The sequence below is a fragment of the Molothrus aeneus genome, chromosome 28 (assembly GCF_037042795.1).
Source record: "Molothrus aeneus isolate 106 chromosome 28, BPBGC_Maene_1.0, whole genome shotgun sequence".
In the NCBI taxonomy this organism is placed as follows: Eukaryota; Metazoa; Chordata; class Aves; order Passeriformes; family Icteridae; genus Molothrus; species Molothrus aeneus.
Window position 1 is genome coordinate 3,303,119 of NC_089673.1, and position 218,991 is coordinate 3,522,109.

General features: G+C 54.7%; 16 protein-coding genes across 27 annotated transcripts; 7 read left to right on the forward strand and 9 right to left on the reverse strand.

Annotated features, from left to right (window-relative positions):
* Nucleotides 1–5,419: 5,419 nt before the first annotated feature.
* Nucleotides 5,420–7,027, forward strand: EIF1 (eukaryotic translation initiation factor 1). The gene is made up of 4 exons (XM_066566888.1): nucleotides 5,420–5,567; nucleotides 5,892–6,055; nucleotides 6,146–6,247; nucleotides 6,807–7,027. Exons 1-4 carry the CDS (start codon nucleotides 5,537–5,539, stop codon nucleotides 6,849–6,851), a joined length of 342 nt encoding a protein of 113 aa, XP_066422985.1. The 5' UTR covers nucleotides 5,420–5,536; the 3' UTR covers nucleotides 6,852–7,027.
* A 3,229-nt stretch (nucleotides 7,028–10,256) lies between these two features.
* Nucleotides 10,257–11,339, forward strand: GAST (gastrin). The gene is given in 4 exon segments (XM_066566676.1): nucleotides 10,257–10,279; nucleotides 10,865–10,909; nucleotides 10,911–11,107; nucleotides 11,215–11,339. Coding segments are annotated over 4 exon segments (390 nt in total).
* A 324-nt stretch (nucleotides 11,340–11,663) lies between these two features.
* On the reverse strand, nucleotides 11,664–18,678 carry HAP1 (huntingtin associated protein 1). The gene is made up of 15 exons (XM_066566749.1): nucleotides 18,533–18,678; nucleotides 16,743–16,819; nucleotides 16,515–16,631; nucleotides 16,311–16,411; nucleotides 15,962–16,070; nucleotides 15,749–15,827; nucleotides 15,532–15,662; nucleotides 15,380–15,454; nucleotides 15,157–15,294; nucleotides 14,863–14,930; nucleotides 14,618–14,785; nucleotides 14,163–14,449; nucleotides 13,854–14,072; nucleotides 13,329–13,431; nucleotides 11,664–12,660 (listed from the first exon to the last, which is right to left on the reverse strand). The coding sequence occupies exons 1-15, from the start codon at nucleotides 18,627–18,629 to the stop codon at nucleotides 12,273–12,275; spliced, it is 2,157 nt and encodes a 718-aa protein (XP_066422846.1). The 5' UTR covers nucleotides 18,630–18,678; the 3' UTR covers nucleotides 11,664–12,272.
* Nucleotides 18,679–24,672: 5,994 nt separating this feature from the next.
* On the reverse strand, nucleotides 24,673–43,458 carry JUP (junction plakoglobin). Of its 3 annotated transcripts, none has more exons than XM_066566781.1 (15): nucleotides 43,400–43,458; nucleotides 34,126–34,358; nucleotides 32,927–33,180; nucleotides 31,457–31,695; nucleotides 30,402–30,603; nucleotides 29,867–30,011; nucleotides 29,411–29,514; nucleotides 28,131–28,469; nucleotides 27,575–27,730; nucleotides 27,153–27,272; nucleotides 26,870–27,020; nucleotides 26,664–26,785; nucleotides 26,420–26,459; nucleotides 25,709–25,876; nucleotides 24,673–25,515 (listed from the first exon to the last, which is right to left on the reverse strand). In XM_066566781.1, exons 2-14 carry the CDS (start codon nucleotides 34,349–34,351, stop codon nucleotides 25,731–25,733), a joined length of 2,244 nt encoding a protein of 747 aa, XP_066422878.1. In that variant the 5' UTR covers nucleotides 34,352–34,358; nucleotides 43,400–43,458; the 3' UTR covers nucleotides 24,673–25,515; nucleotides 25,709–25,730. The 3 variants fall into 3 exon arrangements, with proteins under 3 accessions (XP_066422878.1, XP_066422880.1, XP_066422879.1); XM_066566783.1 differs by having other exon boundaries at nucleotides 34,126–34,353; nucleotides 43,400–43,422; XM_066566782.1 differs by lacking the exon at nucleotides 43,400–43,458 and adding an exon at nucleotides 43,359–43,395.
* A 2,380-nt stretch (nucleotides 43,459–45,838) lies between these two features.
* On the reverse strand, nucleotides 45,839–49,753 carry P3H4 (prolyl 3-hydroxylase family member 4 (inactive)). Of its 2 annotated transcripts, XM_066566767.1 has the most exons (8): nucleotides 49,274–49,753; nucleotides 47,831–47,980; nucleotides 47,544–47,715; nucleotides 47,342–47,470; nucleotides 47,088–47,233; nucleotides 46,916–47,002; nucleotides 46,661–46,802; nucleotides 45,839–46,585 (listed from the first exon to the last, which is right to left on the reverse strand). In XM_066566767.1, exons 1-8 carry the CDS (start codon nucleotides 49,751–49,753, stop codon nucleotides 46,575–46,577), a joined length of 1,317 nt encoding a protein of 438 aa, XP_066422864.1. In that variant the 3' UTR covers nucleotides 45,839–46,574. The 2 variants fall into 2 exon arrangements, with proteins under 2 accessions (XP_066422864.1, XP_066422863.1); XM_066566766.1 differs by having other exon boundaries at nucleotides 45,839–46,802.
* On the forward strand, nucleotides 49,196–58,897 carry FKBP10 (FKBP prolyl isomerase 10). 2 transcript variants are annotated; one of them, XM_066566765.1, is made up of 10 exons: nucleotides 49,196–49,294; nucleotides 52,931–53,076; nucleotides 53,899–54,088; nucleotides 54,346–54,491; nucleotides 54,596–54,785; nucleotides 55,538–55,683; nucleotides 56,219–56,408; nucleotides 56,816–56,958; nucleotides 57,471–57,634; nucleotides 57,884–58,897. In XM_066566765.1, the coding sequence occupies exons 2-10, from the start codon at nucleotides 52,989–52,991 to the stop codon at nucleotides 58,067–58,069; spliced, it is 1,443 nt and encodes a 480-aa protein (XP_066422862.1). In that variant the 5' UTR covers nucleotides 49,196–49,294; nucleotides 52,931–52,988; the 3' UTR covers nucleotides 58,070–58,897. The 2 variants fall into 2 exon arrangements, with proteins under 2 accessions (XP_066422862.1, XP_066422861.1); XM_066566764.1 differs by lacking the exon at nucleotides 49,196–49,294 and adding an exon at nucleotides 51,496–51,773.
* Nucleotides 58,898–59,192: 295 nt separating this feature from the next.
* On the reverse strand, nucleotides 59,193–64,776 carry NT5C3B (5'-nucleotidase, cytosolic IIIB). The gene is made up of 9 exons (XM_066566793.1): nucleotides 64,699–64,776; nucleotides 64,496–64,594; nucleotides 63,732–63,801; nucleotides 63,279–63,325; nucleotides 62,780–62,865; nucleotides 62,503–62,592; nucleotides 61,323–61,485; nucleotides 60,471–60,671; nucleotides 59,193–60,234 (listed from the first exon to the last, which is right to left on the reverse strand). Exons 1-9 carry the CDS (start codon nucleotides 64,699–64,701, stop codon nucleotides 60,124–60,126), a joined length of 870 nt encoding a protein of 289 aa, XP_066422890.1. The 5' UTR covers nucleotides 64,702–64,776; the 3' UTR covers nucleotides 59,193–60,123.
* A 1,844-nt stretch (nucleotides 64,777–66,620) lies between these two features.
* KLHL10 (kelch like family member 10) lies at nucleotides 66,621–69,936 on the forward strand. Its single transcript, XM_066566792.1, has 4 exons — nucleotides 66,621–67,055; nucleotides 67,847–68,464; nucleotides 68,900–69,049; nucleotides 69,565–69,936. Exons 1-4 carry the CDS (start codon nucleotides 66,636–66,638, stop codon nucleotides 69,934–69,936), a joined length of 1,560 nt encoding a protein of 519 aa, XP_066422889.1. The 5' UTR covers nucleotides 66,621–66,635.
* A 299-nt stretch (nucleotides 69,937–70,235) lies between these two features.
* KLHL11 (kelch like family member 11) lies at nucleotides 70,236–76,349 on the reverse strand. The gene is made up of 2 exons (XM_066566906.1): nucleotides 75,847–76,349; nucleotides 70,236–75,633 (listed from the first exon to the last, which is right to left on the reverse strand). The coding sequence occupies exons 1-2, from the start codon at nucleotides 76,347–76,349 to the stop codon at nucleotides 74,037–74,039; spliced, it is 2,100 nt and encodes a 699-aa protein (XP_066423003.1). The 3' UTR covers nucleotides 70,236–74,036.
* An 848-nt stretch (nucleotides 76,350–77,197) lies between these two features.
* ACLY (ATP citrate lyase) lies at nucleotides 77,198–105,125 on the reverse strand. The gene is made up of 28 exons (XM_066566796.1): nucleotides 105,014–105,125; nucleotides 99,198–99,367; nucleotides 97,217–97,339; nucleotides 96,193–96,255; nucleotides 95,076–95,266; nucleotides 94,057–94,136; nucleotides 93,475–93,605; nucleotides 91,679–91,797; nucleotides 91,057–91,193; nucleotides 90,601–90,662; nucleotides 90,313–90,430; nucleotides 89,146–89,300; nucleotides 88,496–88,586; nucleotides 86,165–86,306; nucleotides 83,482–83,650; nucleotides 82,940–83,044; nucleotides 82,511–82,707; nucleotides 82,240–82,321; nucleotides 81,781–81,891; nucleotides 81,143–81,270; nucleotides 80,866–80,959; nucleotides 80,460–80,614; nucleotides 79,966–80,116; nucleotides 79,318–79,461; nucleotides 79,024–79,137; nucleotides 78,495–78,577; nucleotides 78,189–78,265; nucleotides 77,198–78,027 (listed from the first exon to the last, which is right to left on the reverse strand). Exons 2-28 carry the CDS (start codon nucleotides 99,354–99,356, stop codon nucleotides 77,933–77,935), a joined length of 3,276 nt encoding a protein of 1,091 aa, XP_066422893.1. The 5' UTR covers nucleotides 99,357–99,367; nucleotides 105,014–105,125; the 3' UTR covers nucleotides 77,198–77,932.
* Nucleotides 105,126–106,600: 1,475 nt separating this feature from the next.
* ODAD4 (outer dynein arm docking complex subunit 4) lies at nucleotides 106,601–117,529 on the forward strand. Of its 3 annotated transcripts, XM_066566882.1 has the most exons (12): nucleotides 106,601–106,722; nucleotides 107,366–107,497; nucleotides 108,175–108,328; nucleotides 110,733–110,794; nucleotides 111,474–111,630; nucleotides 112,794–113,018; nucleotides 114,124–114,331; nucleotides 115,851–115,937; nucleotides 116,132–116,328; nucleotides 116,490–116,590; nucleotides 116,812–116,890; nucleotides 117,309–117,529. In XM_066566882.1, the coding sequence occupies exons 1-12, from the start codon at nucleotides 106,612–106,614 to the stop codon at nucleotides 117,395–117,397; spliced, it is 1,602 nt and encodes a 533-aa protein (XP_066422979.1). In that variant the 5' UTR covers nucleotides 106,601–106,611; the 3' UTR covers nucleotides 117,398–117,529. The 3 variants fall into 3 exon arrangements, with proteins under 3 accessions (XP_066422979.1, XP_066422980.1, XP_066422982.1); XM_066566883.1 differs by lacking the exons at nucleotides 108,175–108,328; nucleotides 110,733–110,794; XM_066566885.1 differs by lacking the exons at nucleotides 106,601–106,722; nucleotides 107,366–107,497; nucleotides 108,175–108,328; nucleotides 110,733–110,794 and adding an exon at nucleotides 110,846–111,352.
* A 185-nt stretch (nucleotides 117,530–117,714) lies between these two features.
* Nucleotides 117,715–123,828, forward strand: CNP (2',3'-cyclic nucleotide 3' phosphodiesterase). The gene is made up of 4 exons (XM_066567112.1): nucleotides 117,715–117,822; nucleotides 119,772–120,441; nucleotides 120,998–121,140; nucleotides 121,649–123,828. The coding sequence occupies exons 1-4, from the start codon at nucleotides 117,820–117,822 to the stop codon at nucleotides 122,099–122,101; spliced, it is 1,269 nt and encodes a 422-aa protein (XP_066423209.1). The 5' UTR covers nucleotides 117,715–117,819; the 3' UTR covers nucleotides 122,102–123,828.
* A 4,194-nt stretch (nucleotides 123,829–128,022) lies between these two features.
* DNAJC7 (DnaJ heat shock protein family (Hsp40) member C7) lies at nucleotides 128,023–146,318 on the reverse strand. The gene is made up of 14 exons (XM_066567106.1): nucleotides 146,092–146,318; nucleotides 138,547–138,635; nucleotides 138,179–138,303; nucleotides 137,979–138,092; nucleotides 137,589–137,663; nucleotides 135,749–135,867; nucleotides 134,012–134,165; nucleotides 132,465–132,629; nucleotides 131,344–131,435; nucleotides 130,096–130,169; nucleotides 129,628–129,774; nucleotides 129,138–129,290; nucleotides 128,631–128,693; nucleotides 128,023–128,324 (listed from the first exon to the last, which is right to left on the reverse strand). The coding sequence occupies exons 1-14, from the start codon at nucleotides 146,316–146,318 to the stop codon at nucleotides 128,287–128,289; spliced, it is 1,635 nt and encodes a 544-aa protein (XP_066423203.1). The 3' UTR covers nucleotides 128,023–128,286.
* Nucleotides 146,319–146,332: 14 nt separating this feature from the next.
* NKIRAS2 (NFKB inhibitor interacting Ras like 2) lies at nucleotides 146,333–148,490 on the forward strand. Of its 2 annotated transcripts, XM_066567114.1 has the most exons (4): nucleotides 146,333–146,605; nucleotides 146,759–146,836; nucleotides 146,934–147,000; nucleotides 147,364–147,569. In XM_066567114.1, the coding sequence occupies exons 1-4, from the start codon at nucleotides 146,512–146,514 to the stop codon at nucleotides 147,458–147,460; spliced, it is 336 nt and encodes a 111-aa protein (XP_066423211.1). In that variant the 5' UTR covers nucleotides 146,333–146,511; the 3' UTR covers nucleotides 147,461–147,569. The 2 variants fall into 2 exon arrangements, with proteins under 2 accessions (XP_066423211.1, XP_066423210.1); XM_066567113.1 differs by having other exon boundaries at nucleotides 146,411–146,605; nucleotides 146,759–147,000; nucleotides 147,364–148,490.
* Nucleotides 148,424–216,928, reverse strand: ZNF385C (zinc finger protein 385C). 4 transcript variants are annotated; one of them, XM_066567109.1, is made up of 9 exons: nucleotides 216,863–216,904; nucleotides 192,171–192,419; nucleotides 162,592–162,734; nucleotides 156,835–156,945; nucleotides 154,204–154,375; nucleotides 153,493–153,822; nucleotides 151,939–152,126; nucleotides 151,697–151,795; nucleotides 148,424–151,425 (listed from the first exon to the last, which is right to left on the reverse strand). In XM_066567109.1, exons 1-9 carry the CDS (start codon nucleotides 216,897–216,899, stop codon nucleotides 151,201–151,203), a joined length of 1,554 nt encoding a protein of 517 aa, XP_066423206.1. In that variant the 5' UTR covers nucleotides 216,900–216,904; the 3' UTR covers nucleotides 148,424–151,200. The 4 variants fall into 4 exon arrangements, with proteins under 4 accessions (XP_066423206.1, XP_066423205.1, XP_066423207.1 ...); XM_066567108.1 differs by having other exon boundaries at nucleotides 151,682–151,795; XM_066567110.1 differs by lacking the exon at nucleotides 192,171–192,419 and having other exon boundaries at nucleotides 151,682–151,795; nucleotides 216,863–216,928.
* Nucleotides 166,934–172,478, reverse strand: C28H17orf113 (chromosome 28 C17orf113 homolog). Of its 2 annotated transcripts, none has more exons than XM_066567105.1 (3): nucleotides 172,376–172,478; nucleotides 170,145–170,768; nucleotides 166,934–169,205 (listed from the first exon to the last, which is right to left on the reverse strand). In XM_066567105.1, the coding sequence occupies exons 2-3, from the start codon at nucleotides 170,658–170,660 to the stop codon at nucleotides 167,673–167,675; spliced, it is 2,049 nt and encodes a 682-aa protein (XP_066423202.1). In that variant the 5' UTR covers nucleotides 170,661–170,768; nucleotides 172,376–172,478; the 3' UTR covers nucleotides 166,934–167,672. The 2 variants fall into 2 exon arrangements, with proteins under 2 accessions (XP_066423202.1, XP_066423201.1); XM_066567104.1 differs by having other exon boundaries at nucleotides 170,145–170,957; nucleotides 172,376–172,470.
* Nucleotides 216,929–218,991: the final 2,063 nt, after the last annotated feature.

Here is a 218,991-nt window from a genome sequence, read left to right on the forward strand (position 1 = left end):
CCTGGGAGAATTCCCCAGCGCCGGCCTGGAGGGACCGAGCTGAGCCGGCGGGAGGGCTGAGCCCTGCCCGCTCACCTGGCCCAGGTGTGCTCCTGCTCACCCGCACCAGCAGCACGGGAGGCTCGGCCTGTGCTTGGAGCTCTCCTGGCACCTCGCGGAGAGCAGCGGTGTCACAGCAGGCAGGGAGGGAGGGAGGGAGGCACGGGGCACTGCCAGGGGAAGCGGGAGCCGAGCAGGGCGAGGGAGGGTGAATAAATTCCCTTAAACGCAGTGGTTGTTACACACCCGGGGCCACGTCGGTGCCTGGACTGGGTTGGCAGGAATCAGGATGTGCCCACGGCTGGCCCTTGCTGTTCCTCTGGGTGTGTCACACCACATCCAGTGCCTCCATCCCGAGCATCCCACACTGAGCATCCCGCGGGTCCCGCCTGTGGGGGGGAACAGCCAATTCAACACCCCGGGGTCTGCAAATCTGGGCTGGGGATGCCAGGAAGAGCTGTGTAAAGAAAGGGAATGTAGGACTTGATCAGGGAATCCCTGCACTGCCTCTGGCCCCGTGACAGCCAGGCTCATCCTGCTGCTCTTTCCAGGAGCAGCTTAATCACCAGGGCTGACGCTGCCCGCACTGATTAATGGGATCAAACACCCGTCAAACATCCAGCTCATCCCGAATCCCCGTGCTGCAGTCACACAGAGGCTGCAGGAAGGATGTTGGAGGAGAAAAGCTGGTTTCTAGGAATGTCCCAACCCGGAGGGCATTGCTGAGCTGCGGGAGAAGCAGCAAAGCCCAATGCCAGCGTGATTCCTTCCATTCTGCTGCACTCCCCAGCTGGGCTGGGGGTGGCACCAAGAGCCCCCCACATCAGAGCACAGGGTGAAAAGGCCCTGCAGGACCCAGCAGGGAGAGATTCCTGCAGTAAGCACAGGCTGGTCACCCACCAAGAGCCCCAGGAGCCCCAGGGCTGCTGCTGCAGGACCCCCACACAGCCTTGAGCTGCATCTCCCTGGGTCTGCACACACACAGGGGCACCGGGGAGCTTGAGACCCCCAGGACTGGCAGGGCCACCACTGCTGGCAGGACCGTGCCTATAGGAATGTGCCCCTTGCTGATGGAGTGCCAAAACTATCCTTTATCCCTTTAAAAAGGAAATAAGTCCAAAAGTTTCTCTTCTCAATTAGGTGAAAAGACATCTCATAGGAGCTGGGGGACTTCGCCTCAAACTTAAGGATACCCAGTTGGACAGGAGCCAAAAAGTCCTGCCTGGGCAATTTACTAGAAAAAGAAGAGAACAAAGAAACTAATGGCTTTTGTGAGGTGTTTTACCAGGGGCAGGAGGGCCTCTTGCATCTGGATTGGTTTTCCTCTATAAAGAGTTTAGTTATTTAGTTATTTTGCCTTTTATTAAAACCTTTTTGTTTCCAACACTACCACAGAAGCCTCCCTGCTGATTTTATGCCTTCTAAGGTAGCTGAGCTATCTTGGGTGTGAAATAGATCTCCAAAAGCTTATGAGACCTGGCTCAAAGAGGCCCATATTTCACCTGCCCTCACCATCAGGACGTTTCCTTGCTGCCAAGGAGCACAATGGTCCCCAGGAGCACCCCAGATTCCTTCAGTGGGCAGGGACAGCACCGTGTCACAGCACACAGGTGTCACAGGACACAGGTGGCTCTGGGCTCCCTCTGCTCCTCCTGCTGCCCCTGAGCAGCCTCTGGCAGCTCCCCTGGCACAGCCCCGGCCCAGCACAGACAGGCTGGGCTGTCTGCCAGCGCTGGGTACCAGGAGAAGGCGGCAGCTCGGAGCTCCTGGCGAGCTGCTCCTGCAGGAGACCGGCATTGCCACCTCGTGGGGAGCCGGGAGCGGCACCAGGTCGGGAGCAGCAGGGAAAGATGGGCAGGAGGGTGCAGGCGCTCAGCCCAAGCCACTCATGACTGCAGGTGCCAGCTCTGAATCCTGCTCACAGCAACAATCGGATGTTAACACTTCCCTGACCTCAGCAGTGTGGGTTTGACACACACTCGTCTCTTCTGGGGCCCAGGGGTGAGGACACAGTCAGGATGTGTCGTGTGGATGTGCAAATCAGAAGTGACACTGATAAATTGACTCTCTGGGGTATCCTGGCTCAGCAGCAGGGCCAGTCTGCCCCGAGCTGACCTCAGACTGATGGCTCTGCTCGAGTGTTTGGTGTTGAAAATGAAGAGCAACTCCTTGGACTTGGAAATGCCTCCAGCAGAAAGATGGAGTGCAAACCTCTAATTGCTTCTCCTGTCTGGCTACTCCACCGTGTGGCTGCTGGAGACAGCTCCTTCTCTGGGAGAGGAGGAAAATCTGATCAGAAAAAGAGGAGAGAGAAGAACCATCTGCTTGTTCATGTCGGTCATGGAGCAAATTCATATTCTTAGGAAAATTTCAGCCAGTTCTCCAGCTGATGTGTCACAAACAGAAGAGACAGATGCTTCAGGAACACCAGAGAGACACAAATACAGCAACGCAAACAATTCCCTCTGCCCAGTGCAAGAGAAATCATTTGCCTTTATCTCAAATAAACCCCCAAGGATGATGCAACACCCTCGTGGTGTGTGCCAGAGCTGCAGATGGCAGCACAGCCAGCTGCCAATAACCTGTCAAACCCACAGAGATGGCTCCAGAGCAGGGCAGGAGCACCCACACAGGGAGCTGGGGCTGCAGGGGATCCAAAGGGAGCTCCAGACACAGATCCCCAGGGTGATGCTCCTGCTCCACGAGCAGCTCTGACCCACTCCCAGAGGACAGCTCAGGCTCTGGCTGGATTTTTGCCTTTTGACTCCATTAATTGTCAGGGATTTGCTGTTCCTGGTTTCTGGAGTCTCAGGGGGTATTTTTGTGCCTGGATTTAGGATGTGGCGTTGCTGTGGCAGCAGTGCCCGTGCTGGCTGAGCCATGGCAGGGACACACCCTCCAGTTTGGGGTTTATCCACTGGGAGAGCCATGGAAGGATGTATTTAACAGTTCATTCCCAACGCTGCAAGCCAGGCTGCAGGCCCTAAAATCAGGAGTCAGGAACAGGATTAAAGCCATGGAAGGGCTGTGGCTTTAATCAGGAGTCAGGAACAGGATTAAAGCCATGGAAGGGCCATGTTTAGCAGCTCAGTCCCAACTCTGTGAGCCAGGCTGCAGGCCCTAAAATCAGGAGTCAGGAACAGGATTAAAGCTGAGATCAGCAGCTCCCCCTGACCCGGGTTTCCCAAACTTTGGGCTCACTGCCCTCCTGACTCCCAAGAACAGGAACTGCCCCTTCCCGAGCACCGTGACTGGGATGTGACTGGGTTTACTGGGATGTGACTGGGCTTACTGGGATGTGCTGACCCAGCCAGGCCTTTGGGACCCCCAGGAGCCAGGGTGGGATGGGTCAGTGCTCAGCACAGGCAGCAAAAGGAGCTGAGCTCACCCTGCCCAGGCTGAGCTCTGCCAAGGCCTGCCAGGCTGAGCTGGGCTGCACTAAGTGCCAGGGCATTGATTTCACTCGTTTAAAGAGAAAAACTTTCCTTTCCTGTTGGATTCTGGCCTGCTCCAGAGCTGGGGGAGCATCTCCCTGACCCTGCTCTCTGTCAGCACCTCCCTTTGTGCTGCAGGTGTGGTGCCAGCAGGGGACAGCTGGTGACAAACCCATCTGGGGGCCCCAGTCAGTGTTTCTGGGTCTGGATTGAAGGCACTTGAGACAGTGCTTCATGTTCAGGCTCAAGTATTTATTATTTCTTATCAGTAAAACAATCTCACCACTGTGAGTTCAGCAGCTTTTCGTTAGAAGGCACAAAATGGCCAACAATCTCTGGTTACAAGGTCTTATAAAGCTAAACTATCCAATTAAGAACTGACACCTTGATTATTTTTCCTTTTAACCCAATAACTGATCCCAATGTGGACTTTTCTGCCCAATTACAAAATGCCACCCAAACCCCTGAAGAAGAAACCCAGGATGACACCCTGTGCCCTCCATCTTGCTTCCATCCACAGCACACTAAAAATCCCAAAACCTCAATTTCTCACCAAGTGATACACCTACACTGCTCTCTATAATCTGTTTCACACTTTTGTGGATTCCAGTCTATCTCAAAGTCTGGGAAACTTTCTCCATGAATGAGGGTCAAAGTCAGTGCTCCCCTGGGGGCCAAGGCACCCCAGAGCAGACAGAGAAATATTCCCTAGGATCCCAAAATTGGAGCACAGGGTGGTGACCAAGCTGTGCCAGGCTCAGCAAGGCCAAGCCTGGCCAGGGCACAGGATCACTGTGTGAAAAACGCCAACCACTTGTTTTTAGAATTTTTAAAATTTAATAGTAATAAGATGGTTATAAAAATAGGAATATAATTAGAGTAGTAAAAATTTGGACAATTAGGATTTAGGACAATATGAGACAATAGAGTTATGGACAATCCGGGTACCTTTTCTGGGCAAAATAAGCCCGAAAAAGAACCTACGTTAACAGAGGATTAACCCTTAAAAGCAACAGGCTGTTGCATATTCATACACCTCATACATGATGCATAAATTCCATTCAAACAAAAGATTCTATCTGGTCAGTGTCAGCTTCTTCCTCTGAATCCTAAAGTGTCATGGCTGAGCAAGGTGGGACGAAGCTCATTTCTTCTGATAATGGAGCAATAAATTCTTTTTCTCTGAAAGATTTAGGTGTCCTGTGGCTGCTATCTCAGTGTGAGTCCTCTCTCAAAAAATGTATCTTACATAGCATAGTTCCTATTTTAACATCATGTTATAACCTAAAACTATATTTAACACCCTACTTAAGAAAATTAATACAGCATCACTTTCGAACATAACACATCTAATATTAGTATTTGCCAAAAGCCAATCATAAAATACGCATTTTTCACACGGAAGTTCGGGGGTGCCAGTGAGGTCTTGGGGGGCATAACAGGGGTGTTTGGCAGAGGGTTTGAGGATCCCAATAAAATTTGCGAGGGCTGGAGGGGATTTGGGGCACCCCGTGAGGGTTTCGGGGCGCACCGCATCCTTTGGAGGGGAGGCCCGAGGGGACCTGGACGTGTTTGATCGCTCCTGGGGAGAGTTCTGTGGTTCATGGGGGTATTTTTTGGCTCTCGGGGAGGATTTTGGTGGTCCCGGATGGATTTTGGGGCTCCCGGGGGTCTCGGGGCCGGCGGAGCCAATCCTGAGGGGGATCGGGGGGTCCCGGGGGTCCCGGCCCGGCCCAGGATCGCACTGCGCACGCGCCGCCCCGCGCGCTGCCGGGCCCTCCTCCAGCGCATGCGCCCCGCTCCCCCCGCGCCAGCCCGGGCGCGGCCGCGTTCGCCCGATGCGTCCTGACGCCCCCGAGCGGCGACCAATCACAGGCCTCGCTGGCCGTGCGTGATGACGCCACGCAGGGGCGGTATATAAGCGGTCGGCGGCAGTCCCGCCCCCCTGACACTGCCTCGAGCCGCCGCCGCGAGAGCATCCTCCGCCCAGAGCCGCTCCCGCCGCCAGAGCCGCCCCCGCTGCCGCCGCCGCCGCCTCCGCCGAGGGAAGGGAAGCGTATCGTATGTCCGCTATCCAGAACCTCCAGCCCTTCGGTGAGGCCCTTTGTGCGGTAGGGCCGGGGGAGCGCGCGGGCCCCGCCCCGGCCCCGCCCCGTGGCGCAGTTGCTATTCCGGGCCCGGTTGCGTCAGCCGGGGGGGGGAGAGACGGGGGGCGGGACCCAAACCTGACGGGCGGGCGCGGCGTCCAATGGGGTGGGGGCGTGGGTGGGATCTATGCGTGACTGGCAGGCGTGCGGGGGCGGGGCCGAGGGATGACGGGCGGGCGCGGTGGCCAATGGGGCGGGATGTGTGCATGATGGGCGGGTGCGGCGGCCAATTGGGCCTTGTTGGGGCGGGGCCTGACGGCGTTCCCCGCAGACCCCTTTGCGGATGCAAGTAAGGGTGATGACCTGCTCCCGGCCGGCACTGAGGACTACATCCATATAAGGATCCAGCAGCGAAACGGCAGGAAGACCCTCACCACAGTCCAGGGCATCGCGGATGACTACGATAAAAAGAAACTGGTGAAGGCCTTCAAGAAGGTGGGGCCTAAGGGGCTCGGGGGTGGGGCAGCGGCCACGCCCAGCAGGGATGTTTGTGGTGTTAATGAGGTTTTTGTGTCTCTGCTGCAGAAATTTGCCTGCAATGGTACTGTAATTGAGCACCCCGAGTATGGAGAAGTGATTCAGTTGCAGGGTGACCAGCGCAAGAACATCTGCCAGTTCCTTGTGGAGGTAGGACAGCTTCTGTAGGATTGTGCCCTCTGTTGATGGAGTGACAAAACTATCCTTTGTCCCCTTAAAAAGGAAATAAGCCCAGAAGTTTCTTGCCTTAATTAGGTGAAAAGACACCTCATAGGACTTTATGGGCTTTACCTCAAACTTAAGGATAGCTAATTGGACAGGAGCCAAAAAGCCCCACCTGAGCAATTTACTAGAAAAAGAAAAGAACAAAGAAACTGACAAACTAATGGCTTTTGTGAGGTGTTTTACCAGGAGAGAGAACCTCTTACACCTGGCTTGGTTTTTCTCTGTAAAGGGTTTTGTTATTTTGCCTTTTATTGAAACCTTTTTGTTTCCAACACTACCGCCGAAGCCATCCTGCTGATTTTATGCCTTCGAGGGTAGCTGAGCTATCTTGGGTGTGAAATAGATCTCCAAGAGCTTATGAGACCTTTCACTACCTAAAATCAGCACAGATTTGATAAGTGCACACAGATCCCTGGGTGTGGGCAGTGTTTGGATGCACAGAGGCATCACCCCACACACTGTGAATTTGTTTTCTCTCTTGCAGATTGGACTGGCTAAAGACGACCAGCTGAAAGTCCACGGGTTTTAAGTGCCTGTGGGCCACTGGAGCTTTATGCAAGAAGATATCCTTACCATGAAATTCCCACCTGTCCCTTGTCATAAGTTTAAAACCAGCCGGTTTGTGTAATGTAACGATCTTGGGTCCACTGTTGAGTCTGGACTGTTGTAATTGGTGATGTAATAAACTGACACGAGCCCATGCTATCTCGTCTGGCTGTCCCTCATTTCCCAGAGCTAACCCAAGTGCTGGCACCACCCAGCCTGAAGCCACAAGTTCCAGCTGTTCCCAGCTAAGCCCGCAGGGACTCAGCCTGTCCTGATGGCTCCTCAGTCCAGCTGTGCTCCCATCCTGGCCTGCCTGGTGCCACCTGCTCCCTCTGGGCAGTGCTGGCTCCTGGAGGCAGAGGAGTGACACAAGAGTGACCTGGAGGCACCATGGCTGCAGCTCAGGTGCTGATACCTGCGAGCCCTGAGGTGCCAGGTGCTGTCCCATGGGTTAAACTCGTGACAAGGACTAACATCTGGAGCATCCCTGGAGCTGCAGAGCCTGCTGCTGCTGCTGCCTCACACCCTGTGCAGTTACATGGCTTTGGTATCATTTCTAATGTTTTATTGTAATGTATTTAAAATTATTTAAATAAAATTGGTTTTCAAAAGCCCGTGTGTGGTGGTTCCATCCCTCCCAGGGGCTGAAGCACCTTCTCCTCTTGCCAGCAGTGGTGCCCTGGTGGGATTCCCTGCCCTGGGGGGCCTGGGGGTTGCCCCCCACTGCAGGAGGAGGGAGTTCCCTTGGTGCTATGTGTGCTGCTCCTGCTGGGAGCTGAGGGAAAGCCGAGGGGTGGGTGGGTGCTGAGTCATTCCCTCCTTGTGTTCCTGGCAGTCCCGTGGGCAGGGTCACTTCTGCTTCCCAGAAACTGCTCTGAGGAGGAGGAGGAGGCACTGCCACCCGGGTCAGGCTCTGCCAAAGGTCAGGGGCTGAGTGCTCTCTGTTTTGTGAGCTCGAGCTCAACAGGCAAGAATGAACTCTCAGTAAGAGGCACTGGCTGAGGGCAGTGATGGTTCTGGGGCCTGGCAGGTGCCTCTGCCACTGGAGCAGTGTGAAATGCACTGAAATGCTGATTTTCAAACCTGGGTTTCTCTGCCATTGCCCCCAGCCCATCTGTCCTGCAGCAGGGAGGGCTGGGGTGTCCTGGTCCTGGCAGGGAGGGCTGCTCCCACCCTGGTCACTGCTGATGCTCCTGCAGCCCCCCAGAGCAGGCCCTGGCTCTTCATCCACTGCCCCAATGCCCCCATGTCCCATGTGTGCTCAGAGCACCGAGGTCACTGCTGCTTTCCTGGGAGACTTTGCTCTTGGAAACGGAATTGCTGCAATTATGTAAAGCAGCTGTGAGTGCACTGAGGGTGACCTCCAGCCCTGCCTGTGCCTGAAAGTGACCTCCAGCCCTGCCCGTGCCTTGGAGTGACCTCCAACCCTGCTCATCCTTGCAGTGACCTGCTCTGCCCATGCCTTGGTGCCCTCCAGCCCTGCCTGTACCTCACAGTGACCTCCAGCCCTGCTCATCCCTTGCAGTGACCTGCTCTGCCCATGCCTTGGTGCCCTCCAGCCCTGCCCATGCCTCGGGGAGCAGGTGCTGGCAGATTGGTGACCAGCCCTGCACATCAAGAGCAGTGCTGACAGCACCAAGGCCAGCATCCACACCAGGGTGTGCTTTTGTGCCCACAACCTGAACCAGCCCAATCTCTGCTCTGCTGCTGCTGTGCCAAGAATTCCCATGCCCTTCGTGTGTCTGGGCATGTCCAGCCTGGATTTCTCCCCGCTGGACTTGCCAGGCTGCCAACAGATTTGGCCACTGCCAGGACAGCTGGCCCCAGGGGCAAGGGGAGCTTGGTCCATCCTCAACTCAGCCTTGGCGAAGGGTCCAGCCCTGATGCCCACAGGCCTGGTAACAAACCTGCGTCAGGGTGATGCCAAGCCCGTGAGTCACCGTGTCCCCATCACCCTGACGGCTCATTGGGTCCAGATTGAGCCATTAAAAGGCAGAAATTGGAAAACAATTTGTTTGTTCCTTGTGCAAGGTGCTCGGTGGAGCGAGCGATCGATGGCTGAGGGGTGCTGGGTGCTGCTGCCTCCTGCCATCCAAAGCCCATTTGTTTTTGGGGTGTTTGAGGAGCTGACACAGCTCCTTGGGGACAGGGGATAGTGATGTGCCCCAGCCCAGGATGTCTCTCACAGGGTTTATTGAAGGAGGGAGACAAATGGGCTCTGCAAATACCCGGATGGGAGCTCAATAGAGGCAGCAGGAACCGTCAATATCCAGTGGGGGTGGGTGGGGACAGACAGGATCTTCAGGGGGCTCTGACAGTAAGTGGGGCCCACAGCACCCCAAAGCTTCTCGGGGTGCAGGGAGAGGTCCAGAGCTGCAGAATGGGCTGCTCTGGGGCCTGTGTCCTGCTGAGGGGCCTCACAGACACAGCCCCCCAACCCCAGAGGCACAGACCCCTTGGCAGCCCTGACACAACATGTTATAAACATGTGCACACACCTGGGTGTCAGGGTACATCCATGTGTGTGTGTGTACAGACACAGACACACGTGTGAGAATACACATATGTACACACACATACTTCTGTATATACATATATACACGTGCATGTGTGTTTATACAGGTATTTGCATATATATTGCTATTTATAGACAGATATGTATGCAGGTATGTATGTATATACATGTATGTATAAATGTGTACAGATTTAGATATATGTGTACAAATATTAATATATATTCATATATGTATATATTTATATATATACATATATTTATATATTTATATATAAATATATATATACACACATATATATATACACATATATATACATATATATATACATATACATATATATACATATACATAAATACATACATATATATATATATATATATACATACATACACACACACACACACACACACACACACACACACACACACACACACACACATATATATATATATATATATATATATATATATACACACACATAATCCCAGAATCATTTAGGTTAGGGACTCCAAAAATCATGGAGTCCAACATGTGTGTGTGGATATATATTTGTGAATACTTGTGTATACACATGTATGTAGAAATGCACATATAAACATATGCATATATGCGTGTATTTATGTAAGCAATCATATATATACATATATCTGTGTTTCCATACATACATATATATGCATATATATATATACATATAAATACATATATATATATAAATATAAAAATAAATAAAACATATATATATATTTAATACATATTATGTATGTATATATATATCTCCCTGTGTGCCTGTGTGGGTCTGCCTGTCTGGCTGTATGTCTGTGTGTCTGTCTGTGTGTCTGTGTGTCTGTCTGTGTGTCTGTGAGCATACACAGATGCCCGCGGGCCCCCTCCGGGGGTGGGTGGATGTGAGTGGAGCCGCCCTGGGGTGTGGCAGCCCCGGCAGTGCCTTTAAAAGCAGGGCTGAGCTGGGGTGATCCTGGCGAGAGACACCCACTGAGACCCACCAGGACACCCCCAGGACACCCCCAGGACACCCTGCTGAGCCTCAGAACCCACAGGTGAGTCTCACAGGGCTCTGGCACTGGCTGCAGGTGACTTGGGGAGAGAGAGAGATGGGGAAAGCCTGAGGAGCAGATGGGAGGGACAAAGCGACTCAGAGTCCCACTGAGAGGAACAGAGGGGATCTGGGGCCCGGCCATGCCCGGGGGAGGAGAAGCTCCCCAACTGTTTGGGCTCAAGGAGGAGCTGGATGATGCTCTTAGCCATGGGTTTTAGTTTCCAGCATCCCTGCAAGGAGCCACGAGTGGGACTTGATCCTTATGGATCCCTCTGCCTTCACTCTGATTCCAGGGGAATTGGGAACCAGCCAGGAGAGAGGGATGGAAAAGGCCTGGGGAGAAGCTGAAAGGGATGGAGGGGACTTGGGGACACAAAGGGAGGGACAGAGGGGACTGTGAACTGTCCATGGGCTGGGGCTGAGCCTGGCTCAGTTCAGGGGCTGCAGCTGCCCCATTTCCCCCCCTGTTCAGTGTCCCCACAGCCATGAAGGTGTCCCTGTGCCTCATCCTCGCCCTCGCAGTGGCCCCCAGCCTGTGCCGGCCCCCAGCTGCCTTGGGGGACCCCCAGGAGCCCCCCCTCAGCCTGGCCCGCCGGGACTGGCCCCAGCACCTGTCCCAGGAGCAGCAGCACCTCCTGTCCCAGTTCCTGCCCCACGTCCTCACAGGTACTGGGAGCTATGGGGGGGTGGGCACAGCCTGGCCCCCGTGGGGACGGGAAATTCCAGCAATTTCCAGCAATTTCCAGCTCTAACTGCTGCCTTTGCCCTGGCAGAGCTGAACAAGCACAAGGCCTTTGTGCATGAGGACGAGGGGCTGGAGGCTCTGCACGACCACTTCTACCCCGACTGGATGGACTTTGGCCGCCGCAGCGCTGAGGATGAGGATGGGGCTGTGTAGCTGCTGGGCTGGGCTGGGCACTGCCGCACTCAGGGCCTGCCCTTCCCCTCAATAAAACTCTGGCACCACGGCCTCTGCACTCCTGGATGTGCTGGGGAGAGCCTGGGAAGGTGGGCAGGGGGGATTTACCCCCATCCCCAGAGGGGATTTACCCCCAGCCCCAGAGGACAGAAGGGATTTGCCCCCAGCCCCAGAAGGGATTTACCCCCAGCCCCAGAGGACAGAAGGGATTTGCCCCCAGCCCCAGAGGGGTGCAAGGGGCAGAGACTGAACTGGGCACAGCAGCACACACAGAACATGGCAGCACACACAGCACACAGCAGCTGCTCTGTGAATTCACATTTATTTGCCAGGTGTTTGGGCACAGCTTGGAGGGAGGGACACAGCTGGGGGGAGCAACAGAAGCACCCCCAGAACCATCCCAAGCTGTGGGTGCTGCTACTATTGCTACTCAGGGAGCAGGAAAGAGCTAAACCACCATTCCCTTTAAAGGCCAGTCCAGCCCAGGTGCTGGCCAGGGGCCCAGCCCAGGGTGCAGGGGTGTCCCCCTGGCCCCAGTGGGTTGCCCCAGGACACACCTGAGCCCAGACTGAGTGTTCTCCATCCCTGCAGCATCTGGACAGCCCCAAACGGGCCGAGCTGCCCCTCACTCCGCAGACAGGCTCAGCAGAAGCAGGAACAGTTTTTATTGCCAGAAATTGGCTCCTGTGAAGGGTCCACACTCCCCCAGCAGGGACAGGGTCAGCCAGCACCCCCTGTACCCCCCATACATGGGGAGCAGTGCCAGGTTCTGTCCTTGCTGGTGCCAGGAGCGCTGATGGACCTGGGGCAGCAGCAGGAGCTGAGGCTGAAGCTTGTCCTGTCTCCATTTCCCCATGCATGGGTGAGGAAGAGGATGTGTCTCACCCTGAGCCTGGGGGCTCTGCAGCAGTGTCACTTCTGGGTGCCCCAGGCCCCTCTGGGCCCTGGCTGAGCACAGGAGCTCTCCCCTCTGGCCACCACCTTGTCCAGCCCCAGGCGCTGCAGCTTCTCCACCAGGTTCCAGCTGAAGGTGCTGCTCCTGCCTGGGGGTCCCTGCTGGCCCCTGGCCACGGGGGGCTCACAATGCTGGGGGTCCTGGCAGTGCAGTGAGGGGGCCCACCACGATCCAGTCCCTGGTGCCAGGTGGGAATCTCGGCCCAGCAGGAGCCTGAGGAGTCCCCTGGGGGTGCCGGGGGGTCCAGGGCCCAGCGCCAGCGTGGGGGGAGTCAGTTCTGGTGGGGGGCTGCAGAGGCTCAGCCCCTCAAAGGGCCCACAAGAAGGCACGACGGCATGATACAGACTGGAGGGGAAGAGAGAGCAGAAGGGGGGATCAGCTGGGGCCCTGTGCTGGGGGATGCTGCTGAGGGGGCCAGGCAGGACCCCCTGTCCTTCCCCTAAAGAGCCCTGGGCTGTAGGAGACCCCAAAGCTCCCAGAGGGGTGCTGGGGGCTGCTCCTCGGCAGCCAGGACACACTGGGACACAGGCACTGCTCCAGCAGCAATTTCCAGAAACCAGGGTTTTGTCTAACAGCGAACTCCAGCTTCAAACCAACCCCCAACGAGCCGTAGGGGGGCTCATTAGGGCTAATCACCGGTGCTCATTAATGAGGGGACAGCCCAGTAGCCGGCTGCGAAAAGTTCTTGGCTGCTGCCCAAGTGTGGAGGGAGGAAAAAAGCTGTGTCTGTTCCCCAGAGTGCCAGGAGCATTCACTGCTCCCCTGGGCAAGCCCAGCCGAGGAAGGCTGTCCGTCCGTCCATCCATCCACCCATCCATCCACCCATCCATCCACAGCCCAGCAGCCACATTTGGGGAGATTTCTGGTGCTGGCACCTCTCAGAGCATCAGGGGCTGCCACTTCCTCGAGCTGCAGGGAGCCAGGCACAGGGGAGGAGGAAGAGGAGGAGGAGGAAGAGGAGGAGGAGGGCACTCGGCGGGGCCGGGGCAGGCAGCGGGGGCCCCGCGCCTTACCTGGGAGTCACCGTGGTGATCGCAGAGGTGGGGTGGAGGATGTGGCAGGTGGTGATGGTGAAGGTAGACGGGGTCTGGGGGAGGTTGTTAACAGAGAGGAACACTGGAAGGGACAGGAGACAAGGGGTCAGGAGGAGGGCACGGCGGAGGGCGGGCGGGGCAGCCAAAGCTGGGCTGGAAGCTCCTTGCACGGGGCACAGATTCAGCAGCAACTGCGTCTGGTGCCTGCTCAGAGAGGGCAGCCAGCACAGGGGGGACCACGAGAGGCCAGAGCGGCCCCTTGCAGGCAGCCGGGGGTCAGCAGGGGCTCGCCAGGGCCATGGCCACGGCTCGTCCCGCCGGGGCAGCTGCCCGAGAATCGCCCTTGCACAGCTGCAGGCGGAGCATCCCCCTGGGGACCGGGGGGTGGCAGGGAGAGGCTGCTGCAAGAGGAGAAAGCACGGGGGGAGGCGAGAGCCAGCCGAGACAGGAGGGCAGGGACACCCCGGGGGCTGCGGCCCCTCCGTCCCCTCGCCCCCCGCTCACCCCTGGGGCGCTCCTTGGCTTTGGCGGGTGTTGAGGTAGGGAGCAGCTGGAAGGAGCTGGCGTCCACATCATCCTCCTCCAGGTCATTGAGGCTGTAGACCTCCTCCAGGTCGATGTCCAGCTGCCTGAAGTCTTTGGTGAGCACCCCGGGCCGGGGCACCAGGATCCCACCCAGGTTGGGCTGTGCCAGCTGCTGCCAGTGGTGGAGCGTCACAGAGCCTGGGAGGGGGGGACACAGCCGGAGGGAACTCAGGAGGGGCTGTTGGAGCCTCAGAGCACCTGCAGCTCCTCACCCCCTCTGCCCCTCACCTTCCAGCGGCTTCACAATCTGCAGTTTGTCGGGGAAGTAGGTGAGGGAGCCCAGGGAGAAGCCGGAGCCAGCGGTGAGCTCCGAGCCCCCGGAGTAGCTTGTCCCGGTGGAGACGACGCTGCCCTCGGGGGTGAGGAAGCCGCTGGAGCTCTCCCCATCTCTCAGCCTCCAGAGCTTGCGTTCCCGCTCTGCCTCGAAGAAGGAGCGCTCCGAGAGCCGCTGCACCGCCGCCTCCAGGTCCCGCCGGCCCGGGGCTGCCCGGGGCTCCCCGCTGGCCCCATCGGCCCTGCCGGGGGCACAGCGTTAGGGCTGCAGTTCTGCCCTGCACCTCAGGCTGTGCTGGGAACCCCCAGATCCTGCCCTCCCTGCCCCAGGCTGCTTCCAGCATCCCAGCCCCTGTGCAGGAGGAGCCGCTGCCTCACCCGGCCCCGCCCCCCCCCAGCCCAGCACTCACTGAGCATCCTCCGAGCCGGAGAAGTTGGTTTGGGGGGTGCTGGCCCCCCCAGAGTGGGCAGTGGACAGCTGCTTGGAGCCCGGGACATGGTGGGGAGACTCAGAGCAGGACTTGGCTTTGGCTGCCTGGTTCACGGCCTTCACCGTCTCAAAGACGCGCTGGCAGCTCCTGCGGGCAGGAAGGAGCTCGGGGTGAGCCGGAGCCGGGCCCATGGCACAGCGCGAGTGGCCAATGACAGCACTCACTTGTAGTCTGAGGAGGAGCTGTCCGTCCTCTTCCTCATCATCCCCTTGATCTCAGCCGCCAGCGAGTCCTGGGGATGGGATAGGCAGTGTCAGTATGGGGGGCAGTGTCGGTACCGGGGGGGCAGTGTCGGTACCGGGGGGGCAGTGTCGGTACCGGGGGGGGCAGTGTCAGTATGGGGCGGCAGTGTCGGTACCGGGGGGGGGGGGGGGGGGCGGTGTCGGTGCTGGTGGGGGGCAGTGTCGGTACCGGGGGCACAGCAGGGACTCCTCCCGTGCCGCCCGCTCCCCGCTCACCACGGGCAGCAGGCTGGCAGCGCTGTAGCGGCTGACGGTGCTGTTGGGCAGGCTGCGGCTCCGCAGGCTCTTCACCTCCTCCCGCGCCTCCTGCAGCATCCCGCCGCACTCCGCGTACTTCTCCTGCAGATCCCGCAGCTGCGGGGACACCGGCACAGCTGGAGCACGGCCCCGGGGCAGGATCCCCGGCCAGGGGGGCACCCAGGGCTCCCCCCGGGCTCACCTCCATCCGCAGCTGCTGCTGCACCTCCTTGGCCGCCGTCAGGTGCTGCTGGAGCTCCTCCACCTCGGAGCCGTACTGCGGGCAGGAGCGGCGGGGTCAGGGCGCTGTGCCCGCACCCCCCCGTCCCCCCGGCACGGGCAGGGGACCCTCACCGTGCGACATTTCTGCTGCAGGTCCGCGACCTGCGCCAGCAGCTGGCTGATCTCCTCCTGCTGCCGCGCCGCGTCCTCCGCCCTGTGCGCCAGCTCCTCCGACAGGTGAACGACCTGCTGGCTGGCTTCGGCTGCGGGAGGGCCGGGCTCTGTCACCGCCGGGCGCCACCCCCGGCCCCAGCCCAGCCACCTGGGCAGAGCCCCGAGCCCTACTTACAAAACTGCTCCACGCAGTCAATCATCAGCTGCTGCTCCTGCTGCTCGTACTGACAGGTCTCAGTGGCGATGCTGGTGGCCTGGGGGAGAGGGTTGGAGGGGCTGAGAGGGACAGGCGGGACCTCCCGTCTCCCTGAGGGGGCAGCTGGGTGTCCCCAGAGAGAGCAGGGCAGAGGCGGGCACTGAGGGGCATCCTGCAGCCGGCTGTGCTCACCTCCATGCGCAGCTTCTGGTTCTCCTCCTCCAGGCTCCTGAGTTTCTGCTGCAGGGTGTCGTACTGGAAGTACTGCTGCAAGGACAGCGAGGACTCGTGCCTGCGCAGCCTGGGGACAGCAGGGATGGCCTGAGCAGTGCAGGCAGCGTGGGGCTACCCACTCTGACCCCTGCCCGCTCCCCCAGCCCCCGGGCATCCGCAGCCACCGAGCTCTGTGGGGTTGGGCCCACGGCCACCAGGGGAGGGAAGGGATGTGGCCGCTGCTACCCCAGGGACGGTGATGGCCCCTGCCCAGCCCACAGGAGCAGCTGTGCCCCAGGGAAGTGGCAGGACAGGGAGTCGCACTCACGGTGTGGAGGTGGTGGTGGTGGGCTCGCTCTCCTCCGTGGTGGTGGTGTAGAAGTGGAGGAGGTCATCCCGCATGGACACCTCGTGGCGCAGCTGCGCAATCTGGAGAGGCAGAAGCGCTTCAGGACACGCCCAAAGGGACCACAGCAACCCCCGGGGGGCACACAGGGGGCCAAAGCCCAGACCTGTGCCCAGGAGCTGTTACCTCCTCTTTGGCCAATTCCAGCTGCTCCTCCAGGAGCTCATTGCGCTCAGTCAGGCTCCGGTTCTGCTTCAGCAGGGACTGCCCGATGCGTGCTGCCAACTCCAGGTCCCGCTCTTTCTGCAGGGGGCAGCTCTGCCTCAGCTGGGACTCATCCCTTCCCCACTCCTCACCCAGCCCTGTGTCCCCAGGGTGCCACCAGCCCTCACACGGGTGGGATCTCCAACGTACCTCATCCAGCAGGTTGGTGACAGCATCGATATCGTGGTAGGTCTTCGTGATCCTGGCCACCCGCTCAGCACACAGGACTGGGGGGAGAGGGCCACAGGGTGAACCTCCACACTGTGGGAGCACTGACCCAGGGGCTCAGCCCTGTCCCCCCCAGGCTGGTCTCCAAAAAGGACCTTTTGTCTGCTCACACAGTGCCAGGCAAGGATCCCCACAGCTGGAACAGCATCAGGGGAAACGGGGGGCTCACACCTCGCCCCCAACCCTGCTCACAACCTTGGGGTGGCAAGAAAAATGCTGGGTCCCCTTGCTGACCCCACAGCACAGGCACAATGCCAGCCCCACTGCAGGACTCACGGACAGGAAGGGGGAACAAGGAAGGGCAGCAGCAGAGATGGGATCGGAGGTGACATCTCCAGCAGAAAGCAGGCTGGAGCTCCAGTATAAATAGCTGTGGGTGGCACCGTGCCGAGCCGGGCTCACAGGCGGCGTCCCCTCCAATCTGTCCCCAGCCCCCTCCCCCAGATCCCCCCTGCCCTAGTTTAGTTTCCCTCTGGGGGAGGGGACGCTGCAGCCCGCACCCACCCGGTGCCCCCGCAGCTGCAGGACCGGGCAGCTGCCACCGGGCCAGGCCGGGCCCCCGCCACGGCTCTGCTCCCCCGCTGCTCCCCGGGTCTGGCGGGGAGAGGAGGTGCCGGCCCCGAGACTCGGTGCCCCCGCTGCGGATCCTGCCAGGAGCGCCGGGCACGCACCCAGGCGGCGGCGCTGGAGCCGGGAGCGGAGCCCCGAGCCCTGCCCGCACCCCAGAGCCTCCCACAGCCCGGGAGCCGCCTGTACCCCACCCCCTGCACTCCCCATGCCCTTTCTGACGCTCTGCTGCCCCGAGGGTGCGTGCCTCAGTTTCCTTTGGGCCCCCAGTCAGAGGCACCCTCCAGTCGTGCAGACCAAGTGGGTTAACGGGGAAGCTCAGCCACACAAATCCCATTAGGCGTCCCCAGCTGGGGTTGTGTAATGGTGAGCGTGTTGTCATGGCAATGCCCCCACTCGCCACCCCGGTCCCGTCCGGCCCTCACTGCCCCGGGCGCTGCCCACGCCCCAGAGGGCACGGAGCCCAAACAAGGCCATGGGGACAAGGGCCGGCCCCATCCCCAGCCTCACTCCCCTCTCTACACCCCGACAGGAGCCGCTCTCCGCGGGGGTCCCCAACTGCACCTCATCAGGCCCCTGAGCCATTAATTGGAAGTAATTAGAGCATGAGCATCGTTACGGTTGGAGCGAGCGGCTGGCCCTGGCAGACGGGGGCTGCAGCGCTGGCGAAGATGTAAACATCCATCCAGGGCCCGATCCGGGGGTGCGGGGGGAGCACCCCGTTCCCACGGCAGGAGGGGCTCCCTTTCCCACGGGCACACCTGGCAGGGCCCCTGCCCTGCCCCCGCCACTCCCGCCGTGGGGACAGCTTTCCTTGGGGTCGGGGTGACCCTGGGGGTCCCCAAGGGACCGGGCGGCGGCAACCCCGGGCCAGAGTGCGGCGAGGGAGACGGGGATTGAGGGAAGACACGGGTGGGGAGCGCACGGCACATCCCGAGGGACATCCTGAGGGAAGACCCCGGCCCTGACCGCTCCGGACCAGCCCTGGCCCCAGGGAGACCCCGGCCCCCGCCGCTCCAGACCAGCCCCGGGGGGAGCCCAGCCCTGCTGCAGCGGCATCTCCATCCCCATCCTCATCCTCACCCCCATCCTCACCCCCATCCTCATCGCCATCCCCGGGGCGGGACCACCCGCGCCGCCCTCACCTTCCTCCAGCTCCCGGGCGATGGGGTCCGCGCCGCCGCCGCGCTCCGCGTTCCCGTTCAACTCATCGTAGGCGGCGGGGCTGCTCCAGATCTCCATGGCGCCGAGCCCACCGCTGTGCCCAGCCCGCCGTGCCCACCCAGCCGTGCCCAGCCCAGCCCAGCCCCGCCGCGCCGAGCGGAGCCGCTGCGGCCGCTCCCGCCCCTATTTATAGGATCGCCCGGTCCCCGCGCACCTGCCCGGCGCATCCCCCGGCGGCGGGGCCGGGGCTGGGGCCGGGACGGGGGCGGAGCCGGAGCCGGACGGGAGCAGAACGGGGGCGATGCGGGGGTCGGGGGTGCTCATTTCCACCGTTTTCCCCGGCCCACACCAGGGCCACGATCCCCACCAGGCAGCCTAGGACTGGGCTCCTTGTTGGGGAACCCACCAGGACAATCCTGCTCAGCCCTGAGGGCTGGTGGAGGTGTCCCACCTCTTGTCCCATCGAGCCCGGGCACACAGGGTGGTGATGACTACTGCGGGACACTGAGCAGCAGCTCTGCAGTGTTGATGCTGTGGGTCATGCACAGACAGCAGCTTTTGCCCCTTGGGAAGGACAGGGAGAGATTTTGCGCCCTTCACACAAAGCCATGGGATCCCCATAAGGGTCAGGGTACATTTTCCTGACCAGCCCTGCTCTGCCACCCCAGGGCTGGACCCCCGCATCATCACCCACGTCACAAACCCTGCACCCGCAGTGCCCACTGCAGTGCTGGGACCTGCTAGGTCCCTGATCAGGAAAGGGGCTTTTCCATCCCACTCCAGCCTCCCCATTCACCACCCCTGGCTCCAAGCATGGCCTGGCATGAGCCTGGCCCCCTCTGTGCCCCACACTCCCTGCCTGGCACCCTCTCACTCCCACAACCACGCTGGTGCAGAAGCAGCACAGAGGCGGGAAAGGTGAATAAATCATGGTGTGCTGAATTATGGAGGAGCTGGCAGGCACGTAGCACAGGCCGTGGGTGTGATGCTGGCAATGCCAACGTGCTCTGTCCTCATCACCTGCCCCAATACCCACCCTTGTGAGCACCCAGATAATCAGTGAAGGGATGCAGCAGCTGGAGCTGCCCCTCACTATCACACACCTTTGCCTGCTTGACTCCTACCCATTGGGATCCTGACCCCAACTAAATCCTGCCATAACCCCAGTCCCCTCTGGAGTGAGGACTGGAGCAGATGCCCTCAGTCCCAGCCTCTCCCTCCTCCTGGAGCTGGATTTTCCCTTGGTAAGGCCTGGCATGACACAGCCACCGACTGGGCACCCACCCTCCAGGGACCCCAAGGACTCAAGCACACGTCTCAGCATGGACAGGCAGGAGCTGCTTCTTCCTAATCCCCTGCCCCAGGATTTGCTGCTCTGGGCAGGTTCCCTGTGCCTGCACAAGCAGATTACAGGGGGCTATTTCTGATGGCAGCTTAAAGGTTTGACGCCATGGGCCCCCTCCAGCACATGCCAGCAGCACTGGAGGCCTGGCTGGCTGTGACCTGCAGGAGTGTGGCACTGAGAGCCACCGGCCCCATGGAGCAGGGCTGGGGTGCTGGGGTGCTGTGCTGCTGCATGCTCCCAACCCCACGGCACAGAGACAGAATTTGGGGCTCAATCCCTCGTACTGCCACTGCAGGGGGCCATGCTGATGGTCACCTTCTGAACAGAGAGGGGAGCAGCCACAAGGGGAAGGCTGCAAGCACAGGCAAGGCATGGTGAGGATGATGCTCAGCCTGGAGTGAGCAGGTGGGTGGAGGCCTCGGCCCCATCTGTCTCCCAGTGCCCCACATCCATCCCCCAGCCCCTTGCTCTAATCCTGCCCCAGCCACACGCAGGCCAGAGGCACAAACAAAGCAGAGATAATCTGTCTGTGCCCCCTGCTGAACCCCGACCTTGCCCAGGGATGGGCCAGGTCACAGAGCCATGGGCACTGCCCCTGCCTGGCCATGGGGGCTGCAGGGACCTCCCCCTGGGATCCCCACAGCTCTGGGGGCTCTGCTGGCACCAGGGACCTCCCCCTGGGATCCCCACAGCTCTGGGGGCTCTGCTGGCACCAGGGATGGATCCCCACAGCTCTGGGGGCTCTGCTGGGATCCCCACAGCTCTGGGGTCTCTGCTGGCACCAGGGATGGATCCCCACAGCTCTGGGGGCTCTGCTGGGATCCCCACAGCTCTGGGGGCTCTGCTGGCAGCAGGGATGGATCCCCACAGCTCTGGGGGCTCTGCTGGCAGCAGGGCCCCTGAGCCCTCCTCCAGGCTGGCACGTCTGGGGGAGCAGCAGCCCTGGCATTCCCCCTGGCATTCCCTGGCACACCTTGGCAAGCCCACCAGTGTCCCAGCACAGCACAGGGCAGCGGGGACGTGCAGGGGGTCCCGGCAAATGCTGGGGGGTCTCTCCCAGCATCCGGCTTGGCTCAGCAGCAGCTGCTCTCAGAATTAGCCCGGGATGTTCTGGGTGAGGAAATCCAGCCCATCAATCCCATTAGCGGTGATTAGCGCTGTCCTGGCCGTGCCCACCGCCCGCGCCAGCCCCGCTGCCCAGGGGCACTCACGGAAATACTGCAGGGTCTCCTCGATCTGCTGGGGGGTCAGGGGGGCTACGGGCTGCGGGGGGGCGCTGGGGGCTCGCAGCCAGTCCCCGTGGTCGTAGCCGAACACGGTGTCAGCCCGCAGCGTGTAGCGGGGCAGCTGCTCGCCCAGCAGGCTGATGATCTCCACCTCGGGGACATCCTCGCCGCACAGCTCTGGGGACAGGGGGACACGGCGTCAGCCCAGGGTGGGGGCGTATGCGGGGAGGGGGCTGTGCAGGGGGGAACATCCTGTACCCCTCAGCCCCCGCTGTCCCCCGGGGGTTTGGGGCTGGGTCTGTCCCCAGAGCCGCTGGTGTAGTGACTGGGGGGTCCCCCGCAGGGTGGCACTCAGGGACCCTTCCCCAGCTGTGCCCTGCTCCCCTCCATCGCCCCGCTGCCCGCGGGCGGGGTCCTGCTGCCATCTCCTGGCCACGCTCTGCGCTGGGGACAGCGGGCCTGGCGTGCAGCGCGGGGTGAAGGATGCCGGGACAATGGCTCATCTCCGCACAGAGCGGTGACAGGATGGAGGAACAGCCCAAAGCAGACCCAGCTCCTCACCTCCCTCACCCCGGGGGCCCGCTGGCACCCTCAGCTGTACCCACCAGTGATGGTCGCGGCATCGCGGCGCGTGCCCGGCTGGGACACCGGGCCGGGGTGGGGACAGGCGGTGACAGCTGAGCCTGGGCTGGGCTGGACGTGGCAGGCGGGTGGGCTCTGGCTGGGGAGGGTCTCTCGTGGGACCGGGGTGTCCAGTTTGGCTGGTGTTGCGTGGGGGCCTGGCTGCCATGGGGAGAGGCACCAGAGTCCCTTCTCCGGCCCCTGCCTGGGGGGAAGGAGCTGTTCAGGTGATGCTCGAGGGTTCCAGGGACACATCCTGAACCCCCATAGGACAAACACCTTCCTGGAGGCAGCATCTGCCAGCCCGGTGGCACAGCCAGGGCTCAGGTGTCCCTGCTCCCTGCCGATGGCACAGGAGAGCTGTGGGAACGGAATCCAGCTCAGCTCCACCCCTGAATACGGGGCAGGTTTGGCAGAGGCAAGGGGTCAGCGTACCTGCTCTGCGGTGGCTGCTACGGGACGCGGGGGCTCAGCACCAAAGCAGCGCCAGGACCGGGCAGGACAGGACAAGACAGGACAGGACAGGACAGGAGCCTGGCCCCACAGGGTCCCTGCCGGGTCGCTGCCTGCGGAGCGAGCAGGGAGGAGCTGTCGAGTTGCCCGGCACTGGGCAGACACGGCAGTAGTGCCAGAGAGAGCCTTGGGGAGCTCCACCTCGAAGAGCAAAGTCCACGAGTGAACCTCCAGCCTGTCGGCACCAGGATGCAGAGCAGGGAGCTGCCGTGCCGGGCAGGGCAGGGCTGGGCAGCATCTGCCTCATGCCAACCATAAACATCATGAGGCGGGCCATAAATCCGGCATATCCCTGCTCTCTGGCCACCTCCAATGGCTCTGGGTCGGGCTGCAGCCACTGCTGGCACTGCTGCCCCTCTGCCCTGCAGGGCAGGAGCTCCCTGCCGCATCCCCAGCCCTGCTCCCACCTCCACCATTGTGGGGCTGCGGCACAAGCAGCCCCTCGTTCCCAGGTCATGCCAGAGCACGGCTGCCCTCTCTCCTGGCAGGTGCTCAGGGTCGCTGCCACATGCACAGCACCCAGACCAGGCCACCCTGCTCCCCCCTGGCACACAGGGACAGCGCAAAGCAGCACTCAGACCCCAAATCACACCCACAGCCTTCCCCAGTCCTGTGCCCCCTGGCACTGCGACCACCAGACCTGGGGGCCGCCCAGAAAGCAGCTCCCCAGCCCCAAACCCTGCGACCCTCCTGTCCCCAGGGAGGGAGCGGGACCCACCGTGCGGAGGTGCCGCGCTGCCGCTGGCTCCGGGGAGCGAGCGCGGCCGGTGAGTCAGCTCAGCCGGGGCTGCCAGAGCCCTGCGTCTGCTTTTGGCCCAGCTCCTGCACGTACATTCACTCTCCCCGGGGGAAGCCTTGTTCAGACACGTGCGGTGCAGCTCCCATCGCCCGCTGCTCCCAGAGCCCCCCGTCCCCACTGACCCCGGACCCCACTGTCCGCCCTCCGCCAGCGTTTGATGAGCCGGGACCTGCCCCGGGAGCTGGGCCAGGGCAGAACGGTGGTCCCGGGCACCGATGGGACACGGGCCAGGAGGAGCAAGGTCCTGGCTCAGGCCGGCCCAGGTACCTGAGCAGACTCGCTCCCTGCCCTGCCCGATGCCGTCCTGCACCTCCTGCCCGGGCACCTCCCGAGGAGCGCCGTGAGAAGGGGAGAGATGAGGCAATTTCTCCCAGGGCTGCGGCAGCCGCCCTCAAATTCTCCGGGGAACGGGGGGGACGGGCTGGGCACGGCCCGGGGCTCGCCCGCGGGAGCTGCCCGGGGATTTGGGGTGCCCGGAGGCAGCCGGGGGGGACGCGGGACACCGTGAGAACCGGAGGCACAGCGCACCCGGTGGCAGCGGAGGTGGAGTGGGACACGGCGGGAGGCCGGGTGCACCAGGAGTGTGGGAGATGCCGGGTACGGGTGCACGGATTCCGAGGAGGGCGATCCCCACACACGCTGGGCGCTGCTCCCGGCGCCGCGGTGGCTGCGGAGCCACCGGACCTCGCTCCCGGCCCCGCCGACAGTGAAAGCCGCTCCCCGGCAGGTGCGGAGAGCAGCCGAGGATGCCGGGACCCGCAGTCCATCCCTCCCTGAGGACCCCGCAAGCAGCTCCGGTTGCTCTGGTCCAGGTGTCCTCTGGCTCCAGTTCCCCCCCACAATCCCGCACACGCCCCTGGCGGCTCTGCGCAGGGGGACTGGGGATCTCGGGATGTGCATCCCTGCCCATGGCTCCAGGAGGGCTGCAGGACCCGACCCCTCCTAGGACAGATGTTCTGGGGCATCTCCAGTCCTGCTGGCACTTTGGGGACAGCCAGCTCTGACAGCAGGAACATCCCTGTGACCCGCAGCAGGGCTCCACGAGGGGGATCCAGGCTCAGCACAGCCAAACCCCCATCCCAGGCACACAGGGCTGGAGCCAAGGCCTGTCACCGATTGTCTCCTGCTCTGGCAGCAGCTGCAGCAGGCCAGGGGCTGTCTGGCCCCCATCCCATGAGCCACCCCAGCCCCATGGCCCTCGGGAAGTGCGCTGGGTTCTGCCGGGGCTGCCCGGAAAGCAGCTGTTGTTTTGCTCACTGCAGGTCCTGGCACGGGCTGTGGCAGGAAGCAGCTCCATTTCCCTGAGCACTGGGGTTGGCTGTGGCCACAGGCAGGCAGGATGTTCCCCCCAGTCCCCCTTCCCAGGCCAGCTCCTGCTGCTTTGTCCCCGCTTGCTCCTGTCCCGAGCACGGCACATGAACCTCGGTGTCCTGCCGTGCTCTGTGGCAACCTGGGCCCACATCCAGGCAAAGCAGGTGCCAAGCATGGGAATGAGCTCCCCAGGATCACTCTGGCCCACGGAGGGACTCACCAGAGGACAAGGGCTGTGCCTTCCCCGGGTTGCCCCAAGGGACCGTCCCCAGCCGACAGAAGAACAGGCTCAGGGCAGCACGGGGCTGCAGGGGTTATTTTATTCTTTGCTTTGGTCTATACAAAAACAACTTACAGAAATAATAAAATCTTCCATTCCTGACCCACACTCCAGTAGCTGTCCATCCCTTTCCAGCTGGAGTGTTAAACCGCCATCAGATCTAAAGCCTCTTTTAAAAAATGCGTTAGATAAGGGAGGAGGGGACGGAAACACACCACTCACCAAAGAGAAGGGAAAGGGGTTAAAATGTGCAACAAAGATCAGTACAAGGACACAGTTCCTAATGCTGGAGTCACTCCTCTATGGGGACTGGCAGGACAGGGACACAAAGTCAGCTCCCAGTGGCTGATAGGAAAGAATTAAACCTCAGACACCCCGAAGGTCCTGGGACACGGACCCTTTGCTTTCAGCAAACTGGATTGGCCTGATTCAGTTGGGGTTCGCAGGAAGCAAAGGGTTTTTCCATGTCAGATTCCTCTCCTAGAACACTAACACGCAGAACAAATCGTGGGGAAGTTAGAAAGCACAAACTTAAAGACGGCAAAAGCCGTTGGCACCATATTAAAAATAAAAAAGAAATATATATTCATAGAAAAGACTATTTTGCCAATGAAAGATCACTAACGGTGCAAGGTTTGTGTTTTAAAGCTTCAGAAACAGTATCTTGGATGCTGGATGTGGCAGTAGGTGCTCGAAGCAGTCCCAGGAGGAAGGACCTTCTCCACAGACCCACAGCGAAGAAAACAAATCGAAAAATAAAACCTCTCGTGGGAATGGAAAAGTTTTGTCTTCTCAGGCACTTCTGTCTCCCAAGTCCTTCTCGCGAATGCTCAGCTCTGGGGCCACCCTCTTCTGCATGGAGAGAACACCTGCAGGGGCAGAGAACTCCAGTCACCCACCCAGGGGGGATCTGGGAGGACACCAGAGCACGGGACCCCCTGGGCCCACAGGTGATGGGGACATTGACAGCGCCAGGGACCCCGTGGTGGCACCAGGGACCCCCCAGCAGGGCAGGTGCTGCCAGGCAGCCCTGCCACAGGTCCCAGGGGTGCTGGCAGGTACCTGGTGTGGGGCTGCGGGTGGGTTAGGCGAGCATGTGGTCAGCGAAGGGCGCTCGGACGCCGTCGCTGTAGGCATCCATGGGGTAGTCCCCGTCCATGTCCATGTGCATGTCCATGGGGTCCAGGGGGATGTCACCCGAGTACATGGGGCGGTAACCAGGGTCCAGCTCTGCAGGGAAAGAATGTGGCAGCCTCAGCTCCCATCAGATCTCAGCCACCTCCTTGTCCCCCCCACCCAGGGCAGCATGTGACACGTGGTGATGTAAAAGGGCCCCACCATCCCCTAGCACAAGGGCACGAGCTGTGTGTGCTCCCTCTATGGGGACTGGCAGGACAGGGACACAAAGTCAGCTCCCAGTGGCTGATAGGAAAGAATTAAACCTCAGACACCCCGAAGGTCCTGGGACACAGATCCTTTGCTTTCAGCAAACTGGATTGGCCTGATTCAGTTGGAGTTTGCAGGAAGCAAAGGGTTTTTCCATGTCAGATTCCTCTCCTAGAACACTAACATGCAGAACAAATCGTGGGGAAGTTAGAAAGCACAAACTTTCTAAGCTGAGCATCCCACTCAATCCCCAGCAGACGGGGCTGGCACTTGACTGACAGCCACCTGAGAGAGGTTTTAAAACCAGCCTGGCTTAGTGACAGGAGGCAGCTGCACCCCAGAACCCAGCCCATGGAGACCCTGCAAGGAGGGCTGTGCCATACTCACCATCTGAGTAGGGCTCGTTGATGGGGATCATGCTCTGAGCCTAGGGAAGAAGATGGCACAGTTGAAGGGATTGATGTTCATGCTCAGGGGCCATGACCCAGGAGCTGAGGCCACAGCCCATCTGCCTCCCGCCTCCACTGTCTGGCAGCCCCTCCTGTCTGAGCTCTGGTTGGAGGTGCTGCCAACAGCTTTTGGAAGCAGCACGGGGCCATCCCCAGGGAAAAGATCTGGTTGGGATGCTCACCGCTTCCCAGGCTGCGGGGTCATGCTTGAAGAGGGAGTTGGTGAGCTCCACGGAGACGCGTTTCCTGTAGTCAGGGTTCTTGTCCTCCGAGATGCGGAAGAGCACAGCGGCCGCGTAGGTGGCTGTGGGGACGGCCAGAGCCTCAGCTCCTGCTGCCACGCAGCACCAGCACCAGGAGAGTCCCCAGCACAGTCCCCAGCACTCACCTGTGCCCTCATTCCTGGAGTGCAGCAGCTCCATCAGGGGAGCTGAGGCCCCCTCAGCATCGATGGCATCTGCTGCCTCCTTGTCCTGGGCCAGCTCGCAGAGCACGCCGGCTGCCACGCGCTGGATGTTCTCCACCGGCGAGTACAGGAGCTGTCAGGAGAGATCAGCACCCGTGTGAAGCAGCCTGCAAGGAGCCCCTGTGCTCTGGGCACGTCCTGATGCGTGGGGCCAGCAGCCCAGGGTGCAGCTGGCCGTGTCCCCCTGTGTCCCCAAAGCCCTGACCTGCACGAAGAGAGGGATGGTGTTGAGGCGGAAGATCTCCATGCGGTTCATGGGGTCCCGGGCCAGGATGTGCAGTGCCCCCGTGCAACCCTCCACAATCTCTTCCATCTTCACTCCATCCTGCCAGGGAACAAAAGCTCAGACAGAGCCCTCACATCGGGGCACGGCCACCTGAAGTGTTGGCACAGGGCACCCCCAGGTTTTTAAGGTGACAAAATATTTTAAACAGTTTCATCCCATTTCATTTGTGAATTAGTTTTCAGTCTTGGACTGCAGGAGGAGATACGTTCAGTGCTGCAGGCTAGTGACAGCATCTAAACACCTCTTGTGCATTTGAAAAAATCTGTAAGTCAGAGGAGGGCTGGGTTTTGGGGTGCCAGGCTGTGCTGGGAGCAGGGCAAACGGGTAGGGTGGGTGCTCACTGTGTAGGGCTGTTGTGTGCCAGCAGCTGCGTGTCTCTGGGCGTCCTGGTGAGCCTTGACCAGCAGCTGGACCAGGCGGGGGATGACAGCAGCCTCCTGCAGCGGGGCGTGGTTGGCCGGACACAGGGCCAGGTTGCGGATCAGGCCTATGGTAGCCTGGGGGAGAGGAGGAGGAGGAGGAAGGAGCCATTTGTCTCAACTGTGCATCAGAACAGCGTGTGTTCCCCCAGAGACCCACTGGCTGCACCCCTCCCTTTGTGTCCCACGCCATCCCCTCTGTGGTGCAGGCTGACTCAGCCTCCCCCTGCCCCGGATCCACCCTCTCCCCAAGCTGAGCTCCAACTCCCATTAGCAGCAGGCACGAGCCCCTTCCTCCATCAGGACATGACCCACCAGGAGCAGGGCTGTGGCAGCAGCAGCAGCCACCATCACTCTGTGCACAGCACCAGCTGCTGCCCCCCTCAGCATCCCATCCCAGCACAGAACAGCAGCCAGGAGCCCTCTCCAGCCCGGGCACCGGCCTCCTCCTGCCCCCAACACCCCTCTGGCCCCTCACCTTCACCAGTGGCCACTGGTTGGGCTGGTTGAGGAGCTTGACAATGGCGGGGATGCCGTAGTTGAGGCGCACTGAGTTCTGGGCCATCTCAGCCTCGGGGTGCCGGCTGGTGAGGTGCCTCAGGGCGCACACGGCCGGCTCGGTGATGTCCTCCTTGTCACCCGCCCGCAGGATGGTGTGGATCAGGGCCTCCACCCCGTTGGACTGCGTCACCAGGGTCTTGTTCTTGCTGTTGTTGCAGGTCAGGTTGGAGAGGGTGCCGGTGGCACAGGTCAGCACATTCACATCATCAGAGCTCAGCTGGTTCACCAGGATCTTGAGGACGCCGTCCAGGCCCTCCTGCAGGGGTGGGGATGGGAGGTGGGAGCAGCACACACACAGTCAGACCCAGTTCCAGCCCCACATCCAGCCCCACAGCAGGCAGTGATGGGGGGGGGGGGGGGCACAGTGTTCCTGACTCCCACACAGCTCCTTTTCCATCCCTCCATGGATCCTTTTCAATCCCCCAGAGCTGGAGCTGCTCCTTCATGGTGAGCCCCAGCCACTCTAACGCGTGCAGTTTCACTCAGAGTTTAATGTCTCCTGCTGGGATCACCCTTCTGTTGCCCCTGTCAGCACTCCCCACGTGGTGATGGAGTGACCCCAGTCCTGGCCGTGCTGGCCAGCAGCCAGCAGCAGGTCAGGAAAGAGTTAAAGAGCCATGACCACATCCTCCTTCAACCCTTCAGTCTTCAGAGCCAGGGATGGTTCCATGACAGCCAAAATAGTTTCCAGGCTGCATCAGAGCTAATCCACATGGAGCGGCCCCAGCAGATGGGAAAACTCATCAGGAGGCAGCAAAGGGCTGGGAGAGCAGACCCAGAGCAGGGCTGGAGTCACCTCTGCACAGGCTGTGGGCACAACAGCCTTGGCAGCAGCTCTGCCAGCAGCTCCCCCAGGAGCTGGGCAGGCAGCCAGCCCAGGACAGGCTGATGGGGCTCCTGAGCCAAAGCAAACTCTGGTGGCACTGCTGAGTGACCGTGGTGGCCTTGGCCCAACGCTGGGGACACGCAGGAGTGCTGGGAGCCAGCTGGCACGGGCAAGTGAGCAGCACTGGGATGCAGGGCAAGCCCTGCTGCTGGGTAACTTGGGCACAGCAGGGCAGCCCCTCACCCTGCCAGGCACATGGAACAGGGAGCACAAGGCTTTGGACTCAGCCTGGCACGAGCCACCCAGCACCTGGCAGGGACACGGCTCCAAAATGTGGCACTGAGGCACAGCCAGGGGTCCTGCAGCCTCACCTGCTTGGTTGCCACGTCAGAAAGGTTCCTCAGGGTCCACAGGCAGTTCTGGACCAGCCTGGGGCTGGAGCTGGTCAGGTGCTTGCCCAGTGCCTGCATGCCACCTGCAGGGAAGGGGACAGTCCTGTGAGCACCCCTGGCCATCCCAGCAGGACAAGGAGCAGCAGGGCTGGGTGGGCTGGGCATTGGCTGATGCTCCTGCACACAGAGCAGCCTTGTGGCTCAGCAGAGGCCAAATCTGGTGTGTGAAGAGCTCTTGGACAGCCAGGATGGATCCTGCCCACACAGGAACATGCCTAGGTAGCCTTCAGAGCAGGAATCCAGGCCAGCACAGGCTCCACTTGCCCGTGCAGACCTCTGTCCGTCCCACAGCCATGCAGGAGGACACGTCTCAGCCACATCACCCTGCCACCACCATTCACCCTCCTCCTGTGGCTGTGCCCCAGCCTCTCTTACCAGCCTCAACGATGGCAGGTTTGTTGCTGGGGCACACCGACAGCACCTTGAGCACGCGGCTCGTGGTCCAGAGCAGCTTCTCGTAGTTGTAGCTGCGCATGATCTGCACCAGGGCCTGGGGTCCCCCGTTGGCCAAAATAATCAGCTGCAAGACACAACCCCAGAATGGTTTGGGTTGGAAGGCACCTTAAAGTTCCAGTTCCATCCTCCACCGCAGGCAGCAGGACATTCCACCACGTGAGGTGGCTCCAAGCTCTGCTCAACCTGATCCTGAACACTTCCAGGGATGGAGCATCAAGAAGGGAGGGTTGGGGTGTGGGACCCCCTCTCCAGATCCCCCAGCTCATGCCAGGACACAAGCCAGGCAGGAGCTCCAGCCCCTTGGCATACAGGAATGCTCCAGTCACATCACCAGGGATGCACGAGATGCTGGGGTCTCCACCACTGCCTCCTGTACATCCTTGAGGTGCAAAGTGGGGCAACCACCCCCCTCCTCCTTCCCCACGTCTCTGTCAGACTGGGATCCCCAGCCCACCTTGCTCTCCTGGTTCCCATAGGCCAGAAGCTGGAGGCAGTCGGTGGTGATGGCCAGGAACTTGGGGTTGTTCTTGTTCAGCAGGGGAACCATCTTCTGCAGCCCGTCAGCCAAACGCACGGCCATCTTGGCCCCCTCCTGGTACAGCAGCAGGTTGTGCAGGGTGGTGATGGCGTAGAAGAGAACAGACTCCACGGGTGAGCTGTGGGAGGGCAGCACACTCCACGTCAGGGCAGGAGCAACACCACACTCACAGCAGGCTGCAGTAGAGCCCCCAGGGCTGCCCCGAGCCCAGCACCCACCAGCACCCCAGGGAATGGACACCTCAGAGCCTGAGCCCCATCTCTGTGGCCAGTGTGGGTGAGGTAGCTGCTCCTCCTCCTGCCTCCATGCAGGCTCCACACACAGCAAACCCCAGAGGTTTTCACAGGTTCACACTCTCCCATTGCTTTGGCGAGCAGGAGGACCCACACTGAGGGCAGCCTGAGCCCTCCCTTCCTCTGCCTCCATCCCAGGAGGAGCTGCCAGGCTCTGCCATCCCCACCACTGTAGCTGGCACAGGGTCTGCAAGGGCCCCCTGGCGTGCAGAAGCCTAAGATAGGAAATGCCAAGTCATGGTGAATGGGCTAGAAGCCCTTCTTCCACCTTTTGGAACTCCTGCTTATCTCCCTGTAACCCTATAGGTCACTTTCCTTTAACGCTTGCCATTGGACAATTTCTGATGCCCCTGTACTCTACATAAAGAGCTGTTTTAGCTTGGTTCTAGTAGAAGAGCTGTCACTGGGACCCTCCACAGAAGAATCAATAAAGACATCGCTGTGGAACCCCACACAGCCTTCTCCTCTCTCTCCCTGCGTCTGCCTGCCTGGGCACCTAGCAAGGTGAAGGGCAGAAATCACAAAGAGCTGATAATCACTAAAGGGCTGATCTCACTTAAGCTTGCTAAGGTTGCCTGCAGCTAAGAACTGCTTGGGAGCTCGGGCAGTCTGTCCCAATCAGAACTGCACTATCCAGGACGCCCCAAACCCCACAAAAGGCTTTACACCCCCGTGTACCTCAGCATCCTGACGAGGGCTGGGATGCCACCAGACTTGAAGATGGAGAGCAGGCCCTCGCGGTGGTGGGAGAGGTTGTGCAGGATGCTGGTGGTGCAGCGGGCGGTGTCCAGGTCGCTGGTGCTCTGCATGGTGCGCACCACGGCCGCCACGATCTGCGGCGACTGCATCAGCGCGCGGCGCGACGCCTCCTTCTTGGACAGCTGGTTCACAATCATGGCTGCCTTGCTGACAACCACCTGGAGGGACAGTGTTGAGGTGTGATGTCGTGGTTTGCCTCAGATAGCCCGGGTTTCTCCCTGAAGATTCCTTCCCCAGGTGTGTCAGCCACCTCTCCTTTCCCCTCCCAGCACTGTCTGGCAGTCCTGGCATTCCAGAAGGCATCGAGTGATTGGCAGAATTCAAAAGATGCCCTCTACCCCTGGGGGGACATTGGGCCATCCAGGTGTCATTTGTCCCTTGAGATTTCCCCCTCCTATACCTGGTTGGTGGCTCCCTACCCCTTCCCTGCCCCTCTCCCCGGGGTTAAAGGAGCAGCAACCACGGGCTCAGGGAGTTCTGTTGGAGCTGGTGCTGGATTCAGAGGCCTGTGGGCCAGAATAAAGCTCTGGATCCAAACCCTCCATCAGAACCAACTCCTTTCCTTCACCATCACCTTAAAGCTTCTCTGCCAGAGGGAAACCTGAGCTCCTGCATGTCTGGGTAAACAATTCTCCAAATCACTTGTCTCCAAGCACCCAGCTGCAGCATCCAGCCAGCCAAAGGTGTCTCTGAGGTGAGATCACCACAGCTGCCGCCTTTTGGTCAAGCAGCAAGGGCCAGACAAGCTCAGGCACGTCCCATCCAGCTATATTGGTAATTATTCCAATAGGAGAGGAGCCAGTGTGTGGGAAGGGGTCCCACAGCAAGGACAGGGTGTGAGGTGACGTGGCTGGGCTCAGTCCTGGTGCAGGGCAGAGGCAAGCAGGAGTTTGGCCAAGAGGAAGGAGACAGACAAGGCCACAGAGCCCCACAGGGACAGGAGCCCATCAATGTCACAGACATATTTTATGAAAAATCCTTTTGCCAGGATCTTTTCTCCTGAGAAGCTGAGAAGCTTCAGCTTCTCCATGTTTTGCTGCTTTGGAATGTGATTTGGAGAATTGTTTACCCAGCATGTGAAATTGTTCTTACTTGATGACCAATGACAGCCACCTCGACAGTGTTGAGGCTGTGAGCAGTCACAAGATTTTATCATCATTCCATTCTTTTCCTTGCTAGCCTTCTGATGAAATCCTTTCTTCTGTTCTTTAGTATAGTTTTAATCTATCATTTTCTTTTAATGTAATATATATCATAAAATAATAAATCAGCCTTCTGAAACATGCAGTCAAGTTTCTCATCTCTTCCCTTGTCCTGGGACCCCTGTGAACACCACCACACATCAGTGCAGCAGCTGAAGAGACAAACACAGCAAACAGAGCTCCTTACCGGGTCCTCATCGTTGAGCAGCTTGGTGAGCTCTGGGATGGCACGTGTGGCCAGCTCAGCATCATCCTGGTAGTTGATAAGGTGCACGATGGCTGACTTCAGCATCTGGGAGGGCTCTGCCAGGCGCTGCACGTTGGTCTGCTGCCCCTCCAGCTGGGTGGTGATGAGGAGCGAGCGGTCCTCCACCGTCTCGGGGTACATGGCAGCCCGGACACGCTGGGCACGGGTCATGGCCAGCTGAGCCTCCATGTCCGCTGCAGGGGGGACAGGGAGGCAGCGTGAGGCTCTGTCCAAGGAGCACTCCCAGCCCTGCTTCCCAAACCCAACGAGATGAGCAAGAGCTTAGCGCAGAGACACCGGCCACGTCAGCAGTCCCTGCGCGCTCTGCGCAGAGCTGGAGCTTCAAAGCGTAAACAGATCCGGCAGCACAGAGATAAGACAACACTCAATTAGGCAGCATGATGGGGCAGTTGTCACACAAGGCCCATTAATTAAAAAATTAAGGATATTTGCAACTTGGGACTAGCTGGCACTGGAAAAAAGGAGAACACTGAGGCCTTGCCCATCGAGGATGCTGAGGTGTGATATTGCAGCCGCCACCCCTGGTCCCCACCTCTGCACCACAAGGACTGCACAGGGTCCTGTAGGGAGTTCTGATCCCCATGGGAGCCGTCAATAAACCTACTGCTGACAGGGAACTGCAGAGGCAAGCAGAGCAAACCAGCCCCTTTTGAGGGGATAGAGCTGGAGAAAGCATCTCCTTCACCCCAGGCTGCAGCTCCACATCGTCCTCGCCTCAGCGGGAGAAGCCATGGCAGTGCCCACAGTGTTATGGCACAGACTGGCAGCTCTGGCAGCCACACTGGGACAGGTTTCCCAGCAGGCAGACAGGCAGTAGAGCAGGTGGCAGATCCGTGGGATGGGATCAGCTGTTCCCATCTCGAGCCAACCCGCTGGCACGCTCGGGTGTGCGCGCAGCTCAGCTCCAGCGCGGGCTGACCGCGCGCCACCCCCGCGCCACAGCCTCTCGGCGCTGGGGAGGAGGACAGGAGGAAGCATATTTTAGGCAGCAACAACTCCCAGGGTGTGGAAGCCAGCATGGAGGAGTACCCAGAAGCAGCATGGCTGCGGGGGAGGAAGAGGAAGGCAGGAGCTGAGCAGCTGAGCCTGCAGATGTGCCGGGCCTCACAGCCCCTTACCTTGCGCTTGGCTCTGGCTCTGGCTCCCTCCCTGGCAGTAACTCGTGGTGGTTGTCTTCTTGATGGTGTACTGCTTCCCATACACCTCATCATCGTCCCCCAGGCACTTGCTGCTGACCGAGGGCACCTGCGTGTTGACGCCGGAGTGGATTCCGGAGTCGTAGGTGTAGGTCTGCTGCCACTCCGTCACCTTGATCGGCTGCTCCATCATGTTCATCACCTCCATGGCTGCTCTGCGGGGCGGGCAGGGCAGATGTTACACCTCCAGGTAGCCTCAGGACCCTCCTGCCCCTCTCCTGGCCCCGAATGGCACGGCAGGCCCCGCACAGCAGCCGGCCCGGCGCAGAGGGAGCCGATCCCTATCTGCCCTCCTCCCCCACTGGAGATGAAAGGCGGCACCGCGATGACGAACCCAAAGCTCAGCACTTTGCTGCTCGTGTTCAGACATGAACGGCGGCTGCGTCTCACAGAGCTGTGTCTCACCACTGCCACGGCCAAGGTGTGGGCAGGCTCTGCCCAGCACAGTGAGACACCACAAGCTCCAGGGTCCCATGAGCTTTTTCAAGACCCTTTCCAGAGACACAACCTGCTCAGAGCTGGGGGCATGCCAGGAGCTCCAAGCTCCATATGGCTGGAGTTCCAAGCATAAAATGAACTTTTTTAGAAGCTTCCTGGGACACTCCTAAAGCACCTAAAAATAAGCAGGCAAAGACACTGGCTCAGCTCTCCTAGAGGCGCCCACGGCGTGGTCCGGGGCTGGGCACTCCCCACTCAGTGCCAGGACAGGGCAGCCCGGCACATCCCAACACTCAGGACAAACCAGCCAAGGTTGCTGGGAGCAGGGCTGGGATTTCCTTGTCTTTAATTTGGAGATACAGGAGGAGGGAGGATGGCTCATGGATTAATGCCTGAGCTCACTCAGGGCTGTGAGTCACCAGCCCTGCATCCAGGCCCCCGGCACGACCAGGAGGGAAGGAGGCAGGCGGGGAGGGAAGGTTGGAGGCAGGCAGGGAAGGAGGGATGGAGGCAGCACCCGCCCAGCCCTCCGCTGACCCATCACCCAGCATTCCTATCCCTTCCCGGGCGCGCAGGAGTGGAATGAGTCAGAGTTTCAGAGGCGATAAGCAGCGAAGGGAGCAGCAGCAGCAGCACCCATTCCAAACACCCTAATTACCACCTGCACCGGCCCCGATTCCTGCGCCGGGCTGGACCGGGGCGGCCGCGCATCCCTGGCTCCGCTCCAGCCGCCAGCACCGCGCGGGACCCGCAGGGACCGGCCGGGCTGGGGCGGCAGCCTCGGGCTCCAGAACCCTCCTGGGGGAGCGAGAACACGGAGCTGAGCCCCCCGCCAGGCCGGAGGCTGAGTCAGGGCGTCGGGTGGTGGCCGAGGACGCGGCTCGGCGGGGCACGGCGCGCTCGGGCTTGGCGCGGCTCGCCCCGGCTGTTTCCCAAGGAGCACCCGCCAGCTGCAAGGGAGGAACCCCGAGCCCTCTGCAGGGGAGGAACCCCGAGCCCTCTGCACGGGGAGGAACCCCGAGCTCTCATCCTTCAGATGGGAAACAGAGCCCCCCACGCGTGTCCCCCCGGTAGGAGCATCCCACAACGCCCAGCCCCGGTCCCACCGCCTGCCCGGAGCCACAGCAGGGCGCTGCTCCTGCCAATGCGATATTTTTTGAGCTGTCAAGCAGCACCGGCAGACTGAGAGCGGCTATAATGGGCTGTGGTGGTCAGGAAACGGAGGAGCCGCTAATGGAGGGCGGTGGAGGCCGAGCCGGGGTGTCTGAGCAGTGGGGCAGGACAGTGTGTGACACACGGTGCCAGGGGCCAGAGGAGACACAGCTCCGCTCCCCACCCCGCGTGGCAGCAGGGATGGGCCGTGAGAGCCCTGGAGCGGAGCTGGGAGTGCCGCGGAGCCGCACACCCGCACCTGCGTTGGTATTTGGGAGGGCGGGTCCTTCGGCTGGGTCATCCTGGCCACGGTGGCAGTCTGTAAACCGTGTTGGGAAACTCAAGAGAAGCCACAGTCGTGCCTTATGAAGTGTGGAGGTGATAGGCAAGAGGGGGCTCTGTGGCACTGGCAGGGCACAGCACCGTGGTGCTGGGTGAGCTGGCACCCATCCCACCTGCACAGCAAGGCCACAACACCCCAGGCCAGCACTGGAAAGCTGCCCTGGACAAGGTGGGCAGGGGGAGAGCAGAGCTGAGGGCAGCACAGACCACAGCAGCTGACAGATCTGGAAAGGGCTGATGCTGCTGCACCACTGTTGAACAGTGACATCCACTCCACAATTTAGAGGCATCAGACAGGCACTTAATTTTCCAAACCTCCAGGAGCTGGGCTCAGACACCGTACAGAGCCCTGCATTATGCATGAGCCACCCCTTCTGTCTGCACCACAGCACCCAGGGACATCAAAAGCCAGCACAGCTCCTCGAGCTCTGACACGAGCTGCCCCAGACGAGCTCCAAGCAGGAGAGCAGGACCAGGAGCCCCACAGAAGAGACACAGGCACCTGTCCTTCCCCTGGGCACCCCCCTAACAGCATTTGCTCATGGCCGCAGGGGCCAGCGAGGCCAGCAGCACCCGAGGTGACAGGGCCAGTGGAGCAAATGCCAGACACTCCTACTGTGAGCAGTGACATTTTCTGAGCCCTGTGTCAAGCGTGCCCTGCTCATCACTCCGTGAGGGGCAGACACTGACACAGCTTCTCCCCCATCCTCCACAGCCTACCTCTGTCCTCAGGTGTCCTCTCTCCTCAGCAGGATCAGGAGAGCTGGTTACCCTGGGTTCAGGAGCCATTTCCTGGCAGTGTTTCTAGGGAAGTGCTGTACAGGAAAGGACCCTCATGCAGGAGGGAGAAGCAGGGTGTTATTTGGGGCACATGTGACAATACCCACACTGAAGGGTCAGCCACAAGCAAGGGGCATGTCTGGGTGGGCTGGAGCCACATCAGGCCTGTGGGCAGGATGATTGCTGCTGAGCCCAGCCCATAGCTCCCCCACCAAACTGGTGGAGTGGAAGGGGAGAACAGTGAGGGCAGAACAAACCCACCAGGCCTCACCTGAGCCCCACTCCACACAAACCTAGACCCCAGGGAAACAGGGCTTGCTCCTGGGAACGGTGAGAAATCCCTCAGGAATCAGTGAGGCAGCTGTGGGGGACTGTTCAGAGGCGCCAGCAGGTTTGGGGAGAACCCCCAGGCTGCTCCTGCACCACAAGGAAGGGGCCCAGACACCCGAGGGGCTTCAGCCATGGGATGCAGGACAGGCAGGGCCTTCAGCCACTCAAGCAGGGCACTGCCAGGAAGAGGTTAATCCCTCTCCCACCACTTCCCTCAGCCAGGAAGGCAGAGGAAGCTCCCGCAGGCAGTCGGGCACCGGCCAGCAGCTCATCCGCCCCCGGAGCCATTTGATCATCGTCCAAGCAGCACAGCCCCCCGGGACACCGTCTGCAGAGGAAGTCTCTGGCAAACATGCAGCCCCAGGCCTGACCAGCCCTTCTCACCAGCTGCTGTGAAGCCTTCAGCCTCAGCAGGCAGGACACAGCCGGCAGACAGGGCTGAGCTGCCCAGAACAGCAGCAGGAATGCAGTGAGTGCTGCTTCATGCAGAAATATCCACTGCTCGGGGGCTTCTCGGGGAGCAGCAGCCCCTGGGGCGAGCAGCCGCGATCCCCAGTGTGGGGTCACCCCAAGGCGAGCAGGTGGGGGGCACAGGGCACCCTCAGGAGCCCCAGGGTCTCAGGGGCAGGGGGTGTGAGGGGCAGCCTGAGCTCACCCCATGCAGGTCCAGCCCGTCCTCAGCTCAGCATGGAGCAGTGTGGGTGCCAGCAGGGGGGATGCCAGAGCCCCCCAGAGCCCCACAGTGCTGGGGGGGCCCTCATGCAGCCCCAGCATGTGAGGGGCTGAGCTCGGTGGTGGGAGTGTGCGAGTGGCTGCAATTACAGTGGCCAAGGCTTTTAAGGGAAGGGAAGAGGCAGTTAAGGCAATTCAATAAATGCAGCACAAGAAAAGACTCTATTTTAGAAGCACTTACACTACACACAAGCCATCTCCGGTCCCCCCCTCCCTGAAGCAGCCAGGGATTAGCAACTGCCCTGGGCAGCCACAGCACAAGGTCTTCCCACAGACAAGGACACCCAGAGCCCTGGGAGAGCTGCACCTTGAAGTCCCCCAACACCCTGCCCCTGCCCCAAGGTGCTCTGAAGTGACACCAAAGGGCTGATGAAGCTGAGGCAGCCGCTAACGAAGGCCCCGCAGCCGTGGCACAAAAGCTTCAGTGGTTTTGAAGAGGATCCTCAGGAACACACAGCGGGAGCAGGCAGAGAAAGGAGCTTGTCAAGACCTCACCAGCATCAATAGGAAGCGTTGGAGTCAGATCCCAGCACCAGGAGCCCTTTCAATGGGGCTTTACAGGGAAGATGAGTGGAAGAATTCAAAGGGGAACGAGAGCAGCTTGAAGTTTAATGAGGAGGAGACAGCGGCGGGGGATCAGCCTCTCGTTAGAGCAGGCAAAACCACTGGCCTGGCCTTGCACACAAAGGAGCCCATGGTCTTTGTGCATGGATGTACCCTGGTCCAGAATGGCTCCCGGCTGCCCCACCAGCTCTGGGCACTCAGGGCATTCAGTGGGGTGTGGGAGCTTCAGATCCAGGCTCCAAACCTTTTCTATATTTCAGCTACCGTGATTTTGTTATATTTGAGCTGCTGAATGCCTCATGCAAAGCTCCAGCTCCTCTTGCTGGGGGTGCTGCATCCCCCTGAGCACCAGACCAGGCTCTGGCAGCAGAGCAGCTCCAGAAGGTGGCAACTGTGCCATGACCTGCAGTGCTCAGCTGATGCTCTCCATCAACCCAGAGCGTGTCCCCGAAATGCCTCGCCTGCACCTGAATTAACAGCTCCTGACAGCTCCAGCACATGCCAGGCCCAGGCTGTGATGTTTTGGCACTTCACATCACAAACCAACACAGTATTATCCATCAAGTGCTCTCCCGCTGCAAGCGCGCGCACAGCACTGAGCATGACACCCACACCCGGCTCCTGTGCAGGGGCAGGGCCCACAGCAGGACCCTCAGCCCAGGGAAGGCTTTCCCAGGGACATCCACCTGCCCAAGACCCACTGTGGGGTCCCTGGCAGCGCATCCCCCTCCCCACATCACTGGTTGTTGGCACAGACACCTCCCCCTGAAGGGACACCAGGATCAGGAGGACCCACATGGGCTCATCTCCTCCTCATACTTTGCTGATCTCATTAGAATCAGGTCTGGGAAAGATGGGAATTTGCCACTTGTCCATGGAAAGGAGAACTGGCATGGTGAGATTAATCGCAATTACTCCATCTGGATAAAAAAACCCAAAAACCATTATTTTGTTTCAATGAGCACAAAGAACAAGTTGTTCTTTAAGAACACTGTAATTGCAGGCTCTGGACCTTGCTGGCTGCTCCCAGCTCCAGCCACGGTGCCCAGGACACAGGGAATGCCACCTGACCCTGCCAGAGGAGCTGGGGCAGTGAGGAGGGGCACAGAGGTGCTGAGCCCCGGCTTAATTTCTCCATCCAGTTGCATTACAGCTGCAAAGTTCAGACGCTTCACAAGAAATTATCACCCACAGCCGTCAGCACCCGGCCTGTCGGAGCAAGTTAATGATTTGTCACCAGGGCTCTGCCCGCGCGTCACCGCGATTACAGCAGCTCTGCCAGCAGCCAAAGGTCTCTCCCCACACACAGAGGAACGCTTTTCATCCAGCCCCCTACCCCAAAAAGCCACACGGGACCCCAGTGCACCCACCCCACGGGGTCTGTGCCCCAGCAGCAGGGCAGCCCCCCCCGGAGGGCGCTGCCACCGTCACCCCCTGCCAGGTCAGCTCAGCCAAGCGTGGGATATTGGGAAAACACCGAGCATTCCGTCTCCACCCCGCCAGAAGCTCCTGGTCTGGGAAGGAGGCCCGAGGAGTGGCTGGGAACAGGCAGCGCAGATGTCGCGGGCTGCCCGACAAGCCCCGGCAGCCGCGGTTCGAGGCTCTTGCCCCGTTCCCAAAGCGATTCCCGAGCTCAGAGTCCAAGGCGTGCCAGGATGCCTCCAGGGCCGCCAGCAGCCGCCGCAGAACCCATCGGGGATGGTGGATTTAGAAGGGTATTTCAAACCTCTGCTTAAATGGAAACATCTTCACCTCCCCCCCCGCCCCCAACCCGCGCAGCCATCGACAAACCGGGTGTGGCTGCAAAGCCAGCCCTGTTTAAGCACAGGCACGATGCTGAGGTCAAGTTTTAAGCTTTTTTGGAGAGGGAGTACCTGCACCTTCCCACGCCCTTGTCCACATCTTTGTCAAGTCTGTCCACGAGCAAAGAGGGGTAAAATCAACCCTCCCAGAGCAGAGAATGCGATTCAAGGCAGCGATGGCAGCTCCCGAGCTGCCATCCCCAGCCGTGTCCATTCACACAGACCCACCTGGGACGCCCCATGGGGCTGACACTGACACCTACCCCCAGCTCTGGGTGCCCACACACGCTGTCTAGGTGGGGAAGCACCACCTGGACCCGGAGTTAGGCTCCTACTGCTGTAACAGGCACGACATTTCTTTTTAACTTCTGTTAATTAGAAGCCAGTCTAATTTAAACCTTCAAAACCAGCACAAGCGTCGGTACAGATGCTGCAATTAAAGTTCTGCAAGTTCTCTGCGCAGAGAGAGGCTTTGCTCCCCCAGCCTGCGGAGCGGGGCCAAGGGCAGCTCCGCTCCCAGGCTCTGCCATCTGCGAGCGGCAGCGCGCCCGGCAAAAGCGCCGTCTTAAATCCCGGAGATCTGGAAGTGTGATAAAAAGCCAAATCCCACCGAGCGCTCCCACACCAAACCACAGCCTTGAAGGGAAGCCGTCCTCCCCAGGAACGGGCTGGGCTGCAGGAGCCGTGCAGCTGTACCGCAGTGCCTGCCCGGCTGAGTGAGGCTTTCAGGTGGGGGAAACAAAGGGGTGGGTTAATAGGATTAGGGCAGCGCCGAATGATAACACTGAAATGCGGCACCAGGACCAGAGGGGACATCCCCCAAGGCCCCCCGGCTGCAGCCCGGCCACGATTCACCCGCGCTACCCCAGGCACGGAGCACAAACTACTCGCACACCCAGCCCCAGGAGACCCCTCCCAGCAGCCCGGCTCGTCCCCCCAGCCCCTCCCGGGGATGAACGCGCTTCCTGGAGCCGGCAAGGACACGGCACATCGCCCAGACAATAGACTGGAACGCCATTGTCTGAGAGAGGGCCCCGCACGGCCGCCCCACCTTTCCCCAGCGCCCTGAGCCCTGGGGACCCGCGGCTGTCCCTGCTCCTGCACGGCAGCCACGGTGCAAGGAGGGAGAACAGCCCTGAGCCACCGCTGCCAGGAGCTCTGCGCGTCCCCGTCCTGATGGCCAACTTGTTTAAGCCAAATTAGCAGTAAAATGGGTTTTTCATTACACTTCATGGAAATCCTCCAAAACAATGAGCGATAACAGGCTTCAGATGTGCAAACGCAGTTCCAGTGGGTGCCCTGCACCCTTTCCAGCCAGCTCCGACACCGACAAGGACACAGAAATGGACCCCTATAATTTTCTCATCCCTGTTTCCGGCTGGACCGGACACTCCGAGAGCGGAGCCCGGAGCAGCCCCCGCGGACACTGCACCTGCCCTGGATGCGGCTGACAGCCCGGAGCAAACGCCCCCGGCACCGCTCCAGCCCCATCCCCGCGGCAGCTGGCGGGGAGACGCTGCGCCCCCGGCTCCCCCCAGCCGATGGCAGACGGACACCGGAGCCGCGAGCTGCTCGGGGCTGGCACCAGCGCCAAACCCAGCACGACGTGGGCTGGAGCAGGAGGTGAGGGGGGGGGACCGTGTCACGGGGCTGTGTCCCCAGCCCCCACCACCCTTCTGCTATGGGGAAGCTGACAAGGGAACATGAAACCAGGCATGGGACTCACCCAGGCACCCCAACAGCGTTATGGGGAAGCCGGGGGTGCAGGGACTTCCAGCCTGGCCGGAGAGGGTGCAGGCTGATGGTCTCACACCCCGGCAGGCACAATGGTGGCGCAGGTCACCCTGTCCCGTCCCCTCCTGAGCGCTCACGCTCCTCTCCCAGCACACGTTGCTCGTATGACAGCCCACGTTTGCCTTCTCCGGGCAACTCCCAGCAACATTTCAGCATTATCCTTTCATCTGTGCTGTAAACCTGATTAATTAAGCTAATCACTCAGCTAACGCAATTAGAGCGCTCTCTCCTCTCCAAACATCAGACAAACAGCCAAGTTTCGCTCCCCCCGCCGTTTCCCGGTGCGGATGTCCGCTGTCCCGGGCTCAGCCGGGACCCTCCGTGCTCTCTGTGCCCAGCACCCCTCACCCGCGGGGGGCTGTCGGGGTGATGCCAGGACCCCCCTGGACCCTCTCAGCCCCCAGACCTCACATGCCAGGCAGTGGACGAAGGATATGCCCGGTCCCACGGGTAAGGACGGCGATGTCGAGGCGATCCGAGGCGGCCTCAAGAGCAGCATGCGGTGTCGCCAGGTGTGGCTGCGGGCACGGAGCAGCCCGGTTTGCGTAAGAGCCCCACAGCACCGGGAGAAAGCCATGCCAGGGCCTCGCCCGCCCAGCGGCAGCTCCGGGCGGGGCCGGGGACAGAGTCAGCGCCTCGCACCGGAGCGCGGAGCCGCGACTCGGCACCGGGAAGGGGCCGGGACAGCCCGGCTGCCCATGGGGAAAGCCCCGGGGATCCGCCTAGCCTGTGCCGCGCAGCACCGGCCGAGCTCCCGGGCAGCACACGGGGAGCCCTGCCCCAGACGGCGGCAGCGGGGCCGAGCCGGGACTCCCGGTGCCGCCCGGCCCGGACACTCCCCGGGTCCTCCCCGCCCCGAGCGCGGCCGCTCCCCAGCGCCGCGCGGCGGAGTCCGGTGCAGCCCAGCCCGGAACAACCGATAGCCACAGCCCCAGCCCCGGCCCCGTCCCGGCCGCCGCAACTCCGCTCACCGGACCGCTCCCCGCCAGACCCCCGCCAGCCCGGTCCTCCGGACCCTCCCCGCTCACCGGAGCGATCCCTGCCCGGTTCCGCCGGCCTATTGCCGCTCACCGCCGGTCCCCCACGCCCGATGCTCGCTGACTCGGCTCCACTCACCGCCGCTCCCGTGCCCCGCCCCGCTCACCGTCGCTCCCCGTGCCCGGTACGCCAGTCCCGCTCGCCGCCGCCGCCACCCGTTCCCGGTACCGGGGCCCCACTCACCGTCCCTCCCCGCCCGTTCCCGGTGTCCCAGCCCCGCTCACCGTCGCTCTCCGCCGCCCGCCCGCTCCTGCCCGAACAAAAGGCGAGCAGCGCCCCGCGCCCCGCCCCGCCCACCACAGGCCACGCCCTCGAGCTGCCCCTTCGCTATTGGCTGCCTCGCACGCCCATCAACGCCAGGCCCCGCCAGGCCCCGCCCCCGCCGGACGTGTTTATCCGCTCCCCATTGGCGGGGGCGCGGGCGCCCCGCCCCCTGCCCGCATATGATTGGACAGCGGGGCGGGGTGGGCGGGGCGCGGCTGTGGCAGAGCAAGGGCGCGACCACGCGGGGACCACCTGGGTGACGTCAGTGGGCGCGGCCAGGTGGGGCCGGGACCCGCCCCTGGGCAGGGCCGGGGGCTCGGGGGGACCCCTGAGGCCGTGCGGGGACCCCCGGGGCTATGCGGGGACCCCCGGGCCGAGCGGGGACCCCCCGAGGCAGGAGCGCGGGGGCGGCTGGAAGCGGCGCTCGGGAAGGGCTCGGGGCTGCTGGCGCTCCGTCAACCCGGTCCCCGCCGGACCGGTCCAGCCGGGTGCTGCCGTCGCGTCCCGGGCGAAGCCGCCGTCACCCAGTGCCCGAGTCATCCATTGGATACGTCCCAGCCCACCTCAGGACCCCCCCCCCAGGTGTGGGGAGCAGGAGGATTGTGCCCCGGTGAGGATGAGGAGGGGGCATCCTGCACCCCCCGCTCCCTGTACGGTTCCCTGGTGCGTCTGGCAGCGAGCGCTGCCAGGCGGGGATTCGATTCTCAGCTCCGAAGGGAGGTGAGAGACAGCGCTTCCACCGCCCCTGCAAGGAAAATGGAATTCATGGCTGTGCGCTGAGCGGGAGAGCCGGAGCGCAGCGAGAGAGAGCTCTCGGCACAAGGAAATGGGCACACGGCACGGCACGGCACGGCAGGGCAGGGCAGGGCACAGCGCAGCTCAGGCCTCAGCCAGAAATCTCATTCGTGCTCCCCTCTTGGTCAAGGTCGAGGGTGTCAGGGAAGCGCCACGGTGTGACCCAGCTTCCTGCAGCCGTGCCCCTGCATCCCCTGCATGCCACTTCCATGTCCCCAATCAGTCACTGTGCATCCCATCTCTGCACCCCTGGCACTGCCCCGCAGCTCCACGCTGTGTCCTGGGGGACAGGACGGTGGCCATGGGGGACAGGACGGTGGCCATGCTCAGGTCACCGCCACTGCCGGCTCACGCCGCCGCTCCCAGAGCTGCTGCTCCTGCCTGGCACTGCCAGGAGTGATGGATGCACATCCAGCGGCTGCAGGTGGGAGCAGGACAGGGACCCCGGGCACCCCACGGCTGCGAGGGGCTTTGCCTGGTGCCCGTAGATCAGCAGGAGGGAGGAGCTGGGGCTGAGCAGGGGACACGGTGCCCAGGAGTGTGTCAGAGCAGGGCGGAGGCCCCAGTGCCACCCTCGCCCAGCTGTCGGGAAGATCCGCAGGTCTTTGTCCCCCGGGCTGCGGGGCCAGCGCTGGGCTGCGCTCCCCGCTCATCCTCTGCTTGTGCCGCCGGCCACACCCCAGCCGGGTGGCGCTCCCCTCCCGAGGTGGCTGTGACCCATCGGTGACAAACGCAGCTCCTCCCAGGTGACAGGACAGCCCCGTCCCGGCACAGGGTGCAGCGGGTGCCCCCTCCCAGCGCTGCCTCCCCCAGCCCTGAGCTTTGCCCACAGGTCTGGGGGCTCAGCCCCTGCCCCCTACCCTGCAGAGCTGGAAAAGCCCCGGTGAGCAGGGGTTCCAGGCAGGGCAGGGTGGGGTGTGGGCAGCCTCTTGCCACCCTCTTCCTTCCATTCCCATCCCTTCCCTCCCCCGGGGCCAACGCTGTGATTCAGCCTCTCAGTTTCAGTCCTCGTAGCCAATTTCCATGCGGAGCAGGAGGGAACACGGCAGGGAGGAGTGAGCAGCCACACACTGCCCTGTGCCTCGTGCCCAGGACTGGCACAGGTTTGTGGGCACCAACAGAGAACCCCAGCGGGCCCCAAAACGCAGGAGGTCACCCCACCCTGCCACCCCCACCTCCATGGGGGGATGCAGGCTGCACCCTCTGATCCAGGAGCATCCCCAAGGAGCAATGTCACAGTGCTGCACCCCAAAACAACCATCAGCTCATGGATATCACACCCCAAAACAACCATCAGCTCATGGATATCACACCCCAAAGACCCACATGGGGTAGGACATGCTTCCCTCCAGCCCCCTGCAGCTCCCCTCCTGCCTCACCTGACAGCCTCAATGGGGGAGTCATGGATCCCTTTTGGGGTCCCCCTCATGGAACCCAGAGCCTCACAGGAGCTGTCATGGCCTCCATGGGTCCCCACAAGTTCCCCCAGGTCATCTGTGGGGACATCCAGGCCTGAACTCATCCCTTCCTCTCCCACAGCAGAGCCTCTCCTACCGTGAGCTCCTGGATCCCATGGTGGCAGCACATGGAAGGTGGAGGCAGCCTTGAAAAGACCAGTCTGGATTTTATTAAAAGTTCAGCACCAGTAAATATATAAAAAGAGCAACTGTGCAAGAGGGGAAATCTTAAATTAACGGAGCTTAAGGCTAGAGAGGGCTGGTGTGGCAAAAATTCAAGGCACGGGCAGGGCATGGGCACCTCAGGCTCACCCCGTGGTGACACAGGGAGGTGACACACCAGGAGCCCCCTGTAGCACCAGGCTGGGGAGTCCAAGGGGAGCTGGCAGATTGCCTGGGAGGCTGGAGGAACAGGAGCAGGAGCCTCAGGAAGGGGCAGGAGCAGCTCCAGCAGCATCGTGCACTGCTCCCAGAGTAGGGGCAGCCTCCCAAGCCCATCAGGACAACATTGGGGTCGATCCTGGTGCATCATCCACAGATCCTGGGGAGTAGCTGAGGGGACACAGAAATCCCCAGTGCTGTGGGGCATCACTGCTGGTCAGGGCTCCTGGGGCACTGGGGACAGGGGTGGCCCAGGCTCCTGGGCAGGCAGGGACGTTCAGGGCTGCTGGTGTTCCACTGATGGGAATTGGGCTGTGCCAGCAAACATCCCGGTGGCAAAGGCAGCCCTGCTGCAGGATGCTGGGCAGGATTGGCCCCTCCCCATGAGTCTGAGTTTCTACCGGTGGCTGGGAGGAGCCCGAAGCCTGATGTCCCCAAGATGGCATTGCAGAGCCACCACCATCCAGCTCAGTCGGTGCTGGCTCCCCCTTCACCTGGCTCATCATAGGATCTCTGCAAACAAGGAGAGTTTGGTGGCACCAGGGGTGTGGGCAGCAGCCCCCCTGCCCTATAGCATGACCCCCAGACCTTGGTCATCTTTGTCTCCTTTGGTCTTGGGTTCCTGCCACCACTCTGAGAAGAATCCCTCCTCGTAGTCACCTTCACCCTCAAACTCGCCATCAGAGGGCAGGTCCAGCACCTCCAGCCCCTCAGCACCATCCACCTCCATCTGCAGCACAGGAGGAGGCAGAGGAGCTCGGCAGCCTCACCTGCAGTCGGCTCCAGGGCTGTTTGGGGGGGTCACACCCCCACACACACCACCCTGCACCCCACATCAGGTACCTCATCATCATCATCCTGCAGGTACTGCCGGGCGAACTCCAACATCTTCTTCTGAGCGGCCGTCTGGTTGTGGTACCTCACGGCTTCCTGGGCACCCAGGGGGAGAGGGGCTGGGTCAGACCCTCCCTGGGCAGTGCAGGCCCACAGGATGGGGGGCTGGGGGGGTCCTCACCGGCCGTGGCTCGAAGTCTTCCTCACGGAGGCGCCAGCGCTCACGGTGGAAGCGGTAATAGACCAGGTTCTGCTGCATCACCGTGTCCCCCGGGTCGAAGAGCATGTAGCTGGAGACGCTGCGCACAGCGTCCTGCACGTCGTTCACTGCGGGGAGCAGAGCCAGCTGACACGGGGTGACACCCCTGACAGGGCACACAGCACCCCAGGGTGCCCCCAGGGCACGCACAGCCCCCCGCTCCCTGCCGCACTCACGCTTGTAGTAAGCGAATTGTAGGTAGTGGTACATGGTGGCCACGAATTTCTCCACAAAGTAGCCGCCCACGTTGGGGGTGAGCTCGGTCTCGCAGTCCACCTTGCACTGCAGCACGCTCACAAAGTGGTCTGGGGGGGGAGATGTTGGGTGTTGCAGCCCTGATCACCACCCCAAATCTGCCATCCCCCAGCCCTCCACTACCTGCGATGGCAGGGTAGAAATCCTTGAACTCCTGGAGCTCGTAGGCGCCCTCACAGCCGGCCAGACAGTCCTCATAGGCCTTGTAGTACTCGGCCAGAGCCTGCTCCATGTCGGCTGCACTGCTCCGGAAATCCCCACCGTTGTACAGCTTCACTGCCCGCACAAATACCGGCTGCAAGGACCCCGGCTCAGTGAGGGAGAGCTGCTCCCCTCGGGGTTTGGCAGCACCAGGTGGGCTTTGAGCCCTGGGGAGCCCCTGTCCTGCCCCAGCCCCATCCCCTCCTCACCTCATAGGGCTGAGCTTCCAGGTCGACCAGGTATTCATCCACATCCAGCATGGTCCTGTAGTAGTTCAGGTACCTCAAGGTCATCTCATGCTTGGGGTTTTTCTGCAGGAAGGTGTGGGCAGCAGACACGGCTTTCTCGATCTTGTTTGACTGTGGAGGGAGGTGCAGAGACCTGCTGCAGGGCAGCCTGAAGCCACAGCGCAGCCAAGGGGGCCTCAGCACCCAGCCAGACCCCTGGGCTGCAGGACAGAGGGGTGATCCTTGTGGGGAACAGCCCTGAACCCACAGTGCACAATCATCCACTGGCTGTGATGGACAGACAGGGTCTAGGAGCACGGACATTGCAGGTAACTCCAGCCACACCAACCTCCTGGCTGTGCCCGTGGTGGCCACAGGGGCAGCTCAGCCTCTCATGGGCTCCCATATCCAGCCAGGAGTGATCCACGTGGTGTGAGGAGGATCCACGTGGTGTGAGGAGGATCCACGTGCTGTGGGTTTGACCCACACATCAGCTCCTCTCCAGCACTGCCATCAGACCTGGCTGCTGCCCCTGCTGCTTTATGGGCTCTCGGGTTGCAGCTTCAGGGGAGTGAGCAGGGAGGGAAGGTGGTTTGAATGACCCATCCATGAAATGGGTTTGGGCCAGAGCAGCAAGAGGAAAAGGCATTAAGGACGAAGCCAGGCAGTCCCTCACCACTGCCAGGTGAGTGGGGCTGCAGTGCTGAGTGCTAAAACAGCACCAGCAGTGGAAGGTGCCAGGGACCAGACCCTGACCAGGGACTGTCCCCTGCCAGAGCCACTCTGGCCAGCACATGGCCACCCGAGGGGGGTGCCTTATGAAACCTCCTTCCCCAAAACCTCCTTCCACGTTTGCACTGTGAAGCTGAGCAAGTCCTTCTTTCTTACAAAGCATCCAGACACGTGTCCCACCACAACCACAGAGGCACTGCACCCTCCAGCTCAGGCCCCTCAGGCTGGGGCAGCCCCTGTGTGCTCTCTGCCTGTCCAGGGAGACCTTGGGCCACCAGGGCAACACAAGGTGGGACAGAGGGACACAACCACAGGGGCCCCCCAGTCGTGCTGCCTGATGTGTCCCAGATGATGCTGACGTGCCACGGCTCAGGGGCAGTATGGAGGAGCTGGTGGGGGATGCCAGATGGGGAGGGAAGGAAAGGGGAGGCACCTGACAGCAGGGTGCAGGATGGAGTGGGGCACAGATAGACGGGAGTAGGGTTCAGGGTGGGCAGATCGGAGCCTGACAGTGTAGGATGGGGAGCACAGGATGGGCATGCAGAATGGAGGTGTCAAAGAGGAGGTGACACAGATGAGACCCGGGAAGGGGTGTGCCCAGTCAGGGGGCAGGATGGAATGGAAAGATCGGTGGTGCAGGATGGAGGAGCAGGACCCTCCCACCCCTTCCCCCTTCCATTTGCACCGCCTCACCTTGAAGAGCGCGTAGTGCAGGTACTGGTAGGGCTGGCGGCGCTGGAAGTCGCGCAGGGTCTGCGCCGGCGGGTAGCGCAGCTGGAACACGGGCAGCTCCCGCTTGCAGGCTCGCAGGCAGCCGGCTCGGAGCAGCAGCCGCCCGAAGAGCCGCAGCTCCCGCTCCCACTCCCGCTCCCCGGCGGGCCCGTCCCCGGCGGGAGGGGGCTCCCCGGCGCAGCGGCGGTGGCAATGCGCCTCGCTGTCCCGCAGCAGCCTGTGGAGCCGCAGGCTGGCCTCCAGCCCCTGAGCGCTCTCCGCCCACTGCGCGTCCGCGTACTGCTCCAGCGCCCGCTCGTAGGCGCTCTGCAGCGGCTCCAGCGCGGCCGCGGGGAAGCCGCGCACGCTGTACTGCTCGTACTGCGCCGCGCACAGCCCCGCCGCCAGCGCCGCCAGCAGCGCCCGCGCTACCGGCACCGCTACCGGCACCGCGCCGCCCATCGCCGCTGCCGCGCACTGCCCGCGCACTGCCCGCGCACTGCCCCGCTCACAGCTCCGCGCACCGCCCCGCGCACTGCCCGCGCACCGCCCTGCGCACCGCCCGGCGCACCGCCCCGCGCACTGCCCCGCTCACAGCTCCGCGTACTGCCCGCGTACAGCCCGCGCACCGCCCCGCGCACCGCCCCGCGCACCGCCCCGCGCACTGTCCGCGCACTGTCCGCGCACTGCCCGCGCACAGCCCTGCGCACTACCCGCGTCCAGCCTGCGCACTGCCCGCGCACCGCCCCGCGCACCGCCCCGCGCACAGCCCCGCCACAGCCCCGCGCACAGCCCCGCGTACAGCTCCGCGCACCGGCCCGCGCAGCGCTCCACGCCGGGCCCCGCGCAGGGGGCGGGCAGCGGGGATGGGCGGTGCGTGGCGGGCGCGCAGGGTCTTAGTGCGGCTCCGCCGGCCCCGCGGGGGATGCGCGGGGGATGCGCAGAGCGAGGTTCCTCAGCAGCACCGTGCGCGGGCGCATTCTCCAGGCCGGCGGTGGCCGGAGGTGTCCCCGCCGCTGGCCCGTGCCAAGCCCGAGGCCACACGCCCTGTGCCGTGCCAGATCCCGGCCCCAGAGCTGTCCCGTGCCAGGCCTCGGCACGGCCGCAGTGGCCCCGGCCCAAACCCAGCGCTTTGTCGCTGGCTGGACGGTGGCACTGAGGGATGTCACTGCGCGGGGCAGCAGCCAGGACAATGCTGAGGTTGCTCCCTGCGGAGCGGAGGGTGCGGCTGTGGTGCCACCACCCCTGTCAGCACTCCCTGGGCACAGTGAGGCCGTGTCCCAGCGCCATCGGGGGAGCCACGTGTCCCCCCAGGCTGCTCCGAGCCGTGCTGACGGTGCTGGCCCCGGTGTGGGGTGTGCTGGGGGGCTGCAAACCCCCCCGGGGCTGAGCTAGGGGAGCTGACGGTGCTTGGCTGGAGCTGTTTCTCTCACTGGTAGCACTGAGCCTCAGAGGAGCTGGGCTGGGATTTGGGTTTGGGTGCACAGCCTGTTGCATTTCCCACCTGGCACTCAGCAAAGGTTCTTGCCGCAGGAACTGTTTCTTGCCGCTGGATTTGGGGGAGCAGGGATGTGTGGGCAATGCCTTTGTGAGAGTTTGAGGCTGTGTTTATCTGGGAAGGACTGCTGGGAGAATTTCACATTCTTGAGTGAAGGCTCTGCCAGCAGCAGACTCGTTATTAAAACACTTAATTCCTTTTATTTACTCTCCCGAGCTGCTGGGACTAAGCAGCAGCATCTTGGGCCGGGTGCAATGAGCTGGCAGGGGCAGAAGGAAGAAGAGGAGGAGGAGGAGGAGGAGGAGGAGGCAGAGCAGCGCTAGGACCTGGGGCAGGGCAGGGCCGGGCTGGGCCTGCAGCCGCACGGAGGAGGAACTGCCCAAGGAGAAAAAAAAAAAGAGAGAGAGAGTAAATAATGAAATAATGAGAGGGAGGAGGAAAAAATAGGAGAGTAAAAAAAAGAGGAAAAGGGGGAAAGGAGGGAAGAAGAGAAATAAATAAAGGAGGGGGGGAAAACGAAGAGGAAAAACAAAAGAGGGGAAGAGAATAACCCCTGCCGCCGTGGATCGCTCCGTGCCGCGGTGTCAGCTCCCGGCGCGGCGGGGGGAGCGCGGCGGGGCCCGGACACGTCTACAGAAATTCCAGGCGGGCCGGGCTGGGCGGGCGGAGGGGAAGAGAAGGCAAAGGGGCGTCCCGGGCAGGAAAGGGGCGTCCTGAACCCCCCGCCTTCCTCCTTCCCTTCCGCCGCCTCAGCCCCAGCGCCATGGCCATGGCCCCGGGCAGCCGCTGCTGCCTCCTCCTCCTCCTCCTCCTCCTCCTGGGCGTCTTGGGGGCCCCGGCGCTGGGCGACCCCGGCCCCTTGGAAGACGTGGTGATAGACAGATACTATATTCCCAAAATCTGCCTGCGGGAGGCGCAGATGGGGGATTTCATTCGCTACCACTACAATGGGACCTTTAAAGATGGCAAAAAGTTTGACTCCAGGTATCGCCCGCGGCTCCGTGGCGGCTGCATGCGGGGGGCAGCTGCGGCGGGACCCTGCATGCCTCCCCCAGCCCCCAGCCCGCGATCCGGGGCGGGCAGGCAGCCTGGAGACCCCGCATGCCTTCCCCAGCCCCAGGACAGAGACAACGCCCGGCTTGGAGCCGAGGAGGGGTTTCGGTGGGCGCTGGGGTAGCTCAGGAGCCTGCACTCGCGTCAGCCTGAAGCGAACCCCCAGCCCAGGCTGCAGCCCCCCAGACAGGTCCCACAGGAGCTCCCAGCCCTTTGGGGAGCCTGCACCCCCTCAGTCCACAGAGCTGTGGGATAGCCTGTGCTAATTTGGCCCTAATTGGCACGCTGTGCACGCAGGAACACGTATGTGCATGTGCTGCACAGGCAGGGAAATGCTTGAAGCACTTTGAGACGTGGCAGCAGCAAAACCCTTCATTATCCCAGAGGCTTTGCTCTGCTGGCCTCAGAGCTCCTTGGCCCCCTGTTCCGCTCATGCTGGCTGGGAATCGGGGTTGGGGCAGCCCCTGGTTTGCAGCACCATGTGCAGGAAGGAGCACTGGGGACACAGGAATAACTGGGGCCACATAGCAATCAAAGTTTCCCAGGCAGGTGTTGTTTTGGAGCTCTGGAAAGCAAAGGGGGTTCACAGTTTAATGTGTCTTATCTTTCTTGTGAGCATCAATGGGGGAGAAATTAACTGCAGTGGGAGCCTCACTGCTAAAAAGAATTCTCTGTCAAGAGGACATCTGCTGCCCCAGTAGTTTCTTGGAGTATTTTAAGGTTTAAAAATAAAAACAAATTTGCAGTTTAAAAATGAGGCCGGGACGTCATCTTTCCTCATCACTGTGTAAAGCTCCAATGTGCCAGGTACAAAATGATTTGGAAGCAGCAGGAAGCCCCAGAGCTGCCAGCCTCCAGCCCAGCTGAGTGGGTGAGATCTGGGGAGGGTCTGGATGGCTTCTGGGGCTGAAATCCTGACCAGCTGCCCTCCAGCAGCATGAGATTGAGCCCTCCAGCATCCGCATTTTTGACCTATGGGCTCTGCCTGCAACACAGGGACTCACAGGCTGCGATGTGAGACCTGCACTGGCAGCTCTGGGAGCTTCATCCCTTTTCTCAGCTCTGATGGCTCTGTCCCTTTGCCCCAGCTACGACAGAGGGGCCACGGTGGCCGGTGTGGTGGGCGTTGGGCGGCTGATCACGGGCATGGACCGGGGGCTGCAGGGCATGTGCGTCAACGAGCGGCGTCACCTCATCGTGCCACCCCACCTGGGCTACGGCAGCATCGGCGTGGGTAAGGGGCCCTGGCACGGGGGGCTCGGGGAGAAAAGCCCCCAGGGGCAGGGACAGGGCTCCAGGGGTCCCCTGGAAGATGTGGCCTAAGGGTGGCTCCATGGCCAGGGCGAGGGGTGCTGAAGTGGGGCTTCCCTGGTGTGGTGTTTCCCATGGCAGGAAGGAAATGATGGATCGGACTCCATGTTCTTAGAAGGTCAATTTATTATGATATGATATGATATGATATGATGTGATATATGATATGATATATATTATATCATATTAGACCATATATTACACCATTTATATTATATAATATTATATTATATTACATTATATTACATTATATTACATTATATTACATTATACTATACTACATTACATTATATTACATTATACTATATTACACTATGCTAAATAATAGAGAAAGGATACTGACAGAAGGCTTAACAAGATATTAATTAAAAACTCCTGACTCCTCAGAGTCCCAACACAGCTTGACTGTGATTGGTCATTAAGTCAAAACAATTCACATGTTGGATAAAAAAATCTTCAAACCACATTCCAAAGCAGCAAAACGCAGGAGAAGCAAATGGGATAATATTGTTTTCATTTTTCTCTGAGGCTTCTCAGCTTCCCAGGAGAAGAAATCCTGGTGAAGGGATTTTTCTAGAAAATGTGACAGTGACAGCCTGGGAATGGGGGGTCCTGCCCCCAGCTGGGCTGTGCTGGGTCTCCAGCAGTGGGTTCAGGGGAGGCTTCAGGGGGCAGAGCCCATGGCTGACCTGGGCTCGGTGTTGGCCCCACTGAAGGTGCTCTGTCCTTGCTGCTGCCCCTTTAGCGGGGCTGATCCCCCCAGATGCCACACTGTACTTCGATGTGGTCATGCTGGACATCTGGAACAAGAATGACAAGCTGCAGATCACCACCCTGTCCAAACCCCAGCGCTGCAACCGCACGGTGGAGAACTCAGACTTTGTGCGGTACCACTACAACGGCACTCTGCTGGATGGGACCCCCTTCGACTCCAGGTAGGGCCACTGGGATGCCCCCTGGCCTCAGGGCACCTGGGATGCACCCTCTGCCTCCACACTGGGCCACTTGGGGTGGCTGGGACACAGGGACACCAGCCTGGGCACACAGTGGGAGCAGCCTCACCCTGTCCTGCTCCCCAGCAGGGCTGGTGCAGCTCCATGACCTCCCAAACCAGCCTCTGGCACAGCCCTGCTCTGCCTGGGGCTGCTGGTGCGGCCCCAGAGCCATCCTCATCCTCATTATCCACCACCAGCTACAGCAAGGGCAGCACCTATGACACCTACGTGGGCACGGGGTGGCTGATCAAGGGCATGGACCAGGGGCTGCTGGGGATGTGCGCTGGGGAGAAGAGGAGCATCATCATCCCCCCGTTCCTGGCCTATGGGGAGAAGGGCTACGGTGAGCCAGGCAGCACCCCTTGCTGCCAGCCCATTCCCTGCCAGCTCTGAGCAGAGCCCCCTGGTGTAGGACCCTCCTTCATGCTGAGCTCTTTCCTCTCCCAGGGACGATGATCCCGCCGCAGGCGTCGCTGGTGTTCAGCGTGCTGCTGGTGGATTTCCACAATCCCAAGGATGGCGTCTCCCTGGAGCACCTGGAGGTGCCAGAGACCTGCAAGCGCCGGGCTGTGACCGGGGACTTTGTCCGCTACCACTACAACGGGACACTCATGGATGGGACCCTCTTTGACTCCAGGTGTGGGATGGGACACTCATGGATGGGACAATCTTTGACTCCAGGTGTGGGAGGAAGTGGCCGTGTAGGGAGAGACCCTGATGTCCTCTCCTGGCTGCAGAGAAAGGCTGGAGAGGGGATGTTGGAACCCAGGAAATTCCTCTGGCTGCCCTGGAGGACTGGAGACCCTGCCCAGGGGGGCTCAGAGACCTTGGCACAGAGACCAAGACCCCTGTGCCTTTGATTTAGCCCTTGGCAAAAACAATTACCAACCTTATATGAAGAATTACAAGCCACGAAAGTTTAAGTAGAACGATAGTGAATTGATCACTGGGTGAAAAATAGATTTTTGGGGGTTTTTAGAATGAAGGTTCAGGGGGCAAGATGGAGGAATCTGGGCATGTCCAGCCTTTCTCCTTCTTCTTGGCCTCCATCTTCTGCTGTGATGTTGGCACTTTTGGATTGGTTTAGAGTAGAAGCTCACTGTCTACCATTGGTGATAGGTATTGGGAAGTAATTGTAAATATTGCACACGTAGTTTTTAGTATAAAAGGATAACACTGCCCCAAGGACAGGCAGAGTGCCTCCGACTCTCCTGCTGAGCCAACCTCAGCAAGGGGACAATGGGCATGAAATAGGCTAAAAAACCCAATATCTGTTTGTTTCGTCTCTTGGAGCAAGGTTTGTTTCCTGGGCAAGCAGGAGAGGCTGGGTTGGGGTGTAGGGCTGGGGGCATTGATGGATCGATGGTGCTGGGGGTTCTCTCGCTGCAGTTACTCCCGCAATCAGACCTACAACACCTACATTGGGAAGGGCTACATCATCCCTGGCATGGATCAGGGGCTGCAGGGCGTCTGCGTGGGAGAGCACCGGCGAGTGGTCGTCCCCCCACACCTGGCTTACGGGGAGAACGGTGCAGGTAAACGTGCACAGCGCTCTGAGGGACACCTGTGGGCTCTGAGGTGCTCTGGGGGCACAACAAGGGGTGTGGTGGTGCTCACAGGGGTCCCAGGATGAGGGAAGAGATGAGAATCTTGACTCCATGTTTCAGAAGGATGATTTATTATTTTATGATAGATACTGTATTAAAAGAAAATGATGTATTAAAACTATACGAAAAGAATAGAAGAAAGGATTTCATCAGAAGACTTGAAAGGAATAGAAAGGAATGGTAACAAAATCTTGTGACTGACCAGAGAGCCTGATACAGCTGGACTGGGATTGGCCATTAATTAAAAACAACCACATGAGACCAATCACAGATGCACCTATTTCATTCCACAGCAGCAGATAATTATTGTTTACATTTCGTTTCTGAGGCCTCTCAGCTTCTCAGGAGAAAAAATCCTAACAAAAGGATTTTTCATAAAATATGTCTGTGACAAAGGGGTGTGGGAAGAGGCAGGGAGAGGCTTCACCAGCCCTGCAGCGCTCTCCTCATCCTCCTCTTCCAGGGGATAAAATTCCCGGCTCAGCCGTGCTCATCTTTGATGTGCACATCATCGACTTCCACAACCCCGCGGACCCGGTGGAGATCGAGACCGTGTTCCGGCCCGAGGGCTGCAATGTCACCAGCCGCCACCGCGACTTCGTGCGCTACCACTACAACTGCTCCCTGCTGGATGGCACCCGGCTTTTCTCCTCGTGAGTGCCCCCCGAGCATCCCTGTCCTTGCTGGGGACAAATCCTGGCTGACACTGGGCTGGGGGTGACAGGCACCAGGACCTGGGACGGGCAGATTGGCCACAGGGCAGCAGGAGGGTTCAAGGGACACAGAGGGATGGACAGCAGGAGGGTTCAAGGGACGCAGAGGGATGGACAGCAGGAGGGTTCCAGGGACACAGAGGGATGGACAGCAGGAGGGTTCCAGGGACACAGAGGGATGGACAGCAGGAGGGTTCCAGGGACACAGAGGGATGGATGTGGCTCCATGGAGGGGGTGGAACTTCACGGCACGCCAGGATGGAGGATGTGGGATTCTGGGATGGAAGGGGGTTGGGGTTTCAGGGCTGCCCCACTTTTCTCACCTGTTTCCCCTGTGCCTCCTGCAGCCATGACTACGAGAAGCCCCAGGAGGTGACTCTGGGGGCCAACAAGGTGATTGAGGGGCTCAACAGTGGCCTGCTGGACATGTGTGCAGGGGAGAGAAGGGTGCTCATCGTACCCCCACACCTGGGCCACGGGGAGAGCGGAGGTAGGGGAGTGTGACCGTGTCCACAGGGGTCTGAGGATGAGGGGAGAGATGAGGATCTGACTCCATGTTTCAGAAGGCTTGATTTATTACTTTATGATATATATTATATTAAAACTGTGCTAAAAGAATAGAAGAAAGGATTTCATCAGAAGGCTGGCTAAGAATAGAAAAAGAATGATAACAAAGGTTTGTGGCTCGGATTCCCTGTCTGAGCCAGCTGACTGTGATTGGCCATTAATTAGAAACAACCAACATGGGCTAATCAAAGACCCACCTGTTGCATTCCACAGCAGCAGATAACCATGGGTTACATTTTGTTCTGAGGCCTCTCAGCTTCTCAGGAGGGAAAATCCTAAGGAAAGGGTTTTTCATAAAAGATGTCTGTGACGGGGGAGCATCAGCTGATGTGGGCAAAGCAAACTGAGTTGTTCAGCCTTGCTGGGCTGGGCTCCACCACCCCTCACCGTGCCAGGGCTGTGGGGCTCAGGGCTTTGCCTCTGCTGTGTTTCCAGCCCGGGGGGTGCCTGGCAGCGCCGTGCTGCGCTTCGAGGTGGAGCTGATCTCCATGGAGGAGGGGGTTCCTGAGGGCTACCTCTTCATCTGGCATGGGGAGCCACCAGCCAACCTGTACGAGCAGATGGACCTCAACAAGGACGGGGGGATCCCTGCTGAAGAGGTGAGCGGGTGCTGGAGGAAATGGGGGCACAGGGGACCCCACCCTGGGCAGCAGCACTTGAAGGGCACTTGGGAGCCTGCAGAGCTCTGCAGGAAGATCACCCCAGTAAAAAGCATTGCTGCTGGGTGTGGGCAGCGTCCCCAAGGGCAGCCTCTGCTCCCTGTCCTTGGCATGGGCTGTGCTCTCCCTGCCCTGCCTGGTGCTGGCTGTGCAGAGCCAAGCAGCGTCTGTTCCCTCTCCCCTCTGCAGTTCTCCACCTTCATCAAGACCCAGGTGGCAGAGGGGAAAGGCCGCCTGATGCCCAGCTCTGACCCAGAGAAAGTCATTGCTGACATGTTCCAGAACCAGGACCGCAACCAGGACGGGAAGATCACACCCGAGGAGCTGAAGCTCAAGTCGGATGAGGACCAGGAGAAGATTCATGAGGAGCTCTGAGGGGCAGTCCCTGCTGTTCTGGAGACAGGACTCATCCTTGCCATGTCATGGCTGCTCTCCCACCCTGGGACCTGCCCCTGCCCCTCCCCAGTCCTGCAGGCGGTTGGGTTTTCATTTTCACCTCTTATTAACTGAGGGTATTTTGATGTGTTCTCCTGAGCAGGAAAACTCAGCCCCCAGCTACTAAATCCAGACAAGAAGCTGTCCCCTCCCTAAGCCCCTTCACCCTCCACCAGTGACTGCAGGTCCAACTCCAGCCCCTCACCTGGCTGTGCTGCAGGGGGGGGGTCCCCCTCACTTCCACCCCTTTTTTGTAGTTTAGGGTTGGGGATTGGGTTTTTTATATACACACTTAAAGTTCTTTAGAGAGAAGGAAGAGAAGGCTTTTGTCCCCTTCCCTGCTCTGCCCCTGCTGCCATCCTCCCTGGGACAAGAGGCTGAAGAGGGCTCAGGTTCCCAGGGTGAACTCTGCAGGCATCTGCTGTCCCCAAAATCTGGAACTGCGGGACCTGGCAAACCCCTCATCAGCTGGGAGAAGGGCACAGACCCTCATTCCCCAGCCCTCAGGGAGCAGCACTGTCCCCCTTCACACCCTCCCCACCTCCCAGCCCCCAGTGACTGAGACAGATCAGAGCTGTTTAATTTCCACGCCTAAATGCAGGTCACAGTGCTCAGGTCCCTCTGCTGGACCAGCACAGCTCCCAAAACCTCTGCAGTCTGTCCTGGACAGGGACAGAAGGAATGCAGGAGCACAGCAGTGCAGAGTGAACCCCTCAAACAGGGACTCTGCCTTGCACCAAATAAATCATTCCTCCAGGTTTCCAAGGAGTTTTGACTGTGTTTGGTTTCTTTGCCATGAAAAATTCCCATGTGTTGGGGTACAGGCACAGGGACCAGCTTCACCCAGGGGGATCCCAGGCTCCAACACCCACTGGCTCTGGCAGGAGAAACCAAAATTCCCACCTGGGGTCCTCCACCAAAGCCAACAGGGCTTTGCTCCAGCACCCAGTGAGGGCTGAGGGGCTCTGGTGGGATGGGGATGGGGAGCAGCTGCCAGTGCCAGCCAAGGGAACAGAGCAGCTCCAGCCCCTCAGTGCTGGCTACAAACCACTCGTGACCCAGCTTTAGCCAATTGTGTTTTTATTCCAAAACAGAACAAATCTGCTCTTCCCAAAGTCCCACATAACCAGAGGTTATACAGTAATAAAATGGTCTTTTTCCTATTGCTGCTCTGAGAGCCCAGGATCAACCCAGAAATTTATTACACGAACATGGTCAGGTAAAACATTGTTTAAAACTCAAAATTCTGCCATTGGCCTCTCCCTCCTTGGAATGGAATTCTGCCATTCCCACCCCTCCTCTCCTGATCCCTGGCACACAAACTCACTCCTGGCTTTGGGCAGCAGCAGCAGCCGAGCTCTGGGGCCTTCAGGGACGGCTGGAAAAGGTTTCATTTCCACAGTAAGAGCTGTACTGGTGCTAGAAGGACGGGTGAGCTGAGACACGAGGCCAGAGAGCTGCTGGTGTGCGTGGGGAATGTGGGGCTGGGTGATGTGATGGCCACACCAGCCCAGGGGCCAGCAGAGTCAGCCCCAGATCTTTGAAGCCCACAGAAAACAGGACAAGAGAGAGACTTGTTTTCTTAGCCAGGAGCACAGTGACACATCTGAGCTGGGTCTGTCCTCAGCCCGTGGTAAATTATCTCCATTCCACCCTCATGAGGGGGGAATGAACAGCACAGAACATCTCTGTCTGAAACATGGAATGGTTTGAGGTGGCCTCAGGAGGTGGCAGGGGTGAATTCCCAGTGGGGTGAAGCCTGAGCAGGACAGAGTCAGTCTGGGTGGGGAACTGCAGAGCCAGGCAGAGCTGGGGTAAAGGGAGAGGAGAAGCTTCCTCCACCTCACCTCTCCTGCTCCAGGGCTGGCTGGGGGCTTCAGTGAGGCCAGGATGGAGCCCAGCCAGCAGCAGCAGCCCCCTCCAGCTGTGTCCTGGGCAGGACATTCCCTGCCCAGTGCCTGCTGTGTGGCTGGAGCTGGGACAGTGTCCCCAGCTCATGTCTCAGCCAGGAGGTACCGCAGGATCCCGTTCACCACGTCCATGGTCTCATCACTCTCCAGCACAATGTCATAGGAGTCCAGGTACTTCTTCCTCCTCTCTTCCACCTGCCAGAACAACCAGCAGCTGAGGGTCAGGATGACCAAAAAGGGGTCAATAATTACCCTGAGCATTTCCCAGACACAGCAGGAGCTCAGCAGACACCCCCAGGTCCCTCTGCACACCCCACAGGAGTTCATACAAATCTCTCACATACCCAAATCACTGGGGCAGCCTCCTGCCCCTCCCTGCTGGCACCTAGGGAAGGCTGCTAGGGAAGCACTAAACTGCTCCTGTCACCCACCTTGTCATTGAGAAAGCCAATCTTGAGGATGTTCTCCACGCTGGGAACACCATCTGCCATGGTCAGGTCACCCATGGAGTCCCCCAGCAGGATGATGCTCGTCCTGGTGCTCAGCTGCTGGAAGTACCCTGTGCCCTGCAGCACGGAGTTGTTCTTGTTGTAGGTGTGGATGAGGGGCCCCTTGAAGTGTGTGAGGACTCCCTGAGCACAGGGGACAGACAGACAGACAGCTCTTAACCCCATGGTGTCACTGTTAATCACATCCCAGTCCTCAGCCCCAGCCCCACACTGTCACTGTCACATTTTCTGGAAAAATCCCTTCACCAGGATTTCTTCTCCTGGGAAGCTGAGAAGCCTCAGAGAAAAAGGAAAACAATATTATCTCATTTGTTTCTCCTGTGTTTTGCTGCTCTGGAATGTAGTTTGAAGATGGTTTATCCAACATGAGAATTGTTTTAACTTAATGACCAATCACAGTCAGGCTGTGTCAGACTCTGAAAAAAGAGTCAGGAGTTTTTAATTAATATCTTGTTAAGCCTTCTGTCAGTATCCTTTCTCTATTATTTAGTATAGATGTAGATATAGATTTCTCTGTATTTTTTAGTATAGCATAATATAATAAAATATGATATGATATAATGTAATATATGATATGATATAATATAATACAATACAATACAATATAATATAATATAATATAATATAATATAAATTAGCCCTCTAAGAATATTGGCTCCCTAAGAATATTGGACTCAGATTCATCATTTCCCCCTCCAACAGGGGACCCAGAAAATACCACACCACCCCACTCTGCTCACCCACTCAGCACACAGGTGCAAGGCAAGAACTCACCTCATCACTGAAGGCCATGTAGTTGGACACCACGTTGACATTGGGGTAGAAGACGTTGGCCTGACGGATGATCTCCTCCAGGATGTCCCCAACCCCAGCAGAGAAGATGAACAGGGGGATGTTGTTCTTATGCAGCTGATCAAAGAACTCCTTGAAGCCATCCCTAGAGCAGCATTGCACAGGGCTGTGTTACCAGCTCACAGTGGTGCCCTGTGCTGGCAGCAGGCTCAGCCCAGCTCCTGCTCCTGCCCAGCACTGCCCAAACAGAATCACACAGGGAAGCTCTGCAGGCAGCACGAGCGCTCTGTGGCACCAGCACAGGCATGGCCTTCCCTGCGCAGAGCCCCAGAGCTCTGGGGGCTGCAGCTGGGTGGGTGCTTGTGGGAGCATGCAGCACTCCAGCCTTTTGTCTGGCACCCCCTGGGCACAGCAGGGGCACAGGGCACAGCCTGCCCACACACACCCACGGGAGTGGGAGATGTGAACAGGTCAGACTGCTTGGGAGGACGATCAGAACAACCTCTGGCTGCCCCAGTCTGCCAGGGCACAATTCCATGTAGAAGCAGAACTTGGCTCATGAAAAGCCATCTCCTCCCTGAGGCTGGCAGCAACCTGGCTGCAGAGCCCAGCTCCCTTAGGGCCACAGCTGCCAGATCAGCTTTAGCAATGAGTTCTAGCACAACATTTTTGTGCTGTGGGTGAGATCTGCTGCTGAGCCAAGGGCCTGCATAAGGCTTGGCAGCTCCAGTGCAAAGAACACAGCTCTGCTGGAAGCAGGGAGCTGCACCCTGCCCTGCAAATGGGGAGCTGTGCCCAGCACCAGCCCCTCAGCTGCCCCTTGCCAAGGCCCAAGAGAGGGGCAGTGGTTTCAGAGCAGGAAGGGAGCAGCCTGCAGCCAAGGAGTGAGCTCAGGCTGTGTCTTGTGCTCTGACTTTGTCACAACTCAGTCCCAGGGAGTGAGCAAGGGAGGCTGGCACATGGCTGGAGAGCAGTGAGCAAAGCACTGGCTACAAGGGCAGGAGAGAAGGGCTGTGGGCAGCCAAGGTGTCCAAGATGCCCACATCCCCCAGCCCAAACCTCAGCATCACATCCCCATGTGCCCACACCTCAGCACCACATCCCCAGCCTGTACCATCACATCCCTGTGCCCAAACCTCAGCACCACATCCCCAGCCTGTACCTGAGCATTGCTTCTGACTCTCTGACAATCTGGGCTATGTCACTTTTGTGGATCTTCTGCTGCACCAGCAGCTCATGGGCTTTGGTCCACCTGTGTTTGATGTGGGAAAGGCAGCAGTGACAGAGCTGCCAGGCAGAGGCCCTCAGCAGTCACAAACAACAATTAAACCTTGTGGGATCGCTGCCAAGGCCAGGGATGGCTCAAGCCCCATGTCCTGTAGTCCTCAGGGACAAGGGGTTGTCAGGACAAGGTTGAGATCACCACAAAGAGCACTCACCACTCCACCATGAGGGGACGTTTCTCTTCCAGGGTCCGGTTGGGATCTATTTCTATGGGATAGTAATAGTGGAGCAGATCCTTCAGCTGGAGTGTCACACAGAGGGAAAAGAACAAAGTGAACATCAGGTCTAAAGAAACTAAACAAAACTAGCATTTCTGAAGTTCTCCAGAGCATTGCTCTTCCTAAACACAACCAAAACCTTGTCAGTGAGCATACCTGGAACTCTCAGAAGCCTGGCTGGCCCTCACCTCACCCCAAATGCTGCAGGTACAAACAACCCTCCCCTTCTTCCTCTTATCAAACTGAAACACTCACAGCTGCACATGCAAATTCCAGTTCCCTTTTTAACTTCTCTGTTACAGTTGGCTGCAATGCAGCCTGGACACTTTCTCACTCCATCATGGCAGCCACCACAGGTGGGAGAGCTGCCACAGCAGCCACTGTGACCTCCCAGTGACAGGTACAACAGCCACCAAGCCCTACACACAGCACCCACCTTCTTCTTGCCATCCTCGCTGATAACACGGCTGGTATCAAGGATATCTGCAAAGAAAACAAAATGATGCAGCACAGAATCATAAACAGAATTTCTACAGCAGCTCCCTTATGTCTCAGTGCTGGCTCTTCCCAGCACAAGCTGTGGTGACACCGTGACCTGAGCACAGGCTCGTTGTGGGGTGCCAAGGCAGTGGCTCCCACTCTGAGCCCCTGGCCCCTACCCTGAGCCCCTGGCAGCAGCCTCGGTGCCCATGGGCAGTGGATGAAGGCACCAGCCCAGGAGCGGGCTCCTGGCTCCTGCAGTGAGGCCCAGACCTGTGTTGGGGAGGACAGGATGGGGTGGCCAGGCTTGGCAGAGGAGGGCACAGGGGATGATGACAGGAGCCACATCAAATACAGACATAGAAACCAAACAGAACCAGCAGCAATAAAAACAACGGCTTCCACTCACTGTGAGATGTGGGGCAGCGCCTGCCATTGCAACCAAACCTGCTCAGCGTCATGTCAAAGTCAGAAATGACCTGGAAGAGGGGAGAAAACCAAATCCCTGCGTGACCCAGTGCATTCTGCACTGATCAGAGCGAGCCCAAGGTGCTGCCACCCGTGAGAACCCAGCACCACCAATGTCCCGTGGGCACCCTCCCAAAGCCCGCAGCTCTTATCGGCACCGAGGAGCGGCTTCACCCGCCTGGGCGGAGCAGGGGGCTGGGGACTGGCGCACGGTTCACGTTTCACAACCGGGAGCCAAAAGCTCCGTCCGGGGGGAGCCACCAGCCCCGAACTCCCTCTCCTCTGGGGCTTCTCCAGCCGCAGGCGCTGCCCCGCGAGGCTCGGAGAAGCCGGGCCGGGACCGGGGGACGAGGAAAGGGCGGCAAAGGACAGAGCAGGGACGATGCCCAGTGGGGCCAGGGGATGAGGAAAGGACGGCAGAGCAAAGGACAGAGCAGGGACGATGCCCAGTGGGGCCAGGGGATGAGGAAAAGACGGCAGAGCAAATGACAGAGCAGGGACGATGCCCAGCGGGGCCAGGGGATGAGGAAAGGGCGGCAGAGCAAAGGACAGAGCAGGGGCGATGCCCAGGGGGCCGGGGGACAAGGAAAGGACGGCTGAGCAAAGGACAGAGCAGGGGAGATGCCCAGCGGGGCCCGGGGATGAGGAAGGGGCGGCTGAGGACAGGACAGAGCAGGGGCGATGGATGCCCAGCGGGGCCGGTACCTGCAGTTTGGCCACCCCCTGCTCCCGGAGAGCCTGGATGATCTCCCGCACTCGCTCGGGCTGCCGGATCCGGACCGTGGCTTTCCCCAGCTCGGGCACCTGCGGGCAGAGACCCCGCTCGGTGCCGCCCCGGGCTCCCCCCGGCTCCGGGGGCACCGAGCCCCGGCGGGTCCCGCTGGCCCGGCCCGCAGCCCCGCTCTCACCATCTCCGCTCGCTCCGCTCGCTCCGGGCCGCGCAGCCGCGGGGCGGGACCGGAACGGGGCCCGGCACCGGAACGGGGCCCAGCGGCGGCGGGCGGGGCTCCGGCCGCGTTCCGGCCGCGTTCCGTGGTTGCTGCGGCCGCAGAACCGGAGAATCCTCCCGTGCTCCGCCCCGCTGCGGCTCCGAGCGGCGGTTGCGTTTCCCTCGCGACGAGCCGGGAAGGCGAGATATGTTAAAAATAGATCTATTTTTTAATAATAATAAAAAAAAAATAAAAGTCGCCGTTCGTGCCCGCAGGGTTCCCGGCACTGAACCGCTCCACACACATTGAGAGCGCTGAGTCACAGAACGCTGGGGGGGAGAAGTCCTCTAAGAACCATTCCCCAGCATTGCCAAAGCCACCAGTAACTCATGTCCCTAAATGACACATCCACAAGACTTTTAAACCTCTCCAGGGATGAGGATCCACCACTACTGCCCTCGGCAGGGCTAAACAGGCCATTCGGGGGAAAAAAAATCCCAACATTTCCAATATAAAACCTAAACCTCCCCTGGCACAACAAAGCAGTGACAAAGCAGCAGGGACAGTGTGTGTGACAGCACCGACATGAGCTGGACCGTACCTCAGCTTCCTCCTGGGTGGCACAAGGCACTTCAGCAGTGGTTCATGCCCACATTTGGGGGCAATGGAATATTCCTGAAGGGCTGCCAGGGGATCGAGCACATGGCTGGTTCTGCTCCACCAGGACAGTGCAGGTGCAGGAGCCAGCATAACCCGGGATGTAGGGAAGCAAGGCCTGGGGGCAACCACAGAATGCTGGGCCTGGGTCACCCCTGCATCTGTGATGTCATTATGGGGCACAGTCCAGAATCAGCAAGGGGGTTCAGTGCTGGATGTTTGGGGACAACACCAGAGTGCTCCACACACCTCAGCAAGGTCCACTGCCTCTGGCTCCAACGTGCGGGATAGCTTGGCACCTAGCAAAAATTCATCCTCCACCATGGAGAGGAAGATGAGCGATAGGAGTTGCAGCATCTCCAATGAACTCCGTCTGGAAGGGAGATTCTGTGATGTGATCATCAGTGTAGATGGGGTGGAATTCAAGGCTCACAAGCTCATCCTCTCTTGCTGCAGTATCTACTTCAGGTCAGTCCTTGAAACACAAGGGGATGGGGACAAACAGTCTGCTCTGACTGAGGTCACCCCACACCAGCACTTCCCCAGGACTTCCACCTGCCCTGAACCTCTCACCAGGTGATTTCCCATAGTCCTCACACCTCCCTGAACACCAGGATTAATGCACACATCAGTGGCTCTTGGCAGTGGTGTCAGAGGAGCCCCAGACACAGTGCAAGGCTGGAGCCTGGCCCAGCTGCCACGGGGCAGCTTTGCCTTCCCCACACCCTGTGACTCTCTGGGGTTCAAGGCCAAGTGTTGGTGCTGCACCTGGGTTGGGGAAACCCCACCCCAGTGTCAGTCTGGGCTGGGGGGTGAAGGATGGAGAGCAGCTGTGGGGAGAAGGACTTGGGGTGCTGGTGGGTGAGAAGCTGAACACGGCCTGGCTGTGTGCACTGGCTCCCAAAAACCCCCCATTGTCCTGGGCTCACCCCCACAGCATGGGCAGCAGGCAGTGGGGGGATTCTGCCCCTCTGCTCCCCTCAGGTGAAACCCCCTGCCCTGCTGCCTGCAGCTCTGGTATGCTCCAGAGGCTGTGTCTCCTTTTTCAAACAACCAGCAAGTGAAACATTAATCAATAAACCTCGGGGCCTCCCAGAATGGCTCCTACCAGTGCCAAAACTGGTGCCCTGGGGGCAGGGGGAGCACAGGGGATTCAGGGGCAGGGTTTAACACAGCAACACCATGTTTTCAGGACTCTGTTTACCAACTGGGACAGCGCAGGCAAGATGGTCTATCAAATCCCTGGCATTTCAGCTGAAATGATGGGTCTCATCATCAATTACGCCTACACCGGGACAGTAGCGATCACAGAGGACAACGTTGAGAATTTGCTGGCTGCAGCAGATCAGTTCAATGTCATGGGCATCGTCAGCCTGTGCTGTGAGTTCCTCAGTTCCAGGCTGTGCTTTGAGAATTGCATTGGCATTTGCAGACTCACTGACTATTACCACTGCCCCGACCTGCGCGCAGCTGCCTGCGTGTACATCCTGCATCACTTCGAGGAGGTGTCCCAGGTGTCCGAGGAGTTCCTGGACCTCTCTGCCGAGGAGCTGGCACACATCATTGAGAAGGATGAGCTTAACGTGCGGCGAGAAGAAGCCGTGTTTGAGGCTGTGCTGAGGTGGATCGCTCATGACCCGCAGAACAGGAGGCAGCACATCGCCTGCTTGCTCAGCAAGGTGGGTGCAGTGCAGCTTTGGAGCTGTCCCCAAAGGCTACCGAGGGGGAAACCATCAGTATCTGTTGGAATAATTACCAATATAGCTGGACAGGATGTGCCTGAGCTTGTCTGACCCTTGCTGCTGAACCAAATAGTGGCACTGTGGTGTTTCCACCCACAGACACTTTTGGCCGGCTGGGTGTGTGGTGTTTCACCCCACAGACACTTTTGGCTGGCTGGATGCTGCAGTTGGGCACGTGGGGACAAGTCCAGGCCTGCAGGAGCTCTGGTGGTGCTGGGATGGAGCTTCCCCCCATAACAGGGGCTGCTCCTTGGGGTTACCTCTGGCAGAGAAGCTTTAAGGTGATGGTGAAGGAAAGGAGTCGGTTCTGATGGAGGGTTTGGATCCAGAGCTTTATTCTGGCCCACAGGCCTCTGAATCCAGCACCAGCTCCAACAGAACTCCCTGAGCCTGTGGTTGCTGCTCCTTTGAACCCCGGGGAGAGGGGCAGGGAAGGGGTAGGGAGCCACCAACCAGGTACAGGGGGAAGTCTCAAAGGACAAATGACACCTGGATGGCCCAATATCCCCCCAGGGGTAGAGGGCATCTTTTGAATTCTGCCAATCACTCGAGGCCCTTCTGGAATGCCAGGACTGACAGACAGTGCTCAGCAGGGGTCAGGGTGTGGAAGGGATTGATTGACACACCTGGAAGGAATCTTCAGGGAGAAACCCGGGGTATCTGGGGCAAACGAAAAAATCACACCGCAACAAGTATCAGCACTCCAACCTCCTCCTTGCCTGTTTCAGGTTCGACTGGCACTCCTACAATCCGACTACTTCATGAACAACGTCAAAGCTCACGAGTACGTGAAAGACAACACCAACTGCAAAGATCTCATCATCAGTGCCCTGTCCGAAATCTACGACCTGAACTCCTACGGCCAGAGTTCCTCAGTCAACGCCAACCCCCTCACCCGGCCGCGCCTGCCCTACGCCATCCTCTTTGCCATCGGGGGCTGGAGCGGCGGCGGCGCCACCAGCGCCATCGAGACCTACGACGGCCGCACTGACAAGTGGCTGAACATCCCCTGGGAGCAGGAGAGCCCTGTTGCCTATCATGGCTCGGCTTATTTGAAAGGCCACGTCTACGTGATCGGTGGATTCGATGGCACGGATTATTTCAACATCGTCAAACGCTTCGATCCGCTCCAGAAGACGTGGCAGCAGGTAGCGCCCATGCACTCACGGCGCTGCTACGTCAGCGTCACCGTTGTGGACAACTTCATCTATGCCATGGGAGGCTTTGATGGGTACATGAGGCTCAACACAGCGGAGCGGTATGACCCAGACACCAACCAGTGGACCCTGATCACCCCCATGCACGAGCAGAGGAGCGACGCCAGCGCAACCACGCTGAATGGAAAGGTAAAGTAACCCTAGCTAAGAGAAGTTGGGGTTGCAGCATGAAGAAAGTTCACATAAACCTTCACTAAATTTGTAACACTAAAATTCCTAACAGTTCACTAAATCCTGGAGCTGCAGATATAAAGCAGCCTGCCTGGTGTGGCAGTAACCAGGAGTACAAAAACTCTTCCACAGCTGCTGCCAGCCTGGTGTCCAACAGCCCTTTTCCTGGCTGTAGGTGCAATACCAGGTCTGTCTGCTTCATGCAGCTTGGAAAATCAAGAGTAGAAATCTTGCTGGCATCAACTCTTTGCACTGCTGCTACTTTGAATCCAGGATGACAAGACCATTCCCACTCTAAAACAGAACACCCCAAAAATCCTGCTACACCATTCATGTTTCCTTACCAAGGGTCTAACCACCCCACTCACACCTTCCCACCTCTCCTGTCCCCAGGTGTACATCTGTGGTGGGTTTGATGGTGATCAGTGCCTCAGCTCAGCTGAAGTGTTCAACCCCACCACAAACCAGTGGTCCCTGATCGCCCCAATGAGCAGCAGGAGAAGTGGAGTTGGGGTGATGGCGTATGGGAACCAGGTGTACGCGGTAAGGGCCAACACCACCCAGCACTGCAGTCCTTTGGGTGGCTGCAGCTCCCACACCTCCAGGGTGGCCATGTGCTTCTGTGGGGTTTAGGGAAGTCAGAGCCAGAATGGTTGATGCTCTTCCTGAGAATGTTATCACTCATCACACGCTTTTCAGTATAAAAAGGGTGTTTGGCAATGTTTAAGCAGCTGCAGCAAAGAACATAATTTCTGCCGCTGCCAACAGCATCAGCAGCACAGAGCAGGGACTTGGGCCTGCTCATCCATTGTTTATCCTCTCCATGGACTGCATCCAGCCTCTGGAGAAATGTCAAAATTGACAGTTGCATAAAGTGCTTTGGAAAGCTCCTCGGAGAGCAGGGAGCAATAAGCAAGAGCCATGCTCGGAGATCTGGTGCTCTCTGCCACACTCAGACTGCAGCCAGGGAGGCAGGAGCAGTTCCCATCTCACTGTGCCTGCCAGGACCTGCCTGAGGAAAGGCCCCTTTCCAAGCTCTGTCCCTTTGGCATTGACAGGTCGGAGGGTTCGACGGGAACAGCCGGCTGCAGAGCGTGGAAGCGTACAACCCCATCGCCAACGCCTGGCACGCCGTGCCCTCCATGCTAAACCCACGCAGCAACTTTGGCATTGAGGTGATGGACGGCCTCTTGTTCGTGGTGGGGGGCTTCAATGGGTTCAGCACCACCGTGGCCACCGAGTGCTACGAGGAGGACACCAACGAGTGGTACGATGCCCACAGCATGGGCATCACCCGCAGCGCCGTCAGCTGCTGCGTGGTGCCAGGACTCTCCAATGTCATGGAATACATCGCCAGGCAACACTACTACCAGCACAGCTCCTCCATGGACATCTTGTTCACCGGCTCAACTCGGAGCTCGCCGTTGTAAATAGTTCCCCTTAGCTAGGAGTGTTGTGATCAGCCATCACTGGATGCTTGTGTAAATAGTTCTGCGTATCTAATAAAAGTCTTCTGAGCATCCCACCACTGGATGCCTGTGTAAATAGTTCTCTTTTAGGTAATAAAGTCCCCATGGCAGCAAGGGAGAATGTTCTCTTGTTCTAAAATAGAAACAATTGTAACAGGCCACAAGGATCATTAGGAGTTCAAATTTTCACTCAACAGCACTACCCAATGTATCAGCCACACCCTATAGATCAACTTAAAAAAAATCAAAGCACAACAGAATGCTAGAGAAATAAAAGGTTTATTTTCATTAATTCACCTCTTACAATAAACTTTAGTACAGTGTATTTAAGGTCAAGAACAGGACAGCAGGATCTGTTTCAAAGGGCCTATGACACACACATTTTTACCTCACAGGTAAGGACAAGAGTGCTGCTCCCCAGGAAACTGCTGTCCCTCTGTTAATATGCCAGGAGAGCAGAGCTGCTGCAACCCACAGTGACATGGACCCACGAGGAGAATCTGACTATTAATGGTCATCAAACAGCTCGTTAGTTCCACACTCTACATTCATATTAGTAACAGGGTTAGATCCTCAAGAGCACCTGTTTTATCAGATTTCACCCAGGACTGTCAAAGGGGAGATGGTTGTACCCCAGCCTAAGGTGGACAGAGCTGAAAATAAATCCAAACCACAGACCACTTTCTTTACACTTGCTTTTCAAAGCCCATTGGATGTTACAACATCCTGTTACAAGGCTGTATTTAGAACATAAAAAGTTCTAATTCCTTGGGACTGGGATTGTTTTCAGCCACCAGGGTATTTCACAACACAAAAGATGAGCCAAGAGTTTGGATTTTAATATTTACTGTAATGGAGAAAAATGTCATTGCAATAGTCAAGCAGAATGCTGGGTACAGTTGTTCACAGCACATGTAACATGTTTGCTTCATCTCTGGAATGGACTCCCACTGTGTGCAAGGAAGTCATTAAAAACACAACCCCTGGCTACTAATGGAGTATCCAGGTAGTTATAAAACATTATGTACACATATGGCCCCTGGGAGTTACTAAAGTGACCACTACCACCTGGCAGGTGGCAAAGAAAAGCAGAAAGCCAGGACATGTCACGTGTTTGGTGGCAGGTATCAGGACAGGTGTAGAGGTGTGATTGTCCTAAGGAGGGGGAAAACTCCCCCCAAAGTCCTTTTCCCTCAGTGAGGCAGCAGTCAGCCTTCTCACCCTTACTGAACACACACTGGGACCCTGCTGACAGCTGAGCAGCCTCCAGAAACACACGTGAGGAATTCCCAGGCTTTTGTTTATGGGATCATTTGATAAACATCCAGCAAGATATGGTGGTTCAAGGGCACAAGGAAACTGTTATGGATTCACAGGCTTGTGGGCTAAACTGCAGCCAGAGCCATGAATGCAATTCTCCCACCAGCTCATGTGATGCAACGGGCTATTTCACCTATCAGTCACAAACCACACCAGTGCCACTGGTCCTCTGGGAGTCAAGGCTAAATAACCCCAACTGCTTAAAACTATCCCAGAACTGGCAGAGCAAACAGTGAGAGCAGCCTGTGCTGCTGCCAGACCCCACCCCAAGCACACAGAGGGACAGCAAGGCACACACAGCATGCAGCTGGCACACAAGGGTTACCTGTCCAGGAGTGGGGCTGGGCTCACACTGGCTCCCAGGGGAGTGCTTTGAGTAAATGCCACAGCTTGTCCATCAGCCCAAAGTCCTCCTGGGAAGTGCAATATCAATTTTGCTTAGAAAAAGCAAGACTGCAAGGTTTGTTCTTGCCTCTTTGTTGCACAGTGCCACGCATTAAATATTCAGCTCCTATTCCAACTGAAAGAACCATCTTGGTGTTTCTCCCTACAGATTGTCTGTATTTGAGGACAGACTACAAGAGAGCTTGGAGAGAGCTGTGGTGGTGACCTACCACTCTCCAACTGCCTGTTTAATCCTGCCAGCTGGTTCAGCAGGGTGGAGGACATGAACTCCTCTTAAGTATCTTAAAATCAGCTCCCACAAACTGCTGTTACATTGATGGATTCAGCACCAGAGGCATTTGCACTTTATCACAAAATTCTGCCCCTACTCCAGCCAGACCTGCAAGAGTCCATGGATCAACCCCCAGCTTACAAGCCTGCAGCAGCTGTTTGGGAACAGTCACCTGCAAACATCACCTTAAACTCACCTATTTCCTCTTGCATGAAGCCAGTAGTGCGACTTCACCTGCCCCAACAACCAAACAGGCAAAAAAATAAAACATAGTTACCACAGAGGAGTAAACCAAGACAAACTGTTCAGAATTTCAAGTTTGGTAGTTTTCTTTAACTGAGGCTGGAGACTCTCTCACAAACAGACAAGCTGATATCAAAGTGGCCCACGAACCACAAAGTGGAGCATTAAGGGACGTACACATCAGAGAAACCTTTGCACACTGAGTGGTGGAAAGACTTACCCCAAGTTTCAGATATGATCTGGGTTGCCCGTTGAACTGGAAAAGGAGAATGAGCAGCTCAGGAAGCAAAACAATTAAAACCAAAACAAACCCCAAATTGGTTTAAAGTTCTTTGCAAAGAACTCACCCACAGCAAAACCACCAGCAAATCATCAATGAACCAAGAACAGTAACAGATTTTCCAGAAAGGTTTGTCTACACAAATTTTGTAATACCCAGGTTACTCCTCCCATTCCCTTCCCTAAGATCCTGAGTTAAGACTGCATGGAAAAACCTGGAACATTCTAAAGAAGGGAAGGATGGGGAGAAAAGGAGGTAGGAAGTATGCACTGAAAATGTTGGTAGATGAAAGGGTCCTGGAGCTTCTTGGACTGGGGAGAAGGAGTGCTCAGTGGGACAGAGAGGCAGGGATACTCCAAAGGGACTGTCCCACATTCTGCTCCCTGGGAGTGCAGCAGGAAGCAATCCAGAGCCCACCAGGGCATTTGCAAGTACAGCCACCTCAAAATGCCAAAAGGTGTTTAAAGGAGCTTAAATCTCAGCCCACAGCAAGTGGGGAAATTCAGATACCTGGAGACTCTGAAAGCCCAGCTCTCCCCCCTGCATGAGCACAGCTGGGAGCCCCTTGGGACAGCACAGGAGGGCAAAGGCTTCTGATTGTCAGAGAGAGGCTGGGAACAGCAGGGGCTCTTTCATCACTTTTCACTAGAATGAAAACGTGCAACATTTGAGGAAAGACCTACGAGTAGCTCGGGTTTCACTGTATTCCCATGAAATAATCCCACTCTCACTGATCCACTCTGACAGAACTGAACAACCAGTGTGGGTGGGTGGCTCATGGCCAGGTGTCACTCCTTTGCTCAGGCTGCTGACCCAATTTTTTGAGTCAGAGACAGACTCAAACCTGCAATACACCTGAAAAAAAAAATCCGCTGCCTCAAGCTCTCTTTTAGCAAGTGTTTTGTGTCCAACCAATCATCCCTTTATAAACAAACCCTGCAGCCTCTCTACAACACACAAATACAAAATATTTAATACACATAGAAACATCCTGAAGTAATTTCATAAAGAAAGATTGTGCTTTTGTTTCATACAGAGCTATTGCACTTGCCTCCAGCTTGGGAAAGCCAAGTACACCAACACCAATCCTGTGAAGTTTAGTCACTGAGGAGAGAATCAAAGGAATGTCAAGAGATAAGTGCAAATGAAACAGGTGCTTTCAAGCACACACAAATGTAACCACTAAATTATTAAGAGGGAGATCTTTGATTTTCCAAGTAGAACTGTTAGAGACTAACTCTACAGAAATCCTTGGAACCAAAGATCTGAGGAAAGAAGTAACAGGCTTAATGCTCCCAGAGACATTTCACAGCCCGATACAGGCTACAGCTTCTCCCTGGGCATCATTAAGGAATACTGTTGGATTCATGGAGTGTCTCAATTCCCACCCACTCTCAGCTTCTGAGCTTCTGAATTTTCAGTACACAACAGATGCTGGTTTTCTGCATCAAATCAAATCCACACCCTCATGTCTTATAAAGACACATCAAGCCTAACAAATGGGTTTATTTCCTAGGCTCATCAGGAGTGATACTGCAGACACTAGCACTCGATCTGGGAGCGCGGCACCCTCCGTAAGCTCAGGGAGTATCGGTGGATCTCCTGCATCTGCCTTTCCTGCATCTGCCTGATTCTATCTTTTTGCCACATGAGGTTTTGTGGCATGGGGTACCTCTGTGTTCCCTGCAGGCACCTGAAGGGGATTCTCACGTGGCAGGCAGTGGCTCTGCAGCGGGGCTGTGGCATTGGGGGCAGGAGCATCCAGCGCTTGCGCTCGGCGCAGTAGCGATAGGCCTCCTTCCTGTACTGCTTGTCAATGTCATCGCTGTTCTTCCAGCCCCCAATGATAAACACGTCATCTTTGTAGTAACAAATAGCTGCTCCTTCGATGCTCAGGACCTCGGGGGGCAAGGATTCCAGGATTTCATCCGAGGCCCTGCTGGAGATCTTTCCCTTGGCCTCCTCGTTGTCTATGGGGTAACTCTTGGGGCAGCACGATGCCGTGTGGTAGAAGTTGGTGCTGGCAACAGACATCTGGAAGGAGCAGTAGTTGTCGATGAGGGGCAGGGATTCCACGTCCTGCCACTGCCTGGTTTCAGCATCGTATCTGATAATAACAGCCCTGAGCCCATCCTCGCTGTCACTGTCAACCGGGGTGCGGGCGGCCACGTACACGTACCGGTCCTCCACGGAGACAGCCTTGACATCCCGCAGGATCTTTGGTGCCGACTCCAGGTTCAGCCATTTGTCCTGCTCAGGATTATAAATGGCCACATCTTTAAAGCCTGGACTGAAATTGCCGTGCCCACCGATACTGTACAAGTTGCCTTTCACTTCAGTAAGGCCAAAGGAATGCTTCCTGGTGATGAGGTTTGAAACCTGCTCCCAAATATTTCTGTTTGGATTGTACCTTTCCACAGTCTTGGCAAACCCTGGTTCCATGGAGCCGGCCACATACACGTAGGACTCTGTCACGGCCACAGCGTGCCCATCCAGGTGGTTGTGGATGTGAGGCAGGTTGACCCACCTGTCCTCATCGATGAAGTAGCCCACGCACTCACTCAGGTAGTCGCCGCCCTCGGACACGCCGCCGATGACCATGATGACGTCCATGTTCTGGCCGAAGCGCGGCAGCAGCGCGGTGGGGCAGGCCGAGTGCTGCAGGTTCCCCGACTGCAGGTTCTCGGAGCGCAGGGCATGGCTCTCCACGGCCTCGGACACCAGCTTCACACAGGCCTCGCTGCTCGACACCAGCCGCTCAGATTTCACGTGGCGAGTCAGGTATGTGGGTTTCATCTGAGACAATCGTAGCAGCTTAAAGAGATCTTCAAAGTACCTCTCTCTTTCCTCAGGGTTTTTCTGAACCCACTTCAAAACAGTCTCAAAGAGGATTTCTTCAGAGTCCACCGTGATCTCCGAGTCTGAGAGCCAGTCCCGAACAAGGTGAAATGGCAAAGTGTAGAACTCCTCATCTTGGATGACTTTGTGGAAGTTTCTCCTGATCATATCCTGCGCTTTGAGGGCCAGCTGATTCAGGGAATACATGTGGGCCAAGCTGTGAACCGCCACACAGTTGGAAAGGTTCAGCTTCTTCTTCAGAAACTCTCCACAGAAATCCTTCAAGCGGGTCAGCAGAAACCTGAAGGACAAAGAAAGGAGTTACACATCCCTGGGGGTGTTCCAGGCCGGGTGGGATGGGGCTTGGAGCAACCTGGGATAGTGGAACGTGTCCCTGCCCATGGCAGGGGGTGGAACGAGATGAACTTTTAAGGTCCCTTCCAACCCAAACCAGTGTGCGATCCTCAGCTGCAGTGACCCGGTCCCTGCCAGCCCCCGCCAGGGTCGCACTTACCTGTCCGCCATCTCCAGCACCTCATGGACGTTGCCGGGGCTCACGCGGATGGTGCCGGTGTACATGAAGCCGATAACGGCCTCCACCGTGTCGGGGTCGGGGCCGCCCTCCGAGCTCCACTTCTGCAGCTCCACGCGACCCGAGCGCGACTCCGCGAACCCCCCCGAGAGCAGCGGCGTGAAGTATTCGGTGGCGGCGGCCAGGACGGACCGGTGCGCCCGGTACTCGCGGGCCATGCCCGCGCCGCCGAAAGCCAGCGTGATGTCGCAGTACAGGCCGTGGCGGCGCTGCTCGTTCTGCCGCCAGGCCAGGTCGGAGCAGTGCGCCGGGCACCCGAACTCCTCCGCCTCAGCCTCCCCGTCCGCCGCGCTTCCCCGCGGGGCTCCGCGCTCCACCTCGGCCGCCGGCGGGCCAGGACCGGGGCCGGGACCGGGGCCAGGACCGGGGCTGGGACCGGGCTGCGGCTGCGGACAGGCCGCGGCCGCCGCCATCTTGTCGGACATGGCGGGTGGGGCGCGGCACCGCCCCCTGGCGGAGAGAGCGTGCGCTGCCGGGCAATGGCGGCGGCGCCGGGAGGGGAGCGGCGGCCAGCGCAGCGCCCGGGGGCCGCCGAGACCCCGCGTACCCTCGGCGCGGCACCCCACGAGAGCCAGTCTCCCCTTAACTCGAGACCCCCATGCATCCCCATGCCCTCAGCCCTGGGGCTCCCGGGACACCGCGTCCCCTTACCCCGGACCCCTCAGGACTTTTCCGTATCCTCCGTCCCCTCAGCCCGGAGAGTCCCCCCCGGCTCTCCATCCGCTCAGCCCGGAGAGTCCCCCCGGCTCTCCATCCCCTCAGCCCAGAGCTCCCCCTGGACCCACCCGGCTCTCCATCCCCTCAGCCCGGAGCCCCCGGGACCCCTCGGGTGCCACAGACCAGAGCCAGGCCCTTTCCACTCGGAAACTCAGGGAATCTTCATCATTTTTTTCTTCCCCGTGCCCTCCCCGCACCTGGGCAATTAGGAATTCTCTCACTCCATGGTCCATTGGGTTTTTAATTACAGCGCAGTGAGGTGTATAGGTGGTTATTTCATGTTTGGTATACACAGAGCGCAGTTCCCTAACTCTTGTATAATGCTATCATAACTAGCTTGTGTCTTTCTGTTTATTCTCTAGTTAACTAAAGTTTTATCTTTTCGACCTACAGTGAAACAGGCAAGGTGAAGTCTATATGCAGTTTGATTTTTATTTCTCCCCTTTAAAATCACCTAAAACAGAGGCTGAGGAGTAACTGCTTTGAAGGCTGTTAGGCTACATCCCCTTAGACACTGTTTAGGGACAACTCACAGAAGTCACACATGGAAAAAGAATAAATTAGTAATGTGTATTTATTTGCGTTTGGTTACAGTACACAGACAAGGAGGACACTGAAATTATTACTGAGATATTTTTGCAGCTGCAGATTACATGAGTGACAGTGCACAGAGCAGCAGTCAGAGGAAAGGAGAGGTTGTTTGCATAAATACAGACACTGGAGTACAGGGATTTCACAGTTTTCACAGCAGTATGTTACAACTTTACACTTTAAATTACTACACCAGCTCGAGTAACATTGGTTATACTTTAGCAGTGGTCCCAGGACTCAGGTACAATCAGACCAAGGATAAGAACATGGTAAACAAATTGAAAAACAACAGATGACAAAAAAAAAAAAAAAATCCAGAGTGATGGCTTATTGGAATGACAGGCACGTTCCCCTCATGGGAAAGGTACAGCTTGTTACCAGAGTTCAGTAAGGCATACCTATGAGCCAAACTCTACCCCCCAAACCCTAAATAATCACTTCTGGAAACAAAATGAAATGAGAATAGAAAAAAATAAAAGTGTGAGAGACGGTATTAAATACAGCAGGTAACAGAGGGAATAGCACAAGTTTTGGTTTTATTAGAGTAAGTTTCTATCCTTATAAAACAGTCGCTTTGCACAGTTTGACCAGGCAGCTCGACGTCTCTGTCCCAATAATCATCTTTACACATCACAGTCCCACTGCGGCTGTCCCCTGGCCAGGTTTCTGTCCTGGTGCACCCCAAGGCACCAGCAGCTTCTCACATGGTCATGTGCTCTGGTAGGACGTAGGATATGTCATCCCAAGGGTGACGGTACAGACCCTGCTTCAATCTCTTCTGGTCCAGGTAGTGCCCTGAAAGGAGAGTGGTTTATGTTACAAAATCCCCATCCCTGCTTTAGTCTTTGCCTTGAGTTGGATTTCTGAATCCCCTTGGGTTTCAGGTTTTTCTGGTGTTCCTGAGGCAGGGCAGCCCCAGGAGGAGGGAAGGAGCAGGGAGGATGTGGTAAACTCACCAATGAATCCCATACTCCTGCCCAGCACAAAGATGCCATTGAGAGCTCCTATATCAATATATTCATCTGCTTCTTCCCTGCAAAACAAAGGAAAATGATTCCTTAAACAGATGATTACCAGGAGCCACTCAATCTCAGATGGGCTTATGCTCTAGTGCCAGAAGCCACACAAATTCCCTGGGCAGATTTCTGCCCCCAAAAGCCAAGCCAGGCTGTTTCCTTGCCATGTCATGGAATTCTGCCCCTCAGGAGCTGGCAGTGCAGCTTCATAGGACCATGAAGCAAGAACAGCTTCCCCTCACTCACCGTGTGAAGGAGCCACAATTCCTGAGCACATCAACAAAGGCCACTCCAATAAAGCCATCTACATTCAGGATAAGGTTTGGTTTCTGCAGGAAATAAAACACATGCAATAAAGATGTCAACAGTGCAAATGGTGTTCACCTGGCACCTTCCACTGGTGATTTGAAGGCTGCCTGTAGCTGGGGACACACCAGCCCCGCAGCTTGAGCAAGGGCTACACTTAATGGAAATGCTGGAAAATCAACCCAAAACCCTCCAGGGTCACCTCCCAGAGGTTCCTAGCAGCCAGCAGCCTGGGATTTACACCCAGCAGTGCCACTGTGGCCACAGAGATGATGGTTTGGCTTGTTCAGCATTTTCCTGGTAGCCAAATGCCTTCAGCCTTTTTCAAACTGCAGCTTCAACTCCACCCCAGACACAATCCCCAGCAACAATTTATGGAGCACTGCACTGAAAATACAGCTGAGGCCCAGGCACTTTCCCTGCCATGAGAACCAGAGTGCCCAGAGCATTCAGTGCTGGTGCCCTTCACCTTGGAAGTTGTGATTTTTTCTACTTCGAGCGCGTAGTCCAGCAGCGGAGTGGCAGGGAAGTGCTGCTTCACGTAGTCCTTGAGAATCTGAACTCTCATGTCAGGGTTGTTTATCTGCAAGTTCAGAGCACATTACAGTCAGTGATGTTGCCTCTCACTGATACTCTTTGTAGATTTGGGAGAATTTGGTCAATAGCTGCCTCTGAAACTTGCTAATTTTCTTTTCTTTGTTTTTACTCTTCCCCCACCTGTCCCTAAAACTCCCTCCAGTTTGTCCTAATGCAGTTTTCTTACTGATTTCACTCTGTGTCCAATGCCCATGATCAGCTTCCCTTCTTTCTTCATCTTATTCACAAATTCCATGGGGATAATCCCACTGTCAAAAGCTTTGCTGAACATCTTGGCTGCAGCATCAAGTGCTCCCCCAAACCGGTCACCCTGGGTGCAGAACAAAGGCAATTACATCAAAGGACTCCACAATTAAGATACAAACCCAAGATTATCTCCCCCATCCACCCTCCTGGTCTCTGGAATTCATGACATTAGAGTTGGGCAGGCACCTGAGAGAAAACATTTGCTTATCTCTCACATGAATGCCAATTTGGAGCCAGTGCATTTCTGCTAGAAACAATGTGGGGGAAAAAGAAATTCAGTGTCTGTTTTAGCAAATCTTGTCAGATTTCAGGCACCAGAGTCAACACTGACAGCAATTTGGCTGCAACAAAATATTTCTAGACTCAAAGGAGTCAAACTAGTCCAACTTATTGGAAAAATGAATCAGATTTGAAATACAGAGCACCAAACTGTTAGAGCTGAAATTCAAAGTGTGAGTGGACAGACACCACCATCTGTGACTCTGCAGCCAATCCAAAAATAAATAGTAATAAAACCTAGAAGAGTAATGAGTAACAAAGCTAAACCTTGTGAATATCAGGTACTCACAATTGTAAGAAGGCCTGAAGTGAGGCTTGAAACCAGATCTTTGCCAGCCCTGGCACAGACAATGGTGTTGTGGGCTCCAGACACGGCTGGCCCGTGGTCTGCTGTCACCATCAGGCACATCTCAATGAACTGGCAGGCGTACCTGGGTAACCTGGGCACAGACACCACATCAGTCAGGGACACAACACAAATGCAAATGTTTGTAAAGTCCCCAGCCCCTCCAGAGTTGAGGTGACACAAGTAGTCACAGAGTGTGAATCAGGCCTAGAATACAGAAGTTTCCTCAGTGCACCACAAGACTTGTGGAAAACTTCATCCTGAGATTAAAACACACTGTATGCAACTCAAAATGCTGATATAGTGTCATGGAGGAAATATAGAGATGGCATTCTAGTGAATCTACCTTCACAAAGGAATCCTGGAGTTACTTTTTTAGCTTAAAAGTCCATTAATAAACAAGAAAAACTCCAAAGAATTTGCAAGAACCACCTCACCTCCTCTGAAACCAGAGCAGGCCTAGAACCCCTCCAATTCCCATCTCCTCTTTGAAGACCTCAGTGATGGGCATCCCAGCATAGATCAGCTCCTGGCCTCGCTCGTCACAGATGCTGGTCATGAAGGAAGCAGGTTTGCGGATCAGCCCCAGCTCCTGGAATTGCAGGGCAAAGACAGGATGTTAAACACCCCACTCCAGCAGAGAGGGGCAGCACAAGGCAGAGTGAGCAAACAGCAACACCTCAGGCTTCCCCTTTAGAGCAGCTTCCACAGCCCAAAGATCAGCACAGCTCACAAGTAACGCTACAAAGCACAAGGTATAACCTCAGCACGGCATGCAGAATCACAGCCAATGCCCTGTCTGATTCCAAGAAACCCAAAAGCTGCTAAACCAGCACAGCTCACCCTTGCCCAGGAGTAATCCATTGGCACAGTGGGAGGAGGCACTTCCTCAGCTGGTTCGATCACTCTTTTGGCCACAAGATCCTGGTACACAGACCTAGGGAGAGAATCCATTCAGTAACTTGGGTCCTTCCAAGAGAGGTGATCTAACCTAGGCCTTAAAACCCCACAATAAGTAGAATCTGCTTTCCTTAAGCAGAAATATATTCCCTATCAGGCCAGAATCAGTGTCCTGACAGCTTTTGTCCACTGCTGAAGGTGCCCTGTGAGTGTGACTTACTGAATGACCTCTCCCAGCTCATCAAAGCTCCGGGGAACAAACACTCCAGCTTCCTTTAAGGCTTTGTTCTTTGCTACAGCAGTTTCAGAGGCCTGGTTGGCACAAGCTCCTGCATGGCCAAACTGCACCTACAAACAGGAAAAGAGAGCACTAAGGAATACAGATTGTTACCTGCAGAGAGTGCAACAGAACAGAGCCCTGACTGGGAACACCAGTGGCTGCACATCTGTCTCCTCTGGGCTGCCAAAACTCCTGGTTGCAGTCAGAGCCAACAGGGATGTTCTGAACTGCAATCCCCCCAGGCTCATTCACTTTCTGCCTCCCTAAACTGCCCCACTTCAGAGCTGCTTAACATAGATCTTTGCCATCCAGAAACAGGCAGCTATTGGAATTTGTTGCCTTCCCTGGCATCTTTGGGGTCCCTTCACAAGTAAGCAGAATCCCCATGAAATTTCTAGTGACAGAACTAGAGAAGCACAAGATATCTTTAACTTTATAATTTATATTTAGGAACTTTTGCATATTAAAGTTACTACTGCCAGTTCTGGAAGGTTTAGGTACAATGAGTGAAGTTGTGTTTTATTTCCCATTGTGGATATACTCCTATTTTATGCATTTGCCCCCATTTTTACACATACCTCTGAGGAGAACATGGTGGCACAGGTACCAATGCACCAGCACACCACTGGCTTGGTGATCCGGCCCTCTTTAATACCCCTGCAGATCTTGTACTCTTCTGTGCCTCCAATCTGCAGGGAGAGAGAGATGGTTCCAAGCTGCACTTTTGATAAAACCAGCTCCAAAATATACAAAGACGCATTGCTGCAAGCTTTTCTCCTTTTTCACAGAATAATGGCCAAAGTGTCGGAACAAAACCTCCTGATTTTTCTTTTTCTTTTATTTATTTTAAATAGGGAAGACTATGCTTGCCTGTGGAATACATTCAATTTTTTTTTGATCAAAGCAGCAAGAAATAAAATTTGGAATATTCAAGAACAGTAGAAGCTGCTATTTAAAATCCTTACAACCAGGTCAGATGCTCCCAAGACAAAAGCCACACACAGGTATTTCTCAGAGAGTTAAGTGATCTCACTCACCTCTCCCAGAACTACAATCATCTTCACTCCTGGAGTATCCTGATAACGCAAGACATGATCCATAAAAGTCGAACCAGGATATCTGTGTGCAATCAGGAGAAATGATAGAAATTTATTTCATATACTTTTCTGAAAGAAAAACTAACACCCAACCCGCTCTTCTGCTGCAGTCTGAATCGCGAACAGCAACACTCTTCCTTCTCCAAATTACCAACAATTCCTCTGCTGACCAACTTGAAAACCAGTGCCTGCTGAAGGTGCCAGCTCATACCTGTCTCCTCCAATGGCCACCCCTTCGTAGACCCCGTCAGTGGTGCGGGAGATGATGTTGTTGAGCTCGTTGGACATCCCTCCAGAGCGGGACACGTAGGCCACGCTGCCAGGGCGGTACAGCTTCGATGCCAAGATGTTATCCAGCATGCCTCCTGTGTTGCCTATTTTAAAGCAACCTGGCTTGATCCCACCAACCTGTAAGAGAAAGGTGTAAAGCCCTTGGAAATTGTGAAACTCAGGAACATTTGCGTAAGGCAGCATTTCCATAGAGAAAGAAGGATGGAGGATGGCAAAGACTTTAAGGTGAGAGATTAGCATGCACTTCCTGTGAGTAAAGACAAAGTGGATTGTAGGATGCACTTCATCCATTACAGAAAGCTGATCTGAAGGTTAAGAAAGACAGGAGAAGGTGGCCATCAGTACTTACAGTGGCAGGCCCGATGATGGTGACTCCCTTTTTATCAGCTGTCTTGATCAGTTTGCGTGTCAGGGCCTCCGGAATGCCCTCGGCAATAATGGCAATGGTGCGGATCTGCCAATGGTGGGAGAAAGAAAATCATTGATACCCCACAGAGCTGCCCCCGGTCAGGCCCCTGGGAGGTCACTCTGTGCATTCTCATCCAGGAAGGCCCCAATGCATGAATCTGCAGGCTGCCATGATCTTCACAACAGGCTCAATGCTCTGCTCAAGGGATTTTCTCCCCCTTGCACATCAGAGCAGCACTGAAGTCGTTACTGCTAACCAAGAAGCACCAAGATGCTCTTAAACAAATTGCAAGTCCAGCATTAGGATTTGCCAGGGATCCCCAGCATCCTCTTTACATTCTGTAAAGGGTTAGAATTGGGGGTTATCTGCTAACTCAGAAAACCAAGACAATTTGCTAATGCCACCATGGTTTAAGAAACACCAGTACCCTGCTGACAGGGTCATCCTTCTTCATTTGGGCTTCTTCTGGATCCTGCACTCACCTGAGGATAATTCATGGTTTCAACAGTGCTGTCATAGGCAGAGCGCAGGGATGCAAAGTTGATGAGAACATCCACCTCTGGGTGCTTCCTCATGGCATCTGACATGTTCTTGTAGACTGGGATCAGGATTTCCTTGTGGCCCCAGTAGAACTTCTGCCTGTGGTCACCACTGTGGGAGAGAAGATGGGAAAGCCCTGACCTGAAGGCTGCTGGAAAGGCAAAGGGACACAGTGCATGCAGACAGAGGAGTTTACAAACCCCATATTCTCAGTCCCTGAGACTGACTGAGACACTCACGAGCACGTGAGCGTGTCTGGGGAGGGACCATATGACAGCAGAAGGTTCTTCAGAGAATAGGACAGAGCAGCATATGGAAGGAGACGGGCTAATGGGGACAGAGGCATCCAGCAAGATGAGTAAGCTCTCCCACAGTGAAGTTACCAGAGCCTTAACTCTACTCCAAGCTGGAAGACAGAATGAGGCACAGAAAGAGTAATGAATGAGAGGCGTGCAAAGCTGTGTCACTGGGCTGGGGCTAACGCTGGACTGAGGGAACAGCAAACCAGTATCTGTGGTGAACAGCCAGGACAGCCATGGGAGGGCCAGTCAGCTTCCCAGTCCTGCTACAGGGGGATTCTGTGTCATGGACATATTTTATGAAAAATCCTTTTGCTAGGATCTTTTCTCCTGAGAAGCTGAGAGGTCTCAGAAATGAAATGGAAACAATAATTATCTGCTGCTGTGGAATGCAACAGGTGCATCTTTGATTGGTCTCATGTGGTTGTTTTTAATTAATGGCCAATCACAGTCCGGCTGTCTCAGACTCTCTGGTCAGTCACAAGATTTTATCATCATTCCATTCCTTTCAAGTCTTCTGATGAAATCCTTTCTTCTATTATTTTAGTATAGTTTTAATATATCATTTTCTTTTAATATAATATGTATCATAAAATAATAAATCAGCCTTCTGAAACATGGAGTCAAGATTCTCATCTCTACCCTTGTCCTGGGACCCCTGCAAATTCAACAATTCTGCCCATCCCACAGGCACTGGAGGGGCAGCACCTGGGAAGGTTTCACTGTTGGTATTTGTACACAGTAGATGCTCTAACTGGAAGTGCAGTGAAGCCTGACTGAGCAGTTATTTGAGTGTGTGGATACTGGCTGTGCTCCCATACCAATACATTCGTGGCAGAACATTCCAGGTTTTGCCAGCCTGGCTCCCTCCAAAAGGTCAAGCAGAATCAGATAATTACAGGTAGCCTGTAACTCCAATCCCTATTGCTTTTTCCTCCTTAATCAAGTGCAGCACTGCCAGAGGCTGCCACTCACATATGGACATGGCTGTGCCTGCACTCAGCACCCTGAGGTTTGCACTTGCTGAGAAGTTATTACAGAGCTGCAATTACCATCAGAGCTGCAGAATAGCAGTACAAGGGCTTAATTGTCAAGAGGAGAAATTCTCTGCAGGACAGAGGCTGATTAGACACCAGCTCTCCAGGATGTCTGTAAATACCACAGGAATGAACCAAAGCTCCTGCCTGGCTCTGGGCTCCCACATCACTGTTCTGGAAGCAACAGCTGCTGTTTCCCTTCTCCCTGCCTGCCCTGTCCCACAGGGAGACCCCCACACTGAGGAGGAACAGTAAAACAGCTCATGCACACCCAATAGCCCTTCTCATGCCTGTAGGGATGGGTAAAAGAGGGTGAACACCACAAGGGAACTCCCTATCCCACCAAAGGATCCACAGGCTTCCTGCCTGCTAGGAAATCCCTGCTGCTATTGGAAAGAGTATGAAAAAGATTTTATTTTTTTTAAATTTTGTTTGGCTTTGGTTTGTCAGCAGAGCTGCTATGATTCAGGATAATATTTGGAGGGGTAATTCCTGCTGCTGCAGGCACAAATCAAGGTGTCTTGGACAAGCACACAGCCAAGAGCAGGTGAGAGGAAGAAGCCTTACACAGCCTGCCTGCCTTTGCTGAGCCAGAGGGCTGGAAAGAAAGCCCAGGCAGCCAAACCTTGTCACTGTCACATTTTCTGAAAAATCCCTACACCAGAATTTCTTCTCCTGGGAAGCTGAGAAGCCTCAGAGAAAAAAAACAATATTATCTCATTTGCTTCTCCCTGTTTTGCTGCTTTGGAATTGTTTACCAACAGGTGCATGTTTGATGGTTTCATGTGAATTGTTTTTACTTAATGACCAATCACCATCAGCTGTGTCAGACTGAGGAGTCAGTCACAAGTTTTTCATTATGATTCTTGTTAAGCCTCTGGCTGTATCCTTCCTCTATTCTTTAGTATAGTTTAGTATAGCAGTCTCTAATATAATAACATAAAATAATAAATTAGCCTTCTAAGAACACGGAGTCAGATTCACTCATCTCTCACCTCATCCTGGGGACCCTGCTGATACCACAGACATCCACAGACATCTTTTAGAAAGTGGAACTTCAGTTCTGTGGTGAACACTAAGCTGTTTCAACAGCACAGCCCAAAATCAATGGTTGAAGAAAGCAGCCTACAATGCCAACCCAGGGGTGGAAGGGAGCAGAGGAGAAGGTGTTCCAGCAGGGATGGAGACCAGGGCAGAGCCCCACTAAAGAACCACAGAGACTGAGAGAGGAGGAAGGTCACAGAAGAGCTGGAGGGAAATGGAAACGTGACACAGTCACAGGTACTTACGTGAAGGGATAAACCATGGCAGCCACTGAAGGCTCATCCCTGGAGCAAATATAATCAAAGTCCAGCATTCCTTGGACAGCCCTGGTCTGCATCCCCCACACAATGGCCTTGGTGTGACGGCTGAACAGGGTTGTGGCTTTACCTGCTCAGAAAGAGGGGAAAAAAAAATAAAATCAATCTGTCACCATCATATTTTCTGAAAAATCTCTCTGCCTAAGATTTTCTCCTGGGAAGCTGAGAAGCCTCAGAGAAAAATGAAAATAATAATTATCTGATTTGTTTCTCCTGTGTTTTGCTGCTTTGGAATGTGGTTTGAAGATTGTTTATCCAACAGGTAGGTGTTTCATTAATTTCATGTGAATTGTTTTTACTTAATAACCAAGCATGGTCAAGCTGTGTCAAACTAAAGAGAGAGCCACAAGCTTTTTATTAGTATCTTTTAGCCTTCTGTCTGTATCCTTTCTCTATTCTTTAGTATAGTTTAGTATAGTATTCCTTAATATAACATAAATCATAAAATAACAAATTAGCCTTCTAAGAACATAGAGTCAAATTCATCTTTCCCCCCTTCGATGGGGGTCCCTGAAAATACCACACCAATCCAACTTCAAACTCGAGCAAGACACAAACTGCAACTTTGCCAAATGCCTGCTGAGAGGCTCCTGGATGGGTGTATGCCCCCACCTCCAAACTGAACTGCAGTTTGCAGGATGGAGCAGCCACACTGTGCAAATTAAGAAACTGTAGATGGATTCTGAACACAACAGCCAGGTTTTGGGGTTCACTAAATGGGCAAGTGAATCACAGGAGGGAGCTGGTATAGGACAGAAGTAAAAACTGCCTCTGCCTCTTCTCTCATGAGCCTTGCATATTTCTCCCAGTTTTCTTATGCAAAGCTGAAGAGAACTTGGAATTTCATGTATTTATTTGCATGTAGCCCAGTCTGGGTGAACCATGAGAGGCTGGTCAGGGCACCATAGCAGAATAATGGAAAACTTAAAAAACATAAAGGGCAGCAAATGGGGGAACAAAGAAAATAAAGGAGCTCAACATACTTGGGTTTTCTTTTCTGTTTTTTTTTTTTTTTTTTTTTTAATTATCATAATCCAACACAAATTTCATGGCTCCAATAATTTATATCAGAGTTCAGATTCAATGCCACATGACTTGTTATTAGGAAACTGAAAATTCTGTTTATCTTGCAGGTGCTGCAAGGGGGTACCATGAGTGTTCCCAGGAACACCACAATGCAGACCCAGAGAGGCAATGATGTTTGTCCGAGAGCAACAATCCAAGAATTCCCCTTCTGCTGTCCCTCCTCATGATAAGGGAGGTAACTTGAAGCTCTACTTTGCCTCCAGTTCAGCAGTTTATTCTCACACAGCACAGAGCCCAATAGAGTTTTAAAGTCCCTACAAAATAACTTCACTGAGCACAAGCTTTAATGGTTTGCTGGACTGTTAAGGCAACATTTAGTTAATTTGTGACTTTTCTGTACTTTCCAAACCTGATAACCAGCATCCCCTGCACTACTTTGTTTCCCTTTGAAATAAGATACCAGTTACTGGTCACTCCTCCTTTTGGAAAGCAAAGGGAACAAAGCTTTTCACTAAGTGCCTCAGCTGATCTTCTCTGTGGTGGTTGTGCGGGGGAAGGGAAGAAAAAACGAAGTTTGTTTGAGACCTGGCCCTCTCTCCCCCAGAAATAGGAAGTATTTGTGCAGAGGCACTTGGAAAAAAACAGATGAGAAGTCCACATGGTGACAGCTAAAAATGCTGGGCAGGAGGAAAGGACCAGACAACACAGCAAACTTTTGGAGAGATAAAACATCAACAAAACTAAGAACTAAAAAAAGTCAGCTGCCAGCCAGGCCAGGCACATTCAGCAGGTCACACAGGTCCTACCTGAACCAGGTCTCGAGGCTGGGATTGAATCTGTTGGAGAGAGAATCACTCATGCAGAGCAATGACAGAGCTGACTGCTGCCAGCCCACTGGCCAGGCAGCCAGGCAGGTGCTGCAGCACTCCTCCTCTCCTCTCCACAGGGCTTTTGGGTTTGCTCTTGTTAAAAACCAAGAGACTGGAGCCCTCTCACTGCATTTCCTCTTGTTGTGCTGTTCCTGAACATCCCAGATCAGGGCAACTCTGACCTGCTGTGTGTATGAGCTCATGGCACAACTGCTAAACCACTTAACTAAACTCCAGACAAAGACAGGCAGGTACCACAAAACTGCTTCCCTTTACATCCAGGGAAAAAAGCATTTGTCTTATGCCCATCCTGCCTTTGGGAACAGCAGAGCAGTGCCAGCAGCACTCCCAGGGCTGGACTTACCAAGAGGTGCTGTTGGTTTTGCCTTCTTAGCTGGAGCAATGCCATCTGGTTTGGACTCAGAGAAGGAGGCAGTTCTGCTCGGGGCTGGAGTCTGAAAGATTCAGAAGCCAAGTCAGTGAGGGACAGTGCTCCAGGTATGGCCTGGAACACAGAGGAGGAGGTGGCCTCGCTATGGCTACAGTGATCTACTACAAATAAAACCAAAAAAATGAGTTTTCAGTCAAGCAAGAGAAAACTGAATGACCCAGTAGGTTCAACAGTCACACTGCCAGCTTTGAGAGGCCACATTTTGTGCATGAGTGAGACTGGGGTGGCCTCTCCTGATAAACCACACCAGCAGAGCCATGTTTGTTTTCCTAAACCATCCTACAAGTACACTAGTGGCCAAAATGCCTTTCCAGCCTGCCTTTGGGAGGCTCCTGACGCTGTCCCCATGGGGAAGGAGCTCACCAAGGGGCTGCTGCTGGTGTTGAGGAGGACGTTGAGAGGCCACATTCTGTACATGAGTGAGACTGGGGTGGCCTCTAAACTGCCCCAGTAGAGCCATGTTTGTTTTCCTAAACCATCCTACAAGTACACTAGTGGCCAAAATGCCTTTCCAGCCTGCCTTTGGGAGGCTCCTGACGCTGTCCCCAAGGGGAGGAGCTCACCGAGGGGCTGCCACTGGCATTGAGCAGGAAGTTGGCAGTGTGGGCTGCAGCTGGAGGCTGGTTGGGGATGGGCCGGTGGCCCAGGGCCATGCCCACGATGGCTGTCATGTGGGTCTCCGTGCCAAACACGTGGATGGGGATCCCCGTGGTCTTCCCTGTGGAAGTACACAAGAGCAGTCAGCATCCTCAGGGGAAAGCTCTTTTCTCCTTGAAGAAGTGTTGAGAGTTTTTCCAGGACAACATGTGCAACATATGCACAATCCAGCCTCATAGAAACTGAGTAAAGTCACAGTGCCCCTGAAGGACACCAAAGGAGAAGAACACGCTCAGAAGCAGACAAGAAAATCACACTGAGACACATGAAGAAGAGAGACTAACTAAAATTAACTAAAATATTAAAATGCGTGTGTAGAAAGATTTAACCAATCATGTATTAGCTTGAGGTGTGAACAAGAGAACAGTATAAATACAGCTTGCTTTTTGCAATAAATTGGCTTCACTTGATCAGATTGATCATGGTGTGATGTCCCATTACTGATCCTCTGCAAGAAAGCTGTGCAAACCCAGGGCACTGGGAATATTTCTCTGTCTGCTCTGGGGTGTCCTGACCCTCAGGGGAGCACTGACTTTGACCCTCATCCATGGAGAAAGTTTCCCAGACTTCAAGATAGACTGGAATCCACAAAAGTGTGAAACAGATTATAGAGAGCAGTGTAGGTGCATCACTTGGTGAGAAATTGAGGTTTTGGGATTTTTAGTGTGCTGTGGATGGAAGCAAGAAGGAGGGCACAGGGTGTTGTCCTGGGTTTCTTCTTCAGGGGTTTGGGTGGCATTTTGTAATTGGGCAGAAAAGTCCACATTGGGATCAGTTATTGGGTTAAAAGGGAAAATAATCTAGGTGTCAGTTCTTAATCGGATAGTTTAGCTTTAAAAGACCTTGGAACAAGAGATTGTTGACCATTTTGTGCCTTCTGATGAAAAGCTGCTGAACTCACAGTGGTGAGACTGTTTTACTGATAAGAAATAATAAACACTTGAGTCTGAACATGAAGCACTGTCTCAAGTGCCTTCAATCCAGACCCAGAGAAACTGAACTGAAACCCCCACAGAAAGCCAGTGGAACAAACAAGATCCAAGAATAAACTTAAGGACGAGCTTGGTCCTTACCAACTTCTCCCATGACACGTAAACCTTCCTGGTAGTTGGGGCCTCCTCTTCGTACAAAGATCCTCACCTCATGCTCCTTCAGAGGGCCTTGGTAATCCTTAATTGCTCTCACAATGCCCTAAAAGAAATACACAGGACTGGTGACCAGGCAGCCACACTTACCCTGTCCCATCATCTCAGAAACTCCTGGAAGAGATGGACTATGAGCCTCAGCCAAGTGTGGAATTGAGAAGAAGGGCTGGAGGATGACAACTGTGTGTTTGCTGATGTTTGAGACTGGTCACTTACTTTAAAGGTGGCTGCTACATTGGTGAAGTTTGCAATGCTGCCTCCAATAATCAGGATCTTCCCTGAGGGAAGAAACACAGGTAAGTAAAGCCATTCCAAGAGCAGAGTACTCCTAGATCAGGAAGCAATTAAGGACATAAAGTCAAACAAAGTTGCAGAGTAACCAGCTGCATTTAGTAGAAAAAAACCCCTAAAGCAGTTGAGTTTAGTAGAGCCTGGAAGATAAGAGCTTTGTACCAAGCAAGAATGTCTGATAAGGATCTCTCAGGCCCCATGAAAAACCACAAGTCCTCTCTTTGAAGCAAGAGCTGACAGAAATCCACCCCTGATTTGTTCAGAAGGCAGAAGTACACTGAAAGCTCTGCCAGGGAAGGCTAAGCATAGTAACAGCGCAGATTTCCCCAGGTTTTTCTGCCAGACAGGTTCACAGCTTTGGAATTGCAGCATCTCCCTTACCTTCTGGGTGCTTCTCTCGGGTCATGAGGGAGAGGATGGTTTTAGCATAGTCGTAGGTCTGCTGCTCACTCGGGGCTCCTGAGTACTCCCCATAGTTTGCCAGCTCATTGACACCCCCCAGGTCACAAATGGTGTCACTAACAATAAAAAAAAAAGGCAGTTATTTAAGAGATTAGTTATAATTGGAGTCACTGTAAAGTTCCTGAAGTATTCCATATTCCTGGGGAAGTGGGACTCTTAACAGAGGGACAGTGCTGTCTGCTGAAAACAAAGCTGCTCTCATCTTGGTGCCAGTTACAATTAATCTTGTCATGCTCCCCAGATGCCAACTCAGTGACCACCACAACAATCACATTACCCTCAACAGCCTTCAGCCAGCTTGTTTCTTTGTCAGTCAGAAAGGAACTGTATGCCTGTAAGAAAACATATCTAACCCTAACCCTTGCAAAATTAAATTCCACAGGTGACACTACGTGAAAAATCTGCACAGCATCTTCATTCTGAACAGATCCCAAACAGTCACAGCACAGAAAAAAAATGGCTTTAGGAGAGCTACTTTCTGCAGCAATTATGTTCTCCCAGCACTTGAAATGCTCCCCCTCTGGAAATTTGCTTCCTTTACCTGTACACCACTGAGGCACCACCACCAGCCACCATGGTCCAGATCCTGCCTTTGGGGTTCAGGATGGTAAGCTTCAGGCTGGCCCCACTCTTGGCATCCAGGTCAGCAATGTAGGCTTCCTGCAGAGAGAGCAGCACAACCTCAGCTTCCTCCTGCATCCCCCTTCTCCATCCCAAGGGCTCACAGTGCTGGGTGCATTTGGACACACAGACAACCACACCTCAGGGACAGCAGAGCTACAAACGCAGCATTTGTCAGGGACAGAGCCCCAGCTCCATCCCTCCACCACACAACAGGCACAAAAATCTGAACACAACTGTAAAGTCTGTTCTGGCCTCGTCCAAGACTGAGATCTGAGGAAATCTAAAAATCATCTCACCCATGGTGACCACTCTGGCTGTGCTGGAGCCAGGAACACAATCACTGAGAGCTGTAATTTGGCTCAACGTGGTGCCCCTGCAGCCCAGCGTGCCAGGCTGCTGAGCAGCACTTCATCAGAGTTCATTAACATTCCCAGCAAAGACTCTGCCATAACAACCTTCCCAGGGACTCAGAGAGGGATGATTCAGAGACAAAATCTGAACTAATCCTTTTAAGAACAAACTGAGTTGAGTGTTGGCATCCAGCAAGCTACATGGAAAGGAACAGCTAAATGGATTTCCTGGCCACAGTACAAAAACCTTCCAACTGAAGCATAATTATAATCATTAAAATGAAAAAGTCAGGACAGAAGTCATTTTGGAGACAGAAGAACAGACCCCTGAAATAAGTAACAGAATAATTAAGGAGAGAGCTCTACTTCCAACAGCCTCTGAAGCTGCTGAGACCTGTCTGGAGCAGTGCTTGTGCATCCAGCAGTACAGACCCAGGGAATTTGGGGAGGGAACAGGCACTGCTAGCTTTATAATAAAGTGCTCATTGTAAATTGTCCTCACTTCTTGGAAAAATAGGTGTATTAACATCTTATGACTTGTAAGTTCCAGAAATGGGGATTATTTTCTCTGGGTTCACCCTTGGATGCAGCATGGGCACACAGCTGCTGCTCTGCTCTCAGAACTGTCCCTGAAACACCGAGGAAATGTCAGCTCCCAGTAACCACTGCTCCAAGAGAAAAACAGTGATGCTGAGGGGAGCAACGTGGGCAGGAAGCACAAAAGGAAGCTCTGCACAGGCACAGAGCTCTGGCTCACAGCTGATGGAAGTTAAATATCAGCCCCCATTAAAAAAAGTCAATTCTGAATTAAAGAACTGACCAAACAGAGCTGGGAAGCAACTGCAGTTCAGAGTGTGGTTCTGAGCAGCCCTAGGACTGCAGCTACCCATGCACAGGTTATCATGGACAGCACAGCCAAGGGGCTTGAGACACAGCAACAACACCACTGGAAACAGCAATGCCATGGAGGTGGCAATCACAAATCCTCTGAACAGAGAGAGACATAGAGACATAGCTCCCTCCCAGGATTTTCCTGGGAAGCTGTGAGAAAGCTCACAGAAAGAATTCAAACAATTGTTATCTCAACCTCTGCACCTGGCAGGCAATCTCTGTTTGTCAGAGATGTTTACAAGAAGGAGTTGTCCCTTCTTGACCAATAGGTGAGAGAAGATTCCCAAAGGCCAATCAGGTCTTAGGTCCACCACAGTTTCTATAAGAACTGTGGATTTCTAATAATAAAGTGCCTTTTCATGATGGAGTCTCTGTATCACCTTTGTCTGTCCCTGATGCCCCTTTGGTGATACATGGGCATACAAGCAATGGTAAATCCAGGACACAGTGAAGGAATTCAGCTGTCACTTGCCTCAGGGTAAGCTTCCCTGCCAAAAGGAGGGGGGAACTCCACATCCCCCCACTTCACTTTGCAGATGTAGTCAGCTGTGGCGTCGATCTTCGCAGCCAGATCAAGGATGTAAACACCATCCTTGGTGACCACTGCAGGGAAAACATCACAGTCAGCTCTGGGTTGTACAGAGACACATTACAGATCTACTCCGACAGCTGGTACCACACAGGCATCACTGCAAAACTGGGAGGCTGCTGTTTCCCCTGGCACTGGGCAGTACTGACCAGCCCCAGCAAGTTCCCTGGGGAATTAACCAGTAACTGTGGCCATGGTCCAGGCTCTGTCTCTGTCAGGGGATATTTTGTTCTAAAGTGCAATTTTTATATTCTTCAGTTCTGCCTTGACATTCTCTTCAAGGGAATTTTTCATTTCCTCATTTTTAATTCACTGAATGAACAGCTCAACGACAGATCACTGCCACTTCCATACTTCTGCACGTGGCACCTGCTGCTGTTGTGGATTACAGAACCAAAGGAAGGGATCAAGAACACATTTTAGTAGTTCAGAACAGAAAGTTCTGCTTCCAAAAATATTCATTACCTAATGGATTGATCTCCAGGTATGTAAAATACAGATCTTCATAAAGGTTGAACAGGCCACAGATGAAGCTGGCCAAGATGCTGTAAAAAAAAAAAAAAAATTAACACAAGTTAATGAAAGCAGCCAAATCTAAGTACAGCCTGCTCTGTTCATTGGTATGAGTGGCAATCTACAAATCTACTTGGCATCAATTTCTTTCATTCTCATTCATCTTCTCTGGATGGAGCCTGGGTGATGGATGACTCAAGGGAAGGAAGACCTTGATGACTCATCTTAATTACCCTCCACCAAACTCTGCTGAGGACACAGTTGCTCACAACTCTCAGAGCTGTGCAGTCTGATTTATCTCCCTACAAGACAGAAGCACATCTTTGCCTCTCTGCTGACACCCATCTTTGTCAGGTCTGAGCTTCCTTAGCTGTGATGGGGAGGAGGCTGCAGTGAACTGGTGGAGTGACAGGCTCCTTCACCCTTCAGTACTGCACTATGTCAGCAAGGATTAAACTGTGTTTGGAAAAATCATGACTCACATTAGGCTAACTAGGTATGGGCATCTAATTGAGGGAGATGTAGAAGCCTTGAGATCTGCAGATCAGCCTGCAGAAGGAAGAATAGGAGAATAACTTTGGAGATCAGGCCAGAGCAAGAGAAAGGGATATTCTGAATTAGCAGTCAGAGCCACATCTCATCAGCAGTTCACTAAACAAAAGAAACTTCTATGCTGGCACAAAGGATCAGAATTCAGCACATGTCTCCAGTCTCAGGTTGAGACCTAAGCAGGCTGACAAGTGCTGCTGCCAAGTAAAGGCTCAGCACTAGGAAACCTTATTTTTGGGTTTTACAGGCAGCTGAGATAAGGTCAGAGAGCTTGGATTCAGGATGCATGGCATATTCTGGAGACCAGCAAGAGGGCAGGAGTGTGAGCTGCAGGGTTAAGAAAAACAGAAGGATGTGGCACTGAGATAAAAGAGGGCAGCTGCTGCACGGCTGCTCCTACCCAGAACTGCATCTCTACTTACTCCTTCTTGTCAGCTGGTGCATGCTGCAGGAGATGCTTCTTCACATCTGATTCACTGAGCTTCTCATCCACTGCCACGAGCAGCTTCTGAGCCTTGGCATCCACATCTCCCACATCCACACCCCCTTCGTGGTGGAAGAGCACATAGTCCCCCTCACGGGCAGCATAGATGCACACATAGAACTCTTCCTCCTGTGCCACACAGCAGGGACAAGCATTTAGCAGTGACATCCAGAGGCTTTTGTGCCAATGTTGGGATTGATTCACTGAGCCCAAAGTCAAGCTTCCCAAGTGTAGCCCCACATTTCCCTTCACAGAGAAAAGCAAGGCACAATTCTCCCCAAGAATATTTCTGGGTTTCATATTCTCTGAACGTCAGAGAAAGGAGAAACAATTCTTATCATTTGCTGTGCTTGTGTTTGTGCCAAAGTAGAATGCAATGTGGAGATTGTTTACTCACAGTGATGGTGTTTTGTTTCCTTGGCCTGTCAGGGCCAGGTGTGTGTGTGTGTGTCAGGACTGTCACTGACAGCCACGAGATTCTGTGCAGGGTGTGCAGGTTCAGTTTAGATGTAATGTAACATAGTATAATATAGAATAAAGTAATTAATTAGCCTTCTGATATCAATGGAGTCCTCCTCATCATTCCTCCTTTGTCAGGGCCTCTCAGAGCAGCTACACCCAAGGAGCAGCAGTGCTGGAGTGGCCCTGACACTGAGAAGGACTTGCCAGTCATTTTTATTTGGATCAGGAAAATGAAACAGTAATATTATCTCATAATTAACAAAGAGATCTGTGCGCAGAAGTGTCTGGCAGACCCTTCTTCTGTTATAATTGCAGTTTTATTTGTTTTGTAGTGGCCTTGCTATGATGTACTGTCTTAGAAGTTTTCACTGCATTGGCAAACTGATTAAAATGATAAGGAATATGAAGGTGTATGAATTTATTTTCTACTTAAAATTTCAGTGTGGAAATACAGAAGATGTTTTTGCCCGGGGTGTGCAGCAACACTGTCAGCTCAACAGCACACTGCCAAGCTTCTGCTTTCTCCACTGTACCAATCCAGCTAAGCATGAAGCCCAAAGAGATTTAAAAGCCTCCTTTAATGGTGTACTAACCTGTTTGTGAGGGACAAAGGGTTCAATCAGGAAGTTCTTCAGGACTCCCTTGGCATTAGCAATCTGGGGACAGAAAACAAGATAAACACCCATAACCACTTGTCCAGCACATTTGTGACAGCATAAGGAAGGCTTTGAGAATTAATCAGCACTGCTCTAAAATTGATCCCTCTCCACTGTGCCTGGTGGGTAACCACTGCTCCCTGTCCAGCACACATTCAGGATATCTGGTTACAGGAGATGGTCACCTTTCCCATTCCTAACAGGACAGAGGGATATCAGAATTACACCAGGACAGCTGCTCTCCTCTCCTGTCCTGTCCCAGAGCCAGCTCAGCACAGTGAGGCACAAGGCCTTGAGAGGCTCTTGAAGTAGTGGAAAATTCAGAAGTGAGGAATTCCTGAGCTAGTGGCAGGAGCAGAGGCCTCAGAGTAGTGTTCACCCTGAAATGGTATCAGGGAACACAGAAGAGCAAGAAAATCCTTTAGCCTCTTCCTATGAGTCCAGGAACTGTTCTGTGCAGGCACTTTGCTGTTATCCAAACCCAAGAGACACTGGGGGACACTCCCTGCTTCTGAGGACACCAGGAGTCCCAAGTCTGTGGCCCAGACCTTGCTTTTGATATGGCTGTTGTTGTGCTAAAGGAGTAATTTCCACACCCATGGTTTTTCCAACGGGGAGCACTCACAGAGCTGCTCCTGTTGGTTCCCAATTCCTGCTGCACCAGCTCAGAGCCAGAGCCAAATCAATCCCAGCAGGGCCAAAGGCATAAATTCCTTCAGGCAGCACAACTCCATCAGCTCCCAACACACAGCAGCAGGCACGGCAGGCACTTCATTATCATTAGCACTGCACTGTCATTCCCAGGAAAATAAATATTATATGGCAGCACTGAGTTAAAATAAGGGCCTGAAGTAACACTCAATCATCAGCCAAAACACATGAGCTGGCTGCAGGACAGGATTTTATAGCTTTTTCTCCTGTCCTGGGAACAAAAATGAAGCCACTTCTGTGGCTCACTCACCGTGGTTTCCTGGCCCAGGCGCTGCTTGAGCCAAGCCTTGACCTGATCCAGGGTGAGGTTAATCCCAACCAGTCCCAGCTTCCCACGTCTCTTAATGAGCTGATCTGGCTTCACCACCAAACGCTGCAGAGGTTGGGCAAGAGAGTTAAAGGAAGAAGCATTAGAAAGTGACTTTGGTCCAGGGTTCTCTGCAAATAGTGAAGTAAAAACTTAAATCAGCTCTGCACAGCACCCATCCTTGTAAAATTCCCTTAATCTTGGCAAATCCAGCTGCTGGTACAATATGCCTGCAAAGTTTGGGTTTTCTTATGCTGTACTTTCTGCAAATAGTTAAGTAAAAATTTAAATCAGTTCTGCACAGCACCCATCCTTGTAAAATTCCTTTAATCTTGGCAATATCTGGTACAATATGCCTGCAAAGTTTGGGTTTTCTTATGCTGTACTTTGAGAAAAGCTGCCTTGTTTCTACTTAGCTGTAAGACATCAGAGGCTGAGGGTGACAGCTTGTTCTTTTTTTTGATGAAAAGCCCAATAAAAGTCATGTCAGACACAGACAGTTGCTCACAAAAATTAGAAAAAAAGCTCCTGCTAGAGCCAGGGTCATGCACATTTCAGCCAACTGACTGTGGCTTTGTATAAGATACCCATGGATAGCTGCTCCTGGGTTACACACATCTCTAGCTTGCAAATATCCTTTTAAAGAACCAAACTAGAACTGGCTGTCATTCTCCTGCACCACTGATATGTCTTGGAACTTAAGAGTCAGGACACACTGTGCTGCAGTAAAGGACACTGAGCATGGTCTTGCTGCTGGCCCTGAAGTCCTTTCCAGCCTTACAGAACCTGCCTTAAAGGCCCAAAAACAACCTTGCTCCCTTCTGGCTTCCTGCAAGGCTTTCAGAAGCACTGCTGATCTCCTCCTGCAGTTCATTCAGGCACTTGAGCATGGAACATCTAATTAGTGCAGGCTTTTATCAGTCAGTCAGTCAAAGACTATGAGACATTCGTGTTCTCCAGCCAATGACTTAATTATATTAACCACTGGAAAGGAGCCAGCTTGGACAGCTTAATAAAAAAGAGCTCTGGCTATGTTTTCTCTACAGAAAGTGTGAGGATATGAGATACAGAGATAAATGATTTTGCACTGGAAAATTTAAAAAAGGAAGTTTTCCCTGACATTTTGCTTGGATGCAAGAAAACTAAGCAGTGTCCTAACTTGACATGGGGAGAGTACTCCCTCATTTCAGAGAGCAAAGCTTTGAGAATAGGGACTGACACCTCTGAATCAACCTCCTTTACCTTCTGTGCAGTTATGAGCAACTGCTTCACAGCTATCTCTGCTCCTGTGTTTCAGTCTTACAGGAATAATCAGCCCCCCATGAGGTGATACTGAGCCTTGAAGCAAGATTTGTTTCTTCATCAGGCTTGGGAGCGACTGCAGCAGAGCAGCAGCAGTGACTGGTTATAGGAATGTGCCTCTTGTTGATGGGGTGACAAAACTATCCTTTATCCCCTTTAAAAGGAAATAAGCCCAGAAGTTTCTCTTCTCAATTAGGTGAAAAGGCATTTTATAGGACTTGGAGGACTTCACCTCAAACTTAAGGATAGCTAATTGGACAGGAGCCAAAAAGCCCCACCTGAGCAATTCAGTAGAAAAAGAAGAGAACAAAGAAACTAATGGCTTTTGTGAGGTGTTTTACCAGGAGAGAGAACCTCTTGCACCTGGATTGGTTCTTATCTGTAAAGAGTTTGTTATTTTGCCTTTTATTAAAACCTTTTTTGTTTCCAACACTACCACAGAAGCCATCCTGCTGATGTTATGCCTTCTAAGGTAGCTGAGCTATCCTGGGTGTGAAATAGATCTCCAAAAGCTTATCAGACCTGGCTCAAAGAAAATAATATTCCAAGTGGTCCTTCAGGAAGGGTCTGGAGCAGTGCTCAGGTGCTGCAGGAGGGCAGATCCTGCTGTCCCTGCCCTTACCTCGCTCAGGAGCCAGGGGTGGTCCTGGGTGAGCCGTGCCCAGTCTGTGGCTGCTGTGACCCGGGCATACTTGAAGCGGTTCTGGATGGCAGAGGACGTGCAGATGTACTTGTACAAGAACTCCTTCCCTGTCTGCTCAGAGATGGCTTTGGCTGACATGGCTACTTAGTCTGGATGGGGAAAAAAAAACCCAAAAATCCATCAGGAATAGAGCCCTGCATCACTCAGCTCAACACAAACACAAGGCAAACCAAAGTCTCCCCATTACATGCAAGATCATAAAACTCCCCTGATAAGCAAGAACTACTCACTTTGCTTAAAACTCTTCCCCTGCCATGCACACTATTTTCACCCAGCCCTGTCTGCAGGGAAAGGCAGAGTCCCTGCAGCTTGTCCCAGGCACCACCAAGCCTTTCCCAAAGCCAGAGCCTGGAGCATCCCCTCCCATCCAGGGCAGTGCCCAGCTCTCCCCAGTGTCACAGCACCCCAGGATTGCTCCTGGTGTAACCCACCCACCCCTTTTTCCTGGTGCATTTCCAGGGAGGGATCCCCTCCCTCCTACTCACTTCTCTAAGGCACCCACATTCCCAGCCAAGCCTGACTGTGGGCATGTCAGCAATCCCCATCCCTTTTTCAAAAGGAAAAGGAAACACTGCCAGGATTACCAAAACTAGAACAGGTTTACATCACTGTTTTTTTCTTGTTTCAGAACCAGGTTTCTTGGAAAGAGCTCAACACTAACAGAATAAGATGCTCAAGACAACAATAAAGATTAAGTTTCAACAGCTTGTTTTAGTTTTGGGGTTGGTTTTTTTTTAAGAAAAATTCCAAATTCAGTCCCTTTCCTATGGATGGTTTTCTTCTCTTTTCGAGTATATTCCAAACTGATGTAAGCAAATAATTTCTGGCCTCAAGAGTGCAACTATTCTTTTTGATAAGGTGTCAGAAATCCATTTATTTTTAGCTGCCATAAACACTTATTTAAAAGAATACCTCATCCCAGTGACCCTGTCTGATGTGTCACACATCAGAACTGAGTGCTGTGACCAGCCAGCAGGTTTGGTGTGTCTGGGGGGGTCAGACTGCTGACAGGAAGGCTCAAGCAGCAGCTCCTGCTGCATTTTGAGTGACTGGGGTCATGTCAGTGTTCCCCAAGCACTGCCAGTGTTGTTCTAGACAGTATCTTATCATTTTTATTTTATCTAGAGCCTTCGTTCCCTCATTAGTATCCCAATTTATTAAAAGTTCACCTAAAGGTATACTAGGAGGTATTTTCTTAAGAACTTCCTTCCCTTTTCTCTTCCCTCAAGACAAAAGCACCCTTGGGATGGATTCTGGGAGAGCTGCAAAGCAGAGGGGCACCAAGACAAAAAAAAGAGGAATTCAGATTCCATCTAAACACCTGGACAGCCAAATACTAGAAGTGCTCATTAAGACTACCTGTCCTCAAAAAACACATACCCCACTGCAAACCCACAGAGGGAAACCGTTAACAAATTTCAATTATTTCTTGTGCTGCCCTCTGGGTAATAACCATTAGTAATCAGCTGGGCTTTTCATCCTATAAGCAAACACAGAATAGGCAGCGATTAACTAGGCATAATTAGAAATAAAGAACTCTTCTCCCTAGAGTAGAAAGGAGGAGGTGGGTCCATCCCAACTCCTACTCCATGGTAGGAGGCAGGCTGCATTCCCTGAGCTTCCAAAACCAAAGAGGTCAGGCTGAGTAAGTGCTACTACTGAAAGCTGATAACTGTGCTTAATTTAAGGACCAGCAGTCAACCTTGCCACTGCCATCTTTTCAAATGCAACTCCAGGGTTAAAAATCAACAAAGGCAAAAGACAAAGAACCGCAGGCCCACTTTTTCAAAGAGTTCTGATGTAAAACCTGAACGGGATTGCAGCACAGCTTCCAATTTAATCCCATTTCAAAACAGGATCGGGCAACACTCCTGCAGCACTCCATCTTTCATCAGACTCAACCCCCACTCCTGCCACGAGAAAAATTGTCCCAGTTGAAACAGCCCCTGTTAGTTTAATAGCCCCGAGGTGGTCTGACAAGAGAGGAGCTCTTGTGAGCAGCCAGAGGACACCAAACCCCAAACCAACTCCCAGGCACACACAGACAGCTGCCACAGCACTGCCCAGCCTACAGCTGCACACACACACACCTCATCTGTACTGCAGAGCCCAAAACTTCCCACTGGAATTTAAGCAGAGCTATTTCTGAGAGCAAAACCTGCTCCCACAATATCTGCAGCCACCATTTGTTCTGCCTGAGTGGGAGCTGCAATGTTCCTGCTTGAAACTCCTTTGAAATCCATCAATTCCACAATTTGCTCAGGGCCTGTCCCAGAGAAACAGTGTCACATCTCACTGCAGCAGAAGCAGATGGGTAAAAGAAAATGGCAAACATATTTCTTTAAGAAATTCTTAGTATTTGTCATTTCTCCAGGGTGTCACAGAGCCTCTAAACAGCACTGCAGAATTTCAGCCCACAATGACAAATTAAACCACTCAGGCTGATGCTGGGTATGCCAATGAATACCCTGCAGTTGCAGGACACTGGAGCCAGGCTGTTCCTCAGGTCTTATTAAGAACAATCCTATAAAAAAGCCTTAGTGGGAACAAGTGAAATGCATGGGATTCCTTAAACTTGAGCCATTCCCCTCCCAGAACCATTTCTGGTGTTTTTTATGTTGCTCCATTCTGCTGCTCCCCTGCTTTCCCTCATAACTTCCTCATCTCATTTTTGCAGTAATACTACTGGGGTAAAGAAAGGAAAGTACAGAATTCTTACAATAGCAGTAGAATAATAACATCCTTGTGTCATGGCAACAGAACAGCAGGAATGAGGCTGCTCCGACCTTATCTGCCTGAGTTTCACATTTCCTAAATATTAGCAAGTCTTTAATCACACCCCTCACTCAGTTTTTCCACTGTTCTAACCCTGCCTTTCTCGTGGGACAGAGAGCACAAAGCAATTGCTTCAGTCTGCTGAACTGTTAAGCTAAGAGAGATCAGCAGGAAAAATAATCCATAGGGCATCAGCAATTCCTGGCTGTGTGTGCTTGTGCAGGTCCATCAGAGCAGGTTCATTAACTCACTGCATCTGTTCTGCTAACACCAAACAGAACAGGGCACAGGCTCGTGTCACTACACAGGAACTGAGTCTCCCCAGTTCCCCAGGAATGAGACAGGTTCAAACTCTCACCTGTCAGAATTAATCTTATTTTCAGTCATGTTCAGCACCTGCAGTGATGGGGAGAGCAGAGGCTGCACCTCTGGAGGTAAACTCATGGATAAATATCCTTTTCTCTGCCCAAAACACAAGCTGTGGGATAACAACGTTCTCTTCCACTGCTCTATTCAGCATTCATCAGCCAAGACTGAGCTGCAGTTTTCTCAGCATTTCAAGCCCCAGACCTTGCACCCACCACACACAAGGGCAGATTCATGTCAGCAGGACAAGTGCCACAGATTTCCATGAATTATTGTGTTCATTTAGTGAGGCTCCAACACCAACAGCTTCCCTGCAACACCTTGGAGACCTTTCTCTCATCACCCATACACACTGATTCAAAAAGAGCTGAATTCCAGCCTTTGCTAGCAAGTAAGAGACATGGATTAGATCATATTTTCAGGAGCTCAGCAACACTTATTCCCTCAAAACATCACCTGTCAAATACATACAAATAAGTTGATGCTTGAGGAGAGTTTCCTGAGTGTATTGACAGAAAAATCAGCGGGATGGTGGCAAGGCAGGCAAGAGTCCTCGAGCTGGCTGTTGTGTTTGCTGTGACACAACTGATATATCTGCCCCAATATATCAGCAACCAGCTGAAGGGTGCACCCAAAAAATCCAAAGGAAACACAGATGGAGAAACAGGGAGGCATTCCTGACACAGAACTCAGGGGGAGTCTCCCTGACTCCCAGGAGATCAGTGATGTGGCACTGCTCAGTGTGACACAGTTTGCTTTGCGAGGGGAGAAAAACCATTACAGACATTGATTTAGTTTGTTTTTCTTCTAACCAGAAGAGGTGTAACTCAGCTTCACCAATCTGTGTTCACACATGGAATTCTCTGAGATCTGGATGGGTACTGAGCTCCAGTTGTACCAGAACAACACTTCAGGCCAGGAGGAAAGGACTCCCTCTGCAGTGAGGGCTCGACGCCCACTCTCCCAAGAACTGTGTCAACAAACCCACACCATAAAGCAGCCTCTCCCCTCCGTTCTGGGTAATTTATTAACACAGTTCAAGCCAAGCCAGTATTTTCAGCCCGTGGCAGCATGAAAAGTTACATCAGCTCCCACCTGGCAGACCCGTGTGTTTCATCAGAGGATGGTGAGGGCTCAGAGCTGCAGCCAACGTGAGGTCATGGTCCCCCAGCTGGGGTTGGGAAATGCTGTGTGGGGTGATGCAAACAGGTGCTGCATGCCCAGCTCTGGGGGAGGCTCCTCCACACACAGAACCTCTGAGAGAAACACGGCAGCCAGGCAGGAGCAGGGACCATGGACTGGTTACATGTGGCTAACAGAGACCGGGTGGGCACCCAGTGCCACAGGGGGGGGAATTTGGGAATCCTGCCATTAAAGAACATCTTATTCTGCAGCCTTAGGGCTCCTTAACAAGCTTATTCCTTAAATTACCTGCACAGTGTAGAGCAATAAAGGGCTCCCTAGCCACCGTGGCTGGGCAGGACTTTCTAACTGTGGCTGTCCTTGCTTGGGAACCACTTCAGGCAGTGCTGGAATAGCCCTGAGACCTGGAGAGAGCTGCAGAGTCTCACATGCAGGACACCCAGCGGGGTCTGGGTAGCAGCACTGGAAACCACACTTCACAAACCCTGTCAGAGGGGGCTGGTGGGGATCTCATTAAACCAGCCCTGTGATTAGTGCACTCTGAAGTATGGAATTCATACACCCAGCTGTGACCAGCTACCCAGCAGGGAATCTGGGGGCTCTGCAGCCCCAGCATTTCCAGAGCTGATTTCCAGAGCTCCAAACCCACTTAGGGATCAGAAAGAGCACAGACACCTACGAACAGGACAGCCAGGGTGCAGCTCAGCTTTCAGCCTGCAGACAACAAACTGATCAACAGAGAGAGAAGGGAGAGTCGCAGAGCAGGATGAGAATTTCGAAAGCAGCAAGACAAACAGGAGGTGTTTGCAAGCAGCAAACAGGACAGCTGGAACACAGCCGGCTGTCCTGGGGAGGGAGCGACACAAGGGCTGTGCACACACCGCCGCCCGTACGGGAACAGCGCGATCCCCACGCGAGGCTGCTCCTAAAAGAGTACTTTTAATTTCTGACTCCAGCATTTATAGATTTCCAAAAGTGACGGTGGATTGGAAGGTGACAGTGCCACCCTTCCAATGACACCGAAGGGATTTTCCTCATGGCAGGGGAGGAAAGCGCTCTGGCCAAGGTCCTCTTGGACCGGAGTGGGGGGAAATGCACAAAGCCAGACCCTTTCCCAGCCCCGTGCTAATCTCCGCGCTGTCACCACCGCACACCGGCCGTGCCCCGGAGCCGCCCCGGCCACCGCGCCCCGAGCGGGGCATCAGCACGGCTGATGGAGCCCCCACAAGGTCAGGGCCAGCACCGCACACCCTCCACTCGAGCGAGCCCGCGGCGCTCCCTCAGCTTGCGGGCCGCTCCCGGTGCTCGTCCGCCCGTACCGCCAGCCACGGGGGCCGCGGCCGGCCAGAACCAGCGCGGCTCCCGCCTCCTCAGACGCGTGGGCGCCGCCAGCGGAGGGGCCACGCCACGTGCCAGGCGGAGCCCGGCGCCGCAGCCACCCCAGCACTCACCTGGGCCCCGCTCGGCCGCTCCCACCCCGCTCCGCTGCCGCTCCGGCCCCGCTCGCGCCGCCGCCGCCGCCTTTTGTTCGCGGAGCGCGGCCTCCCCGGCCCATCGGGCTACGGCCGCCGCCGCCGCCCATTGGCCGCCGCCGCTACCACGTGCGCGTTGCCTGAGCGCCCGCCGCGCACCCATTGGCCGCCGCCGGTGGGGTGCGGCCGCGCGGCCTTGTGGGAGTCGTAGTTCCGCGCCATCGCCCCGCCCTCGGCGGAGCCCGCGGCCGTGACCCCCCACGCCAGACCCGCCGCCGCTGACGTAACCGGCGGTGATGACGTCAGCAGGCCCACCGCCCAGCGGTATCGGCGGCGACAACGGGGCTCCCTCGCCAGCGCCGGGACTGCGGCTGCGGGCGGTGCCCGGTGGTACCCACGGGGGAGTGGCGGCACTGCCAGAGCCGGGTCACCGGTGCCTCCCGAAGCACCGGGAGGGGAGCGCTGCTCCGTTTCCTCGCAGCCTTTCAGAACGCTACGGTTCTCACGCTTCCTGGGACCCCCCACCCCAAATCGCTTTTCCCCGGGGCTCCCGGCCCGTGACTAACGCTGAGGAATGGCGCTGAGGGAGCACCGGGAGCTGAGGGAGCACCGGGCGCGGGGGACGGGCGGCCTTGTCCCGGTGTGGAGGCAATGTCACCGGGCTGGGCACAGACCTGCGGCAGCCCCTCACGAACACAGGGCTACTGCCCGCCCCGCTGGGGACGGCGTTTTACATCCAGTGGGGGAAAATCTCCCGGTAAAACAGCCACGACGCGCTTAATCTGCCTGAAATGGCCCGCCCGGTTCCCCGGGGACGGGGTGTGTCAGCCCGGCCGCCCACTCCGGAGCTCGGCAGTGAGTGTCTCCCCACCGTGGCGTGACCCCCACCCCGCCTCCCGCCCCAGTGGCGGGCGGCCGGCGGTGCTGGGCCGGGGCCAAACCCCGGGCAGCGCCGAGCGGCGTGCGGAGCCGGGCAGTGCCTCGTGGTGCCATTAAATGTCCCGGTGCCGAGCGGGACAGATGCCCTCCTCCTCCTCCCGCCCTTACTCTGAGTCACTTGGCAGGAACAAAGTGTTTCAAGCACAGATCTTGGCGGAGAGTCTGAACCGGCGCCAAAATAAAGTCAGGACCGGAGTACTGATGGGAGTGAGCGAGCAGCGTTTGCCGTTCGGCATTTATTTGGCCAGGATTACACCCTCAGCGGCGAAACCGGTACCGAATAACCGGCTGTAGGGAGGCGGTGGCTGCCCTCGCGTTGCCTCTGCGGGACACACGGGCCATTCCCCGCCGGGGCAGAGGAACCGGCTCTGCCCGGTGTTCCGTGGCACCGCGGCTGAACGGAGCGGCGGCGCTCCCACCCCTCCCGGCCGCGGAGGGCTCCGGGAACGCGGGTGGAAGAACGGAACCCCACGGGCGCGGAGCCGGGCCGGGTCACAGGCACAGCGAGCGAGCGCCGGGACACCGGCACCGCACGTGGGCCCTGGGCGGGCGCGTTCATCACTTCCGGGGCGGGGCAGATCACCGGAAGTGGGCGTTACCCGGTAACCGTTGCTTGGCAACGGCGCCGCGGCGCAGCCATGGCGGACGACGACCTCATGCCCGTCGTCTCCTTCGGGAGCCTGATGAGCGAGGGGATAACCCTGAGCCGGCGCGGCCAGCACGACAAGGCTCTGGGCTGCTTCAATGACGTGAGGGCGCCGCGCTCCGAGGGCACCGAGATGCCCACGGGCGGGAGGGGCCTCGGGCGGGGCCGCCCCGGCGGATTCGGTTCGGTTCAGGCGGGGGAAGAGGCAGCGGCAAGAGGGGGGGACACGGAGAGACGTGTCACCAGGAGGTGGTGAACCAGACGGGGCAGTTCAGGGACAGGGCAGAGCCTGCAACAGCTGTGAAAAACGAGAAAAGACTCTTCAGTAAAATCCTTGTAGTTTTATCTGTCGTATAGGACACGCAGCTTTTTGATGGTAAAAAGGGAACTTTTAATTTCTGACTCCAACATTTATAGATTTCCAAAAGTGACAGTGGATTGGAGGGTGAGAGTGCCACCTCTCCACTGGACAAACCAACAGCTCATCAAATTTCTCTTTTTCTATAAAAGAATGCAAAACAATAAGTTATTTACATAAAATGTGTGAGAAAGTTCCTTACAAGAATGTAAACGTCAGAAGGCTTAGAAAAATTTAAAAAATCAGGGCCTCATTTATCCTCAACCATCATCAAGATCCACGTGGGAGCTGTGGCATCAAATAATATCTGCATTTGTGTATTTGTGGTGTTGAGCCAGCACAGGTGACATGTCCAGCACAGGTGACATGTCCCTGTCTGTGGTTCCAGGCACTGAAGCTGAGAGCAGGAGACAAGCACTGCCTCATCACCCGTTCCAAGTGTTTTCTGAAACTTGGGGACACAGAAAACTCCTTGAAAGATGCTGAAGCCTCGCTCCAAATTGACAATACATTCTATGAGGTAACCAGCTGAAATTTTAGGAGGAGGGGGTGGCCAAGGATCTGTGAGACCCTGCGGGGTCTGAGGCAGAGCTGTGAGGAAACTCCAAACCAATTCTGCTGCTCTCAGAGCTGTTGGGGTGCTCAGGCACCTCCAGGTGTGGGGTTTAATGTGTGCAAGCTGTGGCAATGTTCCTCACTTGGGGCTCACCAAGTTTGCAGGCAACCCCAACAAGGGAAGAGATGAGGATCCTGACTCCATGTTTCAGAAGGCTGATTTATTATTTTATGATATATATTATATTGAAAGATAATTATATACTAAAACTATACTAAAAGAATAGAAGAAATTATTTCATCAGAAGGCTTGAAATGAAAAAGAATGGAATGATAAAATCTTGTGACTGACCAGACAGTCCGAGACAGCTGGACTGTGATTGGCCATTAATTAAAAACAACCACATGAGACCAATCCCAGATGCACCTGTTGCATTGCACAGCAGCAGATAATTATTGTTTCCATTTCATTTCTGAGGTCTCTCAGTTTCTCAGGAGAAAAGATCCTAGCAAAAGGATTTTTCATAAAATATGTCTGTGACAGCAAGCTGTTACAGCCCTGGGGTCTCACTCAGGAGTTACTTGAGATCCATCAAAATTTTGCCTCATTTTATCAATTTCTTCCCCCAAATGTTGTTTTAGGGGCTTTACCAGAAAGCAGAGACCCTGTATGCCATGGGGGACTTTGAGTTTGCTCTGGTGTTTTACCACCGAGGCCGAAGGCTCCGCCCTGACCTGCACAAGTTCCAGCTGGGCATCCACAAGGCTGAGGAGGCCATTATCAACTGCATTGGGAGTAAGGAGTGCCACTTTCTGCCCCCCATGAGCCTGGACAACGCTGTACAGGGCACAGCTGGTGACAAATCAGCTCTGCAAGTGACCCAAGAGCCCCACAGCAAACCCTCTCTACTTCTGGGTTCTTGTTCTCTGTGGCAGATAAATCCAGAAGCACCACAAAGACCCAACCCTGCTCCTTTTTTCTTCTTTCTTTCTCCTCTGTATGCTGCTCACACACAGTGCCTGATCCCTTTAGTTCTGTAGGTAAATCCTGACACTCCAGTCTCCAAAATCATAATGGAAACTTTCCAGACAATACAGAGCAGAGCAGCTCATCTAATCCATGACCTGCCTGTGGCCTCCCAGTGCATGAAGGGAGCTGACAAGGAAGTTGGAGACACCCTGGAGTGCCAGGACAAGGGGGAATGGATTCCCACTGCCAGAGGGCAGGGTTGGATGGGATATTGGGAAGAATTTCTTCCCTGTGAGGGTGGTGAGGCCCTGGCACAGGGTGCCCAGAGAAGCTGTGGCTGCCCTACCCCTGGAAGTGTCCAAGGCCAGGTTGGATGGGGCTTGGAACAGCCTGGGGTAGTGGAAGATGTCCATGCCCATGGGAGATCCAATTCCAGGGGATAGAACAGCATGAGCTTCAAAGTCTCTTCCAATGTAAACCATTCTGGGATTCCATGATTTCATTCAAACCATTCTGGGATTCCATGATTTCATTCAAACCATTCTGGGATCCCACGATTCTATGATCTACCTGCAGCACTAATGGCAGAATCCATTTTGAGACCTTTATCCCTTTTATTCAAAGCTTGGAATGCAATGTGCCATGCTACCTCAGACTGGCCTCCTGAAATCCTGACTCTCCTCCAGTTTTCATTGCAAAAGAGCAGTGAAACTGTTGACTCTTGTAACGAGCTCTGCTTTCACCATTCTTGGCTCAGATCAGCTCTTGGAGAGACAGAAAAGGCCAAGGACCTCGTGGGTTTTAAAACAAACAGAAAACTCATCCCTTTTCACTTAGATTTTCTGTCAGCCCTGCCAGCAGGCGTGGACAGGACGTGTCCCAGTGTGGGGCACAGACCTCACCTGGGGCTGCCACCTCTGCCACGTGAGTGGAACACGTGTGAGGGCTCCTCTGGGGCTGCCAAACCTGTGGGGTTGGTTGGAGCCCGTCCCTGCCCAGCTCTGGCACACCCCACTCACACCCCACACACATTCCCAGGTAGGCCAGGGCCTCCCTCTCCCAAAATTTCAAAACTTCAGCCCCTCCCCCTGTTAAACAGTGGCACCAGAGCCTGCAGCACTTTCAGATGGGATAGTTATTAAAAAAAACAAAAAACCAAAACAACAGGGAAGGTTTCCAGATCTGGCTTGCTTTCCTCCATTCCTGCTGCTTCCTGAGCTTAGCACAATGCTCAGATATCATCACAGCTCCAGCTGAAATCTTCCCAGCTCAATGTCCTGAGCCAGGAGCTCTGACCACCTTTAGACCTCCTGGGCTGAAGGCACAAAAATGAATTTAAAAAATAGAAAACTGATATTTAACTAAACATAACTAAACTAATATAACCAAATTTATTTTCAATCAGTCAATAGCTGTGAGGTGCAGGGAAACACGTGGATGTTTGAACAGTTGGGAAATGCACACACCTAAACAGGGCACATCCCCAAGCTGCCTCCCTGGCTCTGCCTCACCTGGGTGGGTGGGAACACCTGCCCCTGTGACCTGCCTGTGTTTGTGCTGCTGGTCTGGGCCCCAGGGCAGCTGAAGGGAATCCTGCAGCAGCCTCAGCAGCCCTGTCCTTCCCTCAGACCAAACAAAGAGCTGTTCCTTCCCAGGGTGCAGACAGATGGGGTAAACACAATGGGCTTTTGCCCTAATCAGTGCACAAACCTTTAAAACACCTTTCCTTCCATTTCATGCTCCAGCTGTGATCCCCCAGAAGAAGCTGCACCCTTCTCCTTCAGTTTGCATGCAGGATGCACCCTGTCTGTAGGAATACTGCAACAGGAGCCCCCTGGTGCTGTGTGAATGAAAATCCCAGGAGGAGCTGGTAGCATTCCCTGCACCCAGAACACACCAACACCCCCTATCCCATGGCAAAAGATGAGAAAAGTGCTTGAAACTGAATGTTTTGTGCTTTGCACCTTTATGGGCATTTTACTCCCAACTCACAAATTTACTCAACTCAATTTGTGAGTATTTGTCTCACAAATACTTGGTGGGAATTTTTACTTGGTAAATTTCTCACCAGGTGATACACCTACACTGCTCTCTATAATCTGTTTCACACTTTTGTGGATTCCAGTCTATCCTGAAGTCTGGGAAACTTTCTCCATGGATGAGGGTCAGAGTCAGAGCTCCCCTGCATGGCTGCTGTGCAGCACTAACCCAGACTCCTGTGTGTTTGCAGATCCATCCTCAGTGAAGCTGGAGAGCAAGGAGGAGCTGTGCTTTGTGAGCAGGCAGGCAGAGGTACAGCACAGGGCTCTTGCTGGAGAAGCTTCTGGAGTTGTTGTGATGCTGAAATTGGCACCAGAGGAGTGACAGTCCCTGCAGGGATGTGGCTGTGGGAGCAGTGGGCCTGCTGAAGGGCCTCTGGAGCATTGAAACACACTGGCCTGTCATGGTTTGTCACCAGCTTCTAATGCAGGTCTGGCTCAATTCACCCAGAATTTAAAGGGGAAGGCAGAAGGGCAGGAAGAGCCACCATGCAAGAACAAAACCTGGAATTTCTCCTGCACCCCCATGTCTGGGGGTGTTGCCAGCCACCTATCTAATGAGTAACAGCCCAGAGGTCAAAAAGGGCACAGTGAGCTCCAATATTGACTTTGGGTTTACCTGATGTTTAAGGGTCACAGTTTTGATAATGGACACTTTCTTTATTGCTTCACTTTTGGGTGCTCCATTGCAGAAGTGTCTTGTTCCTCTGAGAAGCCAGAACTAGTTCTTACCCTTTCTGTAACACCCTTGTGGTCCCCCAGGGAGCACAATTGGCTGCAGAATTTTAGTTGCTCATGGCCAAAGCATCTGGTGAGACACTGGCTTTTTGCTTTTATTTAAAAAATAAGTTTCTTATATGGAGTATAAACAGAATTCTGCTCATTCCAGTGTTCCCCACTGATGTCCCTCAACTCCTTTTGTTTTTCTCTAGCTGCAGAGCAAAAAGGACAACCAGAAACAGCAAAACAAACCAAAGGACCAAAAGGATCAAAAACACACCAAGAAGCAGAGTCCAAAAACAGAGCAACAGCTTCTGGGACGGCTTTATGCTGACAAGGCATATCTGGAGAAGTTGCTCAAGGATGAAGGTGTTGCTCCTTCTCAGCACATTCTATTTTTCTTTCATCCCTTTTTTATTCTTCTTTATTTCTTTTCTTCTTTTAAATCCCTGGGACTCTTAGTTAACTATTCCAGAGCTCGCAGTGGTGAGGACACAGGCAGGTGTCTGCTCATGGGACTGTGACTCCTCTGTAGGTTTGTTATAAATGCTGTCAAGGTCAAAATGCAGGAATTGGAGAAGTATCTTATTTTAGAAAAAGGCACAAAGTTGATGCTCCTTTAGTCATATTTCTAGGGAACTTTTCACCCAGAAATAGAGAAGTGATTAAGGTTTGCTTTGCTCACAGGATTTTTACAGGGTTGCCAGCACTAATTACACATGTGGGCGGTCTGGTTTGCAGGCAGGTAAAAGCCCTCTCACTTTCCATCTGCCAGCCTGATCCGCAGCCCTGTTTAAAGTGCCCTGTCCATACAGATGTGCCATACAGATGTTCTGTCCCAGAGCACAGGTGCTCAGCACAGCTGGCCCCACTTACTGGGCTCCTTCTTGGCTCTGATCAGCAGAGAAGGCAGCAGACACGAGGCTGGAACACCAGCTCAGCTCACTGAACCACAGGGGTAGCAGAGTTTTATTGTATTTGTGGGGTGCCCTGAAGAAGGAAGGAATAATGAATCTGACTCCATGTTCTCAGAAGGCTAATTTATCATGATATGATATGATATGATATGATATATGATATTATGCTATACTAAAGAATACAGAAAGGACACTTACACAGTGCTAGAAAGATAATAATGAAAACTCATGACTCTTTCCAGAGTCTTGGCACCGATTGGCCAATGAGTGAAAACTCACACCAGAATCCAATGAATCAATCACCTGTGGGTAAACAATCTCCAAACACATTCCAGATGGCAAAACACAGGAGAAACAAATGAGATAATAATAGTTTCCCTTTTTCTCTGGGGCTTCCCAGGAGAAAAGTCCTGGGTGAAGGGGTTTTTCAGAAAATGTGAATGCCACAGAGTTTATTTTTAGCTCCCCCATCACCTCAGCTCTGAGGAGCACAGGACACTTTCATGTCCAGGACTGTCTGTGTCAGAACAGAAAAACGTTCCCAATCAATTCCCCACTGAGCTACAGCTCAGGTCTGTTGATTCTCACCTCAGTTCTACCTTATCTTATTCCCAGACTTGATGCAGAGCAGCACAAGGCAGGGGGCCAAAGTCATGGACCTGGTTTTGGATGGCATCTCCTACCTGAACCAGCGGCGGGACTTCTGGCAGCAGCAGAAGCCGATTTACGCGCGGGAGTACGAGCGCAAGGCCCTGCGGCAGAGCCGCGCACGGGACAAGAAACAGAAACCGTCTGACATTGCCAGATCCATCGCCAAGGAGATGGAGGACATCGAGCTGAGTAGGTTCCTGGCTCTGGGGAACTCTATTCCTGAGCTTTGAGGTCTCAGTTCCTGAGTGTCACAGAATCCCAGGATGGTTGGGGTTGGAAGGGACCTTGAAGTTCATCCTGTTCCACTGCCCCTACCATGGGCAGGGACATCTCCCACTATCCCAGGTGGCTCCAAGCCCCATCCAGCCTGGTCTGGAACACCTCCAGGCTTGGGGAATTCACAAGGCAGGGGGTCAAAGTCATGGACCTGGTTTTGGGTGGCATCTCCCACCTGAACCAGCAGCAGGACTTCTGGCAGCAGCAGAAGCCGATTTATGAGCACAGGGTCCTGCAGCTGGCCTGGGCACAGGACAAGAAACAGAAACCATCCAATATTCCCAGAGCCATTGCAAAGGAGATGGAGGATATTGAGCTGAGTAGGTTCCTGGCTGTGGGGAGCTCTTTTCCTGAGCTTTGAGGGTTAACCACTTCACCAGGTCTCACTTCCTGAGTATCACAAAATCCTAAGATGGTTTGGGTTGGAAGGGTGTGGTATTTTCTGGGGTCCCCCATGGCAGGAGGGAATGAATCTGACTCCATGTTCTTAAAGGCTAATTTATTATCTTATGATATTATAATAAAGAGCACTATAGTAAAACTATAGTAAAGAATAAGAAAGGATACTTACAGAAGGCTACAAAGAATGATAATGAATCTTGTGACTCTTTCTCCAGAGTCTGACACAGCTTGGACTGTGATTGGTGATTGAATTAAAACAATTCACATGAAACTAATCAAACAACCACCTGTTGGATAAACAATCTCCAAACCACATTCTAAAGCAACAAAACACAGGAGAAGCAAATGAGTTAATGTTGTTTTCCCTTTTATCTGAGGCCTCTCAGCTGCCCAGGAGAAGAATCCTGGGCAAAGAGGATTTTTCAGGAAATATGAGGACAGAAGGACCTTGAAGTTCATCCCACCCCCCCTACCTTGGCAGGGACACCTTCCACTATCCCAGGCTGCTCCAAACCCCATCCAACCTGGCCTGGGACACCTCCAGGGATGGGGAATTCACAACTTCTCAATGTCTCTGCATCACACCCCAGTGTCCAACTCTGCTCCCTGTCCCCAGTGCTGGCCAGAGGTTCTGCTGAGCAAAGCTGCAGGAAAGCTGAACGGCTGCTGAAAAAGATACAAGCCTGGTCAGAGAATGAAGTTCCCAACAAGTATGAACTGATTGGGAACCTCCACAACTGCATTGGGAATGCCCAGTTGGCAATGGGACAGATGGAGGCAGCTTTGCACAGCCATAAGATGGATCTGGAATGTGCCAGGGAGCAGTAAGTTCTTGGAAGTTCAGGTGGGTGGAGAAAGGGGAAAATACCTCTGTGGGGGTGTTTTAGCATTAGGTAAAGTAATCCTCACCTGGGGGGTTTAACAGGTTACACATTCAGCTCTGCACAAGTATTAGGGTGTGTGGTGAATTTTTATCTTCACTGTTTCAAAATAAGGAACCTGAATCAGATTTTTAAGGACCCACAGCATAGGGCACATCAAAACCTCTTCTGTAGCAAAGCAAAAGAACACAAGTCCCAGTCTCAGCACTTTAATCTTGAGCAGGTACTTTTTTTCTCAGGAAGATCAGCGTTGAAATTGCTTCAGTTTTCTGCTACATTTTGTCTTAAACTTCTTTTCATAGAAACCATTAAGCATAGCTTGAAATAAAGGTCTCTTCCAGGTGCACTTACCTTTCTGCACCAGACACATCCCACAGCTCTTCCTGCTGAACCACAGTGGAGCAAAATGTAGTCTAAGATATAGCAAAAATTTGCAATACATAGCAGAAATCATGGGACAGTGGCTTGAAGTGATTTGGGACTTACATTTGGCAGTAGTGCACTGAGCTTTTAAAATATCACGGAGTGGTTATTTCTCATTTTCAAAAATCCTTTTGGAAATGAATGTTGGTTTAGGAAAATGCTGCCTCTCTCCTGGTGGTCGCAGTCCCCGAGCAGGCCGGGTAAAGGCAGGAATTAGCAGGAGAAGGGGAGGAGATGCCGAATTAGCAGGAGAAGGGGAGGAGATGCCGGCTTTGGGACCTCGCTGAACCCGAGGCGCCGGGAAGGGCGGGCAGAGACGGGCGGGCTGCACCCTCTGGCGGCTGCAGCTGGAGATGCCGCTAATGACTCCTTAATTACTCGAGTTAATTACCCCGTGACGGGGGTTTGAGTCCTTGCGGTCCCTTCCCATCTAAACCGCTCTGTGATTCCATGACTCCCATGGCATTTATCTGCTCCTCGCACAGGCTTTTCTATCTCTAAACTAAGGGTAGGCAAAGAAGCATCTCACTGCTTCTGAAGATGAGAATGAGGATAATTAAAAAAAATAAAATTAAAGCCCATAGGGCTTTATTACAGAAGGAGCTGCCTGTAGGATGGAGCAAAGCTCAGTCCGAGCACAGGGTCAGGGCTGGTGTCAGGAGCCTGCAGATACTGCAGACACGTTTTTGTGTTTTTGCTTTGAAAGACAGAAATCATCCATGAGTTGTTCCCACAAAGGGAAACAGAGGCAATGAAAAGTGGAAAGACCTTCCCAAGGGCTGTCAGATTTGCACCAAAATTAATAATAATCAAAGGCACAGCTAAACCATTTCCCCTGTGTCTCATGGGGTCAGCTGCCAGAGCTGTAGATAAAATCAAAAATCAACCTTGATTTCATAACTTTCAGCCTGACTGGGCCTTTTACTTCCTAACAATTCTCTGAGGGCATGGGGAGCACCAAGGGGACCCTGAAGAAAGGCAGATTGGGTGAGGACCAGGATGATATCAGTGCCACAATCCCTTTGTCTCCCTGTCCCAGCACTCTGCCGGATGCCGAGTCCCGGGCCCTGGACAACATTGGCCACGTGTACGCCCGAATTGGAAAGTTCCAGCAGGCCATCAACACGTAAGTACAGCCCAGCAGCAAAGGCATCAGGGGCTGGGGTGACCCAGGTCGTGGTTTTTCACTTGTGTGTTCTCACTGCAGCCAGGCCTGGGGAAATTTTCACACCCGAACCCTTTGCTATCAAATCAGTGTTTGAGTTGTAACTGAACTCGGTGAGGGTTGGTAAAGGTTTCTCTGTCTTACTCTACTTGAAGCTGGGAGGAGAAGATTCCACTGGCCCAATCCAGCCTGGAGAAGGCCTGGCTGTTCCATGAAATTGGGCGGTGCTACCTCGAGCTGGATAATGCTGAAGTAGCCCAAGATTATGGAGAGCAGTCCCTGCAGTCAGCAGATGAAGAGGGAGATGTGGAGTGGCAGCTCCATGCCACCGTGCTGGTGGCACAGGCACAAGGTAAAGATGTGGGCACAGGTTTTGCTCTCAGGGAAAAGCTGGTGTGAAAACTCTCCAGGATTTAACAGCCAAAGCAACTGCTCACATCAGGACTGGCTTGATTACTTCTTGCTGTTCTCCTGATCCTGGGCTAAACCAGCTGATATCCTTGTCTGTTCCAGTGAAATTGAAAGATTACCAGTCTGCAATCCTGAATTTTGAAAGGGCTCTGGAGAAGGCAAGGCTTGTGCCCAGTGAAGCTGCTCAAAATGGCATCATTGCGGTAAGGGAGATGGAGGAGGAGCTCTGGGCAGCCTCTGGGAGAAGCTGTTATCCCAGCTGGGATATTCCAGCCAGTAATGCCATAGAAATGCAGTCTTATAGTGGGAAAGGATTTGGTAATGATAGCAAAAGGATTTGGTAATGATAGCAAAAGAAAACAGGAAAATGTTGGGTATGTAGCTGCATTTCTGGGGCTTTTATCAAGAACTTCATCCCTTTCAGGCCTTGGATAATGTGAGCAAAAGCTTCATTGCAGAGCTGAACAAAGGCCACAAAGATGGGACGATTCCCTCACATGAAGGTACTTGATGTTCGTGCCCTCTGCACCCAGAAATGGGAAAAACCCTACTCTCCTGTTCTGCACATCAGCAGCACCTCATAATTCCCACAGCACCCATTTCCTTGCAAGTATTGAATTAAAATCTTGGTGGGAGTCTGGGATTGCTTCAGCTGCACTCCCAGGTCGGGCCGTGCCCAGCTCCCTGAGTGTCCCCTGCAGGCTGGCCCGGTGTCACCGACACCCCGGCCCTGTCCCAACCCTGCTGGGGTTCGGGGAGGGTCCTGGCAGGGCCCTGCTCCCCTCAGGCACTGCAGCCCAGCAGCTGCATCCCCGGACCTGAGGGCACTGAGACATTCCTGGGGAGGGTAAGGGAGCCCGGGGGCCCTTCCTGTGCCCAACTGCTCTAGGACGTGGCTTAACTTTCCTTTTCCCTTCCCAGATCGCCTTTTCAGTAGTGAAAGCATAAAAACCACCGCTGAGAATGTGGAAGAGGAGGAGGAGAAAGGGAATCCAGATGAAAAGCCCTAAGAGGAAGCCAGAAACGATACGTAAGCAGAAGAAAAGGTTAAAGGAGGCAAACGGACAAGGAAATAAAGGAGAGCCGTGGGGAAAAGTGGAGCCTAGGCGGGAAATTGAAATAAATATTGAGCAAGCGTCGTACCCAGCACTGCAGTGGTGTGTCCCTAGCAGGGAAGGAGCTGGTCCGAGCCGCCGCCGTTCTCGGAGCGCTGCCTCCCCCCGGCCCGGGACTGTCCCGGCAGCATCCCCGGCACCGGGCGGGGCGCTGAGCCCCGGGGCCCCCCCGCTGCCCCGGGGGAGGGCTCGGCCCGGCCCTCGGGGGCGGGCGAGTCCCGGGGCTATGAAAGGAGCGGCGGCGGCGCCCGCCCCAGAGCCGCTTCCCCGCCGCGCCGCTCCGCACCGGCGGCCGCCCCGGAGCCGCTGCCCTCACCATGGTAAGCGGGACCAGCGGGATGGGGACAGGCAGCGGGACAGGCATCGGGATTGGCATCGGGATTGGCATCGGCATCGGGGCTGCAGCTGCAGCTCCGCCCGGCGAAGGTTCCGATTCCCGGGAGGGCGGAAGCGCCGGCGGCGTTGCCGACACGAGGGCGCAGGGCTGGGGGGGAGCGGAGGCAGCCGGGCCCCGAGAACGGCCCCGGGGCCCGTGGCTCCCTCTCGGGGGTCCCGGGACGCTCTGGGGGCTGCCGGGGCACGGGCAGCACGGGGCCGGCAGTGCTGGCTCCCTCCATGGTGGGGAGCAGGAGACAAGCGGGAGCTTTGTGGGGGCGGCTCAATGGGAGATTGTCCGGCGGGACCCCGCTCCCCCGGGCTCTGCGGAGCCTTTGTCCACCCGGCCCGGCCCGTGAAGGCGCCCGTTGTCCCCGAGCCGGCGGCGAACAATGGCCCGGGGGGGCCGCGATTGTTCCTTTGTTCACGGGGCTGAAAAGCGCCTCAGTCCCCTCGGCAGCTGCCGCGGCAGAACAGCGGCCCCGGTCCCCGCCCGCGGCACAGCCCGGTGCGGTGCGGGGACAGCCCGGTGCGGTGCGGGGACAGCCCGGCCCTGCGAGCCCTGGCAAGCGGGGCACCTGTGCTGCGCTCCAGGTAACTCTCCGGCTTCCCCCGGTGTGAGCACTTTGAGCCCCGAGTGTGCGGGGAAAGCAGCACCGGGGTCTCCGGGGAGCCCGCAGGTCCCTGCTGCTCTCAGGGGCTCCTTTGTCCCTCAGGCTGCGGCTGAGCCCAGGGCAGGCAGTGCCCGTGGGAAATGTGGGGTCCTGCTTCTGCTCCCAGGGCATTTGGAACCAAAACTCATCTGGAATAAAGAGATGGGCAAATCAACACCTGAAAAGTGTTTTTTTTTTGAAAACTGCGAACTGGAAACACATTTTTCTGGCCCTGGCAGAGCAGTTACGTTTTATGTAAAACTTCTCAATTTTTGCATCAAAGGCAAAACTTCTTGGGCATCACTCCCACGGTCCAGTGGATCCCAGGCTGGGCTGGCCCACAGGCAGCCGGGTCATTTATTGACCCAACAAACAATGTCTGCCTCGGAGATGCTATTGAGGACTCGCACAGCTGAAGAAATCCCACTTTTCCTGTCAGTCCTGTGTTTTCCCGGGCTCTACTGGGAATTAATCTGGGATTCTGCTAACCGGAGCTGCTGGCAGGAGGGGAGGGACAGCCGTGCCAGCTCCCAGCGGCATCTCCCGCTCACTGCTGCCAACCGCGAGTGTTTCGTTTCCTCCAGCACTCGAGGTTTCACTTTCGAGTTCTGCCTTGCAGCTGCTGGGAGGGGTTTGGCTTTCCTGGGAGCCGTCTCAGTTGCTTTCCCCAAGAGGAGCCCAAATTCCCTCCTGTGAGGTGCTCAGCTGCTGACCCTCAGTGCAGCTCAGAGGGAGGCAGCAGCATCCTTGTGGGCTGCTCTAGGGCACAGCCTGGGAATAGAGTTTGTGATTCGGGTGAAGGGACAGGAGCGTGGCAGATCTCAACCTGCTGGGCCTTTCAGTTCCCCTTGGGCTCCTCCATGGGTCGCTGCCCTCACATCCGGCAGCCGCAGGTGTGTTTGTTCAAGTGCTCAGACTAAATGTGCCCCACAAGGAGCTCTGGGGCTTTGTGGCAGCTCCTGGTGCCTGAGAAGCCCCTTCCCAGTGGGGCAGGACTGCAGCTGCTGAGGCCAGAGTGGGGAGCAGGGCTGAACCTTCAGCCCTTGGGTGGGATGCAGTGGATTTCTGCTGTGTGACCAACCAGAGCAGCTGTGGGAGAAGGAGTCAGCTGAGCAGGGCACCCAAGTGAGGCCATGTGGGGGAGATGCTCCCTGTGCCCATCCTTTCCACTAAAGGTCCCAGCAGGACCACATTGTCTCTGGGGTTCCTGCCCTGCAAAGTGTTTTCTCCTTCCATTTCAGAACAGAGGCTTTTCCAAGAAGAGTCACCCTTTCCTGCCTAAAATATTTAGAAAAATGTCTACTCAATCAGCAAAAGAGAGACCTGAGAGTTTGCATTTCCCATTCCTGGACGATGAAGACACCATCTCCACACTGAAAGAATCCAAAACCTTTTTCATCCTCCGGGGCCTGCCTGGCAGCGGGAAGTCCACCCTGGCCCAGGCCATCCACGATCGCTACAAAGACGCCTGCAAGGTCATCTCTGTTGATCACTATAAAATCACACCGTTAATCAGAAGCTCCATTCCTGAAGAGTACTCCAAGGTGGATGAGGATCTAGTTGACTATTGCAAACGGGAGATCAGCGTCATTGTTTTGGATGACACTCACCACGAGCGGGAGCGGCTGGAGCAGCTCTTTGACATTGCTGACAAGTATCGCTACAAAGTCATCTTTGCCGAGCCCAAAACCCCCTGGCGCTTGGATTGTCCCCAGCTAAAGGACAAGAATCAGTGGAAACTGTCTGTGGAAGAGCTGAAGAAGATGAAGCCAAGCTTAGAGAAGGAATTCCTCCCCATGTATTTTGGGTGGTTTTTGAGCAAAAGAAGTTCGGAGATCCTGAGGAAGGCTGGCCAGGCATTCTTGGATGAGCTTGGGAGTCTCAAAGCCTTCAAAAAGGAGAGTAAATACTGTATGTATTGATGTTCTCTTACACATTCTTACCTGTTGATGAGTCTGATTAGCTTCTAAAGTCAATTTCTAACACTGCCAACAAGAAAAGCTTTTTAAAGCTGCTAACCTGGTCTTCATAGTTGACAAAGTTGCTTTTAAAGTAAAAATAAATTAAAGAGCTTTTCCTAAGTCTGTTTAGATCTGGCCCCACAGGGCACTGAGCTCAGGTGGCAGCAGCAGGACATGGGATCCTGGGTGTCCCCTGGTTCCAAGGTGTTGGGTGGGAAAAAGGCAAAGAGAGAGAAATGGGAAAGGCTGGACTGAACAATCCCATCCCTTAGGGGACTCTCACATCTCATCAGGTTTGAGATGAGCCACGATGATGCACGGGAGCTTCTGTTCTCTGGCTCCATCTGCAGTGAGCCTGGGAGGAGGGAGGGGTCTGGTTTCCCACCCTGCAGTCAGAGATGAGATGTCAAGGCTGAAGTAGGGAAGGGAGAGATGGGACCAGGGCTCGTGGGTTGACATCAGGGGCATCATTTTGTGGCAGTGACATTGTTTATCTGTATCTGCAGTTCCTTCTGCTATCGAAGATCCCAAAATAAAAATAGATCTCACCAGCTACTTTGTGAAGAGGCCACCTGGGGTCCTGCACTGCACCACGAAATACACTGAGTTTGGAAAAGCAGCTGGAGCTGAGGAATATGCGCAGCAGGAAGTGAGTGTTGGGATCCCACCTCCTCCCCGCACCCCCGTGTCCCCTCCCTCCCCTTTGGGGTGTCCATGAGCCTGGGAGAGGGTTGGAGATGGGCTTTGCTCTGACCCAAGAGGCCAAACATAGGGACAGGAACTACATCCATGTGGCCTGTGCAGAGAAAACTCCAAAGTGTGGACGTGGTGATTTTGTTTCCTATTTCCAAACAAAATACTCCCACTTTCCCCGATCACACATGACTTCCAGCATCATCTCTGACAACTTGAGCTGAATGATGATGAATTGAGGTATTCAGATCCCCAGATTGATTATTTCAGAGCACATAAGCCCAGGTTAAATATTGGAAAGACATTACCAGCTCCAGATCCACAGAGCTGGCACATCAGGCACTCACCTTCTCCTTGCTCTGGATATTTTGCCCATGTCCCAACAGGAGCTGCCACGAGCAGCCCCAGTGAATCCCCACCCAGAGGCACCAACCCTGTCCCCTGTGTGTGTCCCTCTCCTCCAGGCTGTGAAGGCTTCCTACGGCAAAGGCTTCACCCTCTCCATCTCTGCACTGTTCATCACCACAAAGACTGTCGGGGCTCGCATCGAGCTGAGCGAGCAGCAGCTGCTGCTGTGGCCAGGGGATGCTGACAAGATCCTGCCCACGGACAACCTCCCCCGGGGCAGCCGTGCCCACATCACCCTGGGCTGCGCCAACGGCGTCGAAGCCGTCCAGACGGGGCTCGACCTGCTGGAGTTTGTCAAGCTGGAAAAGGCAGGGAACAAAGGGGAGCAAGTGGGGGAAATTGGAGGAGGGAAACTGCTGTATTTTGATAATGGGATGTGGATGCTTGTGCTGTTGAAAAAGATTGATGTGAGGGCGATATTCTCGGGGTACTATGGGAAGGGAAAGCTCGTGCCAACGCAGAGCACCAACAAACGGGGCGCTGCCTTTAGCTCCTGCACCATCATCTAGGAGCACGGGCAGGGCAGCTCCTCGGTTTGTTTTTAAAAGGCAAGTAACTTCTGTAACCTTAAAAGTGTAAAGAGAAATAATTTCTACCTTTACTAAAGTCAACCCTCCTGCCCACCCCAGCGCGAAGCCTCTGGGGAGTTATCGGCCTCAGAAAAGGAAGAAAACAAGCAACTCCTGACTGCAACTGTAATGTGAGTTTTGGAGGGAACCTGCTGGGGTGTCCTGCTTGTTTTCTTCCTTGGAGAAAGATCAACTCTGGGGCTTTTATTGCTTCCCTCTGAACCACAATCGTTCGATCTTTACCTGTTGGCACTGACCAAAGCCTGGCAGTCGCTGGTCTGAAGCCAAGGGAACTGCAGGATGTCCCTCCCCTCCCACAGCCAGGGACTGACATTAACCATTCTGGCAGCTGAGTACAGGGTCAGAACTAGCGAGACCCAGGCGTGGCTCACTCCTGTCAGGAGTCCTGTCCTTACCAAGGGTTTGGCCCCTAAGGACAGAACTTGCTGAGGGCAGCAGGTCCTGGCAGCCCTAATCACAGCTGCCCCCAGTGGGCTCCATCCCAGCTGCTGTCCCTCACAGCAGAGATGCTCTGGGGACAGCCAGGAGGAGGGCACTGTGCCAGGTGATGCCTTAAAGACACCAACTTTGGGAAAATCAAGTGAAACACCAGGACAGGGAGCCAATTCCTGCAAAGCAGCTCCAGCCACTTCCCTCCACCTGGGCTGGACCAAGCACCATCCCATGTCCTGTAGGGAACAATCCTGCCTTGGCAGGGAGTGGAAGAGATGAACTAACATCTTTTCCATCTTATTTGATAGAAACTAAAATCATGTCTGAAGTACACGACTGGACTTCATGCAAGATTTTACTCCCTTCCTCTAATGCACTTGAATGTTAAGAGTTAGGCTGGAGTAACCCCGTAGTGTGGGAAGTGGAGGCACTGTAACCTTGTAACTCACGTCTGCTCGAACCTAAACCCCAGCTGGAAGTTACTGACCCAGCACTTGTGTCATTAAATCTGTTTTATTGAAACTTGGGTTTGTGCTCTGCCAGGCCCTGGCCCAGCAGGGCGGTGGCTCCTGGGCATTGTTTAACACAAAGCTCCACCAACAGCCCCAGGGCAGGTCCCAGCTCGACCTCCTGCTCTGGCTCAGGCTCTGGGGAGCAGCAGAGTGACATTAACCCAACTAACACTGTAAATACTGACTGTGTTTGAGGCCTGGGCTGGGGCTGGGCACAGCTCACCCTGAGTCCAATGTTGCTGGGGCAAGGAGCGTTTCTCTCTGACTGTTGAGGCCAAAAGCAGGGAGAGCTTTGGTGCTTTTCTGCTACCAAACACTCTGCCATGAAAGCAAAATAGTTCCTGCTGATCAGAAGCAAAGGATAAGAATAAATTCTCATTATACCATAAAATAGTGAGCTATAAACCCACCCAGAGCACCTGTGACCCTTCTTGGAGAAATCCCTCCAACCTTCCACACTGGCAGCAGCTGACAGAACCTCAAGGGTTTGTTCCACCAAAGCTCTACAAGGGATTTGCCAGCACCTGCTCAGGGGCTGGCTGAGCCCACACCCCCAGTGCCCAGATCACTCCAGCACCAGAATACACAGCTGGAACATCTCCTTCACCTGCCTGTTCAAGAACAACAGTGACATTGTCGTCGTTTGAGTTTTTATTAGTTTGTACATCATATACAGTTTATAATAAAGTAAAACCGATTGCATATGGGTCTGCTCAGGCTGATTTCCCATACAAACACGGCATCAGGAGTTCTGCTAAGGAAGTAAACAACAAATATTCACATTTTTTACCATTCACATCCTAGAAAGGTCCAAGAGGGACAGCTGGTACCGATGTGGAGCCCGGCTGGGAGAGGATGAGGAGTTTGGCAAAGCAATGGGACAGCAATTGCTCCATGCAATTCCCCTTTCCTCCCAGGGAAAGGTTGAGCTATGTACACTGAGGTAAACATTCCCAATTCCAGTTCAGATAAACACGGCAGCGCAGGGACGAGCTCCTCTCCGAGTGGCTTCGCATCGGTGCCTGGATTTGTCCTGACTGTTCCACAGCTGTGACCCACGTGCACTGTGGGGCTCTGTGAGCCCCCTGGCCCCTGGGATGCTGCCTCACACCACACTCTGTTCACAGGAGCCATCAGGGGACACTGGGGACAGGGCTGGGGTGGCAGCAGGGCTGGGCAGTCCCTCTGGGCTCCCCATGGATGCTCCAGCAACAGAGCAGAGCTGTCCCTCCAAGCTCAGATCTGGGTGAGGGAAAATGCCCAGCACTGCTCCGAGAAGGGATAACCCCATCCATCATGCTGGGAGTGGGCCAGGAAGGCCAAAGAGTTTCACATCAGCTCTCACAGTCATGCAGGGACCCAGAATGGCCCCACAGAGCCAAGGGCAGGGACAGCCAGCAGCTATTGCCACCCACCCCTGCCACAGCCCTGCCACAGCTGCCCAGGGACCAGCACTGCTCCAGGGTGCAGCACACGGTTGTCCTGTTCCCTAGGGAAGAGGAGGGGAAAGGACAAGGCACGAATTTAAACAGGATGGAAACCATCCATTAGAAATAAGAGAATATCTGGAGTTATTACTGAAACTGAGGAGGTCATTTGGAAATGGCAAAGCAGCACATGGCCCAGCCCTGGGGCTGTTGGATGGCTGCAGGTCCAGGGCCAGTGTGGCTGGACAGGGACTGGCCCCAGCCTCCATCTCAGACACACCACAAAGTGTCCACTCTGTATCTCAGCAGATGCAGAGTGGAGGGGCCATTCTATTCCATGGATAATACTCTTGTACCTGAACAATTTGTCTTTCTCCCATTTTCCAACTCGTATTTCTGCATTTACAACAGCCAGCAGCACTGGGGATCCTGCTCACTGAACACTCCCAGGATCAAAACCAAATCAGGTACATTCCTGTGCAGCCAAAGCAATGAGGGAGCTTAAGAGGGTGGCCAGAACCTCCTGAATGGACTTCACAGCTTTCCAACCCAAACTATTCCATGATTCTCTGAGCATGGCCGGACAAAACCACATCCAAGGCAAAGCCTAACAGCCACACAATTCCTGATCTCCCTGCCAAAGCTGCAGTCCTACAGCAGAGCCCTCACATGCCAGCTCTGCCCACAGCCACACTCACACACTTCTCTTCACAACTTTCCCAGAGAAGCTCTCGAGCTGTTCAGAGCATCCACTCCCAACTCAGCTGCTGGAAAAGAGCCCCTGACACACCAGCCTGGTCTGGCTCTCAGCCACAGCAGCTCTGCTCTTTCCAGGCCTTTCTTGAGAGCAGCAGCTCTCACAGCACCAGCCATTCCCTTGGAGAGCCCAGGCTGAGAGTCACACCAAAGTGTCCATGCCACCACCTCCTGCACCTCTGTGTGCTCTCTGTCCTTCTGGGACAGCACCATTTGAGGATGCTCATTTGTGGTTTCTGTGGCAAATCCCTGGGGCTGGTGGCTCTGTGGGGTGGTGGCATCAGGACCTGTGGGTAGCTGGGGCACTGGCACTCAGCTTCCCTGCAGCTACACCCAAGCACAACCCATGGACAATGTGCTGGAACCGCCACGTGTGGAGGCAACACTCCAAGCAATGCACAGCTGAGCCCAGTTTTTGGAAAATGCAGAGTTTTGTCTCCCCAGGCCGTGCTGGGACACGGTGGGGTCACAGTGCCACTGGACACTGCTGCTGCCCTGAGGTGCCAGGTGCCACCAAGCCCTGCTCTGTGCCAGGGGACAGGGACTGCACAGGGCCTGGGGCACTCTGGCCTAGTGGAAGGTGTCCCTGCCCATGGCAGGGGTTGGACTTGACAGCCTTTAAAGGCCTTCAAGCCCAATCCCTTCCATGGTTCTGTGCATTTGCCTTCACCTTGATTCACGTAACAACGTGCTGTAGAAAGTCTTGGCACTCACCATATGAATATTTAACTACATTAAATCATGCATTCATGTACAGGTTATAAATAGCTGCTGTATACATTTTCTCTCCCAGAAGCAGAGCCATTCCACTCCTGTGCTCCAAGGAATGGGCTCAGGCAGCTTGGAGAGAAGGAAGGGAGGAAGGAAACTGCTCACACGTCCCTAGGGCAGGGGAAAATGAGAATAAACTCACTGACAGACACAGAACATGGCTCTGCTCAGCAATGAGAGACTGAGAACAGCCCAAACTGTACAGTGACATCGACACACACACACAGAGGACCAGATGTCATAGAACCAAAATGCCACTAAACTCTTGTAAACTCAGTGCCAGGAAAGCTGGGGAAGGAAGCATCAGTGTGCATAGACCAGTATTTCAGTTCCCCACGTTTTCACCATTTCAGAGCCTGAAAAGTGCCAGGACCCAGCTGCTCTTGGTGCACCTGGGTGGGTCCATCCCTCACATGGGTGTGAAGGACTTGAACAAACGTGGGAGAGTCAGGTTTGGAAAGTATTACTCAGCACTGGTTCACTTAGAAAGCTGAGTTTCAAACGAGTTGTAAAATATTCTATTCTGCAGTGCTAAAATTTAAGCCCTTAAATTTTCCCTCTATTTAAGCAGATTGTCAAGAATCCTGACCAAACACCACAGCAGGACCTCGACACCATGGAACTCACAGTCCCTGTCCTGCTGGAGGGCACACCCAGCCCTGGGGAGGGAGGGAGGAAGACAAAGAGGTGCCATTGCCAGTGATCACCTGGTGCAGGGAGCTCCCTGCAGGGTTTGTTCTGCTGTGGGAAAGCAAAGAGTCACTGGGAGGTTCTCTCAGCACAGCCCAGCCTGCACAAACACCCATCCTGTGAGCAAACTCCATCTCCAACAGCCCCACACTGGCAGGGTCAGCCCAGGACCCCCAGCCACAGCCCCTGTGCCCCTCAGGACCCCCAGCCACAGCCCCTGAGCCCCTCTCTGAGCACCAGCCCAGGACCCCCAGCCACAGCCCCCCTGCTCCCCAACATCCCAGGCTGAGCACAAGGGAAGCTCCAGAACCCAGCAGAGAGGAGCTCACACAGGCACCTGGACCATGCTGTGCAGAAAAGGGGGGCAATTCCAGAAGCAGAGTTCTCTCCCAGCTGAGACTTTGCTGTAAAATCACCTTTTAGGTGAAAATCAAACTGCTAACAGGCACAGCTCCAGGCCAGAAGCTCATCCATCCCTCCAGCTCCTGTCCTGACACTGCACAAGAGAAAAGCACAGGCTGCCAGCTCAGAGCTGGACTTTGCATTTTCTTGCTGCTTTGGAGGAGTAAATCACTGCCAGAGGAAAACCACACAACCAGGTTAACTAAACACTGCACATCCCAAAGCACCCACCATCCCTGCCTGGAATTCACCTGGCATTGAAAGACTCACCCATGTCATGGATCAGTAACAGGAAATCACACATCAAGCTCAACAAAAGTCAAGTTTAGCACAAATATAAAATATTCAAGTGGATTAATTTAAAAAAGTACAGTGAAGGAATTCAGCCCAGAGCAAATTCAATATTCCCTTAAACAGGACAATCTTGGGAACACAAAGCCCTTAATTCCAGCTGCATCACAGGGAATTCTCACATGAGCTGCTCTTTGAACTCGAAGCAGCATTTCTCTGATACAGAATTGTAAGCTCACATGTTATCACAGAAGTTTAATGCCCAAGTGGGCCTTGCTGGGAGAACCATGGGAAAAAAAATAAACAAACAAATAAAAAGAGCCAAGAAGCCAGGCTTGCAGGTGAAATGGGATTGTACAAAACTGGATTGAGCCTTGGCAGTATTTCCAAAAGATTAAGATAACTTACAAGTTACTCCAAACCCTGGACATGCTGCTTTGGAAGCAACCAGAAACAAACCAGGAATTCTTTCTCCCTCACACATGTGGAGATTCTGGGAAGATTCCAGCAAATCCTCTGTGTTGAGGGGCAGAAGCAGCTGAAAGCACGGGCCAGCATGGAGGGACCAAAAGATTCAAAGCTTTATTTTTTTTTTCAGTTTTTTTTTAATAAAGTTAACAGTAAAACAAAATTCACAAGCCTTCCCCTCCCGAGCTGGTTTCCTCTTCACACACACAACACACAAACAGAGGCTCCAACCCAGAAATGAAACTGCTCTAAAGGACAACGAGACGTGATGGAGGAGGAGTCTGGGGCTGTCCATACTCGAGGTTAAAAGAAGCAGATCAGGTATGTGTGGTTTGATTTGTGTTTGTTTTGCTTCTTAGCCAAACTGGAAAAAGAAATTTCCAGGCCCAGAAGCTGAAAAAGAAAACGGAAAATAATCAGGACTTTTCAAAATCCCAATTGGTTTAGTGCACACCTAAGCAGCACGTGGATGGGCCAAGGCCACACACAGCTCCAGAATGAGGAGTCCCCAAGTTTGTGGCCTTGGAACCCAGAAGAACCAGAAGCAGCTGCCACTGTGCAGGCAGAACTTGGAAAGAGATCTGTGCACCAGCCAAATGCTCTCCTCAAGCAGCACATCCACTGGGAGCCCCAGCTGCCCTGCCAGGGGCTCTGTGTACTCACAGTTCCAGGCTGGGAGGAGGAGAACATCTCACCTACCTTCAAAGCTGAAGCCCCCTGGCCCGCTGAAGAAGGCCTTGAAGATGTTATTTGGATCAAATTCTACAGGGAAGAGAAGGAATTCATGAGTTGCAGCCAATAACCATCACATTCCCACAGCTCAGGAGCTGTCAGCTCACTGAGGCTCCAGAGTGTCTCAGAAGGGGACTCAGGGCTGGTCCCCAGGGCCATGAAGGGACCACAAACAGGTAAAGCAGAGAGAACCTGCACAGGGCAGCCTAGGGATCTGGAGAAGCAGCATTTAGGGCCTCACAATGACACTATTTACCATATTCTGTGACAGATTTCTGCCCACCAGCTGAGCCAACACCCACCAGTGTCCCAGGCTGCTCCCAGCTAGAACCACCCAGCTCATCCCAACTTTTTGTCAGGGACTAAACCAAGCCAATTCATGGAACCATTCCCAACAGCAGGCTTGCTCTAGGGGTAAGGCAGACCCTAAAGGGTTAAAGGCTGCCATGGCAGGGTGTTGTAAAGAGCACTGACCTCCCATGTTTAATCCATCCTCTTCCAAGTCCTGCCCACTGTCATAGCGAGCCTTCTTCTTGGGATCTGACAGGATGGTAAAGGCTTCACCAACCTCCTTAAATTTCTTCTCTTCTTCCTTCTGTACCTCTGCACTTGCTCCACTGTGTCTGTCTGGGGATGCACAAACAAGCAGGAAAAAGCTTTTCATTTTCAGTGCAAATGGACAATGTTAAACACTCCCAATGTTAATGTTTCATTTTCAGTTAAAGGCTCCCAATGTTAATGTTTCATTTTCAGTTAAACACTCCCAATGTTAATGTTTCATTTTCAGTTAAAGGCTCCCAATGTTAATGTTTCATTTTTAGTGCAAATGGATAATGTTAAACACTCCCAAGCTCCTGCTCCAGATCTGTGGGGTCAGAGTTGCCATTTCCCAGGAATTCCCTCTTCCACACACATTTGTGCCTCAGTGCTGGCTGCACAGGGCACACAAGGGCTGCAGGGGTACCTGGATGGTGCATTAGTGCTCTTTTCCTGTAAGCTTTCTTGATCTCATCTTCAGAGGCATTTTTGTTCACCCCCAGGATTTTGTAGTAGTCTTTCCTTTTGCTCTTCTTCAGTTCCACCTGTGCATTCTTTAGGAGCTGCTTGTGTTCTGGAAAGGAGCACAACACCAGAGGGGAGGAGTTACTCCATCCCTTGCACTTCAGGCCACTCAAAAAGCAAGGGGACAGTCAAGACAAGACCAAAACCAGACATTCTGAACCCAGACACAAGGTGAATTATCACCTCAGCATTCAGAGCTGGGAGAGAAACCAGAGCAGAGGTTTCCAGTGCTTCTGAGGACTTCTCCAAATTGTCCTGCTGGGGTATTAGGCTGCAAATCACAGCATATTGTGGGGGGAAAAAAGGAACAACAAAAACAATGTCAATTCAGAGAAATTTGTGCACACACACAGAGTGCTTTTGTGCTCACCTTTTGTTTTCTCTGTCTGATAAACCTTCTCATAGTCTCTTACAGCATCTTCATATTGCTCTGTGTCCATGTAACTGTGGAAAGAAACACAGGTGGCCAAGGCATCCTTCAGAGGAACAGCAGAAGGGGCTCAGTACAGGCTGTCTGGGTGGATGTGGGTTAAGAGAAATGCTCTGGATTGCAGCAGGTCAGACCTCAGAGGAGCCCTGGCACTTGTGGAAAAGCCTGCACAGGAACCTGCACTCTAGGGTCCAAGGGGACACTGAAAACTCCTTTGGCAGCAAAAGTTCTGCTTTAACAGCCGGATAATTCCAATATGCAGCTGCAGGAACTGATCCCAGGCAGCCTGAGCTACAGGAAGCTGGTGCACAGTCAGAGCTGGCACAGAGCTTCACAGTGGCAGTGCTGGTCAGGAGTGACAATCCTGGCACCTCTGAGGGACACAAGTCTGTCTGTCACCCCTCAGCCTTACTCACTGTAGCTTAGAAATTACAGAGATGGGAGGCTGGAAAAGATTGATCTTGCAGGTCTTTTTCAATCTCTTTTCCAACTACTGTGAATTTGCAATTGCAGACAATGGAGAGAGAGGGGCTCTGTGGGACAGAACACCCATAAACAATCAGTCTATAAACACAGTGAGCTGAATCAAGTCTTAGAACAAATCCTCCCTAAATCCTGTTCAGATCAGACATGAGGAAGGATTTCTTCACTGAAAGGGTGATCAGGATTGAAACTGGTTGCCCAGGGGGGTGGTGGAGCCACCATGGGAACATCACCCATTCCAGGAGATGTTCATGGAACAACTGGATGTGGTACTCAGTGCTCTGCTCTACTTGACAGGATGGAAATTGGTCAAAGGTTGGTGCCTTTGCACCAGGCAGTGATGAGGGAGGGAGAAGGGATTGATCCAGCAGAACCAAACTATGGATTGAGTTTAACAAACCCCAGATCCTGGTGATTTTACAGCCCCATCTCCACCACTTATCCTGCAGGCAAGACAAAGATTTTGGAGGTCTTTTCCAACCCAAATGATGCTATAAATACACCATCAAGAGGCAGTGGCAGATCCAGGCAGGCAGGAGAGGCCAGAGAGAGCCACCCCCATCTCCTCAGCACCATAAGGAAGAGGAATAAACTCAGGGCCTCACTCCTTCTATTCAGTCAAGCTCCAGATTTGTGATGCTGCCCCTCAGAGCTGCCAGAGGACAGTGCTGTCCCCACAGGTGCCCAGTGCCAAGGTGCACTCACCACTGTGCCCTCCTCAGGTAGGCTTTGACGTAGGTGTCATCCAGCTTGACCGCGTTCGTGCAGTCGTCGATCGCCTCCTCGAGCTTCCTAAGCTACAACAGCAGACACAAGAGTGAACCCCACACACAGAACAAGCTCTGCACCATGCCCCCAGGCTAAGGAAAGGTGTGAAGAATCTGGGAAAATCTCACTGCTTTCTGTGTCTCCATCTGGGTTTTTTTTTTTTTTCCCAGTTTCTCACAAACACAGAGCTTTTGTTCACTGGGGAAAAAAAACCCATCAGAGGCTTGGCCAGTGACATGACAGAGCTGTGTGGTGTTTCTGTGTAAGAAATGCACTCAAAAGCAAGGGCCTGTCTGATAACAATTCCATTTCTCTGTCCAAACTAATTCCTGGGCAGGAAGATAAACCCAAAAATATTTAAAAGAAGTCTTTTAGAAAAAGTGTTGTTTGTTTTCAGACACAAACATGTAAGACATGCATTCTGTGGCCTCCAGCTCATCCCACTTCCCAGGTTTTGGGAACAGCCTGTGTCTCTTGACCAAGTGGGGGTGTCTGGGGAAGCAGCATCAACATTGGGACAGCTGAGGAAGAAAAGTGCCCAGAGGACACAGGGTGGGAATTGGGAGCACTGCCACATGACTGGCTGTTTCCCTGGACAGTGCAGGACTAAAATTCAACAGCAAAGTGTCATGGGGCTTTAAATTAGGTCTTTTTTAAATTAGGTCTCTTTTTCTTTTTTTTTTTTTTTAAATAACAATAAGCAAGACATGATTTACAAAAAGAATAGGAAAATAAATCTGTTCATTCCTGGGAAGGAAACAGAGACAGGGGTGCTTTTTGCTGACTAAGATAAGGCTGAAGCACGTCCCTCCTCTCCCTCCCACTCCATGCAGCCCAAGTATTTGAGTTTTGTTTCTGCAGGAGCTGTTTCTGCTGGCTGTTGGGAACTGCTCCAAGTGTTGTGCAAGCACAAAGCCCTGAAACACTGCCCATGGCCTCAGAGATGCAGCTGCCCAGCAGCCAGGAGAGCCTGTGCTTTCCAGAATAACTCAGCTGTGGTTTATCCCTGCCATGGTGAGGGATTTGGAAACAGACACCATCCACACAACACCCCTTACCTTGGAATTAACCGTCCCCCTGTTGCAGTAGAGTTTGGCATTTGTTTTGATATTATTTGGGTCTATTCCTAGTGCCTCTGTGTACAGTTCATATGCTAGTTTGTAGTTGCCTTTCTTGAATGCTTTATTCCCATCTTCCTTCTTCGCTTTAAGTGCTTTGGCATTCTGAAAGGAAACACACCTGGGTAAGGACACTAGGTCAGGGGGCCAAGCACCTTGTTCTGCCAGAACAACACAACAGTTGGAGGATACAAATCACAGCCTTGCAGCTGAAATGATCTCACTTTGCCTTTCCCCCAAGAGAAGCACTAAGGAACAGCCAGTGCCAGTTCCAGGCATCCTCCATAGGACAAAGGCTGCCTGATTTTAAGGAGAGAACATGACAGTGCAGTAAATTTATGGATTAAAATAAAAGGACCAGGAGTTCACTTTCTGCGAGCATATGAACAGATTTAAAGTCAGTGGAAGAGCCACACCAGGAAAGGAGAAACACGAAGGAACAGTGTTAAATGAAAGTCAGGGCAGTGGCCTGGATATTGGACCTGAAAGTCAGGAGTTCCTTTAAAACCAAGGTATCAGGTTTTATTGCTCCTCTGTCTGACCAGGGAACAAAGAAGAGTGAAGGGGAGGATGCTTCCACCTATCACAATCTGCTAAGAAACAGTTTTTAGGAGCTTGGCTTTATCTGAGGCAGCAGCTGGTTGTCTTTGGGATGGGTTGGACACACAGCCTGCTCCTGGAGATCTGGGAAAGCCAATTGTGGTATTTGCTGGGTCCTCAGGATGAAGGAGGAGTTGAGAATCTGACTCCACGTTCTTAGAAGGCTAATTTATTATTTTATGATATTATATTAAAGAATGCTATACTAAAACTATACTAAAGAATAGAGAGAGGATCCAGACAGAAGGTTTAACAAGATACTAATGAAAAACTTGTGACTGCTTCCAGAGCCTGGACACAGCTGGGCTGTGATTGGTCATTAAGTCAAAACAATTCACATGAAACCAATCAAACCTGTTTACCTGTTGGTAAACAATCTCCAAACCACATTCCAAAGCAGCCAAACACAGGAGAAGCAATCAGATAATTATTGCTTTCATTTTTCTCTGAGGCTTCTCAGCTTCCCAGGAGAAGAAATCCTGGCAAAGGGATTTTTCCAGAAAATATGACAGGGACAGCCAATGATGAGGGAGGGAGAAGGGATCAATCCAGCAGAACCAAACTACATGTTGGGTTTAAAAAAACCTCAAATCCTGGTGATTTTACAGCCCCATCTCCAGCACTTACCCTGCAGGCAAGACAGGCCTTCTTGTGGATGATGGAGGGAAAAGTGACTGATCCAGCAGAACCAAATCATGCGTTGAGTTTAAAAAAAAACCAAATCCTGGTGATTTTACAGACCCATTTCCAGCACTTAGCCTGTCTTGCCTGCTGGGTTTCTCATGGATGAGGGAGGGAGAAGGGATTGATCCAGCAGAACCAAACTATGCGTTGGGTTTAAAAAACCCAAACCCTGGTGATTTTACAGCCCCATTTTCACCACTTACCCTGCAGGCAAGACAGGCCTTCTCATGGTCAGGGGCCATCCTGAGGGCCTGCACAAAGAACTGCACGGCCTTCTCGATGCAGTCCTCGTAGTACAGGCACAGCCCGCGCACGTAGAGCGCGTCGGCGTTGGTGGAGTCCATCCTCAGGATGTCACTGCAACACAGAAATAAAGGACATCTGCCCTGCTCCTGCTGCCTCCTGACCCCCACAAGAACCTCCCTCCACTGAGAAAATATCTCCCTGGGGTATTTTCTGGGTCCCCCCGTTGGAGGAGGAATGAAGGAATCTGACTCCATGTTCTTAGAAGGCGAATTTATTATTTTGTGTTACTATGGTCTATTAAAGAATGATATACTAAAACTATACTAAAGAATAGAGAAAGGATACAGACAGAAGGCTTAAGAAGATACTAATGAAAAACCCACGACTCTCTCCAGAGCCCTGATTGGTCATTAAGTCAAAACAATTCACCTGTTGGATAAACAATGTCCAAACCACATTCCAAAGCAACAAAACACAGGAGAAGTAAATGAGATAATATTGTTTTCCTTTTTCTCTGAGGCTTCTCAGCTTCCCAGGAGAAGAATCCTGGGCAAAGAAGATTTTTCAGAAAATATGACAGTGACAGTACCCAGTTATTTTAACAAGTCTGTGGTACAGGTAAGGTAAAAGGACAGAAGCCTCCTCAAGCAGGATGGCTGGTTGTGAATGGGGTCTGGATGAAGCTTCCTAGGAAGATTCATGGGGATAAATTCACACACTGCCTCCTCATCACCTTCGTTGGACAATACCCTTTTCCTGACTCAGAGAGGCATTTTAAAAGTTTTATTTATTTTATTTTCAGTCTCCTGAGAAGGGTGAGACAACACAGATTGTATAATTCACACCACCACAATCAGAAGCCAACTATTTCCTAATTACAATACATTATACGTGTTTCTTGGCCTATCAGCTTTTGTCACACCATGCTGTAGATGCCATAAATCCAATCATCTAAAACTGCCCCTCATGGATCCTACTACAGTGCATCTTTCATAGTTCTATTTCTCCAAAGTATTTAGTCTTATTTGCAAGGCCATCTTTTGAAACCTTTTTCTAGCTCCATTTCTCTCTCACCAATATCTGTCTCAAAGTTTTGACAGTTTCTCAGCATTTCTTGTCTCAAAGTTTCCATGTGGATGCAATGCTGTGTGGGCTTTCTGTCAAGCCCTAAAAGCTCTCTACAAATCCGTTTCCCATAACGTGCACTAAGTGTCACGGACATATTTTATGAAAAATCCTTTTGACAGCATTTTTCTCCTGAGAAGCCTCAGAGGAAAAGAAAAACAATAATTATCTGCTGCTGTGCAATGCAACAAATGCATCTTTGATTGGTCTCATGTGGTTGTTTTTAATTAATGGCCAATCCCAGTCCAGCTGTCTCAGACTCTCTGGTCAGTCACAAGATTTTGTTATCATTCCATTCCTTTCAACCCTTCTGATGAAATCCTTTTCTTTTATTCTTTTAGTATAGTTTTAATATACCCCTTTCTTTTAATATAATACCTATCATAAAATAATAAATCAGCCTTCTGAAACATGGAGTCAAGATTCTCATCTCTTCCCTCGTCCCAGGACCCCTGCGAACACCACCACACACTAAGGAATATTTGTATTTTCTATTCCCTCACTTATTGCAGGCATGGAGCCAGGATTCCCCAGCAGGTGCCCCTCATCCCCAGCCCTCAGACACTCACCTGGCCACAGACTGTGCCTCGGGGTACCGGCCCAGCAGTGCCAAACACTCGGCCTTGAGGATTTTGAAGCGGTGACAGGCAGGAGCGAACTCCAAAGCACGATCCATGCAAAACACAACCTGGGGTGGGAGAAATCATAGCCCTGAGCACAACAAAGAGCCAAGGGCCTGGCTGAACTGCTGGCCCATGCTTGAGGCTTGTGTTTGATCAGGAAGGTGAGGGCAGACACCCATCTCCACTGCTTCTTCGAGTTTCCTAAGCTACAACATCACAGACAAGAGAGTGAACCCCACACAGAGAACAAATTCTGCACCATGACCTCAGGCTAATGAAAGGTGTGAAGAATCTGGGAAAACCTCACTGTTTTCTATGTCTCCATCTAGGATGTTTTTTCCAATTATTAATGCTGGAGACACATTGCATTGGAAATTTTTCCTGATATGCTTTTCAAAGTGCATACCTTTTTGAAAGGTTGTGCTACTTTCCTGTTATGCTTTTTAAAGTGCATACCTTTTTCAAAGGTTGTGCTGTTTTCCTGATATGTTTTTCAAAGGTTTTGCTTTGTGTGCCAAGTTCTGAGGCACCTGCTGTGTTACTGTGACAGAGCACTACACAAGCCTCAAGGGACACCTGTAGGAAGTTCACCCCTTTAACCCTTCTAAACTGCAAGCCCCAAAGAAAGAACCAAGAAGGACAATCCTGCCCCTGTTTCCTGCAGTATAAAGCCATGTGGGAGGGACAGAAATTCAATAGACTGAGAGAGTTTGGACTGGACAAAACACAGAAAATACAGTGCAAGGACTGATCTTCCACTGGCCTGACAGCCATGGGCAGGGTGAGCTAATGGGTCTTTTCCATGCCTGCACTCTGGTGGGGACATCTGTGCAAGAACAGGGCATTGTTCCCCAAGGTTCATCTGCTCCTCAGCCCGTGACATCACGGCCCTGCTGTGGGAAGCACTGTGCTCCAGAGCCAAGGGCTCCTGGGTGAGACAGGAGCAGCTCTCCAGAAACAAAGATCAAGTTTCATGTCAGTGAAGTGGGACTGGGGAAGTGAGGGACAGATGCAGATGCCCAGGCAGGGCAATTCCTACACAGGAAATTCAGATTGATCACACATCCCATTTGCTCCTCAGAAACAGGTGATACAAAGCTGGGATTTACCCTTCCAAAATCTTGAGCTTAGCCTAAGAGTGACCTGAACAATGAGCTCAATGTACCGGACAATCTCTTTGCTGGGATAAATCTGAGCCTTACATGCATCCACTGCACAGAAACAGTTGCATGAGAAGTGCCTGGTGCCTTTCAGATTTCATGCTGTCATTTCTTGTTCTATCAGGTCAGTACCAGCTGCATCCTGTTACAACCCTTGGGAAGAAAGATTTGGAAGCTGTAAGGAGAATGCCCCATGCAGATCTGCATTTCTCCTTGTATGACCCTTACTGGCACACAGCATGCCTTTTTTAAATTTTTTTTTTTCTTTGAAAGAGTTGAGAAAGAAGAATCCTGGAGATGCATTTCAGGAGCAAAGTGTGATCAAATGCTGCTGCTGACAAAATCTGTCTCCAACAGCTCAATCATGACTCCACTCACCCTGCAAAGCAAACAGTGACAGAGGGTTGGCCGGAGCCAGTCACCTCCTCACTTGTCATTTGGTCAGTGCTCAGGAAGCACAAGCTCTGCCACTTCCAGAGCTGGCACAATTCACCAGCCAGCCCTGATCCAACAGATGTGGCATAGCACCTCCCAAATACCCAGCCAGGAAACAGCCCCACACCTGCCTGGGCCATGTCCAATACAGCAGTTTTTAAATAAGACCACAGCAAACAAGTTCATCTCACCTTCCTGAAATCCCGTTTCTCAAAATCCACTTCAGCTATTTTTTCATACTCAAGCACAGTCGTGGCATTCTTCAGCTGAAAGACAGAACACATGAGTGCTGCAGGACAGTGTCTGCTCTGAAATGCCACCAAGCAGCATTTCAACACCCAATCCCTGAATGTCAGAGCCAAAACTACTGCAGACCATGGACCAATAATGCAGATGACATGAATGCTTTTGCCAGCATTAAGATCAGTTTGAAATAAAGTGACTGAACTGAGAGTCCAGGAAAATGTACCCTGTGAAAGAGACACAAGGCCAGCTGCCTTCCACCACTCTCCATTTCTCCTTTGGCCAGCTCAGCCTCCTGAGCATCTCCTGAGGACAATTCAATCTGAAGATTCCCTTACCTCCTGCTGTGCCTGGGTATTTTTATGATCCAGTTCTAAAACTCGTTGAAAGCAGCGGCTGGCAGCCATGGCATTCCCTAGGGAAAGGTGGCACTTCCCTTCCCGGAGGTGGCCCTGGGAACACAGGGAAAAGGGATCTGCAAGAGCTGTAACAGGTGCAGAGAAGGGAGTGAAAGAGGTGCCTGAAGCTCTCCACGTACCCGTACAAAGCTGTCATCCAACCTGACTGACTGCTGAGCGTCCTCCAGCGCTTCTCGGAACCTCCCCAGCATCATGAGCGTGGCAGCTCTGTTCCCATAATAACTGGCATTATTGGGACATGTATCTGGAGAAAATGCAAGGCTCATGATCAGTGTAATGCAGCAGCTGCACAGTTTGTGGCACTTAAGAACATTGGCCCTGACTGGCATTATCGATCTGGTGACATTTCCCAAGGTAATTAAAGCAGGCAAGAGGTTTGCCTTCAGCATGTGCTGTCAGAAACCCCACTGGTGTGTTTGAAATCAGCAACCAGCTCCAGTTTTAGACATGGTGTTCAGTAAAGATTGATATTATCAGCTGTTCTCACCTATGGCTTTTGTGTAGTAGTTGAACGCTTCGTTGTAATCTTTCTTGGCATAGTATGCATTTCCCTGCTCCTTGAATGCTTCTGCTTCTCTGAAAGGAAGCAAAACACCACATTTTCAGAAGAACTGAGCACCAGACAGATTGTGACCATGACATGCATCTGACCCCCAAGCAGTATAACTGTTTAATTCTGTTCCAAATTGAAGCTGGTTCTCCTGAGATCTCCTCAGCACACACTGCCCAGCACACCCCATTTCCTGCTGGCTCCCAGCTACTCCACCTGGGATACTCAGGAATATTTCCTGGCCAAATTTTACAAGGATGCAACAGAAGCCTAAAGCCACCTTTGAGTCCCCTCAGAGTCCAGCAGAAGTCCATGATATGGAGTTCATCCAACAGGCCCCTCCTGCAAGGGGGCTGCACCTCAGAACAAAAGAGACAGTGCTGGCGCTTTCAGGAGTCCCACATACTTATAAACCAGAGCCAAGAACAATTTCCACATTCAAAAGACAGCTAAATCAAAGAGAAATATGGGTACAAGCCTGCAACAGAAGCCTGGCACTGCCTTGGCAACAGGTCTAGAAATAGTCCTCACACTCAAGAGCAAGCATTTGCAGAGACAGTTTGGGACATTTAAAAACACACAACATACGGTTTGAAGCAGCTTCCCTTAAACTCTCGAAAGCAAAGCTTCCCCTGAGGGAAAGCAAGGCCCTTCTCTTCCCTCATCTCCCTTCAGCCTTTCACCTGCACAGGGCAAGAGGGAGAGCACATCACAGTGATGGAAGAGCAAATGTGAGCAGTGCTCAGCAGGCTGACCTGGGAGAGAACAAAGGGAATTGTGTTGGAACAAGTTCCCATGTTTTCAGCCTTGCTCAGGCTGCCATTGGCCATTCCCACACAAGCACCTCATGCAGGGCTTGTTTTCACTGAGCCATCACAGATTTCCCAGCTGGCAGAACAATGGACACTGGGAGCTGGGAAATGTGCTCTTCACTTTCAGTTTTAAGTTTTGCTGTGTGCTGCACCCCAGCTGAGTCCAGCCACAGCCCTGTGGGAGTTAAACCCTGGAAGGAGATGAGATGGGTAAGAACTGGGGCAGAGCAAGGGGTAGCACACACCCACTGTCCCCCAAGGGCCTTGTCCTGGCTCCTGGGTCAGCTCCTCTCACTCCTGCTCCAGAAAATGATGAAGAGATGGGAAACTGCCATCCCTCCTCTGCCCCAGCCCCTCCCAGCATCACACCTGAGGCAGGTGCTGCAGCCTGGCTTTTCCTCAGGTACTGCCCAGCAGAGCCCCAGGAGCTCTGCACTCTCCCAGCTACACTGATGTGCAACTATGCCTGTGGGATAGATCCATATCACAAGCATCAGGATGCAAACTTTGCATGATTAAAATGTTTCCAAACACAACCACCTGTTTTGAATATTACAGATCAAATATCTGAATGCAGTGGAAAAACTACTCAGCACTTGTGCACTTTTGGAACCCGGGCAGTAAAGAGTTTCACTGTTCTCTTGTTTCTGTAATCACAAATAGAAAAGAAAATCACAGATCCTATGAAAGCTCCTTCCCTCAGGTCTTTCTTGTACAGTCTAAAGAAACAGGTGAACAGTCTTAATGGCAGAACTCACCTGAGTAACCACCACAACCTGTCCAGCACACTGGGCTGAATCACAAGTTCTTTTACCCATTTTACCTGTCCTGTCATGAAGAATTACCATCTCATAGACACAGCCAAAGGCTGGCTGCCAGAGCACCCCATCTGCCACAAACTGCTGGGAAAATGGGAGAAAGAAAACATAACCCTGGCAAAACCAATTTTCAGAAAGCACCGGCATTTTGAGATGCCAGAGAAACACTCCCACACAGAGATTACTGTTTTCTACTCTTTTTTTATTGGTCTGTTTTCCTTTTAAGCAATTTAATACAGATCAATGTATCAACAAGTCACAGTGCCTGGGGTGACAGTGGCAGAAAGGAGAGCACAGGTATTTCTGCTGCTTACATGGCCTAAGGCTTAACCATGAAGATTGGGAAAGCAAATCACCTCCAATGAAGACTGGGAAAGCAAATCACCTCCAATGAAGACTGGGAAAGCAAATCACCTCCACAGCACGGAGGCAAAGGACCTGCTGGAGCTGTCAGGCTGGGCTCGAGCTCCAGCACCAGGACAGGAGCAGCTCTGCCCTGCTGTGCCCTGCTGACATCCAGAGCACACAGCCCTTGTTTACCATGGCTCTGGCTCCAACAAGGAGAACTGCAGCCCCTGATCTCACTGGGGATTGTTTCAACCCAACAGATGCTGTGGTCTGAATGAGCTCATTCTGCCTCCTGCGCTGCTGGGGCCTGCACTCCCCACTTGCTACTTTTGACACTGAACAAGAATCGTGCTTTGCTGAAATACACCCCCAGCTGAATGGGTGTCTTTGTGACGGGGTTGGTGTCTTCACTGGGCTGCTCCATGCTGGACACAGAAACACAGAGGAGCTGCACCAAGGAGCTGGGTAAGAAGCTTGTCTTTCATCACTCACAGGCACAGGAGGGGCTGGTGGGAGTGACTCTTCCTGCAAGCAATGCAATAATTTTTTTTCTCTTTTATGGTATTTCTCAGCATCTCTAATACTTGAAGCACTTTGGTCCCAGTCACTCCAGAGAACCTGCCACCATGGAATCATTTGGGTTGGAGAAAACCTCTGAGATCTTAGACACCGATCACCACCTTGTCAACCAGACCAGCGAGAGCACGGAGTGCCATGTCCAGCCATTCCTTGAACATGGGGACTCCAACTGCTCCCTGGGCAATGTCTGACAACCCTTTCTGAGCAGAAATTCCACCCGATGTCCAAGCTGAACCTCTCCTGGCACAGCTGGAGACCAAGGAATTCAAGCAGCAGCTGCGCGCGCTGAGGCTCCCGCGCACACTCGATCTGTGAGGATGGAGAGAGGAACCAGCACAAGGCTCCTTCTCCTCCCTGTGCCCTGTGAAAGCTCAGCCCCTGCTCGTTCCCAGCACAGCAGCTCTTGGAGAAGCCATCCTGCACACAGTGACACAATCCCACGCTTGCCTAACAACTCCTGCCTCCTCCTCAGAGCTTCCACACGCTGCCCCCGCGCGAGTGCTGATCGTGGCTTCCACCTCCCACTCCAGCTCCCCATGAGACTCCTGCAGACACCTGATTTTCTGTCATGGGAACCTTCAGGGATCTGTAAGCCAGCAGATCCAGGTGTGCTGGCACAGCCCCTGGGCAAGGCAATACCACCAGGGACAGAAATCCAACACCTAAGCAGGTGGCAGAGTCACCATCTCCCAGCTCTCCTGACCCTCACTCCCACTTCACTGCCTGCCTCCATTATGAAACTGTGCAAAACCCTAAAATAACCAGGATTTAAGGAAGTCTCCAAAATCCTGTCCCGACCAAGTAATCTTTCCTGTTATGCTCTGGCAATTTTGTGCAGCTCTTGCAGAGGCTTTTCCATCAATAGGATATCGTGCCTTTATCAGGCATTTTTGGGGGTGAAATCCCACCCAGATTCTCAGCTGTCAGATGTGACTCAGCCGCTGGGGTAAAATAAGTTGGGTGATCTCAATTCAGTTTACAGCAGGCAGATGTCTAGAGCTTAAAATTAGCCATCATGTTTGCCCCTGGACATACAATACTCTCCCCTCCCTTCTTTCAGGACTTGGAAGAGCAACAAAACACTCCCTGTGCCAGAAAGATACACAGCACTTCAGAGACCTGTCCTCAGGTGAGGTTTGACACTGAGATTGGATTTAGGCATATATAGAAATAAAGGAATATATATTTACATATATAGGAATATATTACATATACTAATATAGGAATATATTACATATTACATATAAAGGAATATATATATTTACAACTTCCTCACGAGGGGCTGCAGAGGGGCAAGCACTGAGCTCTTTTCTCTGGTGACCCCAGGGAATGGCTGGAGCTGGGTGAGGGAGGGTTGGGTTGGATTTTAGGAAAAGATGTTTCCCCCAGAGGGTGTGTGGGCACTGGGACAGGGCAGTGGTCACACACACTGCTGTGTGACAGGCTCTGTGCCCTGCTGGGCAGAGCAGAGCTGATTCCTGGCACATCAGCTCCCCCCAATGCACAGACATTGTGGCAGAGACTCAACACAGCCCCCAGCTCAGAAACCCAAGTGTGGACACACAGATCTCCACAAGGATGGGCCAAGGATTCACCCATGGAAAAGTAACAAAGGGCTGCCTTGAGCCTCTCAAGAGCAGAGCTGAACCTGAACCCACAAGGTGCTCAAACCCTCAGAAGGTTCCTCGTAACTGAGGGCAAACTCAGAAGGCCAAAAGAGCCACAAGAACCAAAATGCGCCCCAAGAAATCCAAGGATTGACCCAAACCTTCCCTGCAGCCACGAGTGAGAAGAGCAGCCGAGCCCCAGCTTTAATTGTGCTGTTATGTAATTCCCAGAGCTCTGAATTAACCTAATTCCCAGCAATGGCCCCATCCTGCCTGGCAGGGCCACAGTGTAACTCCTGTGAAAACCCATGGAAGGGTCTAGAATCAGCCTGAGACTGCTTTTTTTTGAAGGAAGCTTTTTTTTTTAAATTCCTTTGGAATGAAGGAAGCCAATCAGTTTAAGAATTCCATGGGAAAACAACTACATGTACATTATGATTTATCTCAAAAAAGCACATTTCATGTTAAGGAAATAGGGTGAAACTGTAGGTATGGATCACCTTATCCTGGATAAATCAACTGCCTAACTTAGATATTCAAATACTCTGCAGATGCACAGGGAAGCAAATAATTACTTGAGTACCTTCTGCTGCTTCTGGTATGATCAGGAGATCATAAAATAATTCCAGATGAGTAAAATGGGCTGGTTTGTCACCTGGGAAGTCCAAGTGTCCATCTACAGGCAGAACAGGAATAGGAAAGTCATTTCCAGCTTATCCCAGAATGACCTGGTGCCCCTCAGATGATCCACCCCCTCCTGCCAGTGCTGCCCCAAAATTGGCCAGAAATTACATCTATTCTGGAGGAGCCTCACTGAGATGCACTGGAAAAGCCTCTTGGTGCTCACCACCACCTGCCAAGCTCCAGGTAACACCTGCAGACCAGTGACCCACAGCCTGGCCAGGCCCAGAAGCTCCAGGACCCTGTGGGTCGCTCCGTGCTCATCCCTTTGCTGTGGGAAATGTGGATGCCCCCACAGAGGCACCAACACATCCCAAGCCTGCAGCAGGGGCTCTGCAATTTCCTAGCAGTATTTTCCTGACAGCTGGAGGTTTTTTTAAGAAAACAAAGCTTCCATATGCTCCAGTGCTGAAGAAGGAGGAGAAAGATCCAGCCTGGAGCATGCACGGGAGCCAGAACCCAGAGGTGCCAGGAAGATGACAAGGAAATTCTCCCTGGCAAAGCTCCAGAGGCCCAAGCTCACAAAGCAGCTGGGAGCAGGGAAAAACTGTTCCCATGGGTGAGAAACCTTTAAAATTAATGAAGAAACAAGTGAGTTTTTAGGGGTAGCCCAGTCCTGCTCATCAGCTGCTCAGCACTGGTGCACCAACGGATAAAATTAACACAATTACATCAACACTTTCTGCCAGGACCCCAACAATCCATGAGGCAGCAGCAGACAATAATTATCCTGTGACCACACTCCATTCCTGTGCCCTGGACACCCTGGGAGCCCTTTGGCATGTCTGCAGCTGCTTCAGGGCATTAGTTACAGCCATTCTGAAACGCAGATCTCCCCTTTTGCTTGTTTTCTAACTTTCCAGTTTTATTAAGCCACAGGGAACAGAATTGTGCATTTGGACAAAGGTGAGTCCTTGAGCAAAGTATCCATATTCTGCCATACTGTAATCCCTAAATGGAAACAACAGAACCTGGAACCCTCATTGCTGAGTTATCATAAGGATTCTGAAAAGGTTTTCATTTATTTTTGCTGATTTTTATGGACGTGAGGGCAGATACATCCTAAAGGCTGCACCAAATCAGTGTGTCCCACGTAGAGCTCACCCAGCTCTTACCTGGCCTGGGATGTTTCACAAACACCTGACACGTCCTGAGGCTGCAACTCCACTCCCCAGTACAGCAATTATTGCTCTGATTTTCACAAGAGCAACTGAGCTACCACAGTGAAACACGAAGGGCAGGGGTAGGGAAGAGGTCAATGCACAGAACTGCAAAGAAATCGGGGTGTGCAGGGCTGGCTCTCCCAGGGCAACACCAAGGAATCAGCTCCTGCCCATATGGATCCATTTCAGCAAGGGAAAGGTGCAACATTCCCAAAAGAACACGAAAAGGAAACCTTGTGAAAGCGCCTAATGAAAGCAGTGCAGAGCACGGCCTCAGGAAGGAAGAAAGGAGCTGAAGGTCACTACCTGCAGACACCTGTGCCTTCAGCCAGGGTTTTACCTGTGAATTTCCACCATTTCAAACAGCACATTTTGCTTGCCCAAGGGCAGGAGTGCTGTGCTCCCACAGCCTGGGAGTGCTGTGCCCACACAGGCCTGTCCCAGCCCCACAGGCTGGGCGATGCCCGTGCTCTGCCAGCCCCAAGTGCCTCCTCAGCAGCTCCTCCTCTCCTGCTCAGCAGGATCTCCCCAGGGAGCTGCTCCTCGGGCCTCAATTCCACAGAATCCCTCGAGCCATCAACGGGAGCCTGAAACCACCATTCCTCAGAGGCCACTTTTGGTTTTGTTTCCTCTTCTTCATTCCACTGAATCATCTTCCAGAGCAAACACCTCAGCTCCTCCAGGAACAGTTCTTTCCTTCCAGGGGTATGAACCCAGCACCTGCCACTCTGGAAAACCAGCAGAGTTTCCAGGACAGAGATTCACAGCTCAGTCACTCCTGAGGTGAAAACGAGTGGGAAAGGTGGGGATCCCACCTCGCCCTGCCTCAGGTGACACTGGCAGCTCCTCAGGGCACGGCACGGACAAACCGGGAGCTCCGGGATGATGGAGCAGCGTTCTGCATCGTTCCCGTTATCCGCAGCAAGGCAGGACGGAGCGGAACCCACAGATTTCAAACGGAGCAGAGCCGGGGGAATGCGGTGATGGAGCAGCAAAGGGCTCAGGAGTTTGGAGCCTCCCCTTCCCACGAGTTTAATCCTTTCCCCCTGAGCGAGGGGGAGGACGCGCTCCCCGACACCGGTGCGGGCGTGTGGCCTCGGGACACGGGGTGTGAACCGCATTGCTGGCACACCCCGGTAACGGGTGGCTGCTCTTATCCCGGGAGCTCACCGGGACACACCGGCACCGCACCGCAAACCCGGCGGCGGCTCCCGGGCCCCGCCGCGTGCGGCCCGCGGCTGTCACGGCCCGCCGGGCCCCGCTGCGGAGCCCCGCCGCTCCCGGCCGGCCCTGCACACAGGGCTGTGCCCGCGGGGTCCGCCCGGGCCGGCACCGACCGCAGTCCCCGGGCGCGCTCCCGGCCCTGCCGAGCACCGCGGCCCCGGGCCCTGCGGCACTGCAGCCTGGCCGGGCCGCGGCCCGCCCACCGGCAGGGACAGGGGCCGCCCTTTCCCCGCCCGGGCCGCCGCTCTACCTGCGCGCCTCCTCGTCGCTGTCGGTCTCGCCGGGCCCGTCGGGCGCCGCCATGACCACATCGCACTCGGCCTCAGCCGCCGCCGCCGCCATCTTACCGCGCGGGGCTGGGCCGGACCGGGGCGGGGCGGGGCGGGGCGAGGGCCGGAACGGGCGGGATCTCCGCCGGTAGAGCGGGGCGGGGCTCGACCGGCAGGGGGCGCCGGCGGAGGAGCGAGGCGGCGGCATCCGGAGGGGCCGGTACCGGGAGGGAGGCGGAACTCCACCGGGGGTGGACGGGGCTTACACAGCCCGCGCCACTCCCGCCGCAGGGCAGCGCCGGGTCCCGCGGTCCGCCCGCCCACAGGGGGGCGCTGTGGTGCCGCCCGTTCCCCCCGCCGCCGCCGTTGAGGCTCGGCCGCGGCCGCCGCGGTGGGGCGGGATGGGCAAGAGCTGCAAGGTAGTGGTGTGCGGGCAGGCCTCGGTGGGGAAAACCTCCATCCTGGAGCAGCTGCTCTACGGGAACCATGTGGTCGGTGAGTGCGGCGGCTCCCCCGGGTGTAGCGGGCCCTGGGCAGTGCCGGTCCGGGGATCCCTTTGGGCTGTCCCTGGTCACCCCCACACGCACCGGCCGCGCTGTGCCAGGGCCCCGGCAGCGTTCCCACGTGTCCCCTGCCCACCCCCGGCAGGTTCGGAGATGATCGAGACCCAGGAGGACATTTACGTGGGCTCCATCGAGACCGACCGCGGCGTGAGGGAGCAGGTGCGCTTCTACGACACGCGGGGGCTGCGGGACGGGCTGGAGCTGCCCAAGCACTGCTTCTCCTGCACCGACGGCTACGTGCTGGTCTACAGCACCGACAGCAAGGAGTCCTTCAAGCGTGTCGAGCTGCTCAAGAAGGAGATCGACAAGTCCAAGGACAAGAAGGAGGTGAGTCGCCCCGGGAGAGTGGGATCTGCTCCCCTTGGGCAGGTTGTCACCTTTGGTTTCTCCAGCCTGTCACAAGATTCTGATGGGTCCCTGATCTGGGAGACTCCCAGCAGTAACAGGCTGTCTTGTGGGATGCTCTCTGAGCATACAGGTGCTCAAAGGCTCCTTCTGCTTTGGGGCTGGTTTGGGACACACAGACCCTAGCAGGAGGAGAAGGGAGCGCTGAGATCATTGGGTTTCAAAAGGCCTTGACATGGAATCAGTGGCGGGCCAGGCCCACCACAGAGGGTCCCATGGCAGAGCCAGCCAGCCCTGCAGCTCCGTGCTTGGTCGTCAGGGGCCCTTCTCACCCTTTTGGAACAGGTCACCATTGTGGTTTTGGGCAACAAGTGTGACCTGCAGGAGCAGCGGCGGGTGGACCACGATGCAGCCCAGCACTGGGCCAAGGGCGAGAAGGTGAAGCTGTGGGAGGTGTCCGTGGCTGACCGGCGCACGCTGATCGAGCCCTTCATCTACCTGGCCAGCAAGATGACCCAGCCACAGAGCAAGTCTGCCTTTCCCCTGAGCCGCAAGAACAAGGGCAGTGGGTCCATGGATGGATGAGCCTGCTTCCCCTTCCCTTCCATTGCCACCTGCTCTTCCTCACCTTCCTGCTTCCCTCGCACGCTCCTCCTGCTGAGTCCTGCCTGGTGTCACAGAGCCTGTGGGAAGCAGGTGGCCAGGAGGAACAGTCATCCCAGGGCTAGGGATGGTCCTGGTGGATGAGAGAGGCGGTGGGACAGGAGCCACTCCTCTCCCTGCCCAGCCCCTGCAGCTGTCAGAGGTGCTACAGGAAGGTCAGGATTCACTCAATGACCCCCTCTGCTCTCGGGTGTAGGCTGGGAGAGTGGAACAGAGGCACAGCACAGGCTGGCTGGAGCGTGGGCATCAGCTCCACATCTGGAGGGAGCAACTCCCTCTTTTTCTATTTCCTGGCAACATGTGGGCAGGGCCTGTTTGCTGGCCCTGCCTCCAGCCAAGCAGCTCTCCTTGCCCTGCCCCAGCTGGCTCTGTGCTGCTCCCTGGCAGCTTGTCCCTTACCATGACAGTGTCCACTGCTCCTTTATGCACTGGAATATCCAGACATGCTGCCCCAGGGAATGCCTAGAGCAGGACACGTGCTGTTCCTGAGGGCAGGGTGCCTAAATGCACCATTCTAGCCCTCCTCTTCCTGAGTGCAGACTCAGCCATGAGCTTGGAACTGTACTTACCCTGCACAGCTCAGATGCTTTGGGCTGTGGCAGCTCTCACTGCCCACCTGCCACAATGCTGCCTCTTCTCAGAACCACCTTAAAACAAGGCACAGGTGTCCCAGCCCTACCTGGCAACACTTGTTCCCTTCAGGTAGTCTGGATGTAGGAAAAGAACTGATGAAAAGCCCCAGTGTGTTTATACTTGTTCCTTTTATTTACCGAGTAACACAATAAAGCGATGAGATTCGGTTATCAAAATATTTTCCTTTTTTTTTTTCCCAACAGTTATAGTACATCAAAAAAATATACAATGAACATTACAGGAGGGTACTGGCCAAGTCCCTAGAGTCTGGATATTCCATTTTGGGTTTGTTTTTTTTTTCTGGTGTTTTGAATCAAATTTCACATCACTCCAAGGTTATTTACAGAGGGGCACACGTTACCGAGCGCTATGGACTATCCCTACTCCTAGTACAGCATGTGCTAAGTCAAAGGCAGTAAATGCTTTGGAGAGCAGGAGGGGATTTGGGGGGATGCCATAACGGGGGTTTCTTATGCAGCTCGTTGCAGTATTACTGTCACTAGAAGGAATGGCTTTCACAGGGTTAAAGTGCCAAGAACAGGAGTGTGTCAGGACTCCACTGGTGAGGGGCAAGGAGCAGCCATGGCTCCAGCACAGGCTTTTTAGAACGATGGAGGGGAACAGGCCCACTGGTGCCACGTGGCTCTGCAAGCTGCAGCCCAGCTGCTCCAGGCTCCCCAAACTTCTGAGGGGCTGGGCACAGCACCAGGGGCTCATGGCACAGGAGGGGACCCACTGTCCTGCTGCGGTGGCTGGACTGGGGGTGACCCCAAGGGCCTGGGAAGGGCACAGTGACACGGGCAGGGGTGGCTGGGGACGTGCCAGCCATGGGCTGCTTGGCACTGGGGAACAGGGACAGCATCTCCTGTCCCCTGGGGCCCCACCAGCACAGGCTCCTGTCCCCTGGGATGTGGGGTCCCTCTGTGTCCCCTGGGCTGTGGGTCCATCTCCCTATCCCTGGCAAAGCCGTTTCTGCAGGGAGCCTTTCTTCCCTCACATATCCCACCACTGCTGCAAGACCTTTCCATTGTCTCCACACACAGCTGCTCACTCTTCTCGTGGTGCTCTCTCCCACTCTCCTCCTTCCCTGGGGAGGGGGTGCTCTGAGCAGGTGAATTCACACCCAGGGCCTCCCTCACTCTCCTGTCTCCGTGGCAGGAGCGCAGTGGTGGCTCCACGGTTGGTGCTGCCCACGGACCCTGCAGGTGTGAGCTCCTTCCTGCAGCTTTCCTGCCCTTGCCAAGGCTCCAGCCCTGGGAAGCAGATATGTTTCAGCCATCTGAGTCACCCATCGGCCCCTTCCTGTTCACCTTCCCGTGCCAGGCCCCATCCTGAGCATCGGTGGAGCACGCTGGGCAAAATCCTTCTGAAATCCAGGCGCTGCTTGTGGCCAAGACGTCAGATATGTGTGCTTGTGCGTGTGGATTCCCAGGTGCACACACCAGCCTGCCTCTTCCCGAGGGCTGGGAGGGAATGGGAGTCACAGCAGAGGTCTGAGCCAGCACCCTGGGCTGGGGACAGGACAGAGCTCAGTGTCATGTTGGTTCTTCTGCTGCCACCACTGCTCCAGCTGCAGCACCAAAGGGAATTGCAGGCGGCCAGTGTGGCGGGTGAGCTGCCCCCTGGATTGCATAGATCAGGGTGGGGTGTTCCTCCAGAGAAAGGTCCATTTGGGATGCAACTGTCTCTATGTACAGCAGCGTGCTGGGCACCCAGAGCGCCGCGGTGACAGTCCCAGACAGGTCATGCTTGGGCTGTCTGAGCACAGTGAAATGCAGAGCTATGGCCTCAGGGTCCCTCCAGAGCCTGGCACTCTGCAGGCTATGGGTGCACCTGCCACCTGATTGTCCAGGCTGCTGAGGACACCTTTGATTTTGGGAATCATCAGTAACTTCCTGGAAGCTCCTAACTGGGATGGGATCGGAGGGCTGTGCACGGCAGGTGAGCAGCAGCGTTGCCTTTCACTGGAGAACTGAAAGTGCTTTAGGGACATTCACTCAGCCTCACAGCATCTCCCGGGAGGTAGGGGCAGGGCTGTCCCCACGCTGGGACAGAGACAAGGACGGGTGCCAAGCACAGGGTCACCTCCTTGGGGAGCCAGCACTGGCACTCCTGGCCTTGCTGGGCATGAGTGGGGCCCAGCTTGGCCACATCGTGTGCTTCTGGGGCCAGGGCAGGGCCCGTGTGCTTTGGAGGGAGGAGGCACCGGCCCTGGGGTCAGCTATTGCTCTCGGAGTGAGGATATGGTCAGTGTGGCCGTGCCTGCCACCACAGGGGCTCTTTGGCTGGTGGGACATAGGGAATTGGGACAGGGGGCTGGTGGGTGGCACAGAAACCTCCTGCCAGCACAGGCAGGTGCGGGGCTGGCAAGGGCACAGCCAGCCCAGGCTGAGAGAGAAACTGCCAGCTTCCCACTTGTGCTGGGGTTGTTTCTCCCAGGAAGAGCTGGGCTGAGATTCCCCTCACACTTCCCTTCCCACTGGGCTGGCAGGGAGCAGAGGGATGCTCCTTCTCCCAGGGACCAGCCAGCTCCTCTCCTTCCAGTCTGGAAACTGGGAGGGCGATGAAGAAGCAGCCAGCAGGCCAAGGACAGGCAGGCTGTGGCCATGAGATGGTCCTGCTGATTTGGACACTGTCCTCTTCCATGCACTGCCTGGGCTCATCTGCTGAGCAGGGGCCAGCACAGGCTGGGGGGGCGGTGGGGATGCACGGCGGGGCTGGCCAGGCTCTGTCAGGGCACCTCTCTCCAGTGGGAGCCCTCTCCAAGCAAAGGAGAAGCTGGGGTTGATGTCTACCACTACGTTTTCCCACCAGGCAGGAGAGCAGGTACGAGGAGCGCTGTCCCCAGCCCAGCCCGGTGCACAGAGCCTGGCCGGGTCAGCAGCTCTAGTAGGGTGCAAAGACGATGGGACCCGGCGTGGGGCGGACGTGAGCCGGCGGCGTTCGGAAAAGGGCTGGTCCGAGGATCGGCGCTTGGAACAGGGTGGTGGCAGCTGCCGGTCGCAGGGCGAGGGGTCCGGGCATGGCGCAGACGGCAGCGGCGGTGAGCGGGCTCGGCAGGAAACGGGTGGCCAGGGTTTTGGTGAGGTGCTTCTGCAAAGCCAGCTTGGACTGCAGGGAGGGAGGAGGAGACACCGTGAGATGGCAGGAGAGGTGGAGGAATCGCAAGTGAATGCTGCTGCCAAAGCACTCCCAAGTTATCCAGGAATAGACTCAAAACCCACCACCACAGCTCACCCTCCTGGAGGGGAGAAGCTGAGCTGTGGTGATGGAAACCAAGGTTTAAGAGAAGCAGCTCCCATAACTCACTGAAAGGATGGAGTGAGGATCTGTGAGCAAACGAAGCGCTGTGCAGGGAGACAGGTACCTTGAGAATACTCACTGCGAGGGCAGCATTCTTCTGCAGCTTGTTGTAGGGGCTGTACTTGGGCTTGGGTGGCTTCCCTGCCAGCCTGTCTTTGTGCCTCCGGCTGCTCATGTGCTGGGGAGGAAAACAGCAACATCACTGGGAGCCAGGACAGTCAGGGGTACTGTGCGGCTCAGGTCTGTGGGGACACCAGGTACCACACCCTGAGTCCCTCCACACCCACACCCAGTGCCCAGGCACTCCCAGGGCATTGTCACCTGCTTGAGCTGGGTCTCGGAGTTGACGTAGATCTCGCACACTTGGCAGTGGAAGGCCTTGTTCTGGATGTTGATGCTGCCCTTGTTCCCGATGCGCTTGGACTTGTGCCCTGCCCGGGAGAGCAGCTTGCCCCGGCCTCGCCGCAGCTGCGTGCCGTGACCTTCCAGCATCGACTTGTGCTTGGCGCCTGGCAGGAGGGGACACTCAGCTAACCCAGCCCCGTGCCAGTGCCACAGCAGCAGGAACATGGAACATCCAGCAGCAGGTGCCCTCCAACAGCACCAACCCGTGCCCAGCAGCACTTGCAGGCAGAGGGCACAGGGAGCCCGAACTTTTGCCATTGCTGCACAACCCCCTCCCAAACCCTGCCCAAGTGCACGTCGCAGGCAGAGCAGAGATGCTCATGTTCCCAGAGACCCCCCCTGCACGAGGCAGCTTTGGAGAAGCTGCTATTTCCAGCGTGTGCTGGAGCCTGTCGCCTGTCCCCGGGCGTTAGCACAGTCTGCAGCATCTGAGCCGTGCCCAAGGTCACAGCACAGCCAGGAATAGCTCAGCAGGGTCACAGCAGGTGGGGAAGGAGGAACCCAAGATCCCTGCACACCTGGGGACAGGGTGCTTCGTCCTGTCCCTGACGAGGGTGCATGGGGAGCAAGTAATTTAAGCCCCTGCTAATTCATTCTGTTTTTTAAGGAGCTGTGTGACAGCCACAGAGCAGCGCCAGCCTGCAAACGTTTGTTTGTTTGATTGTTTGTTTGTTCTTTTTCCCCCAAATCAGCTCCTGAATTTGTAACTGGAGCTGACAAAAGCAAAAGGACATGTCTGCAGCTAAGCCACAGCAGTGTCCTGAGCCAACCCTGCCCACGGCAGCTGCTGCTGCCCCAGCAGGCAGTGGGGTGGGAGGAATTGCTCCCCAGTCTTTGAAAGGACCTTCTGTTTAAATTTGGGGTGCCCAGCTTAAGCATCCTCTAGAGAAAGGGGTGAGCCAGGAGCTGGAGCTGCAGGGCCCACAGACCCCACTGGGGACCCCTGTACCATGGCTTCCACCACCCTGGGGGACCCTCAGCAGCTCCCACAGCTGCCCACCCCAAGGGGCTGCCCCACACAGCCCAGGAGTCATTGCAGGCTGTGCAGCTCCACAGCTCATTGCATTCCCAGGGGTTTTCTCCATAGGGCCACAAGCCCAAACCACCAAGCAGCTGCTTTGGGAAGTATTATTCCAGGTTTGGAAGAAACCCTGGCTAACAGCTTCAAGCTAAATGGAAAACAAAGTAGCCTAAATCACTTGATTAAATGTCCTTAATTGAGACATGATCAATAAGAGTGTTTGACCTGGTGAAAATTCACCCTAGAAGCTGCAGCCCAGGTAAAGCCCCATGACTTATCTGTGCAGGTAATTTTAATGAATGTTTTTTAATTACAGCAACACTCATTAATGCTTGCTACTTCATTACAAGGCTGCTTGGTTATGGGGCGTTGCTGGGCTTTGCTCAGAGCCCCAGTGAAGTGGCAGGGGCCCATCCCCCTGTCCCCCTGCCCCCCAAAAATGCCCTTACCGGTGTTGTGAGCCTCCAGCTGGGACAGGGAGTTGACGGTCACTTTGCAGGTGGGACAATACAGGTGCTGTTTGCTCTTTTTCCCCTCTTTCTCGCTCTCAGGGGCCGAGCTGACGCTGCTGCCTGACTCAGCTGCCTGTGCCTCAGCTGCCTGGGCGGATGAGGAGGCCACGCTGGTGGCATCTGAGGTGCCCTCTGACAGCTCGGAGGCTGGTGGGGAGCCCAGAGGGGCAACACTGCCTGGCAGCTCCACTGGTGATTCCTCAGTGCTGGGCACCAGCCCCAGGCTGCTGCCCTCACCCTCCGACTCCTGTGGGCTACTGGCATCAGCTGGTGGGAGGAGAAGGAGAGGGGGAAAGAGGAAAAGAGAAAGAAATGGGCAGAAAGAGAAAGTTCTCTGTGCTTGAACATGTTTTCTGGATTTCAGAGAGCACCCCCATATTCCCCAGACCATCCCAGAGGTTTGCATGCATCCCCAGCTCCCTCCTGTTCCAGCTGTTATCTCCAGTGCATGCAAGCTGGGCTCAGCACCAAACCCTGGTGCTGCACAGCTCCCACCAGCCCCATCCCTGCATGTGGCAGAGCCCTGGGGGTGTGTGGGACAGGGCTCACTCCCAGAGACACCAAATCACAGGGAAAACACCCCCTGTCCCCTGCAGGAGCCCAGGGGGCACCAACCACAGCCTCCCCAGCCCCACAGCCCCCCTGTACCTGTGCTGCCCAGCTCCCCACTGCCCACAGGGCTGGGGGCCAGCTCAGCTGTGCTGTCCTGGCCAGGGGTCCCTGCTGCAGCCCCCAGCACCTTCTGCTTGTTCTTCATGGCCTCGATGGCCTTCAGCCTCCGCGCGTGCTTGTGGCCCTTGTAGTGGGCTTCAGCCTGGTTCTGGGGGGAGAGAGGGATGGCCGAGTCACTGCTGTGACAGACAGACAGACAGACACACAGACATGGGCAGGGCAGGGGCTCAGAGCCGGGAGTGGCCACTCAGGCAGGTTTCTAGTGCAGCCACCTCACCTGGTGGCACCCACGCCCAGGGTAGGACCCCAAAGAGGGGCTGGGAGTGGGGTGTAGCACAGAGGGGTGTTGGCACTGGGGTGTAGAACAGAGGGGTCTTGGGAGTGGGGTGTAGCAAAGAAGGGTTTTGTTTTGGCACTGGGGTGTAGCACAGAGGGGTTTTTTTGGCACTGGGGTGTAGAACAGAGGGGTTTTTTTTGGCAGTGGGGTGTAGCACACAAGGGTTTTAGCAGTGGGGTGTAGCACACAAGGGTTTTAGCAGAGGGGTTTTAGCACAGGGGGTTTTAGCAGTGGGGTGTAGCACAGAGGGGTTTTTGGCAATGGGGTGTAGCACAGAGGTTTTTGGCACTGGGGTGTAGCACAGAGGGGTTTTTGGCACTGGGGTGTAGCACAGAGGGGTTTTTGGCAATGGGGTGTAGCACAGAGGGGTTTTTGGCACTGGGGTGTAGCACAGAGGGGTTTTTGGCACTGGGGTGTAGCACAGAGGGGTTTTTGGCAATGGGGTGTAGCACAGAGGGGTTTTTGGCACTGGGGTGTAGCACAGAGGGGTTTTTGGCACTGGGGTGTAGCACAGGGGTTTTTGGCAATGGGGTGTAGCACAGAGTCATTCCCCTCCTCTCCCCAGCCCGCTCTGACACCAACATATTGAGGCCAAGGTATCACTCTCTAAGACATAGCACATTGCTTGCTTGGTGAGATAAGGACCCTGCTCTGATTAAATGCATCAAGTCACTCCTAAAAGCAGCTTTCAGGCAAAATTTATGACTCCAGAAACCTACAATGAATTGTTGCTGTAAAAAGATGAAATAAAGGGGTTTTTTGGTGGGGAGGACACATCACCCAGTGTGTCCTAAGGGGTGTCCAACACATGGTTCATGTCCCCAGCTCCTCTCTCTCAGTGAGCACTGGATAATGAAGCGTGACTCTGATGGATTCGTGTCTGCACCAAACTGATAAAAATGGCCACAAAAATAATTCCCCTGAACACTGATGTCCTCCCAACAGGGACAATGCTGCATTGTCCCCCCAAAACAACCCCGTTTCGGCAATTTATGGAGTGGAACCCCAGTCTGAATGAGACACTGTACCCCTTAGTGGGACAGATTAATTTGCACAGCATTCCTGGGGGCCAGCTGAGGATTCCTGGGCTCAGCAGCGGGAACCATCCTACCCCATCCCTCCCCCTGTGGCTTCCCAAGGGCTGGGGCTGGTACGTGGGAAAGCAAAGGGCGAGTCCAAGTGTGGTGCCTCATTAGCAAAGACAATGAACTGCCCCTGGAAAACAGGGCTGGGTGCAGCCAAAGTAGGTCACAGCCTCCATGCTGGAACACCCACGGGCTGTGAGGGTCTGGGCCAGCCAGGGGGATCTGGAGGGACGTGGGCAGAGCAGGAATGGGGGCACGGGGCACTCGTGGGGAGCACATTGTGGGACTGACCCTCCTGGCACAACACCTCTAGCTGGGAAGCAATGAGCAATGAAGGAAGCAATGCTTTTCCTGAGCTGCTTGGCCGTGGAGTGAAATCATGAAGCCCAGAACCAGGGATTTTTGCTGGCAGAGCAGCAGCAGCAGCCCCAGGCAGTGCAGATCCAGCATGGCCAGGCTGGGATGGCTCCTCTGCAGGCAGGAGCAGCTCCAGCAGCCCAGAACTCCTGTGCTGCTGGGCACCAAAAGGACTGGCAGCTCTGGTGGATGACACTGAACATGGGGATGGATGAGACTGACCCAGGGATGGATGGGACTGACCCAGGGATGGATGGGACTGACCCAGGGATGGATGAGAGTGACCCAGGGATGGGTGAGACTGAACCAGGGATGGGTGAGACTGAGCCAGGGATTAATGAGAGTGACCCAGGGATGGATGAGAGTGACCCAGGGCTGGATGAGAGTGACCCAGGGATGGATGAGATTGAGCCAGGGATGGATGAGAGTGACCCAGGGCTGGATGAGAGTGACCCAGGGATGGATGAGATTGAGCCAGGGATGGATGAGACTGAGCCAGGGATGGATGAGATTGAGCCAGGGATGGATGAGATTGAGCCAGGGATGGATGGGACTGACCCAGGGATGGGTGAGAGTGACCCAGGGATGGGTGAGAGTGACCCAGGGATGGATGAGAGTGACCCAGGGGATGGATGAGAGTGACCCAGAGGATGGGTGAGATTGACCCAGGGGATGAATGGGACTGACCCAGGGATGGATGGGACTGACCCAGGGATGGGTGAGAGTGACCCAAGGATGGGTGAGAGTGACCCATTTTTGATGACACCCCTGGCAGGGGCTGGCCCCGTGTCCCTCCTCACTCCCAGCCCCGTGTGTGGCCCCACTCACAGCAGAGTTGAAGCGCAGGTGGCAGATGTTGCAGGAGATGAATTGCTTCTTCTTGAGCGGGGCGGGCACGCCGAAGGTGTGGCTGATCACTGCCTTCTGCACCGGGTCCATCTGCAAGGGGAGGCAGGGAGGGCTGGCTGCTGTGTCCTCGTTGGAACCCAGGAAATCCCTCTGGCTGCCCTGGGGGACTCGAGCCCCTGCCCAAGGGGGCTCAGAGACCTTGGCACAGAGCCCAAGACCCCTGGGCCTCTGATTGTGACCCATGGAAAAACAATTACCAACCTTTATATGAAGAATTACAAGTCAAAAGAGTTTAAGTAGAATGATAGTGAATTGATCACAGGGTGAAAAATAGATTTTTTGGGGGTTTTTAGAATGGGGGTTCAGGGGGCAAAATGGAGGAATCTGGGCATGGCCAGTCTTTCTCCTTCTTCTTGGCCTCCATCTTCTGCTGTGATGGTGGCACTTTTGGATTGGTTTAAGGTAGAAGCTCACTCTCTAACATAGGTGATAGGTATTGGGAAGTTATGGTAAATAATGTACATGTAGTTTTTAGTATAAAAGATAACACCAGTGTGCCTCAACCCAACCAGACAGACAGACCTCAGTGGGTCAGAGAAAGAATTTTATAGATAAGAAGCAATAAACAACCTCGAGAACAAGAACAGAAGAGCTCTGACTCCTTCTTTGATGGCTGGGCTGGGAAAAGAGACTTTCTAACACATCTTGGGGTCACTGTGAGCACCAGAGATTCTGGGGTGTCCTGATGGCTGCCCCAGTGTGGCACCATGATCTGGTGACCCCCAGGCTTGTCACACTCCCAAGGAGCCACTGCCAAGGCCACAGAGCTCACAGGGAGTGGCTGCAAGGAGCAGGGGATGCATCTGCTGAGGAGATGCAGCCATGGAGGCTCCCCTGCACAGGGCAAGGGGCTGTGTCAGCACTGGCTCCTGTCCTGCTTAAACCAGGCCTGAATCCATCAAATCCAGCAGGTCTGAATGTTGGCTGGGGTCTGGGAGAAGGGATGAGACCCCATCTGCACCAGTGTGTGCCCAAGTCCCCTCTCCCCTCACAAAGACATTTGTGTCACAGATGACAAATTACCAGTTTTTGTTTGAACCTCCCTGGCTACCCTTGACCTCAACAGGAGCAGAAACCACCAAAACAAACATCTGGCCATTCATTCTCCATGTGCTCCTCAGCAGAGAGTTGGGATGTCCCCATGCAATGCCAAAGGCACGAGCAGGGCCGTGTGTGCCAGCCCACAGGGCTGCCAGGGCAGGAGGGACACCCAAGACACAGAGCCCACAAAAGCCCCTCTGGGCTGCCCCACTGCTGCCCAGATGTGCTTTCCACCCTCTCAAACCCAACAATGACAACTCAGTCGCCAGGCTGGGCACACACAGAACCCCTCCAGTGCCCTGCCAGGAGTCTGTCTGTCCTCCAGCCTGCCCAGGGCTGTGGTGGGGCCAAGCCTGTGGCCAGTGCCAGCCCCCAGCCCTTCTGTCTCACCCCAGGGCTCGGCCTCATTCCACAGCCCAAGCACCAAACTGCTTCCAAAAGCCATAATTGTTTTTAACAAAATGCATTTATTAAGGAAGAAAACATAAGAATAACCTCTTTGTCTGAGCGTGGCTCCAATCTATAATGCAAGTATTGTTCCCTAGCCTGTGGCACAGGGAGATTATCTTATCTGAGTCCTGCTGTCAGGAGAGCCAGGGGTTTTCAGTGATCATATTTCTCTGCAAAGCTATTTCACTGCCCAGACAGGTGCATCAGTCTTCGAGGCACATGCCTGGACAACAGCACCATTATCAAGACCCCAAATTCCTTTCCAGGAGTGAGCAGAATGGTAAAAGCAGGTGATTAATGAAGTGCCTGTTTGCTATGAGATTTTACTCGCTTATCTGGCATATAAATGAAGAGGCATTTGGGGTTCAGCAGAGACCTTGGGGGAAGCTACAGATGGCCAAGATGCTGCTCCATGCCTGACAACAAACATTGCAATGTGCTGCTGGCAGCACCCCCCTGCTGCTGGGATGCTGGGCCAGTGCTTCCAGAGAAACACCCAACTTTCCATTCAGAAAGGAAAAACTGCTCCAACCCTCCCAGCAGTTCCAGCTGGTTGTACCCACCAAGCCCTGGCAGCTCCCGTGGGCTCATCCACACCCTGGGCAGGTGGGAATCAGAGGAGGGCGCAGAGGAAAGGGAGACGCTGGCACAAGGACACAAATGAGGCCAGGGACTGTCTCGGCCTCATCCCAAACCTGCCAGTGAAGCCAGGGGGACACATCTGAGCCTCAGCTGCACGGTGGTGGTGCTGAGCAGCCCCAGCACAGGGTCTCCTCATCTGTTACCTTGGTTTTTTAAGATTTTCTAAGCCTTCTGATGCTGACGTTCTTGTGTTGAACTTTCTCACACACTTTCTGTAAATTACTCATTGTTTTGCATTCCTTTACAGAGGAGGAGAAAGTTGATGGGCTGTGGGTCTGTCCAGTGTCACTGGAGAGAGGTGGCACTGTCACCCTCCAATGCATTGTCACTCTTAGAGTCAGAAAATAAACTTCCCTTTTTCTTCACCTTGACAACAGCGGTGTGAGCTTGTGTTCTTTCATGTCCTATGGCAACACTCATCCTCCTGGGGTTATGCCAGGGTGATGGCACCAACCTGGATCTTTCCACCCTCTGTGCTTGTGCCAAGTCCACCCTGCTCCACGCCGTGGAGCACAGCAAGGAGCTGTGTCCACCAGAGCACCTGCACCTGCTCTGGGCAGGCACAGACTCACACTGCAGGGGCTGGACTGGCAGCACCCTCAGAGCTGCCTCCTCACCCCAGCCCCAGGGCATTGCTGGTGCCCACTGCTGCTCCTGCTGTCCCAAAGTGAGCACAAGCACTGTCCCAAGCTGCCCACCCCCATGGGAGCACACATGGTCCCAGGGGCTTTGCCAGAAGCCCAGCCCAGCTCCAGCCCACGCCGAGCACATCTGAGAGCCCTCGTGCTTCTCCCCAAAACCAGACACAAACATCCCTCTGTTCCTCCCTGCTGCATGCCCTCACAGCTCTCCCAGACATTAGAACCCCCCCCAGCTTCTGTGGGGCTACCTACCAGCACCTGCAGCCAGGGATTGAGGCTCTTCCTGGCAGTTCCCAAAAGAATGGAGCCAGCAGCAGAGGTGGCTTTGGGCACAGCAGTCTTGGGGAATAAAGATCCCAGCTTTATAGTCAATTCCTATTGACTCACATTGCTTTATTTATCCCTGGATGTTCCTGCTGATATAAATAGCCATCCCTGTGCTGTGGCCACTGAGGTCAGGGCAGGAATTCACAGGGATGCAGCATCCCCTCAGATCCTGTCTGCTGACTGAGTTTTACCAGGCGCTGCTGGGTCCTGGGGATTTGCAACATCCCAAGCTGAGGGAATGAGGGAAGGGCCTTTGGAGCAAGGAAAGTGCTGTTAGGGGTTTTTTTTCCCCCCTTGGTTGTTGCTCTAAGTGACAGGAGGCAGCTTGGAAGGGTTTTGTTGGCTCTGGAGTAAAACATCTGCTGGGTTCATGGGAGCCCTGTGACCTGCTCGGAGTGTTGTGCTGGGCAGTGCAAACATCTCCTGCTCTGCAGGGCATCACTGAGCCCTCACAGCACCACCAGCCATGCAGGGCATGACAGGGGAACCCCCAGATCCTGCTGCAGAGCAGCTCCAAGGTGGCAGCAACCTCAGCAAAGGGCAGACCCTGACTGCTCCTTCCATCCCTGTCCCCACACTGAGGCTCAAGCGGAGCCTGACCAGCCTGGCTCAGGCTGCAGGGATGCTCCAGCCCCTCATCCTGAGGGATGGAAGCTCTGCTCTGGCTCCTCCAGAGCAGCTTAGGATGCTCCAGCCCCTCATCCTGAGGGATGGAAGCTCTGCTCTGGCTCCTGCAGAGCAGCTCAGACTGCAGGGATGCTCCAGCCCCTCATCCTGTGGGATTGAAGCTCTGCTCTGCTCCTCAGAGCCACCAGCCTGGCACACCCTGCACCTCACCCAGCCTCTTTTGGCCACATCTCCAGCACAGACACACCCCAAAGGGCAGCTCCTGCCCCTGGACCATCAGCCAGCAGCACACACTGGGCTCAGGTCTGAGCTCAGAGTCCCCCCATGGCTGGGACAGCCTCCCCTGGCATCTCTGTCTATGTCTGACCCATCCTCTGAGGCAGGAGCCCACATGGAGCACAGCAGCCATCAGCAAGTTCCAGATTCATTTTCCAAATTAGTGATTTTTTTAAAGCAACAGCCGTGGGTGAGGCAGCGGCAGGTGGGAGCCAAGAGGGGAGGACAGCAGGCGTTGGGTCAAGTTCACTCCTGACTCCAGAGACTAAAAAAAGAGTCCAGACAAAAAGCAGGAACTATAATGGCATCAAAACCCCTCCTGCCCTGTGTTCCAGCTCATTAGCCCGGGGAGAGGCTGGGCTGGGGCTTCAAAAGAGCTTAAAGGACTCAGAGCCTAAATCCCATTCAACAGCAACAGGAATCCTGTGCCTGATTTCTGGACTGTCTTTGAGGATCTCAGTGATAATTTGCACCTTCTGAGCACGTTTAAGCTCAAAGCTACTCACAAAAGGCCAGTGAGCAGGGAGAGGGCTCATTTCCAGGTTCATGAGAGAAAACAATGGGCACTGACTGAGCCCCAGAACACCAGTATGCAGTGCCTCTGGGGCAGAGATGGGGAGCAGCCCCCGAGTTCTGCTTTACCCAGAGCAGGACCTGCTCCACAACAATTCTGGCAGCACCCAGGGCTTACAGAGACCCCCACGGGGCTGGGACCAGCCTGGAGGAGGGGAGCAGCACTGGGAGAAAACCATTCCACACCCGATTCTGGTGTATCTTTGGCCACATCCATGGCAGTTTAGCTGCCTAATGGAACATCTCTAAAGATGTGTGTCATTGCCCACCCCACAATCCTGGGCTGGTGGTCCAAGGTCAGGACTTGGAGCCCAAGTGGGAGGTGGGAGCAGCCCCCCAGCACTCTGACTCCCCCAACATTCACAGCCACATTCCTCATCTCTGTAGTACGTTCTTTTCTTTTCCTTATTTAATTTTCAACTAATGAACTGCTCTCCAGAGCTACTTTATTACTATTGATTCCAGGGGCAAAATCCAATTGATCTTGGTTAAAATGAACCATGTTTTTAATTCTGGTACTGACAGGCTCTGGCTGGGCAGGAACCTCTCCGAGCTAAGGGCAAAGTGGGCATGTTGAACTGGCATCCAGCAGCCAAAGACCCCAGGAATTAAACCAGGAACTACCTGGTAGTGTTCAAGGAGTGGTGCCATGCAGAGAAGGGACTGCTCTAGGGGAGGAGGGATCCAGCAGCCAATGCCCATCCTCCCTGGGTGTCACAGACACATTTTATGAAAAATCCTTTCGTTAGGATTTTTTTCTCCTGAGAAGCTGAGAGGCCTCAGGAACAAAATGTAAACAATAATTAATCTGCTGCTGTGGAATGCAACAGGTGCATCTTTGATTGGTCCATGTTGGTTGTTTTTAATTAATGGCCAATCCCAGTCCAGCTGTCTCGGACTCTCTGAGAGTCACGAGCTTTTGTTATCATTCCACTTCTTTCTTTGCCAGCCTTCTGATAAAATCCTTTCTTCTATTCTTTTAGTATGGTTTTAATATAATATATATATATCATAAAATAATAAATCAGCCTTCTGAAACATGGAGTCAGATCCTCATCTCTTCCTGGGACCGCTGCAAACACCACACCTGGGGACTCACCGTGTTGAAGTTGGGGAAGAGGTTGAGAGGTGATGTCCCGTTGAGCCTGAAGGTCAGGAAGTGCTTGATGTCCAAGGGAGGATGAAGAGGCCGGCCAGGGATGGGCAGTGATGCTAGGAGGGGGCTGCTGTGTCCGGAGGGACCTGGGCAGGCAGAGGGAGAGAGCAGCGTTAGCACCGTGATCCCTGCTGGCAGCAGGAGGACAGAGCACACCAGACATGGCACGTGGGGACATCTGGACCCATCCAGGGAGACACCCCAGCCCAGGGTGGCCCTGGGCACCCCTTTGCCTCCCAAACTCCAAACTTTCAAACCTTCCAGGCTCCAAACCAGCACCCCAGTTCCAAACTGGATGCTGCCACCTCCACATCCCAGCGTGGACATGTGCAGGAGTCCAAAGCCTCAAAAAGCGCCCAAACCTCCCCCAGGGAAGCAGCTCCTCCCCTGGGCTCCCCCAAACCAGCACCAACCAGGGCTCCTCACCACGGCTGGTGAGGATTTGGCTGCCAGCAGCAGCCACAGGGCTGGAGGCAGAGGCGCCCCCACTCCTGCGGCACAGCCGCCACTCCCCGTCCCCCGCAAACGAACCACGCGCTCCAGTGTGGGATTTAAAAATAGCCCAGAGTTATTAATAATGTTCTGTTTCAACAGAAAACACCCGTGGGATTGAGGGAAGGAGGGAAGGGAGGCCAAGCAGAGGTCTGTCTCCAGCCTGCTCTCCATCCCAGCATCACAGATGATGAGCAGGGAAGCGTCCTCCAAGTGGCAGAGGGAGTCCCTGCCCAGCTCTGGGAGCAAGGAGGGGTGAAAGATAAAATAAAATAAATTAACTAATCAAATACAATAAATAAGAAATGGTTTCAGAGTGCTGTGAGCCAGAAGAGCCCATTCATATCCCACATGGCTTCACACCCCCTCCAACCCACCCACAGCCCCGTCCCTTTTCCTGCAGCAAGGACAAGGTCAGTGTTCCTCATTCCTTTGGATTTTTTTGAGGTTTGGGTTCTTTTCCACCTCAAAGGCATCATGGATCCCTTGACCCAGCACAGCACAACCCCATCCCACCACCCTCCTGGGCCTGAGAATACCCTTGTGGGAGGCTGCCTGGCCAGCACCCACTCCCCCAGCAGAAACTCTCCACCAGCAGCGAGCCTGAGCCCTCCTCCAGCCCCCACACCCCAATTCCAGCTATGCAGAACAAGGCTCCTGCTGCTCCTCACTCTGCTCCGCACCCTCCCCACGCCAATCCCGGCTGCTGCAGGATCTGAGACACATCAGAAATTCAAAGTTCGAGAGGTTCCCTGGATTTGAGCAGCCAGTGCTCGTCGCCAGCCCCACGGGCACCAACGACCTCTTTCTGGGCGAGCGCACGCGGAGGCTCTGCCACGGCGCCGGAGCCATCCCCGAGCCAGGCCTGACTCCGGGGAGGAATTAGGGTTTGCTTCATCAGGCGTGCGCTGATCGAGTTAATTCCAGAGTCGCCCAGGAGGGAAATCTGCGAAACCGCTTAAAAATAAATAAATAACAGCACAGCAGCAGCGAGCAGCACTGGGTGAGGGGTGCATAATTAACCTTGTGAGGCGTGAAACAGCGTTTCTACATCAAATCATTTGAGGCGGATGGGCTGGAGCCAGAGGAGCTGCCCTGAGACCACCCAGCACACGCAGCCGGGCCCCAAGCAAGAGCAGCAAAGGGATTTGGGGCTGGAGCATGAGGGGTGAAACTCATCACAGACAGGGTGGTTTGCACTGGCCTTAAAAACATAAAATATAGATATGCACACACACACACACACACACACACACACACATCAATAAAAATAAAAATGTAAATATAAATATATAAATAACTATATTCTTATTACATTTATTAGATTTTAATATTATAATATAAAATATAAATAAATAAAAATTAATAAAATATTATTATATATTGTCTATAATTATATAAAAATTCTATCTAATTTCATAAAATTATTTTTAAAATAATTATTATGAGTTATAAAAATATAAATATATGCACATTTTTATATTTATATATTTAATATATTTTTATATATAAATATATACATTTAACATATACATATATAATATACATATGTATAATATACATAAAAACATATATATAAATACATACATACACACACATATATATAAAATATATATATATATACATACATATTTATATAAAATATATATGTACATATATATACACATATATATATATATCTGGGAGGAACAAGAAGTGGGTGATCACCTTATCCCCAAAAATACTACAAGAAGGGATGCTGCAGCTCAGCTAATGCTTGTGCTGAAGGTTTCACTCCCTGGGGAGCAGCTCCTGCACTGGGCAGGCACAGGACGAGTGCTGAGGGGACACAGACTCCAGGATTGGCCACCACCTGCAGCAGCTGCTGCCCACCAATGGTACAGAGAAGATATGTCATTGTCTCTGGCACATCCTTGAGCTCAAATTTGTGGATTAAAGACATTTCTTGATAAACCAGGCAGTTAGAAAGAGCTCAGAAACCCCTGTGAGACCCTGCAGATGGGCAGGTCTTTTCTCACTTGGCTTTGTCCCTGAAGCAGACAAGACCCTAAGGAGCAGGAAGAGGGCAGAGGCCACCCCAGTGAAGCTCCCCAGCATGTCACAACACCCTGCTGGGGCACCTGCAGGACACTCTCGGGGCACCTTTCCAAGGTTACAGGGCTATGGCATTGTGGGTGCTGCCTTACCTTTGCTGCAGGGCAGATTCCAGCAGCAGCTGAGGGCAGTATTTTTAGGTATTAATTAGACACTCAATTAAGGAGATTTGCTTTTGGGAGAGTGGCAGGGTCCCAGGTCTGTATAGAATGACACGACCTTAGGCAAGGTGACAGCAGCAGCAGGTGGGTGAACAGGCCCCCAGTGGTTCAGCTTTTTGTCACAGCCCCTGATCTGTCACCCTCCAGCTTTGGCAGAGGAGCCCCCACCTCCCCACCAATGCTGCTGCTCTGGCACTGAGGGTCCTCCTGGGACAGAGCATTATTCCAAGGGGCTGCTGCAAGGAGAGGAGCACAGGAACCACGTGTTCCTGCCACGAGCACCTGCTGCAGTTTGGGGGGGCTGTCTCTGTGTCCCCCCAGTTCCACAGGTGCCGCCAGACCAAGAGGTGTCGAAGCCTCGATGTCCCTGATGTGGGGCTGTGTGTCCCCTGCCCTGGGCTCAGCCAGACACACTGGAGCCTGCACATTCTCCACCTGGAGCTCAGCCCAGTCCCTGTCCCACAGACAGGTGACTTTTGTGGGGATCCCTTGGAATTTAAAGGAATTTTCAGCCCTACATTTAACCAAACTCACCCAAACCGTGTCTGGCTGTCCCCCCCAAGCCTGTCCCCCACCCCTTCACCCTGCACAGCCTCTGAACACACACCTGCAGCAGGTTTTTCTCCTGCTCTGTGTGAGGCAGAGCAGAGCAACTGTTGTGCTCTGTGTGAAGCTCCCAGAGCTGCCTGGGAAGGTGGCAGAGCCAGGGCTGCAGGTTCTCACGCCAACAGGAGCCTGCCAAGGACCCATCTCCACAGACGCCGCTGCCTCAGCGAGCATCTGGCGCAGAGTCTGCCCAGGCCAGATGGAGATGGAGCTGTTTATTCACACAGAGGCTCCCTCCCGCTTGGGAGATGTTCTCAGCAAATTTTGATGGTGCCTCTAAACCCTTACCCAGGGCTTTAAAGGTTTTGTCTCTGGCCAAGCATGTTCCCAGGAGGCTCCCCAGTGCCAAAGGCTGATGGCCAAAGAACAGCAACTCCCAGTCACAATGCAGGACCATGGTGGCAGCACCAGTGCAGCCCCAGCACCTCTGGGATCTGGACTGGCAACAAACAGATTGCACTGCACTGGGCTCCCAGAGCAAGCAGACCTGGGCTGTGGGGCAGCAGATCTGCTACATCCTCTCATTTCCAGCTTTTGGCAGCCCCAGCAGAGGACCTGGCACTCAGGATTTAACTGAGATAATGCTTCATGCTGCTGCACTGGGTTTATTGCTGATTAGAACCAGTCTGAAGTGAAGGAAACAGCCCTCCAAGTGAAAACCAGCAAAGCCCAGTCACACTGGAACACACCAGCAGCACCCCAGACCTATGGGCAGGAGGGTCTGAGCTCCAGGCTGCTGCAGGCACCAACAGCTCTGCCCACCTCGGGACAGAGAGTAACACTTCAGAGCAGAAATATGAGCTGAACACCTCCAGTTGGCCCCAAAAGCAGGTGTTGAAGGACTTTCTCCCAGACTGCAGGTTGCCAAGAGCTCAGGGTGCAAAGGGAACTCGGGGAGGTGAGGACGTGTTGGAAAGAACAAGAATTAGCTATTGATTGTTTTTGGACCCCTGCTCATAATTTATTCAGTCCTTGAAAAACAAAAAGTCCTTTTAGATATCTTTATACTTTAAACTTTAGGAAAATTAAGATAGACCTTTTTAATATAGATATTTATATATGTATATTTATATATATACACACATACACATATGTACACAATGATGCATTTAAAGTTAATATTTCCTCAGCCATTACAATATCATTCCTTAAATCTCTTGCTCTTGAAATGATCATGACTTGGTGCCTCTGCTAAAAATACCCTGTGCTGTGTGCAAGGAACACCAACACGACACCGCCAGGCATGTTGGGGTCGGCGCAGAGCTCGGAGGATGCGCTGCCTTTTCTGCATTCACTCTCCAGGCTCCAGAATAACAAAAATCCCATGTTTTTGCAGAGAATTAAGCAAAAGCTGCTGGGTATCTCTGTGCAAAGGCAACGTGACATTTGAGCTCAGGAGCTTTGCCTGCCTCTCCCCAAAACAAAATGATGACAAACCCTTGGAAGAAACTCATCGCAATTCGGGATCTCAGGTGGCCTCAGGATTCTGAATTCTGGGTGATTCAAACAGAGGTTTGGGGCATAAGGACCCTGTTTTCTCTTCCCAGCACAGAGCAGGTCACCATCCACTGCAGCTGCCCAGCTCCAGCAGTGACCAGTGATGTGGAAAGGCAGCGTTGAGCTGGCCCTGGGGGCCGCCCGCAGGCTCCAAGGGCTCCGAACCAGCCACGCTCACTTCACCTGCGCCACAATGAACCCAGACTCCCTCATGCTCTCGTAGCACTCGATGGCCAAGGCAAAGTTGAACTCGCTGATGGCTGGCCCGTCGATGGCGATCTTCATGAGGTCAGAGAGCCCCTCGTCCCCGGCGAGGCGCGAGCGGCCGCGCTTCAGCAGCTCCCGGCCCCGGCGGATCTTCTCGGCAAGCACTGAGCCCAGCGGCAAGGCCAGGGCAATAGCTGCCAGGACAGCGAAGTCTGGGAAGAGCTCATGCATCTCAGAGCTGCTGTAGACCAGCTTGACACAGAGGTCCTTGAAGGAGAGCTGGCTGAGGCTGAAGACGATGCGCTTGAAGAGGGGAAAGTCGCTCAGAGCCCTCTCGCTCACCACCACCCGCGAGTACACCCGCAGCAGGAAATTCAGCTCGCTCACCCCATAGCTGCCAATGTCCTCCAGAGACTGTGGGTAGCACTTGGGGTTGAAAATAGCAGAGAAGGAGCTGATGGCCTCCAGGACGCTGCTGGGGAACCTGTCCAGCAGGTTGCCCCGTACCTTCTCCAGATAGCTGTCCTTCAGGTGCTCAAAGTGTTTCAGGTGCACCTGGGAGCAGTTGGCCAGCTCAACACCCTTGTAGTAGAGGCGGCTCTCGCCCTCCCGGCTGTCCTGTGGGTGCTTGTTCATCTCTCTGAGGAACTCCTGGAGGTTCTGGCCACTGGTGCTCTGCTGGGCCTGCAGCGTGGTGGCTGTGGCTGAGACTATGGGCTTCAAGATGGAGAGGTCAAAATCCTCGATCTGGAAGAAACGACTGAGCTTCTGGAAGATGGGGAGGACATCCAGGAGGATCTTGGTGAAGGCCACAAACTGGAACTTCTTGAGCTCTTCGCAGAGGCCACGGGCCACAGGTGAGCACTCTGCCTGGCTCTCCAGCAGCAGCACCAGTGTGGGCCACGAGGAGTCAATGGCTTCTACAGCTGGGAAGATAGAGGTCCAGTGGATGGCTTTGGGGCTCCCAAGGTCTATCTCACAGAGGTCCAGGACCCTCCGCAGCTCCTGCAGGCTATCCCCTTCCCCCTGGAAGCTGGAGTAGAGCCTATACACAGCATCCACAGTGGTCTCATACTTCTGGAGGTACTCGATGGTGCTGATGCTCTCGGCCAGGAGCAGGGAGGTGCCGTGGGACAGGCAGTGCACCTCAGTGAGGAGCGGGCAGAGCGAGCTCAGCGCCGTCCCCACCCCGCTGAGCCGCTCGGCCACCAGCGAGGCACTGTCAGCGCTGAGCCAGGTGAGCTTCATGGTGGGGATGCCAAAGGAGCGCATCACCTCGCCCACCTTGCCTGCCACCGTGGAGGCCTCCCCTGCAGGCAGCTCAAAGCTGCCCAGGAAGGTGGTGGAGGTCTGCCCGTTGCAGGGGGAGACAGTGGTGGTGAACACGGCGAGACTGCGGTGCTCCAGGACGTCCACTGTCTCATCCACCACCAGCCCAATGAACGGCGAGGCTTTGATCCTGTGCCTGTCCTCGTTGTGGAGGACTTTGGCAATGGCTGCCTGGGCCAGTTGAAGGAGGGGTGCAGGGAGGGAGAGAGAAACACAAATGAGATTCAGAGGCAGTGGGAGATGAGCAGCACTTGGCACAGAGTGAGCGGGTGGGCTCCCACCCACAGGCTCCTGCAGCGCAAGAGCCCCGAGCCAGGGAAAAGCCCTTACACACAGAGGCTGGAAATCACTGTCTTTTTCCCTAACAAGCTTTCTCCTCCTGCTCCTCCTGTTTGGCAGCTCAAGCACCATGGGAAGCTGCTGAGAGCTTGGGGGTTCCTGTCCTGAGCTTGGGGTCAGAGCCCCACACATACAGCAGGACACAGCATCACCAGCAGCATCACTGATCCCTCAAGCCCCCAACATGCTATTCCCAAGCCCCCACCTATGCTGGCAGTGATACCAGGAACTCACCTGCCCCATTCAACTCCAGCAGTTCCACTTCACTGGCCCAGCAGGGGCAGGAGCAGCAGCAAAATGGCAACGTTTTTTCCATCTTTACTCATTTACTCACACTTCCCCCATTTCAGGCAAACTCCCCAGTTCGGAGGGAAAACTTCCTCTGTGTGTGCGAGTGCTGTAAGGATCACCACAGGCTGGGAAACCTAATTATTGGGTTTAGTCTATCAGTAGCAAAATAAGGCTCTGCAGAGAGCTGAAAAGCCTGGCAAACAGCCAAGACTCACTAAAAATTTAATTTGATTTTAGCAGGCATGAAGCGTTGGTAAAATTCAGAAATCCCTCTTAAACTCTCCGGCTACTTGATCTTTCAGATCGCTCAGATTAGGGCAAAAAAAGGCAAAACCCACAGCACTCATGTGCTAATTGAACTCCTGAGACAATCAGCATTCATCCAGCAGAGCTCAGGGAGCTCGGTGGGCACAGGCACCGTCCCTGCCCTGCCAGGTGCAGCGACCACCCAGGTGCCAACCCCTAACCCCCCTTACACACCTGCATCTCCCTGACGCTGCCAGGGTGGTAGAACTCGCTGTGCTCCGACGCCAGCAGCGCCTGGCACAGGTTGAACTTCTGCAAGCTCAGCAGGGAGGAGCACCTCTCATCGGGGATCTCCTCCTTGGCCATCCAGTAGACCGTGGTGAGGACGGCCACCTTGGCCGGGTTCACCTCCACCTTGATGAGCGAGCGCAGCTCGGGGTGGGCACGGGGGGTGTCGAAGGCCAGCTGCTGGCGGTTGACGGCCAGCGCCTGGCGGTGGGCGCCCGAGGTGACGTGGCGCAGCAGCGCGTGCCGCTGGAAGTTGTCGGTGCCCACGGTGAAAGCGTTCTCCGCTTTGCCGTGCTTGTTCTTCACCAGGGCCTGCCGGCACTCCGCGCAAAACATGAGCTTCCTCTCATAGTCAAACTCCAGCCAGGTGAATTCTTCCTTCCAGTGCTCGTTGAAATAGCGCTTGCACTTTTTGTTGGAATTGGAAGTTTCCCCAGCTGGCTTTTTCCCCGGGGGCACCATGCTGCTGTGGCTGGGAAATCAGCTAGGGTTGAAGCGCACTGTGCCCCTCGAGGAGCAGCGCGCGCATTTAATTTAGTAAGAAGGTCTATTACCACTCTCCTGGTCCGACTGGAGACGAAAGAGACACAAGGGAAATGGGATTAGGGCCCTGCAAACCTCAGCTGGGGCTCGGCTGTGGTGGCACAAGCGACAGTGGCACGGTGACAGCAGCAGTGACAGCAGCCCCAGCACCACACGTGGGGATCCCATCAAGCTCCTCATCAGCACCAGCAGAAGCTCTTGGTGTCACTGGTGGGGCTGGCACACACACAAATGGTCCCATCAGCACAGGAACACCCACAGGCTTCCCCTCGGAGCAGCCTTCCCCACTGTGCTGGCACTGGGAAGGTGAGGAAGGCTCAGCGGGGATGAAACACCCAAAAAAGAGCACTCAGCCCTAGAGGAGCAGCACCCACGGCTGGCAGTGAGTGCCAGGGCCCTGGAGCAGAACAAGGGTGACTGGGAGCTAGCTCAGACACACGTGCTGGTGCGCACACGTGTGCTCGCAGTCCTGCCTGCCTTGTCCCTCTTCCAGGGAATTGCCAAAGCCCTGGCAGGTCCCTGGCAGCACAGCCATGCTCTGCACGCTCAGTGGCATCCCAGTGTCCCTCCCAGGGGGTGACACACTGGATCCTCTCCAGGCCAAGCTCCCAAGTATCTACTGAGCTAGAGGCTGCAAAGCACTTAAAGATGTAACCAAACCAGGATCTGAAGGGTTTAAGCATTCACTTGACCTCTTCCCTACACTTCAGCCTGCTCAGTCTGGACTCACATTTCTCCATGAACCAGACTGAAAATCCAAACTGAGCCTTGATAAAGGTGTTGGTGAAAGGAGGGGAAAGAACCCAGCGCTGCATGGGGAAAGGGGAGAACCAAAATGCAGAGGGGAAAAAGAAAGAATGTGGACACTGAGCAGCAAGAAAACTGGGGAATACCATCAGCCCACTGATGAGGAACTTGGGGTTTTTCTGAAGAACAAGCCCCCAAACTAGAGCCATTGCCATGGTGCTGTGGGAGCAGGGGGAAGGAACCTTCACAATTCAGGAGTTAGAACAACACCACAACACCCATCCCCATAGAGCCAGTGCCCTGGACAACGCTGGCAGGTGGCCCTGGAGTGACCTGGACCTCAGCCTGGCACAGCGACCACATCCATCCCTGCATGGCCCCAGGGGGAGCATTCCTGCGCTCTTTCCCTGTCACTGACCCCATTCCCTGCAAGCCATCCCCAAACCCACCCCCCCCAGCACTTGCTCCAGCAGAAGCCGCTGCCTTGGAAAGAAAACAAAAAAGAGCAGCAATTATCGTGTGGGATGCAGGAGGCCGGGGCGGGGGCTGGGATGGAGCAGAGCTCCGTGGCACCTCTTCCCACAGCACCCAATTCCCGCAGCTCTGGCACCAGCCCAGCACCCCTCGCTGCTGCTGCTGCCCACGGGCAAGAGCAGCGCTGCGCATCCCGGGGGGCTCGGCAGCAGCTCGGCACGGGGGGCACACTCCGGTCCCCCAGCAGCTGCTTCTCCCCCCGGCGGGAAGTTTGGGCAGGATGAGGGTTTGGTTGTGAGAGGACGAGCTGATCCTTGTCCCCGGAGCATCATCCCGGGAGGGTGAGCGGAGCAGCCCCAGCGCCCAGCCCAGCCCTGCGTGCCCACCCCGCTCACCCGCCCCTCCATACGTACCATGGAAAAGCTGCCATAAGCTTTGGGCTGGGGGGGACTTGCAAACTTCCCAGATTTTAAATAGGAAAAAATAAAAATTTAAAACCATCTAATTAAAAACAAAAAATACGCACAAAACCAAAACAACAAACAAAAAAAAAACAAACCCAAACCCAGCCAAGCAACGCAAAATCCAAAAATAAAACAAACAAAAAAAAAAAGCAGCGGGGCGTTGGGGAGGCGGCCCCGCAGCCCCCGCGGCCCCGAGCGCGGCGGCTGCGGGAACAAAGCCTGCGGCGGCCGCCCGCCTCACCGGAGCACGGGAGCCGCCATCTTGCAGCCAGCACCGTCTGCCTCACGGCTGCTCCCGGCAGCTCACGGCGGCAGTGGCCACTAGCGGTGACCGGCATGGGCAAGGCCCCGCGGCCGTGGCCGGGACACGGGGACAGTGGACGTGGTGGTGGCCGGGCCATGGGGACACTGGACAAGGTGGCCCGGCCATGGGGACAGTGGAGGCCGCAGCGGCCGCGGGGACAGTGGACGTGGTGGTGGCCGGGCCATGGGGACACTGGACAAGGTGGCCCGGCCATGGGGACAGTGGACATAGTGGTGGCCGGGCCTCAGGGACAGGGGACATGGTGGTGGCCAGGCCATGGGGACACTGGATGCAGTGGCCAGGCCATGGGGACACTGGATGTGGTGGTGGCTGGATCACGGGGACACTGGACGCAGTGGCCGGCCCACGGGGACAGCGGACCTGGTGGGGACAGCGGATGCGGTGGCCGCAGCAGCCCCTGGGGATGGGGAGCCCATGGAGCTGTGCTCTGTGCCTGCCCCATGCTCACCTGCCCGGAGCGCTTCCCCCCAGGTGCCCATCAGGTGGGCATCAAGGGGCTCCTAGCCTGGGTCTCAGCTGAGAGCTAGGCACATGCAGCAGGGTGAGCTGCAGGAGGGTTTGCAGCCAGCCAGGATGGGTGTTTTTGGGGTTTGGAAGTGTTCTGCAAGTTGTGGGCAGAGCAGCACCCAGCAGTGGACACAGAGGTTTGGTGGGATCCAAGTCCGAGCCCTTCAGGGAATGCCACGAGGTGTTCCTGCTTAGCTGCACTCCTGGTCCATAGCTGCAGAGCTGGGGCAGAAACACAGCCCCCTGCCCCAGGGCTCCCTAACGAGCAGAGGGGTTCCCTACGTCCCAAAAAGCTTTATTTTAGCAATAAATGGAGCCTCTTGACTACTTCCAGAAAGAGAATTTTGTGCCACCTTTGCACACCTCGGATCGGCAGGATCCAAGTCCAAGCCCTTTGGTCAATGCCACAAGGTGTTCCTGCTTACCTCCACCCCTGGTCCGTAGCTGCAGGGCTGGGGCAGAAACACAGCCCCCTGCCCCAGGGCTCCCTAACGAGCAGAGGGGTTCCTCACATCCCAAAAGCTTTCTTTTAGCAATAAATGCAGGTGAAATTTAGAGTCTCGACTACTTCCAGAAAGAGGATTTTGTGCCACATTTGCTTTCCCCAAACAAGGCTCCTGAGAACACTGAAATCCCAAGGGGCACCAGTGTTCCATGGGACTCCCGATGGGAACCTGGCTCCTGTTTTCCAGCACATATCCTGTGCCTGGGAGCTGAAGGATGCTCCCACCCAGATTCATCCTGCTCCTGGTGTGGAATTGGGCCATGAGGAGGGACATGGCCCACTGGAATTTGCCTGGATTAGGAGCTGATTGTACCTGGCTCCAGCTGGCTCTGCACCAGGGGGGTCTGGTGGCCCCCAGTTAATTCCCCTCTTGAGGCTCCTCCACATATCCCGGGGCAAGAGGCTCTTCCTGCTTTGGGGACATTCTTGCCGAAGTGTCAGCCCAGGGTTAATGAGAGCTGAAGGTGGTGAAACCAGAGCCGGCTCCGGGGGTGAAAACACACCCGATTTATTCTTGTGCTAATGGCCCGAGAAAAGAGGATTGAGCCTTTTTAATGAGGTTTTTAGGAGCCTGCAGCATCCCCTGGTCCCATTCCCAGCACCCAGAGCAGGACAGCAAAGGTCAGCGACCCCAAATTGGAAATGGTTGGAACCAACTCCATTTCCCACCTCCTCCACGGAGCCCCTGCAGTGAAATCCATGGGGACCAGCGGACTCCAGAGGAGAACACCCTTGTTCTGCCTGCCCCATGCAGGGGGCAAGGCTCGAACCACTGATCCCTTCTCCCCTGCAAACCCCTTCCTGCTGGAAGCCTTAATTTCACACGAATTTTGGGCAGCATTTGCAGGTTGTCCCTGACCCTCTGCCCTCACATAGCTGCCGGATGTCAGACGTCCTTCCTAAAGGAACTGGAGTGGAGATACTCCTGTTTAGCTGCACACAGCAGCAGCAGCCTTGGCTGGAGCCAATTGTTGCTGTTTTTCCCGAGCTGGGTGGGCAGGTGCCCGGAGCACCAGCACATCCATCATCCCCACAGCTCGAGGGTGGCAGCAGCCATGAGCCACAGTTTCCATCTGAGTCCCAGTTTCCACTGGCATCCCACACCTCGGGCAGCCACAGCAGCTCCCACTGGGATGCTCCAGGCACCCCTTCCTGCACTCCAGCCCCACATCCATGGACGGGTTCCCCGAGGGTTTCTTATTCCATCTATAAGAAGCTGAACAGAAGAGACCAAACCCAGCCATATTACCCCCCTCCAAAAAAATGTTTAAATCCCCGAGTCCAAAGATATTTATGAGATTTTGTTTCCATCCCTGCTCTAAGCCAGTCAGGCTCGGGGAAATGACGCACGCTGCTCCCGCAGGGAAGCGGAGGTGCTGGTGTTCCCAGAGCTGCTGACCCCGGGGAGCCCATCCCTGCTCCGCCAGAAAAGACCCAGCACCCTGCTCACCCTCTGCACCCAAATCCCCAGCCATGCCAGCCCCCAAAACGAGCGGGGAGCGTGCAGGGGAGGGAGGACTCACGGGAGCTGCATCCCTCGCACCCACCCGCAGGTGGTGACAGCTCAGTTCGGTCCCTGCCGTGAGCGGCGGAGGGGGAAGGCTGCGAGGAGCCGCTGTCTCATGTGGGAGAGAGCACCCGGCACCGTGTCAGCTCAGCCAAATTAAAAATACTCCTGCAGCCCCCGGGCTGGTGCCTGGACGGGCGGATCTGGCAGGGACAGGGCATGCAGGATGTGCAGACGCTGGAAGGGATGTGGGGAGATGTTGCCATGCAGAAAAGGGGATGGGACACGCACTGGGGGACCCCAGTATTTCTCAGCTGTGTCCCAGCTCTCCTGCACAGCTCAGGCTACTCAGGGGGCTGTTCCTCCTCTTCAGCACCACTGTGGGCACAAAGACTGGCTCCAGCACACTCAGATCCTTGTGCAGGGGCTTGGATGGGCAGTGGGCTGTAAGTAGGGAACCATGGGGTGCTACTGGAGAAGAAGCCCCCCAGTTTGGTGACATGGTGCCCCCCACACACACCCCACAGGCACTGGCAGCTTGCAGGATGCAGCCTCGTGCCTCGTTCCCCTGCACAGCTTTGTCACAACCTTCAGCTGCGTGACTGCAGCTGGCAGGGAACAAGCCTTGAAATAAACTCAGATGACATTCCTGCAAACTCTGGACATGGCCACAACAGGATTACTGAGCTGGGCTGGGGAAGGGGGGGTGAACATGCTCATCTCTCCCCGCCGGCGACCCCAGCTCTGGGCTGAGGCTCCTCTGAGCAGCAGCTGAGAAGGGCAAAGCCCTTTTGTCAAGGAGCAGAAGCAGGGACAGGGTGATCTCGCTCCCTGGGCTTCCTCCAGTCCATGCACCTGGTCCTTGGGAGGCAGCTTGGCTGCATCTTTCTCCCCAGGAGCTACAGGGAACTTCACCCCACAGCACTGATATCAAAAACAGCTGCTGAGGAGCAAAACTGGCTCTCAGCCTTGCTCTATCAAGAGCATCTTCTCCTCCCTTGTCCACTGAGCCCAGCTCCCTTTGGATTTTAATTCCCAACGCTCCCCATTTGCCAGGTAATGATCCGAAAAAGCAGCATTTAGGGATGCCTCCCCCAGCAGAGATCCCAATCAGCTCAGTGTCCCCTGTGTCACAGCCAGCAGTGCTGCCAGGCCATGGCAGCCCAGCCAAGACCCCACCAGCCTCTGCCACAGGGGCTCAGGAGGGATTTGGGCTCATCCTGAAGGGAGGTGGCAAACACTGAACCCTGATCCGGGCTCCACCGCCCAGCCCTCCCAGGGTCCTCCTGAGAGATGGAGAGCTCAGGAGTGCAGCAGAGCCCCCCATCAGTTCAGCCTTTATTCTGGGCACCGTTTAAATTGTAAAATTGCAGCCAAGTCCAATTCATTACAGCTGAGGAACGGCTGACAGAAATGAAAAGGGAGAAAAGCTCCTCAGATTGATGCTTTCTCACCATTCCAGTGAAATAACCAATTTGGAACAAATTAGGGGCTCCCGTCTCCACCAGCCTTTTGAATTGCCTCCAAGCCAACGCACATTTTTCATAGTGCAGCATTTCTTCCATTAGCAGTGAAAATTAATGATTTCTATTATTGAAGCACCTGAAGGCAGGTGCCTCCCTCACACAGCTGGGGCTGGGCTGGCACTGAGCCCCCAGAGAGCCAGGAAGACCCACGAGAAGACAGCCAGGTTCAGAGAGGGTAAGTGACATGGCCAGGGCCGCCTGGTAGGTCAGTGGCAGAGCCAGTGGCCATCCCTGCTGGGCTGTTCCCTCTCAGCAGTGCCATCCCAGACGTGCCAGAGCACACAGACCACCGTGGTGACACCCAAAATGCATGTGACAGTGGCACAGCTGTCCCCAAAGCCCCCCTGAGCAGTGAAACCACGTGGGCTTCAGCCAGTCCCAGCTTTGCTTGGGTAGGGGGAAAAGGGGAATTGCCCCAAGGGCACAACTCAGATTTCAGGAGGGCAAGTCCTGGGGCACCCAAAAGGGCTTTCAAATCCCAATCCTCTCACATATTTCCCCTCCCAAGTTTTAGAGAGACCAAAGCCCTTCACCTCCCCTCTGCTCCCAGGATTATTCCCTGAGCACAGCTCCCCAGCAGCTGAAGCACACAAACCCCCTGCAACCACAGCTGCCCCATGGCCAGGATGGTCCTGCCTAGGGTTTGGGAGGTGACACACACCTGTCCTTCTTTTTTAATTAGATTTTTATTTCCTACCTCTAGTATTTCATTGTAATTTCCGCCACTCCTACCCAGGCCATGCTAATATAATCACTCAGGAGGAGAGTGGGAGCAGCCAGCCCACTCCTTCCAACATCCCGCTCAGGAAAGGCAGAAAAAAAAAAAGCAATCTGCTAAATCCCCAGCCCCTGCAGTCATTACAAGCTCAGGGACATCAGGTGGGTGCTGAAACAAACCATCAAAGCCTCAGTGCCGCCAGCACCTGCCAGGAGCATCAGCACCGAGAAACTTCAAAAAAAAAAGTTCACATTTGCCCGAAATACTCGTTAGCAGTTCATTGCTGCAGCAAGGTGAGGCATAATTAAAAATGGACTAAAGAGATCTGTGAATTATATCCTCGGCTTGATGCTGGAGACACACTGATATTTTTTAGCCCACATCATCCTGGAGGTCAAGATTAGATGACAGCTTGGTCTAAAAATACTCTGAAGGGGAGGCTGAGGCTGTTGGAGGAGGTCAGAGCCCCCTGTGCCCCCCTCCCAGTGTTGCTCAGGGTTGAAACCAAGGGACAGATGTGTCCCCCAGGACATTGCCTAGAGCAAGGCCCAGTAATAAAAACAACTGCTGCATTTACAGGGAAATCCACCCAAAACAGGCACGGGGAAAGCTCAGTCCCACCATCTACCAAAGGAACCCCAAAGCCAAACCCAGCAGCTCAGTGGGGCCAGGCTCCCCACACTGTCACCCCCACAGGTCCTGAGGGGGCTGGAATCACCATGAAAGCACCAGATTCCTCCCCCTGGAGCAACATGGGGAACATCAGTGAGCCCAAGACACTTCAAAATTGAAGTTTTAGTGGGTATTGAATATTTCCTCCGTATCTGAGGCCACAGAGTGAAAAGCAAGCTCTGGGGTTGGACTTTAGTTTGTCTTTCAAGCCTGCTTTGCCTGACAAGTACTCCAGATAAATATCCCGAGTAGTGTTACACGTTCCAGAGAGACAGGGAAAGAGATTTCAGAGAAAAGATTGTGTTTCAAACTATTAGAAAAAATCAAATTGATCCACGGAACTCGGCTGGGGCCAGCTTGATCCATGGGCACCTGACTGATGTGCCAGGCTAACAACATCCATGTTCCTGGCTTGGTTGCCCTTGGGCACCCACAAGGAAATGTTATCAGGGGAAAGAGAGTGCACAGCAGCCTACAGATGTGCACAGCACACACACACAGAGACAGAAGTGGCACTGCTGCCCACAGGGACATGCCAGCCCCATCCCTGCCAGCAGCCAGGGGCCACTCTCCCTCCCCAGCAGAGTTAACACTGATAATAACAAAACCACTAAAATTACCAGCCCCGAATCCACACAGAACCAAGAGCAGCGCCACATCCCGCTCGCTGCCGCTGCTCCAAGCCTGGCCACCCTCACAAGGACACTGCTGGTCACTCTCCCCCAGCCTCACATCACACAAAAAGCATTGAACCAACGTTTGTGTCGCAGGTGCAGCAGGAGCACGAGTTGGAGCTGACACCCAGACAAAGAGCAAGGGCAAAATCCAGCCCCGTCAGCACACAACCTTTTCCCTCCTCTTTTTGCAGCCCTGGGAAAAATCAATAAGATGCAGTGAGTCAAACTCAGCTTGAAGCCCGTAAGTAATTAGGATTAGCAGGCTGGGAGCCGAGGGAACAGGCTGCCTGTGTGCTGGGCGGGGAGGGACCATTTTGTGGGTGTAGGGTACAGCCTCAGCTGATGCAAATAACACGAGCAGCTCTTTAACGGGGTTTTCAGGCAGAACGGCAATAAGGAATGGGAACGACAGCGTTTGCTTAGAAACAGGAAAAATCTCATGAGGATAATTTGGGGTGCCGAGCCGTGCTAGGAACAGGATGGAGACCCCACAGGTGAATCAGGAGTTGAGTTTGATGCCGAGCCCATTCCCAGCCCCTCACTCTGAGCCCGGACTCCTTGAGTACCGCTTATTCCCGGGGTTTCTACCCGGCAGTAAAAAACCCACCTCAATGTTTCACTATTTAGAGTTAACTTAGTGGCCAAAATCGCAAAGCGGAGAAGAGACCCCCCCCCCCCCCCCCCACACACACACAGCCTGCGCAGAGCTACCAGCAAAATAAGAACCAATTCGGTGTTTTTGTGTCCATGAAGAACAGCTCGGACGCCGAAAAGTGCCCTTTCCTCCAGCTGAAGGAACCCGGCAGAAGACGGGAGCGCTCAAACCGGGGCCGTGCTGGGAGCAGCGGCCCCGGGACAGCGGCGAGGCGATGCCCGGTCCCCGTCCCCTCAAACCCCACCGACCCCCGGAGCTCCGCGGCTGCCCCGGTCCCGCCGCACCCCCGAGCAGCGGCCGGGGGATGAAGGAGCGATGGAGAGGAGAGAGATGGAAGGCGACGGGGAGAGAGAGAGAGAGAGAGATGAGGCTGCGGGAAAGTTGCGTTTCACCCACCTAGGAGCATTTTGGATGCGGCTGCGTCTCCTCCGCGCTGCTGGTGCCTCCCGCTCGCCGGGCAGAGCTGCGGGCAGGGCCGGGCGGGCGCAGCCCCGCTCCCGCCGCCCCTCGCCCCGCGTCCGGCCCCGCCTCGGCCCCGCAGCAGCGCGGGGGGAGAAACTACCGGGGATCGGCGTGGAAATGGGCGGGGGGACCGGGAACTCCCCCTCCCCGCACAGCCACCCCCGAGCCGGGGCTGCCCGAACCCCAAAACTTGGGGCGAGGGGAGGGAACCCTGAGCGGCACCCCCGGGGCTCGCTCCGAGAGCCCTCTCAGGTGACTGCTTTGGGGTGAAATGTCCTTGTGGGGTCGGGGAGGGGACGCTCAGCGGCAGCCACTCACCCCACCCCCGGGAGAGGCTCGGCGGCAGCAGGGACCGGGTCCCTGCCGTGGGTCCCTGCCCGTTCAGCCCCAGCCCTGAGTGCTGGCAACACGATTGAGGTGCTCATCACAGCCCCCCATGATTGAGGTGCTTATCTCAGCCCCTTTATGACTGGGATGCTCATCTCAGCCCCCCCCCATGACTGGGGTGCTCAGCCCCCCATAACTGGGGTGCTCATCTCAGCCCCTCCATGATTGGGGTGCTCAACTCAGCCCCCCCCATGATTGGGGTGCTCAGCCCCCCACGATTGAGGTTCTCATCTCAGCCCCTCTATGATTGGGGTGCTCATCTCAGCCCCCTCTATGATTGGGGTGCTCATCTCAGCCCCCCACGATTGGGGTTTTCACGCCTGCTGCCCTCCCCATCAGTTCCTCAGCAAGGGCTGTGGCAGTTTGGCTCCTCATGGCAGCACCTTCTCTGTGCTGATTTTTGGCTTCTTCTCAGGAGGTGAGGCTCATGACTTGCTTACATTGCTGCCCTTTAAACAGGGAAATGAAAAACCTGCTCGTGAAAAGGGGAAACAATCACCTCCCCTGCCTCCCTGAACGGGAGACAAGAACAAGGAAGGAATGAAAAATTTTTCTCCAGTCAAACAATACAAGGAGTTGGGCAGAAACCACTGGGCCATACAGAGTGAAAATGAACCTTTTAAACCATGAGATGCCTGAGTGTGCCCATGTGCCACTGCCAGACTAGGCACTTTTGGAGTAAATCACAGAATTTTGGTGCACTGAAAAGCACTGAAGCCATCAGGGCCCCTCTGGGTGCTGCTGCAGGGCCAGGGCACAGCATGGTTCTCTGTCCTAGACCTCAGCCTGGCTCGGCTGGCACCGGGCAGCCTGGCAGAGCCCCGGGCAGGGCGGGTGTTGTTGTCAGGGTCGTTAACAGCAGCAGTAAGTTTAGCCGGGGCACTCGCTAATCCGGGATTGACAGCTGGCCCCGCACGCCTGGCCCGGCCCCCTGCAGGCTATTTAAACCCCATATTAATTTGTTTAATGTCATCAGGGGTTTGGTGTTACTGCAAGGAGCTGGAAATGTAAGGACTGGGAGGAGCAGGGGGCTCCTCCATCCCAGAACGATGCTGTTCTCCCTTCCCCAGGGATAACCACAATCCACGGCATCCCCTGACCTCCAGCCCCTCTGGACCCATGTACAGCCCTGATCCCCACTCCATCCTCCGTTTGCCCTGACCAGCCCCTTCAGTTCTCCCCAGCAATTCCCTCAATAAATCCTCTCCCGGCTGTGGTTCGTGCTGCATTTATCCCAGCCAGCCCAGCAGGTCCTGGTCAGCATTGCCACGGAGCTGGAGTGACACGGAGGGCTGGAAGGGGGTGTGGGATGCAGCACTTTGTGGCCGAGCCTTTGAGGCCAGCTGGAGCTGGGGTTAATTGCAGGTGCTGATTACAGCCCTGGCCATTAACGCCTCCGGCCCTCCCAGCCCAGCCCAGCACATCACTGGAATTTCCCAGCTCGGCACTGTGGGTCTGTCCGGTGCATAACTTGCTATATTTGTCCATTTTTGTCCATAACTTGCTATATTTGTACCCCAGAGCTGGTGTAGGGCAGCAGCACAAACCCTCCCACAGGGTCCAGACCCACATCCCCCGTCCCAGGGAGCAAAGCCTGAGGCTGCAGATCCCCACAGCCTCCTCTGTGGGATGAAGCTGCTGAGGAATCTACCCCGAGGTGGCTGAGAAACGGTGCCCAGGGGGTCAAAAAGTTCCACAATCACACGGGAGGCCCTAAAAAACCCCAGAGCCAACACAGGTCAGATGCCAGAGCCCCTCGTGGTCACCACTTTCCACCACAGGTTGATCTCCACGTGTGGGGCACTGATGGCTGAGTAGCCCACGAGTGTGGGGATGGAAGCAGAGGGTTTCTTGTGAAATGGCCCCAGCCCCAGCTCTTCATCACACCCACCCCGGGAGAGGCAAATCCCAAACATGCATTAAGCCAGGCTTGCTTGGGCAGGTCTGCTCAAATCCTGCCTGTGGCTTAAAGCACGAGGGAGGGAGGGCAGGGAGAAGGGGAGGGTGCTCGGGCTCAGCTGTGCCACCAATGTCACCAATTCACAGGGTTCAGACTCCAGGAACCACAACAGAGGGATTACTCTGAACCCTACTGAGGCCAGAGTTTAATTCTTTGCTGGCTGAGGGGTGTCCAGGAGTGGCTCTTCCCCAGCCTGGCAAAAAGAGACCAGAACTGGGCAATGAACACATGAATAAAGGAGGAGGGAGACAGGGATAAAAGCCCAGCAAGAACTGCTCCCTGCCCCATTCTGCTGAGCCTTCCAGAGCCTTTCTGGCTGACTTTGTTCACCAAGGGTTTAGGGTATAATTTGGGGGTGAAAGACGCCAGATAGGATCAGGACTGATCCACCTGGAGGATGTGTATCAGTTTTCTCCTGCTCTGTAACCCGAGCCCCCTCAGAAGCAGAAGGCTCGGGCTGAAGCAGCCGCCGGCGGTTCATCCCTGCCGGCCCAGGAAGGCAGGCACTGACCTTTCCTGCTCCTGAGTTTGCTCAGGATTAAAGTAACATTTTTTAAGGGCTGAATCCTCCTCCCCCGAGGGGCTTCCCACACAAAGAGAGTGAGGTTTGTGGCTCACAGTCCCCCATGACCCCCCTGGTAAACAGAGACTTGCCAAACTGCTGAGTTCACACTGCCCACCCAGATAATTCTTATTAATCCCCATTTCTTTAATGAATCATTCCTACAGATTTCTGCTTTTATGTAGAGCAAACCTGGGAGCTTTGTGTCAGTGGAGGGGTCTGGCGACTCTGGGGGACACAGACCCCCAGCTCTGACCCCCAAGGATGAGCCAAGGTGGGCAGGGCTTTGGTGGTGGAATGATGCCTCCCACCTTCATCGTCCTTCCCAGGGAGATGGCTAATTACAAAGGCATCCAGGACACGTCTGTGAACAGGGTGGAGAAACTGGATGACCTAGAAATATTTAATTATCAAGAAAAGGGGTGGAAATTACACCTGGAAATAGTTTCAGAGAGAGAGAGAGTGTGTAAGATTTTCCATCTAATTGAGGAGAGCCCTCCTGGAAGGGACAGGGCAGAGGGTTCCACCTTGCCACCACACTTTGGTTCCCCCCCAGCCCTATGCAGATTTCCTGGGGGGCCACAGGGCCCATATGGAGTTTGGCATGGAACCAACTACCCAGAATCTTCTGGATGCCTAATTAGCCAGGAGTGATGCTGTCTCTGGTCTTGCCCATCAGGTTCCTGCTCAGCTTTGGCCCCTCAGGAGCTGGGGGTGCCCAGGGAGCTCATCTGGGCAAACACTTCAGTGCCACAGCTCAGACCACACCGAGACACTCAGGCTGGCACAGCAAGAGCCAGATAAATAAAACTGCTCCTTGTAAATCTGTGGCTGCAGAAAATACCAAAGGTGAGCTGGAGCAGTGTTGTGGGCAAGCTGTCCACAAGCAGTGATAACTCAGGGGCATGAAAAAGGAAGGGAACTGAATCTGAGGTGAGCAGGCAGTGCCTGCAGGCAGAGGCAGCCCAGCTCCAACAGCTCTGACAACTCCAACAGCTCCAACAGCTCCAACAGATCCAACTCACGTGCTCCAAAAGCAGAGCTGGGGCAGCCCAGGGAGGCTGCAGGGAAAGGCCACAGCCCTTGTGCTGGAAGGACACACAGCTACCAACACCAATCCCTCATCCAGAGCTCTGCACCACTCTGCTCCCGGCATCACCAGCCCCAGAGAGCAGGGCCCTGGATCCCCCTGGACCTCCCAAATTCCCAGGCTGTGGACACAGCCACAAAAGCCAGAATCCCATTTTCTCCCTCTGCACTGGCACCACGGGGTTATGGAGAGGAGAGCTCACTCTGAGGCAGAAGCATGACGAGGGGAGATCATCTCTTCAGAGAGAATTTTATATTGCTTACGACTTACTGTCTGGCAACATAAAACAGTTTAAGCAGCCGACCCTAAATCACAGTGACAGCTCTGCACTACCCACAACCCCCTCCCTCCTCCTGCCCTCCCCTCCCCATTCTCCCGGTTCCAAACGCTCCTCCCGTGCCCCCGGGCGGGCACACACACACACACAGACACAGCGGGCACGGAGAGGAGCCCCAGGCTGGATGCCGGAGGGGGATGAGCCGCGTTTCCATCGCTGAGAAGCCACTTCAGCCCTCCGCGGTCCCCCCCGCTCGGTGCCGGGGCTCTTTGGGGCCCCGCCGGAGCACGGGGCGGGCGCGGAGCTCTCGCACGCACAGCCCGGGCACGACCCGCTCCATGCAGCGCCTCTAATGCCCTGTGACAGCCGCGAGGGAGCGGGAGTGCGGGATGCAGCTGCGGGATGCAGCTGCGGGATGCAGCGGGATGCTCATGCTTGTCGTGGTTTGAGAGGAAGGGAGGGGTTTTTTTGGGATGCTGTGGTCGAAGGCTTGTTGCTGCTCAGGGCCCCAGTGGAAAGTGTTCTTCTTAGGGGTGACCAGGTGGAGAGGGCTCACGATCTGACTGTACCACTGGGACTGTGTCTCCATGTACTCTGTGCAAAGGCTCAGATTGGGCAGGGCCCACTCGGTCAGTAGAGCCTCGGGTGTTCACTAACCAGGTGGCTTTTGCCAGATGCTGCTCCCAGCTTTTGAAAGATCCCCCACCTAATGCTTGCAATGTGGTTTTTAACTACCCTGGTAGCAATGTCTATATGATGCTTTTATATTTAAATGATGAATATCATATGGATATTTTCAATATCTATATTGAAATCTATCTATATTGAATATCGATATTTTCAATACCTATACGATGCTTTTATATTTGACTATATGATGAATATCATATAGATATTTTCAATCTCTATACAATGCTTTTATATTTGACTATATGATGAATAACATATAGATATTTTCAATATCTATACAATGCTTTTATATTTGACTAAATGATGAATATCATATAGATATTTTCAACATCTATATTGAAATCTATCTATATTGAATATCGATATTTTCAATATCTATACGATGCTTTTATATTTGACTATATGATGGATATCATATAGATATTTTCAATATCTATATTGAAATCTATCTATATGGAATATCGATATTTTCAATATCTATACGATGCTTTTATATTTGACTATATGATGAATATCATATAGATATTTTCAATCTCTATATGATGCTTTTATATTTGACTATATGATGAATATCATATAGATATTTTCAATATCTATACAATGCTTTTATATTTGACTATATAATGAATATAGTTTTATATTTGACTATATGATGCTTTTATCCCCCATCGTCTTGTTCTGTTTATGTGCTGAATAATAAGTTTTGCACCTTTAAGACAGTTTGGATTAATTCTGAAATAGTTTCAGAGAGAGAGAGAGTGTAAGATTTTCCATCTAATTGAGGAGGGCCCTCCTGGAAGGGACAGGGCAGAGGGTTCCACCTTATCACCACACTTTGGATTCGATGCCTGGGGTGGCCACAAGAGCATCCCCAGCACCAGACACCCTTCCAAGGGACATCACCCCATCCTGGGGACCTCACCCCCTGCTCAGAGCTGCTGATGGAGCTCTGGAAAAGGCCCCTTCAGGCTCAGAGCTCTCTCAGGACGGGGACCAGCAGGTACAAGTTGGGACACACTCACAATTTAGCTGCTGCTTTGACCATTTTTTTTCCCCCCTGCTTAAGAGAAATGCCAGGTTTCCTCTTCCAAATCTGCTGAGCTGATGCTACATGGGAAATTGTGAAATATTTGTGCTCCTTGTTGTTCTTAATCCACTTCTAATGAACGTCACGCGTGTGGCAGCCCTGAGCTGAGTGGCTGTGAAACACACACTGAGGCAACTTGACAGCAAACCCACTGCAAGAAAGTGACAGCAAAATCCACCATTAAAGAGGAATGGCTCACAACTGCAGGGCTTAAAAATAACACCAGGCAACTTCCTACTGATATTTTTGGAGAAAAATCTCCACTGCCAGCAGCACAGCACAGCCTCTGCCAGCACCACATCAGTGGCAGCCTGACACCCCCATGGCCCAGGCAGCCCCCACCAGCCCACAGAAAGATGATATTTGATTTATATTATCTAACCTTGATATGTTTTGGCTTAGTCTCTGTATTTCTCTATATTTCTTAAGCTGGAGCATCCACCTGAGCACCCAAACCCCTGCCATGGGAGGCTCCCACCTCCTTGATGCCCCAGCAGCACAAGAAAAGCCCTGCAGCTTCTCTGTAAGAGTTTAAATTTAAAAGATCTTTTTAGAATGAGTGTGTCAAGGAAAAATATCCCTGAATTTCTGACCAGAACTGGGGTGCAGAGGCAGAGGTCAGTGTCCTGGTGGGGAAGGCTGCACACCACAAAAACCTTCCAGCCAAAGCTGACCACTAATCAATTCATTTCCTATTTGAAGTAACTGACTCAATAAAATCAGAGATTAATTATGCCACAGTTATTAATCCACAGAAAGCTGAATAGCTGGGCTTTTCAGAGGGACAGCGAGCTAATGGGGTATTTTCTGAGGATTTGGAAAGGGAGCAGTTTGCTCTGGATTCATGTGCAGGGTCTGGGCTCATGTGCAGCCTCTCACACGGCACCCACAGGTCCCTTCTCCCACAGAAACTGAGGGATTTTTTGGTTAAAAAAAGATCATTTAGTGAAACAGGGCTTTTCTGCCAGTCCCCAGTGGCAGGGGTAAATCCCTCCCCTTCTCAGCCTTCCCAGCTCTGTCCCAGGAGCCCCAAGGGACATCCCTGCACCCCATCCCTGTGCCCCAGCGGGAAGGGAGAAGCCTGGGAGTGAGCAGAGGGAAGGAAAATGTACAATTACCCAACTGAGCTTCTTCAAATTATTCCTGATCCCAGCCAACATCTTTAAGACATGAAAAAAAAAACCCATTCTATTTCTCCCACTGAGATTCCAGGTTATTCAAATCTGATGTGAAAAGCTATTTTTGCTCATCTTTGCTCAAAGCTGAAGGGAGCAGCCGAGGCCAATGGAGCAGGAGGATTCCTTATGTTTGTCCTTCATAAATTCACAGAAGCTTCAAATCTGAGCCCTGGTGCTGCTCGGGCACGAGGTATTGATCAGCACCTGGCACTGATGCAGGGCTTGTCCCAGCCAAATGTTAAATCCCCTTTACGGATCAGCCATTGGGAAATTTGGGATGGTCCCAAACTTCCCAATGGCCGATCCATAAAGGGGATTTATGGATCCCCTTTGTGCTGTTTATGCTGTGCTGCCAACGGACCTGGTGATGGACACTGAAGTGGCTCCCATGCCAGCCTGTCCCTGCCAAATTGGCCAAAAAAAAAAAGTCCCAAAAGAAGGAGAGCAGCAAATTCCTGCAGGAGGAAGCAAAAAAAGAACATTTCCTCTGGTATTGCTGGAGCAGGTCCTGGCAGCACCAAGGCTGGGAGCTCCATCAAGGGCAGATGTGAGAATGTCCCAGCCCCAAGCCAGCAGTGCCACGACTGCTGCAGCCCGATTAGTCCCAATTAGACCCTAATCCCACATGTTTGCAAACAATTTAAATCAATACCTCGGGATTATTGCAGACAAAGCCCAGCTGAACATGGCTGAAAAGGGCCTGGCACTGTTTGCTGGGTAATGAACAGCTGAAAGGCTGCCACAGCAGAGAGCAGAGCGGGCAGGAGGAGGGAAAGCAGCTGAGGGTGAGGTGCCAGAGCACACAGAGCAGGGGATGGAGAAGGAGCATGGCCCAGGATCACGGAGCAGCAGCGTGGAGTGGGCTCACACCCCACCAGTGCCATGGCCAGAGCCAGCAGCCCCCTCCCTCTGCTGCTCTCCACCCCAGCTGCTGCTCTGGGTGGTTTGCAGGAGCTGTTTCTCAGCAGGGCTCTCCCAGCCCGGCCAAAGGCACAACCATGGGCTCCTTGGTCAGGCTCAGTGCCCCAGGCACCTCCACCCAGCTCTGCAGGAGCCAGCCCAGGGCAGTGGGTTCCCTGCCAGCTGCCAAAACCAGGGAGCTGGGACCCCCTGTGAAAGCCAAGATAATCCCACTGCCAGCAGCTGCCAGCCCCCTCTGAGTCCCCTGGGGTCCCCATGTCCCCTGCCAGGGGCCCTGCTCAGTGATGCTGAAGCTGTCACAGCGATTTCCCTGCTCATCTCAAACCTCCCTGCTCCCAGACACGTATGGACAGACATTTCAGTGCATAATTGGGAAAACCAGGACCTCTCCCTTTGCAAGGAGCTGCTGTTCCAGGGCTGAGGGGGGGACAGCACCAGGCAGCCCCAGTGTGAGGCAGGGTGACAGCAGGGAGAGGGTCAGGGCACAGAATTCCATGGATTTTGGAGAGGAGGAAGAGCTTGGGACACAAACCAGCCCCAGGGCACAGCTGCCTCCAGGTGCCTCGGCCCTGCCTTGGCATTTGGGTTGGGGGAGCAGCTCAGCAGCCTCCAAAGCCAAGAAAAATGGTTTGAGCTGGGGTTTGTATGAAGCCTCCTGGGCAGAGGAGATGCCTGAACAGAGTGTCCTTCCCACAGACCCTGGCCAAAGGGGTATGAGCTGCTGCTGTCAGCTCAGATTTGCCAGGGAATCCAGAGGCTGGTGCTCCAAAGGAGAGTGTTCCCACTGCCTTTGAGGGAGATGGGGGCTGGCAGAGCCCAGAGACAGCACTCTGGTAGCAGCACAAGCTGTTCTGTACATCCCATGACTTCTTTGAGACACTGGAAAGGACCTTTGGGGAGAGCAATGGATCAGGGTGTGAGCTTTGAAATGCTCCAGCTCAGCCTGTGCTGATGGGAGCCTCAAAGATGATCCAGGATGAGGGGGAGAGCAATAGATCAGGGTGTAAATTTTGAAATGCTCCAGCTCAGCCTGTCCTGATGGGCGCCCCAGAGATGATCCAGGATGGCAGCAATGGATCAGGGTGTAAGCTCTGAAATGCTCCAGCTCAGCCTGTCCTGATGGGAGCCTCAAAGATGATCCAGGATGAGGGGGAGAGCAATAGATCAGGGTGTGAATTCTGAAATGCTCCAGCTCAGCCTGTCCTGATGGGCGCCCCAGAGATGATCCAGGGTGAGGGGAAGCAGCAGCCCCCTGCCCATGCCCCTTTTGCAGCCCATTTTGGGGTGGCTCAGCTCCTCCTGCTCATTCAGCACCAGGCTGTGGTTTGGTTCCTGAGGACTCTGAGAGCAAACTGAGATCACTTGGGCTCCCTGGGCAATCACAGGCAGTAATTAAATCACTCGTGACCCAGTTGGATTAGAACTGGCATCTGCGGCACGAAAACGTCTTTCATCTGTGACCACCCCGTATCCAATCACCACCTCACCATGATTCCACACGGGACAGCAAGGATCTGGGGTTTGTCTTGCAAAGTGAAAAGCCTAACAAGCAATAATTTGGTTTTAAGTTGGGGGCTTTCTGCCACAGAGCTAAGGAATTGCAATGACACTGATTGGCATGTTTGCCAGTGCTGCTCCTCTGCAGCTTCATAGCCCGGGCAGGAAGAACAGATCCCAGGAGCCAGAGGGGAGCAGGGAGACTCAGTGGTGGCTGGAAGCTGCCTTGGATGTGGCTGTAGGTGCCAGCATGAGGCAGAGATTCCAGCCCAGAGGAACAGCCCATCTTTGTTGAACTCAATTACTTCATTTAATCCAAGCCTCCCCCAGTGCTGACACGCCACTGGGGACCCATTCCTGTCTGTGGGCTGTGCCAGGCTGAGCCCAGCTGCCCAAGAAGGGGTCACAGCTCCCAGAACTGCAGGCAGATGCATTTTCTCAGCACCCAAAGGTGCAGGTCTGGCCAGGGCTCCTAGAGGAGTGTGATGAGGCAGGGCAGGGCATCCCCAGCACCCCATGGCCCTGCCAGCCCAACCAGGAGCTTGTCCTGCACTTGTCCTCATGACAAGTGGCAAAACCAGTGCAGGGGGGACACAGGAGTCACATCAGTCAGCTCCCAGCCACCTCAGGAGGCTGGGAAAGGCTCACGGTGACGACGCTGGAAGTGACATTTTTAACCAAAATGCAGGGAAAGGTCAGCTCCGGCAGGAACGGGAGGGACAGGGAGGCACAGGGAGCAGCTGCTGCCTGCAATTTCTCCACACAAGCAGATCAGAGCCCTGCACACTCAGGAATGGCTGTGCCATGCCTGGCAGAGCAGAGATTGTGGGACCAACAGCGTGGAGCCCCACACTGGCAGAGGTCAGGGACGGTGCAGGAGCACAAAGAACAGACTGGCATGCCCCAGGATTCTTTGGCTCAGTAGGAAATGCATCCCTGGACAGCCTCCCATCAGGCCACAAGCAGATTGAGGGGAGAAGCTGGAAGCTGCAGGCTGGAATTTATGAGGCCCATCCCCATTAAAATAGCTGGCAATATTTCCATCTGTCAGTAATGCTGATGGAGAAACCTGCTCCTTTGCATATCCCAAACAAAACCAGCACCAGCCAGGGCAGGATTTGGCACACACATGACTATTGCCATGCTAGGAATTCATGGCTCCAGCCTGCCCAGTCTCTAGTCAGAGCAGGAGCAGGGAACCATGTAATCTTTTAGGTCCCTTCCATCCCAAGGCATTCTGTGATTTCTGTGCAATTCCCTTGGTTTGCTGCTAACGACAAAACCCTCACAGCCAAAGGCTCAGGCAGAGCAGGTCAGCCATGGTGACAGGGTGACATTTCTGGGCACATTTCCCTGCTTTTGTGCATAAAATCTGCAGCGGCCAGCTGGGCCCAGCCAGGTGAGTGCTGGCAGATGGCACAGAGGGCAAGTGAGTCCTTGCCCTTGCACATTGTCCTGCCCAGCAGCACAGCACCTGCACGTGGCAGCATCCCTGCACAGCCAACAGGTGAGGGGCCTCAGCACCAACATCTGAGCAGCATTTGGGATCAAACTCAGCGCAGATACAGGAGAAGTGCACAGCAGGAGCCTGGAGGGTCAGGTTGGCACCTGAGGGGCAGCATCCTGTAGTCCAACAACTGACGGCGTTGGGCACGCATGTCCCCACTGCACAAACCATCTACAGAGCTCAAGGAGACACCCACACACACAGAGCAGCACCAACCACATGGACAGACCCACGTGTGTCCGTCCCTCTGCTGGGCAGCTTGGCCTCTTGGGCCCCTAAACCACCTGAGGACTGAAAGCCCTGCACTTGCAGCAAATGACAGACGCCAAGTGTGGGAACCCAGGACATCTGCCAGGGGGCTCAGAGACCCTGGCACAGAGCCCAAGATGCCCCTGTGGTTTTCATTATGACCCGTAGAGCAAATTACCAACCTTATATGAAGAGCAGCAAGCCACAACAGTTTAAGTAGAATAATAGTGAAGTTATCATGGGGTGGAAAAGTAGATTTGAGGGTTTTTGGTATGGGGGTTCAGGAGGAAAGATGGAGGGAACTGGGCATGTCCAGCCTTTCTCCTTCTGTTTCTTGGCCTCCATCTTCTGCTGTGATGTTGGCACTTTTGGATTGGTTTAGAGTAGAAGCTCACTGTCTAACACAGGTGATAGGATTGGGAAGTAATTGTAAATATTGTACACGTAGTTTTTAGTATAAAAAGATAACACTGCCCCAGGGGCAGGCAGAGTGCCTGGAACTGTCCTGCAGGATGGACCTCGGCAGGGCAGGAGAAAATTTTATCATAGATAAGACGCAATAAACAACCTTGAGACCGAGAACTGAAGAATTCTGACTCCTTCTTCAAGCGCTCGGGCTGGGAAAAGAGACTTTTAACAATCTCAGGGTCGCAGAGACCCAGAAAGGCCCCGAGAGCCGAGGACCAAAACCAAGCACCTCCAAACTTTCCCTGAGCCCAACAGAGCAGCTGTGGCAGAGCAAGGGCAGCCTTTGGGCCACCTTGACCTGCTGGGTGGGCTCCTACCTTGGGCTGCTGGCATCTTCCCCTTGTTTAGCTGCTTGAGGCGCTTCTGGTGGGACTTGCCGTTGTAGTGGATCTGCGCCTGGGCAGCTGAGTTGAGCTGGATGTTGCAGACCTCGCAAAGAGTGAACGACTGCTGCTTCTTCTCCCTCTTCATGCGCTGCTCGGGCTGGCTGGGGGGGCAGCTGGGCTCCTCCACCAGCTGCACCGCGCCCTCGGGGCTGTGGGATGGGCTCAGGGGGCGCTTCATGCCTGCGGGAGGAAGGACAGACCCACTGTGAGGACAGAGGGACGGGAGCGGCTGCCAGCAGCTGGCACCGTGTGGGGCACGAGTGGTTCCTACTGGGAGCACACTGGGGTCGTCTCTGGATCATACTGGGAGGGACTGGGAGTGTCTGAGAATGGCTGGGAACACACCATGCACATCATCCCTCATACTGGGGGAACTGGGAGCAGCTGGGAGCACATGGCATCATACTGGGACTGCCTGGGTTGATCCAGAGAAGCAACTGGAACCATGCTGGAGGCAACTGGAACCATCCTGGGAGAGACTGGACGTAACTGGGATTACACTGGGACCATCCTGGGAGAGACTGGAAGTAACTGGGATTCCACTGGGACCATCCTGGGAGAGACTGGAAGTAACTGGGATTCCACTGGGACCATCCTGGGAGTGCTGGCATGTGACAAGGATCATACTGGAGCTTACTGGGCTCATATTGGTGTTGAAAGGGAACAACTGGGATCACACTTTGGGCTACTGGGAGCAACTGAGAGAAACTGGGATCATGCTGCAAGCAAACTGGAGGAACTGGGAATGACTGAAGGTAACTGAGATATACTGGATATGACTGACATCATACTGGGAGGGACTGGATTGACACTGGGAGTGTCTGAGAGTAGCTGGGAACGCACCCTGCACATCATTCCCCATACTGGGGAGACTGGGAGCAACTGGGAGCGAATGGCATCATACTGGGACTGACTGGGTTGATCTAGCTGGAGGCAACTGGTTCATACTGGCAGCAGTGTCCAGCCTTACTCCTTATTCTTGGCCTCCATCTTCTGCTGTGATGTTGGCACTTTTGGATTGGTTTAGAGTAGAAGCTCACTGTCTTCCATTGGTGATAGGTATTGGGAAGTTATGGTAAATAATGTACACGGAGTTTTTAGTATAAAAAGATAAAAGATGGGCAGAGTGTCTCTGACTGTCTTGCTGAGAGGACCTCAGCTGGACAGGAGAAAAAATTTTATAGATAAGAAACAATGAACAACCTTGAGAATGAGAACTGAAGAGTTCTGACTCCTTCTTTGACTGCCGGGCTGGGAAAAGAGACTTTCTAACACATCTGGGGGTCACAGTGAGCAGCAGAGACCCCGAGAGAGCCCCAGACCCTCACAGCCACACCACAGAGAAGAGCAGCTCATGGAGAGCCTGGGGTCAGCTGGGGACAGCCCTCCAGCAGCCTTTGCCTTGCAGGGACCCCGGGCTGGGCATGGCTGGGACACCCAGCAGGGCCTGGGAGGCGCGAAGGTCACCCGAGCCCTGGCATCCAGTTACGGCCCCGAGCTGGCAGCTGGGGCTGACAAACCCCCGAGGCACTGCAAGGGGCCAAGGCAGGGGCTGGGGAGTCTGGGGGTGCCCTGGCAGCACCCAAGGGTGCCCTGCAGGATGGCCCTGTAGCCTGGGCAGGGCTGCATGGAGCCTGTGCGGGACTCGGGGCAGCAGCGACCGCACCGGGGGCTCCGGCTCAGGCTGTGCAAACCCTGCTGGTGGCACTGGCTCCAACACTCAGCATCCCACAGGCTGCCAGGGTTTGGTTCTCAGGCTCTCAGTCATTATTATCTACAGCCCTAAACTTACCCTCCTCAACTTCTACCTATACGCTATAATAACTGCAACCGTTTTGCTCACCCTAAATACAATCAAAGTCCTAAAGCTATCGACCCTAATACCTGCATGGACCAAAATCCCATCACTAAACACAATACTACTCCCAACCTGTCAGGACCCAGGACATCCCTCTGGCTGTCCTGAGCAGCCAAGACCCCTGCCAGGGGGCTCAGAGACCCTGGCACAGAGCCCAAGATGCCCCTGTGGTTTTGATTATCACCCGTGGAGCAAATTACCAATTTTGTATGAAGATCAGCAAGCCACATTATTTTAAGTAGAATAATAGTGAAGTTATCGTGGGGTGGAAAAGTAGATTTTAGGGTTTTTGGTATGAAGGTTCAGGAAGCAAGATGGAGGGAACTGGGTGTGTCCAGCCTTTCTCCTTCTTCTTCTTGGCCTCCATCTTCTGCTGTGATGGTGGCACTTTTGGATTGGTTTAGAGCAGAAGCTCACTGTCTAACACAGGTGATAGGTATTGGGAAGTAATTGTAAATATTGTACATGTAGTTTTTAGTATAAAGACATGACACTGCCCCAGGACAGGCAGAGTGCCTGGACTGTCTTACTGAGCTGACCTTGGCAGGGCAGGAGAAAAATTTTTATAGATAAAATACAATAAACCTTGACACCGAGAAATAAAGAGCCCTGACTGCTTCTTCAAGTGCCAGGCTGGGAAAAGAGACTTTCTAACACATCCTGGTGTCACTGTGAGCAGCAGAGACCCCGACACTGACCCTGCTCTCTCTTGCAGGGCTCCTTCCCCTGACAGGATTCCTGCCCAAATGACTTCTCATTCAAGAACTGACTAAGCAAGACACAGCCCCAGCAGCCACACTTATCTCCCTCCTTTCCCTGCTTTTCTCCCTCCTTTCCTGTTCTTTTACCTGCACAACAATTACACTCCCCACACGCACCACAAACCACATCAAACAATGACACACTAACAAACCAGCCAGCATCCTAACTGACTGCCACCTCAACCACCATGTCCATCACCCTCCTTCCTATCTCCCCTATAGTCCTGACTGTGAAAAGTGCATATCGTATGGCTCTAGGCAGATATTTACCATATGGATTTTGATGTATCGATTAGTAGTGCTGTATTAACATTTTAATAATAAATGTAGTCTCGTAATTAAAAGGTAATGTTTGTAGTTAAAATAAGAACTATGTTAGTGGGATTTTTTTAATAAAGGAATGAGGTACTCGCACCAGATAGCAGCCACAGGACACCTGAATCTTTCAGAGAAAAAGAATTTATTGCCCTGTTATCAGAAGAAACGAACTTCTTCCTGCCTCAAAGGCGCTGTTAGGATTAGAAGGAAGAAGTTGCTGATGACCAGACAGAATCCTGTGTTTGAATGCAATTTATGCATCATGTATGAGGTGTATGAATATGCAACAGGCTGTTGTTTTGAAGGGTTAATCCTCTGTTAACGTGGGTCCTTTTTCGGGCTCGTGCTGCCCAGAAAAAGATACCTGGATGTCCGTAACTCTTTGTCTTTATTGTCTCATATTGTCCTAATTCAATTTGTCCAAATCATTATTACTCTAATTGCATTACTATTTTTATAACCATTTTATTACTATTAAACTTTTAAAATTTTAAAAACAAGCGATTGGCGTTTTTCACACTTTCCATCACCTAAGAAACTTAGGATTGCCTAAACCCGAGGCCTTCAAAGCCTTAAAGAAGAGTTGAACGCTCTAAACTCGGTTCTCTGCAGCCCCGGCCGCAGCCCCGCGGTGGCGCCGCCGCTCCGCGCCCGGTCCCGGCGCCGCCACCGGGGACAGCGGGGACCGAAGGCGGTGACGCTGCCATTCACCCCCACACCCGGTGAGCACCCCTCTCCCCAGCGGGTGTCAGCCCCAGCCTGAGCCTTCCTGCAGTGTTGGGGAAGATGAAACAGGAAAGCCTTATTTAAACAGGATTGCCTGGCAAAAGAATTTCACAGTATGGAAACTATAAGTGAGATTGAAATGAAAGCAAGCTTTGAGATCCCTCAGTTACTGAACAACTGGAAAACAATGGTGTGGCCAGATTGAAGGTGATCTTTTTTTGATGGAACAACACCCTCTGCTTGCAGACAGGTCCAGGGGTCAGAGCAGACCCTGCCAGCTTGGCAGAAGGGGCCCAAAGAGGAGTTTTTAGGGTTTAAAATGTAGCACAGGATGGTAATGTAATGATTCTTATAGGCTGTGTGTAAATGCTATAGGATTTGTATCTTGTACTAGATTGGTTAGTGAGAATCAGAATATTCAACACAGAAGAAGATTTATGGTATTGTAACGGGAACCTCGCTCTCTTACGCTCTTCCCCTTTTACTCTCTCACCCTCTCATCCTCTCTACTCCTCTCTTCTCTCAGTCCTGCTCCGAGCTGTGCCTGGCAGCTCCCAGCAGGGCCCTGCACTTGGCCCTTTGCCATAAACCCCAAATTCCACGACCTGGCTGCAGAGATCTCTGCTCTCCATCAGTCCCGACCGTCCCACCCCCGCCGCTCCTTGGGCTGAGCCATGGATGGGGACACCCGGGGCCACCTCCAGGCTGCAGTGTAGGAGTGCAGGGGCTGGGACGGTGGGGACGGATGGAGAGCAGAGATCTCTGCAGCCAGGTCAGGAACTTGGGGTTTATTGCAAAGGGTCAAGTGCAGGGCCCTGCTGGGAGCTGCCAGGCACAGCTTGGAGCAGGGCTGAGAGAAGAGAGGGGGAGAGGGAATGAGAGGGTGAGAGAGTAAAAGAGGCAAGAGAGCAAAAGCATAAGAGAGTAAAAGGGGTAAGAACACGAAGTTCCTGTTACAATACAATAAATCTTCTTCTGTGTTGAATATTCTGATTCTCACTAACCAATCCAGTACAAGATACAAATCCTATAGCATTTACACACAGCCTATAAGAATCATTACATTACCACACTGTGTTACATTTTAAACCCTAAAAACTCCTCTTTGGGCCCCTTCTGCCAAGCTGGCAGGGTCTGCTCTGACCCCTGGACCTGTCTGCAAGCAGAGGGTGTTGTTCCATCAAAAGGGGATCACCTTCAGCTGGCCATGCCATTGTTTTCCAGTTGTTCAGTAACTGAGGGATCTCAAAGCTTGCTTTCATTTCAATCTCACTTATAGTTTCCATATTGTGAAAATCTTTTGCCAGGCAATCCTATTGATAGGTCTTTCCTGTTTCATCTTCCCCAAAGGAGCGGGAGATGTTCCCCCCGGCTGCCAACAGAGCCTTTCCCAGGATAACCATTAACAGAACGACCGGAAAGCAGATCTGGGAGCCGATCAGCAGCAGGAATGTGAGCCGGGGCCTCGGGGACAGCCAGCCCAGGCAGGTCGCCGGCTGCCCTTGGCATCCTCCCCCTCCCCGGGTATTTTTAATGCAATTACATCCCAGGACGCAGAGCTAAAATTGGAACATTATGTGGACAAAGTATCCCCAAAGTCTCCCTCGTCTTTAGAACGGGCACTGCTGTTGCTCTGATTAGGCAGCAGCTCCTGTCCCGGCCCCCGGGGCAGCGTTTGAAGGTCTGTCCTAATTGCACACACACTTGTTGTCTCATTCACTTAATTTCTTCTGTGCCTGTTCTGCTTCTCGGGTGTCAGGGCCGCAGACGGGTGGCTGGGACAGGTCACAGGGACAGGTTGTGGCACGTGTGCAGGCTGGCAGTGCCCTGACTGACGCCTGCTTTGGGGCAGATTTCACTTTTTTAGCAAAGCATCGAGGAATTTTTGGCCGAGGGATGGGGGGGGGTGTTGCCTTTCACAGGAGGGAAACTGAGGCAGGGTGAAGGTTGAGTGACACCCCCAGGGTGGCTCTGAGCTCACGGGGTCACCACATCCCAGCTCCACCACCCACCCCACCCCAGGACCGATGAGGTTTTGTCTCCTCCATGCAGGAGGATCACAAGCAGTGGCAAATTTTGGGGCGATCTTCCCAAGGGTTCTCCTGGATGGGGCAGAGCTGCCACTCACCCGCCCCTGCCCAGATGTGACCAGGCTGAGCAGCACCAATGGCACCTCCCCGGGCCCTGGGACACTGCACTCCTTGCTGCCCTTCCCTCAGAGCCAGGGCTCACAGGGGGTGTCCCTTTGGCTGCTGGTTTGTGGAAGGAGCCCCGTGCTGGGCCATCCTTCACTCAGCTCCTGAATGCAAAGCAAAATCCACGAACCACAGCTTCAACACAGGCTGCAGCCACTGCAATGGCTCCATCCCACACGCTGTGCTGAAGCAGCACCCCACAGCACCCCACAGGATCCCATAGGATCCCACAGGATCCTACAGCATCCCACAGCACCCCACAGCATCCCACAGGATCCTAAAGCACCCCACAGCCTCCCATAGGATCCCACAGCATCCTACAGCATCTCACAGCACCCCACAGCATCCCATAGGATCCCACAGGATCCCACAGCATCCCAGTGTCCCAAAGGACCCCACGGCACCCCACAGCATCCACAGGATCCCACAGCTTCCACAGGATTCCACAGCACCCCACAGCACCCCACAGCACCTCACAGCATCCCAGAAAAGCCTCTGGCTGGGTATGAGGCACATCAGCAGGGCAGTGGGGTTCTGGCCAAGCTCCAAAATCCTGATGAGGGAGCAGCTTTGATGCAGGTCAGCTCCTTCCCCATTATTCCCATTCTCATTCCCATTATTTATATACCATTTCCTGTATCCTGAATAACCTGGGGCAGACCCACAAAGGCACAGGGAGTGCTGTTATCCCAGCCTGGACAGAATTTCCCATGCACATCTGTGCAGGGATGTTCTCTGGGTGTCCCACCCCAGCAGGGACCCTCGTGCTCCCTCCTGCCATCAGCACCAGCTTGTGTCCCGTGGGATTTTTGTTTGGACTGAGCTCAAGAGAGCCAGCACACATGGCCAGAACCTCCCCCCAGGCCAAACTGCCTTTGCCACAGAGCTGAGGGGACCTGACAAGAGCTTTTGGGGAGATCTCTCCATTCAGCAATCAGGGGAAACACCACCTGAACAGAAAGTGCGTGAACTTGGTAAGAGAGCAAGAAATCTGGAGGAAAAAAAAAACCCTTATTTGTGTTCAATAGGTTACATCCTACCGAATGCACCTTCCTTGCCTCCCATTTACACAACAGTAAATAAAAGCAGCAGAAGTAAAAGAAAGCGTTGGCATCAAAGTGGCCACCAAGAGCTGTGACAAAATTCCCTCAACCCCCCTGAGTAAGGACCAGCGCCATTGTCCCTGTCCACACCTGCAAGGACCCCCCGAGCTGCCACAGCCCCTCGAGCCCAGCTCCACTCACTGCATCCCATCACCAGCCCTGCGATCCTGCCCCTGCCATGCCCTGCCACACCTGGCTGTGCCCCCTCCAGAGCCAGCAGGGACCCCCAGACCCCCCCACCATCCTCACAGCGCCCCCACGGCCGGCACGGGCCATTCCCAGCCCACCCCTCCTAAAGGCAGCACCCGCTGCCCCAGCCTGGCACGGGAGGCTCCTACCTGTGCTGGTGAGGAGCCCTGCCCTTGGCACGGCCGTGCCCGCCCGGGTCTGCCCTTGTGCCACCTCGGGGCACCGCACCCCGTGCCTGGAGAGCTGCAGGCGCCTGGCTCGGGTTTCACCGAGCGCTTCAAACGCGCTTCGATCGCCACTAAATCAGCGCTCATCAGCAGCCTCCGGAGCAGAGCCGGGCACGTCCCGGTGCCCGAGGCTCTGCAGGGTCCCCAAGAGCCCCGAGCTTTGTCACGCGGGGCGGGGGGTGGCATGCCAGCTGGCAGGGGTGGCACCGGAGCGGCCACCTTGAGCCAAGAGCGGGCACTGGGTGCACCTGGCAGCAGCTCTCAGTGACAGGGGGCACGGGAATGGGGCTGGGGGCAGAGAATTCCCTTGTAACTTCATAAAGGGGCGCTGGGTGCTGTCACCTCACAGGGGACATGGGGAATGGGGCTGGGTGCTGAAAATTCCCTTGTAACTTCGTAAAGGGGCACTGGATGCACCTGGCAGCAGCTCTGTGACAGGGGAGATGGGGAATGGGGCTGGGCACAGAGAGTTCCCGGTGTAATTTCATAAAGGGGCACTGGGTGCTCACACCTGACAGGGGACAGGGGAAATGGGGCAGCTTTCCAGGCTGGGCACAGAGAATTCCCTGTGTAATTTCATAAAGGGGCACCGGGTGCTGTCACCTCACAGGGGACATGGGGAATGGGGCTGGGTGCTGAAAATTCCCTTTTAACTTCGTAAAGGGGCACTGGGTGCTCACATCTGACAGCAGCTCTCAGTGACAGGGGACTTGGGGGAATGGGGCAGCTTTCTGGGCTGGACACAGAGAATTCCCTGTGTAATTTCAGGAAGAGGCACTGGGTGCTCACACCTGACAGGGGAGGTGGGGGAATGGGGCAGCTTTCTGGGCTGGACACAGAGAATTCCCTTGTAACTTCATAAAGGGGCACTGGGTGCTGCCACTTCACAGCAGCTCTCAGTGACAGGGGACAGGGGGAATGGGGCTGCATCGAAGGCTGGACACAGAGAATTCCCTGTGTAACTTCAAGAAGGGGCACTGGGTGCTGGTGGAGGGATGGGAAGGGCAAAGGGGGCTCTGCTCCAGGCACGGAGGTGGCCCAGGGGAGCTGCTGTAGCATCAGGAGAGGTTTCAGTGTGCTGGCCTGAGCAGACGCAGGCAGATTGCAGGTTTGGGAGGGCCTGGCCATGGCTGCAGCATTCCAGCATTTCATAACACTGCATCAAACCAGCTGCCCCCAAAGCCTGACATATGCTCTGCTAATGCCACAGCCAGGCACATTTTAGGATCAGTCCATAAACCATCAGAGCAAGGATTAGTGGGAGCTGTCTCTCCTCAAGGGCTCTGCAGGCTGGCTCCTGGCACGGGGACACGCACAGGGCTCAGACCACCCCCAGCCCTCAGTTCTGACCCCCCCAAATGCCCAGTTCTTACCCTCAGATGCTCGTGGGGCTCCCCTCAGCCCCGTTGCCACAGGCTGAAGGGCACTGGGACATCCTGCGGGCTCCGGGGAGGGCAGGGAGCATCCCGCGGTGCCGCTGTCCTCTCCTTTGCACATCAAGATCATTAACGCCGCATTCAGGGCTGCCTGTCCCCTGAATCAGCAGATCCAGCCCCGCTCAGGACAGCTGAGACCCGGCTGAAGGAGACACCGTGGAGGGAGCAGAGCTGCTCCTCTGCCTGTCTGCTCTAGGAAGCAAAACCTGGGCAGTGCCACCTGCTCCCAGCCCCGCAGGGAAAGCAGCAGAGCAGGGAGAGAGACATTCCATCCCAGGGTTTGGCTCTAGGTGTGAGCACAGAGAGGAAGAGGAAGGACTGAGCTCCATGGTTCACCCCCCCCTCACTGGCCAAACGTCCCCAGGATCTCTGTTGGATGAGGAGAACCTGACAAGATCACAGCATCCTTCAGGATTCTTGTGGTCAGCACAAAGGTTAGGGCAGAGCCAGGTCTTACAGAGCCACTGTGTGATATGATAAAATAAAATAAAATAAAATAAAATAAAATAAAATAAAATAAAATAAAATAATATAACATAATGTAGTATAATACAATATATAAAATAAAATTATATATAATAAAATAATATAATATATAAAATAAAATAAAATAAAATAAAATAAAATAAAATAAAATATAAAATAAAATAATATATAAAATAAAATAAAATATAAAAGAAAAGAAAAGAAAAGAAATAAAATTAAAATAAAAGAAAATAAAATAAATAAAATTAAAACAAGTAAAATAAAATAAAAATAAAAATAAAAAATTAAAATAAAATAAAAAAATTAAAATAAAATAAAAAAATATAAAAGAAAAGAAAAGAAATAAAATTAAAATAAAATAAAATAAAATAAAATAAAATAAAATAAATAAAATAAAATAAAAATTAAATTAAAATAAAATAAAATAAATATAAATAAATAAAGCACAAAGAACCAGGTGATGCCCAGGGAGACTCTGAGCCCTGGCAGCACCTCGTGCTCCCCTCGCTGTTTGCTGAAGCTGCCACAGGGAAATTCTCAGAAAATGTGATTTTCCACAAGTGCAGGATCCAGAATGAGACCCAGGCCAGCTCCTGGGGACCTCCACCCCCGCTGCAGGCATGGACAGCTGTGTCACCAGTGGTGACACTGGAGGCACAACACCACAAGCATTGGCACAAGCACCACGGGATGGCAGCGCCAATCTCCTTCCCCCACCCACATGTTCCCCTGGCAAAGGTGAGGAGCCACCATGAGCACTTACAGTGATGAGCAGGGTCCCAGCAGAGGTGGGGAAGTTCTTCCCTCCCAGCTCCCCTCACTCCCACATCTGCATCAGGAGGTTTTCAGGGCAGAAATTGGCTTTTAAGTGAATTTGTGGAGAGCTGCTGGCTAACAGGAGACCTCCAGCCTAAGCTGGAGCTCTCAAAGGCTCCTCTATTACAAGGCAAATTAAATATTTGATAGTGCTAAGCAAGTGACATTTGCAGTCTGGTCACGCCAGGGGTATCAGATAGAGACATTTGCAATGGGATCTGTTTAAATCCATGTAGTGCTTTGGATCTGTCCATCAAAACAAGCCCAGAGCTTTATTAAAATCAATGTTATCAAACACCCTGCTGGGGGAGGCTCTGGAGCCCACGTGGTGGGGCTGGGGGGCAGCTGAGCCCTGCTGAGCTGAGAGGCTGCAGCACAGAGAAGCTGTGGAAGAGAATTTCCTTTAAAATTCAAGAGTAGCAAGAGACTTATCCCTACCTGCAGCAGAAAGAAGGGAAAGCATTGACCCAGCCGCATCTGGAACCTGTTTTCAATCAGATCTCTTCTATGTGAAGAGTTTTCTGACACTTGACACCAGATCAGACCCACTCCCATGCCAGACCCACCAGAAACTTCCATGAAGCTGCTCAGTGTGACAAATGCCTGATTGCCTTCCCCGCCTCAGCAGGGAAACACACCTCGTCCAGGTGCAACAAACACTATTTCCATCACCTTCCCTAAAAACAAAAAAAGGGCTTGGGAACACAAAAGGCTGAAAAGGACTTTCAGCATCTGTCACAGGAGATATGACAGAGTGACACAAAGCGACACCACAGCGTCCACTTGTTGACCGTGGGCGCCCTTCACGGGCGGATTTGGGGAAGATTTCCTCACCAGCAAATGGCTCAGTCCTATCAGCTGTGGCGGCAGGGGAGGCTCCTGAGCACCAGGGCTGCTCTGGCTCTGCCCTTGGGGACCCCCCAGCTCCAGGGACACCCCAAAGTGGCGGAGGGGCCACCCCAGTGCCACCCCCCTGTCCCCCAGCTCCATGGCACTCCCAAACCTCCCAGCTGCTGGGAAAAGTTTGCAAAAAAAGCATCTGGAGCTGAAAGGCAGGTGACAAGTAAAAAGAACACCCCAATTTATTGTTTTCTCAGAATTTAGAGTGGGAGGAAGGAAAATGGGACGACCCATGATTTTTTAATGCCTGCAGTTGGCAGCTCCATATTTAATGTGACAGCATCCCTTTAAGAAAAATATGTTCATACACAAGAAAGAAAATAAATTGGCAAAGCAATTTGCTTTCAAGCTAGGCTGACAGTTCCCCACTGCAACGTTTTGCTGCAGCCTTGGGTGAGCTGCAGTGGCCAGCACTCCATGCTGGGCAAGGATCATCTCAGAGGTTAAGGATGGGTGAGAAGCCCATCTGGGAGCAGTCATTTATCCCAGAGATGGTGCAAAGAGAGGAATAACTCATTGTGTGTGAGGTGACAAGGAGACTGTGCTGTCATGTTAGCACACTGACAACTCCCCAGCACAAACAGAGATGCTTGTTACCCACACGATCAAAGGGGCTTCTGCATTTGGGGTAGGAAGGGAGGGAAAAAAGACAGGGAGAAAGGAAAAGAAGAGCTAAATCAAAGCCTTGTTACTGTTTCTTATGAAAGAAACTCGTGAGAAATGCTCTTTGCAGAGCAATTAGTCCCCAGGATCTGAGGAAGAGCCCAGCAGGACCCAGTGCTGCTGCCCTGGGGCTGGGGGGGACAGCAGGAGGGACCTGTCCCACAGGGGACAGCACCATGGCACCATCATTAAGAGAGGCATCAGAACCCGGGTTAAAACCATCCCTGGCCTCTGCATTCCCCTCACTGAGGGTTGGGGGTCCCCAGGATGATGCTGCACGCCCAGCTCCTGCGGTCCCTGCTGACAGCCAAGCCCCTAAAGCCCTGAGCTTGGTGATGGTGGTGCCAAAAGACCCCTGAGCCCCCCCAGGTGGTGCTGGGGGGGTCCCCAAGAGTGATGGGGGTGCAAGATCCGTGCTGCAGGAGCATTGGCCTCCAGCCTCAGTCACACCTTGGAACCCTGACTTGTCTGTGAGCACCAGGATGCCAGAGCTGACAGGCAGGGAAATGAAATGGGACAGATGATAATGAATTGCCCACATCCCTCAGCGACTCCTGGATGTGCAGTAATGAAGTTATACACTGCTCACTGGCTAGAGGACAGAAGAAGAGCTTCAGAGCTCGGGTTTAATCAGTTCAGTGACAAGCATGGCCTGGATTCATTCCCTCCTCTCACCATGGTTTGGTTTCTCCATCCTTCTCCCAGCTCCTGGCAGCCCCAGGAGCCCCAGCCCTGCTCCTGCAGCACTGGGGTGAAGCTGCCCGGCTGCTGCAGTGTGAGAACCCTGGGCTGTGCTGGAGGTCACCAGAGTCAGGAGAGAAGCACGTGTGTCCAATTAGACTGGGAAACCTCTGCTCCCAGAAGGGCAGAGGGCAGCCAGCCCTGGCTGGCAGTGAGGTGGCAGCTGGAGGATTTATTAAGGTTATTTAACGAGCTCGGGTGGGTCAGAGCTCCTGTTTGAAAGGGATTCCAAAATGGACTCATGATGTTGGGAAGGATGAAAGTTTGACAGGAAAGTGTCACAGATATGTGTGCTTAGCAGAAAGATTTTTAAATCTGATGAAGGAATAGAGATGGAAGCAAGTTTTGACATAAAATAAAAGAATTGCTGAGCCAGTCTCACTGGATAACCAAGGAGGCAAAGGGTGTGTTAGTTAGAAGGGGTTTTTATGACTTACAGCAAAGGATAAACCCACCCCAAACAAGAAGATGTTTTTACCAAAGAGAAAGAGAGCACAGGCAAACAAGTCAGCAAAGTTGCAAGTAGAAAAAAGGTCTCAGAATTTTCCACTGCAAGAAAACTGAAAAACAACTTCTGGCTTAAACTGTAATGTACTGACTTTGAGTGATTGGAGAACAGTAACATGAATATGGTAATTACAGGAGTTATGATAGGCTATAGATAAAAGTTAAGGTATAGATTGGTTCTGCTGTATGAAGATGTTCAGCAAAGAAAAGTATATAATGCATTTGTAACCAAAAGAAAAGTAAAGAATGCAATGTAACTAAAAGAAAAGTATATAAGGCATTGTAACCTAAACCAAGGGTCTCCAGGCCTGCCTGCAGCTGGAGCTCACAGCTGTATCTGCATCCTCCAAAAATTGGAGAGATCCCAGGGGAATTACCCATGCATGGCCTCTCCCTTTATTCGAATAAAGTAAAAGGACTCCTCTGTCTCCTTTTCGGACATAAACCTCTGATGTTTGTGGGTTAATTTTCCTAACAAAAGGGAGGGTAATACATTATAGGGAAATCTTTGGTATCAGGCATATTGGGAATGTTTTACCTCTCAAGTACCTCAGCTAATGGGGAAAGAGAGTGAAATGTGGGAAATTGGGATAAAAAGGAGCCTGCACCCTCCAAAAATTTGAGAGATCCCAAGGCAATGCCCCATGGCCTCTCTCTTTATTCAAATAAAGTAAAAGGACTCCTCTGCCTCCTTTTTGGACATAAACCTCTGATGTTTGTGGGTTAATTTTCCTAACAAAAGGGAGGGTTACGCATTAGAGGGAAATCTTTGGTGCCAGGTGTATTGGGAAGTCTGTACTTCTCAAGTACCTCAGCCAATGGGCAAAGAGAGAAGGAAAATTGGGATAAAAAGGAGGCTGCATTCTCCAAAAATTTGAGAGATCCTGGGGGAATAGCCCATGGCCTCTCCCTTTATTTGAATACAGCAAAAGGACTCCTCTGTCTCCTTTTCGGACACCAAGCCCGGTGTTTGTGGGTGAATTCTCCCGACACAGGCGGGGATGAGGCAGCCGGGGCAGAGGGGCCGCTGACAGCTCCGTCCGCAGCCCGGCCGTGCCAGGGTCCGAGCGTGTCCGTGCCGGGCACAGCTCCAAGGCACGGCCCTGGAGCCGCCTCGGGGCCGCACCGGGATGCCAAGGGGAAGCCCCGCAGCCTCCAGCCCCTTGCCAGGGCTCCCGGTTCCCCGGCTCCCCGCGGGACAGCGGCGGGTGGCTCCGCGCCGCCGGAGCCGGCGAGAGGCGGAGGCGTTGCTGTTATGAAAACATGCGAGGGCTGTGTCTGAAAACATTGTGAGGAGCCAGCTCCATAAATAGGCCCTTTATGGCTCTTCCCTGAGCTCAGACAGGCTCTTTCACACACGCTTGGCTCCGGCACGGCGGGTTAAAACAGCGCGGGGATGGGTGGGGGACACTGGGCAGCAGAGGGGAAACTGAGGCACAGAGCCCCCTCCGAGGGGGCTGAGCAGGGGGGGGACCGTCCCAGTGTCCCTCGGTGGGCCCGTGGGAGGACAGAAGCCAGGACAGTGACACGGGACACTGCAGCTGTCCCCTGCCACCACCTCCGCACGCGGCCGCGATTAATCAGCGCATTCATCAGGGAGCTGGCATTAATTGAGCAGCTCCTGCGGCCGTGGATGGGCGGCGTGGTGTCAGGAGCTGGGAGTGCAGCAGGAGCTCGTCGCTGCTCTCAGCCACGTCCACTGAAGGCGGTGACAATTCGGTTTGTGCCCCCTCAGCGAGCGTCCCCCGGTGTGGGAGCGCTGGTGACTAAAGCAGCGGGTGAACAATCAGTGACTCAGCGCATAATTTTGCTCATTTCGTGCCTTTTTTTAGCGCGGGGAGGACAGAGCTCACCCAGCAAACTCTCGCCAGGCACCGCCACCGCTCCCTCACCAGGCACCCACCTGGGGCTGGGCACCTTCCTGCAGGCAACATCTGCTTGATGTGCTCTTGCCACGGAAAACAGGGAGGAGAAGCTGGAAAACACTGCCAAGGGCTTTGGCTTGCTCTTATTTCTCCTTTTTACTGTGTCCTTTCTGACCTGGGAGAAGGCAAGGGGAGCTGGGGAGCCCCGGTGGCCCCGGTGGCACCGGGAGCCTGAGCAGGCCCAGCAGCCCCGGCAGTCTCAGATGTAAACCCTCTCCCTAGCCTAACTCAAACCATCCCCCATGACTAACTACCCTCTCTTAATCAACCTCATCACAGCCCTCTCCAATCTGAATTGCAGCAGCCTTCCTCATGCTAGTAGAGTGCAAAATCCTCAGCTACATACAAGGCTGAAAGGGCCCAAACATTATTGGCCCTTTCGGGCTCCTACAACCTCTAGCAGATGGAGTAAAACTATTTATCAAAGAGCCTATTCGACCGTCAACATCCTCCCCAATCTTATTTATTGCAACCCCAATACCAGCCTTGCTTCTAGCAATCTCAATCTGAACCCCACTGCCCCTTCCATTCTCCTTAGCAGACCTCAACCTAGGCCTACTCTTCCTATTGGCCATGTCGAGCTTAGCAGGGCACTCCATCCTATGATCAGGCTGAGCTTCCAATTCAAAATATGCCCGGGAGCCTGGGCAGCCCCGGCAGCCCCAGCAGCACCGGGAGCCCCGGCTGAGCAGCTCACACCGCCCTGGCACTGTCCTGGCAGCTGCCCTGATCAAGAGCAAAGCACTGAGCTCTTGTGGCTGAAACCAATGTCTGCAAACACCGGGTGCTGGTTGGAATTCAGGAGCTCTTGGAGCTGGAATTGTGCTGAGCACCTGGCGCTGCCAGAGGAGCCTCTGCCCGGAGCCACCTGCCTCAGCCTGAGCACCAATGGCTGCATCCTGCAGGCTGGGGATGTGCCAGCAGTTTCCTCTCATCCTTACAGGCAGGGCAGCCACAGAATGACAGGCTGCCAGTGCAGAAACCCGAGTTGTGAGAGCAGTTCCAGCCCTGTGTCAGCGGGTCCACACCTCCAGGTGATCCATGCAGGAATGCAGAATGAGGCCAATGTCCTTGGCACTGCCACCAGACCTGGACGGATCCCCCTCACCAGGGAAGCCACCTTCTTTCATGACAAAGAAGCATAAGTGGTCTGTGTGGTTGGCTTGAAACCAACACATGGGGGTTCCACTCCTTCCCTTCTTGGACTTGGACGAAGGCGGGTTCTGTCCCGCCTGCCCTAGGGTGATGTTATGATGCTGGAATCCTCATCCGTGTGTTCTGTTCATGCTGGATATCATGTCCTGTGCCTTCAAGACTGGCTCTGAAGAGTGAAAGTTTTGTTTTGGTTTCTTATCAGCCGCTCCCCCACGGCTGGTGGGACACACAGACAGGGCAGTGCATGGTGCTGCTTTTGCTTTTTGCTTGGCTTTTCACTTTGCTCTTGCTCTTGCTTCTGCTTTGCTCCTGCTTTGCTCTTGCTTTTTGCTCCTGCTCATTAGTTAGTTTAGCCAAGCAGCCCAAATTTTTCCCTGGACTGTTTCTCCTTTCCTTTTTTTGGACCAACCTGAACCTGCTCCAGACTGGGACCTGGGAACACCAAGAGTTTGCACCTTGTGGCTGCAGCAGCTGCCCCAGCACAGGAGGGACTGAGAACAGAGCAACCACCCCCAGGAGAGACTTTCTGAATTTGTCATCTTTGTCAGAGCGGTGACAGAGCGGTGTCACCTGGTATTGTTCATTCTGTGTGCTGGGGGTGCTGTGCCTGGTAAATAAACAGGTTCTTTCCACTTCTCTCCAAGGAATCCTTCCCAACCCGGTTGTGGGAAGGGGCAGTGTGGGTTTGCTTTCTGGAGAGGGCCCCTTTGGAGGTTTTCTCCCAAATTTGCCCTAAACCAGGACATCCCCCCATGCCATCCCTTGTGCAGGATCTGTGCAATCACACAATGACCAACGCCACCAGGGCCAGCCACTCCCATCTCCCACGGACACCTGCAAAATGTCACCAAAAAGTGCCACCAAACTCTCTCATGGGGGCAGAGCAGCACTGCCCCAAAGCAGCTTCAGGGATGTCTGCGGAGGACAGCGAATTGTCACCTCCTTAAAGCAGCTTTGTCTTTGCTTTCTCTTTAATGATTTCCCAGCTGCTTCCCCATTTCAGCCGATAATGGGACTTCACTCCCTATCTGGGTCTGAGAGGCGCTTGCCTTGTTCAGGCTGGAGAAAATCAATTCCCCTCTCACTCAAGTCTTTGCAAGAGAGATGAACTGAAGATCGTGCCTGCCTGAGCAAAATATTTATTCAGTCTGGGAACAGATTTACTTTTGAACCTTCTATAAATACAGCTGAGGGCCCCCATTTAATCCCTTACCAGAAGACCTAATTTTATTTGGTTTATGTTTTCAAGAATTCTCCCTCTTCCAACGCCTTGCCAGCAGGTGAAGAGAGGCAGGAATTTTGGCACCCAGCTTGGCAGTGGGCAGTGCCTGATCCCACTGCAGGAGGGGGTTTGGGGGTGACAGGGTCAGCAGGGTCTGGGTTCTGCAGGATTTCCTGCTCTCTGTTACTGATTTACACCCATCAAAGCCCTGCTGGAGCCAGGGCAGGCAGGGAGAGGCCAAATCCTCCACAGAGGCTCCTTGTGACCCTGCCTGCCCTGCCCATCCCTGTGCTGGGGGCAGCAGGGCCATGCACAACCCTCTGCAGCCCCTCAAGACCTGAGACCACCTTCCACAGGCCTAGTAAGGACCCTGCCTGGTACCTCAGCATCTCATCACCCTGACCCTCCAAGGATTCTGCATCATCTGCCACCCCAGAGCCAGCTGGGGCCGCACAGGGGTTGGGTTCCCGTCCCTGGAGGGAGAAGGAAAAGCTCCTTGGGGGTGGGTGGGCAGTGGGGAGCTGCTCCCAGGGCTCTCAGGGCATCCTGCTGAATGCCAGCATCTCTGCCACGCACCACTGTGCTCTTGCCAGAGGGTTTGCCCAAGTCCCTAGGAGGAGAAATGCTCCCAAGGGCAAACTGAAAAGTTTTCCCAGCAGATGCCAAGAGCCAGCAGGTTCTGGAGACGATTTTGTGCCACCAGAACTCACCTTGGCACTTCCCTGGGAGGGTCCAGAGCGCCCATGCCCGTGGGAGCAGCACTGGCACTGCAGCAGGTGCAGGTGGCTGCCAGGTGTCTCTAAATCCCTTTGCCTCATCTCTGCATTGGTCTGTGCCCATCCTGCCCAGGGGTTCTGGCGCTGCTTTGTGCCTTCCATGGTCATGGGGCACATGAGTCCCCATCTCCCTCCACATCTGGCCAGGAAAGTGAGATCCTGGCTCAGGTGTGAGCCCTGCAGTGCCAGTCCCAGGTCCCTTCCTGGCCAGGAGTGAGACCCAGCATGGACAGACCCCAGCCTGGACAAGGGAATTGCTGTTTTCCCAGCTGGCATTGCCCAGCCCTTGGGAGACTCCTCCAAAGGCACAGCGTGCTCTACACCACGACTGGCTCACTTCTTTGACACACTTATTGAATTGTTATTACACCTGCTGGCTAATTACCTCCTCTGGAAACCAGGGGGAGCAGAAATTTGACATTGACCCGTGCAATCCCGCAGCAATACAGATGTTGGCCAGGTCTGGGGGGCTTGGGATAAGTGAGGAATGGGAACATGGCTCTGTGGGAGTGTTCCCGCTGCCCCACAGTCCAGTGCTGTTGGCTAATTACACCTGCTGGCTAATTACCTCCTCTGGAAACCAGGGGGAGCAGAAATTTTACATTGACCCATGCAAGCCTGCAGCACTACAGATGCTGGGCAGGTCTGGGGGGCTTGGGAGAAATTGGGGATGGGGAATATGGCTCTGTGGGAGTGTTCCCCCCTTCCCACCAGTCCAGCTGCCCCATTTCCCAGTCAGATGGGGAGCGGGGAGCCCAGGATTGATGGTGAACCCCCTGCATCCCACGCCTGGGGTGCCAGCACTGCCCTTGCTGAGCACAGATTAATCTGGGAGAGCTTTAATCCTCTAAAACCCTTTCGTAACAGCCCTCAAAAATAAGCCTGGAGAGTTCCTAATACTTCTTGAAAATTTGGAGATGGGATATTTATAGGCTCTGGCTTTGGATGAGAGGAAGCACACCCAGCTCTGGCTGGGAGGGCTCTGAGGTGGAGGAACCTGCCCCGGGGGGAGCCCCTGCCCCAGCCCAGCAGGGCTCTGTGCCACTCCCAGTCTCCTGCTGGCTCCAGAACAAGCTTCCCTTGTTTGGGATTTTTATGATTTTTTTTTTTCCCCCTTACAAGCGTTTGAGGCTCCTCAGAAGAGCACAGACCGGCTCTGTGCCTCCGGCCCTTCAAAGGAACGCGGAGCAGCAGCGCTTCCGACCAACACAAACAGCACTGACGCCCCCTGGGCACCTGGCTGAGGAAACCCAAGGGCGGCAAAACCACACAAACTGACAGAGAAAGTTCAGAAAAAACACCCCCAAAATGTGGCAGAAGTTACCCACATCCACAAAAATCAGGAGGTTTGGGTCGTTCCCTGCTGGTTTCCAGCAGTGGTGGCCACTGGCATCTCTGCCACATTGTCCTGGTCCTGGCAGGGACATCCAGGGCAGCAGCACAAGAGCCAAGTGGCAAGAGGGAAATCATCGTTTGCACATCTCTCCTGCTTCAAAAGATGAGGGGAAAAATATCCTCCATAAAAATCTCTTAGCCCTTTGCCACGTGGTTTCACAAAGATGTCCCCAGGGCAGAATTCTCCCAGCTCCAAGGCAGCAGAGCTCTCAGAGAACTGGGGGTGTAGGAAAATGAGAACCCCCCCGTGAGCTTAAACAGGCAAAACCCACCCCTCATCCAACAGCTCCTGCTGCAGAGCAAGAGGCAGTGGCCAGATGTCAGGAGCAGAAATGCTCAAACTGATCCCCAGCAGAGCCCCCAGCTCATCCCCTGACCGGGAGTGAGCAGAGCAGGCACAGAGCTGCCAGCATCGCACCCGTGGGCCAGGGGAATCCAAAACTTCACCCAAAGAAGCATCAGGGATGCCCAGCTCCCCCAGCAGCCCGAGCCCAGCCCCTGCTGCCTGAGCAAGGTCCAGCAGCTGGGGCAGCTCCTGACTCCAGGCAGACCCAGGCACAGATCAGGGCTTCACCTCAAAATGTTTCCTTTGCAATTTCCCAGTGATCTTTCTTATCAACTAATTAAAAGATTTCCATAATTAGGCCAGGGAAAATCACGACTCAGGAACGCTCCCATTTCAAAGCAGCACAGATCTGTTCTGTATCAAGGGCTGGGAGCTCTCACCAGAGCCAGGTTCCCCCAGAAGCCTCCCCCATGACCAGGACTCCTCCTGAGCCCACCCCTGCAGGGCCCCAAGCCCACCACCAGCCCCTCTGCCAGGATTCATCCTGGGGAATGAATTTTACATTGTTTACAATGAATGAATTTACACTGTTTACATTGCAGGGGGAAAAGTGGTGGGGTTTATATAAAAAAAAAAAACAAAAAAACAACACAAAACAATAAAGGGCCCTCTGACAGCCAGGGATTCTCTGTGCCTTCAGCCCCTGTGAAGTCAGGAGTGCTTGGGGAACACCACACAAACATGCAGAGCAAAATTCCCCCTGTGCCCACAGCCTGGAGCCATGGCCAGGGCATCCTGATGCCTCTGAAATGCCAACACCTGCACCAGGGAAGCTCCCATGGGAGCTGGGGCATCCCCTGCTCACAGAGCAGCTCCTGGCTCCTCAATCTGCAGGTTCCCTCTGGCATGTAAATTGTATTTCTAAGAGAAATGGAGCAGTTTTTACAGCTGGGGTATCCCCTGCTCACAGAATGGCTCATGGCTCCTCAATCTGCAGGTTCCCTCTGGCATGTAAATTGTATTTCTAAGAGAAATGGAGCAGTTTTTACAGCTGGGGTATCCCCTGCTCACAGAATGGCTCATGGCTCCTCAATCTGCAGGTTCCCTCTGGCATGTAAATTGTATTTCTAAGAGAAATGGAGCAGTTTTTACAGCTGGGGCATCTCCTGCTCACAGAGCAGCTCATGGCTCCTCAATCTGCAGGTTCCCTTTGATGACTGGCAAGTAAATTGTTGTATTTCTAAGAGAAATGGAGCAGTTGTTAGGTGGCAGCTGCAGCCTGGGTTTCCTTGAGAGCACAGACATAATTCCTGACAGGGGCTTTCTGACACAGAAATTATGGAGCTATTTTGGAGGCAATCTCAGAACATCATACTAAGAAACAGCCTTTGTACATCACAATATCGTTGCTAAATTGACAAATAGACCCTCATGGGTTTCATTATTCTGCTCTGGGAGCACATTTTTGCATTTTTATCATCCCTAGAAATGATTAAAGAGCTGCAGAACTGAGGGCTCTGGCTTTGGAACACTCAAACTCCAGTCCTGATTGAGCTGAGGAGAAGCAGTTGGAAGGGCTGCAGGGCTTGGAAAGGAAATTTTTGCCCTTTTAATGTGCAAGTCTGGCATTTTTGGAGACTGTCTGGTGCTTCCACAGCAGGTTTGCTTTTAGCCCTGGAAATTCACCAGCGTAAAAGGATGTGACATATCCAGTGCTGGGTTGGGAACATCCCTGCAAAGGTTCAGTCAATAGCAAACCTGTGCTGTGCACTCCTAGAAACACATTGATCTCCCCAGGAACATTAGATAAAAGCCAAACAAGAGGAAGATCCCCAGAAATACAACAAATAAGAGCCCAAAGACCAGGGTTCCTTTAGGAGCTGTCTGAGGGGGCTGGGGCAACGCTCAAGGAGTGTTTGGGGAATTTTGGAAATGCTGTAGATGGCCACAGCCAGGTGGGCCACAGCATCACTCCAGGCTCTGCACATCCCTGGCAGCCCATGGGGATGAACAGGAGGCAGAATGAGCTCTGTCCATGTCCCTGTCCTTGTCCCCAAGTGGCACTTTGTCCTGGGATAGCTGGGAATGGCGGGTAGAGCATGAACCCCCATAAACAGAGCAGAGAACAACAGGCAGGTGGGGAGGGATGGGATGGGATGGGGTGGGATGGGATGGGATGGGATGGGATGGGATGGGATGGCATGGCATGGCATGGCATGGCATGGCATGGCATGGCATGGCGTGGGATGGCTGCCCTGAGCCCACTCCAGCAGGATGGAACCTCCTCACCTGAGCAGCCAGACCCCAGCCCTCACCCACCATGGCCAGGACATGCAGCCCCTCCACAGCCCAGCACTGAGGTCCAAGCCCTGAGGCCAGTGAGCCACCAGCTCCCAGAAACGTTTATCCCTTCTGGGACTCTTAAACCAGCCTCCCAAATTCTCCATGCAGAGGCTGCTGCTCTGTCAGGGTTTAGCAGCACTTGGGCAGTGAGAGAGAGCAGCTGCTCTGGAGCCCCAGGCAAAGAGGAGCTCAGGGATGGGAGCTCAGGGATGGGAATTCAGGGATGGGAGCTCAGGGATGGGAATTCAGGGATGGGAGCTCAGGGATGGGAGCTCAGCAATGCCAGCTCTCGGATGCCAGCTCTGGGATGGGAATTCAGGGGTGCAAGATCAGGGATGTTCAGGAATGGGAGCTCAGGGATGGGGGCCCAGGGATGCTCAGGGATGAGAGCTCAGGAATGCTCAGGGATGCTCAGGGGTGCCAGCCCAGGCATGCTCAGGGATGGGAGCTCGGGGATACTCAGGAATGCCAGCTCAGGGATGCCAGCCCAGGGATGCTCAGGAATGCTCAGGGATGCTCAGGAATGGGAGCCCAGGGATGCTCAGGGATGCCAGCTCAGGGATGTGAGCTCAGGGATGTGAGCTCAGGGATGCTCAGGGATGCTCAGGAATGCCAGCTCAGGGATGGGAGCTCAGGGATGCTCAGGGATGTGAGCTCAGGGATGTGAGCTCAGGGATGCCAGCTCAGGGATGCCAGCTCAGGGATGGGAGCTCAGGGATGCTCAGGGATGCTCAGGGATGTGAGCTCAGGGATGTGAGCTCAGGGATGCTCAGGGATGCTCAGGGATGGGAGCTCAGGGATGGGAGCTCAGGGATGCTCAGGGATGCTCAGGGATGCTCAGGGATGTGAGCTCAGGGATGCTCAGGGATGCCAGCTCAGGGATGCCAGCTCAGGGATGCTGGTGTACAAGGCTCACAGCAGGAAGGCACAGCCTGGCGTGACGTCACAGCCCTGCTAACGCAGATCCTGCTCTGTGCATTCACAGGCAGAGCCACATCCAGGGTCACAGCAGCCTTTTCCCAACGCACGTGGCAGATTACAGAGCAAGCACAGAATCCACAGCACACGGGATCCTCACCCTGCCCTGAACTCTGCATAGGGCACGAGAGTTTCTGGCTGGCAGAATCACACTGGCAGCTACCAAGGGACCAACACAGCTCCTCCATCCCCACCGAGCCCTTCCACCCAAGTGACAAACATTCAGCAAAGCCACTGGGCTGGATGTCCCATTGGAAAACACCTGCAGTCACTTACAAAAAAGTCATTGGTGGTGGATTTGGATGGTGGTGGCTGAAGAAACTCCCAGCCAGGCTGGCAGCCGGGACAGAGCCTCATTTATCTGCAGGCTGCCACACACACTGCCCATTGGTGCTATTTTCAGGCCCTGTGCCCCACATGCAGACACAAACACCTCCACTCCCCACTCAGACATCCCAGGTGAGCAGGGGGTGAAGCCAAAGTGCTGAGAAGGGCAGGACCAGCTCCTGCCTCACATTTTCACCCAAAATTCATCCCTGTAGGGCACAAGTGCTGCCATACCTCGTGGGACCCACAGACACATCCAGCCCTCGCAGGGGCAGCTCCAGCAGCAAGGTGCCAGTGCACGCTGCTGAATCAACCTGGCAATGCCAGGCTCTCGACCCCTCACCCTTCACACAGAATCATCTCCTCTGTTTAAGCAGCACTTTCAAGTTTTGCTCTGCAAGCCAATCTTGTGCCAAGCTGTTGTTTTCCCACCCGCCCATCCAGCAGGACCGGCGCTGCCAAGGGCAGGCACGGGCACGTCCCTGCGCCGGCATCCGCGGGCTTTGCCCTGGGGCAGAGCAAGCGCCAGCCCTGCCCACCCCGATGCAAACTCTTTAAAGGCTCCCAGCATAACTCACTGCTGCTCCGAGTTAGCGAAGTCTGTTGGAAAAGGCCGGGGGAGAGCGGTCAATCCGCTTCTGCCTCCACATTCCTGGAGCAGGGCACCGCGCTGCTCCCACCCGGAGACACAGCCAACAGAAAGAGCTTTTGTACAGCTCTCTGAAGGTCCTTTCCGTGAGAGCCAAGAGTCCCCGTGGAGGCAGCCAGAGCCTCGGCTCCGTTCCCAGCGCAGCTCTCGCAGTCCGGATCCCAGCAGGGACGCAGCTCCGGGCTGCGCTGCGCACGGTGACAGCACAGCCGGGCCCGGAGGGGCCCAAGCACGGCTCCACCGCCCCCTGCCCCACCTGGGCCGCACCCCCGACACCTCCTGGGCCAACGCTGCCCATGCCCAGGCGCTGCGGCAGAGCCCGGTCCCGCACGTACCCGTGGGGGTCGCACGGTGCCGGGGGTACGGGACCAGGCGGGGTTACCGGGTCCCGCTCGGAGAGGGAACCTCGCTAAAGTTCCGCTCAAGAACTTCCCCTCCCTCCTGACCCCTCCGGGCCGGGGTCCCGCCGCCCCCGCCGCCCCTGCCCCTGTCCCGTTGGGATGGAGCGCGGGGAGCGGGGCGAACACCCGGCCCCGATCCCGAATCCCGGGGCCTTTCCAGCGCATCCCCCGCCACCTCCCGCAACTTTCCTAAGCCTGCAACTGCCCGTGCCCACAGCCCGGCCCCGCGGCCGCCGCTACCTGCCCAGCCGCCCGGCTCCGCCGCCGTCTGCAGCATCCTCCCGCCGGCTCCTCGCTCCCGGCCGTGCGAGCGCGCTCTCGGAGGAGGAGGAGGAGGAGGAAGAGGAGGAGGAGGAGGAGGAAAGGAGGGGGGGATGAAGGCAGCGCGCGCGCCGCCGCGGTCCAACCCCCCCTCGGCGCCGCACGGAGTGGGAGGGGGAACGGCAGCGGCGCATCCCGGTGCTGCATCCCGGGGCTGCATCCTGCAGCTGCATCCCGGGGCTGCATCCTGCAGCTGCATCCCGGGGCTGCATCCCGGAGCTGCATCCTGCAGCTGCATCCCGGGGCTGCATCCTGCAGCTACATCCCGGTGCTACATCCCGGTGCTGCATCCCTGGGCTACATCCCACAGCTGTAGTCCCGGTGCTAAATCCCAGCGCTGCATCCCCGTGCAGAATCCCGGGGCTGCATCCTGCAGCTCCATCCCGGTGCTACATCCCGGGGCTGCATCTCGCAGCTGCATCCCGGTTCCGCATCCCGCAGCGGCGCCAGCGCCTCGGGGCCATCCTCCCATCGCGCACCCCTCGGTCACGGCTGCCCTGGGCTGGGATGGTGGCACTGAAGGTGGAGGAGCTGCCCAGGCTCTTTCCGGGGGGTTTGAGGGGTCGCTGAGCTGTGTGGCTTGGGGCGCATAGGGGGGTGACACCGCGGGGCTGTGGGGAGGACACCCGAATTTCTCAGGGTCCTGGGATGCTGTGCGTGACCAGCGCCCCGGAGAATGAGGGGTCAGGTCTCAGACCCACACCCTGAGTGGCACAGACAGCCCGGCTCTGCAGGGAGGTGACAGCCCCAGGGAGGTGACAGCCCCAGGGAGGTGACATGCAGTTCTTTGCCGATGGCAGAGCCCCTGCTCCGACCCATGTCCAGCGGGCAGGGACAGAACCACGGCCATGCCCGGCTGCTCCAGGATGGAGAGGCAGAGCCAAGGGGCGGGATGGAGGGAGGGGACGGCAGGGAGACGCTCCTGGCTCCTCTGTCATCGCAGCTGGGGCTCGAGGTGCCGCCAGGCAAAGGCGCCTCTGCCGCCGCGCTCAGCCTTGTGCTAAGATCAACAATTTTAAGTGCAAAAGTCTGAGCTGGGCTGTCGCTGTCATCGTTGTTAATATTTTAGCAGCTCCCAGAACCTTTCAGCGGGGCCACACAGTGCTGACACAGGAGAGGAGATAGAAAAGCCTCCTGCTGCCCGCCCCGAGGAATTCGCTGTCTAGACACGTTATATAATCACATTTTGCCCTCCTCCAGGACACTTTGCAGAGGTGCTCAAAGCACTTCCCAAAAACTGCTAATTGAGCTTTGGGAGGGAGCTGCTCTGGCCAAGAGCCCTGTGCTCTGGAGCAGGCACGCAGGGGCTCCTGCCTCCCAGAGCAGTTGCCTGCTCCCTGCTTTTCCACAAAAACACAGAACTGGTGCCAGGAGGCAGAGGTGGGATTGGTCCCCCTGCTGCCGCTGGCAGAGGCTGGAGGATGCAGAAACTGGGGCAGAGCTGCTCCAAACCTCCTCCATGCCTGCAGGAGGCTCCAGGACCTGCCAGGGAGGAGGATGCCAGGAGCGAGGAGTCCCAGTCTGAGCTGCCTCTGGGTCTGGAGGTGCTGGAACTCGAGCAGGTGGCCCAGCAGCAGCAGATCCCTCCTGTCCACACCGGGAGTGCCTTTCCCCGCTGCTGGCAGAGCCAGGTCCCCAGGAGGCACCACTGAGCCTCAGCCTGGCTCACCATAAATCACCTCGGGTTTCCAGAGCCCTTTTGCCAAAGCTCAGTGCATTTGTTGGCTGTGCCGTCTGATTTTCACAGTGTAGGATGGGGTTTTTTCCGTCCCTATAAATAATTACAGGCGCTCTAATGGATCTCAAACTTTACTGTACCCTGGCTGTCAGGAGCCTGATGATGATGGTGTAGCCTTCCTCTCCAAGGAGCTGAGGCAGGGCTGGGTCTTCTCCACACTTTTTTCATTTACTTTAACCCTTCCAGCCTCATCCTGATGTAGGAATGTACCCTCTGTTGGCAGAGTGACTAAATGATCTTTTGTCTCGCTTTTATTTGAGCTACAAATTAGAAATTCAAGACGCAAAATTTGAGAAGAAACAGCTTAATA

Coding starts and splice junctions, on each gene's coding strand:
- ACLY (XM_066566796.1), bottom strand. CDS start 99,356: ATGTCAGCCAAAGCCATCTCTGAGCAGACAGGGAAGGAGTTCTTGTAC. Junction 83,651..86,164: donor GCCATGGTTTATCCCTTCAC/GTAAGTACCTGT, acceptor TCTCTCCCACAG/TGGTGACCACAGGCAGAAGT. Junction 78,266..78,494: donor AATTGTGGCTCCTTCACACG/GTGAGTGAGGGG, acceptor TTTGTTTTGCAG/GGAAGAAGCAGATGAATATA.
- KLHL10 (XM_066566792.1), top strand. CDS start 66,636: ATGATGGGTCTCATCATCAATTACGCCTACACCGGGACAGTAGCGATC. Junction 67,056..67,846: donor TCGCCTGCTTGCTCAGCAAG/GTGGGTGCAGTG, acceptor TGCCTGTTTCAG/GTTCGACTGGCACTCCTACA. Junction 68,465..68,899: donor CAACCACGCTGAATGGAAAG/GTAAAGTAACCC, acceptor TCCTGTCCCCAG/GTGTACATCTGTGGTGGGTT.
- DNAJC7 (XM_066567106.1), bottom strand. CDS start 146,318: ATGCCGCCGCCTCGCTCCTCCGCCGGCGCCCCCTGCCGGTCGAGCCCC. Junction 138,093..138,178: donor TGGATGACAGCTTTGTACGG/GTACGTGGAGAG, acceptor CTGTGTTCCCAG/GGCCACCTCCGGGAAGGGAA. Junction 132,630..134,011: donor AGGCCTGTCTTGCCTGCAGG/GTAAGTGGTGAA, acceptor GTTTCCTTTCAG/AATGCCAAAGCACTTAAAGC.
- P3H4 (XM_066566766.1), bottom strand. CDS start 49,753: ATGGGCGGCGCGGTGCCGGTAGCGGTGCCGGTAGCGCGGGCGCTGCTG. Junction 47,981..49,273: donor TGCACTACGCGCTCTTCAAG/GTGAGGCGGTGC, acceptor CTCCCTCCACAG/TCAAACAAGATCGAGAAAGC. Junction 47,716..47,830: donor TGGAAGCTCAGCCCTATGAG/GTGAGGAGGGGA, acceptor GGGTCCTTGCAG/CCGGTATTTGTGCGGGCAGT.
- ZNF385C (XM_066567108.1), bottom strand. CDS start 216,899: ATGCTGCAGACGGCGGCGGAGCCGGGCGGCTGGGCAG. Junction 156,946..162,591: donor TCTTCCCCAACTTCAACACG/GTGAGTCCCCAG, acceptor CTCCCCTTGCAG/ATGGACCCGGTGCAGAAGGC. Junction 152,127..153,492: donor GCTGGAGGCTCACAACACCG/GTAAGGGCATTT, acceptor CCCTCCTGCCAG/GCGCCAAGCACAAGTCGATG.
- NT5C3B (XM_066566793.1), bottom strand. Junction 63,326..63,731: donor GCGCTGCCCCACATCTCACA/GTGAGTGGAAGC, acceptor TTTTCTTTGCAG/ATATCCTTGATACCAGCCGT. Junction 62,866..63,278: donor GCGAGGATGGCAAGAAGAAG/GTGGGTGCTGTG, acceptor GTGACACTCCAG/CTGAAGGATCTGCTCCACTA.
- KLHL11 (XM_066566906.1), bottom strand. CDS start 76,349: ATGTCCGACAAGATGGCGGCGGCCGCGGCCTGTCCGCAGCCGCAGCCC. Junction 75,634..75,846: donor GTGCTGGAGATGGCGGACAG/GTAAGTGCGACC, acceptor TTTGTCCTTCAG/GTTTCTGCTGACCCGCTTGA.
- NKIRAS2 (XM_066567113.1), top strand. CDS start 146,512: ATGGGCAAGAGCTGCAAGGTAGTGGTGTGCGGGCAGGCCTCGGTGGGG. Junction 146,606..146,758: donor CTACGGGAACCATGTGGTCG/GTGAGTGCGGCG, acceptor CACCCCCGGCAG/GTTCGGAGATGATCGAGACC. Junction 147,001..147,363: donor AGTCCAAGGACAAGAAGGAG/GTGAGTCGCCCC, acceptor CTTTTGGAACAG/GTCACCATTGTGGTTTTGGG.
- FKBP10 (XM_066566764.1), top strand. CDS start 51,553: ATGGCCATGGCCCCGGGCAGCCGCTGCTGCCTCCTCCTCCTCCTCCTC. Junction 55,684..56,218: donor TTACGGGGAGAACGGTGCAG/GTAAACGTGCAC, acceptor CTCCTCTTCCAG/GGGATAAAATTCCCGGCTCA. Junction 57,635..57,883: donor GGGGGATCCCTGCTGAAGAG/GTGAGCGGGTGC, acceptor TCCCCTCTGCAG/TTCTCCACCTTCATCAAGAC.
- HAP1 (XM_066566749.1), bottom strand. CDS start 18,629: ATGGAGATCTGGAGCAGCCCCGCCGCCTACGATGAGTTGAACGGGAAC. Junction 16,071..16,310: donor ACCACCACCACCTCCACACC/GTGAGTGCGACT, acceptor TGCTGTCCCCAG/GCTGCGCAGGCACGAGTCCT. Junction 15,455..15,531: donor TGCAGCAGAAATGTCGCACG/GTGAGGGTCCCC, acceptor TCCTGCCCGCAG/TACGGCTCCGAGGTGGAGGA.
- CNP (XM_066567112.1), top strand. Junction 120,442..120,997: donor CAAAAAGGAGAGTAAATACT/GTATGTATTGAT, acceptor CTGTATCTGCAG/TTCCTTCTGCTATCGAAGAT. Junction 121,141..121,648: donor AGGAATATGCGCAGCAGGAA/GTGAGTGTTGGG, acceptor CCTCTCCTCCAG/GCTGTGAAGGCTTCCTACGG.
- JUP (XM_066566781.1), bottom strand. CDS start 34,351: ATGGAGGTGATGAACATGATGGAGCAGCCGATCAAGGTGACGGAGTGG. Junction 29,515..29,866: donor ACCTGCCATCGTTGAGGCTG/GTAAGAGAGGCT, acceptor CCTTCCCTGCAG/GTGGCATGCAGGCACTGGGC. Junction 27,021..27,152: donor CCATCCCTCTCTTCGTGCAG/GTCAGGGCTTTG, acceptor CTCTCCTGACAG/CTCCTGTACTCGCCGGTGGA.
- ODAD4 (XM_066566882.1), top strand. CDS start 106,612: ATGGCGGACGACGACCTCATGCCCGTCGTCTCCTTCGGGAGCCTGATG. Junction 106,723..107,365: donor CTCTGGGCTGCTTCAATGAC/GTGAGGGCGCCG, acceptor CTGTGGTTCCAG/GCACTGAAGCTGAGAGCAGG. Junction 114,332..115,850: donor CTGGAATGTGCCAGGGAGCA/GTAAGTTCTTGG, acceptor TCCCTGTCCCAG/CACTCTGCCGGATGCCGAGT.
- C28H17orf113 (XM_066567105.1), bottom strand. CDS start 170,660: ATGGTGCCCCCGGGGAAAAAGCCAGCTGGGGAAACTTCCAATTCCAAC. Junction 169,206..170,144: donor GCAGCGTCAGGGAGATGCAG/GTGTGTAAGGGG, acceptor CAACTGGCCCAG/GCAGCCATTGCCAAAGTCCT.
- EIF1 (XM_066566888.1), top strand. CDS start 5,537: ATGTCCGCTATCCAGAACCTCCAGCCCTTCG. Junction 5,568..5,891: donor CCAGAACCTCCAGCCCTTCG/GTGAGGCCCTTT, acceptor CGTTCCCCGCAG/ACCCCTTTGCGGATGCAAGT. Junction 6,248..6,806: donor TCTGCCAGTTCCTTGTGGAG/GTAGGACAGCTT, acceptor TCTCTCTTGCAG/ATTGGACTGGCTAAAGACGA.